The sequence below is a fragment of the Heterocephalus glaber genome, unplaced genomic scaffold (genome assembly GCF_053883595.1).
Source record: "Heterocephalus glaber isolate CG9 unplaced genomic scaffold, H.glaber_assembly_v1.0 deba00001504, whole genome shotgun sequence".
NCBI classification, from domain to species: Eukaryota; Metazoa; Chordata; class Mammalia; order Rodentia; family Bathyergidae; genus Heterocephalus; species Heterocephalus glaber.
This window is the reverse complement of record NW_028258324.1, coordinates 8,823,325-9,111,682: the sequence shown is the minus strand read 5'-3', so window position 1 is coordinate 9,111,682 and position 288,358 is coordinate 8,823,325. Positions and strand designations below refer to the sequence as shown.

Sequence of the window (288,358 nt, the reverse complement as noted above, 5' to 3'; positions counted from 1 at the left end):
TTAAGTGAAATAAATAGGACACACATGTGTAAATACTGAATAGTTTCTGTGGTGTGAGAAACTGAAAGTGTAAATAAGGACTAAATGTATAATAGGTAATGTGAAATAGGAAGAAAAGGGGCAAAGGGGAAGGAAGTGGGAGGGCTAAGGGAAAGGACAGAAGGGAATGGGATTAATATGAGAAAATGGAAAACTAGGAACAAAATCTTTGTAAATAGGGAGGACTGGAGTGGTTGAAGGGAGGGCTGGGCAAGGGTGAAAAATAAGAACTAAGAGAGACTTTCCAATGATGAATGTCATTGTATTGTATACCTAAAGTGTGCCAATGATTAGAATGAATAATCAAAAATGTAAAATAGGAAGAAAAGGTCCAAAGGGGTAGGGGTAGTGGGAGGGCCAGCAGAAAGGAAAGAAGGGAAAGGAAAAATGCTGAGAAATGGAAAAAATGGAAATAAAGTCTTTGTAAATAGGGAAGGGTGGAGGGCATGAAGGGAGGGCTAGGAATGGGGAAAAAATAAGAACCAAGATGCATTATATAAAGGTACAATTCCCAATGAGAAATGTGTTTGTGTTGTATACCTACATTGTACCAATAAAAGAATTTAATAGAAAAAAAATATTAGCACAATGTTAATTTCCTAAAATGAGGGGAGAAGTGTTCCTTCTTTTTTCTGCTTTAATTGTTTGATATAATTTAAAAGTTAAAATGTTTATGAGCCTGCCGTTGTCATATAGGTAGGTTTTCAAGCTAGGAATACACTTTCTTTAATAGGTGCTATTCAAATTTTATATTTCCTCCAGAGTTAGTTTCATTAATTTGTCTTCCAAGATACTTCTTAGAAGTTGTTGCATTTATTTCAAAAAATATTTTTGTAATATTCTTTGTATATCCTTTTAAATTCTGTAAAATCTGTAGCAATGTCTCCTAGATCTTGATATTGTAATTTTAAAAAATGTATAATTCATATTGTGTAACAGGAAGAAAATGTCTAAAGGAGCAGGGGAAGTGGGAGGGGTAGGGGAAAGTAAAGAAGGGAAAAGAAAAAATATGAGAAAAGGAAAAAAATGGAAACAAAGTCTTTGTAAATAGGCAGGGTGGAGGAGGTGAAGGGAGGGCAGGGGAAGGGGAAAAAATGTAAGAACCAAGATACTCATGTAATGGTACAAGATCCCAATGATGAATGTAACTGTATTTTATACCTAAAATGTACCAATAAACTTAATGAAATAAACCTTTTAATTTACTTATATTATTTAGATAGATGGTGTTGGTAAATTTAAGTTCACCATATAAGATTGGTACATAATGCAGTATTGTTAACTATAGGCACTGCTGTGGTTTGGATGTGTACCCCAAGAGTCCATGTGTAAAAACTTTATCCCAAGGGTACTGCTTTTTGGAGGCTCTGGGGACCTTTAGGAGTTGGAGCCTCATTGAAAAGTCCTTAGGTCAGTGGGTATGCTCTGGAAGGAGGCTATGGGACACTTTTTCCCATTGCCCTTTTGCTTCCTGTTATTTTTTTTCCCTTAAATTCTTTTATTGGTACATTTTAGGTATACGATACATTTACATTTATCATTGGGTATTTGTACCTATACATGATGCATCTTGGTTCTCATTTTTTTCCCCATTCTGTCTTCCCTTCACTCCCTCCACCCTTCCCTATTTACGAAGACTTTGTTTCCATTTTTTCCTTTTCTCATAATTTTTTCTTTCCTTTCTTTTCTTTCCCCTTCCCCTCTCTGCTTCCTGTTATTGACATAAGTGGTTTTCCTCTCCCATGCACTCCCATCATGATATGCTGCCTCGCCACATGTCCAAAGAACGGGACTGGAACTTACATATCTGTGAGCCAATATAAATCTTTTTCACTTATAACTTAGTTATCTCAGGTATTTTGTTATAGTGACAGAAAGCTGATTGATACAGGCAGTGTCATACAGCACATCTCTAGAACTTACTCCTCTTGTATAACTGAAACTTTACACTTCTTGACCAGAGATTCTTCTTTCCACTTCCTTTCTGTCCCTGGCAAACACCAACCTATTTTCAATGATTTAGGCTATTTTAGGTACATCATATAAGTAGAATCATACAGCACTTGCTTTTCTATGACTGGCTTATTTCTCTTAGAATAATGTCCTCCAGGTTTGTATATGTTGGTACATATGACAAGATTTCCTTCTTTTTTACTGCTATTGTTTCATTTTCTATTTCATGAAGAAATAAAACAAAATTTTATAACCAAATAATAAGAAAAGAACAATGGTTATTACATGGTGTATCATTATTTCAAAGTACTCAGAGTACAAGATAGAGACCAAAAAGATTTTTTATTATGAAACAAATAATAACACAAAACTTTCTTTTCAGCAAAGATAAACTAGTGTTATAAAAGAAACAAATTAACATACATATTTTAAAATTTTTATTTCAATATAACGCAAGTAGATATTAATAAAGAAAATAAAGCCATTCTATGAAAAAATAATTTTTCATAACAAAAATGATTAGAGAATAATGGAAAACACACTGTGTATCTCAAAAGATACTAAAAAGAATACATATTCATTTGCTAATCTCTCAGTTCATTTGCTATTAATACTATGTTTTTGATTAAAATATTTTAAGTGTTCACAAAGTATCTCACTTTCTGTATAATTTTGAATAATTTCTTCCTATTTTACAATATTTTTTATTTTTTTGATCTTTATTTTCACTTTCTCAAATCACTTTCTCAAATGTGATATTTACACATGTGTGTTTGATTTATTTCACTTAAGAGTTTGTTCTCAAGGTGCATCCATTTACTTATAAATGTCTCAAGTTTATCCTTCTTTAAGGCTGAATAGTACTCCATTATATTAAAAAAATCTTTTTTATCCATTCATCAGTTGGTGAGCTTTTGTGTTGCATCCAAGATTTAGCTACTATAAACTGTGCTTCTATGAACATGGGTGTGCATATATCACTGTGGTATAGTGCTTTTAATTCTTTTGGGAAGATACCAGATGGGAAATAGCTGGATCAAATGGAACCTCTAATCCTAGTTTTTGAGGAATCTCCACACGGATTTCCATGTGGTTGCACCAGTCAACACTCCCACCAACATTGGAGAAGGGTTCCTTTCTCCCCACAGCCCTGCCAGTATTTGTTGTTGGTTGATTTCTTGATAATAGACATTCTTGCTGGAATGAGATGGAATCTCAGTGTTGTTTTAACTTGCATCTCTCAAATTACCAGTGATGTTGAACTTTTTTAATGTATTTATTTGCTGTTTCTACTTCTTCATCTTAGAAGTGTGTATTCATCTCAGATGCTCATTTTTGAGCTGGGTCTTTAAATTTGGGTGGACTGATTTTGTTCAGTTCTTTATATGTTCTAGATATTAGTCCTTTGTCTGAGGAGCCACTGGCTGACAGTGGGTTGTCTTTTCACTCTGTTGGAGATTTCTTTTGTTGTGCAAAAGATTTTCAATAAGATGAGGTCCTGGTTGTTGATTCTTTGTAGTATTTCCCATGTGGTCTGGGTTTTGTTCATGAAGTCTTTGCCTACTCCTATGTCCTCAAGTGTTCCGCTTATTCTCTCTTCCAGCAGATTTAGTGTTTCTGTTTTAGTTTTTTCTTATATACTTCTATATGTTTCAATTTTAAATACAGCTGCAAGCACAAGGGTAATATTTAGTACAATGAATATTTCACAAAATAGGCCAACTCTGAAGGTAGTCAATGCTGGTGCAGGTTGAGCAGCTCCTAAAGCAGGTACACATAAATGCTTCATAGCCTTTTATATGTCATCATCTTCAAGTTCTTTCATTACTGCAGCTTCAGTTTTTGTGATTAACTGGTTGGTTTTGTTGTGCATATAAAATGGGACTGATATAGGGGGAAGAGATGTAACTTCCAAACCTATTAGATATATGAAATGTGAGTTCATGGTCTCTAAAATCAAAGAATGAATTCTAGGAATGGAGGTTAAGAGTAGGAAAAATTTATTGGAGGAAATAAAGCTTTTGCCTAAGAGGGACAGAAGGGGGACTAGAAAGTGGGTTGCCTGCCCACCTCACTTTTTAAGGATGTTTTATAAAGCAAAGCCATGTGGTGAGGTGGGTACAAAGTGGGACAAAACTATAAGAACCAATGGAAATTTACAAGGTGGGCATGAGGTGGGGAAAAACCATGACCAAACAATAAGATTACAAGTACAGCTGGGGATTTAGCTCAGTGGTTTCACCACCTTCTGTGCAAATGCAAGGACCTGAGTTCGATTCTTGGTACAAAAAAAAAGATTACAAGTATAGTCACCCAGGTAATATTAAATGGGGTTCAAATGGGGGAGCAAGTCACAAAGCAAGCATACAAGGATTTTCAGTAAGGGTGGGTCAGAGATATTTCCTGGTAAGGCTGGGTTAAGACCTTGGGCCCCCATCCAGGTGATTGATATCTGTTTAGAATATCAATCACTGCTATTCATCCTACATAGGTGTGGTAGTTTCTCTCCTTTTACATTGCTGGCCTTCAGTGAATGTGTCTTCACTGTCCTCCATGTTGGCTTCTTGTGGGCTGTCCCTGTCTAACTGTCTACAAGATATCTAATTAACTTTATATTCCCTCCTCTGAAGAAGTACCCCTAACTGCTATGAGGGGGCAAAGGGCAAAGACCATTTTGGCTACTTCCAACTGAAGAGGGTCATAGTTGTGATCAGCAGTCAGAGTTACTCTACATGGGGTCTATTTAAAGGCCTTGATTGGTGCCACGCATTGTCATCTTGGTAGCTGTATAGCTTTGAGTCTAGAGGAGATAGAGCCAAAGAAACAGTTAAGAATACATGGGCTGACCACTCCCAGCACAGAGGAGGCTACTGGGTCAACGTGCCACAGCTCTCAGTGCAGAGTAGGATTCCAAGGCAATGTACCACTGCTCCCAGCACAGAGGAGGTGAGCTGCACAGACACCAGCAGCAAACACCCGCCCCTGCCTCCCCGACCCCCGCCCCCGTCAAAATGAGAAGGCATGTAAACAAGCCTCAGAACCAGACTTTCAGATCACCTACAGCAACCCCAAAAGTAAATGAGATGGTGAGATGGAACACTGACACTCAACCACTGGGAATCCCTGAACTAGCAACGAAAGAGGATCTGTAAAAAATGAAATCAGAAATAACTTCTCACATAGCAGCAGAGATTGTGCCAATAGTGCAAGACATGATTAATAAATCTAGAGAGGATACAGATAAAAAAAAATAGAGGAGCTGAGGAACATGATGGAATCCCAACATAGGAAACAAATGGAATCTGTAAAACAGATAAAAACAGATTTCCAGGAGATTAAAAACTTCTTGAAAGTCTACACAGCAGAATGAGCCAATGTGAGGGCAGAATTTCAGATATAGAAGATAAGATTGCAATTAGTGATCAGGAAAAGAAAAATTGCTTTATAATTGTAAGGGAACATGAGAAATCAATCCAGCAGCTGCTAGACAATGCAAAGAAGAATAACATAAGACAGGTTGTAGTCAATGAAGAAACAGAAGAGAGTGCAGATGACATAAAGAAACAGTTCACAGAAGTGATGGCAAAAAACTTCCCAAGCAAGGGAAAAGAAATTGGCATACAGATAAGTGAGGCATATAGGGTTCCAACTAGCCTTGATCAAAAAAAATCTACACATAGGCATATAATTGTTAAGATTCCAGAAACCCAACAGAAGAACAAAGTTCTACAAGCAGTTAGAGAAAAGAAACAAATCACCTACAAAGGAAAGCCCATCAGAATCACAGCAGACTTCTCAACACAAACCCTCAAGGCAAAAAGTCCTTGGAGTGAAGTATTGCAAGCCTTAAAGGAAAACAGCCTCCAACCCAGATTGATGTACCCTGCAAAACTATCATTCAAAATTGATGGAGAAATAAGATAGTTTCGTGACAAAGAGAACCTTAGGAACATCATGAATACCAAACCAGCACTTGAAAATCTTTTAGACACAATCCTAGGAAAAGACAATGAGGATCACAGGCCCAGGAGGCCCAGCAGAATGAATCCACCAGGCATGACAAGAAATGAAAAGCAAAGGGGGAGAATCCAACAAAATGAAAAAGCCATGACAAGGATAAGTCAGTACATATCAGTTATAACCATCAATGTTAATGGTCTCAACTCACCAATCAAAAGAAATAGACTGGCAGAATGGGTCAAGAAGTAAGATCCAACATTATGGTGCATTCAAGAAACACACTTAATTCAAAAAGAAACTCATAGACTGAAAGTTAAAGGATGGAAAACAATACTCCATGTGACAGGAACCTGAAAAAAAGCAGCAGTAGTGAGCCACTTTGCAGATCAAATGGATTTCAAAGCAACATTGATTAAGAGAGACAAAGAAGGACACTACATCCTTGTAAAGAGAACAAACCAAGAGGAAGAGATGACAATCATAAACATATATGCACCAAACACTAGTGTGCCCAACTATATAAAACAAATACTAACCAGAATGAAAATCATATAAGCACTAACACAATATAGTAGGGGACTTCAATACCCCACTGTCAAAAATAGATAGATCAACTAGACAAAAAATAACAAAATATTAGAACTCAATCAAGCTCTTGAACAAATGAACTTAACAGATGTTTGCAGTGTTCCACCCCACAAAATCAGAATGCATGTTCTTTTCAGCTGCACATGAGTCATTCTCCAAAATAGACCACATACTCACTCAGAGAACATATTAAGGTAAGTGCAACAGAACTGAAGTTATCCCGTGTATATTAGCAGACCATAGTGTGATGAAATTGGAGATCAATAGCAAAAGAAACCACAAAAATTTCATAAACACATGGAAATTGAACAGCATGCTTCTGATTAACAAATGGGTCACAGAGGAATTAAAGAAGAAATCAGACAGTTCCTTCAAGTAATGACAATGACTACAACATATCAGAATCTATGGGACACAATGAAAGCAGTCTTATGAAGGAAATTCATAGCAGCGAATACTCATATTAGGAAAGCAGAGTGAGCCCAATTAAACAACTTGATGCTGAACCTCAAGCTTCTAGAAAAAGAAGAGCAGGACAAACCCAAAGCTCATATAAGGGAGGAAATTATAAAGATCAGAGGAGAAATCAATGCAATGGAGCTTAAGAGGATGATACAAAAAAATCAATGAAGCCAAGAGTTGGTTCTTGGAAAGAATCAACAACATTGACAAACCCTTAGCCATTCTTATTAGAAAAAGGAAAGAAATGGTGCAAATCCATGCAAATAGGAATGAAAAGGATGAAATTACAAAGGACCCAGCAGAAATCCAGAGGATCATCAATACCTACTTTGAGAACCTATACACCAATAAGATGGACAACACAGAAGAAATGGACAGTTTCCTAGATACATATGAATTACCAAAGTTGAACAAAGAAGACCTAAACATTCTAAACAACCCAATATCAATCAATGAAATTGAAAATGCAATTAAAAACTTATGAACTAAGAAAAACCCGGGTACTGATGGCTTCACTGCTGAATTCTTTTTTTTTTTTTTTTTTTGGTGCCAGGGATCTAACTTGAGTCCTTGCACTTGTGCAGCAGGCAGCAAAACCACTGAACTAAATCCCCAGTGCATTCACTGCTGAATTCTACAAGATATTTAGAGAGGAACTTCTGCCACTACTGTTTAAATTCTTCAATGAAATTGAAAGGGAAGCAATACTCCCTTTCATTCCTGGAAGCAAGCATCACCTTGATCCCCAAAGCAGGGAAAGATCCAAGTGAGAAAGAGAACTATAAGCCAATCTCACTAATGAACATAGATGCAAAAATCCTTAATATGATACTGGCAAATAGAATGCAGAAGACCATCAAGAAGATCATATACCCTGACCAAGTGGGATTCATCCCAGGGATGCAGGGATGGTTCAATTTATGCAAATCAATCAATACACTATAGCAATAACATCAAGAACAAAGTCCATATGATTATCTCCATAGATGTAGAAAAAGCATTCGACAAAATCCTACATGTATTTATGATAAAAACCGTACAAAAAATTGGAATAGATGGTCTCTACCTCAACGTGATCAAAGCCATCTATTAAAAACCAACAGCCAATATCATACTAAATGGTCAAAAACTGAAATCCTTCACACTAAAATCAGGAACAACACAATCTACTATCACTATCTACTATCACTAATCTACTATCTACTACAGTCTACTATCACCACTCCTGTTCAATATAGTTTTGGAAAAATTAACCATGGCAATTAAACAAGAGAAAGAAAAGGAATAAAAATAGGAAATGAAGTCAAATTGTCATTATTTGAAGATGACATGACACTCTACATAGAAAACCCCAAGAACTCCACCAAAAGTCTTCTAGACTTAATAACCAAATTCAGTCAAGTAGCTGGTTACAAGGTCAACACTCAAAAATCAATGGCTTTCCTCTACACGAACAAGAGACTCACTGAGAGGGCAAACAATTCCTTTCACAATAGCATTGAAAAAACTGAAATACCTAGGAATCAACCTAACAAAAGAAATCAAAGACCTCTTCTCTGAAAACTATACATTCTGAAAGGAGAGATTGAAGATGATATCAGAAAATGCAAAGACATCTCTTGTTCCTGGGTAGGAAGGATCAACATAGTGAAAATGGCCATACTTCCAAAACTGCTATATAGATTTAATGCAATTCCAATTGAAATCCCAGCAGCATACTTCATGGACATTGAGAAAACAATCCAAAAATTCATTTGGAATAAGAAGAGACCCAGAATAGAAAAAGCAATTCTAAGTAACAGAGACATGGCAGGGGGTATCACAATCCCCAACTTGAAACTATACTACAAAGCTACTGTGATAAAAACAGCATGGTACTGACAAAGAAACAGATCTGAGGACCAGTGCAACAGATTAGAAGATGCCAAAACAACTCCCGACACACTCAGCCACCTTATCTTTGACAAAGGAGACAAACACCCTCACTGGAGGAAAGATGGCCTTTTAATAAATGGTGCTGGAAAAATTGGGTTTCAACTTGCCAAAGATTAAAACTAGACCTATATCTCTCACCATGCACTAAACTAAAATAGAAATGGATTAAAGATCGAAATATTAAAGCAGAAACACCAAACTGGCTGGAAGAGAGTTTAGGAAGAACTCTTGAAGACATTGGTGTAGGAAAAGATTTTATGAACAAAACCTCAGTTGTCTGTGAACTAGCATGATCAACAAATGGGATCTCTTCTTATTAAAAAGCTTCTGCAGAGCAAGTGAAACCACCAGCAGTGTGAAGAGACAACCCACAATGTGGGAAAAAATTTTCACCAGCTGTCCCTCAGACAAAGGTCTACTACTTAGAATCTATAAAGAACTTAAAAAGATCAGACCTCCCAAATTTAAAGATCCAATCCAAAAATGGGCATCTGAAATGAACAGACATTTCTCAAAGAAGTAGAAATGGCAAATAAACATGAAAAAATGTTCAACATCACTGAGATGCAAATGAAAACAATGCTGATTGCACCTCATCCCAGAAAGAATGGCTGTTATCATGATATCAACCAATAACAAATGCTTGCAAGGCTGTGGGGAAAGAGAAACTCTACTCCACCTCTGGTGGGAGCGTATACTGGTTCAACCACTGTGGAAATCAGCATGGAGATCCTTCAAAGAACTAGGACTGGAAGTCCCATCTGACCCAGCTATTCGCTTGCTGGGTGTCTTTGGCAAAGAATTAAAAGAATCATACCACAGAGATATATGTGTACCCATTTTCATAGGAGCACAGTTTGTAATAGCTAAAACTTGGAAACAGCCCAAATGCCCATCAACTGGAGACTGGATAAAGAAAATGTGGTTTTTTCATAAAATGGAGTACTACTCAGATGAAACAGAGACATTTATAGCTAAATGGATGCACATTGAGGTGATACTCTTAAGTGAAATAAATAGGACACACATATGTAAATACTGAATAGTTTCTCTAGTATGAGAAACTGAAAGTGTAAATAAGTACTAAAAAGTATAATAGATAATGTGAAATAGGAAGAAAAGGGGCAAAGGGGAAGGGGAAGTGGGATGGGAAGGGAAAATTAAAGAATAGAATGGAATTAATATGAGAAAATGAAAAAATGGAAGCAAAGTCTTTGTAAATAGGGAGGGATAGAGGTATTGAAGAGAAGGCAGGGTAAGGGGGAAAAATAAGAACCAAGAGAGATTATGTAAAGGTGCAAATTTCCAATGATGAATGTCATTGTATCATATACCTAAAATGTACCAATAAAATAAAATTAAATTAAAAAAATAAGAATACATGGGGCACATTTTACGGTCAGCAGGATTGCTATGAATATGGCCAACAAGTGTTTCCACTGGGAGGAACTAGTAATAACCTCCCACAAAGAGGATAAGAAAGTCCAGGGGACTTCAAATTCCAACACAGAAGTTGTATTGTGCAGTTTAGTAGTTATGAGCTGTTTACAAGGTCAATCTGGTCGATCCCACTAAAAGAAGTCTAGTACTTTGGTCATTGGTTCCATTTGAATGACTGTTTGGAGTTTGGCAGCCTCTAGGCAAGAATAAACACAACTTTTAAGAAAGTAGAGCATGCCTAATCTAAGTGTGAGCACACAAATCATGAAATGGTAGGTTGGGGAGAAAGTTACACTTAGAAATTGAAATAGTGATTGCAACCTCCTGGCTCTTAGATTCTTTCATTGATAAAGATTATGTATAAGTCTGATACTTTAAGAAGAGACAGTATGAAGAACAAATCTCACTGAAGAAGTTTAAAAATCTAGCTGAGCTTTTGTAGATTTTACCATAGTTTTTTCTTAATGATCCATAACTGTGGTCAGGTACTGGTGTAGCTAGAAACTGCCAGAAGGTGTCAGTGACTGGAGCCCCTTTTTATAGCTAGCTTTATTACCATGGCATTATTTTATACCTCTTTTTGTTATTCTTTTCTGCTGGGTGTTTAAAACCAAGTTAAAGTGAGACCTATGTCAATCAGTATGAACCTCTTGCTATCTATTAAGGTCAGTTAAGTCTCCTCAGGCATTACTATGCATCTACCATGCATAGAGCATCTCAGCCCCTCTGTCGGTGTCAGCCATCTGGATGGGTCATGGCCTTGTTTGACCATGTTGCTTTCAGTGAAAGTGTGGGAGATTTTTCCTTCTTTGTGACCCTTCTTTGGCACATGGTACATTTGTCCTCTGGTGCCCCGCAATCTCCCTGCTCAGGAGGTTGACTCACTTATTAAAGATGTAGGATTCTGTAGATAAGGTTCCCTCATGTTCCAGATTCTTTGTTGACCTTGAGGGGCCAGGGCCAAAATATTGGCTGTCCTCATAGCCCAGTTACCTTTCTAGTTTTGGTTTTCAAACTGTAGTTGTTTAACACCCAGGAGAGGTCAGTGACATAAGTATTTCAGTAGGAGCAGTGAGCTCAACTATTATAATTTCATCTGGACATTAAGCACTTTTGAAATATATTTTATCAACCATGTCATTTTAGTAGTTGAATCCCTGCAGAATGTTAACAGACAACAGTTATATATTATAGAGAAACTTAAGATCAAGAGCTACACATAGTATTTTAGCATGACAATCATGATGACATTTTCTTTGTAACACTTACATGTCTATCTTAGTATGGGATAGTCTTTTAGTCAAACACCTCCATCTGATCACAAGACATTAAATGACATAAAGAAAACTTATTTGTTATCCTTTAGTAGGATGCCATCTAAAGAAAATATACATATTGGGCTATAAATGTACCTTAGGAGTTCATAATATCTTGCCTCTAATTTTAGTGTGTGATATTGTTTCAACTGTTTGGTGACTGAACATCCCTAAGTGTGGTGACAAATAAAACATACATCACATAAGTTTTAAAGAAAACTGTTATTTGACAGGTTTTCTTATGCTGGCTTGACATGTACCTCTTATCACAAGTAGCTGGAGTGCAAGAGAAAGGCAGATACCTGAGTCAAAAAAGATCATTACCATAAGCAATGTCCTGGAAGATTGTACACTCAGAAGACATGAATATATATGCCAGGAAATAACAATGCATATGTTACATGAAATCCTTTGCCCCTTAATTGTGCCTTGTACCAAGAACATTTTAAATAAAACCTAGTTTTCCCACAGAAAACTTAGACCATGACCAATGTATACATGTCACAATGATATGTTTAGGAATGTATTTCCCACAAGGCTATGGAAATTATTGGGATCTCCTTTGTGAACAAAGCCTGGAATAAATTATTTGCCAGGCAATTGCTTTTTATTTACCAAGGATACTCCTGTCCAGTAGTTTTCCTAAGTCCAAGAGTCTATTATTTTTACAAGTCTTCAGATGACCTATTAGAACCAGATAATAACAATTAACACATTATTTTTGAGCAATGAAAGATTCCTGAGATATTATATATAGACAACAATATGTACTATATTTGTAAAACCAGTTGACACTATTTGGATAATCTGTCAACCTGGGAGAAGCATGTCTTTAATTATATTTATCTATAAGCCAACTTGAGTTACAGACAACCATCTTAAAATATCTAAAATACCAAAGGAAAAAGCTCAAACATAACAGCTGTACATGTTGTAATAAATTGAACAGGCAGACAGACTGACACATAAGACAACTTGTTTATTTTATTTTTTTAAATTTTTCTTCCCATTAAGTTTATTGGTACATTTTTGGTATAAAATACAGTTACATTCATCACTGGGATCTCGTACCTTTACATGAGTATCTTGGCTCTTATTTTTTTCCCCTTCCTTTGCCCTCCCTTCACCCCCTCCACCCTTCCCTATTTACAAAGACTTTGTTTCCATTTTTTTCCTCCTCTCATATTTTTTCCTTTCTCTTTTTTTCCTTCCCCTACCCCTCCCAATTCCCCTGCTGTTTTAGACCTTTTCTTTCTGTTACACAATATCAGTTATACATTTTTAAAATTACAATATTAAGATCTAGGAGACATTACTACAGATTTTACAGAATTTAAAAGGATATAGAAAGCGTATTACAAAAATCTTTTTTGAAATATATTTGACAACTTCTAAGAAGTACCTTGGAAGACAAATTAATGAAACTAACTCTGGAGGAAATATAAAATTTGAATAGCACCTATTAAAGAAAGTATATTCCTAGCTTGAAAACCTACCTATATGACAACAGCAGGCTCATATACACTTTAACTGATAAATTATATCAAACAATTAAAGCAGAAAAAAGAAGGAACACTTCTCCCCTCATTTTAGGAACTCAACATTGTGCTAATCCTAAAACTGGATAAAGATAATAGAAGAAAAAAGTATGAACATAGATAGAAATATGTTTAACAAAACAAACTATTGGGAGTCAGATCTGGCAGGATGTAGAAAGTAGTTTTGTTATAGGGATGGCAGTGTTGGTTCAGTATTGGAAGATCCACCCTCAAAAGTCATCATTTTAACAGAGGAAAGGAAAAAGCCATATGATCCTGTCACTAGTTGGAGAAAAAGTATTGGACTAAATTTTACAACTGTTCATGGTAAAAGCTATCAGGAGCCTAGAAGTAGAACAGAAACTTCTCAACAGATTAAAGACATGTACTCCATACTTCCAGTGAGAATGCCTTATATGAATGGAGAAGATACAATGCTTTCCCCTTAAGGTGGGGAACAAGGGCAGATATGCTCTTTATTTGTCCATTAAACTTTGAAACCTAGTCTCCACCAAAATAGTCTGGCAATAAAATGACACAATTAGCATAGGATTGGCATGGCAGAAGCAAAATCTTTATATGTAGATGAAATGATCATCTACAGAGAAAATACCAAGAAATCCCTAGGAGCCCCTAGAGCTTGTACTTGAATTTAGCAGGATTAGAAAACACAAAGTATATATAAAAATTCAGGTCTGTGTATACTTGCTATAAATGAAGAATTGGATATTGAAATTTAAAAGTTATGTAGGAGTACAAAGGACCTAGAAAAGTTAAAAACAAAAGCAAAAACAAAAAAAAAACAGTGTTGGAAGACATTTAGTACCTAATTTTAAGACTTCTTCTACAGCTACAGTAATCAAGGCAGTGTTGGTGTAAGGAAAGACATATAGATCATTGGAATAAAACAGAGAATCTAGAAATACAACCACACATATATGGTTCACTGAGTTTTGAAAGATTATTTAACATTAGCATTTGATAGAATAGAAACTGAATTCAAGAGCCAAGGAAGAGATAGTGTTTTCAGCAAACGGCACTAGAACACCTGGTATCCGTATATAAAAAATTAATCTCAACCCTTTTTTTCCACACATGAAAATAACTTGAAGAGATCTATGAACCTAAATAAGAAAGCCTAAAAGTATAAAACTTTAAGAAAAAATTATAAGGGAAAAAATTTATGAATTCAGAGTAAGCAAGAACTACCTAGGATACAAAAAACATGATGTATAAAAGAAAAAAATTGATAAATAAGATTCCATCAAAATTTAGAACTTTAAATGACATCATTAAAATGAAAGGTAGTCCTTAAATAGACCATATTTACAATACATATAATCTATGACCAGAATATATAAAAAATTCTTAGATCTCATTAATAGACAACCCAATTAAAATGTAGATGTAAGAAGATGATAAATAGCCAGTATAGTGTAGGGAACAGGGGAAGGGGACGTTACCAGAACCTCTGCAGTCAGTCCTGGTCTCCTGCGAGCCACAGCAGCACACGGCGAATTACAGGAAAGGTAGAAAAATGACACTGAGAAGAAGCTGAGCTTTGGGTCTGATCAGTGCTGCTCTGGGTGGCAAAGACAAAAGCCCCCAGCTTACCGCACCTTTTATTCAGTACATCGGGAGAAACAAATGTAACAAATGACTTGCAGAGAGTTCAGTACATCGGGAGAAACAAATGCAACAAATGACTTGCAGAGAGTTCAGTAGCTCACTTTGGGATAAACAAGGTGTAACAAAAGGCTTGCAGAGAGTTCAGTACATCTTGGGTAAACAAGATGTTAACAGTCCAAGAGCAATGAGGAACTGAGCAGATGTTTGTTCTCCCAGGATGTTTCTTGTCCTGGAGAATCACAGCATCACTGGATCACTGAAGTCTCAGTTGTGACTGGAGGCCAAACTGGAGTTATTCTGTAGCTGGGCTGTAGAACTAGGCTAACCAAATGATTTTCCCCTAGAATTATGTAGCATTGCTCCCAACAGTATAGCACAAGGAATGGTGTGCAACTCTAGAATCAGAAAAATAATCAGTACAATAATAAGATTGAATTATACACTCATTAGGAAGATGAAGTTAAAAGTTTTAAAAGCCTTCTCATGATTTTTTCTTTTTGTTGGATTCTCCCCCTTTGCATTTAATTTGGCAAGCCCAATGGATTCATTCTGCTGCGTTTCCTGGGGTTGTGATCATCATTGTCATTTCCTAGGGTATTGTCTAAAATTTTTTGGAGTGCCAGTTTGGTATTCATGAAGTTCCTGAGGTGCTCTTTGTCATGAAAGTATCTTATTTCTCCATCAATTTTGAAAGATAGTTTTGCAGGGTACATCAGTCTGGGTTGGAGGCTGTTTTCCTTTAGGGTTTGAAATAAATCAGTCCAAGCTCTTCTTGCCTTGAGGGTTTGCATTGAGAAGTCTGCTGTGATTCTGATGGGCTTTCCTTTGTATGTGATTTGTTTCTTTTCTCTGACTGCTTGTAGAATTTTGTTCTTCTGTTGGATTTCTGGAATCCTAACTATTATATGTCTCTGTGTAGATTTTTTTTGATCAAGGCTAGCTGGAGTCCTATATGCCTCACTTATCTGTGTGTCTAGTTCTTTTCCCCTGCTTGGGAAGTTTTCTGCCATCACTTCTGTGAACATTTTTTTTTATGTCATCTGCACTCTCCCCTCCTTCATTGACTCCAATCAGTCTTATGTTATTCTTCTTTGCATCGTCTAGCAGCTGCTGGATTGATTTCTCATGTTTCCTTACAATTTTAAAGCAATTTTTCTTTTCCTCCTCACTAATTGCAATCTTATCTTCTATATGTGAAATTCTATTCTCACATTGGTTCATTCTGTTGTGCAGACTTTTGATGGAGTTTTTAATCTCTTGGAAATCTGTTTTCTGTTTTATGGATTCCATTTGTTTCCTATGTTGGGATTCCATCCTTTTACTCAGATCCTCTATTTTTTTTTTATCTGTGTCCTCTCTAGATTTACTAATCATGTCTTGCACCATGAACAAAATCTTTGCTGTTATCTGAGTAATTATTTCTGATTTCATTTTTTCCAGATCCTTTTTTGTTTCCAGTTCAGAGAGTCCAGGTGGTTGAGTATCAGATTGTTCCATCTCATTTCCCTTTGGGGTTGCTGTAAGTGATCCAGAAGTCTGTTTTTGAGACTTGTTTATGTGTCTTCTTATTTCCATGGGAAGGGATGCTTCTGGCGCCCCCATGGCTCACCTTCTCTGCCCTAGGATACTGGGATAGAGGCGGGGAGCTTCCTTCTGGGTGCTGGGACTGGCTGAGCTTCTCTCAAAACAACTTTTGTATAAACCAGATTGCACTCAGATGTATTTGGCCAAGTTGAATTAAAATAACTTTTATAAATTTTAGGTTTATAACTATAAAAAAGACTAGTCAGAACTTTGTAGATCAATTAACAGGGATTTCTTGCAATAAGAATCAAAAGGAATAAAAATCTTCTATACTTATGAAAACAAAGACCATTTAAGATGGGCCCTAAGCTGACAGTTTATCTAATTGAAATACCAGCTATACAGGCTTCTCCTTGTTGCTTTGAAAATCATAGTTGTTTGATAGCCATATATAATTGTTTCTTCTAAAGGGACAAACTGTTAAAGATAATTTTAACTATTTCCAGTGGGGGTGTGCACAGGCCAGGTTTGCATGTAGAAGAGACTAAGTGACACTCTTTGGAGCTAAGTATGAATTTCAAACAGTGAGGGAAGAAGGCCTGCCAAGGCTCCAACCTGCTGTGCTGCAGATGTCTACCTATGACAGTTTTTCCCATTTTGAAAAGAAACAAAGGGAAAGAAGGCATCCCTATCTATCCTTTTTGTTCTGTGCCCAATCTAAGGTGTCCTTTAGACTTTATCTTGTCCAGTGGTGGCAGACTAGAAGTGCAAGGAAGTAGCCAGAGCCAGGTTAGCTTTTTTTTTTATCATTTTATAACTTTGCCTGAGGGCTGAAAGACAGATAAATCTGAACTAAAACTTTTACATTTATTTTTTGAGGGTTTTAGGATTATACCTGGACTAGTTTTCTATATGTCCCAGAGATAAATGAAGGTCAGGTTTACTCAAGAAGGATTTCAGGGAGGGGAAACTCAGCATTCTGGAAGCTTTGTCTTGAAATCCAGCAGCCACAGAAGAGGAAAGTGCCTTGAATCAAACTATGTTTTTGCTCAGGGGCAGCGCAATGAAGGGACAGAAGAGTGCCTTTAAGTATGGCACAAGAACTAAATCTTAACCATCTCAGGTGTAGAAGGACAATTAAGATTAAGAGCTTTTCCAGAGTGCATCTGCAATCATTAGAAAAACATGTCTCCAGAGAAAAAAGCTATAATTGACTCCTACTGCATTGCCAAGCAGAAAATCAAACCAATAATCAAAGAACCTGAATGGCTGCTTTTTGCCTCTTGAAAAGAATGAAAGTGTTCTAACTATATTGTTTAGGGCTTACCCTTCTAATGAATTATTCTGAATCTATAATATCTAATTTATGACTTAAATACCCTACAGGCTGTTGAGCAGCTCCCTGATGTTGTAGAAACACTCCCAAATCTATGTCTCACCTTTTATTAACATACAAACTGAAACACTGTCCTGTAAGCAGGCATTTAGAAATGCTTTTTTGAACTTCTGGAGTGTGGTCTGGGAACCAGGTTTTCATGTTAAAATATGGCTGTCTTTTGGGTTTTTTATAAGCCAAGTGAGGAGATCACACAATCTCACTATATCCTGCTGTTTAAAGGCAACAAAAGCCTGTGATTTCCAGGAATCTCCTTATCTGTTTTAGAGTCTTGGGCTGTGGAAAGGAAAGAATTGGTTTAATTCTTTCTTACCCCAGTCTTCAGGTTCCCTTAGATATAATAAGGCCTAAATATTTTACCTCAAGGCTGTAAAGTTGTGCCTTAGATCTAGAAACATTATAACCCCTGGCTGTTAGAAAATTCAGCAGAGCAGATGTCTTGGCTAGAAAGGTCTTCTGAGGGGGCACATAACAGCATACCATCTACATATTGCAAGACTGTGACTTGGGAAAAACTATAGTATGTCCTTTATCAAATCAGGATCTAGGGATGGCCTCATCTTTTTCCTGGTAAATAGTTGACAATTTAAAATAACTGAAGAGCTTAGTGCTTATCTTTCTTAGATCTTCAAGAATACATGCCTGAAAATGTCTTCTATTTTAATCTCCTATCTGATTGGCAGGCCAGTGGGGTCTTGTATAAGAACTGCTTGTGTTCCAATAGGAACCAGTTATTCCCCTGGTTGCCTGTCTTTTGAGCTTCCAAAATTAAGATAATATTTATCTCTATATGTAGTAGCAGCTTATAATACTACTTGTTTCTCAATATTTTATTTAAGAGCAAAATTACATCTTTCTAATCTAGCCCATAGGTCTGAGCAAGTCTTCTAAAGACCTCAATGTTCATATCAGGGTCATCTGAAGACTTTCATAGGTCTCATTTGATCTGTCTTAGATCACTGAGAGAAAAATATACATGAACACAGGTAGTCTCATATTTGCCATTTACTTCCTGCAAGGGATGCTGTCTTTGAGGGACCTGAACAACTTAGCTAAGAATGGATATAGCCTCATGGAGATTAATTATGGCTGGCCTAGAAATTCCACCCTGGGCACCTGGTGGTTAGGATGAGAAATAGCCTCAGGCTTAGAGGTACTGAATGCCTTAAGGGTGAGGTGTCTCTCATTTTTCTATGGCCCACATTTACATTTGAACACAAGCAAGGATTACTTCTTAATGTAAAGAAAATCTCAACATAAGATGATTTTGACCATTTTTCCTCTTTTACAGTATAACTGTAATTGTGAGATAACATCATAGTACTTTCCTCTGTGTACTTGGTTTTAGAAGGTAGGCACATGACAGGAGAGTGTAGAAAATAATACATTCCAAAGGAATATGAGGTTCAGATATGGAGTTCCTAATCTGAAACAAGAGAAACAAATATGGCATCCCATGAGTCTCTGCTTGATTCCTGTGCCCCTACGGCATCTCCACAACATCCCCCAAAGTTTATACCACTCCAGGGTAGGTAGCTACCATCTGGAGAGAGAACCAGAAAATAAAACTGGGCTGGACTATCTATTCTTTACCAGCGCACAATCTTATCTTCCACAGGTAACTCATATCCTTACTCCAGTAGGTACTCTTAAAGTGTAAGTTAAAAGTGACTTCAGCCATAGCAACCATGTTTAGAGAAGGAAGTATTGCTAACAAACCAGGTGATTTAAACCACTGCTTTTTAGTTCCTTGAAAAAGAGAGGAAAATAGATCAACAGTGAAATTAGGGCTCTTTTCCTGCAAAAGAGATCATCTCCAGAGATGGTATGTCAGAGATTCTGTGGTGGGCCCTGGGGCAGAGAAAGTGCTGAGAAATTTCTGTTGTCTATCCAGTCATTTAGGCAACTTTTATTAGCAAGACAAGGCTACTTCTTTAAGGTCCATTTTAAATTCACTAAGTATTTGAAACTCATAGGTCTTTCTGGCAGCCACAATCTACATAGTAGAGACACTCTTATCAACTTCCTGTGTATGCATGAATGAAGAGGAAGGCTAGCTAATATAGTCCCATATTCTGGTTAGCATGTAGAAATACAAATGCAAGTTACTGATTGCTATTTTCCCTAGTGTAAGATAAAACAGTAGTTGCAAGTTGCCTTAGTCTGACTTTCTGGAAGGAGGAACAATCTGACTACAATGGATTTTCAAATGAACTCCCAACAAGTTGGAGAAAAGTTTAAGAGAAGTTTTTAACTCACTAGCTGACAGAAAAGGTCCAAATAAAGCTCAAGCTGGTTAAACATCCAAAAAAATCACCATATAGCACTCTATAAGTCTGCAGTCAAAGTTCCAAAGTCCACAACCTATCAGCAAAGGTATTTTTCTCCACTACACACATTAAGTGATGAAGACCACACCTAGGGGGGAGAAAAGGTTCAGGTAGTTTTCAATCTATCAAAAATTTGTTTTTTATGTCTGACATAGGATCCTATCTTACTAGTAGAGAAGGCAGTCCAAACCTGTAGCTCAACTCTTAATGGAGGCTTAAGAAAGGGCTCTGATGGCATCATTTCAGATCAGTCTGAGACAGAGGATATCTGATGATCACTGACAGAATTCCCCTTTCACTTCACTGAGGAGTCCAGATAGGGACAAGATGTGGAGATTTTTTGCTGATTACCCAGACAGGCTGTCAGGAGCTAGTTTCTTCTGAGGGAACTTTGGGTATCCACCAGAGAGTAGCTCTGGCCATGACCCCTCAATTGTCACCTCCTTTTCTGCTAGTTCCATGCAATCAGAGATCTGTCTCTGAGAGGAACCCAATTGCCTATCTGGTCAACATTTCACCTGCTATTGGCATCAATGTGAGTGGGGATTCACCAAAGGGCAACTGGAGAAACCTGTCCTCTGCTTTGAGAGTGGCAGCTGCCCTAAAGGCAATTACTAGCTGGCAGAGTAACCACTGTTTAAAATTCTATAAGGGACAGATAAAAGCCTGAACTGTCTTTATCTGAGACAATTTTATGAGACCCATTTTACAACAATTTTAAGCAACTAAGTCCAAATGCAACATATACAAAACAAGAATAAAATGTAATTTTAACAAAAGACAATGCATAAGAAAACAAGAAAAGCAACATTTAAAACACACAACTTAAAATTAGGGCACTTTTGAAACAAAAGCCAAACAAAGGCCAGAATCTATGAAACAAAGAGCCAGAGCCTATGAAATGAAAAGTAACAATCTATGAAGCAAAAAGACCAAAGTTAGAACCTATGAAAGAAAACTTTTACCTCCGATGAGTAATCTCAGTGGAAGACCTTCAAAATGATATAGGGGGAAGAGATATAACTCTCAAACCTACTAGATATCCAAAACACTAGTTCGTGTTCTCTGAAATTGAAGAATGAATTCTAGGAGCCATGGAGGTTAAAAGTAGGAAAAATTTATTGGGGGAAAGAAAGCTTTTGCCTGAGAGGGACAGAAGGGGGACCAGAAAGTGGATTGCTCCAGTGTTTCTGTTTTAATACTTAGATCTTTGATCCACTTTGGTTTTAGCTTAGTGCATAGTGAGAGACATGGGTCTAATTTTAGTCTTTGGTATGTAGAAAGCCAGTTTTTCTAGCAGCATTTATTAAAGAGGATATCTTTCTTCCAGTGAACATGCTTGGCCCCTTTTGTCAAAGGTAAGGGGTCTGACTGTGTTTGAGACTCCTTCTGCATCTTCTAGTCTGTTCCATTGATCTTCAGGCCTGTTTTTTTTTTTTTTTTTTTTGTCAGGACCATGCTGTTGTTGTTTTTTTAATCTCAAAAGCTCTATAGTATAATTTCAAGCCAGGCATTGTAATGCCTCCTGCCTTGCCTTTGTTACCCCAAATTGTTTTTGCTATTCTAGGTCTCTTCTGATTACAAATGAATTTTAGGAATGATTTCTCTAGCTCTGTGAGGTATGCTAGTGGTATTTTGATTGGGATTGCATTAAATCTGTATAACAATTTTGGGTGTATGACCATCTTCACTATGTTGGTTCTTCCTGCCCATGAACAAGGAATATCTTTCCATTTTCAGATATCCTCTTTGATCTCTTTCAGAGTACTGTAATTTTTTCATATATCCTTTTATTGGTACATTTAAGATGTACAATATAATGACATTCATCATTGGATATATGCACCTTTACATACTCTCTTGGTTCTTATTTTCCCCCCCTTCCCCTGTCCTCCCTTCAAACCCTCCATCCCTCCATATTTACAAAGACTTTTTTTCTATTTTTTTCATTTTTTCATATTAATTCCATTCCCTTCTTTCCTTTCCCCTACCTCTCCCACTTCACCCTCCCATTTGCCCCTTTTCTTCCTATTTCACATTATCTATTACACCTTTTAGTCCTTATTTACACTTTCAATTTGTAATTTTCAATGTAAAGATCTTTTACTTCCTTTGTGAGATTCGTTCCTAAGTATTTCACTTTTTATGCTATTGTAAAAGGTATTGTTTCCCTAATTTCTCTCTCTGTAATTTTGTTATCTGTGTACAGGAATGTTCTTGATTTTTGAGTACTGCTTTTGCATCCAGCTACACTACTGAATTTGGTTATTAAATCTAGAAGTCTTTTGGTGGAATTTTGGGGGTCTTGTATAGAAAGTATCATGTCATCCATGAATAATGATAATTTAATTTCTTTCTTTCCTATCTTTATTCCTTTTGTTTCTTTCTCTTGTCTGATTTCTCTGGTTAATGTTTCCAGAACTATATTGAATAGGAGTGGTGTAGTGGACATTCTTGTCTTGTTCCTGATTTTAGGGGAAATACTTTCAGTTTTTGACCATTTAGTGTGATATTGGCTGTTAGTTTCTCATAGCTAGATTTTATCAGATTGAGACAAAGATCATCTATTCCAATTTTCTGTAGGGTTTTTATCATGAATCAGTGTTGGACTTTGTCAAATACTTTTTATGCATCTATTGAGATGGTCATGTGATTTTTGTCTTTGGCTCTGTTGATATGGTGTATTACATTTATTGACTTGCATATGTTGAACATATGCATCCTTGGGATGAGTCCTACTTGGTCATTATGTATGATCTTCTTAATGATTTGCTGCATTCTGTTTGCCAGTATCTTTTTGGGGGGGGGTATTAAATTCTTTTATTGGTACATTGTAGGTATACAACACAATTACATTTCTCATAGGGAATTGTACCTTTACATAATGCATCTTGGTTCTTATTTTTTCCCCATTCCTAGCCCTCCCTTCACGCCCTCCACCCTTCCCTATGTACAAAGACTTTATTTCCATTTTTTCCATTTCTCAGCATTTTTCCTTTCCCTTCTTTCCTTTCCCCTGACCCTCCCACTACCCCTACCCCTTTGGACCTTTTCTTCCTATTTCACATTATCTATTATTCATTCTAATCATTGGTACATTTTAGGTATACAATATAATGACATTCATCATTGGAAATTTGCACCTTTACATGGTCTCTCTTGGTTCTTATTTTTCACCCTTGCCCAGCCCTCCCTTCAACCCCTCCAGTCCTCCCCATTTACAAAGATTTTGTTCCTATTTTTCCATTTTCTCATATTAATTCCATTCCCTTCTATCCTTTCCCTGAGCCCTCCCACTTCCTTCCCCTTTGCCCCTTTTCTTCCTATTTCACATTACCTATTATACATTTTAGTCCTTATTTACACTTTCAGTTTCTCACACCAGAGAAACTATTTGGTATTTACATGTGTGTCCTATTTATTTCACTTAAGAGTATTGCCTCAATGTGCATCCACTTAGCTATAAATGTCTCTAATTTCTCACTTTTTATGGCTGAGTAGTACTCTTCTTACACTAAGCCAATTGAGGGATTTAACTCTTTGCAGTCTGCACTGCTTACAGCATATTTTGGGCATAATCAATATTGTGGACTCTGGTACGGGATGATTTCTATTACTTTGCTTTTACTTAAGCATGTTTTATGGGCTAGTATGTGGTCTGTTTTGGAGAACATTCCATGTGCAGCTGGGAAGAATGTGCATTCTGATGTTATGGAGTGGAACACTCTGTAGACATTCACTAAGTCCATTGGTTCACAGGTTTGGTTCAGTTCTGATATTTCTTGGTTGATTTTTTGTCTAGCTGATCTTTCTATTTGTGACAATGAGATATTGAGGTCCCCTGTTACAATCATATTAGTTATTTGACTTTTCATGTTTGTTAATATTTGTTTTACATAGTTTGGTGCACTGATATTTGGTGCATATATATTTGTGATCATCATCTCTTCTTGGATTGTTCCCGTTATAAGAATGAAGTGACCTTCTTTTTCTCTCTTAATCAGGCTTGGTTCGAAATCCACTTTGTCTGCAAATAGTATGGCTATTCTTGCTTTTTTTCTGGCTTCCTATCACATGGAGTATTGTTTTAGGGTTAAATATGTTTCCTGTATGCAGCAAACTGTCAGATCTTGTTTCTTGATTCATTCTGCTAGTCTGTTTCTTTCAATTGGTGACTTGAGCCCATTTACATTGATGGTTATAACTGAAATATATTGGATTATCCTTGTCATGTTATTTTTCTGCTGTTTGTTCCCTGTCTTTCCCCTCTGCTTAATTGGTTGCCCTACCTGGTTACTTCTTTCTATTGATGTTCTTGGAGTCGTGCTCTTCATTATCTCTTCCTAAAATATCCTTCAGGGCATTTTGTAGAGGGGATTTCATGGCCATAAATTTCTTCAGTTGTTTGTCATGGAAGTATCTTATTTCTCTATTGAATTTGAAAGAAAGTTTTGCAGGGTACATCAATCTGAGATGGAAGTTTTTTTCTTCCAGAACCTAGAATACTTCACTGCAAGCTCTCCTTGACTTAAGGATTTGTGTTGAGAACTCTGCTGTGATTCTGATGGGCTATCCTTTGTAAGTGATCTGTTTCTTTCTCTCACTGCTTTTAGTATTCTGTTCTTGTTCTGAATTTCTGAAACCTTGATAATTATGTGCCTTGGTGTAGATTTATTTTGGCCATGGCTCATTGAAGTTCTATATGCCTCATTTATTTTCATATCAAATTCTTTTTCCATGTTTGGGAAGTTTTCTATCAATACTTCTTTGAACAGGCTTTGTATGGTCTTTGCACTATCTCCAATTCTCTCACTGACCCCAATCAATCTAATATTGCTCTTCTTTGCATCAACTTGCAATTGTTGGATTGATTTTTCATAGTTTCTTGCCATTTTAAAGATATCTTTCCTTTCATGGTCATTAACTGTATTCCTGTCTTCTAGTTCAGAAATTCTGTCCTCACTTTCATTTCATCTATTGTGCATTCTTTGAATGGAATTTTTAATCTCTTTAATATCTGTTTGAATCTGTTTCATGAATGTCATTTATTTCCTATGTTGGGTATTCATGTTTTCTATCATTTTCTTAATCTCTTCTACTTTTTATCTCTATCTACTCCAGATTCATTGAGCATGTCTTTCATTTTGATCATCATTTAATGTTTTACCTGAGAGATTATTTTCTCTATAACCTCATGTATTTGTTTCCTGACTTTGACTTCTATCATTGCAGAAAAATCAGGTGGGTGACTTCTGATTTCCTCTATCTCATTGTCTCCTGGACTTGTCCTAGGTGGGCTGGAGGTCTAGGATTTCCTTTTGCTTCTGCATCTGGTCATTGTCTATTTTTAAAATTTTTATCTTATATTGTGTTGATGCTTATGAATTTCTTATGGCAGATAGCTTTATCACTAGTACCAAGACTTCTGTTGGAAATATCTATTTTTCAGAGATGTCTTCTGGGTGTATGTACTTTTTGGTCTTTGTGTCTGTCCCAGGATCCTATCTTCCCAATTTGTTAAGGATCAGAAGTTGTTATTTATTTGGCTTAGCACCTAGTCCTTTGATACTGGAATATGGTGGAGGTTATGGCCCCAAACAATTTCCATGTTGTGATACAGGGGAGAGCAACTAATTACAATAAATAGTACATCTTGGCTAAAGTAGTACAATTACCAATATCAATAGCCTCAAGCACAGCCTAGAAGCTGACAAATTATAACACTAATTTGGTACCTTTAACCATAAGAGCAAGACGTACAGTTGTATAACACAATCCAGCATAAACCAGGAGCTTGTATGCAATGAGTTTCACCTTAGTGGGGTGTTTTTATTTTGGGGAGGGGAATTTAAGAGATAGGGGACAGAGAGATAGATGAAAGGAGATATAATAGAGGCAAGACTGGAGGACAACAGATGATCACCCAAGCTTTGGGTAACTGGAGAAGAGGGCAGGAGAGAAAGTGTGAAGGATAAAGCATAAGAATATTGAAGTGAATCAGAAAGATGAAACTATTTTTACTCACCTGAAAGTATCATAACCTCAAGTGGCAGATGAGGAAAGAGAGAAGGAGTGTGAATAGAACAAGATAAACATGAATGTAGAAACTTTAAAATAAAAGACAGAGGAAACAAAACCAACAAAGAAAGAAAAGAAAAAATAAAAATAAAAACTAATTCCTCTGGAGTCCACAGTTCTATGGTAGTGACCAAGGCAGGTAGTGTCCCAGAACTGTGCTGTGTATCCCTGCCAAGTCTGGGTAGTTTGATCTTGTGTGAACTGGGGCCAGTCTTCATCCAGCAGCTTTTTCTATGTCTCTCTCTCTCTGGCCCATCCATGCCTTCTTACCATTGCTGTGGTGCCCTCAGTCATGGGCAGCTCAAGGCTGTTCTCAGTCCAGAGTACAGTTGGCTCCACTGGGTCACTGGTCTTTGCATAGCCTCCTCTGCTTCACCCCCACAGACACTTCTCTATAGTGCCCCTAAGTGGCTGGAGAGGGGGGATGCTGTGCTGCTCAGGAGTGCTTGATCTTTGATCTCCTCTCCAGGGAGATAATTGCCCTTGCTAAAATCCCACACATGGTTTGCATCTTTCTCTCAAGCCACTGGCTGCAACTCACTTTTTTCAGCTTCTCTGTGGTTCCAACTTTGAAGCACAGGACAGAGAAAGAAAAGAAAAAGAAAAAAAAAGAGGGGTGGGGTTGGGAGGTCTGGCAGCCCTTTCACTGGGGAGGGAGCAGAGTCCTGGTCAGCTCTGTTTGCCAAGGACAGTAAAATCCACTGCCAGGCTGCAGCGTCCTTTGTGCAGAGGAGAGCTAAAGAGACAAGAGGTCTTCTTTCCCAAATCTATCCTGTGTGGCTTGAGGTAGCTGCACTCTTTTAGTCCATCAGTTTCTGGGGAACTTCCCAGTATGATGACTCTTGCTCCATGCTCCCTGTGCCACTGGTAGCCCTGTGGGTTGATGTGCTGTTTTATGAAGTCCCGTGACTATGTTTTGTTTGATGTACTAGTCTCTTATTCAGATTGGTTTTTGGCATCAGGATGTATGTCCCTTGGCATATATATTATAATATATTTGAAACAACAGATTAGGTAATTTGGGGAAGTATTTTAATTTCTCCCTACTTACTATTTATGTCTCTTCTATGTTGCTCCATGCAATATTTAAGCTTGTGTGTTTGACATGTTTCACTTAACATTGTGTTCTGAAGTTGCATCAATTTACCTACAAATGCCTCATTTATCTTTCTGTATGGCAGCATAGTATTCCATTGTGTATAAATACCATATTTCCCTTATCCATTCCCCTTTCAATGGACATGTACACTGTTTTCAAGATCTAGCTATTATAAATTATACTGTAAACATGGATATGCATGTATCCCTGTAATATTATGATTTTATCTTTTTTGGGGGAAGATACCTAGAAGGGGAATAGCTGGGTCAAATGGAATTTCTAGTTTTAGATTTTTGAGGACTCTCCATACTGATTTCCATAGTGATTGTAGTAGTTTACATTCCCATGAACAATGTAAAAGAGTTCCTTCTTCAGCGCATCTTCACCAGCATTTGTTATTATTAAAAATTTTTATGATATTCATCTCAGTATAATTTTAATTTGCATTTCTCTGATGGCCAGTGATGATGAGCATTGTTTCATGTATTTATTGACCATTTGCACTTCTTCTGAAACGTGTCTATTCATTTTGGTTGCCCATTTTTTATTGAATATTTTATTTGGGTGAGTTTAACTTTTTTAAATTCTTTATATATCCTTGATGTTAGTCCTCTGTTCATGGAATAGCTGGCAAAAATGTTTTTCTTTCTGTACATTGACTCTTCACTCTGTTGGTTGTTTCATTTGCTGTGCAGAAAATTTTTAGTTTGATATGATCCCATTTGTTAATTCTCAGTATTATTTTTTGTGTCATTAGGGTTCTGTTCACAAAGTTCTTGTCTAAGCATATGTCTTCAAGAGTTGTACCTATTTTACCTTCCAGGAGATTAAGTATTTCTGTTTTAACATTTAGATATTTGATCCATTTTGATTTTAGTTTAGTACTATATATGATGAGATATATGGGTAGATTCAATCTTCTGCATGTGGATGGATATTCAATTTTCCAAGCACCACTTCTTAAAAAGGCTGTCATTCCTCCAGTGTATGTTTTTGGCCCCTTTGTCAAAGATCAAATAACTATATGTTCCTTGAGTTGTTTCTGCTTCTTCTATTCTATTCCATTGATCCACTTACTTGTTTTTGTGCCAGTACCATGCTGTTTTAATCACCTTTATTATATAACTTCATTATATAACTTCAAGCCTGGGATTATGCTGCCACCTGCTTTGCTTTTGTTACTCAGGATTGCTTTTGCTATTCTGGGTCTCTTATGATTCCATATAAACTATAGTATTGTTTTCATTAGATCTGTGAGAAATGAGATTGGAATTTTGATTAGAATTGCATTAAATGTATATATCAACTTTGGAAGTATAGTGATTTTGATTATGTTGGTTCTGCCTATCCAGGTAAGGAGATATCTTTCCATTTTTTGATGTCTTCACCAATTTCCTTCTTCAGAGTACTGGAATTCATAAGTCTTTCACTTCCTTAGGTCAATACCTAAATATTTAATTGTTTTGATGCTATTGAAGATGGTATTGTTTTTCTAATTTTTTTTCAGTGAGTTCATTAGTGTATAGGAATGCTATTGATTTCTGTGTGTTTATTTTGTTTTCCACTACACTGCTGAATTTGGGTATCAATTCTAGGAGTCTTTTAGTGGAGTTTTTTGGATTTTGTTAGTAAAGCATTATAATAATTGTTAGTAAAGCAAATAATAATAATTTTGAGTTTTTCCTTTCCTGTACATGTCCCTCCTTTTTCTTTTTCTTGTTTGATTGCTCTGGCTAATGTTTCAAGGAATATGTTGAACAGGAGTGGTGATAATGGATGTCCTTGTCTTGTTCCTGATTTTAGAGGGAGGGCTTTCAGTTTTTCCCTAATAAATATGATGTTGGCAGTAGGTTGGTCATAAATGACTTTTATTATGCTGAGATAAAGGCCTTCTAAACCTATTTTCTTCAGGGTATTATCACATATAGATGTTGGATTTTGTCAAAGGTTTTTTCTACATCTATTGAGAACATCATGTGATTTTTGTTCTTGTTTCTGTTTATGTGATGAATTACATTTCTTGATTTGCATATGATGAACCATTGTTGCATCCCCTAGTTGGTCATGTTGTGTGACCCTTTTGATGATTTGTTGTATTCTGTTAGCCAGTACCTTGTTAAGGATTTTTGCATCTGTGTTCATTAGAGAAATTGACCTATAGTTATCCTTTTAGGTTGGGTCCTTGTCTGGTTTTTGGATCAGTATAACATTAGCTTCCAAGAATAATTTTAGAAGTACTTCTCTCTTAATTTCATTAAAAAAGTTTGAAAAGTATAGGTGTTACAGCTTCCCTAAAGTTCTTGTAGAATTTGGCTGTGAATCCATCAGGTCCTAGACTTTTCTTAGATAGTTTTTTTTTCTAATTACTGCTTCAATTTCACTGCCTGTTATTGGATTGTTCAAAATTTTTAAGTCTTCTTGGTTCAGTTTTGGTGATTCATATGGATCTAGGAATCCCTCCATTCTTTTCTGAGTTCTCTAATTGTTTGGCATGTATGTTTGTGAAGTTGCTAATAATTTTCTGGAATTCAGCAGTGTTCATTGTGATTTTGCCCTTTTCATTTCTAATTGCATTAATATGTGTCTTTTCTTTCTTTTTTTTTGTAAGATTGGCTAGGGTTTGTCTGTTATATTCTTTCAAGAATCAGCTCTTTGATTCTTTGTATTTTTTTAGTCACACATTCATTAATTCCTTCTCTGATCTGTATAATTTTCTTCTTTGTACAAGGTCTAGATTTGGAATGTTCTTGTACTTCTAAGATGTTGAGATGCATTATTGGGTTAATTATTTGGGCTTGTTCTGATTTTCTGATGTGGGCATTCACCACTATAAACTTTCCTTGTAGAACTGCTTTTGCTGTGTCCCATAAATTCTGGTCTATTTTATTGAATTCTAAGAACTGTTTTATTTCTTCCTTAATTTCTTTTGTAACCCATTAATTATTTGAGAGTTTGATTTCTTCATATGATAATATGCATTGTAAAATTTTGATTCTTTTGCATTTACTTAGGCATGCTTTGTTACCCAATATGTGGTCTATTTTGAAGAAAGTACCATATGTGGCTGAAAAAATATATATATTCTGTTGTTCTTGGGTGGAACACTGCATATATCTATTAAGTCTATTTATTTGAAGATTTGGTTCAACTTTGGTATTTCTTTGTTTATTTTTTTAATTGATCTATTTGTGATAGTAGGGTATTGAGATTCTCACTGTTATTGTATTGATGTTTAACTGATCTTTTATGTCCATTAGAGTTTGCTTTATGAAGCTGGGTGCACTGTGGCTTGGTGTATATATGTTTATAATTGTTATCTCTTTCTGTTGAATGGTTCCATTAACCAATAAGTAACATCTTTTTTTTGCCTTGTGTGATCAGCTTTGACTTGAAATTCATTTTGTTTGAAAATAGGATAGTTACTCCTGCTTGTTTTCATCCTATTGCATGAAATATTGTTTCCCATCCTTTGATTTTTAGTCTATAAATTTCTTTTCATGTTAAATGTGTTTCTTGTATACAGCACTCTTTTGGTCAATTCTGTTAATCTGTACCTTTTGATTGGTGAGTTCAGTCCATTTACATTGATAATTATAATTGATAGGCATTGACTTATTTCTGTCATTGTATTAATTTTCTGTTGCTATTTTGCTTTCTTCCTTTTCTACTTACTTGCTAGCTCTTTTATTGGACCTTCTGGCATTGCTAACTTCATTGTCTCCTTCTAGGATATCCTTGAAAATTTCTTGGTGTGTTGGTTTGATGGTCATGAACTTCTTTAGGTTTTCTTTATCATAGAAATATCTTATTTCTCCATCAACTTTGAAAGATAGTTTTGCAGGATATAACAATCTGGGTTGGAAGTTGTTTTCTTTCAGAGTTTGAAACATGTTCTTCCATGCTCTCCTTTTCTTTACAGTTTGTGTTAAGAAATCTGTTGCAATTCTGAATGGTTTTCTTTTATAGATGATTTGTTGCTTTTCCTTAGCATCTTTTAAGATTCTGGTTTTTGTGCTGTTTTCTGTTTTGTTTTGTTTTTGAGTGTACTGGGGTTTTTTAAAATCATGGCTATTTGGGGTTCTATACATTCACTCTCTGTATGTTAAATTCTTTGAAGGGAAGGCAGGGCAATGGGGGAAAAATAAGAACCAAGATATAACATGTAAAGGTACAAATTCCCAATGATGAATATCATCGTATTGTATGCCTAAAGTACCAATAAACTTAATGAATAAAAAATTATTTTTCCCTGTTATTATAGACAGCTAAATTAGATAGAAATATTATAGGTTGTCAGATAGGGGTAGGCCCTCGAGAGAGCGAGGGCAAAGGGACAAAGGTGAAACACATCACAACTGTGGCTGAAGACACTTCTGTTGTAAAGTAGGCCTCAAGATAAAGACGAGATGACCAAGTCTGTATAGTTCCTCAAAGAACAAATACTGGGGCCTAAGGAAGTCTAGATAGATATCAGTCACTTCGGTGAGCATCCAAAATCTTTGGACCCATCATTTCCTAGGAGAATCTTTGTTCTTTCTATGCACATTTGTTACATGACTTGTTTCCCTATTGGATCACTATTACCTAAGTGACTATGCTTGTAAACTTATTGGTGAATTGTAGCTGTAATCCATGTTGTATCCATGTAGGTTTTGCTCTATAAAACTTCCCTGTAAAGTGGAACCTTTGGCTACCCATTCGAGACCCCTTCTGTCTCTCAGGAGCCATCCTATCAATGAATAAATAAATAAATAAATAAATAAAGTCTAGATAGACATCAGTCACCTTGGTGGGTGACCAAGACCTCTAGCCCTATTATTTCCTAGAAAAAGTCTTTGTTCTTTCCATGTACACTTGTTACTTGACTTTTTCCTTCATTGGATGGCTATTACCTAAGCGATTATACTTGTGGCTTTATTGCTTGTTCATAGCTTTAAGCCACATTGTACCCAAGTGATGTTTGCTCTATGAAACTTCCCCTGAAAAGTAGGATCCTCAGCTACCCATTTGAGGTCCCTCCTGCCTCTCAGGAGCCATTCTCTCCATAAATATGTCCTACTCTTAACCTCTGTTGTTCCTAGAATTCATTCTTTGATTTTAAAGAACACAAACTCAATGTATCAGACATCTAACAGGTTGAGAATTATAATATTTTCCTTATATCATTTGGAGGTCCTATTTCACCTCTCAGATCATCCCCGTATCATTCTGATTTTTTGCTAATTCCAATAACTCTTAATTTAGTCCTCTTTGAGTCATCTAGAAGTTGTCAGATCCACTTTTCATGTTCCCTTGTTGTTTTTAAGGTATCTCCCATTAATTGATCATTGACAACAGCCCTGTCCTCTAGATCTGATACTCTGTCTTCACAATGGTCACTTCTGCTACTTATAATGGCAATCATGTTTTTAATCTCCTGGATTTCTGTTTGAAACTTTTTATGGACTCTCCGTTATTCTCTATGCTGGGCATTCATATTTTGCATCTGTTCATTTAGTTTCACTAGCTGTTTATTAATGTCTTTTCTAGACTCACTGATCATTTGTTTCATTAGAGTCATTATCTGATTAGTTATATCTTCTTTAAATCTGTCAAGTGCCTTATTGGTCAAGCAGCTTATTGGTCAAGCACCTTATTGAACTGTTTTACCTCCATTGATACCCTTCAGACCTATCTGCCCTGTGGCTTATATCTTCCCCCACAAGCCCCTGAAGCTGTTTTGCGGGAGTTGGGAGATTTTGGAGGCACTTTGTTGCCTTGTCTTTTCATATTTTTGTTGTTTGTTTGTTTGTACTGAGGTTTGCAAATTCTTTGGCCCAGTGTCTCATTCTTCAGGACTGAGTCACAGTATTCTTTATGACACCCCAGGCAATCTAGGCATTGACAGAGAAAACCAGGTCAGCTACTACTATGTTACCTTGGCTATAGCAGTAAATTTGGTGTCAACAATGACATCAAATGTCAACTGGATATTGACAAATGCTAGGAACCACTCATGAATAGCCCTTAACCAGAACAAAGAGGACTATGACTTTAGTAAAGACAATTACTAATATATACCCTTATAGTGATCTATAGTAATTCAGACCACTAATTCCTCCTGGATGTAGGCGGCAGTGCCAGAACTCAAACATACCAATAGACAATATGCCTTCTTCTTCAGGACTGCCCCCTCTGACAATTACAACCACTAAACCTGGCCTCCTACAACAGAATACAGGCCCTGGGATCTTCCTGGTCTGACCACAGGCCTCCTAGGGGATCCCAGTAGATCTCCATTTTTTGTTTGTTTTTGTGCTGAGGTTTGCAAATTCTGACCCTCTCCAAGCCTCTCTCCCAAGTCTCTCACTTGGTCTCTGTAATAGAGTATTACTTCAGTCCTGAAGAATAACTGTCCTCCTGGGTATTGGTCTCTTCTTCAATCAGATCAATCTGTTGGTTGTCACCTCTGTTGTCCTGTGCTGTGGAGATCCTAGGAACAGGGTCATTATGAACTGGGAGTGGAGCATGTGGTTCTCAGGACCTCTTGACTCAGTGCAGGGCCTGGGTGGTCATCAGTGTTGGCTGAGTTACTTCTGTTTTTAATGCTGGAAAATATTCCATTGTATCTACACACCACATTTTGTTAACCAATTTATCTATTGATAGACATTTAAATTGTTCCTGTATCTTAGGTGTAATGAGCATGGGAGTGCAAATAATTTTTGTAAACTGATCATTAGTCACTATTTACTTAAATAATAAAATTTTACATTTGCTTTACAACTATCATTAAGTACAGTTCTGGACAAACAAAAACTATACTTGTAGTTTAAAACAACTTCTACATCTGAACTACACAGATATTACTCTTATTACTGTTGAGATTAAAATTAAAAACAATCTTATTTAAAGAATAAAATAAATGGAAATATTACTCATAAGTTGTATGTAAATATAAGTTTCAAAACACTAAAATCCATATTCACATCAATCTTTAATTTGAGTAAAAGTTGTAGCAGCAATTTTCTTAAAACAATAGTGAAAAATAAATAAGCCTAAAACTCCTTTTTTAAAGAGAAACATAAGGAAGCTTCAAAATTTTTGTATAGTTCCAAAAGTACACTATCTAGTTTGTTGGGAGGCTGCGTTAATTTTGAACAAATCCACTTCAATTTTCAGGATGTAAAAGTAGAGGTGACAGGTGGAATCCAGAGGAAGAAGGAGAGACAGAGCAAAGATCCTGCTGCAAAAAAAAATGTCTCTTTGGATCCACCAACAATAGCAAATTCAGAGTGGGGAATGGAATGGGTGAACATAGTCTGGTAGCACAGGTGAGACCTATGGGAGGGGAGGGGAAAGAGCTGTTTCCAACAGAAAAATCCAACAGGAAAGATGTGGCTTTTGGCTTGATATTCAGCTGTAAAAACCCCTTGTGATGTAGTGAGTCTTGATTCATCTTCTAGTGAATGGATTTTTCTGATAATTTCAGCCATGAACGATTACTTTCATTCTGAGTATTTAGGGCTTTCTTTACTCAAGTCTTATTCTTAGGCAATTCTTTCATCCTTAAATTTTTCATGGTTTTCCTCCAGGGTCTGGATTTCTGATGACTTTTTCTAGGCTAGAATTCTTCACAGATGACTGCAGTTTTTGTTGTTGTTGTTTGTTTGTTTTTTGCTACTCCATTTAAACAAGACTAACCTTGAGAAGGTGTTAACATTTTTTTTTTCTGAATCAAAGTTAACAAGCTCTGGGACAAATTGGTTTTCACTTTCAATAAAATGTTGGCTCTTATGTGACACAAATATTCTGAACAAAATTGAGACCTATGAAATGTATGACTTTAGCTCTCACAAGGAGCTATAGACTTCAAAGTCTATGCTTGGATTATCAGGCAGCATGGTCATCACCCTATATATCTTTCCAAGGATTACCTAGATGTAAGGCTTTGAGAGCCTCTCCATAGCACTCATACCCTCTGTCCCCAACTTCCAAATCTACCTTCAGCAGCCATGACTCCACCAGAGGTAACAACTGTAGAAAAAAAATCTACAGAGAGAGAGAGGAGAGGGAGAGAGAGTGAAATTATGTTATTATACAGTTTGAGGTCCTGAATCTACACTTGCCAAAAAGCATATGAAATACTGGAGTCAATGAATCTTTGAGTTTATTGGTTTATGTCATTTACAATAAAATAATGTGGCCTAATATATTTATAGCTGGACAATAAATAAGAGAAAAAAAGTAAATGTTCAATAGCCCTACTGCCAATATAGGAACAATCTTGCTAAAAAAGAAAAAAATTAAAATCAGGTGTGCTTTCTGATCATATTTTCAAAGATTAAGAAGGCTGATAAAGACTATAAAAGTAATAAAACACATTTGCATGGTCAACTAGAGAGGTTACCTTGTAAACATTGTGAAAGATGAACTGACAATACATGCCAAAATTTAAAATCTGTATGCTCTCACCCAGTAAGTCCTCTCCAAGGAATTTATACTAACAAAATAACTGGAAAACTTCTGAAGTAGGTTCTTGGTGACTTTTCTAGTTTTAGGAGGGGGAGAGAAATACACACACACACACACACACACACACACACAGAGAGAGAGAGAGAGAGAGAGAGAGAGAGAAACAGATGGAGGAGAGAGGAGAGAAAAGAGAGACAACATCCTAATTGCCTAACAATAGAAGATTGTACAAAATAAATCACATACAGTCATAAAATTAAACAGTGCTTAAATTAGAAGTAGGATAATAGAGTGGTAACAAGGGGTCCTGACTGACATACCTGCCTATTTAACCCTTTAATCCTTCCCTAGACTAGATTCTACTGCCAAAAATTCTTCTTTCATTTTATTCAGACTTCTTGTTCAATGAAAGACGCTATGATTCACCACTTTCCAAAAGCTCCTGAGCTTCCTCATGTTCCAGTAGTTTAGTCTCAACTCACTAACTTCTTTAAGAAAGGAGTTCTAAACACAATCAATGGCTGGTTATCCTGAGATCAGTCTGCTCTGCAGAAAACAACTGGTGAGCTAGAAGCTTTAGCTTCTTTCCAATTGGCCTCCCTCTAACCTCACAGTTAACGTGCAGAGGCATAAAATTAATTGTGTTATAGTTGTAGTCATAAGGGAGGACTGTAGTGTAGGCCTGCCAGGGTTTGAATGTTCATTCTGAATCTTATTAGATGTAACTTTGAGAAATAATCCCTATGTGCCTCAGTTTCTTTATCTTAAAAATGAGGACAATAAAAAAAATGAGGACAATAAAAATATCTACCTCATTTTAAAGGTAAATAAGCACATATGCAAAGCACTCAGCATAGTAATTGGCACATGATTCACCATTAGATCATGCTAATTACCATTACTTTGTGGGCACACACACTTGGTTGCATAACTAGAAAACTCATATACCATTATGAAAATTTATTAGCAAATGACAAAAACTAGTATCAAAGTAGCTCAAACAAAGAAGGTGCTATGGTTTAGATCTGGGGTGTCCCTTCAAAGCCTCATGTATTTGGATGGTGATTGGATCATGGGGGCACTGTTCTAAATGTGCCAAATGTGCTGTTAGGAGGTGAAGCCTGGTTGGAGGTGGTTCACTGGGGACATGACCTGGAAATGTGCATCTCCCTTCCTGGCTTTCCTCTTCTTCCTCTGCTTCCTGACCACCATGACAATGGGAGCAGCTTTCCTCCACCAGACCCTTCCACTATGCCATTTCTGCCTTGGAGCTAGATGACAGTGGACTGAACTGTGAACCAAAATAAATCTCTCCTTTTTAAAATTGTGATGTCAAGTATTTTGTCTCAGCAATGAAGAAAGTGATGAAGATAGACAGAAATGTATTGGTTTATTTAACTGGAGAGTCTAGAGGCTGAGTTCACCTTGAGTCTGATTGCATCCAAATTTCAAATGGGCTTACCTACATATTAAGAAAGTGAGTTTTATAACTGTAGTTTGTGGATGTATGAAAGAGTAAAACTCTGAGTCAAAAAGTCAGAATTCACATTGCAATTTTATTGTTTGTCCATATATCAATTTAGGGGAGTCTTTGGGAATAAGAGAGAAGATCCGGGAGATCTCCTCCATGAGGCTTGAGATCTCCCATGATATGATTATTTCATTCCCATGTGATTATTCCGCTCTCCTCTTAGGAGATAAATAAGCAAGCTATGACTGTGATCTAGAAGAGTAATATATAAACTTTGTGATTCTTCCCACAATATACTCTACATATCCACTGCAAGAAAGGAGACCAGGTAGGATTTATAAATCTCCCATTTAAATGTCTTCTTTATTTAGAAATGATGCTTCCTGCTTTACATGTTTCTATAAAAGAAACCTGCCCTTTGCTGTCCCAAGAAAAAACAGACGAGTAGTAGCTGGATGTCACCAGGCACCTAACATACTTGTCCCTAATGAAACACAGAAAAGATGAGTCCTTTACTTTTCTTAGGCATAGCCTCCTCAGACATAGGCAATAGGTCTGTCACTCTGTCCAGCATCCCACTCACTCTTTCAGGAGAAATACAGGTCTGTACTGGAAACTGTGAGCAACTGGAGAAACTCACTCTAAGACAGAGTTGGAGGCAGTGGAGGAAAATAGAAGCTTTTGATCATTCTAATATGAATCTTTTGGTGTTCTGAAATTTATGTTGTCATTGCACAGAACACAGAAGGAGGATGTCTCATGACTGGCCAATTCAAATTTTTCTAACATTTGCTATCTGGTCTACAAACAGTATAGGTTTCTTGAAGAGGTGACACAACACAATGTATAGGCAAGAACTTTACAGACTACTAAGGGCTATACAAAGTTAAAATTTCTATTATGCTTCATTAAACGGCATTGTACCACATGGTGATATTTTAACAATCAGCCTCCAGTTAAATTCCAAAAGAGAAAAATAAACTAGCAGTGGTACCACATGCAGTGGTACCTTCGTTCACAAGCACCTTTGTTTGCAAACAATTTGGTTCACAAACAGAAGCATTTGGCAAAGTTTTGTATTTGTTTGCAAACTTTGCATTGGGTGACAAACAAGACCATTGCCATCTTTCCCACACAAACACAAATGTGGTCATGTTTTCCAAAATTGTTGAACAAATTAAGTTTGTGAACTGACATATATATATATATATATATATATATATATAATGTTTTGATATTATATACAATCCTACTTTATTTTTCAAGAATGTATCTTTTGTAAGCTCTCTCAGTTTTTGCAAGAATTATGTGCTGATGTGGCTCTGTATGTGTTCTCCTAATAAACTATATTTCAAAAGCAGCAATTCTGCTGTGTTGTAATCCAACCAGACAACCAACATAGAGCCCAGCACAGAAGTCCAACAATATTGATCTACAATGCATACCAAGAATTAATTTGAAAGAATATGCAAGAAATCACAAAGGGAAAAGGGAAGATGCGCACATTAGGATTATTGTCACTGTCAGATCTCTGCTTCAGAGGTGATTTCACACAACTGGTCTACTGATCATCTGTTGTTGTATTTTTTGGGAGCTGAATAACAAAATATTTTTACTTCCTAGCCAGATATGGTGGTGCATGCCTATAATCCCCCCACTCGGGAGGCTGAGACAGGAGAATTGGCATAAGTTTGAGGCCAGCCTTGACTACACATAGTGAGTTGATATATATATATAATATATAATATTATATGTTATATATATATATATATATTCACTTCCTGGCAATAGCCATCCTCAGTCTTGCCCTGGCCAGGCATATGAGGGACAAATCCTTCTGAGTATATAGGTTTGAAGCACCAAATATGCCCACATTATTAGGCCTTCATCTCTCTAAAGGTGTGTGCACATGGGGCTCCTGAAGTACATGACTTTCTTTTCAAAAAAGGTTTACCAGGGTGAAATCATCAACACCTTTAGTAATGCATGCATCTGGGTCAAAACAGTGGAACAGGAAAAGTACTTCCTCATTACAAGCAGAGTTAATCTTTTTGCAAAGTTGGGAGGCTTCAGTTTTTTTTTTTTTTTTTGGTACCAGGGATCAAACTCAGATCCTTCCGCTTGCAAGGCAGGCGGCGGAACCACTGAGCTAAATCCCTGGCCCCAAGGCTTCAGTTTTGAAATGGAAGAAGTGGAAGAGATCTCAATGGTCATCTAGTCCAACTCCTTCATTTACTCCAGAAAAGAAAAGCCATGTACCCAAGGTCACACAGATAGTCACTTTGGATTTATCAGAACCAGAGGCTTCTCTTCTAGCCTGTTTGTCTCAGAGGAGCCTGTCCAATCACCCAGCAGCTAGATGATTAGAACCCCATTCTGTATTTTTCACCTTTAGGTTTCCTCTGGCTAATTTTGATGTCCTGTTCTTATTGTCTCCTTGATACCCCCTGGCTGCAGGCCCAAGGTGGCATGTGGATATGTGTTCAGAGAAGCAGCTCATTTTAATATAAATACAAGCACTTGTAGCAATTTTAAAACCGATTTAGTTAATTCACGCATTGTTCCACTTCATTGAAATGAATCACCAGGAGTGAATGCTCCTGTACACTCATTGTGGTGGAATCCTCCTGACAGCTACTCTATAACCCATGAAACTGGAGAACACATTCATTGTCGCACAGTTATTCCCAGACTGTTGTGCATTTTCTCCACTTGACACTTAGCCAAATATCTTTATTGGTGCGTGTCTTTTCTGACTCTTATCCTATAGTTTTATCTTTCAAGTCTTCTGCTTGTAGGTGACTGTGTTTGCTATGGCTGGTCACCAAGGCAACCAGCATATCTAGTAAATTGAGGGAACTGATGGCAAAGACATGATTAGAGGACAGTTTTGGGGAGAAACAGCACTGTTTCTAGGACTGAGTCTAGGGCATGTGGCTCAATATATGATAGTGTTTTCTGACTACCTAAAGACATATGCTATGGACACAGGACACATTATATGTATTCATTAAAATTGAATCAGAGAATGAAAAAATAAATGAATTAATAAAACTGGAATTCTTCTTATCACTTAGTTTCACTTCTGCTCTGAAGTATGTTGCACATGAAGCTAATTTAATCATGGTATCACCTCCCTTACCTTACTGGGCTCATAAACAGCATTTGACCTGTCAGTTACTCCCTCCTCCTAGATACATGTGGTTCTCTTGGTTCTGAGGAGACCACAATCTCTGGATTTTCCTCTACCTGAGTAGTTTTCCCCTTTTCTTCTCTGGCTGATCTCTCTTGACATTCCTGGTCTTGACATTTTGGAGTAATTCCAGGCTCAGTCCTTGATCCTTTTTTATCTTTTGTACACGCTGAGTCCCTTGTTGATATCATCAAGGTTTGTTACTGATGACTCTTCAGCTCATATCTGGAGCCTGGACCTCTCCTTTTAACTCCTGTCTATCCAACTACATACTTATATTTCTACTTGGACATAACATGGCCAGCTCAAATTTACATGACCAAAATTGAGCTCCTTCTTCTACCTTTTCCTCATTTCAGCTAATGGCAACTCCACTCTTCCAGTTGTTCAGGCAAAATCCTTGGAGTTATACTTGCCTTCATCACTCAGATGAAGACAGTATTCTAGGGTATGGAGGAGCCCTAGGATAAAAGGCACCTGCAATCCTGAATGGACTACAGCTGCCTAACAAGGCTGAGCTACTCACTTCAGGAATGCTACATGATAATAAAGAAGTTCTAAATTACACAAGCCTCTGTGTTTTTGGAACTCTATGTCACAGTAGCTTCCTTAGCCAGTGCCCTCACTAACATAGGAGGTGAGGAGCTAAAAGTTGTGAATGTAGAAATGATTCTTCAAAAAGTCTGAGCATGTGGGAAGGAGAGAAATAAATAAGACTGTTGCTGGAATGTTTTATTGGAAATGTTGTGAAGAAACTTGGCTCCAGGGGAAGCTGTTGAAATGCAGTCAGCTCCAGGAGATACAAGCCTTTGCTATGACATAGTAAATTGGTTGAAAATCTACCAAGAGAGTCCAAGTCACTCAGGACTTTGGGGACAGAAGACACACTTTAAATATCCAATCCCCATTTACCATTCCTCTTTATAAAGCTGATGTATCCTATAAATTTTGTACTGATCCATCCATGCTAATAATTTCTTCTTGCAACAAAAAGTATATACCTACATTGTGCCTAGAAAAGGTTGCTGAAAATAACAAAAAGCAATAACAAGATCAGCTCTCAGTTGTTAAGCACTTAAAATGTGTCCTGCTCTACACAGATGCTGCTTGTAAAATCCTGCAAATTAGTTCTTATCATCAACAGCAATAGACCTTAATAGTTAGACTGTTAGTTGTTTCCCAAATCTTTCCCCGGATCAGTGTGTAGCATGGTCTCAAATAGGTCTGAACTTGATGGTTTGCCCTTTGTTGTGGTTTGTGTCTAGAGGTCCCCCCAAAGCCTCATGCATTTTTTTTCAAAGGTAACTAAATCTGGAATGTGTGATGCTAGGATTAAGGGCGTGTGATTACTAAACCACTACATATGAATGATCGGTTTGGCACTGCCCTAATCCCAGTAGTGTGAATAAGATAAAAGGAGCAGAAAGACACTGTTAAAATCCCTTTTTGTTGCTTTTGCTACCTTGTGGGTGGTGTGCAGTGTTTCTCCTCTGCAATACCCCTCCTGTTTCTCTTGTTGCTTTTTGCTGTCTTCTGTCACCATGAACTGTTGCCCCTCTGCCAACGCTGCCTTGGAGCCAGCTGATTATAGACTGAAACCTCTATGAACTATGAACTAAATAAACCCCTTCTCCCTTAACTTTGGGTGTCAGGTATTTTGTCTCAGCAACAAGAGAAAAGTAACTAACACACCCTTCATTGGCCATTTACTTCTATTGAGACACAGCCACAGAAACTAAAGCAGGCAGGAATCATTGATTTGCATGTCTAAAATTGCATAAGGCTGCAGATTAAAAGTAGACTTTTATTTGTAAAAAACTGAAGTCTCTTCTTCGTACATATCTCATAAAAAAATGGTTGGGTGCCAAGATGTTATAATAAATACTGGAGCAGCTTGAAAAGTAAAGTTCTCAAAATCTATAAGTCTCATAGCCAAAGTAAAAATTATATGGATTTAGGAGCATATAAACTATTCTAAATGGCCACAATGCAGACTCAATGAAGAATATTGCATGCTTGCTGAAATGGCAGGTGGAAATTGCTTTGAGGGCTTCAATGCCATTAGCTTGCTAGTGATGGATGATCCACTGAATCCAAGGTGGGTACTAACTAAGTAGCCTACAGAGATGTGAATATATAACAAAGTTCAGAAACTACATCCATGATTCTCAGAAAGCATGTTTTAGCTTGGCTGAGGAGAGAAAAAGGTGAAGATGTAGAAGAACATGTGGAACCAGGGTTTGAAACAATGATGCAGTTGGCTGTGCGTTGGCAGACCTTCTCCCCAGGGTGAGGACATGACAGATATTTATGCATTCTTGGTGGCAAATTTAACTATACAAGCCAACAGCTTACATGGGAATAGGCTTCTTGAGGCCTGTATTATCAGGATTCTCCCAAGAAACAGAACCAGTAGGAAATATCTATATCTATATATCTGTTTGTTATAAGGAATTGACTAATGTGATTATGGAGGTTGGGAAGTCTTGCTAACAAATTGAAGGTCCTCCCCCCTTATTGGTGTGTAGATTTAGCTTTCTCTTCTTTAAAACTTATGAAATGATAAGGCCTTTTGTGACATTTCATCATATTGATCCTGTATATAACCAAATGGCATTCAGCATTCTTGCCTCTGACTACCTGAGACCCAGTCCTGCCTACCCAGTGCTACAGAAGGAGGATCTAGGAGATGAGAAGGGAGGAAGGGTCACTGGTGTTGACAAGGTCAAGGTAGACCAGAAGCTCTAGGGAGAAATGAAGAGGAAGAGAAGAAAAAGGCATATCAGGAAGATCCTTGTACCTCCTCCCCAATCCTCTTTTTCCTCTTCAATCCTAACAGCCTGGCCTTAAAGGGTCGAACATCTCTATCCTGTGTCTGCCCTTCCAGGGCTAGAAGTTTTCTTCCTGTTCCCCTGAGTCCTTATCATAGAGATTCCAAAGATTACTGCCTCTCCTTTCCATCTAACTCTTGCCTCTGACAAGTCTAGTATATTATTCACCAAGAGGACCTAAATCTATAGAAAGGGGAGGTATCTCACCTCCTGTCCTGATGTTCCTTCCACACAGGAGAGAACCTTTTGACCCTGCATGAGCACGGACTAAGAGCTCTGGAACTTCTCAGAGCTCAGCATATCAAAGGCAGCACAGCAGGCTGCAGACAGCCCCATGTGGATACCACAGCTGGCTCAAGAAGGTGAGTTTAAATCATTGGGAAAAAGTTTAAAAGACATTTGGCCTTTGAGAAATTGCAAAGAAATGAGGACTATATTTTCTAATATTGTCACAAAAATGTGTTAAAGTCAAAGTGTTTAATTCAAGTTTAGCTGCAGTTATATGGAAATACCATTTTCTGTCTGGCGTACCTCATTTCCCTGATCAGGCTAAATAAATAGGTAATTTGTGTCCAGGCCAATAGGAAGGAAATAAGGGAGTTGGTGTGTTATACTGTTATTATGGCTAAGGACTGGAAACACTTTTGCTCAGGCAGCCCTCCATCCAAGCAAGAGCCCAGAAGAATCAGATTTTTGCTTGATTTGTTAGTGTGTTGTCCATGGCTCAGAAAAGATCCCTGATACAACTTGGAAGAACACATGGTTGGTGCTCTAGGCTAAGGAGGGGACTCTCAGAACCTAAAATCAAATCCTGAAGTCTTATTACTTTCTGGATGATTGCACTACAGCCATCTACTTACAAATAATCTCTCTTCCAACAAAAGGAAAGACAGACACAGTGCCAAGCCTATTTCTACTTCTCCAGCTCTATGGAAAAGTGAAAGAGAGGCTGAAAAGCTTATTGCCTGTTTCCTCTGGCTTGTTACAATCATCACATCCAGACACCCTAACTCTCAACTAAAGAAGTAGGAGTGTTTCTAATACATAAATCTTTCAATCAAACGTTTCTATTACCTCCAGCAGAACTCTCTCCATGTGTCATTAGCCTGAACTGAAGGATTGCCCACCCTAAAACTATTATTGGCATTGTTCAGGCAGACACAAATAAATGGGGGCACAGCCAGTAAGACTGAAGAGAGCAATGGATGAGGGGCAGGCAACCAACAATATCTGCTGCAAAGCAGCAATGTAAGTGCACTTTGGGGGCCTGGTTCAGTGTGAAGGCCCTGGGTTCAATTTCCAGTGCCACAAAACAAATGAAAGAAAGAAAGAAAGAAAGAAAAGAAAGAAAGAAAGAAAGAAAGAGAAAAGAAAAATGACCAAATAAAGCGTAAGCAACAATAGCTACTATTCATTGGTAACTTATAGTATGCAAGGCACTGTATTCAATGTATTACCTCACTTCACCCTCAGAAAACTCTAGTGGCATGGATGAGTCTATTTATCATCATCTCTTTAAGTGGCACAACTGTAAATTGTGGTAGAGTCATGATTAAAACTGACTTCTAACTCTGAAAACCATGTTCTTTTGTATAAGCCATGCTAACTTTAGTGAAGTAAAGATGCTATGAAGTTAATTGAAGACATGAATCCTTATGGTGAATCTTCTCAGTAACATGCAGTTTGTGATACAAGTTGGATCTGAGTCAAGGTTATAGGGATTTCAAACATTCAGCAAGTCCCATCAGTGAGTGTCATAGGAACACAGATCTTAGTGTGGTACTCCTGAGCTCAGCAGGGGGGCCCTGAATGTGAGGTCATGTTGGGAAATGCAACACTTGAAAGAGTCCACAGTTACACTGCTGAGAGAGGGTGTGTGTGTGTGTGAGAGAGAGAGAGAGAGAGAGAGAGTTAAAAGAGAAGGTGAGGGGGACAAAAACATGCACAACACTTTAAAACAAGATAAAGCTGTTACAGAAACAATTTTTTAAAAACCTAATGAAAACTATTTTGTTCTTGAGTTAAAGATATACTTTTTAAAACCACTTATTTTCATACATCCAAATCGAATCAATCACCCAAAGGAAAATTCCTGGAGATACTAGGTATTCCCAACAGAAGGCAGAGGGGCTTTCTGCAGGGTCTCCTGAGACCTCTGCATTCTCCAAACATGAACTGTAAGGGAAAGTGGAGAGTGTTTAAAAAGATTTTTGTGGGGACTCTAGTCATCTGCTCCTTACAGGTCCATAGCTTTTTGGGATCTCAATTAGATAGGTCTTACATTTCAATGCTTTATCATAGGGAGTTAAGAATACGCCCAGACTGAATGTTTTGGCCTTTCTAAGGCTTGATCAGCAGTCAGAAGAAGGGAGCAGAAATGAGCAAAACAGAAGATAAAACACTGTAGGGAAGTGGCAGCAAAATGGCAAATACTTGACAGGTGGGAGTAGGGAGGCAGGAGCAATCAGTTCATGGGGACACTGCACACTTACTCCCCTCACACACACAGATACACAAACACAACTTCCCTGGGATTTAGGGTATCTGAGTAGCTCTGCCGTGCCTCTGTATCTTGGCGATTTTGGTGCATGCACCAAAAAGGATATTATATCCACATTTTTTTTCCTTTGGAGTAAAGAAACTTGTGCTAACATCCAGAGTTACTTGTGTTATTTTGATTCATCAGCCAACACACTTTCATAGTGCAATTAAGATTAGCATCTTTCCACCTAATAAATTGAAATTTCCTCTGTAGCTCTCCCACAATTTGGCACTGATATGAAAATCTGTAGTCAAAGACTGTGTAGCTGGGTAAGATATGTAATGAAATGCTAAAGGCAGTCATTATGATTAGCATATTATTATCTGTCATAAGATTATAGAAGTGAAAAGCATGCAGTTTCATCCAGAATCAAGTGCCTGTTTCTTCAACTTGACAAAGTGAGGGTAGGTCCACTTTAGAATCCATGGTCCATCTTACGAAGACTGTGTTGATACTGAAGGTTTTGAGTAATAGGGTGCCAGGATGATTCTAAACATAACATTAGATATTTAATGCATCTTTGCAATCTTAATTTTCAGTGTTAAAAATATTACCATGTATTGAGATAAAATTTTTTTTGTATTAAATTCTTTTATTGGTACATTGTAGGTATACAACACAATTACATTTCTCATTGGGAATTGTACCTTTATATAATGCATCTTGGTTCTTATTTTTTCCCCATTCCTAGCCCTCCCTTCACACCCTCCACCCTTCCCTATGTACAAAGACTTTATTTCCATTTTTTCCATTTCTCAGCATTTTTCCTTTCCCTTCTTTCCTTTCCCCTGCCCCTCCCACTACCCCTACCCCTTTGGACCTTTTCTTCCTATTTTGCATTATCGATTATTCATTCTAATCATTGGTACATGTTAGGTATACAGTATAATGACATTCATCATTGGAAATTTGCACCTTTACATGGTCTCTCTTGGTTCTTATTTTTCACCTTTGCCCAGCCCTCCCTTCAACCACTCCACTCCTCCCTATTTACAAAGATTTTGTTCCTATTTTTCCATTTTCTCAAATTAATCCCATTCCCTTCTATCCTTTCCCCTAGCCCTTCCACTTCCTTCCCCTTTGCCCCTTTTCTTCCTATTTCACATTACCTATTATACATTTAGTCCTTATTTACACTTTCAGTTTCTCACACCACAGAAACTATTCAGTATTTACACGTGTGTCCTATTTATTTCACTTAAGAGTATTGCCTCAATGTGCATCCACTTAGCTATAAATGTCTCTAATTTCTCATTTTTTATGGCTGAGTAGTACTCCATTTTATTAAAAAAGACACATTTTCTTTATCCAGTCTCCAGTTGATGGGCATTTGGGCTGTTTCCAAGTTTTAGCTATTACAAACTGCACTGCTATGAACATGGGTGCACATATATCGCTGAGGTATGATTCTTTTAATTCTTTGGGGGAAGATCCCCAGGAGTGGAATAGAGGGTTCAAATGGGACTTCCACCCCTAGTTCTTTGAGGTATCTCCATACTGATTTCCACAGTGCTTGCACCAGTCTACACTCCCACCAGCAGTGGAGCAGGGTTCCTCTTTCCCCACAGACCAATCAGCATTTGTTATTGGTTGATTTCATGATAGCAGCCATTCTTTCTGGAGTGAAGTGGAATCTCAGCGTTGTTTTCATTTGCATCTCTCGAATGACCAGTGACGTTGAACATTTTTCATGTATTTATTTGCTATTTCTACTTCTTTGTGTGAAAAATGTCTGTTCATTTCAGATGCCCATTTTTGGATTGGGTCTTTAAATTTGGGAGGTCTGATCTTTTAAGTTCTTTATAGATTCAAGATAGTAGACCTTTGTCTGAGGAAGAGCAGGTGAAGATTTTTTCCCACATTGTGGGTTGTCTCTTCACACTGCTGGTGGTTTCTCTTGCTGTGCAGAAACTTTTTAATAAGAAGAGATCCCATTTGTTGATTGTTTGTGCTAGTTCATGGGCAACTGAGGTTTTGTTCATAAAATCTTTTCCTACACCGATGCCTTCAAGGGTTCTACCTAACCTCTGTTCCAACTGGTTCAGAGTTTCTATTGTAATATTTAGATCTTTAATCCATTTTGATTTTAGTTTAGTGCATGGCAGGAGATATAGGTCTAGTTTTACTCTTTGGGAAGTTGAAGCCCAATTTTTCCAACACTATTTATTAAAGAGGCTATCTTTCCTCCAGTGAGGGTGTTTGGCTCCTTTGTTGAAGATGAGATGGCTGAGTGTGTCTGGCGTTGTTTCTGCATCTTCTAATCTGTTCCACTGGTCCTCAGGTCTGTTTCTTTGCCAGTACCATGCTGTTTTTATCACAGTAGCTTTGTAGTATAGTTGCAGGTTGGGGATTGTGATACCCCCTGCCATGTCTCTGTTACCTAGAATTGCTTTTGGTATTCTGGGTCTCTTCTTTTTCCAAATGAATTTTTGGATTGTTTTCTCAAGGTCTATGAAGTATGTTGCTGGGATCTCAATTGGAATTGCATTAAATCTATATAGCAGTTTTGGAAGTATGGCCATTTTCACTATATTGATTCTTCCTACCCAGGAGCAGGGGATGGCTGTCCATTTTCTGATATCATCTTCAATCTCTCTTTTCAGAGTGTCATAGTTTTCAGAGAAGAGGTCTTTGACTTCTTTTGTTAGGATGATTCCTAGGTATTTCAGTTTTTTGGATGCTATTGTGAAAGGAATTATTTGCCCAATTTCTCTCCCAGTGAGTCTCTCATTGGTGTAGAGGAAAGCTATTGACTTTTGTATGTTGATCTTGTAACCAGCTACTTGACTGAATTTGGCAATTAAGTGTAGAAGACTTTTGGTGGAGTTCTTGGGGTCTTCTATATAGAGTATCATGTCATCTGCAAATAATGACAATTTGACTTCTTCATTTCCTATCTTTATTCCTTTTATTTCTTTCTCTTGTCTAATTGCTGTGGCTAATGTTTCCAGAACTATATTGAACAAGAGTGGTGATAGTGGACATCGTTGTCTTGTTCCTGATTTGAGTGTGAAGGATTTCAGTTTTTGACCATTTAGTATGATATTGGCTGTTAGTTTGTCACAGATGGTTTCTATCAGTTTGAGGTAGAGACCATCTATTCCAATTTTTTGTAGGGTTTATATCATAGATGCATGTTGGATTTTGTCAAATGCTTTTTCTGCATCTATGGAGATAATCATATGGTTTTTGTCCTTGGCTCTATTGATATAGTGTATTACATTAATTGATTTTCGTATATTGAACCATCCCTGCATCCCTGGGATGAATCCCACTTGATCAGGGTGTATGATCTTCTTGATGATCTTCTGCATTCTCTTTGCCATTATCTTATTAAGGGTTTTTGCATCTATGTTCATTAGTGAGATTGGCCTCTAGTTCTCTTTTTCAGTTGGGTCTTTCTCTGCTTTGGGGATCAAGGTGATGCTTGTTTTCAGGAATGAATTTGGGAGTACTGCTTCCCTTTCAATTTCATTGAAGAGTTTAAACAGTAGTGGAAGCAGTTCCTCTCTAAATGTCTTGTAGAATTCAGCACTGAAGCCATCAGGACCCGGGTTTTTCATAGTTGATAAGTTTTTAATTACATTTTCAATTTCATTGGTTGATGTTGGGTTGTTCAGAAATTTTAGGTCTTCTTCATTCAACTTGGATAATTCATATGCATCTAGGAATCTGTCCATTTCTTCTGTGTTGTCCATCTTATTGGCATATAGGTTCTGGAAGTAGGTATTGATGATCCTCTGGATTTCTGCTGGGTCTGTTGTAATTTCACCCTTTTCATTCCTATTTGCATGGATTTGGGCCTTTTCTTTCCTTTTTCTGACAAGGTTGGCTAAAGGTTTGTCAATTTTGTTGATTCTTTCGAAGAACCAACTCTTGGCTTCATTGATTTTTTGTATCATTCTCTTGGTCTCCATTGCATTGATTTCTCCTCTGATCTTTATAATTTCCTCCCTTGTATGAGCTTTGGGGTTGTCCTGTTCTTCTTTTTCTAGAAGCTTGAGGTTCAGCATCAGGTTGTTTAATTGGGCTTGTTCTGTTTTCCTAATATGCATATTCACTGCTATGAATTTCCCTCATAAGACTGCTTTCATTGTGTTCCATAGATTCTGATATGTTGTATTGTCATTGTCATTTAATTGAAGGAACTATCTGATTTTTTCTTTAATTTCCTCTGTGACCCATTGGTTATTCAGAAGTGTGTTGTTCAATTTCCAAGTGCTTATGAAAGTTTTCCTGTTTCTTTTGCTGTGGATCTCCAATTTCATCACACTATGGTCTGATAATATACAGGGGATAACTTCAATTCCTTTGCACTTACTTAAACATGTTCTATGTGTGAGTATGTGGTCTATTTTGGAGAATGACCCATGTGCAACTGTGAAGAATGTGTATTCTGATTTTGTGGGGTGGAACACTCTGTAAACATCTGTTAAGTTCATTTGTTCAAGAGTTCGATTGAGTTCTAGTACTTCATTACTTATTTTTTGTCTAGTTGATCTATCTATTTGTGACAGTGGGGTGTTGAGGTCCCCCACTACAATTGTATTAGTGCATATATGACTTTTCATGTCCATTAGTATTTGTTTTATATAGTTGGGTGCACTAGTGTTTGGTGCATAGCTATTTATGATTGTCATCTCTTCCTCTTGGATTCTTCCCTTTACAAGGATGTAGTGTCCTTCTTCATCTCTCTTAATCAGTGTTGGTTTGAAATCTACTTGATCTGCCAAGAGGATAGCTACTCCTGTTTTTTTTTCTGGTTCCTCTCACATGGAGTATTGTTTTCCACCCTTTAACTTTCAGCCTATGAGTTTCTTCTTGAATTAAGTGTGTTTCTTGTATGCAGCATATTGTTGGATCTTGCTTCTTGACCCATTCTGCCAGTCCATTTTTTTTGACTGGTGAGTTGAGACCATTAACATTGATGGTTATAACTGATACGTATTGAGTTATCATTGTCATGACTTTTTCTTTTCGTTGGATTCTCCCTCTTTGCTTTTAATTTCTTGTCATGCCAGATGGGTTCATTCTAATTGCTTCCTGGGGTTGTGATCCTCAATGTCTGTTCCTAGGCTATTGTGTAAAATTCTTTGGAGTACTTGTTTGGTATTCATGAAGTTCCTAAGGTGCTCTTAGTCATGAAAGTATCTTATTTCTCCATCCATTTTGAAAGATAGTTTTGCAGGGTACATGAATCTGGGTTGGAGGCTGTTTTCTTTTAGGGCTTGGAATATGTCACTCCAAGCTCTTCTTGCCTTGATGGTTTGTGTTGAGAAGTCTGCTGTCATTCTGATGGTCTTTCCTTTGTATGTGATTTGTTTCTTTTCTCTGACTGTTTGGAGAACTTTGTTCTTCTGTTGTGTTTCTGGAATCTTAACAACTATATGCCTATGTGTAGATTATTTTTGATGAAGGCTATTTGGAGTCCTATATGCCTCACTTATCAGTATGTCAAGCTCTTTTCCCCTGCTTGGGAAGTTTTCTGCCATTATTTCTGTGTAGAGATTTTTTATGTCATCTGCACTTTCTCCTGTTTCTTCATTGAGCCCAATCAGTCTTATGTTATTCTTTTTTGCATCATCTAGCAGCTGCTGGATTGATTTCTCATGTTCCCTTATAATTTTGAAGCTATTTTTCTTTTCCTGGTCACTAATTGCAATCTTATCTTCCATATCTGAAATTCTGTCTTCACATTGGCTCGTTTTGCCATGTAGACTTTCAATGGAGTTTTTCATGTCCTGGAAATCTATTTGCATCTGTTTTATGGATTCCATTTGTTTCTTATGTTGGGATTCCATCATGTTCCTCAGCTCCTCTCTAGATTTATTAATCATGTCTTGCACTAGGGGCACAATTTCTCCTGTTATCTGAGAAATTATTTCTGATTTCATTTTTTCCAGATCCCCTTTTGTTGCCAGTTCAGTGGGTCCAGGTGGTTGAGTATCAGAGTTTTCTGTCTCATTTCCCTTTGGGGTTGCTGTAGGTGATCTGGGAGTCTGGTTTTGAGACTTATTTATGTGTTTTCTCATTTCAACTGGGGCGGGGGGCTGTTTGCGCCTGCACGGATTACTTTCTCTGAGCTGGGTGAGGTGGGACAGGGGCCAGGAGCAGCGGTAGGGATGGTGACCCAAAAGCCCTTTCCTGTGGGCTGGGAGCAGCTGGAGGGATGTTGGCCGGGAAACCCCTTCCTCTGGACCAGGAGCAGTGGGATGGTGGCTCAGAAGCCCCTCCCTCCGGGCCAGGAGCGGTGGGAGGGATGGTGCCCCGGAAGCCCCTTCCTCTGGGCCAGTAGCAGCGGGACAGAAGGTAGCCCAAAAGCCCTTTCCTCTGGGCTGGGAGCAGCGGGAGGGATGGTGACTGGGAAGCCCCTTCTTCTGGACCAGGAGCAGTGGGACGACGGCTCAGAATCCCCTACCTCTGGGCCGGGAACAGTGGGACTCAGTACCTTGGTCTGGTGGTCTGGTGTCCTCTGCGTCTTTGTAGTGTGGAATCAGGTGGCTGCCTGTCTGCAGCGGTGTGATTAGGCGTCTTCCGCGCGACTCAGTACCTTGGTAGGGCTGTACAGACCTGCCTGTCTGCAGCAGGCTGATTCAGTGTGTTCTGTGCGACTCAGGACCTGGGTAGGGCATGGGCAGACCTGCCTGTCTGCAGCAGGGTGATTTGGCATCTTCTGCGTGACTCAGGACCTCGGTAGGGCGTGCACAGACCTGCCTGTCTGCAGCAGGCTGATTCTGCATGTTTTCCACGTGACTCAAGATAAAATTTTTTTAAAGGAAAAACCTTTTGGATTCCAGGAATCCTTTGCCAGTTTCTAGATTATCATGACTGACAAAACTTCAGCTGGCATGAACAACCAAACTTTCTTATAGAAAGTAGAGGTTAAGAGAAAAATCATAAAATGATATTAATGTGTATTTGTATGTGGAAAATAAACAGAAGCTCTAGAAAGCAGCCATATTCCACATCAGAGTTTGTGGCATGATCAGCTCTTCATTGTTCAGTGGGCATTGCCATGGCTCTGTGATCTATAGAGGTAGAAGCTCTCACAAATTTTAAGTTTTGTGGATTCAACATTTCTGTAAAGTTTTAATATCAGCTTTCTGGATTGAAATTTAATACCTTCTGTACTTGAATTCTTAGTTTCAGTTTTGCAAGTCTCAGCAAAATGCTTGCATAACTCTCAAAAAAAAATCACAAATTCTGGTACTGCCCAGGGATGTACTTCCTGGGCATATTCTCAAAAATTGTTCAAAACTTGAGAAGTGGGACATAAAGAAGCTTCAACACATAAGCCCTATATAATTAACGGATGGGCAGCAATCCTCTACTTTGGGGACTGAGATGCACTGCTCCAACTTCTATTGATTTGTCCCCTTCTATTACTAAAGCAATGTAGCTACAACTCAGGACTTTTAAATTTGAGGTCATAGGTCTTTTCATTACATTCAAGATGACAAATTTCATAAAATGTATTTTATTTTTGGTGGCAAATTTGATGGATTGTAAAGGCTTCTTGGAACCTCTATGGAGAAGCTATAGCAGATTTATAAGAAGAGTGTTGTAATTGATTAGTGATGTCTGCTACAGCTGAGACATGGGGAACTTGACAGCAGGAAGTGTAATGTATTTGTTGAACCCAAACAATTCTGTCATTTCTACAAAAGTTAGCTTTTCCATAAAGCTTCCTTAAAGAGCTGTTTCAATTTTATTTAGCTAATGTTATGTAGCTAATTCTGCACATGTCCACTTAACTCTTACTCATTTTGTAGAGTCACTTCAAATGGTTTCTTTGGGGAAGCTTGCCCTGACCATTGTAGGTCATTTTCATGCTCATTATACTGTTTCCTTCCTTTCTCTTCTCTAACTCAGTTTGAAATATCTAGTCACTAGTTCTATCATTAGATTAATGACTATCTACTCCAACCTCCAAGATAGCAAGCTCAAGAGAGCAAAGACCAAGTCCTGTTTTGCTTACCATTACATATCCAGTGTCTATCATAGCTCCTAGCACTCAGTAGACACTCACGAAATATTTGCAAATAAATTTAAATGCAAGAATTCATTTATTTATCTCCCAAATATCTCTGAGACTCAGACCAGATTGCTTTCTTCATCTCATATCCTTCCAGGACACTAAGCCATATACACACATGTTTACCTGGTCAAGGTTATAAATGTGTAGATATTGGAATTTGTAATCCTTGGCTTCTGGGTCTCCAGGTCTATTCTCAACTAATGATTCCTCCATTTCTATTATACACATATTAGCTGTATTGCTACCTGAAGGCATTCATTTTAGGCCATAATAAATAGTGGAAGAGCCAGGAATAAAACAAACAAACAACACCTTTTTATGTAAAAGAAGGCAGTATGGTGTAGAGGAAGAAACGTTAGGCTGAGCATTCTAAATTTGAATCCTAGCCTAGCCAATTATTAACTGAGTATTTGGAAAACTAAGTTTATCTCCCCTGGTCAGTAACATAAGGGTGAGGAGGACAGTAGTTTTCAAAATACTTTTTTTTGGTAATGAAATGTTTGCATTCTAGACTCATGAACATTTAGAGCTTGGACATACCTTTGAAACTAGTCACTGTAAAATGTAATTCAAGTCTTCTGGACTTCTCTATGTCATGAAATTAACTGGAGGCTTGTAGCTGGCTTCTAATAAATGTGCTTTGCAGTGGTAGTTTTATTATTTCTATTTTCATTTTTTTCTACAAGTAATTCCCTCTTGACTTTTTTATGGTCTTCAGGAGTGGGTTCTTTGAGTTTATTTGATTTATTTTGATTTATCTAATGGTGGAAGTGCATCCCTCTCTGTCTGCCCTTCAGAGTGGGCTTGGTGCTCCTGCCTCACATTATTTTCCATTTCTGATGTTGTATTACAGTGTTCTTTATGGCTGCACCAAGATGTATGGGCCTCACTGAAAGGACCATGGGCTCAGGGAAACATACTTCCCTTGTTCTTATTATTTTTTCTCTAAAAATATTTATACATATAAAAAATCACATATCTTACAAAAATTCAATGTGTGATCATACAACCTGAGTTTTAAATGTAGTGTTTTGTTTAGTTTAGCTTTTCTGTTCCCATATGTTGCTCTCTCCATCTATATTATCTTCCCATAGATACATAGTTACCTGTATTAACAGCCTACTGTACATACTTTCATATTATTCTTTATGTTCATGTATTCATAAATAATTGACTATATAACATGCAAGCATTCCATATGTACATATGAATAAAATATACACAGATCTTTTCATGATTTTGCAGAAACTGGAACCTACACATATTTTTGAATCTAGCTTTTCCTTATTTAACAATGTCTCTAGTAATCACATAACATTTTATTCTGCAATGTGCTGTAATTTATTCAGCCATTCCCCTGCTGATGAGCAATCATACTTTCCACTTGTTTTAATTTGTTCCTCTGAAATAATCCTGTGATAAACATCCTTGTATATATCCTTATATACATTTGCTCTTATTTCTATGGAAAAAATACCTAGAAAAAGCTTTTGTAGATAAAAATATATATGCATTTTTAATTAAGCAAGGTCTTAATTTTTAGAATTTCATCGAATGATTTTTGTCATATGACATCAATTCCTTCCTTTCTGTTCCAATTCACACCTATACCTTTTTCATATAATTCATCAAGGGCATTATAATATATCACATTAATTACTAATTATTAGATTGAATCATGAAACTGCCATTTGTGTGGGTAAAAATGGTTGACTATCACAGTTACATATGGTTCAATCTATAGATCAGGAATGTGAAGGAAATACTTATTAAGGTTGACTATTTGCTTCATATTATGAAAGCCATTTTATATACAATATTTCATTTAATTATACCATTAGCAGATAGTACTAGCTTCTTTTTAAAAGAGGGAACATGCTTATAGATGTAAGGGATTTATCCTCTCACAATTATTCTTTTTTTTTTTGGTACTGGGGATCAAACTCAGGACCTTGTTCTTGTGAGGCAGGTGATGGCACCACTGAGCTAAATCCCCTGCCCACACAATTATTCTTTTTCTTTTTTTCAAGAGTAGGAAAAATTTATTGAGAGAAAGAAAGCTTCTGTCTAAGAGAGACAGAAGGGGGACCAGAAAGTGGGTTGGCCCACACAATTATTCTTTAGTTGATATCCAAATGTATTTCTCTTTGGCACCAGAATTCAAAAAAAATTTCAAAAGAACTCTCCAGGGTCTTAAGTAGTGCTAAGGACTTTTAAAAAGCTAGGCAAACTCAGAACCTTAACCAGCCTTCAATTCAAATAAATCCTCAGTGAATGGGTTAAATGACAACTTCTTACAAGACGCTATATCATAGAGGAGAAAAAACACACACACAGAAATCAGGGGAAGAGAAATCCTAGATGTTTTATGGTGATTATACATTAAGCATGTGGGTTTCATTTGATTTTTTTTTTCTCATAGTAAACATCACTTAGACATGCTTAGATATGTGCATAGCTTGTGGGGAGAACATGGTAGGCACATAGTGCTGATTAGTTTATTCAATTAATGAAATAAGCCAATTTATTGTAAAAATATTTGGAAAATGTAGAAATATAAAGAAGGAAATTTCAAATAATCTATATTCCCACCACTCACACACAAATTTTAAAAAATCTTATGAATTCTTAATCTTCCAACTTAGGTAATTAAATCATTTCTATCCATTTGTTTCCTGTGCCATTAAAATATTCTTATAAAGGCACAATTTTTATGGTTGCAAATAATTTATTACATGGATTTAATTACCCATTATTTTCCACTTAAGCATCTAAATTATCTCTAAATTATTGTTGTCATAAATAATACTGTGACAAACTTCCTTGGACATAGTTTTTCGCCCACATCTCTTAATATTTGCTTATGATAGATTTCTGAAATTGAAATGACTGAGTCAATAGCTATGAATAGTGTTAATACACATTATCAATTTGTCCTTCAGAATATGGTACCAAGAAATGATCCTTTTAAAATTATGCTTAGGTTAGAGTATAGCTCAGTGTTAGAACATATGCCTAGTATGCTTCAATCTGTAGCACACCAAAGTAATAATAATCACTACAGTAAAATCAAATTATATTTGCATATGTTTAGTATTCTAAGAATTTATTTTAAAACCAACATTTGAATGTTTAAATCTAGAAAACCCAAAAAGTCATTAGATTTTTGGCTTCATCTTGAATCTCTACTAAACTTCCTGTATCCACTCCAAGCTGAAAATACTCATCCACCCTTTGAATCAGTGATTCTCAAACTAGAGTCCAAAAATGTATTGTGCAATGTATATGAACTCCTGGATAGTAGTATATGCAAATTTAGGGTACACCTGCAAGAGTGTGGGTTTTTTTCCCTAGAGATGATATTTATTTTTTTTCGGATTCTCAAAGGAGTTCATGACTCAGAAAAAAGTATGAAGTTTATCTTGGTGGATATAAACAACCAAACCATAATCTCAAGTGCTCCATAATTACTGGTGGTATGGGGAAGGTAATAAATGTAGGCCAGATTTCAAAAAATTCTTATCTTTGAACTGCAGAAAATGAAAATAAACCATGAAAACTAAAATAGAATATGTGATAGAAATAAAATATGTGATTAAACAAAGCGGGTAGTAATTGCTGATATTTGCTGGCAGACAAATTGAAACTTGGAATGGAGATTAGTGAAGTGGCTATGTTTTATGGCCTTGTGGTATTTACCAACACAACACCATTTATTCTCCCACTTTTACAGAGAGCATCTCTCTCAAAGCCTTACTTCAAAGCTACAGGCCTTTTTTCCCTCATTTTACCTCTAACTCAGACTAATTACAAAGAAATGAATATTTTATCGTCTTTCTTATGATAACCTGAGGCTACTGAATTTTGGAGTCAGAGCCATTATTTAATCCCATCTTTAAAGCACACTATTAAAAATTACTTTCTTCATCCATAAAATGCACATGGGTATTTGATAAAATTTCATAATACTAAACTATAAAGCATTATTTTTTTCCCTACAGAACCAACCACACTGGGATACAGCTAAAAAGAATCCCTCCTGGTCACATTGATTAGGATTCCTTTCTTTATTTCTTGTAGTTGCTTTTTAATTAGTTTTACCAAAGCCTAAACTTGGCATGAGATTCCCTCTTCTCCCTTAATCTGAATAAAACCTCTCGTATCTTTCTGAAGCATAATGGTACCCTTGGGTGTTCTACAGAACCACAAATGTCCTTCAAACAAATGTCAGGGTAATGTAGTATCAAAGAGCATCATCCTTTCTATGCTGATGAGAACTCTCTAAGGGTTAGGTTGGTGTGTCCCTCATGGGGATATCTGTTCCTCTGTATGCCTTTAATATGCATTCTTGGATAAGGGCACACAGCATCCTACATAACAAGAGCCAAAAAAAAAATGCCAAGCATATGGAAGATTTTCCTCATGGAGTTCAATGAATCAAATAGCTCAGAGGCATTCATCTTTCATACAGTTTGATTCCCAGCCTTATCTGTTATGTGGCATGATGAGAACTTATGTGGGTAATGGAAACTATATGCTCCTGCCAATTTTGGTTCCATTTCATCAACCATATTTGTCACCAACTAAAAACAGGTCCTTATCTCTTTGCTTCCTCTGTTTTGCAAATATTCCCTTCCCCCACTTTACAATGTTTCTTCATAGAACTCATTTTTAAGTGATAAGGAAGGCTGAGAAAAAGTTACCTGATACGGTATCCTAAGGACATAAGGATTTTCTCTAAAGAGGCACATTAGAGGAAAACTCAGCTAATGTTTCCAATTTACGAGCCAACAAGATACAATATTTCTTTACTCCTAGATGTAAAATAATTACATTGATATATTTCTGCTTTAATGATAGTTACAATTTTTTATTGGTTTGTGTACCTTTTAATGCTAAGTGCTTAATATATCTTGGTTCATTCACATTTTACAGCAACCTTTCGATAGGTATTTGTGATAGATAATTTTATCTGTCAATCTGACTTGGACTGGTCATGCTCAGATATCATGTTAAACAATATTCTGAGTGTGTCTGCAAAGATGTTTCTGGGTTAGGTTAACATTTGAATTGACAGACTGAGTAAAGAAGGTTGCCTTTATCAATGTGTCAATGTGGGTGGGCTTCATTCAATTTGTTTCAAAAAACAAACAAACAAACAATCTTCAGCTATACACCTTCCAGAATAAATGAATTTATTTGGGAATAGCAGAAAATTGCAGTTTAGGATATTTAAGCTATGATGAGCCATAGGCTTAGCCAGGGAGTCAGGGGAAAAGGTACTCATAGACAGAGAAGTCCATATAAGCTGTTCAAAACCAAAGGATTCAAAGACCAGGGGTTATAAATTTGTTACAGGAGGTGGTGCCAGCTTATTGGCTTGAGACAGCATTTGCTAGGCAAGTAGTCTTGTGTTAAGCAGTTTATTTAGAATCCTACAATCTTGAGGAAATTTTCATGATGAGTCCTGTTACAGGCATTTGTGGATCAAACCTTTTCCACACCATCCTCTGACTCCATTTTGGTAGAGTTTGACAAAGGCATACATAAATAAAAGATATGGTAAAGGAGAATTTGTGGCCTGTTTTCAAGCTGAGACATTGGTCTCCTGCATTCTAACTAACATGCTATTGGCTCTGCAGCTGTGTCTCAGTCCTACAGACTGGAATTGGGACCATGTCATTGGCAGCTTGCACACAGAAGATCATGGGATCTCAGTTCCCATAATGATGTGAACTAATCACTTAGGATAAATTCAGATGTGTGCATGCGTGTATGTGTGCACATATGTGTGTGTGTCCATCCCCATTGGTTCTGTTTCTCTGGAGAACCCTGACCCGGTGTTATTTTCTGTATTTTGCAAATAATTAAGCCTTATGAAGGTGAAGGCACAGGTCCAAGTTCAGCCAGACAGTAGCTAATCTTTGACTTAAATGTACATCTCCTTCACATTTGAGACCATGCTCTAATGACAACTGCACTGTACTGCTAAATATCACCTGCTTTGAAGTGGTCTTCTGAGAAGTGGTGATTTGCCCCAGTAGGATTGACTCATAATTTAAATCTTTAAAAGGTTTTAGGTAGAATGTTATTATGTAGAAATATGTCAGTCAATATCCAATTAGAAAGGCAAAATGGCAATGGTGTAGAATAAGCAATTAATTACAGGAATTTGAACTTAAGTAATTGTGGAACCTGGTATGAAGTCTGTGGATAGTTTGTTGCCTCTGCAGCTGATCATGGGTCTGAAGTAGCTGCAGATCAAAGGAGTTGACAGGTAAGGAAGGAAAGTTAGATGTGAGGCAGAAAGAAGGAAAAATTGGAATCTGCATCTGTCCCTTACCACCTCCAACTTTGATGACACAAGTAATCTGAAGAAAATGCTGGTACCCTTTGTACATTGCTGTGCATGCAGCTGGCTTGGGAATTAGAGGAAGTGAAGAATGAAATTTGGTGGAGCAGGAAAAATTTCAGAGCTGGTGGTAGCCCCATGCCAAAAAAGTGAGGCAGCAGACTCAGGATGACATGTGCAATCCACAGTAGAACATTGTGACCTACACTGACATTGCTTCTTTACTTCTACTTTCCAAATCTCATGCAAAATTCTTTTGGGGGCCAATCCTCATCTAGAGCCATATAGGAAAGGAATTGTAGAGATGGAATTCTAGAATAGTTAAATTGACATGGTATAAACCACTATTGAAAGGATTATGGGATGAGAGATTGGTGAGTGACACACATCGGCACTGGCAAATTACTTTTTTCTACTCAGAATGTCTTCCCTCCACTTGCCTTTCACTGATAGACTGTACACCCTATTATAGGGGACCCTGGCCTAGAGTCTCGATCTCCTGCAAGGAAATACAGTACAAGGCAAAAAGAAGACACAGGGTAAATACCAAATTATTTCTTTGGTGTGAGAAACTGAAAGTATAAATGAGGACCAAAATGTATAATAGATATTTGAAATAGGAAGAAAATGTTCAAAGAGGAAGGGGAACTAGGGAAGGGGCAGGGAAAGGAAAGAAGGGAAAGAAAAAAATGAAAAAGAAGGAAAAAATGAAAACACAGCTTATGTATATATGGAGGGGTGGAGGGGTTGAAGGGAGGGAATGAGAATGGGAAGAAATAAGAACCAAGATATATCATGTACAAGTACAAATTCCCAATGATGAGTGCAATCATAATGTATACCTAAAATGTACCAATAAACTTAATAATAAAAAGAAGTCCAACGATTCACAGCAAAATGAGGAACTGGGATGGACCGCACTGAGCACGTGGCAAGGAACCCAAGCAACCAGGACTGCCAGTATTTATTGATTGTACAAGCATGAGTAAAATATGGTAGGGGGATACATGTGGCATCCAGTGATATCAGCTGACACTGGCAAGGCTTGAAAAAGGGGGATAAGACATTCTTGCAAAAAGAGCAGAACAAGAAAAACCAAAGGTAGATCGTGATTAACTAGTAAGCTATTAAAACAATTAAGGGAGGGGTAGCTCTAGGAATGGAATGTGTTTTGGAGCCACATGGTCCTCAGCTGCAATATTATCTCAGGAGCCCTGCAACTTCACCGACTTAGGTTTCCATCACAGCTGCTGGGAGGGCGGCTTATGCTAGACCGAGAGCCATTGGACATGCTCCTGTGAGTCACACAGGCTTTGGTCTGGCTCTGAATACATTGTGGCCAATTATGAGGGGGAAATGCCTGCTCCATGTTATATCCTGCCCTGACTTTGGTCAGGAGGGTCTGCAACATCCTATGATTGAGTGAATGAAACAGACAGTCTGACTTATCAGAGCTTATAACAAGTCTAGACAGCTCTAAGAATTGGCATACTAAATCTATACACAAAGGTAACTGTTTAAAACAAGTTTGTCACGAATGAAATCATTTTAATTACATAGGGATATTAAAGGTATTGGTTATCACTGGTGCTGTCCATATTACAGAGAATTGGACATTACAGCACATTTTGCAAAGGTTGTTGAAAAAGCATCCAGAAACTGCAACCAGCTATTTGATCAAAGGAGGGTCATAGCCTAGAAGAAATTTTTCTTCCAATCCTGTTTTTAAAACATGTGGAATTTATAATAAGATCTGTACATAGAAAAGTCCTATTGGATTCCAATCAGGAGTTCTTACAAGCTGTGGTAGTTATTTTGATTGTCAGCTTGATTGTCAGATTGAGATACCTATCAGATTGGTAAAAGCACACTTTTGGGTATATCTGAGTGGGTCATGGGAACACGACCTTGTAGAATATGTCTGCTTCCTGGCCACTTCCTCTATGATGCTTCCTTCCCTTCCCTTCCCTTCCCTTTCCTTCCCTTGTGCTCTATTTCCCATCTAATAAAGTAAACAACTTTGTTCCACCATGCTTTTCTGCCATAACATTCTTGCCTTGAAGCCAGCCTGCCATAGATTGGAGTTCAACAAATTAAATAGCTCAGAGGCATTCATATGAGCCAAACAAATTATTTCCAACCTCAAGTTGTGTATGTCAGGGAATAAAAGCTGTGTATGTCAGGTTATTTTGTCTCATCAGTGGGAAAGTTGACCAATACAAAAGCTATTGAATGATTTTAACTAATAAGAATGACATGATCAGATTTGTGTCTTAAAAAGGCATACACGGTAAACCCTGAATAGAAGGACTAGAACAGGCATAGATACGTGGGTTAGACTGGTAGTGGGTGAGATTCTGCTAGCTTGGATAAAAAAAGATGATGGTGGAAATTGAGAGAAGAAGGTAGTCTCAGAGACACTCAAGAAACAAAATTAATAAGATTGGTGATGAATTAGATGTGTGGAGGGAAGAAAGTGAATGTTTTGAAGGTCCCTGTATCTTATGAATACATGGATGGAAATGTTTGTCCCTGGAATATTAAATGCATAAATTTTGCAGGTAGATCATTAGGTCATCCAAGGATATGTTGAGACACTTAATTGGGGAAGATCTTTTTTTTGGTACGGGGGATCAAACTCCAGTCCTTCGGCTTGCAGGGCAGGCGGTGGAACCACTGAGCTAAATCCCTGGCCCTAATTGGAGAAGATCTTTATGGATGTTTAACACATCCCTGGATATGTTGAGATATTAAATTGAAGGAGCTCCCAATGGAGCTCCAAATGGAGATGTCAATTGGGAAGTTGTATATTCCAGGCCTGGATCTTAGAGAAAAAATTGTATGCTGAGCTATAATTACAGAAGTCAAGCTTGTATAACTAAGTAACTAAATCAATGAAAATCAAGAAAATTTATTTAAAATAGAATATAGGGTGATTATAGAATATAAGGTGATACTTTTTTATACCTCCTTTTTACTTTGAGGAAAATCAACCCCTTAGGAAGCTCATGGGTTGGTCATTCCCCCTACCAATTTATAGGAGGTAGAGGACAGATTATGAGACCTTATTCAGCCAATCTGATACTCCCTATCAGGACCCAAGCTCTTTTTAGATTGACAGAAGATATAGGGACTCTTGGGAAATTGCTTGTCATAGTGATAATGTCAATGGCATAAGTCCAGCCATCAGAGTGGGCAAGGTTTGCCAGGAACAATGTCCTAAGGAGCAGATTCCTAATCAGTGTGACCTTGGGCTCTCAGCTATTGGATCCTCCACATTTTAAAAGCAGCTTATTTCATCTTCCCATGAAGCTATGAGTTGAGTGATACCTTACAAAATTATTTATTTTTCTTAAATTAGTGTTGGGGTTTATTGCTTTCAAATAACAACCTTCTTTATATAATATGTATCATATATAGATGAAGTGAATGCTGTAGAATTAAACACTATACTGTAATGATAAGTTTATACATCTCCCTCCCATATCAGACTACAGTTTTTAAAACTATACTTCATGACCCAATTAGTAGATGGCAGAATTAATTTAGTGGGTTACAACTAGCATTTTCTAATGAAATGCAATACCATACCAAAGAAAATAAACAGAAAAGAATATATCACAATAGAAAAAATCAGAGATTAATTATTGTTTTCTGAAATATTTGTGTTGGTTACAGATATTGAATATATGCACAGTAATATAAAATTAATTAACATGAGCCAAAAAGCCCTCACTTCCTCTAAGGATATAAAAGGACTGCAAAAAGTATCACACCCACCCTAGCACTGAGAAAAAAAGCTAGATAATCTAATAAATGAAAGACAAAAGTAAAAAGCCCTTCTAAAGAGAAATGGGGCCCAAGAACGGAATCACCTTGTGAGAAGATGAGAGGAAAATAAGGTAATTCAATTTTAGAGGACCGTACAAAAGCAAGAAAGGAACATCTTAGAAAAGGTGGAATATAAGTTGCCTGTCATTGGAAACATGCTGTGATGAGGTATTTAGTAAGAAGGCTATATTTCAATCAAAGTAATCCTATGTTATGGCAGTTTATTTAAAAATAAAATTCAGAAAACCCAGGGGACAAGTATATTTGTCTGAAAAAGTTAAATGAATTTTTTCTCATTGTCATCATTCAGCAATGTTTTATGTCAATTTTTCACTAATTTTCAACTGACTGTTAAGCTTAAAGTTTTCCCAGTTAACTTCCTCTCCAAATTAGTTAACCATTAAAGTAGCAAGTATTTTTAATTGAAAATATTTTCCCTAACATATGAGAATGATTTCTTTTAATTTTTTTGTACATATTTGCAGTTCACTTAGTTTATAATCATCTTGGGGAATGATTGCCTGTACATATTATAGCATGTTTCTTTTTTTTTTTAATCCCCCCCCATTTCCCTATCCTATTTTTCATTCCTGTTGATATTATTAATCTTAGCTCATGTTATGGCACATAATGTTTATGTTCATTGAGGTTATTAGGTTCCTGTACAGGGCATATCTTTATTCTTATTTCCCCTTCCCCTCCTCCTCACCCCTCATCCTTGGTCTCTTGGACCACTTCCCTATTGCAAGAAATCTTTCCCCTTGTATCTATACTTCATCATTTTTTTTCTTTGTACTTTACCTCACTCAAATGAGAGCTACCATATGGTATTTAAGCTTGTGTGCCTGGTTTATTTCACTGAACATTATATTTTCCAGGTGCATCCATTTTTCTACAAATGTCTCAAATGTATCATTCTTTATAACTGAGTAGTATTCCATTATATATAGATACTAAATTTTCTTTTTTTATATACTACATTTTCTATATCCAATCATCTATTGATGGGTATACAGGCTGCTTCCAGGATTTAGCTATTATGAATTGTGCTGTTATAAACATTGGTATACATGTATCACTGAAGTATGATGACTTAAACTCTTTGGAGAAAATACCTAGCAGGAGGATAGCTGGGTCATATTTCTAATTTCAGTTCTTTGCAAAATCTCCATATGATTTTCATAATGGTTGTATTAGTTTACATTCCCACCAACAATGAAGGAGGGTTTCTTTTTCACCACAGCCATACCAGCATTTGTTATTGCTTGATTTCTTAACGACGGTTGGTCATTCTTTCTGGAGTAAGATGAAATCTTAGCATTGTTTTAATTTGCATTTTTCTAATGACCAGAGATGTAGAGCATTTTTTCATATATTTGTTGGTTATTTGTACTTTGCCCAAGAGTGATTTCTAATGTCAATAATGACCTCAAATCTATATTCCCAAAATTGAGGACACTAATTCTCCCACTGAAAAACTATAAATGAAATAGTATTGGGTAATGATGTATTTATTCTAAAAATAAATATTTGTGCTCTATAGGGGTTGTTTAAAAGGCAAGTTAGGACTTTTTAATATATTTTTATTAGTGCCTATTTTATAAAACATTAGGTTTCAAGTGGTATTTCCATACATACATATAGCACATTTTGATCATATCCATCTCTACATTACCCTTCCTTATACCTTCTCTCAAACTCCTACTCTTACTCCCTTCCTCTTGTCTAATAATAGTCTCCAATTTAGGACTTTTTAAGATATTGATTTATTACTATGCAAAATAAAAATTACACGAATAGAAGCAGAACTTCTTGTCATTTTTTCCACCTAAATTCCTTGTAGTGTAAAATATTGATTATGATATAGTGATATAAGTTATGAGTTATAATCAATGAAGGGAGTTTCATTGTTGGTGAGGTTAGATGTATGGCCTTTAGTTGCTCTCTGTCTTCTTATCTACTTTTTATTTTTTACATCATCAACAGTCTCCTTTTCTCCCCTAAATATGATTTTTCTTTCTGCAGTAGCTGTTACTTGAGGGTTGCTTGGTCTGATTTTTCAGTGGCTTTTCTTTGACATTAACATCTCAGTTTCACAACATATCTAACAAGACTTCCCAAGATCTAACAGCCTCCTGTTCAGTATTTCTCTGTGTTCAGATTGAGCTTTATAATCTACACTCTGACATTCTGAGTGCCTTCTAGTGCCCTGAATAGGCTATTTCTCTTTCAGATCTTTTAAACAGAGTCTGGAGAAAAATGATTATATTATGAAGTAAGTTTGTGAAATAAGTGCACCATCATTTCCCCTTATGGTTTTCACAATCCAATGTAAGCAAGTTAAAGACTATAAGAAATTATTGGCTTAATATTGTCTAACTCTAAATTTCCCAAGTGTATTTTTGCTACAAGCTCCCCACCCCAATACCTACTCTATCTCAGAATTGTCTAATTCCAAATTTCCCATATGTATTTTTGCTACATGCCTTTTCCCCCTAATATCTTCTCTATCTCCCCCTAATAACTACTTCATCTCACAGAGTTCCATGGTATTTACTTGGGGGAGAAGTGATCGGGAAAGTCTGTCCTTCCTGGTTTCACAAATTCTTTAGCAGTCACAGGCTCCATTCCATTAGGCAGAAGACACTAGTTAGTAAGAGATATGACTCTTAGGAATATCCTGTCCTTTTCCTTCTACTCTTTTCCTGTCCATCTTGGATGTGCCTATTCTCTTGATCCTGAGAAGGGATTTCACATTATGCCAACCAAATAAGTATATTTATTCTTAAGTAATGAGAATAGAATCAAGGGAATGCTTCTACAGACACAATGTAGGCAGATTTGATAGATGTAATGACAAAGTGGATATAGGGTGAAGAAGGTGAAGTCAAAAATTACTTTTGCAGTAAGTTCCTACAACCAAGAAAGAAATTGGAAATAGGGGTAGGTAAAATCACATGACAGGGACTGGTTTAAGCCCTAAGGGTGGAATAATGAACAGAAAAAAAAGTTGTTTACTTTTGTCTGTTGCAATTATAGTGTTGTAAAATATCCAGCTGGAACAATCTAGAAGTTCATAGATGGTCTCAGGCAAACAAAACCATGTTAGAAAATACACTGAAATTTACTCTTGTAAATTTACTTTTTAAACAGTCTTCACAGATTAATAGTTTGGTCTTTATTAAAACACTCTCTCTTACTCTACTGCTAAAAAGATGTGTGTGCTATCTGCCCTTTGGTGTTCCACAGTGCAGCAAGGTTTAGAGAGGATGCAATGGATGGAGGGAGTGGAGGAGTTGCAGTTCCTGCATAAGTCTTTTCAGCCACACAAGCTAAGCAACCTTCTAATGTGATGTCATTAGTGGTTGCTCAGCACTTACTAAGTGCATGACTCTGTGCTTGGTGCTTCCTTGTATGCCATCCATTCTCCCAAAGTCACAGCATTTTCAAGCCTAGAAATAACTGAAAACATGCTACAAAGGTAACTATTCTCCCAGGGGAAAGTGTGAACTTGGAAATGAACAAATAATGACACAGTCCAGTCAATGAAGTTCGATGTGATTTCAAAACCATTTTGTAAAGATGGACATAAATAAAAATTCAACAAGAGGTTTAGTAATTTTTTCTATGATAAATTGTTCTTAAGATAAAAAGAAATCACAAGCTAAAAATTAGTTACAAACTATCAAGAGTTGTTAGCTTTCCTAAGAAAAGTATATTCAGTTCTTTACTTGACATGAGTTCACTCTTGGGTTGAATTAACAAATCTATATACTATGCTAAGGACAGAGAAGAAAGCTATTGTGGAGGACATTTTATAATGGAATGGTCTTTTCTCCTGTGACATCAAGAAAGGACATCAACAAAGGGGCATTTTTCATTTTTTGCTTTCCTATGTTTCACAATTTTTCTACAATGAAAATGCACTACCTTTGTAATGGAGGGGAGCAAGAAAAGAGGACAATGGAATTATTTTGGGTAAATCTATTAAAATCTCAAATATAAAGATTTGTGAAAAACAGACACAAAAAATTAATATTGCTCTTTTAATGTGATGAAAGAACCATAGATGTGTCATGTTTGGTCTTTTGCTCATTTAAGATGAAATTGCTCATTTAAGATGAAACTCTTCAACAGAGAGTTTGAGCTATTAACCTACTTTTCTGTCAGCATCCCCCATCCCTTTTTCAAATAGTGTTAATGAAGGTCAATTTCTATGTTCAAGTCTGTCTGGCCAGTGTCTGGTTTTGATGTAAGGCTTCTTATAATTATACATATTTAAAATAGCCGTAGGCTTTAACAAGACTATTTCTCCTAGAAGCAAATCAAAGACACAGAACTCTGAATATCTGAATCATCATCTTTATGACTAATGGATGGTAAGAAAAAGTCAATATATATAAAAACATTTTGAGAGCTTGCAAAAGATCAGCTATATTAGCAAAAATCAAATTCACATGACTCAAAGGGGAAGATGAGAAAGAGTTGAGAGAAATAGTATTGACTTAGGATTGAGACAGGCCTGAATTTGAATCCCATCTGCCTTGGTCTGCATGTGGTTGAGGTGTGTTCCCCAAATTTCATGTTTTGGGATCTTGTCCCCTCAAGTAGTAACATTAAGAAGGATAAGAGGTGGCACCTAGTAAGAAGTGATTGGGTCACTGGGACACTGTCATCAGAAAGGATTAATGTAGTTTCCACAGAACCTCGATTAGTTCCTGCAAGGAGTAGGATTTTATTTTACAAAAGCAAGAAGCACCCCTTTCCAGGCTCACTATGCTCAGATCATTGAGATGCCTTTTACTTTGAGACCCTTACTAGAGTCAAGAAGATGGTGGTGGTATGCCCTTGAACGTCCAAAAACTGTGAGCGAAATAAAAACTCTTTTATTTACAAAAGAGTATCCCATCTCCAGTATTTTATTTTAACAACAGAAAATGGACTGACACACTCATTTTGTCACTTATCGTTAAATAATCAGCAAGGATTTCTAACATCTTTGAACATCAGTCTCTTCATTAGTAATACTAGGAATATAATAAGGTGACTTTAAGAATTAAATGAAATGGCATATATAATCACAAATGACACAAAATGATTGTAAATGGAAACCCAAGCCTTATCTTGGAGGGTGATTTTGGACATTAATTGAAATCACCCGTGTAACACGTATAATAGTTCCTGGCACACAGTGATGATTATTTACATTGTCTTCTCACATTCACCACTCATTTGGAATTTGGCAGTCTGAGCTACTGCCTAAGGGAACAGAGAAGGCCAATGTCAAAACCCAGAGTTGCTGACAAATGAGGCTGGGCTAGGTCAGGCTAAAAATAGCAGAAATGGCTTTTCCACCACTCCCAGCCCAGAGGAAGGGGCTTCCGGGCTGCTGTTCCATCACTCCCAGCACAAAGGAGGTGAGCTGTGAGGGTGGCAACTGCAACCGCCTCCCCATCAAAATGAGAAGACACATAAACAAGTCTAAAAACCAGACTTCCAGATCACCTACAGCAACCCCAAAGAGAAATGAGATGGAACACTCTGACACTCAACCACCTGGACTCCTTGAACTGGCAACAAAAGAGGATCTGGAAAAAATGAAATCAGAAATAATTTCTCAGATAACAGCAGAGATTGTGCACCCAGTGCAAGACATGATTAATAAATCTAGAGAGGAGCTGAGGAACATGATGGAATCCCAACATAGGAAACAAATGGAATCCATAAAACAGATACACACAGATTTCTAGGAGATTAAAAAGTCCATTGAAAGTCTACACAGCAGAATGAGCCAATGTGATGACAGAATTTCAGATATAGAAGAAAAGATTGCAATTAGTGACCAGGAAAAGAAAAATTGCTTCAAAATTGTAAGGGACCACAAGAAAGCAATCCACCAGTTGCTAGGCGATGCAAAGAAGAATAACATAAGACTGACTGGAGTCAATGAAGAAACAGGAGAGAGTGCAGATGACATAAAAAACTGTCCATAGAAGTAATGGCAGAAAACTTCCCAAGCAGGGGAAAAGAACTAGACATACAGATAAGTGAGGCATATAGGACTCCAAATAGCCTTGATCAAAAAAAATCTACACATAGGCATATAATTGTTAAGATTCCAGAAACTCAACAGAAGAACAAAGTTCTAGAAGCACTTAGAGAAAAGAAAGAAATCACATACAAAGGAAAGCCCATCAGAATCATAGCAGACTTCTCAATGCAAACCCTCAAGGCAAGAGCTTGGAGTGATGTATTCCAAGCCCTAAAGGAAAACAGCCTCCAACCCAGATTGATGTACGCTGCAAAACTGTCTTTCAAAATTGATGGAGAAATAAGATACTTTCAAGACAAAGAGCACTTGAGGAACTTCATGAATAACAAACCAGCACTCCAAAAAATTTTACACAATATCCTAGGAACAGACACTGAGGATCACAACCCCAGGAAGCAAAGCAGAATTAACACATCTGGCATGACAAGAAATTAAAAGCAAAGTGGGAGAACCCAACAAAAAGAAAAAGTCATGACAATGATAAGTCAATATTTTTCAGTTATAACCATCCATGCAAATGGTCTCAATTCATCAATCAAAAGAAATAGAGTGGCAGAATGGGTCAAGAAGCAAAATCCAAAAATATGCTGCATACAAGAAACACACTTAATTCAAAAAGAAACTCATAGATTGAAAGTTAAAGGGTGGAAAACAATACTCCGTGCAACGGGACCCCCCCCAAAAGCAGGAGTAGCTATCCTCTTGGCAGATCAAGTGGATTTCAAACTGACACTGGTTAAGAGACACAAAGAAGGACACTACATCTTTGTAAAGGGAACAGTCCAACAGAAAGAGATGACAATCATAAATATCTATGCACCAAACATCAGTGCACGCAAGCATATAAAACAAATACTAACAGACATGAAAAGTCATATATGCACTAATACAATAGTAGTGGGGGACCTCAATACCCCACTGTCACAAGTAGATAGATCAACTAGATCTATCAAAAAGATAAGTAATGAAAAACTAAATTCAATCGAACTCTTGAACAAATGAACATAACAGATGTTTACAGAGTGTTCCACCCCACAAAATCAAAGTAGAATCACGTTCTTTTCAGCTGCACATGGCTTGTTCTCCAAAATAGACCACATACTCACTCATAGAATGTGTTTAAGCAAGTGCAAAGGAATTGAAGTTATCCCTGTATATTATCAGACCGTAGTGTGATAAAATTGGAGATCAATAGCAAAAGAAACCACAAAAACTTCATAAACACATGGAAATTGAACAGCATGCTTCTGAATAACCAATGGGTCATAGAGGAAATTAAAGAAGAAATTAGACAATTTCTTCAATTAAATGACAATGACAATACAATGTATCGGTATCTATGGGACAAAATGAAAGCAGTCTTACGAGGGAAATTCATAGCAGTGAATACTCATACTAGGAAAACAGAGTGAGACCAATTAAACAACTTGATGCTGAACCTCAAGCTTCTAGAAAAAGAAGAGCAGGACAAACCCAAAGCTCATACAAGGGAGGAAATTATAAAGATCAGAGGAGAAATCAATGCAATGGAGACTAAGAGAATGATACAAAAAAATCAATAAAGCCAAGAGGTGGTTCTTCAAAAGAATCAACAAAATTGACAAACCCTTAGCCAATCTTATCAGATAAAGGAAAGAAAAGGTCCAAATCAATGCAATTAGGAATGAAAAGGGTGAAATTACAACAGACCCAGCAGAAATTGAGAGGATCATCAATACCTACTTCCAGAACCTATACACCAATAAGATGGACAACACAGAAGAAATGGACAGATTCCTAGATACATATGAATTACTAAAATTGAATGAAGAAGACCTAAAAATTCTAAACAACCCAATATCAACCAATAAAATTGAAAATGTAATTAAAAACTTACCAACTAAGAAAAGCCCAGGTCCTGATGACTTCACTGCTGAATTTTAGAAGACATTTAGAGAGGAACTACTGCCACTACTGTTTAAACTCTTCAATGAAATTGAAAGGGAAGCAATATTCCCAAATTCATTCAGGGAAAAAAGAATCACCTTGATCCCCAAAAGCAGAGAAAGACCCAACCGAAAAAGAGAACTATAGGCCAATCTCACTAATGAACATAGATGCAAAAATCCTTAGTAAGATATTGGCAAATAGAATGCAGAAGATCATCAAGGAAATCATACAGGGATGCAGGGATGGTTCAACTTATGTAAATCAATCAATGGTATCAAGGACAAAAACCATATGATTATCTCCATAGACTCAGAAAAGACATTTGAAAAAACCCAACACGCATTTGTGATAAAAACCCTACAAAAACTTGGAATAGATGGTCTCTACCTCAAACTGATAGAAGCCATCTTTGAAAAACCAACAGCCAATATCATACTAAATGGTCAAAAACTGAAATCCTTCACACTCAAATCAGGAACAAGACAAGGATGTCCACTATCACCACTCTTGTTCAATATAGTTCTGGAAACATTAGCCATGGCAATTAGACAAGAGAAAGAAATAAAAGGAATACAGATAGGTAATGAAGAAGTCAAATTGTCATTATTTGCACATGACATGTTACTCTATATAGAAGACCCCAAGAACTCCACCAAAAGTCTTCTACACTTAATTGCCAAATTCAGTCAAGTAGCTGGTTACAAGGTCAACACACAAAAGTCAATAGCTTTCCTCTACACCAAAGACAGACTCACTGAGAGAGAAATAGGGCAAATAATTCCTTTCACAATAGCATCCAAAAAACTGAAATACCTAGGAATCATCCTAACAAAAGAAGTCAAAGACCTCTTCTCTGAAAACTATGGCACTCTGAAAAGAGAGATTGAAGATGATATCAGAAAATGGACAGACATCCCCTGCTCCTGGGTAGAAAGGGTTAATATAGTGAAAATGGCCATACTTCCAAAACTGCTGTATAGATTTAATGCAATTCCAATTGAGAGCCCAGCAGCATACTTCATAGACCTTGAGAAAACAATCCAAAAATTCATTTGGAAAAAGAAGAGACCCAGAATAGCAAAAGCAATTCTAGGTAACAGAGACATGGCAGGGGGTATCACAATCCCCAACCTGCAACTCTACTACAAAGCTACTGTGATAAAAACAGCATGGTACTGGCAAAGAAACAGGCCTGCGGACCAGTGGAACAGCTTAGAAGATGCAGAAACAATGCCAGACACACTCAGCCATCTCATCTTCGATAAAAGAGCCAAACACCCTCACTGGAGGAAAGATGGCCTCTTTAATAAATGGTGCTGGAAAAATTGGGCTTCAACTTACCAAAGATTAAAACTAGACCTGTATCTCTCACCATGCACTAAACTAAAATCAAAATGGATTAAAGATCTAAATATTAAAATAGAAACTCTTAACCAGTTGGAACAGAAGTTAGGTAGAACCCTTGAAGACATTGGTGTAGGAAAAGATTTTATGAACAAAACCTCAGTTGCCTGTGAACTAGCACAAACAATCAACAAATGGGATCTCTTCTTATAAATAGGCTTCTGCACAGCAAGAGAAACCACCAGCAGTGTGAAGAGACAACCCACAATGTGGGAAAAATCTTCACCTGTTCTTCCTTAGACAAAGGTCTACTATCTTGAATCTATAAAGAATTTAAGAAGATCAGACCTCCCAAATTTAAAGAACCAATCGAAAAATGGACATCTGAAATGAACAGAAATTTCTCAGAGGAAGAAATAGAAATAGCAAATAAATATATGAAAAAATGTTCAACATCACTGGTCATTTGAGAGATGCAAATGAAAACAATGCTGAGATTCCACCTCACTCCAGAAAGAATGGCTGCTATCATGAAATCAACCAATAACAAATGCTGGCAGGGCTGTGGGGAAAGAGGAACCCTGCTCCACTGCTGGTAGGAGTGTAGACTGGTGCAAGCACTGTGGAAATCAGTATGGAGATACCTCAAAGAACTAGGACTGGAAGTCCCATTTGACCCCGCTATTCCACTGCTGGGGATCTTCCCCAAAGAATTAAAAGAATCATACCACAGTGATATATGTGCACCCATGTTCATAGTAGCACAGTTTGTGATAGCTAAAACTTGGAAACAGCCCAAATGCCCATCAACTGGAGACTGGATAAAGAAAATGTGTCTTTTTTAATAAAATGGAGTACTACTCAGCCATAAAAAATGAGAAATTAGAGACATTTATAGCTAAGTGGATGCACATTGAGGCAATACTCTTAAGTGAAATAAATAGGACACACATGTGTAACTACCAAATAGTTTCTGTGGTGTGAGAAACTGAAAGTGTAAATAAGGACTAAATGTATAATAGGTAATATGAAATAGGAAGAAAAGGGGCAAAGGGGGAGGAAGTGGGAGGGCTAGGGGAAAGGATAGAAGGGAATGGGATTAATTTGAGAAAATGGAAAAGTAGGAACAAAATCTTTGTAAATAGGGAGGACTGGAAGGGTTGAAGGGAGGGCTGGGCAAGGGTGAAAAATAAGAACCAAGAGAGACCATGTAAAGGTGCAAATTTCCAATGATGAAGGTCATTATATTGTATACCTAAAATGTACCAATGATTAGAATGAATAATCGATAATGCAAAATAGGAAGAAAAGGTCCAAAGGGGTAGGGGTAGTGAGAGGGTCAGGGGAAAGGAAAGAAGGGAAAGGAAAAATGCTGAGAAATGGAAAAAATGGAAATAAAGTCTTTGTACATAGGGAAGGGTGGGGGGTGTGAAGGGAGGGCTAGGAATGGGGAAAAAATAAGAACCAAGATGCATTATATAAAGGTACAATTCCCAATGAGAAATGTAATTGTGTTGTATACCTACAATGTACCAATAAAAGAATTTAATACATTAAAAAAAATTGCAATAGATGGTCTCTACCTCAATCTGATAAAAGTCATCTATGAAAACCAACAGCTAATATCATAGTAAATGGTCAAAAACTGAAATCTTTCACACTAAAATCAGGAACAAGACAAGGATATCTACTATCGCTACTCTTGTCCAATATAGTTTTGGAACCATTAGCCATGGCAATTAGACAAGAGAAAGAAATAAAAGGAATAAAGATAGGAAATGAAGTCAAATTGTCATTATTTGCAGATGACATGATACTCTATATAGACGATCCCAAGAACTCTACCAAAAATCTTCTAGACTCAATAGCCAAATTCAGTAGAGTAGCTGGATACAATGTCAACACACAATAATCAATAGCTTTCCTCTATACAAACAATAGACTCACTGAGAGAGAAATAGGACAAACAATTCCTTTCACAGTAGCATTCAAGAAACTGAAATACCTAGGAATCAACCTAACAAAAGAAATCAAAGATCTGTTCTCTGAAAACTATGGCACTCTGAAAAGAGAGATTGAAGAGGATATCAGAAAATGGAATGACCTCCCTGCTCCTGGGTAGGAAGAATCAATATAGTGAAAAAGGCCATACTTCCAAAACTGCTATATAGATTCAATGAAAACCCAATTGAAATTCCAGCATCATACTTCACGGACTTTTAAAAAATAATCCAAAAATTCATTTTGAACAAGAAGAGACCTAGAATAGCCAAAGCAATTCTTGGCACCAGAGACATGGCAGGGGGTATCACAACCCCCAACTTGAAACTATACTACAAAGCCACTGTGATAAAAACAGGATGGTACTGACAAAGAAACAGACCTGAGGACCAATGGAACAGATTAGAAGATGCCGAAACAACTCCAGACACACTCAGCCACCTCATCTTTGACAAAGGAGCCAAATACCTTGACTGGAGGAAAAACAGCTTTTTAAATAAATGGTGCTGGGAAGAAGAGAAAGGAAAAATTATGAGAAAAGAAAAAAAATGGAAACGAAGTCTGTGTAAATAGGGAAGGGTGGAGGGGGTGAAGGGCATACAGGTAATGGGGGAAAAATAAGAACTAAGATACATCATGTACACGTACAAGCCCCCAATTATAAATGTAAATGTACTGTATAACTAAAATGTACCAATAAAAGAATAAAAAAAAAGAACGAGGAATATAGATTCGTGCAAAGTACCTAGGTTCCACCCTGCTATCAAAAAAATAAAAAAAGGAAATACATGTCTTCCACCTTTTATAAATCCCTTTCTCATGAATAAAAAGAAGTGATAAAACAAGTAGAGCAATGCTAATTATAAAATTTAGTTATTTTGCTGTAAAATTCTTTCAACAGTGAAAATAGAAGGAAAAATTGGAAACGAAGCTTTTGTACACAGGGAAGGGGGATGTAGGGGGAGAATGGGATAAAATAAAATTTATTTTTTTAAAAAATTCTTTCAACTTGTTGGTATGCTGAAAACTTTCATAATGTAACATTGGGAATAAAATTCTTCCTTGACCCCAAATCACCCTTCAAAAAAAAATGGTGCTGGAAAAGTTGGATTTCAACTTGCCAAAGATTAAAACTAGACCTATATCCCTAACCATGCCCTAAACTAACATCGAAATGGGTGAAAGATCTAAATATTAAAACAGAAACACTGAACTGGCTGGAACAAAGGTTAGGAAGAACTCTTGAAGACATTGGTGTAGGAAAAGATTTTATGAACAAAACCTCAGTAGCCCATGAACTAGCACAAACAATCAACCAATGGGATCTCTTCTTATTAAGAAGCTTCTGCACAGCAAGAGAAACCACCAAAAGTGTGAAGAGACAACCCACAATGTGGGAAAAATTTTTCACCTGCTGTTCCTCAGACAAAGGTCTACTATCTCGAATCTATAAAGAACTTAAAAAAATCAGACCTCCCAAATTTAAAGACCCAATCCAAAAATAGGCATCTGAAATGAACAGACATTTCTCAAAGAAGTAGAAATAGCAAATAAACATATGAAAAAATGTTCAACATCACTGGTCGTTTGAGAGATGCAAATGAAAACAGGGCTGAGATTCCATCTCACCACAGTAATAATGGCTGTTATCATGAAATCAACCAATAACAAATGCTGGCAGGGCTGTGGGGAGAGAGCAACACTGCTCCACTGCTGTGTATACTGGTGCAAGCACTGTGGAAATCAGTATGGAGATACCTCAAAGAAGTAGGACTGGAAGTCCCATTTGACCCAGCTATTCCCCTGCTGGGTATCTTCCCCAAAGAATTAAAAGAATCATACCACAGAGATATATGTGTACCCATTTTCATAGCAGCACAATTTGTAATAGCTAAAACTTGGAAGTAGCCCAAATGCCCATCAACTGGGGACTGGATAAAGAAAATGTGGGTTTTTTTTTAAATAAAATGGAGTACTACTTATCCATAAAAAATGAGAAATTAGAGAATTTTATAGCTAAATGGATGCACGAGGAGGTGATACTCTTAAGTGAAATAAACAGGACACACATGTGTAAATACTGAATAGTTTTCCTAGTGTGAGAAACTGAAAGTGTAAATAAGGACTAAAAGGTATAATAGATAATATGAAATAGGCAGAAAAGGGGCAAAGGCGAAGGGGAAGTAGGAGGGGTAGGGGAAAGGAAAGAAGGGAATGGGATTAATATGAGAAAATGAAAAATGGAAACAAAGCCTTTGTAAATAGGGAGGGGTGGAGGGGTTGGAGGACAGGGGCAGGGGGAAAAAACAAGAACCAAGAGAGACTATGTAAAGGTGCAAATTTCCAATGATGAATGTCATTATATTGTATACCTAAAATGTACCAATAAAATAAAATTTTAAAAAAAGAATATCAGAAATACCAGGTAGACAGAGAAGAAATATAAATTGCTTTGTACTTCTGACATTATTTCTATGGGACACAGACCAAGCAAGTATGTGAACAAATGTGCAGGACCACCATGGACAATGAACCTAAAATTCAATATCACTGGGCCACTGAGTCCTCAGATGGATTATACCAGAGCCGTCTGATTTCTAAGGAATCTTTGATTAGGGACAAAATAGAACTGCATACATTCTATGGACATCATTCATGTTTTTCCAGTAGAGAAGGGATAAAAGTGTCAATGAGAGTTTACTAATCTCTTCATTCATTCAATAATTTTACAACCTACTTACCATGTGTAGGAAGGGGTTGGTGAAGCCTTCTACTATAGGGAGTCTGGTGAGTGACTTACATTTTCCCTCAAGGACCCTCTTAATGTAAATGGATGAATAATTTAAACATATATATATTAATATATATTATATATAATATATATATTATCATGGCAATCTAGTCAGCTTTCCACTGTGATGAAAAACAACTTAAAGGGAGAAGTATTTATGTTGGTTTATGGTTTAAAAGGTTTTAGTCCATGGTCAATTGGCTCATTGCTCTTAGGCTTTTGGTAAGGCAGAAAGATAATGGCAGAAAGGTGTGATTGAGGTAAGCTGCTCACCTCATGGCAGCTAGGAAGCAGAGAGAAAGGGAAAGAGCTAGAGAAGAAGGGGTTAGGGATCAGAAATGGTTTCCAAGGTCATGGCCCCATGATTCACTCCCTTCAACTCAAGCCCACCACCTTTTTCCATCACCTCCCTATAATGCTGTCGTGTAATCTCATGGGTGGATTTATCTACTGAGAAGGTAAAGCTCACTTTTTTTTTCATTAAGTTTATTGGTACATTTTAGGTGTACAGTATGATGACATTCATCATTGGGAATTTGTACCTTTACATGATATATCTTGATTCTTATTTTTTTCCCCATTCCCCTGCCCTCACTTCAACTCTTCCACCACTCCCTATTTACAAAGACTTTGTTTCCATTTTTCCCTTTTCTCATATTTTTTCCTTTGCCTTCTTTCCTTTCCTCTGCTCCTTCCACTTCCAGTTAAAGCCCTCTTGATGCAATCACTTCTCCAGGCCTAACCTCTCAATATTGCTACATTGGGACCATGCCCTCAATACTTGAATCTTTGGGAACACTTCATGTTTAAACAGTAATGATGGTTATCCAGCAATGTGAATTACTTAATACTTCTAAACTGTACATTTAACAGTGATTAAGATGGTAAGCTTTAAGTCACACATATTATAGCACAATTTTAAAATTTGATATTTATTTTTCCATTTGAACTTCATTTGTTGCCCTTGTCGTCCACATAGAAAAATATTGACAATAAGGCAATAGCCTGCCAGCACAGTAACACAAAACAAATTTTGCATGGAAAAGTATATATTTCATTATTACAGTGATTATGAAAAAAATAGGCTTTAGAAAAATGTAAGTGAAATACTTTTGTTGTTTCTTGCCAATATCAGTAAATTTAGATTTTCCGAAGTCAAGTCAGCCAATATAATTGATCCTAAAATGACTTCCAGAAAACATTATAGCTGGTGCTCAAAGACACTTCAAATCATACATTGCCACAATTTTTTTAGTCTCATTAACAAATTATAATTTTTAACTTTAATATGCATACTTTTATAAGATAATAATAGATGTCCATTTTTTATATCATCCAACATTAGCAGTTATCTTATTCTGCTAGTTCCAGTTCCTGGAAATGCTAATGCATAGTTTCTATTCACAGATTTATTTTAAAATTCTCCCAGCATCACAGAACAGAGATTTTGCTAAGATTCAAATTCTATATTTGGGACAGAAACTCACAAGCACAAATAAAGACTCAAACATTTCTCCAATGGTTGTTTTCTTGCCACCACCCAAATGGGTCTCAGAACCATTTCCCCTAAGCATTGTCTTCCTGCTGGCTTTGCTTCCAATCCACTGAGCCAGTGCCACATTCTCTGCTCCCAGCTTTGAAGAGATAGGCCAAGCTTTAAGAATATGTGCATGAGAGAATGAAAAAAACGTCATTTTTAGATTATTCTCTAATAAGTTGTGTTCTTCCCTCCAATAACATGTGTATTTGAAAGCTAATTCTGTATCCATTTGGTTTAACTTTCAGATTCATCAAAATGCATAGCCTACATTACATTTTGTATAAGAAACTTCCTAAGAACTGGAGGGAAAAGCCCACTGTGTATGTTAAGTTGGTTTCTGACAAGCAAAGAAGATGATCTCCCTAATTTAGCCATTTTATCCAAGCCCCATCCATCATAGGTACTAATGTTCCTTCCTTCAGGTGCATGGAATGTGTTGCAGGGCCAACCCACCACCATCCATCTTTGTATCTCAGGCCAGAGATACCTCTCAGGAACAGAGATACCTCTGTTCAGAGCCAGTGGTCTCCTTTTTCAGCCCCATTTGATTTGATTCAGAAAGTCATTGAAATCATTAATATTAGAGAAGGAGGGTATTTTGTTAGTATTTGGAAGACAAAAGAAAGACAAAGTCACTCAAGGCTTCTAGGAGCTGACCTATCCTTTGTAACCACTTGCAATTACTGCTGGAGGTCCTGTGCTTGGAGGCAAGGCAACTGTGTAATTGCTTATTTAGTGTTTAGGAGCATGGACCCTAGACTACATGACTTCAAATCCTGGCTCTATCACTTAGCTTTGTGATGTGAAGCAAGTTACCTAACACCTTTGCACCCCAATTTCCCCTTCTGTAAAACTGAGTCAGTAATAGGGCTCACCAGGCTACTAAGATAAATGAATTCATGCCTTTAAAGTACCTAGAATATATTTAACAAATAGTTATGTGGTACATAATAAGTGTTATATAAATTGAATTGTCATTCTGCCCTCATAAAAACCCATCATATTCTGAGTTTTGAGGTCGCATTGATTTTGCTTTAAATACTTCTCAAATATTTCCTCTTGTTTACACTCCCAGGATTATGCTTTGGTTTAGGATCTCATCATTTCTTGCCTGGTTGGCTGGAGTCCTCTTCCAATCAGAGTCTTTGGCATCACTTTACCCTTTCTGCTGACATTGCAGATATCATTCTACATTGTAATGACATTATTTCACATTCTAATGATATTATTCCTATGCCTCTAATGACTTCCCTCAATATAGTGAGGTTCCAACAAATAACATGGCATGGCAGCCCAGCCCCTTCTTAATCTTTTCTCTTTAACCTTTTCCAGGTTTATCACAACCTATCATGCCTTGTGCTCCAATTATGTCTGCTATTCTTGGATCCTCCCCCATGTCATGTTCTAGAATACAGATATCCCTTCACATATGTTTCTTGTGGCTGGGATATCACCCTACAGTGCCCCTGTCTACTTTCTCAACTCTTACTTAATCTTCAGGCCTCATTTCAAATATCCCCTACTCAGTGATACCTTCTCCTGGCAAAATTATTCACTTTATCCCTCTTCAGTATTTTGCAATTCTTTCAATCTTCAGCTCTTCAGCAACTCACAACATAAATAACACATCTCGACTATGAGCTCCTTGAGGGCAAGGATGCACCTTTTTCATCATATTAATTCATTCAATCCCAATAGGTCTGGGAACAAAATTATAACAAAGTACACTTGATACTAGTCTTTGTGGAGCTTATGGTGTAGTAGTGGAACCAGGAAATAAATAAGCCAACAACAGCTTAGATAATTACAAAATTCAGTATTGCCAAGAAGAAACAAATGTATTGCTATGAATAGAGAGTAATAGAAGGTGACATTTCTGCATCCTCAGTGCTGATCATGGTGTCTGGCTTATAATAGATATCCATGAAATTTTCAAATAAGTAAATAAATTAGTAAAGACCTTGCCATTTACAGTCTGTACCTATCACTGATTTCATGTGCTAGGTAGGAAAGAATAGAATTCTCATTGAAAATTCACATGGTCAACCTTAAAAAGTGGCTACTATATGTAACAGGTTATAAGAATTTGGCTTCATTGATGCCAGGAACTAGCTAGCACACAGAGAAATGTATTATAGTTTGTTTCTGGATAGCACCCCCAAACCTCATGAGCTCATAGGTGCGGCTTTGGGGAGGTAATTTGATCAGGGGTGTGTGATATTCATCAATGGAGAAGTTCACTGATGGATTTATAGCTAAATTCAATGTTGGGAGGTAAAACCTGGTCAGAGGAGTTGGGTCCCTGGGGATGTGGCCTAGAAGGGTCAGTCTCACTCCTTCCTCCATGAAGCCCCTCTCTGCTTCCTGCCTGCTGTGTCATGGACTGTTTATCCCCCACCATGGCCCTCGGCAAATGCTGCCTTTCGGACCCAGCTGAGTATGGACTGAAACCTCTACAAATGGTGAGCCAAAATAACCTTTTTCTCCTTACAGTTGCAAATGTCAGGTATTGTGTCCCAGCAACAAAGATAGAAACTAAGACAGTCTGAAATTCCTATTTAATCCTATCTAGTTATCTATCTATCTATCTACCTGTCATCTACCTATGTCTATCATCTACTTCTCATATTATTTCTCTAGCTTTCACTCTATTTCAAACAGGATATGAGTGGTGCTATCTTTTGGATGTTGACTCTCCCCCAAAGGTCAATGCCTTAGTCTTGGTCCTCAGGGTGGTACCATTGTGAGATGGTGGGACCATGAGGAAGTGGAGCTTTATGGGAAGTTCTTAGGTCCTGAAGGCACATCCTTGAAGTGGAGTGTGTCTGTCTTCTCCTTTTTGCTTCCTGGCCATGAGCTGAACAGCTTGTTCTGCCATGTGCTGCCCACTGTTCCTATCTGCTATGCCCAACAGAGGTCCAAAGCAATGGGGCCACCCAGTCTTGGATGAGAACTTCCAAACTGTGAGCCAAAATAAATCTTATGCATTTATATGTTAATGATCTGAGGGATTTAGTTATAGTACTGCAAAGGTGACTAACATAGGTGTCTAACATGGGTAAATAAAATCCAAGAAGGTCATAAAATAATAACAATTTAGAAAACAGAGAGGTCAAGTTATTATTGTTTCTGATACTCATAAATATTCAAATATATTAAATATCTTATAATTTTATGGAATTTTACAGTTCAAAAGGTACTTTTACATTTATTATCTAGATTACTCCCAGTTATGGAACTCAGGTGACATTAAGATTTCTACTTTTGAGAATAAAACCTGAGGTACAGAAAAAGTAATTGACTTATTCAATATCACACAGCCAATGCCTAATGAAGGCTAAAATCAGACTTCCAACTCCAAGTCCACGGAGCACATGTGACCTGGCACTGAGCAGTTAACAGTAATGGGCTTTTGTACTTTAATCTGTTGTGTTAGGAAAGCCAGCTGTGGGCTGAGAGAATTCTCAAGTCTCTCCCCAGTCACTTCCTGCTCAAACCCCAAGTGTGCACATAAAATACAATTTTTCTAAAGGTTCTTTTTGTGGCACATACAGCTCTCATTTGCAATCTAGGAATGGTAGCAAATGGAGTTGTCAATTGTATGAAGGTCTGCAGACAGAAAACAGAGCATACAGGAGAACCACTCCTGCTTCCTGTGGTCCACTATGTAGCTGAGGAATGAACCTGCAGCAGATTTAAAGTGGGTACATCAGCCACTAATTAAAATCCAGTCATCAGGTGAGCCTGGATCAATGCAGCCAGATCAGAAGAGACCATTGTGATTGCTCATTTTATTTATTAAATGATTGACTACATTTTCAACTCTAATCCTAAATCCTGTCCAAATACATATCTCAAGTAAAACAAAATTGCTATGGCAACTATTTATTTGTTGTTGTGAAGCATTCACATAGCCTGACCATGCATCAACCTAGAATAGGCAAAGTACTGATGTAGAAGTACAGCAAAATTATAGTCCTTAGGAAATGTGAGTCAATGTCAGAATCAGGCATCAATTTGTGAATGTGCTAACATGTGCTCTAAAAGGCTCCTATGGTTAGTACTGGTTCTCAAAATGTGGGCCTTGGGTTACCAGCAATAGCACCTGGAAAACTGTCAGAAATGTAAATTTTTAGGACCTCCTCAGATTTACTAAACCAGAAATTCAAGGCCCAGCAATCAGTTTTGTAACAAGATATCCAAGTGATGCTGATGCATGCTAAAATTTGGGAGTTACTGATCTAGAAAATAAATCTAAATCTTGCTTAACTTGTCACATTGAATGACTCAAAGGTTGTGCCTCCTGTGATAGTATTACAATGAAAAATGAGCATTCCAGGCATATTATTTTGAATTTCTGGCAGCTGAAAGTCCAGGATCAAGGTACCAGAAGCCTCATTGTCTGGCAAGGGCTACTGTCTACTTCTAAGATGGCACCTTGATGCTGCATCCTCTAGAATGGACAAACATTGGGTCTTAGAGGCAGGAGATGGAAGGGAAGAAGATGCAAACTTTTTCCAGTGAGCCCTTTATAAGGGCATTTAATCGTGTTCCTGTGCAGAGGAGCCTTCATAACCTAATATGCTCTTAAAGACTCTACATGTTGGTACCATCGCATTGGTTATTAAGTTTCAGCATAAGCATTGGGAGGGAACATATTCAAACCATAGCACATAGAGACAATGCATATGTTCACTGCATGTTCACTGGGAATACAGTTATTATTTATTGATTGAGGTCAACAAGGGAGAAATAAGAACAGGGCTTGGATTCAGACCAGAGATCACATCTTTCCTTCCTTATTTATTGGCTAGGTGAACTTGGCTAAATTTCTTAACAATAGTTTTCTCATACAGAAAGTAAATGAATATTATAGCAATGCAACTCAGAGGATTATCAGAATTAAATGAGATTGTGTCTTAGAAAGTGAAATGGTAGCTGTGAAACATTACTGAATGACTGACCAACAATTTCCCCCATTCATTATAGTTTTAAAGTATAGAATTACTAGAACAAAATACACAAACCACTTGAAAAACACTAGTACTTCAGTAACTAATACAGTACATTGTGTTAATCAAAAAGTGATTTTAAAAATAACTATATACCTTCTGTTACCCTAAGCCTTAATATCTTAACTGAAGTGTAAGCTTTGCTTGTCTCTCCATGTGTTATTAGATATTTTTTCCTTTTTAACGGACTACCTTATATCCAATTTTTTCTAGAGCTGGAGTGGACAGCTGCAGGATTTTAGACAAGTATACTATTGGAAGTTCCCAACTTCTCTCTTGGCTATTGGCTATGAGTACATTAGATTATCTCTTCTATACTTTTGAAAACAAGGGTCTTTTCTTCTCAACCACTGGTTACTGACTCATAGCTATCTCCCCAATATCAATCAGTAAATGGAAGAAAGACCAGGAACAAAATACAGACAGAATCTTCTCTGCTGTTTCAGGCCCTTATCTTCCCTGACCTTCTGTCTAAGCAGCAGGGAGAAAGGAGTGAGCACTGAAATCTACATCTCTCCCTCAACAGGAAGGCTGCTTTTAACAATCCGATGGGAGTCATTTTCCACTCTGTTTAAAGAATAAAGAAGCTTTCTTTCCTACTGAAAGATGTCTCCTCCTGCTGACTGTTCTTCCAGATACAGTTTGAAATTAAATTCAATGGTGGCATCTTCAGTGCTGAGGCTCTGTGCAAAACCTGCGACACTTGTAGTTTAGGCATAGGAAAAGACACTAAAAGGAACTTTAGAGACTAGCTATTCTGACCCAATCCTGTGTAAGAAATTCCAAATTTTAAAGGAATTTCTTTTTGATACAAATGTTTTAATACAAGTCCCTTCAAACTAGTATTACAGATTTTGTGTCCGCACATGTCTATACATGTTTGTTGAAATATATTCTGGGATAGAAGCACTTCTAAACAGACTAGTTCATAGCCATGATGGTTCTCAAAGTTTTGTGTTTTTTGTTTTCAGAACCACTTGGAAAGCTTTTAGGATACAATACTCTCCCCCTCGCTTCCCCCAGCTCTGGTTTCAGATTCAGCAGATCTAGCATGCAGTAAGGGAATTCACATTTCCCACAAGCTCCCAGGTGGTACCTCTGACCTCTACACAGCTGGCCCAGGGATCACACTTTGTGAAGCACCATTCTAGATGCCCAACTGCTCTATCTTCTGACCCAATTTCTGATAAAGTCATCATTAATAACTGCAACTGAACAAATCGGTTTCCATTGTGAATCTCCTGAATGAAGAATACCTCTAAAATCTTAACTACTTCAAGTACTGTCCTTTTTTTTTTTCTTTCCCTTTTTCTTTTTCTTTTTTTAAAAGCAGACATTTGTTGCCTAGGGAACAGGCTGAACTAGAAGAGGTTTCTTAACCAGAGTAGTGCCCAGTTCAAGATTTTATTTCCTCAGTTCAATAAATGTCTTCAAGTAGATCACTTCTTTTTCTGTCTCTCTGCTACTTGATCTCTCTAAAGAAACACACATACACACACACAATCAAACACACATGATCATGTACTACATAGCATTTCAGAGACTGACCATGTATACAATGTGGTCCCATATGATTATATTACCTAGTGACATGCAGCCATCTTAGTGTTTTGGATATTTTATGCTATTCTCACAATGTCAAAAATCACCTAACAGCACATTTCTCAGAACTTAACTCTTCTTTAAGCAATGCTATTGTACCTATTTGTGTGTGTATATATATATATTCACATATTTGTTTTTAATTGAAAAAAAGTAAAAGAATTTCTGTGGACATTATAAAATCGCTTAGGACCTTAACTTTTTCCCTCTGAGCTTGTGGAGCATACATGGAAAGAAATACATCATCATATAATTAATAGGATATTGTAACCTAGAAAACTGTTAGTATAGATTTGATTTTATAGAGTAGAAGTGCTTCTTAAAATTTGAGTATAAATGAACCTGGATGTCAAATTCAATTCTTTTACTGGTTCTCATTATTTAATTAAGATAGGATCCTTTGGGGGCAAAACTTGGCTCTAACATATAATAAAATCATACCTAAGAATATAATAAATGCTTTAAATAGAAAAATGGTAATTTTCTGATAAAAACAATAGTAGCCACACATCGTTCTCATGTGTGATATAAAGGTCAAAGGCTTGCTTAAAGGTCAAAATGAAAAATAACTGCCAGGCTAATTGAAAAGAATTTCTAGTTAAAAACATTACTAACACTTTGAAAACTCCTTAACAACAAATAATAGAGTGATGTGAAATTTGGTTGGTTGATTGAATTAGCACCACTTGGTAGAAATGATTTTTTAAAGAAACTTTTTGCCTTATTTGAAATGGAGACAAAACTAAGAAAGCCACCCGTGATAAACTGCAACAGTAAGTGTTAAAGAGAACAACATTCAATGATACTTGTTAAAGCACAGAAGCAGGTGTTATGGCTTATGTCTAGATGTCCCCCTAAAGCCTCATGCAGTCATAGGTGGGGCTTTTTCAGATGTGCTTGAATCTAGAGTGTGTGATTGATTCTCGATGCAATGCTAGGACTAAGGATGCTAGGATTAAGGGTGTGTGATTACTAAATAAGTCCACTGATTGGTTTTGCACTGCCCTAATCCTAATAGCCTGGATATAATATAAGAGACATAAGAGGCTTGTCTGGCCCCTCTTGTTGTTTTGCTGCCTCCTGCCCGCCATGAACTGTGTCTCCTCTGCCATCCCACCTTGGCTTGGAGCCAGCCAATTATGGACTAAAACCTCTAAATAAACCTATGTGAGCTAAATAAATCTTTCCTCCTTTAACTTTGGGTGTCAGGTATTTTGTCTCAGCAATGAGAAAAGTAACTAAGGCAGTGGCTTTTTTTGGGGGGGAGACTGGCATAACAGGTACAGGGATCACTGCAATAGGAGTGACAATATAGGGTTTTGCAGTGAGAGAGAAAGATTAGGGTCAACTCCAAATACAGTTTTGCAGAATGAGAATTTATAATTCAGGGAAATGGTGGGGGCCAGTGATAGAAAATTTCTAGCAGGATACATCCTAGGTGAGGGGGATTTTGACTAAACCAATCAAATAAGATTCTTACCGAAGAGAGGCCAGGATGATCAGACATTACCTGGGAGAACCAGAGGAGAAACTTGAGGATGATGAAATATTGGAGATGGGGGCTTCTTGCTAAACTGGTGCATCACTGTTCTTTGCTAAAATTGGATTTTACAAGAAGTGCACAAATGGGGCCAGAAATTTCAGTGGACTGACTGAATTTGTTCTAAGAATCTTTGTCATAAACTGATGCTTGGGACAGTGTGTCTATTAAAGCTCTAGGCCAGGACCTGAAAAATGCTTTAAAACTAGTCAGCCTTGAATGCCATGTCAACTTAGGTTTTTGGAATGAAAATTTTAGTGAAGAATTTCTTGAAGGAGTCAGTAGCAGAATGGTCAGATGATAGACTCACAGTCCAACACTGTCTAGGATCTGAGCTTTGCAGCATTGACACTGCCTGACCAGGGCCTTCTACCATAAGCTTACCACAGGGGTTTCATCCATAAGGTTGTTGGAGATGCAGAGTCTCAGTCTTACCACAATGAATCAGCATCTGCCTTTTAAGAAAATTCCTGATTGATTCATGGATGCTGAATGCATTACCCACTTCCCCTTTAGGACACAGAAACTTATTCTCCCAGGCACTGGGATGATTCCTTTCCCTGGAAAGTGTCCTAGCCTGAAGAGAGTCATATCACCAAGATCATGTCCTCCTTTCCAAGGGCATCTTTCACCCACTGACTGGTCAGTGTGAAAGGTTTGGAACCACTCTGAAGGGCCACCTGAGTCCAAAACTCCTGTAGAGTTGACAAGACTATTGACACCACATTTGGTCGAAGTTCTTCTCCCATTTCTGCTTCCTTCTCTTCCCTTCTATAAGAGTTTATCTAGAGAGCACTTATTAAACTTACTCCACACTAATCTCCATTTCTGGACTTGTATTCTGGAGAACCCAATCTGCCACAATACTGACAATTGGGAAGCTCAAACTTTGGCCATACAAATTCATTTCTGGCTCCTTAGTTTTCTCTTGTAAAAGGAAGAGATAACTGTTTCTCCTCATGGTTTTGTTGTAAGGTTTAAATGACCTAATATATGTAAAGCACTTGCAGTGTTAGATCGGTGTTAGTCATTACTATCTGGTGGGTTTGTGAATAAAGTTATATTAATGTCTCAGATTCCTTGTTCACAAAACCACTACGACTGATATGCAAAAACTAGGTTTAAGCAGAGAAAATCTATTCAGTCTCTGTGCAAGGCCTGATGGGAAGGAAGTGTAGATACACATATAATAACATGGTATTTGAATTAGGATCAAGAATATCAACCCGATAAAAGCAAGTGAGTTATGCTATAGAGTATGATGAAACTCTTATTTCCACTTGGCCAGGGAACAGTGTCATGAGAAGATGCGGAAACAGAAAAGCTCTATAACATGAATCAAAAGGAGAGTGACACACGAAAGCATTAGAATCAAGTTTTGTCAGAGGGAAAAAGGAAGTTATTCATTTATCCCAACTATTCATGCAGGAGAAGATGAATCTAGTTGCCAAGTCTATACCTATGTTTAAAGCTTATCTCATTTCTCCTGTCTGCAATTATTATTTATTTTCTTTTTTTAAAAAGCATTTTCATAAAGAAGGGGGGGGTTGTTTAGTTCACAACTCTGGAGATCCAAGAACTTGGTGCCCGCAGGTACTTTGGCTCCTAGCAATGACCTCATGGCAGATGGTGTCACATGGCAGGAGTACGTCCAGAAAAATCCAGCTTACTAGGTTTTATCAAATTGCTTTGATAAGGAAAGCAACTGAAAATTGTGTTCGAGAATTTCAGCTTCCGGATATAGACCTTTAGCCGGCAGTGATTCTCAACCAAGGCTGTTTTTCCCCTCAGGAAACATCTGGCAAGGTCAAAAAATGTTTGTTTGTCACACCTGGAGCCTTGCTAATGACATCTAGTGGGTAGAGGCCAGGGAGGCTGCCGATCATCCTACAATACATAGGTCATGAGAAAAGTTAAAAATTTCCATGGGATAAGGTCAAGGAACTCGACTCTAGCAAAATTTCAAACACCACAAATACACACACATAAGCACACACGCACTCAAAGGAAAATTTACAAGGACGTTCACTGCAGCATTTTCATAATATAGGAAAAACAAAAAGTGGAAACAATGTAATAGTCCCTTATAATGGAATAAATACGTCATGGTATGGTCATACAGTGGAATAGTTTACAGCACTTAAAATGAATAAATTAGATTTTTTTGTCAACAAGATTAAACCATGAAGAGTTTTGAGTGAGAAAAGTATATTGCAAAAAGAAATAGATTTGTGCTGCCATTTAGGTAACATTTAAAAACCAAAGCAATACTTTAATGTTTAGTAGAGACTGCCAAAGCCCACCCAATATTTCCTCTTTCTATAATCCCTCTCCATAGAAAGCCCCTTCCCACACTAGGTTGCACGACTTGCTTTGGTAAACAGCAAACTTGACACAGTAGAGACTTGAAAAATGTTTGAGCACCACTGTTCCATCTTTCATGCCTCTCTTGGGAACCCTGAAACCACGACAATGTGGGTGAGCCTGGGACAGTCTGTTGGGAGATGAGAGACAGTGGCTAAGTCATTCCTGCTGCCCCAACTGACATTGATCCAACCAGTAAACGTATTGGTAAAGACAAGCTATTGACCTTTCTAGCAAGAAATAATTGCCCACCTGAACTACAGGATTTGTTGTTTTAAGAGAAATAAGGTTTGTTGTTTTAAACTACCGAAGTTTGGGGTGGTTTGTCACAACTTTTAAAAATATAATTGTTCAGAAATAATAAGCAGTAAAGTCTAAATGAATGGGTGGACAGAGAGCACATATACCTTTTTGGGAGCTGTTTAATATTGGACAAACAGACTCTCAATGGCAACTATCTCCCTGAAAGAAGGAAGGCAGCGAGAAGGAGGAAGTGAGCTTCAGTTGTAGCACTGACGTTTTATAAAAAATAATCGCAGAAAGGCTTTCCAGTTTTAGTTCTGACATGTAAAGAACTTTAAAACTGTCTTATCCTTAGAATAAGAAAAAAGATGAACAAACTGGAAATCAATGACTTTTCTATTTTTAAATGTTTTATTTCTTAGTTTTTTGAGATAGGGTCTCATTCTGTAGTGCAGGCTGGCCTTGAACTCACTATATAGCCCAGGCTGGCCTCGAACTTGCAGTAGTCCTGCCTCAGCCTCTCGAGTGCTGGGAATACAAGCATGTGCCACCATGCCCAGAACAATGACTTTTCTAATGCCTGTCAGAGAAATGAAGCTGCAATACACACAAAATGCCACCTTGAAATCAGAAGGAACAGGTTTGCTGCTGAGATTTGCTTCCTGGGACATCATTGCTAGAGCAATTCTGGAGCAGCACTTAGGGAATTTCCATGAAGGTAGGAGGCCAACTGGGGATCTACATGAGAGTGAGCCCTACATGGAAGGCATGGCCTTAGAGGGTCTCTATGCTTTTTTTGGGGGGGGGGGTTCTCCTGTAGGATATTATGAATCCACGGAAAATCTTATTTCTCTAGTAAGGAGAGGGAAAAATAATCATTTGGAATTATTCCCAGAGTGTTCCCCATAACAAAGGCTTACTCTTCAGGGGAAAAGATTTTGTGGCATCTTTGCCCTACCTGGGAAGAATGCAATTTCCTACCTCCAGTACAGTCTGTCCTTGCTGTCTTAGCTAAGGGCCAGGGGCTAAGAATACTTGTGAAGGTCACTTCCCAGGAGCACAGATGCACTAACAGGTTGTGACACAATCATAAGACTGTAGAATGTTCCTCAACCTTTACTCTTACCATTAAATTAGTAGGGCCGCAGGACAGTGTCAGAGGACTGCGACCTCAGCGGGAAGGTGCAGGCTCTGTTCAGGAAGCAGTTCTTGGGACTCCACGACAACAGGAAGACAAATAAAAGGACATGAAAAGACTCTGATGTCTCTGGAAACTACATTGACAATAAGCACTAAGCAAAGCCCAATCCTAGCCAGATTAAAAGAAAATATTATACTAAAGTTAACTGAAGTTCTACTCACTCAGTTCTTATCACTTGATTATCATATCCAGCTTTTAACATCATCACCAATAAAAATATAAAGCATATTGAAAGGCAAGAACAAAACCAGAACCCAAAGAAATAAACCAAGTGACAGAACCAGTGTCAGATACTACACACATTTTAGAATCCTCATATAAGGAATTTGAAATAACTATTATTAATATGTTAAAGGTATTAATGGGAAAAGTAGGCAATCTGCAAAAACTGTTGGGTAATATAAGCAAAGGGATAAAAGGTCTAAAAAAGATTCAAAAGGAAATGTAAGAAATCCAAACCACTGTCCTGGAACTGAAGGATGTCTTGATGTCTTGTCTCTCTCTCTCTCTCTCTCTCTCTGTCAAATAGAGTCTTAGTCTTGTCTAGGTTGGCCTTGTACTTACAATCCTCCTGCCTCAGCTCCTGAGTAGTTGGGATTATAAGCACATGCCATTACACCTGTGACTTTGAAAGATGCCCCTGATGGGACCATCAGCAGACTGGATGCAGCCAAGGAAAAAATCATGGAACTTGAGGAAGTGGCAATAAATATTTCCCGTTGAAATGCAAAGAGAAAAAGAATGAAAAATGAAATAAAATATCCAAGAATTGTGAGACAATTTCAAAAGATGTAGCACATGTGTAATAAGAATATGGATAGGGGATCCGAGACTGGCAGTGCACACCTGTAACACCGGCAGTCTTGGAGGCTGAGGCAGGAGGATTGCAAGTTTGAGCCCAGCCTGGACAATTTGAGCAACTTAGTGAGACTTTGTCTCAAAATAAAAAATTAAAAAGAGGCTGGGGATGTAGCTTAGTGAGAAGGCCCTGGTTCAATTTCCAGTATCAAAATGACAGAACAAAACAAAATACCACAAAAGGAAAAGAATATGAGCAGGAGAAGAAAGACAACATGGAGCAATATACCAGAAGAAATATTCGAAGTAATAAATGGCTAGGAATTTTCTAAACTTAATGACAAACACCAAACCACAAATCCAGAAAACACCAAATCTTAGAGAACACCAAGCAATATAAGTGGCAAAAATTTACTTCTAGACATATGATATTCAAGCCAAAGAAAATAAAACTTTTTAAGGAAGCCAAAGAATGAGAGGAATATCTTACCTATGGAAGAACAAGGTTAAAAATTACATTAGACCTCTTGTTAGAATTCTAGGCAAGCAGGAAGAGGATGGAGAGGAATAAAGTGTCCAGAGAAAAAAATCACAGTCTAGAATTCTACATCCAGTGAAATTACCCTGAAGAGAAGGAAAAGCCCAGGGTGGTAACACACACATGTAATCCCAGCACTTTGGGAAGCTGAAGTAGGAGGATTGTGAGTTTGAACTTATCGTGAGCAACTTAGAGACCTGGTGAGATCCTACCTCAAAACTAAAAAATAAATGGGCTGGGAATGTAGTGCAGTATGAAGGCCCTGTATTCAATCCAGAGAGGGAGGGAGGCAGGGAAGGAGGGAGGGAGAGAGAGAGAGAGAGAGAGGGAGGGAGGGAGGGAGGGAGGGAGGGAGGGAGGGAGATCCTCAACCCAAGGAAAACCAAGGGAATTATACTTGGATCTGCATAAAGAAAGGAAGAGCAACAGAGAAAGAATATGTCAGGTACAATAACATTTTCTTACTCTCAGTTGGGCTAATAGATAACCATCTATGTGAAATAACAGTAACGCTGTATGAGTGACTATAACATTGAGTAGGTGAAATGACTGACAGAAATGTTTGAAAGGACAGGAAAAAGGAATTGGGATGGATATATCTGAGAATTTGTATCTTCTGGGAAGTCTTATCTCTTGCAGTCAGTTTAGAAACTAGACCTCTGTGACTAACTTGATAAACTACTGGATATTTTTACCTCAGGGTCTGAATTTAGTCTTAAGGGATTTTTCAGACATTCATCTTCTCCAACTCTGATGTGTAGTCATACAGCAAGTGCCTCCCTAACTCTTCAGAAAGGCCTTAATACCATGCACTGTAAAGCCAACTTTTCATTGCTCTTTTTTCCACAATCCTATGTCTAGAAACCAAAAGAAGTACAAATCTCTGAAACCTACTCTTCTCAGCCTTTCGTCTTCTGTTATAATTGGAAGGCAGGCCTGTGTAGAGGCCACTGATTGTTGGAATGTTCTATGGGCACTAAACCAAACTACCACCATTTTAGCTCAGGTGGCTGTTAGGTAATTATATCATTGTGTCAAAGCTTAAAATTATCACTTATCTGCAACGAATTATGTTTATTTTGTTCTTAGGGCAGAGTGGAGGTTTTGCCATACATTTCTTGAATTATGTGCCCTTCAAGAGAGTTTTGAATCAAAGTAGACATTTGAACCCATCTCCTTCAGGGGACATTTTAAATCCCTATTATTATTAAATGAATTCTTTTTCTCCCGCACAAATAAAAAGTAGTAAATGGTCTTGTTTTTCTTTTCAAAGTATCTGTTTTCATTTGTAAATTTCCATAGCCTTAGCAGGTTTGAAAATTATATAACCCATTATGTCAAGATGCTTGCGAAAAACATCATAAGCAGCTGGCTTTGAAATGTCTGCTAAAAATATTTTTCCATAAAAGATATGATTTTTCTGCTGGATATTTAAAAAATAAGTAACAACATTACCTACAGTAAAACAGCCTCATTTCATGAAAACACAAAAGAAACAGATATTAGAGGTAAACCAACCACAAAAATAGGACTTCATTTCATTTGCTGGAGGAATTTGTGCAGAGAAATTGACATTTTTAAAATGTACTATGAGAAAATTGAATGTGTACCCAGTAACTTTCTTGTTTTATTTGTTTTTCCTCCTTAAAATATAGTAAAAGGTCTAAAAGAGCATAGGGGAATTGGGAGGGGTAGGGGAAGGGAAAAAAGGGAAAGGAAAAAATATGAGAAGAGGAAAAAAATGGAAACAAGGTCTTTGCAAATAGGGAAGGGTGGAGGGGGTGAAGGGAGGGCAAGGGAAGGGGAAAAAAATAAGAACCAAGAGACTCATGTAATGGTACAAGATCCCAATGATGAATATAACTGTATTGTATACCTAAAATGTACCAATAAAGTTAATGGCGCAGGGGGTGGGGGGGAGTCCCGGAAGTACATTCATAGCAATTTTAAAGGGAAATATAGGACAGTTCTCTTTTGAAATGGGTAATGGACCTGGAGTTTGGTTGGAAAAATACTAAATGAGTATTTCCAAGGTACTTATTACACAGCTCTGACCTTTTGGCCAAGTGAAATGATCCAGTAAGCAAAACATTTTAGTTCTTGCTAATCAAGAATTAATTATCTTTCCTATATTGAGTTTTCACATAGGTGTGTATTTGAAATTTATCACATAGAAACTTGAGGAATTTAATGAGTTAATTTTGATTTTAACATGTACATATGTAATTAAATATTTTGCTTATAGGGTAATAGTCACACTTAACATGTCAGGAACTGGACTAAGCATTTGAATTACATCTGTTATCTTCATATCTAAAGATACATATAATGCACAATGAAGGAAACATTAAATTAGTAGAAATCATAAAAAAAAATAGTAAACAAATATACTTCTTGAAGGTTTTGACAATTGGTTCTTTATTCTCCATCCCCTACAACTCAACTAACTAGTTTTTATCTCCTATTCACATGGCACATGCATGCTCAGATTGGAATTATTTTAAAAAATGGGATTAAATTCATCTTTTATTTGGTAGTATTTGAAAAGTCTTAAATAGATATGACTTCAAGGGGGCCCATCTTAACGCCATGTCCCCACAGCTACATGAGTTTATATTGGGTAGATTGACTTCACACAAAAGAATGTAAACAGTGTTTGGCACTGTTTGGTTCATATAATTACCATTCCAGTAAGGTATACAATTCATGGTATGAAGGATCATCTGAGGAGTACGAATATCTGCTCCTGAAGGTCCCCAGTGGTTGTATCAGCTAGAGGGATTGCTGGTGACTGAAATGTACCCTGATAGTGCAACTGCTGGGCTCTGTACTAAAGTTGGTTCCTTTATTGCTCTTGGTCCCACTGGACAGGCCTACTCTGTTTCCAGCTTCTTGAGGGTAACCCTGGATTCCTAGTTCTAATAACACCACTTTGTCCCTGTGGCCTAAAAGTGACAGACAATAGATTCCTTCTGTGGCTCAGCTAATGCCTGGGTTGTTTCGCAATTTGGGGTTGGCTTCACAGATCTTCCATCACCCAAGTATAATCCCCTATATATGGTACAAAAACACAAAAGTAGATTCCATTTTCGTAGTTAGACCTGACAATATATTGATTAACTTGAGAAAGTCAGTGGGATTTTTGGAAGTCTTCTGGGATAGCTTATAAACTGAAGAAGAGCTGAATAAATAAGGACTGGAAGTTCCAGGAACTCAGAAAAGCAGTACCAGGAATTCAAGAATGGTCCCTTAAATACAGCCATCATACAAATCAGCTCCAACTGCCTTCTACTTGTGTGTACCTTCACTGGAGATTCAGATTCCCATCTATCATGAATGGGGCAGAAACTTATCCTGTAGTGGTAAAAGATGTGGTCATGACTGAGAGAACCAAAAGAATCTCAAAGAATGGAAGACAGAAGAGTTCATCAGAGGATGGCATTGTTAGACAAAATAACAGATGTTCCCTGCTATAACACACTTGCACTGCCATGGTCAGGTTTTGGTCCTGAGTCTTATAGGCTCAAGACACTGAATTTGCAGGCACTGTGACCTGAGTCCACAGTCCAGGAACAGATTCATTTCAATGCTTTCAGAAATCGAGTTAAGCAAGTGACTAATATTAATATACTCATTTGTAATGAAAAATATGACTGTACAAAATATTTGAGATGGCCTGAGCAACACATACTTTTCTTTTAGGCAAACCACACAAAAATCAAATATAAGATTCACTTCACTTGTGAGCATGAAATTAGAACAAAACATTTTATTTAAGTGTTGTTTTACATAGCTGATGTCTCAAATGTTATTTTATGGAAAAATCAAAATTTTATAACAAAGTAATAAGAGAATAACAATACACTGTGTATCATTATCTTCAAAGTACAAGACATAAACCAAAAAGATTCTTACAAAGAAGAAACAGATAATAGCACAAAACTTTCTTTTTGATGAATTAACATGAACTAGTAGTATAAATGAAGCAAATTAGCACATTTCTTAAAATATTTTTGAAATAATGGAATATGTAATTTGGGGAAGTATCTGAACTTCTCTCTACTTCCTACTTATCTCTCAAATATTAAGACCACCTCAGAAGTATTTCTCTTCAAAAGACATTTGCTGCAAGTTGGATTCTCTAGAAGCAGATGCTAAAACAATCTGAGGTAAATTGTGTTTATTAGGGATCAACCTGTGAAGGAAAGAGAGGGCAGGAAGGAGCAGGGAGAAGTTGAACTATAAGGCAGATTTCACAAAGCCTTGGCCCTGCCGGTGGGGAGCTCTGGAGCAAGTCCTTCCATCAGAGTTGTCAAGTGTCAGGCTGAGGTCACCAGGCCTCTGCTTCTACCTCACTCTGTCCCTGAGTGTGGCCTGCCCTAGGATGGGAGTGACCCTGAAGGAGACAAGTGGGACATCTTCATGCTTCCCACACTAACTGTGAGTATAACCATGTTCTGGAGGCAACACAACTCAGAGCCACTTGGCCAAGAACCCCTCTTCTCTTCTCATCAAAGAATTTGTGACCTTCCAGGTTCTGCTTCTTCTTGGATGTTGGTTCCATATGCTTTGAAAACACTTGCCTGGCACTTTACTTTTTCAAAATGCCCATTTGGTCACTGCATCTTTCTCCCAAAGAGAGCATACAACAGAACTAAATTATACTCAAAAATAGTCAACGACTTTGTACTTTTATCACCATGAATGACTAGGAAATAACTATAGTTAGTATTTTGTTTGTTGGGGGTTTTTTTGGTACTGGGGATCGAACTTGGGACCTTGCGCTTGCGAGGCAGTCGGCTATGGTTAGTATTTTGAGTGTTTTTAAATCTTCTAAACCTGCAAGGACAATCTCATTTTTGTTGTTGCTCATGGCAGTCCATCAGGCAAGGAGAGGTTTCTCTCCATTGACTCTGAAGACAACTTTTGTTGCACTGACCATACATAATAGTTGTTCTTTAAATGTTGCTTGTTTTTTTGCTTCCTTCTTTTCCCATTTTCTTTCTATTCATATTATATATATATATGATTCTATTCATATATATATATATATGATCTTATTCATATATATGTGATTAATAACATGTTCAAGAATGAACTAGACCTTGTGCTAAACCCTAGTTTGTCCTGGTGTACAGTGCCCCTTAGATTGAGACCATTCTCAGGATGGATGCTGCTTCACATCCTCTGGATTTACCTGAACTAAAATAAGTTATAAAAATGAGTGGTTCTTAACACACCAAAACAAAAGAACCATAGACAAAATCCACTGTGTTAAAATGGTGAAATTCCTGGCATTTCAATAAACACAGTTGATGATGCCAATCACTGTCAGTTTGATAAGTATACTTATTTTTTCTTCTCTATAAAATCTACCATAAAACCCCAAGTTAAAATTGACACTTCATTACTTGGGGAAGTCATTCCAGAAGTCCCCTGGGTATGACTGACAGACCATGTCATACATAGTCTACAAAGGAAAGGGGGAATTGGGAGGTTAAATCAGTTACTTTCAGAAATCAAATTATAAGGTTTAGTGCATACATATGTATGCCCTTAAGGAAAAATATAAACCACTTGAAGTTGAATATCAAATTAACTTAAATTCTGTCTCAATTCAATCTTATATAAGGGTATGTCCAAGAAATATTTCTGTTATTATTTATCTATGCCTGCAATTAAGAATGGATATTTATCTAGCACTCACCCTGCTTTGAAACACATTCTTTTTCTGCCTTCCCAAGATCCAACTCCCTGTTGCCTTCCTTTTGTTCTGCAATTATCTCATTTTTGATAAAACCACTGGATCCAGAAGCAAACATTCCTTCCATTGGAAATGCCTCTTGCCAGTTGGCAATCCAAAATCTAAGCATCAGAGAACAGAAGGACAACATCATCTTTCAGTAAGCAAATACTTAATTATCTAATTAAGTTTGGGCCTATAAAACAAAAACACATGCATATTTAATTTTTATTTACACACTATATCATAAACACTCCATGAAAACCTATAGATTGTCTATTTGAATAATAGATTGAATGTATGGGTTTGTGTGCACAAATAGACACAAAGCTGATATTTTCTTGAGTTTATTCAGTTCTGGAAATTTGCACAGAGCTGACGTGAAATGTTTTGACCCACTCCAATTATGCTGTCTGGACAGCCAGGTTCCTCAATTTCATCTGTATAAAATTTGGACCCCATTCAGTTGGCCTATGCAGCACAATAATAGAAAAAAAAAGCTGGCCTGTTTGTAGCTCACTTTTGCCACCTGCCATTTCATGCAATCAAGGATTGAAGCTGCTACCATAAATGCATTCCCTACATTGATTTATTTTTCTTGTACTGTAGAGTTTTTATCTTTTTTATTCTTTCTTCTTTTTTTCCAGCTGGACTGTGGGAAATCACCTTTTTGAAACACACTTGTAAGCATTTAAACTAATCAGGATAACAAATCAATCTTCAGTACCTTGAGAAATTTCTCCTGGTAAAAGATCCTGCCTTAAGCTAGGACACACTGTGTGTGTATATGTGTGTGCTCTGTCCATATAGCCCTTTCCATAAAGGCTATTTTGTTCCAGTTACAGAGAAGGAAGTAATTTCAGAAGTAACAATCGAAATAAATTCAATAGTTCCAAAATGATTCTGAATGAAAGGCCACTCTAGTATCTCAGAATACTCAAGACCATTAAGTAGCCAGAAAATTTAAAAAACACAGTTTCTTGACTAGCTCCTTAAAATTTCTTACTACTCATAAACACCCCCTTTTGCAAGCCCAACTGCACCACTCTGCTTCTCTTCTTTTTCCTTAATCTTCCAAGTCAAGTCATTTCCATATCATACTGAGAATTCTTACATTAATGTGAATTCACTTTCCTCAGAGAGTAAGTCTTGGTTTTATCAATTCTAACCTCACATGGAAGGTGATGAAACTTTTCTATATATTAATTGTAGTGATTCTTATTACCCAAATCTATGCATTTGTCAAAACTCATACATTTGTGTGTTCAAATGAATGGATTTTACTGCATATAAATTGTACTTAATTAGAAGAATGGTACATATTTTACTGTTTGATTCCATTTACATGAAATTCCAAATCAGGCAAAACTAGTCTACAGCAAGGTTCTCACCCTCCATACTACTGGTATTTTGGACTGGATCAATCTGTGTTGCACACTTTATCTGTGCAGTCACAGAGAGCCCTGTTCTTTAAAGAGGCTCCACATGTGGCTTTATGCTCTGCCATCACCATCTTGAATTTCCCAATAATTTGATCTTGAATTTGTGTTTTGTACATGAAACCTAAAGAGACAATGGAACATGTACATGAGCAGGGGAAATATACCAGGTGCCTTTATGTGCACATGTAGAGTCAAGCCCAAAACCATGGCAAGTGGCAAGCACAGTGAGCACTGAGCAGGTAAGCAGGCTGCCCAGTTCCCACATGCATGCCTACAACACAGGTGCCCCAAAGAGAGGCGGGAGCTGGGATGTTGGTGGCAATGACAACAATAGCAAAAACAGCAGCAGATGGCAGTAGTGTCCAGGACCCCAGGAGGGAGGAGGGGCTTCACATGAGGTGGGTGGAGTGGAGTGAGGTGTTTGTTTGCCCTTGGAGCCCACCTTTCCAAAATCTGCATAAAGGATACCTCAGTAGGCCAAATACCAGGACAGAAACTGCTGGCACTCGGGCAGTAAAAGTTGTCAGTAAATTATTACAAGATAAAAATGTACAAAATGGGCACTGCAATCAATTATATCATGAAGTTATTTTACTTCAAAGGATTTAGAATCTCTTTTGAAAACTAGCAACATGGGAAAATAAATATCCACATGCATAGATACAAATATTAAATCCAATAATTGTTATATTAAGAGGAAAAGAACATTATTTTAATATGAAACCTCAGATGAGCCAATTATAATGCAAAAAACATTTTAAAAATAGTATTTTCTTGTAATTGAGTGAACAGTGATAGAATGCATAAATGAGCATTTTTAATTATATACCAATCATCAACTCTTTGTGATTTCCTCAAGTTACAGAAAATGTCAGGGGGAACTCTAAAATGCTATGGCATTAATTTACATTTAAAATTAAATTCATATTTCGATGAAACACATTTTTCTGAAGAGTTAAATGCTTTTGAAAAAATTATCCTTTAAGAATTTTCAACTCTAGATGTACTAAAATGTGTATTATGAAATAATTTTTTAGGAATTTATCCCATTCTTGTCACAGTTATACAAAAATTCTCTTAACAACTTTAGTAACAGCTGTATCAGTAGAAGATCATTTTTAAAATAAAAATTATCAAAAATTATTTGCAACCTTGCATTTGCCATGAGTGACCAATGTCACTTTCAATTATATAAATTAAAAATGAAGTCATAAAAATAAAAATTTTAATAATTTAATAATTTGCATAAAAGGAAATCAGAGAAATATTACCAATCAAGATCACATTAATATTATTGCATAATGTGTAATATAAAATTATGACCGCAAAATATGTTTTCGTAATTTGTAAGTTTATATTGTGACTCATGTATCACTTCTCTCACTGACATTTTATAATTCAGAGTGGCCATCTTTTCCTTACTGGTAAAATGAGGGCTTAGATACAAGTTTTTAAGATCCCTTTCAGCTCTTGGATTCTGTGATTTGCCTATCAGTAGGTATCCATTACAGCCTACAAAGTTCAGATGAAAATGAGCTCCCTTGAGTGGTACCTACTTGCTTTTCTGCCAATCTGAGTCTACAATAGACATTTATCAATACTATGTATATATAGATTGTAGTTAGTCACTTGCCTGTTTATTTTAACCAGATCACCAGACTGTATTGTTTCTTGGTTTTGTTTTTTGTTATTGTTGTTTGTTTGTTTTTGGTAATACCCTATTTGAAGACAGACTTGTAGGCAAAATTTGTATATACTACTCACATACAAAGAAGAAAAATGCCTATGACTAGAAATGTGAATCTGCTGGTGCAGACTTTATAGGCAGAAAATTGGGTTTATGAGAGGAGAAGGCAGGGGTTCCTTAATCCAAGTACTAGCCAGTGGCTCTACATGAAGCTGCTATGTTGCTGAGGAAAGTCTAGCTTTGTTTTGTTTGTTTTCTTTTTTAAAAAAAAATTTTATTCCTGGTTTTCAATCTGTATATAGGAAAGTCTAACTGAAAAGCAACACCCAGTACATCTGTGTCTAGTGGGGACACAAATCACATCATCAGCAGGTCGGCCATGGTGGACATTTACTACAACACTCAGCAGCTTTACATGGGTTTCAGTTGGGTATGACAATTTCTCTGGTTTGACTTTGCCTTCTTTGAAACTGAAACTTTATCTGAGACCAGAATTATGAAAACCCACATTACCCATTACATCATCTATCTAACTTCAAAAGCAATGGATCAGGAAATATTTAATAGGACGTAAGTGCTACTTACATACATTTCTTTTATGTAGATATGTGGAAGAAAGCTAAAACACTTGTGTTAAATAATCATTTCCTGATTCATTTCCAAAGCAGTGGGGTGACTAAAAAATTTCCGTAATTGATCTATTTTTTCACTTTTAATTTTTGAGGAACAAAGATGATATTAGCTTTATTGTTTCACAAACAGCAATATATGTTCATTCTAAGCAGAAAAAACAAAACAGTCAATACCAAAGAAGTTAGAACAGAAAATAAAAGCTATTGGAAATGTCTCCAAGAAGTAATTATTCTCAGTGCTTTTCTATGCATACATATTTTTACAATTCTGGAATAAGCTACTATATTTTAACCAGCTTTTTCATTTAATTCCCCAGTCATCTTTCCCTATTTGTTTTCTTTCTATTCTTTAACTAATAAAAACAATGTTTCAATAAACATCTTTTCACACATATCTGTACGTACTTATTGAATTAATTTTTTAGAATAAAATTTTAGAAGTGGTGTCCCTAGGTGAAAACATGTACATGCTTTAATTCTGATACATTTTTCTAAATTGCTTTCCAGTGATAATGCTCTTTATAACCTACCAAAAAGTTTTTCCCAAATCCTCACAAGCTCCAAATATTTTAGCCCTTGTCAATTTGATAAGAAAGAATAATTTTGCATGAGCATTTAGTTTCTATTACTATTTTTTTTGGTTATTAGTAATTGAACATCTTTTTGATCTGTCTATCTACCTATCTATCTATCTATATTCTTTTATCCTTCACTTCTTTATTTGATTTATCCATAAATTTATCTGGACTAAACTAGTGCAATTTCCATAAAAGGATAGGTTTTATTCACGGATCGTATTATGGGTCTGTGTATTCACTGACTCTTTGCTCTCAGCAGGTGACGGGAACTTTATCTTATTCCTGGATTTCCCGCTACAAACTAGCCTGTATCTATGCCCAACATTTCTCACTCCCATTTAGTACCAACGGAATGGCCCTTCTTGTCCCATCCCACCACTCAGGGGTCTTCACTCCCCTATTTCATTTCAAATCTGCTGCGGCATGTTTCAACATGTACAAACCAATCCCTTCCTTAACCCTTTTGGAGGTCATGGCTGAGCTGAGAAGCTTGAACTTTTCTTACAATATTGTTAAGTGGTAACGCATGATGCTTGATCTCTGAAAGGTTAAAAAATTAAAGTACTGGTGGGGCTGAGCAGTTGCAAGTTGACTGGGACCTGCTTCCTCCGGCTTGCTCCACCAGCTTGCGACCCAGACAGGCTTCCGACCCGGACAGGGTGAGGACCCCCACACACACCGGCACTCCCACCAGCCGCCAGCTTGGACCCGTGGTTGCCTCCAACAAGAGGCCCCACCCCCAACCCTGCCCACTGACTCTGGCCTTTTGGCGGTGCAGCTACTTGGTTCCACACTACAGAAGCACAGGGGGACATAAAAGCCATTGTCCTGAGCTGCAGAAGTGAACAACACAGAGAGGGCCTCTCTCAGGCTCCCTGATGAAAACAAGCCCACTGGAAAAGTGAAGACAATCTCTTCAATAAAAGCACACCAGACCACCATACTTGGTAAGTTTGAAGGATCATCACCTCCCATCAGAACCTGAACTATCCTCAGGGGAAGGGCAGCTGAAACCTGCACTAGAACCTTGCCGAGTTCAACCCTGCAGGACAGGGAGCTCAACTCGGGATTTGCAGCCAGAAATCTGCCTGAATCTCACAGGTCTGGGACTAGCTTGCTGAACCTCACTGACTTATAACTGCACACTGCTGCCCACCTTGTCTATTGTGATAGCAGAGACATACCCTGATGGAGGCCCTTCATTTGTACCTTTTATTTGTTATTTTCAAAATTACCATGATTTGTTTTGCTCTTATTTTTATTTTTTTTCTTTTTTACTCTTTTAAAATTTTTATTTTTCTCTTTTTGCTTTCTCTTCTCTTCTCTTCTCTTCTCTTCTCTTCTCTCTCTCTCTCTCTCTCTCTCTCTCTCTCTCTCTCTCTCTCTCTCTCTCTCTCTCTCTTTCTGCCTTGCTCCCTTGCTTCCCCACATTGTTCTTCATCTCCCCTTTGTGTTCCTATTCTGGCCCTAATTTATATTTCTTCTTTATTTGTCTTTTCTTCTCTTTCTTTCTCTTGTCTGTGCTCTCTGGCCTCACTGCTAACCTTCCTGTATTCTTCTACCTACCTATCCCTCCCTCTCTAACTCCTTCTAACTCCCCATCTTGAAGGGTAAAGTTGCTATATTGAAGAGTTTATCCAGTATAAGCATATGTTGCCTTGGTCCTTGATTTTGATTTAATTCACACAGTTAAAGGTGATAGATTAACAACTACCACAAATTGTCATTTTCTAAGATGTACTTGATGCTATGGTGTTGCTGATTGTATCACTTGGGCTAAGGTGTTGTGATTGATCTAATCAGACCTTCCTGGTATAAGGAAAATGAGATAGCCTCAGAGCCATTAGAGATTCAAAACCTAAAGACCAGCTATATCTGGAAGACACCTCTGCGAAGCAGTCATTCCATGAGGGTTCTAAATACATCAACAAAGATACTTACAATAAGCAACTTCAAAGTATCAACCCAGGAACTAAACCAAGGACAGTACCAAAAACAAAAAAAAATGAGAAGATATTTAAGCAAGGCACAAACTCAGACTTCCCCCCAACAAAAGGCAAATTCTGGGGGAAATGAGGTGGAAAAGCCTGATAATCAACCACCTGGACACCCTGAACTGATAGCACAAGAAGTAACAAAAGAGATGAATGAGGCTCTAGAAAACTTCAAAGCAGAAATAATCTCTCAGATAACTATAGAGATGGTGAGCAGAGTGAAAGATATGATTAGAGGCTTTAGAACAGAAACTGAAAAAAAAAAAATAGATGAGCTCAGAAACATACTGGAAGCCATGAATGCCCAGCGTAAGAAAGAAATGGAATCCATGAAACAGATTCAAACAGATATTCAGGAGATTAAAAGCTCCATTGAAAGCATGCAGAGCAGATTAAGAGTATCTGAAGATAGAATATCAAATATAGAAGATAGGATTGTGGTGAAGGACCATGGAAATAGAGATTTCTTAAAAATAGTAAGGGATCATGAGAAATCAATCCAGCAGCTGCTAGATGATGCAAAGAACAACATAAGACTGGTAAGAGTCCAGGAAAAAACAGGAGAAAGTACAATTGGCATAAAAGAACTGTTCACAGAAGTAATAGTAGAAAACTTCTCAGACAGAGGTGGAGAATTGGACATACAGATAAGTGAGGCATATAGAACTCCACCTAGCCACAATCAAAAAAAATCTACACCTAGAAATATAATAGTCAATATCCCAGAAACCCAACAGAAGAACACAATCCTACAGGCAGTTAGAGAAAAGAAACAAATCACCTACAAAGGAAAGCCCATCAGAATCATGGCAGATTTCTCAACACAAACCCTCAACTCAAGGAGAGCCTGGAGTGAAGTATTTCAAGCCCTAAAAGAAAATAACTTCCAACCTAGACTGTTGTATCCTGCAAAATTATCTTTCAAAATCAATGGAGAAATTAGATAATTCCATGACAAAGAATACCTGGGAAATTTCATGAACACCAAATCAGCACTCCAAACAATTCTAAGCAATATTCTAGAAAAAGACAATGAAGGTCACAACTCCATGAGGCCTAGCAGAGGGAAGCCACCAGGCAAGGTAAGACACTAAAGGGAAAGGGGGAAAAATAAGAAATAAAAGCCAACAACAGTAAAACATCATGACAAGGATGAGTCAATATCTATCAATTATAACTATCAATGTTAATGGCCTCAATTCACCAATCAAAAGAAATAGACTGGCAGAATGGATTAAGAAGCAAGATCCAGCAATATGCTGTATACAAGAAGCACACCTGACTCAAAAAGAAATTCATAGACTGAAAGTGAAAGGATGGAAAACAGTTCTCCACGTGACAGGAACCCAGAAAAAAGCAGGTGTAGCAATCTTATTTGCAGACAAAGTAGATTTCAAGCCAAAACTAATTAAGAGAGACAAAGATGGTCACTACATCCTTGTGAAGGGAACAATCCAAGAGGGAGAGATGACAATCCTAAATATATATGCAGCAAATATGAATGCCCCCAACTATACAAAACAAATGTTAATGGACATGAAAAACCAAATAAGCACTAATACAATTGTACTGGGGGAACTCAATACCCCACTATTACAAATAGACAGATCATCTAGACAAAAAATTAACAATGAAATTCTAGAACTGAACCAAGCTATTGAACAAATGGACTTAATAGATGTTTACAGGGTATTCCATGCCACAAAATCAGAATACATATTCTTATCAGCTGCACATGGGTCATTCTCCAAAATAGACCACATGCTGGTTCATAGGACATGTCTAAGTAAATGTAAAAGAATTGAAGTTACCTCCTGTATATTATCAGACCATAGAGCAATAAAATTGGAGGTCAATAGCATAAGAAACCACAGAACTCCCACAAACACATGGAAATTGAATAACAGTCTTATGAACAACCAATCGGTCACAGAGGAAATTAAAGAAGAAATTAGACAGTTTCTACAAGTAAATGATAATGCCAGTATAACATACAACAATCTATGGGACACAATGAAACCAGTTCTACATGGGAAATTCATAGCAGTGAATGCCCATATTAGGAAAACAGAGAGAACTCAGATAAATTACCTAATGCAGAATTTCAAGCTCCTAGAAAAAGATGAGCATAACAAACCCAAAGCTTGCACAAGAGAGGAAATTATAAAGATCAGAGCAGAAATCAATGCAATGGAGACTAAGAGAACAATACAAAAAAATTAATGAATCAAAGAGTTGGTTTTCTGAAAGAATAAATAAAATCAATAAACCTTTAGCCAATCTTATCAAAAAAAGGAAAGAAAAGGCTCAAATACATGCAATTAAGAATGAAAAAGGTGAAGTCACAACAGATCCAACAGAAATCCAGAGGATCATCAATACCTACTTTGAAAACCTGTACTCTAATAAAATAGAAAACACAGAAGAAATGGACAGATTCCTAGATACATATGACTTGCCAAAGTTACATGAAGAAGATATAGAAATTCTAAACACCACAATTACAATGAGTGAAATTGAAAATGTAATAAAATATTTACCAACAAAGAAAAGCCCAGGTCCTGATGGCTTCACTGCTGAATTCTACAAGACATTTAAAGAAGAACTATTGCCATTACTCTTTAAACTCATCAAGGAAATTGAAAGGGAAGCAATACTTCCAAACTCATTCCTGGAAGCAAGTGTTACTTTGACTCCAAAGCCAGGGAAAGACCCAACCCAAAAAGAGAACTACAGGCCAATCTCCCTAATGAACATAGATGCAAAAATCCTCAACAAGATACTGGCAAACAGAATACAGAGGGTCATCAAGAAGATCATACACCCTGACCAAGTCAGATTTATCCCAGGGATGCAAGGATGGTTCAACATTCGTAAATCAATAAATGTAATACACTACCTTAACAGAGTCAAGGACAAAAACCATATGATCATCTCAATAGATGCAGAAAAGGCATTTGACAAAATCCAGCACCCATTCATGATAAAAACACTACAGAAAATTGGCATGGAAGGTGTTTATCTCAACCTGATTAAGGCTATCTATGAAAAACTAACAGCCAACATCATACTAAATGGTCAAAAACTGAAAACTTTCATGCTAAAATCAGGAACAAGACAAGGATGCCCACTATCACCACTCCTGCTGTTCTGGAAACATTAGCCACAGCAATTAGAAAAGGGAAAGAAATAAAAAACGAAGATAGGAAAGGAAGAAGTTAAACTGTCATTATTTTCTGATGATATGATACTTTACCTAGAAAACTCAAAAAACTCTACCAAAAGACTTCTCGACTTAATTGACAGATTCAGTAGAGTAGCTGGATATAAGGTCAACACTCAAAAAACAATAGCCTTCTTATACACGAATAGCAGAGTCACTAAGAGAGAAATTAGGGAAACAATTCCTTTTATAATAGCATCCAAAAAAATGAAGTATCTAGGAATCAACCTAACAAAGGAAGCGAAAGGTCTCTACACTGAAAACTACAGCACCCTGAAAATGGAGATTGAAGAGGATACAAGAAAATGGAAAGACACCCCTTGCTCCTGGATAGGAAGAACAAATATAGTGAAAATGGCCATACTTCTAAAACTACTATATAGATTCAATGCAATGCTGATTGCAATTCCAACAATATACTTCACAGAGCTAGAGAAAACAATCCAAAAATTCATTGGGAACCAGAAGAAACCTAGAATAGCAAAAGTAATTCTAGACAACAGAGACATGGCTGGGGATATCACAATCCCCAACTTGAAACCATACTACAAAGCCACTGTGATAAAAAAGAGCATGATACTGGCAAAGAAACAGACCCAAGGATCAGTGGAATAGATTAGAAGATGCAGAAACAACTCCAGACATACTCAGCCACTTCATCTTTGACAAAGGAGCCAACCACCCTCATTGGAGGAAAGATAGCCTATTTAATAAATGGTGTTGGAAAAACTGGATTTCAACCTGCCAGAGATTAAAACTAGACCCATACCCATCACCATGCACTAAACTAAAATCAAAGTGGATTAAAGATCTAAATATTAAGACAAAAACACTAAACATGCTGGAAGATAAGTTAGGTAGAACTCTTGAAGACATTGGCATAGGAAAAGACTTTATGAACAAAACCTCAATAGCATGGGAGCTAGCACAAAGAATCAACAACTGGGATTTCATCTTATTAAAAAGCTTCTGCCCTGCAAGAGAAACCACCAACAGAACTAACAGACAATCTACAATGTGGGAAAAATTTTTTAGCAGATTCAAAGACCCAATTCCAAAATGGTCATCTGAACAGACATTTCTCAGACAAAGAAGTGAAAGCAGCAAATAAACATATGAAAAAATGTTCAACATCACTGGTCATTGGAGAGATGCAGATGAAAACAACACTGAGATTCCACCTCACCCCAGAAAGAATGGCTGCTATCAAGAAATCAACCAACAACAAATGCTGGAGGGAGTGTGAGGAGAAAGTAACCTTTCTCCATTGTTGGTGGGAGGGCAGACTGGTGTGACCACTATGGAAATCAGTGTGGAGATACCTCAAAGAACTAGGGCTGGAGGTCCCATTTGACCTAGCTATTCCCCTGCTGGGTATCTTCCCAAAAGAATTAAAAGAATCATACCAGAGAGATATATGTGCACTCATGTTTATAGTGGCACAGTTTGTAATAGCTAAAGCTTGGAAACAGCCCAAGTGCCCATCAACTGGAAACTGGATAAAGAAGATGCGGTTTTTTAATAAAATGGAATATTGCTCAATCATCAAGAATGAGAAACTAGAGTCATTTATAGCTAAATGGATGCATAGTGAGGTGATACTCTTAAGTGAAATAAATTGGACACACGTGTAAACACTCTAGTGTGAGAAACTGAAAGTATAAATAAGGATTAAAGGATTAATAATGAATAATTGATTCTTTGAAATAGGATAAGGTCCAAAGGGGTAGGGGTGGTGTCAGGGCATGGGGAAAGGAAAGAAGGGAAAGAAAATATTATGAGATAAGAAAAAAAAATGGAAACAAAGACTATGTAAATAGGGAAGGGTGGAGGGGGTGAGGAGTGCACAGGTAAAGGGTGAAAAATGAAAACCAAGATACATCATTTAGAGGTACAAGCACCCAATGAGAAATGTAAATGTATTGTATACCTAAAATGTACCAATAAAAGAATTTAAGGAAAATAAAATTAAAGTCCTGATCCCAACTGTCATCTTTCTCTGCCTATGTTCTCTCCCTTCACAACCAACCATCAGATTATGGAAGAGTTGTCTGATCTCAATCCTTTTAGCTTCCCAGTCATGCTAATTACTTTGTCAACTAAATCTGTATTCCAGCACTCCTAAGACTGCTGTGCCCTTTAAAAATGTTCCAAAAATATTTATTGAATAATCAAATGAATATGGCTGCTCCAGCTGGAAACAAGAAAACAGGCATCCTTTACTTTTCCTTTCAACTATCCCCTCCAGTTGATCATGAGGTCTTCTGTATGATACTTCCTGAAAGGCTTGGTATTTGTTACTTTGTCTCCACTCTCATTGCCATTAAAGTCACACTTCCAGCATCCCTCACTTTAACTATGGTCACAGCTCCTTACCAGGTCTGATCCAACTCTGCTGCAGTGAACTTTCCAGAATGTTATTTCCCTGCTATCATCATAGACTGCAGGATTACATTAAAACTCCCAACATAGCATCTATTTCATGAGCTCACACTGCTCCCCCTTCAGAGAACAAGCTCAAAACTCTGCTCTGGCTTCAGAGAACAAGCCAATTACAGAATTGTAATTTCCGAAACAGGCCGTGGTTTCTCTTCCCGCTAGAAATTTTCACACACCCCTCTATTTGCTTGCCTACTTTCACCTCCAATCTTTCACTGTCTTCACCTGAAAAACCCCTCTTTGCTATTTGAACTCATTGATTCTAGGAACCACTTCCAGCATGCATTTCCTGAGACCGAGTCAGGAGCCTTCATATTTTACCCCTGATACTCCATACTCATTTGTATGGACTTACACCCTTTTACCTACAAAGTGTGATGAAAATATACAGTGAATGTTTAAATTTTTAAAATTTTATTACAATAAAAGGCACATTGCCATTAATTCCCCTAACGTATCCCCCCTTACTTCAAATGCACTTATCCCTTCATTCTTGCCACTTTCTGACACAGTTCTAGAAGTCCTCTTTAGTGTCTTTACAAGATGTGATCAGAAATACCATGACTGCTGCTGCTGAGTGGCATCCCATACAAAGGGAGGCTCATAAAAACATTATAGTATGTCCTCATCTATCTATTCACTGGATCTGGCACCATGTTACTTCTGGTTTTTCTCCAAAGTGAAAATGACTACAGAAGGTAAATATTTTGAATTGATTCAGGACATTAAGGCAGCTGGAATAGTGCAACTAAAGACACTCATGGAAAAGGACTTCCAGAACTGCTTCAGAAAGTGGCAAGAGCAAAGGGATACATGTGTTTGAAGCACAGGGAAGTACTTCAAGAGAGATTAATAGCAATGTATCTTTTACTGTAATACATTCTTTAAATTTAAATATTCACAATAGTTTTTGAGCATACTTTATATGCTTATTTGCTTATATGCTTATGTTTGCTTATTTGACTAGTCTATTGGATAAGTTGAATTTGCCTTTGGTTTCTCCCACCAATTCTTCCAAATACTGGTAGAATCAACTAGGGCATATATCACCACTTTTAATGACTTCAGTTATTAAAGAATACTTTTAGATATTATAAAGTACAGTCTAATATCAGCTTTCCTATCATGTACCCAATTTTCAATTTGGAATTTAGGTGATTTCATGCCTGAGTTCAGGGATAGGGATGGAAAGACAAGAGGCAGAGATTTATTTATTTAACTGAGGCTGTTTGTGGATCTATTTTTACTCTCAAATGTCTAAACCCACGTGCTGGTTCTCAAGTGATCCTCTTGGGCATTATCTCTCTAACAGGAGATTTATTTTTCTATGAATCTCTTCACTTTGATTACTGTTTCAATATGAGTATACTCTAAAGACTCATGTATTGAGGAGTTAATCCCCAAGGTGGTGATGCCCAGAGGTAGGTAGGGCCCTGAGAGGGAACTGGATCAAGAGATACTGACCTCATCAAGTGAAGAATCCACTGATGAACTCATAGCTGAATGGTGGGCTATTAGGAAGTGGGGCTAGGTGGAGGAACTAGGTCACTGAGGGCATGCCTTGAAGGGTGTCTTTTCTAGGGCTCTTTCCTCCTCTCTCTGCTTTTTGGCTGCCATGTGGTGAGAAGCTTTCCACCACCATACCCTTCCACCATGATGTTTCTGCCTTGGAGCCAATTGACTGTGGACTGAAACTGTGAGCCAAAGTAAACCTTTACTCCTTTAAGTTGTGTATGTCAGGTATTTTTGCCCCAGAATTGAAAAGTGACTACTAATACAACCCTTTAACTTCCAACTTCCAGAGCACCTTTAGAATTCCTTAACCTGAGGGCCAGTCCTCTCAAGCTAGGTTCTTTCAGGATGGCCATAGTTAGTGGCCATGCTGAAGAGTATGCTTGTTCCATCAAAAACCTTCTGAGCCCAGGAGAATCTAGACATCTAGGCCATTCCAATGCCAACCATCTGTCTTTTTTAGACTACTGCTATATCCTCCACCAGCCTTCAGTTGAGTTAGAACAGTCCCTGCCTGATAAAGTCCAGGACACATCATTTCTTCTTTTTTTGTTGTTGTTAAATTCTTTTATTGGTACATTTTAGGTATACAACACAATTACATTTCTCATTGGGAACTTGTACCTTTACATGATGCATCTTGGTTCTTATTTTTTCTCCATTCCTAGCCCTCCCTTCACACCCTCCACCCTTCCCTATTTACAAAGACTTTATTTCCATTTTTTCCATTTCTCAGCATTTTTCCTTTCCCTTCTTTCCTTTCTCCTGCCCCTCCCAATGCCCCTACCCCTTTGGACCTTTTCTTCCTATTTTGCATTATCAATTATTCATTCTAATCATTGGTACATTTTAGGTATACAATATAATGACATTCATCATTGGAAATTTGCACCTTTACATAATCTCTCCTGGTTCTTATTTTTCACCCTTGCCCAGCCCTCCCTTCAACCCCTCCAGTCCTCCCTATTTACAAAGATTTTGTTCCTAGTTTTCCATTTTCTCATATTAATCCCATTCCCTTCTATCCTTTCCCCTAGCCCTTCCACTTCCTTCCCCTTTGCCCCTTTTCTTCCTATTTCACATTACCTATTATACATTTTAGTCCTTATTTACACTTTCAGTTTCTCACACCACAGAAACTATTTGGTATTTATACATGTGTGTCCTATTTGTTTCACTTGAATATTGCCTCAATGTGCATCCACTTAGCTATAAATGTCTCTAATTTCTCATTTTTTATGGCTGAGTAGTACTCCATTTTATTTAAAAACCACATTTTCTTTATCTAGTCTCCAGTTAATGAGCATTTGGACTGTTTCCAAGTTTTAGCTATTACAAACTGTGCTGCTATGAACATGGATGCACATATATCACTGTGGTATGATTCTTTTAATTCTTTGGGGAAGATCCCCAGCAGTGGAATAGCGGGGTCAAATGGGACTTCCAGTCCTAGTTCTTTGAGGTATCTCCATACTGATTTCCACAGTGCTTGCACCAGTCTACACTCCCACCAGCAGTGGAGCAGGGTTCCTCTTTCCCCACAGCCCCGCCAGCATTTGTTATTGGTTGATTTCATGATAGCAGCCATTCTTTCTGGAATGAGGTGGAATCTCAGTGTTGTTTTCATTTGCATCTCTCGAATGACCAGTGATGTTGAACATTTTTTCATGTATTTATTTGCTATTTCTACTTCTTTGTCTGAGAAATGTCTGTTCATTTCAGATGCCCATTTTCAGATTGGGTCTTTAAATTTGGGAGGTCTGATCTTTTAAGTTCTTTATAGATTCGAGATAGTAGATCTTTGTCTGAGGAAGAGCAGGTGAAGATTTTATCCCACATTGTGGGTTGTCTTTTCACATTGCTGGTGGTTTCTCTTGCTGTGCAGAAGCTTTTTAATAAGAAGAGATCTCACTTGCTGATTGTTTGTGCTAGTTCATGGGCAACTGAGGTTTTGTTCATAAAATCTTTTCCTACACCAATGTCTTCAAGAGTTCTACCTAACCTCTGTTCCAACTGGTTCAGAGTTTCTATTTTAATATTTAGATCTTTAATCCATTTTGATTTTAGTTTAGTGCATGGTGAGAGATATAGGTCTAGTTTTAACCTTTGACAAGTTGAAACCCAATTTTTCCAGCACCATTTATTAAAGAGGCTATCTTTCCTCCAGTGAGGGTGTTTGGCTCCTTTATCAAAGATGAGATGGCTGAGTGTGTCTGGCATTGTTTCTGCATCTTCTAATCTGTTCCACTGGTTCTCAGGTCTGTTTCTTTGCCAGTACCATGCTGTTTTTATCACAGTAGCTTTGTAGTATAGTTGCAGGTTGGGGATTGTGATACCTCCTGCCATGTCTCTGTTACCTAGAATTGCTTTTGCTCTTCTGGAGAATGCACCATTTCTTATACTCTGGGCACCCTGCAGATCCAACTTGTCTTGAAGAGAGTGAAAGACATCTTTGCCTTTTGGAGCAAGGAGGGAAACCTCCTTAAAGCTCTCTCCTCCTATGAATTATCTTCAAATAAATTCTTTTTTAAAATAAGCTTCTCACTAGGTGTGGTGGTGCATGCCTATAATGCCAGCATTTGGAAGGCCAAGGGAGGAAGATTGCCATGAGTTTGAGGCCAGCTGGGCTACATAGTGAGTTCAAGGCCAGCCTGACCTACATAACAAGACCCTGTTTCAGAAAAAATAAAATAAAATAAAAAAGGCTTCTCTTTTATAGGTTGAATTTAGGTGAGCAGGTAAGAGACATATGATTGGTTGTTATTTCTTAGCAGAGAAGCTCCTCACTTCCTTAGACTATGCAGGTACTTGTCAACCACTGGAGCAGCAAGAAAAGTCCCACTTCAAATGTCATTATGCCAGTTTGTCTTCCCTCAAGGACTGGGCTTGTGGCCTTTTAGATGTCAGATCCCAGTGTTTAGAGCAGAGTAAAGCTACAGTGTATTTCAGAGAATAATAATTAATTGTTACACAATATGGTACATTTATAATAAAGTCATAAACAACATGCATTGGTACATAGAGGGAAACTCAAATCTACTTAAGGATGTCAGGAAAGATTTATGAATGTGAAATTTTCCCAAAAGTTATGTCCCAAGACACACCCTTGTCTCTAGTTTATTATTTCCTTCTTTTTTAGAAGAGCAAATAATCAAAATAACAAAGTGAAGAATTTTTTTTTAATTCTCTACCATGATTTTGAAACATCAACATTAACAGTAATGTTCATGTTAGGATAATCTGAACTTAATACTTAAAACAGAAATAGTTTGGTCTTTAAATAAACAATTATGAAGTCAATTTCCAAAGATACTTTCTAAAACTTTCCTGGCTGAAAAATAACCAGCTCATTGAATTTAATTTTGACTAAAAAAAGGAATTTATCATAAAAATGACAGCAGCCATTATGGAACCCAAAGGCATAAATATAGCTGGATGCAGGAACACCCTGAAACCAGTGACTAATGTAATATTTCTGGTGATATTCCCAAGCTCTCTGCCATGGTTCCTCAGCTTCCCGTGTTTTGTAGTCCATGTAGTTTAACAGCCACTGTTAAAGGCCTCTGAGCCAGCTCACTACTGGTTTCACCGTCCTTCACCTTTCTTGGTCCTAGTTTCAGTTTCAAATTCTTGTTTGGATGGTGTCTCCATCCAATCAGCCATGACTGTGCCACTGTGTAGATTATGAGGGAGTGCTGTTCCCAGAGGTAGAGACAGAGGCCTGGACTTTCCATATGTAGGGCAGATATTTCAAAGGCTTAGTTCTTTATCTCAAGAAAATTGTTGTCTCAGGATTTTTGGCAGTTGAGTTAGCAATTGAAGACAGACAATACTACTCCCATGTGATTTTTATTCTATTCAAAAATTTGGGAAATCTTCCTGTTCCACAACAGAGAATCTTCACTGTTAGAACTTTCTTGCTATTTATACCACTGGTGTCAGTTCATAATTCCTGTTTCATCTGAAGTCAGAGAAGAGAAACAATAACACAACATCTCCAAGTATAAATGAATCTTAAAATCAAAATTTGAAACTTAACCAAACTCTAAATTTACTGGGCTTTTTTCCTGAGTGTATATGTTGGAGAACCCAACAGGAGTCTAATTAGAAATTATATTTGACCCAGAAAAAACTGTCATTTATTATTTTTCATGCAAGGGTATATATAATATATAATATAATTTATTATATATATCATAAACATAGTTATTTTGGCAATGATGCTAATCTCTTTTAAATTAAATTAGGCTCCCTGCCTATTAAATACTACTGAACAGGTTTCTCCTTTGTGTTGCAGTGTTAAAGCCTGTGGAACAATTTTACCTTCATCAGATTGTTTATTAACATTCCTTGTGTTTTCCTCCAGCTCTCTTTCCTCCCCTACTGCACAGATATTGGCAGAACACATAATTCTAGTCTGCACCAGGGAAACAGTGGATTCTAGGGTCTTATAAATATTAAGAGTGGGAAGAATTCAGAGAAGAGTGGAGCACTGAGGGCTGAAACAAAGTATGTCTTGAGAGTTGAAAACAAGCATAGAATTAACTCCATTCCCGATAGGGTACATGCCCATAATTAAAGTTTCTTTTCTTCATTCTTAAGTAAACATGGTAAGTTCAGGGTACTTTTAGAAGGTTTTGGATGCTGAGTGAATTTTAGATAGGAAGGTACATTCATAGGGGGTATACAGTGCTAACAACTTTGTTTACACATGCAATATCAGAAATAATGTGCTAGTTTAATGAAGTAGCTGTGTGTTTAAAAACTTAATTTAAATTTAAACTTCACTTAAATTTAAAAATTTCCTTTTGTGCTACCAACAAGATTCAGCTTTAAATCAGGAACATTTAATTGTTATACTCAAAACACATAGAACACCTGTAATTTGCTAAATGTAGGTTAAATATGCAACAGAAATTCCAGAGTGTTCATGTTAATGAGTATTTGTTTGTACCATTAAGGATGAAAATAAATAGCCATGAAGCTGAATTCTAATCTCTTAATCATTTAATGAACATACCTGTTTGGGAAGCAACTGCATAGCCAGTTATTTTAAGTCAGAGGGTATTCCTTATTATAGTGGATTTAAAGATTTGGAGTCAGGCAATGGGGCTGTTATTTAGACACTATGTATAATCTGATTTTATAATTGTTATCTCCCTTATTCCTGAGTATTCCCAAATGAGCAGCCTAAAGCTGATTGGAACACAAGCTGTAGCTTTTTGTTCCAACACATTTTTATTTTTTAATTTTAGGTGAGATCACATTGACCTATTTATATTTGTGGGGCATCTGTCGCTCTGAAAATCCTGGAAAAGAAAGAATGAATCAGATCATGAGAGACCAGCTCAAGACTGAATCCATTTGCTTTTACTTTCTTGGGGCCAAGAGAACATGGTCCCTCCCTAGTGAGAAGAGTAAGAATTTTCCTAAAGAGAATAGTTATTTCCTCTTAACCCTGGGATCCCAGCAAAGCTGGAGGAGAAAATTTGATATCCCTTGAATGAGAAAAATGGGAAATTCATCCTCTCTCTGGCCATTATGCAGAGCTTTGGTGAATCCTAAAGCAGTCATCATCTGATAGGGTCTGTGGCAGTCATTTCAACACCAAGATCTGCAGCTCAGATAAGGGGCACCGTGAGGATGTCACAGGAAACTTGGTGTGGACAGACTTCCAGAAAGTAGGTAGTGGGGTGAGTATGTGTGCAAGGCCAAAGATATGGGGGGTGTCTTCAAATAGACAGCTTATTTGCAATCACTAGCCACAGACTTTTCGCTCTGATATGTGACAGTTTCATCTTTATAAATACATATTAAAATAACAGTTTCTATAGTTTCTTTAATCTAGAAATAATATTCACAGTCCAAACATTTTAATGGGCTATTCCCTGCTTTGGAAGGTATCCTTGGAGAAGTGACATTGAGTAAAGACCAGATTCTTTATTTTATTCAAGGTGTTTTCACTCCTAAAATACTTACAATCTTTTAAGCTGAATATGGTGGCTTATAGCTGGAAACCCAGCATTCTGTGAGGCTGAGAGGCAAGGGAGTTCACAAGTCTGAGCATCAGATGTGGGCAAATTAATGACTGAGCAACTTAATGATTTAGCAAGACCCTATCTCAAAACTAGATAGATACATAGAATAGATTGATGGATAGATAGATGATAAAGTAGAGAGATAGAAGATAGAAAAAGGGCTGGGGGTGTATCTCAGTTTGAAGGCCTTTGGTTTAATCACCAGTACCAAAAAAAAGTTTATAATATTTAAAATTAAATCCAAAAATTATATATATGTGTGTATGTGTGTGTGTGTGTACATAGAAGAAAACACTAAGAATAAAACAGTTGTGTAGAGAAATTGTTCTCCTTTTAAATATTTTTATCCTATCAATAACTGTAATGCAGCCATTAAAATTATAGTTTAAAAGAATATTTGATGGTCTGGGAGTGTTATGAGTAGCTCCTTCTAAAAGTGGCTCACCAAATAAAGGTTACCAGGTTTTAGGTTGCTCAATTCTCCTTCTGGAGTTGTATTCCAGGTTCTTCTTGTCTCAAAGAATTGAATGAAACAAGCAGGAAGTAGTTGTATGAAAAGGTGGTTAATTTGTGAGGATGGAGGGATTATGCTTGAGGGGCCCTCCTTTCCCCTCCTGCCATGTGAGGACACACAAGGCATCATCAGTAAAACATCAAGCCTTCACCAGACACCTGATCTGCCCAGACATGGATCTTGGGCTTCCTGCCCTCCAGAAGAGTAAGCAGTGAATTTATGTTGTTTATAAGTTACCTGTCTACGATGTTTTGTTGCAGCAGCCCAAAAACCCTAAGACAGTGTTTTTATTTTATTTAATCCAAGATCCAATAAAGGGTTATATAATGCTTTTATTGTCGTGTTTCCTTAATTTAGAACAGTTCTCCAGCCTTTTTCTGTCTTCTAGTTCCTTAACATTTTAACCAGGCAGGTGGTTTGGCAGAATTTCTTTCAAATTGGGTTTGTCTGCTTGTCTCCTCCTGATTAGATTCTCAGGCTATACATTTTTAGGAGCAACTGAGGTGCTGCAGTGCCCTTGGTATTTTTGTGAGGCTGTTTGCAAAGTGGCCCTGCCTATCTCTCTGGCCTCATCTCTTACTGTGCCCACTCTGACCTTTCATGTCCCAGCCAAATGTACCTCTTGTGGTTCCTTCAATATAAATCTCTTTGCCAGTTTTTGCACAGACACTACTGTGTCTGCCTGGCACTCTTTTCCAACCCTGCCCTTTGTTCACTTGAGTCACTGATACATGTATTTCTGGTCTAATCTTAAATATCACTTTATCCAAGAGGCCTCCTTTGACCTCTTGGTTTGGACCACTTTACCCACCTACTCATATAATTATCTGGCCTGTAGATGATTTGTCTTCAAAGGGAGGTCCCCAGACTCTTAGGATCTGGAGACCATTTCATGGGGCTCATGAACTCAAAACTATTTTCATGATAATGCTAAGATACTGTTTCCCTTTTTCACTGTATTGACATTTGCACTAATGGTACAAAGGAAGTAATGGATAAAATTTATGATTGTAGCCAAAATTGAGGCAGTGATAACAAACTTACCATTAGTCATTGTATTGTTTTTTTATTCACCCATCGGGGTGGGGGGATACCAGTTTTACTTAGCATGCCCTTAATTAAGCAGGAAAAATGATTAATTTTGTTAAAGTACCACCCTAAATAATGTCTGTTTCAATTCTGGATGACAAATTGGGAAGTGTGCATAAGCACTTTGCTGCTTACAGAAGCTCAAGGAAGAACATGTGAGTGTCTGGATTGAGCTGAGCCAGATACTTTGTTCATGGAGCACCATTTTTTTTCTTGAAAGAACAACAGGCAATTAAACTATGGTTATTGTTATGGTTTGTGTCTAGATATCCTCCCAAAGCCTCATGTGATCATAGGCTATTTTGGAGGTGGCTGAATCTAGAGTGTGTGATTGATTCCTGGTGGGGCTAGGCCCAAGGGCCTAGGTTTAAAGGTGTGAGTGCTACCTGCCCTACCCTAGGTAGTCTAAATAAGATAAAAGTGTCAGAGAGATGCTATTAAGGTCTCTTGTTGCTTTGTTACTGTCCACTGCCATGAACTGTTGCCCCCCTGCCCCTCTGTCTTGGAGCCAGCTGATTATGGACTGAAAGTTCTATAAATGGCAAGCCAAATAAATCTTTCCCCTTTTAACTTTGGGTGTCATGTATTTTGTCTCAGCAACAAGAGAAAAGTAAATAAGACAGTTATTTATACCTGTTTGGCAGACATTTTCTTAAAAATGAACAAAGGAGCCTGTCACAGCCCATTGGTAAAATTCAACATTCAAATAAAAATTAGAGCTGGGCATGGTGGTGCACACCTAAAATCTCAGTACTTGGGGAGGATGAGGCAGGAGGATTGCTGAAAGTTCAAGGCCAGCCCGGGCTACCTAGTGAGTGCAGGGATACCCTGAACTACCTGGTGAAACCCTGTCTCAAAAATAACAACAACAACAAAACCCCAGTAACAAACAAACGAAAAACAAATCAAGTAAAAATTTGAATTTTGGGAAAATTGTATTTGCCTCAAGCTTAACAGTTTCTTGGTACTTAAAGATTTTTCTAACTTGATTAGTGCTGGTTTTACTGAGTGTAATTTTACAATATTATATAATGAGATGTGTCAACATTTAAAAGAGCTATATAATTCTGTGACTCAATATTTTCCAGATGAACAATGCATTTGTTATAAAGACATATGTAAAATCCACTGAAAGTGCAAGATAGGCTAATGAATTTTAATGTAATTTTAATATATGAAAAAATTTCTTGGTAGGATTCCAATGTAGTAGCTAACCTTTAAGAAGTGATCATTTGCAGAGGTTTGGTAAAGTAGCAAAAAAGAATTTCCATTGGTATCTGAAAGACTTTTAAGATGCTATTCTATTTTCCAATTACATATTTGGGTGAAGCCAGATTTCCCTTATATTCTTCAGCCAAAACAGTATATTGTAAAAAATTAAAGACAGAAGCAGAGATGAGACTCTTTTATTAAGTCACATGTTAAAGATATTAGCAAGAGTTTAAAATAAAGCTACTCTTCTTAGTAACATTTTTGTTTTGGGAAATATAGTTATCTTTTCACAATTATCCACTCTTTGTGTCTAAATATAATGAGCTCAGTATGTTACTTTTTAGCAAATGAATAAATAATACATATTTTTTAAAATCCTAGTTTTAATTTCTAGTGGAATAAATATTAATAGTTTCAACTCACATAATCAAAATCTTCTTAGAGTCCTCTATATTTAGAGTGTTAGATTCCTTATCAACCAAATTAATGAATGACATCTGAAATGGATCTTGCAAGCCATTCTAGGCAGAGATAATACTGATTGTTTTTAAAAGGCCTTGAATCAAGTGAGGATTTGGGGAGAAGAGTGAACAATGAAGTATGCAGACTAGCACCATGGCTAAAGGTTTAGGTGAAGGAAATAAGCAATTCTGAGTTTAAATCCCTGCTTTAGTCTTTATTAGCCAAGTCACTGTGGGAAAATCAATTACTCTGAGATTTAGCTTATTAACTGTGTGAACTAGTACAAGTTACTATGTCTCCATGCTTGTTTCCCTCATAGTAGCAATGTGCTTAGAGCTGCCCTCCCTTCCATGGCAGTCATCAGCCACATGTGGCTAATGAACTTGAAATGTACCTTATGTGACTGAGGAACTAAATTTTTAATTAACTGAAAGTGAAAATAAAAATTTGAAATGGAAGCAGTTTGGGCAATGTGAGAGAGAATAGAAAAGGAGATTATGTTTTTGGTATTGATTCAGGTATCAAAAGTCTTCTAGGTATGTTTGGAACAACTCGGGTATATGATCTACTTTTGTTTTACCATACATTTTATGAAGTCTAAATATAGGATCAAATGTGTTCAACAAAAAATCAGCATCTAAATTGAGATGTGCCATAGGTACAAAATACATAGTGGGTTTCAATGACTTGGTGTAAAAAGCAAGAATGAGAAATACCCCATTAATTTTTATATTGATTACATGTTCACTAACAGAATATTTTATTACAATCGATGGCAGCTGTTTTTTTTTATTTCTTAATGTGACTGTTAAAAAATCTAAAATTTATATTGATACAGGGGGAATATGTAATTCTGCTAGATACCGAAAACTCGAGTTCATGTTCTCTAAAATTGAAGAATGAGTTCTAGGAATGATGGAGTTTAAGAGTAGAAAAATTTATTGAGAGAAAGATAGCTTCTGCCTAAGAGAGACAGAAGAGGCACTGGAAAGTGGGTTGCCCATCCACCCTGCTTTTCAAAGGTGTTTTATATGCCAAAGCCATAAAGTGAGGTGGGTACAAAGTGGGACAAAACTATAAGATCCAAAGGAAAATTACAAGATGGGACAAAACCATGACCAAACAATAAGACTACAAATACAATTACCCAGGTAGTATTGATTAAATGGGGATCAAATGGGAAAACAGGTTGCGTACAAGGAATTTCTGGAAAGGAAATGAGATAGGGAGATTGATGTCTATTTAGAACATCAATCACTGCTATTCATCTCTAGGGGAAGGAATACCTTTTTTTTTTTTTTTCTAACCAGTGAATGTGCCTCAATTGTTTTTCTATGCTGAGGGCCCAACTTTGTCTAACTGCCTTATAATAATTTCTAATTAACTTAGCTATCTGCAGTAATAAGTGACACACATATTTCTATTGGACAGTAATTTAGTGCATAAGTCTATACCTAGTATCAGGATCATTATTTTATTATTGTCTTTACTATAGAGATATTTATCTTGTAAATGATAGAAGGGTAAAAAGACATTATGCAAAGCTCTCCGCATTGCATGGGGCATATAAACAAGGTTCGGAGAATGGCCCTTTGCATTGGTAAGTGGAGAGAGGGAGTGTGTCCTGGAAGAGGGCTACTGGATGACAGACAGGGGAGCCAAGTGAGGGTTGCATCATGTAGAAAGTTTTAAAAGCCTGGTTGAGAAGTTGGGGCTTAATTCTCTATGCACCTGATAGTCACTGAAGCACATGATCTGAGATGTATTTTAGAAAGATAACTCTGACAGCATGTACCCTCAGAGAGGGAACTTGAGTTTTGAAAACAATTCTCAGCCTTTCAGAGCAAAGTCTGCTGAGTAGGTTGGGTGATCAAGCTGGGAAATGCTGTCTAGGGTCACAAACTGAATCTCAGTTTGAGTGATGAGTCTGGTTTCATGGGAAGCTCATAATCCAGACATGTGGATGATCCTGAAAGAGAATTTTCACAGGCATTTAAAAAAAGCGACAGTATTGGTGGCTTAAGTCAATCACCTTCCAGTGTATCTCCAGTATCCCAATATGTGTATATTTTGAGATATTTACACAATCAGGCAAATAAATGATCTTTTTGCATTTTAGTTTATTTAGATAAAGGGCTTGTTTGTAACAGCTTTTACAATAAAATATCCTGATCTCAAGCCCCCTAACAAATCCTTCAGTTTCCTCTTTTGTATAAGCAAGTCCACCCTTCCCTCAGAAATCCTGAGGTACCCCACAGACAGACTAAAATCTTGTAGTCATTGCTGCCCTGAATCCAGCAAAGGCAGCTCCTGTCATAGGTCCCACACTAGAATCTCCTGGGGTGTCCCTTCTACACTCTTCTTCCTTACCGCTTATCTAACACTGCATTTAAGCCACAAATCTTAATGGCTAAAAAAGGCACTATTTATATGTGAGAAAATGTTCTTTTTTTTTTAAAGCCACCCAGCATATAGCATTTTATTCAGTCAGCTCACAGGAGACAGGGTCTCATTACATAGTTCAGGCTGGCTTTGAACTCACTATGTAGCCCAGGCTGGCCTCAAACTCATGGTGATCCTCCTGCCTCAGCCTCCTGAGTACTGGAATTATAGGCATGTGCCACCATGCATTGCATACCTGTATTAAAATAGCACACCATTCCCCCTAAATATGTATAATTATTACATGTTCAGATTTTTATGGAAAAGAACATTTTAAGAGCACTGCTAAGGTTCTTAAATGGACAAGGTTTTGGGGCCAGATTTTGAAATAAGGTATGGCAGTGGTTACCATTGATGCCCATCTAGGTCCATCTTATGGGACTGGAGCATTGATGTCTCCACTCCTTTGAGCACTGGTTGTTAAGAATTCAAAGCTTGCCTCCTTCTCTAAAGAACTGCCCCTAGGACTCCTAGGGCAGAGAAGCTCAGCCAGTCCCAGCACCCGGAAGGAAGCTCCCAGCCTCCATCCCAGGCTCCTAGGGCAGAGGTGAGCCAGTTGCAGCACCTGGAAGGAAGCTCCCTGCCTCCATCCCAGGCTCCTAGGGCAGAGAAGCTGAGCCGGTCCCAGAACCCAGAAGAAACCTACCCTGCTGCCATCCCAAGCTCCTAGGGCAGAGAAGGTGAGCCACGTGGGTGCCAGAAGCACCCCCCTCCCCATGGAAATGAGAAGACACATAAACAAGCCTCAAAAACAGACTTCCAGATCACCTACAGCAACCCCAAAGGGAAACTAGATGGAACAATCTGATATTCAACCACCTGGACTCTCTGAACTGGCAACAAAAGAGGATCTGAGAAAAATGAAATCAGAAATAATTACTCAGATAACAGCAAAGATTTTGCTCATAGTGCAAGACATGATTAATAAATCTAGAGAGGACACAGATTAAAAAAATAGAGGATCTGAGGAACATGATGGAATCCCAACATAGGAAACAAATGGAATCCATAAAACAGATACAAACAGATTTCCAAGAGATTAAAAACTCCATCGAAAGTCTGCGCAGCAGAATGAACCAATGTGAGGATTTCACATATAGAAGATAAGATTGCAATTAGTGACCAGGAAAAGAAAAATTGCTTTAAAATTGTAAGGGAACACAAGAAATCAGTCCAGCAGCTGCTAGATGATGCCAAGAAGAATAACGTAAGACTGACTGGAGTCAATGAAGAAAGAGGAGAGAGTGCAGATGACATTAAAAAAAACTGTTCACAGAAGTGAAGGCAGAAAACTTCCCAAGGAGGGGAAAAGAACTTGACATACAGACAAGTGAGGCATATAGGACTCCAGCTAGCCTTAATCAAAAAAATCTACACAGAGGCATATAATAGTTAGGATTCCAGAAATCCAACAGAACAAAATTCTACAAGCAGTTAGAGAAAAGAAACAAATCACATACAAAGGAAAGCCCATCAGAATCACAGCAGACTTCTCAATGCAAACCCTCAAGGCAAGAAGAGCTTGGAGTGATGTATTTCAAGCCCTCTTTAGGGGGCTTTAGGGGGTTTTCCTTTAGAAAACAGCCTCCAACCCAGATTGATGTACCCTGCAAAACTATCTTTCAAAATTGATGGAGAAATAAGATACTTTCATGATAAAGAGCACCTCAGGAACTTCATGAATACCAACCCAGCACTCCAAAAAATTTTAGACAACACCCTAGGAAAAGACAATGAGGATCACAACCCTAGGAAACCCAGCAGAATGAATCCATTGGGCTTGCCAAATTAAATGCAAAGGGGGAGAATTCAACAAAAAGAAAAAGTCATGACAAGGCTTTTAAAACTTTTAACTTCATCTCCCTAATGAGTGTATAATTCAATCTTATTATTGTACTGATTAGTATTTTTCTGATTCTAGAGTTGCACACCATTCCTTGTGCTATACTGGTTATTTATCATCTTCTTATGTCTACATTTTAATTGGGTTGTCTATTAATGAGCTCTAAGAATTCTTTATATATTCTGGTCATAGGTTATATGCATTGTAAATATGGTCTGTTTAAGGACTACTTTTCATTTTAATGATGTCATTTAAAGTTCTAAATTTTGATGGAATCTCATTTATCAATTTTTTTCTTTTATACATCATGGTTTTTGTATCCTAGGTAGTTTTTGCCTACCATGAATTCATAAATATTTTCCCTTATAATTTCTTCTTAAAATTTTATACTTTTAGGCTTTCTTATTTAGGTTCATATATTCCTTCAAGTTATTTTCATGTATGGAAAAAAGGGGTTGAGGTTAATTTTTTATATACAGATACCAGGTGTTTTAGTGCCATTTGCTGAAAACACTGTCTGTTCCTCAGCTCTTGAATTGAGTTTATATTCTATAAAATGCTAATGTTAAATAATTTTTCAAAACTCAGTGGACCATACATGTGTAGTTCTATTTCTAGATTCTCTGTTTTATTTCAATGATCTATATGTCTTTCCTTACACCAACACTGCCTTGATTACTGTAGCTTTAGAAGAAGTCTTAAAATTAGGTACTAAATATCTTCCAACACTGTTTTTGTTTTTGCTTTTGTTTTTAACTTTTCTAGGTCCTTTGTACTCCTACATAACTTTTAAATTTCAATATCCAATTCTTCATTTATAGCAAGTATACACAGACCTGAATTTTTATATATACTTTGTGTTTTCTAATCCTGCTAAATTCAAGTACAAGTTCTAGGGGCTCCTAGAGATTTCTTAGTATTTTCTCTGTAGATGATCATTTCGTCTACATATAAAGATTTTGCTTCTGCCATGCCAATCCTATCCTAATTGTTTCATTTTATTGCCAGACTATTTTGGTTTGGGCCTAGGTTTCAAAGTTTAATGGACAGATAAAGAGTAAGCATATCTGCCCTTGTTCCCCACCTTAAGGAGAAAGCATTGTATCTTCTCCATTCATATAAGGCATTCTCACTGGAAGTATGGAGTACGTCTTTAATCTGTTGAGAAGTTTCTGTTCTACTTCTAGTCTCCTGTTAGCTTTTACCATGAACAGCTGTAGAATTTAGTCCAATACTTTTTCTCCAACTAGTGACAGGATCGTATGGCTTTTTCCTTTCCTCTGTTAATATGATGACTTTTGGGGATGGATCTTGCAGTGCTGAACCAACACTGCCATCCCTATAACAAAACCACTTTCTACATCCTGCCAGATCTGACTTCTAATAGGTTGTTTTGTTAAACAAATTTCTATCTATGTTCATACTTTTTCTTCTATTATCTTTATCCAGTTTTAGGATTAGCACAATGTTGAGTTCCTAAAATGAGGGGAGAAGTGTTCCTTCTTTTTTCTGCTTTAATTGTTTAATATAATTTATCAGTTAAAATGTTTACGAGCCTGGTGTTGTCATGTAGATAGGTTTTCAAGCTAGACATATACTTTCTTTAATAAGTGCTATTCAAATTTTATATTTCCTCCAGAGTTAGTTTCATTAATTTGTCTTCCAAGGTACTTCTTAGAAGTTGTCAAATTTATTTCAAAAATGATTTTTGTAATATGCTTTCTATACCCTTTTAAGTTCTGTAAAATCTGTGGTAATGTCTCCTAGATCTTAATATTGTAATTTAAAAAATGTATAACTGATATTATGTAACAGGAAGAAAAAGTCTAAAAGAGCAGGGGAATTGGGAGGGGTAGGGGAAGGAAAAAAAGAGAAAGGAAAAAATATGAGAAGAGGAAAAAAATGGAAACAAGGTCTTTGCAAATAGGGAAGGGTGGAAGGGCTGAAGGGGGGGCAAGAGAAGGGGAAAAAAAATAAGAACCAAGAGACTCATGTAATGATACAAGATCCCAATGATGAATGTAACTCTATTTTACACCTAAAATGTACCAATAAAGTTAATGGGGAAAAAAAAAAGAACTGCCCCTAGGTGATAGGAGCTAATTCACTGGGAGGTTATTCACCACCCATAATCCACTCCAATAAACTAATTAAGGCCAGCCCTCTCCTCTCAAGGTGGGACAGCATTCGGTGTTATTTATACTCCACAGTCTCCTGTGGATCAGACCAAGCTTAGTCTTCACCTGAACTTGTGGTGATCCTTCTGCCTCAGCCTCCCAAGTCCTGGGATTACAGGTGTGTGCCACCACACTCAACCTGTAGACTAATACACTTATGTTGATGGTTCTTCCCAGAACAAAATGGAACCAGGGCTGGGAAGAGTATGGTGCTGAGCCATGGGTTGGAGGCCCTCCCTCTACCACCATCTCATTTCAGCATGGAACTTCAAAGAATCTAAACATTATAAACTCAAATCTGGCTTTCCAAGTTGTGATGAAAGTACTATGTCAATGTGGTAGGATATAGGTTATTTACTTTAACAGATTGTTAGCTTGATTTATACCTTTAAAATACTTATAAAGCTTGAGAGGAGGGGGGAATGGGATAAAATTAAATTAAATTAAAAAATAAAATAAGACACTCATATATTTGTACATAGGTTACAGGCTTCCCACGTGTGCTCTTGCATAGGACTCCGCAAATGTCAAAGGTGCACAAGATTTTAGTTTTTTATCCTGGGGAAGAGGAAAGGTTAGATGTGTGTTGTGTTGCATTGTAATTGTTACAATGCAAATGCTGAATTCCAAAAAGAAGGATGCTCTTATGCATCAGGCCCAGTGGTGTGGCAAACACTGGGCAAGGGAACTTGTTCTTCCCTAGTGTGTGTTTCATGGAACGTTCTCCAAGATTAAGGCAGGCTTGAAATCCTGCAGCATGGAAGGGAGCAGAGGTAAGATTAGCTTTGTCATTATTTCTACACATTGGTTATTTTTCTAATCTCCACTCACAATTCTGCTCTGGTTTCCCAGGGAGTGAGATGAGCTACCTAGAGAGCAGGAAAGATGTTTCTGGATGGGTACAATTGTAGTCTGGCACTAATCCTCCCTGGAAGGGAGCTGTCCAAATGTCAACTCTTCTCCTTGCATTTAAAAATCCCTACACACACACACACACACACACACACACAAACACACACGAGTGGCTTCAACTGAAATTGCCTAGTGAGCTATTGATGATTTCCACTCTCAGCTCCTGTATATAGTGGTACCCCAGCTTCTTTCTACCAAGTATACTTTCACTGTCTTGGGAAGAATACATTTCACAAGTTCCTTATTTTTGCCTCCTCCCTCTAGCTCCCTCAAAGTGACCTCCCTCCCTATGCCTCTCTCTATTTTTCTGCCCTGTTCTCTTTAGCTACTGCTCTTCCCTGTAGCTTTTCCCAGATACGTCAAGTACCTTCCTCACAGCTGTAAATTGCAGGAGATGCAAATTAAGCTCCCTGGTTAGATTGCTCGGAGTAAATGATGCGAACCCAGTCTTCTCGCTTGGTTTAAAATGATAGAGAAGAACCTCTTTCCAGGAAAGTGGAAACTCCACACTTCTCCAACAACTCTCACTGAAGAAATACGTGTTCTCCCTTGTTTGGTTTTCAACCTCCCTAACTCTAGCAGAACCAGGCTCTGGCCACCCCTTTGTAACACAGATAGTTTCTAGATGTTCCAGGTTTAGTGACTCCTGTTGGGACAGGAAGCAGTTGGCCCCTACTCTTTCCAGCTCAGAGGCCTTAGCTAAACAAGCTTTTGGGATTTCAGCATCCTCATATACATGATGCTGTAATAAGGTTTATGTCATGCCTCCTACTGTGTCAGGTACTGTTCCAAATCCTTTTTCTGCAGTAAATCACCTAAATCCTCACAATGCTGTAGAGGCAGGAACAGTTAAAGAGATGTGAAAACCAAGGCACAGAAGGGTCAGAATGCCCAGGGAATGAATTCTGAGCCCTCAGGAGGAACACAGATCATTGGTCTGAAGTACTACTGCTCTAAATGACCTCTGAGTTAGTTCATTGCCCTGAGGGTGACCTCCCCAGAAGTGACCATGGTGCAGCCAACACTCATCCATTGAACTGTCCCTTGAAATATTCCACTGTTTTTTCACCTAGTATATTGCAAAACAAAAATGCACATCAGCAGTTGGCACCTGGGGAGTCACGACCAATTTTCTTTAAGGTTAAAAAAGTTATTTTGGGTTATCCTATGAAAAGTCTCTTTTTTCAGATCAGCTAGTTCTCCAACTGACAAATGTTCCCAAACCCATATGGCCACTGCTGGTGAGAAACTAGATCCCTGACTAAACAGAAAGTGGCCCTTCTGCCTCCTCAGCATTGGGCTGAAGCAAAGCTGTGCCCTTGGCCTGGGCAGCTGAGAACCTTTCTACATCACAGGGAAACCTTTTGGCACTGCTTCCTTATTCATTGACTGTTGTCCAGAATCCTCTGACCTTGAGGACATTTGTGGAGTTATTACAATGTGAGCCAATGTTGTAAATGCTGCAGAAGCTGCCCAGACTTCCAGACAGGAAGAAAGACTTAGCAGATATTAAAGAAGCCTCACCCCAAATTCTGCTCTAAAAAACTAAAAGGCTGGAAAGATACATATATTACATATAAAAAATACATTGTAATATATAACATACATATGTATGTATATGTTGTATACAATATATATGTTGATATAGTGTTGTAAATTAAAAAATATAAGTGTGTTGAACAGTAAGAAGCAAAGACCACCAAGTATGGTTTGAAATGAATCTGAGTATGCCACTTAGCTGGCATGGGAGAGTTCACCTATTCTTTCTCAGCAGATGTGAGAGCCTAGCCTGTCTCCCTAAGAAGAAATTGAATGAATTTGGTTATGATAAAAAGGATTTTCACCAATAAGGTAAGATTCTGAGTTCAGGCCTCTAGTTGTCTGTCCCATGAGGCAGAATGTAAATTCTTTCTTTCCTTGTTTGTGATATGGAGAAATCTGGTTTCCACCAAGTTCAGAATTGGTGGTTTAAACTTCCAAGTGAGCCTGAGGTCATTTGGTAGTTGGCTTAAATACTCAGAGCTTTGCAAAATTTCTCTTTACGACACATGCAAACAAGAAAGAAAAATTCAGAGGATCCAGAAGTAAGGAAAGTGACTTTAGACCATGTAGTGGGTAGAGTTGAAGCCGTGACATCTTCCAGGTGTGAATCCCAGGTACTTGTCAAGTGCTGAGGGTTTCATGCCTAAGCAGGAGTGAGAAACACAGGGAGATAGCCAGAATGCATTTGTGCAAAATCTCAAGGATTAGAAAAACACTGCTTGTCTGTGATCTGGAATTGAAAAGTGGTGTCTACAAGAAAGATTTCTCTCCAGGCCCTGAGCAGAAACATCAGTAGTGAGAATAGAACTTTAGAAATAAGCAACTTGGTCTAGGATTTAGCTGGCAAACATTTTGGGTCTGGCAGATGCAGCTATAAATCTACTCTCAAGCCCAGGGCACTCCCAGGATTCCCAGGGAAGATAAGCTCCCTAAAGTCTACCATGTGACAGTGAATACTATGTTTAAGGACTCTCTAGAGATGAGACCTACAAATGGAGTGCTTCAAATATAGAGTGTGAGGCATTCTAGAGCTGATATATTTAATTTACTAATCATGACTGTATACCAGACATTGTGCCAGGCTCTGCTTTGCTCTTTGTTCTCATAAACCTTCCTGACACCCACATTCTACTGCACATCTTGTACCAGGCAGGACAGCCTTCCTACTTGGCACTATTTACAGAAAGCTAGACAAGGTCTCACCATCAGCACCTGTCTGAAACTCCACCACACAAGATTCATTCTTCGGGGTCTTGACAACTTTTCCATATCCATGTACACATGCAACTCCCATACTCAATTACAGATGCTGGGCAATATAGTAGTGGAAACAACTCTGAAGCAGTAATCCTGAGGACTGAACTCTGGTCTGGGCTGGCTTTGAGATGTTGGTAAAGCTACATGCCTAGGACAGTCATCAGCAAATAATAGCTGGATAATAAAGGGTAGTGTATTATGTGTTCCTGACCAAGGACTCAACATCCCATACATCACAGCCCCTACTAACCTGTCATCAAAGCAAACTGAACCTTGCTGCCTTGCATGGTGAGGTATGCAAGCACAGCCCTTCACCAGGCTTCCTTGAGACAAATAGAGACTACACTGAGAATGCAGAGAGTAGCACAAATGTTTTAGCAGTTTCCCTTTTGTACCCAACTCTGCAATTTGAGCAAAACTGCTCTGCACAGGATAGTATAAGGGGCCCAAGTTTATGCATAAATTTGATATGCAATGGAGCTTTGGCTCTAATAATCATCAAATATGCCATGATTTATAGTGATTTAACTTCTTAGAATTTAGGATGGAGTGTCATTTGAAAGGCCCAAGCAGAATTATTAAAAAACTATTTCTTCAAGTTTCATCAAAAGTCCTTCTCATAGGTGCTGAACAGTGGCTTGACTTGGATCCGATCATGTTTCCCTCCCTGAAAAGAACTATTGGCAAGAAAAGCGGATCCAGTGTTTTCCTGCTTTGCCTTCCCTTGTGCCTCTAACTCTTCAAACCCTGCTCATCCTCAGAGCTAATGGAGGCAAACAGACTGCACCATACACGACATGGCAGACTTCTTCCACTTTACTGGGAACCATGGAATCAACCACCATCTGCTAAGGACCCTTCCAAAGGCTCTCCTCAAAGAAAGTTTAAAGCAAGCAGGGCAGAAATCAAAGATAGAGTTGCCACTTGAGGTTGAAGGAAGAAATAAAACCACAAGTAGATGGCAGGCCAAACTGAAGAACAGAAAGGAGCTTTTGAAAGCTCTCTTTTGAAATGAGAGATTGGAATAGGAAACACACCCTAGCACACCTTTTTTGTTTCATTTATGTTTTATTAGTACATATTCATGATACATAATTAATACAATCATTGTGGGAAATTTATACCTGTACATATTGATCTTAATTCTTTTTACCTCCCCTCCTCTCCACTCTCCCTGCATCCCTAGATCCCCTTCTTATTTATAAAAGATCTACCTCCCTGTTTCATGGCAAAATTTGACCATGAATTGCATCCTTCTGCAAAACCTTAACAAAGCACCCAGTAGGGATGGGATAGAGCACCAGGTTGGAGTCCCAGCTGGGAGACCTTGGGAGAGTCATTTAGTCTCACTAAACTCAAATTGTTTTATGTGCAGTATGAAGATTATGGCTCCTTTCAGCAATGAAACCATAGTATTCTAACATCCCTACTCTCTTCTCTTTGGATGTGGTTTCAAAGTAAGTATTTGGTGAGATACATGTTCACTTGAGCTTTGCACCCATTCATCCAACTTTTCAGGCAATCTTAAAATGTTAGAATTCTTGTTTAAAATGCTGAAATTTACCTATCTAAATGTCCCATAAACACTTTAACCTCAGCATCTCTAAGCAATTCATTCTCCTTCCTTTACATCAATTCTCTCCCTTTGATGTCTGTATCCCCTGAAGACACCACTGTACCAATATCAAACTGACTACAGGAGTCGCTTGGAAGATGCCCAATCACCTTGCTGCAGACAGGCAGGTCTGCCCACACCCTACTGAGGTCCCCAGTAGTACGGAACACACGCTGAATCAGCCTGCTGCAGACAGGCAGGTCTGTGCATGCCCTACCGAGGTCCTGAGTCATGCAGAAGACAACGAATCACCCCGCTGCAGACAGGCAGCCACCTGGTTCCACACTACAAAGACACAGAGGACACCAGACCACCAGACCAATGTACTGAGTCCCACTGTTCCCAGCCCAGAGGTATGGGCTTCTGAGCCGTTGTCCCACTGCTTCTGGTCCAGAGGAAGGGGCTTCCCAGTCACCATCCCTCCCACTGCTCCCAGCCTAGAGGAAAGGGCTTTTGGGCCACCTTCTGTCCTGCTGCTCCTGGCCCAGAGGAAGTGGCTTCTGAGCCACCATCCCACTGCTCCTGGTCCAGAGGAAAGGGTTTCCCGGCCACCATCCCTCCAGCTGCTCCCAGCCCACAGGAAAGGGCTTTTGGGTCACCATCCCTACCGCTGCTCCCGGCCCCTGTCCCACCTCACCCAGCTCAGAGGAGGTAATCCGTGAAGGCGCTAACAGCCCCCTGCCCCAGTTGAAATGAGAAAACACGTAAATAAGTCTCAAAACCAGACTTCCAGATTACCTACAGCAACCCCAAAGGGAAATGAGATGGAACACTCTGATACTCAACCACCTGGACCCACTGAATTGGCAACAGAAGAGGATCTGGAAAAAATGAAACCAGAAATAATTTCTCAGATAACAGGAGAAATTGTGCCCCTAGTGCAAGACATGATTAATAAATCTAGAGAGGAGCTGAGGAACATGATGGAATCCCAACATAAGAAACAAATGGAATCCATAAAACAGATGCAAATAGATTTCCAGGACATGAAAAACTCCATTGAAAGTCTACACAGCAGAATGAGCCAATGTGAGGACAGAATTTCAGATATAGAAGATAAGATTGCAATTAGTGACCAGGACAAGAAAAATTGCTTCAAAATTATAAGGGAACATGAGAAATCAATCCAGCAGCTGCTAGATGATGCAAAGAAGAATAACATAAGACTGATTGGAGTCAGTGAAGAAACAGGAGAAAGTGCAGATGACATAAAAAAATCTCTTCACAGAAATAATGGCAGAAAACTTCCCAAGCAGGGGAAAAGAGCTTGACCTACATATAAGTGAGGCATATAGGACTCCAAATAGCCTTGATCAAAAAAAATCTACACATAGGCATATAACTGTTAAGATTCCAGAAACACAACAGAAGAACAAAGTTCTCCAAGCAGTCAGGGAAAAGAAACAAATCACATACGAAGGAAAGCCCATCAGAATCACAGCAGACTTCTCAACACAAACCATCTAGGCAAGAAGAGCTTGGAGTGACATATTCCAAGCCCTAAAAGAAAACAGCTTCCAACCCAGATTGATGTACCCTGCAAAACTATCTTTCAAAACGGGTGGAGAAATAAGATACTTTCATGACAAAGAGCACCTTAGGAACTTCGTGAATACCAAACCAGCACTCCAAAGAATTTTACACAATATCCTAGGAACAGACATTGAGGATCACAACCCCAGGAAGCAAAGCAGAATAAACCCATCTGGCATGACAAGAAATTAAATGTAAAGGGGGAGAACCCAACAAAAAGAAAAAGTCATGGCAATGGCAAGCCAATGTGTTTCAGTTATAACCATCAACGTTAATGGTCTCAATTCACCAATCAAAAGAAATAGACTGGCAGAATGGGTCAAAAAGCAAAATTCAGCAATATGCTGCATACAAGAAATACACCTAATTCAAAAGGAAACTCATAGACTGAAAGTTAAAGGGTGGAAAACAATACTCCATGCATCAGGAACCTGAAAAAGAGAAGTAGTAGCTATTTTCTTTGTCGATCAAGTAGATTTCAAACCAACACTGATTAAAAGAGATGAAGAAGGACACTACATGCTTGTAAAGGGAAGAATCCAAGAGGAAGGGATGACAATCATAAATATCTATGCACCAAACACTAGTGAACCCAACTATATAAAACAAATACTAACAGACATGAAAAGTCATATATGCACTAATACAATTGTAGTGGGGGACCTCAACACCCCACTGTCACAAATAGATAGATCAACTAGATCAAAAATAAGTAATGAAATACTAGAACTCAATCAAAGTCTCGAACAAATGAACTTAACAGATGTTTACAGAGTGTTCCACCCCACAAAATCAGAATACACATTCTTCTCTGCTGCACATGGGTCATTCTCCAAAATAGACCACATACTCACACATAGAACATGTTTAAGTAAGTGCAAAGGAATTGAAGTTATTCCCTGTATATTATCAGACCATATTGGGATGAAATTGGAGATCCATAGCAAAAGAAACTCAAAAAGTTTCATAAACACATGGAAATTGGACAACACACTTCTGAATAACCAGTGGGTCACAGAGGAAATTAAAGAAGAAATCAGACAGTTCCTTCAATTAAATGACAATGACAATACAACATATCAGAATCTATGGGACACAATGAAAGCAGTCTTACAAGGGAAATTCATAGCAGTGAATACGCATATTAGGATAACAGAATGAGCCCAATTAAACAACCTGATGCTGAACCTCAAGCTTCTAGAACAAGAAGAGCAGGACAACCCCAAACCTCATACAAGGGAGGAAATTATAAAGATCAGAGGAGAAATCAATGCAATGGAGACTAAGAGAATGATACAAAAAATCAATGAAGCCAAGAGTTGGTTCTTCGAAAGAATCAACAAAATTGACAAACCTTTAGCCAACCTTGTCAGAAAAAGGAAAGAAAAGGCCCTAATCCATGCAATTAGGACTGAAAAGAGTGAAATTACAACACACCCAGCAAAAATCTAGATGATCATCAATACCTACTTCCAGAACCTATACACCAATAAGATGGACAACACAGAAGAAATGGACAGATTCCTAGATACATATGAATTAGCAAAGTTGAACGAAGAAGACCTAAAAATTTTGAGCAACCCAATATCAACCAATGAAATTGAAAATGTAATTAAAAACTTATCAACTAAGAAAAGCCCGGGCCCTGATGGCTTCACTGCTGAATTCTACAAGACATTTAGAGAGGAACTGCTGCCACTACTGTTTAAACTCTTCAGTGAAATTGAAAGGGAAGCAATACTCCCAAATTCATTCCTGGAAGCAAGCATCACCTTGATCCCCAAAGCAGAGAAAGACCCAACTGACAAAGAGAACTATAGGCCAATCTCACTAATGAACATAGATGCAAAAATCCTTAATAAGATAATGGCAAAGAGAATGCAGAAGACCATCAAGAAGATCATACACCCTGATCAAGTGGGATTCATCCCAGGGATGCAGGGATGGTTCAATATATGAAAATCAATTAATGTAATACACTATATCAATAGAGCCAAGGACAAAAACCATATGATTATCTCCATAGACGCAGCAAAAGCATTTGACAAAATCCAACATGCATTTATGATAAAAACCCTACAAAAAATTGGAATAGATGGTCTCTACCTCAAACTGATAGAAGCCATCTATGACAAACCAACAGCCAATAGCATACTAAATGGTCAAAAACTGAAATTCCTTCACACTAAAACCAGGAACAAGACAAGGATGTTCACTATCACCACTCTTGTTCAATATAGTTCTGGAAACAGCCACGGCAATTAGACAAGAGAAAGAAATAATAGGAATGAAGATAGGTAATGAAGAAGTCAAATTGTCATTATTTGCAGATGACATGATACTCTATATAGAAGACCCCAAGAACTCCACCAAAAGTCTTCTAGACTTAATAACCAAATTCAGTCAAGTAGCTGGTTACAAGGTCAACACACAAAAATCAATAGCTTTCCTCTACACCAGTGACAGACTCACTGAGAGAGAAATAGGGCAAATAATTCCTTTCACAATAGCATCCAAAAACTGAAATACCTAGGAATCATCCTAATGAAAGAAATCAAAGACCTCTTCTCTGAAAACTATGGCACTCTGAAAAGAGAGATTGAAGATGATATCAGAAAATGGACAGACATCCCCTGCTCCTGGCTAGGAAGGATTAATAGAGTGAAAATGGCCATACTTCCAAAACTGCTATATAGATTTAATGCAATTCCAATTGAGATCCCAGCAGCATACTTCATAGACCTTGAGAAAAAAATCCAAAAATTCATTTGGAGCAAGAAGAGACCCAGAATAGCAAAAGCAATTCTAGGTAACAGAGGCACGGCAGGGGGTATCACAATCCCCAACCTGCAACTATACTACAAAGCTACTGTGATAAAAACAGCATGGTACTGGCAAAGAAACAGACTTGAGAACCAGTGGAACAGATTAGAAGATGCAGAAACAACTCCAGACACACTCAGCCATCTCATCTTCGACAAAGGAGCCAAACACCCTCACTGGAGGAAAGATAGCCTCTTTAATAAATGGTGCTGGAAAAACTGGGCTTCAACTTGCCAAAGAGTAAAATTAGACCTATATCTCCTGCCATACACTAAACTAAAATCAAAATGGATTAAAGATCTAAATATTAAAATAGAAACTCTGAACCAGTTGGAACAGAGGTTAGGTAGAACCCTTGAAGACATCGGTGTAGGAAAAGATTTTATGAACAAAACCTCAGTTGCCCATGAACTAGCACAAACAATCAACAAATGAGATCTCCTCTTATTAAAAAGTTTCTGCACAGCAAGAGAAACCACCAGCAGTGTGAAGAGACAACCCACAATGTGGGAAAAAATCTTCACCTGCTCTTCCTCAGGCAAATGTCTACTATCTCGAATCTATAAAGAACTTAAAAGATCAGACCTCCACAATTTAAAGACCCAATCCAAAAATGGGCATCTGAAATGAACAGACATTTCTCAGACAAAGAAGTAGAAATAGCAAATAAATACATGAAAAAATGTTCAACATCACTGGTCATTCGAGAGATGCAAATGAAAACAACACTGAGATTCCACTTCACTCCAGAAAGAATGGCTGCTGTCATGAAATCAACCAATTACCCATGCTGGCGGGGCTGTGGGGAAAGAGGAACCCTGCTCCACTGCTGGTGGGAGTGTAGACTGGTGCAAGCACTGTGGAAATCAGTATGGAGATACCTCAAAGAACTAGGGCTGAAAGTCCCATTTGACCCCTCTATTCCACTGCTGGGGATCTTCCCCAAAGAATTAAAAGAATCATACCACAGTGATATATGTGCACCCATGTTCATAGCAGCACAGTTTGTGATAGCTAAAACTTGGAAACAGCCCAAATGCCCATCAACTGGAGACTGGATAAAGAAAATGTGGGGTTTTTTAATAAAATGGAGTACTACTCAGCCATAAAAAATGAGAAATTATAGACATTTATAGCTAAGTGGATGCACATTGAGGCAATACTCTAAAGTGAAATAAATAGGACACACATGTATAAATACCAAATAGTTTCTGTGGTGTGAGAAACTGAAAGTGTAAATAAGGACTAAATGTATAATAGGTAATGTGAAATAGGAAGAAAAGGGGCAAAGGGGAAAGAAGTGGAAGGGCTAGGGGAAAGGATAGAAGGGAATGGGATTAATATGAGAAAATGGAAAAATAGCAACAAAATCTTTGTAAATAGGGAGGACTGGAGGGGTTGAAGGGAGGGCTGGGCAACGGTGAAAAATAAGAACCAAGAGAGACTATGTGAAGGTGCAAATTTCCAATGATGAATGTCATTTTATTGTATACCTGAAATGTACCAATGATTAGAATGAATAATCGATAATGTAAAATAGGAAGAAAAGGTCCAAAGGGGTAGGGGTAGTAGGAGGGGAAGGGGAAAGGAAAGAAGGGAAAGGAAAAAATGCTGAGAAATGGAAAAAATGGAAATAGAGTCTTTGTAAATAGGGAAGGGTAGAGGGGGTGAAGGGAGGGCTAGGAATGGGGAAAAAATAAGAACCAAGATGCATTATATAAAGGTACAATTCCCAATGAGAAATGTAATTGTGTTATATACCTATAATGTACCAATAAAAGAATTTAATACAAAAAAAAATGATTACAAAGCTGGATGTCCTGGCCTTTGCCCTTAGCCTCCATGACCATAACTGATTATTTTCTCATAATTTTACCTCCCTACCTGGACTACTTCCTGTGATCTGACCTTTCACCATCCCAAAGCCATTTTCCACAGTCACCTTTCTGAAGCATCAATCACTTCTTGTTCAAAACCCTTCACTGGCTTTGTTCACACTCTTCCTTGGATCTCATTGTACCACCTCCCTCCTGAGCCCTTCATCAGGCCAACTTTTACTCATCCTTAAAAATTCACTTCCTGCACAAAATACTCCTTTGTGCCAACTCTCTTGCCAAGCTCCCCTGTGTTGCTCCACCATCCTGCAGCCTTTGAACATTTGTACTCTAGCACTCACTGTCATATCCTGGCCACCATCCCCAAGCTTGGCCACTGTCAGTTCTGGCAGGTGAGACAATTGCAGGGACCAGCCTGGCCTCTGCTGATAGAAGAGTTCTATGCCATACCACCCTTGGTTCCAGGTAGTCTGAGTACAGCTACACCACCCTCGGTTCCAGGAAACATCTGTACCGCCCCCCAATCTGAGAATCACCACCACCCCGCCTCTGTCCCTAGAGCCCTCAAGACAGTGACTCCTCAAAACAATGCCTAGCAACCACTACCCTTTTAAAGTCTTTGCTCCTGCCTCACTATGCTGACTTCCCTTTTGGATTTCAGCCTGCTTGCCAGCACCCAAGCATTAAATAAATAACCAAGTTGCTCACACAAAGCCTGCCATGGGTGGTCTCTCTACCCTCTTCACCCCCCTCATACACTTACCACCTTGAACTCTGTCTGCCTCCCAAGTCAGGCTGTGGACTCCCTGAGAACAGGGATGTATTTTGGAACTCTGTTACCTAGCAGAACATCTGACCTATACCAGCAACTTAAAAACTTTAATTCATGTATGTTTTCTTTGGATCCAGTAATGTCACTGATCTAGAGCAGAACAGTCACGATCCAGCCACCAAAATCTGTTGGATGAAGATGGAGATGGGCTGAGATTCGAGCCCAGCACCCTAGCCCCATGCCAGGGTTTTTATTGGACACTGGTATCTGCATGTGGCAAACAGAGTTGGGTCAAGTTGATGCTAACAAACTGCATTAGGCAGAGCCATTTGGAGAGACATTTATGTTTCCAAATGAACCATTATATATGGCAGATGCTACATTAAGGTAATTATTTTACACAAAATATAATCAATTTCCCTGTATGCTTTCTTTTCAGCAAATGATTCTATACAAATAAAAGTTTCATGTTTTGGCTTGATTAGAAGGCTTTTTCTGGAATGGCAAAAAAAAAAAATGCTCCAGAAGCCTTGCTGGAAATTTCCAAATATCACTGAGTCTTCAAATATTATACTACGTTGATCAGTTTTCATTGGCTTCTACCTACTTGGGTGACTCAATTGCTTTGCAAATCACCCTCTGCTTTAGACCTCATTTTCTTCATCTGAAAAATAAAATGAATGGATTAGATTATCTCTGAGGTAGCTTTCCAGCTCTTAAATTCTCTTCCAGCATTTCTTATTATTTTACTTTCCATTTAATATCTTGTTTTAAGTCAACTGATAGTCCTGAAGTTCAGCAGCAAAGCAAATAAATCAAGGAACTATTCTTTGTATAAACTGTTTTTTTATGGTGCCAATTTTAAATATGTTTATTGAAGACATCACATTTCCACTTATAATACAGTGCTTATAAAATGCAATGTTATCTTTTCCCTGTGCACATGTTCCATGTTCAAGTATTGAGAATGCCCAGTACTTTGCTGTAACAGTTAAACTTTAACTGCCACAGAATTTGCTACAAATTTAGGTCCTTCAATGTTTTATTGTGTGGAATAATGCTTAATCTATACTTGGGGTTGGCTTAACCTCTTCAATGGTAGGCCCTGAGGAAGCACCACCAGAGGGAGAAGTCCCCCACTGGGGAAGCCCCCAGGCATTCCTCCAGGTGTGCCACCTGCACTCTGGTACATCTTGGTAAAGATGGAATTGCAGACTTTCTCCAGCTCCTTCTGCTGATGTTCAAATTCTTCCTTCTCTTCAGTCTGATTCTTAACCAGCCAGTTGATGATTTCATTACACTTATCAAGAATCTTCTGTTTCTGCAGATCTTGCCCTGAAGTTTCTCATCTTCAACAGTTGCTTTCACATTGAAAGCATAGGACTCCAGTGAATTCTTGGAGGACACCTTATCCCTCTGCTTCTCATCTTCAGCTTTGTACTTCTCTGCTTCCTAGACCATATACTTTATGTTCTCCTTGCTCAAAAGGCCCTTGTCATCAGTGATGGTAATCTTGTTCTCTTTCCCTGTACTCTTGTCAACAGCAGAGACACTGAGGATGCCATTGGGATCAATATCAAAGGTGACCTCAATCTGAGGAACACCATGGGGTGCAGGAGGTATGCCTGTGAGTCCAAACTTGCCAAGCAGGTTGTTATCCTTAGTCATGGCACACTCACCTTCATATACCTGAATAAGCACACCGGGCTGGTTGTCAGAGTAGGTAGTGAAAGTCTGTGTCTGCTTGGTAGGAATGGTAGCATTGTGTTTGATGAGGACTGTTATGACTCCACTAGCAGTTTCAATACCAAGGGAAAGAGGAGTAACATCCAAGAGCAGCAAATCTTGAACATTTTCAGACTTGTCTCCAGACAGAATGGCTGCCTGAACAGCTGCACCATAAGCAACACCTCATCAGGGTTGATGCTCTTATTCAGTTCTTTTCCACTGAAGAAATCTTATAGAAGCTTCTGGATCTTGGGGATATGAGTAGAACCACCCACCAGGACAATGTCATGGATTTGTGACTCATCCAGTTTGGCATCTCGAAGAGCCTTCTCTACAGGGTTCAGTGTGCCACGGAACAGGTCAGCATTCAACTCTTCAAATCGAGCGCAAGTAATGGAGGTATAGAAGTTGAGTCCTTCCTAGAGGGAATCAATCTCAATACTGGCTTGGGTGCTGGAAGACAGGGTTCTCTTAACTCATTCACATGCAGTATGGAGATGGCAGACAGATCTCTTGTTCTCACTGATGTCTTTCTTATGCTTGCACTTGAACTCAGCAATAAAATGGTTGACCATTCAGTTGTCAAAGTCTTCACCTAAGTGGATGTCTCCAGCTGTAGATTTCACCTCAAAGATTCCATCTTCAACAGTGAGGATTGACACAGCAAAAGTGCCACCTCCTAAATAAAAAATCAGCAGATTTCTTTCAGCTCCAACCTTTTTGTCTAAGCCATAAGCAATAACAGCAGCTGTTGGCTCATTGATAATTCTAAATACATTAAGACCAGCAATAGTTCCAGCATCTTTGGTTGCTTGACGCTGAGAGTCATTAAAGTAAGCTGGCACAGTAACCACAGCGTTGGTAACAGTCTTTCCAAGATAAGCTTCGGCAATTTCCTTCATCTTTGTCAGCACCGTAGAAGATAATTTTTCTGGATAGAAGCTCTTTGTTTCTCCTTTGTATCTGACCTGAACCTTGGGTCTGCCTGCATCATTCACCACCATGAAGGGCCAATGCTTCATATCTGACTGGACTACAGCATCATCAAATCTTCATCCAATCAGACACTTGGCATCAAAAACTGTGTTGGTGGGGTTCATCGCAACCTGACTTTTTGCAGCATCTCCAATCAGTCATTCGGTGTCGGTGAAAGTAGCATAATTTGGGGTGGTTTGGTTTCCCTGATCATTGGTGATTATCTCCACCTTCCCATGCTGGAAGACACCCACACAAGAGGAGATGGTGCCAAGATCAATGCCAGCTGCAGGTCCCTTAGACATGGTTGCTTGAGTGTAGGACTGGTTTTACTGGTGAAGAAATTGCACAAAAGCCTCCAAAGCTGCTGGAACATTCGATGAGCTAAAATGGATTTTTTGATTTTGTGTAATATTTACCTTGACAACAATTCCCTGCCTGATTTGAGATAGACTTAATAAAAATCTTGCATACAACTTTTTTTTTTTGGTACCGGGGATTGAACTTGGGTCCTTGTGCTTGTGCAGCAGGCAGCAAAACCACTGAGCTAAATCCCCAGCCCCTCATACAAATTTTTTTACACAAAAATCATATATTTTTTTCCATTAAGGTTATTGGTACATTTTAGGTATACATTACAGTTACATTCATCATTGGGATCTTGTACCTTTACATGTTATATCTTGGTTCTTATTTTTTCCCCATTCCCTTCCCCTCCCTTCACCCCCTCCACCCTTCCCTATTTACAAAGGCTTTGTTTCCATTTTTTTCTTTTCTCATATTTTTCTTTTCCTTTCTTTCCTTTCCCTCTCCCACTTCCTCTAGTCCTTTAGACCTTCAAAACAACATCTATTTTCAGGACCAGCTACACAATCTGTGGAACCCAGCACAAAATTTAAATGCTGGGCTTCTGCCTAAATATAAGCAAAAATTTTAAGGTGGTGACAGCATGAAACCAAGGCTAGAGCTGTTCTGAGAGGGACCCTATGAAACTTCCAGCCCTGTTAATCTATTCATGCTATACATGTGCTATTCATGCTATACATGCCAGTTGAACAACAAAAGTGTCTGTTAGTAAATATGCCTAGTCATTTTCCCTAAACACTGTATTCTATATAAATCAAACAATAAGGGATAGAGGTGTACAGAAGGGAAGAAATCACTAAAATTTTGGCCATGATCTAAGTTCCTTCATGCCCACTCAGTGACTCCTGGGCTAGAATTAGGCATGGGTGCCATGTGTGGCTTGACTCATTCACATGCCTTTGCAGAAATCACTAGACTTTTTAACCACCTGCTTTCCCCTCTATAAAATAAGGGACCTGTGAAGCTTTGCTTGTTTTCAGATCCCAAGGCTTGTTTCCATGGCCAGGTAATTATTCTCGTAGCTTTTTTCTTTCAATTTTGATTCACGTTTACATTCTTCTTGTGAAGTTGATGCCTGAACATAACACAATTTAACTCCTTTTTTTCATCCTGTTTCCTTTACCTCCTCTCTCTCCCTCTAGATCTCTTTCCCATTTGAGAAAGATCTATCTCCCTCTTTCCTGTGATCTATCTTTTATTTTGCTCTTTTTTATAATTTGGGTTTCACTTAGCTTTTATGTGTGACATAATACAGGAAAGTGCTCATATCACATGAATATAGTTCGATACTCACTTATAAACTGAATACATTCATGTATCCAGCTCCAATATAAAAAATTAGAAGATGACCATGATATCTAAAGCCCTTCTCTCTGATGGCCATAAGCTCAGCTCTTACAAGGGTAATCATAAAGCTGGCTTTCAATAATATAAATTAAATTTTCTTACATTTGAACTTCAAATAAATTGGATCATACATTATGTATGTGTCTGACTTCTTTAACTCTATATTGTAGACCCTTCACTCTCACTGATACAGTGTTCTTTTGTATAAATACACCACAGTCGAGTTGCCCTTCAGCTGGTGATGGGCATTTAGGTAGATTTCATTTTAGGCTGGTCATGAAAGTTTAATAAAAATTTTTCATTCCTAATGCTCAAGAATTTTGTTAAGATCGAAATTTAGAGTTAGGTGTGGTGCACACTTATAATCCTAGCACCCTGGGAGGCTGAGGCAAAAGGATCACAAATTTAAGCTCAATCTGGGCAATTCAGTGACTTAGCAAGACTCTGTCTCAAAAAAATAAAAATAAAAAAGAGCTAAGGATATAAGTCAATGTAAAGGCCCTGAGTTAATTCACAGTACTACAGTAGTAGAAAAAAGAAAGAAAGATTAGTTTACTTTCTTTTTCTTTTCTTTCTTTCTATTTTTTTTGAGACAGAGTCTCCCTCTGTAGTTCAGGCTGCCTTGAATTCACTATGTAGCTCAGGCTGGCCTCAAACTCAGGGCAAGTCTCCTGCCTCATCCTCCTGAGTGCTGGGATTATAGGTGAGCACCATCATGCCCAGCTAGTTTACTTTCTTGCTTTGATTTTATAAATATTGAGGCACAAACACCGTTGTATAGGGGTTTTCAAAAGGTTTGTCATCTTTCCTTAATTCAGAAAGCAAACAGTGAGCAGAGGAGAATTTTGCCTTCCTCTTACACCTCAGCTTCTGCTTGCCATGTCACAATCACAATCACAATCAGGTGTTACTTCCTAGTGTACAGAGGAAGCAAACTTTGTCACTGTGATCAATCTCTCTGATGACAATACCAAGACAGAAAGGGCTTCTGAGTTTATAAAGAGGAAAGTTTTTCCTTCTAGAGCTCAGGGTGTCTGTGACAAGCCAAGCCAGACCAGGATAGGCTGGGTGATGGGAACAAGTCACATCTTCCAGGAACAGTAGTACTGGAGTCCTGGGAGAGATATGAGAGCTGGTGCTGGGAGAGCGCTGCATGCAGACAGATGAAATAGCCTCCAGGGACATGGAATAGACAAAATCTGGCAATTCGGGCAGGTGGTCTATAAGCACCTCAGGAGAGAGTAACATGCAGTTCCTCTCCAGAAGGCACTCAGATCAACCTTTACATCTGGGCAGAGGTTGGTGTCAGGGAGAACCAGGATGCACTGCTAACTGTAGGCATAACTCCAACCCTGAAATGACTGGCAAGAGCAAGAAACTTGCCTTGTGGACAAGTGTCAAGATTAGGCAGGTACCCAGGCAAGAGCTCAGCAGGCCTACCTAGTACCTCACTATCAGAACCAGGGCAGAGTAGACTCAGCAGTAAGGTTGAACACTGCTGTCATTCACCAAGTCAATAAATAATTATTGAGTTCCTAGCCACTTCTCAAGTGCTACTACATTAGGTGATATTGGTGAACAAAACATGTGCAGTAATTCCATCAGTTAGGATTCTTTCAGCTACAAGTAACAGAATTCCCAATAAAAATGGTATCAACAATAGGAATTAGTTAGTAATCTCACATACAGAATCTGGAATTGGGTAGTTTAGGATTGTCTCAGTAACTCCCCAATGTCAGGATTTTGCTGAACCTCTCTTCGGTTTCCACGTGGCTGCAAAAAGACTGCAGTAGCTCCATGAAGCACATCTTTATATGCTAGTGTTGAAAATAAAGACTAAAACAACTTCTTGCATGAATTGTTTTCTAATCTGAGAGAAAAAATTTTTTCAAAAAGCTTCCCTGTTGAATGCCTCCTATCACCATGACCAGAACTGGGCCATATAACTGAAATTGAAAACAATCACTTGAAAGGGGAATGGGATGAACACAGTTGCTTAGACCAATTGTGATGCAAGCCTTGGGTATACTTGCCCCGATACGTGAGTAAACTCAGTGCCATGTTGGTGAGGAAGACTAGGGTGGCTATGGGGAAGACAGTGAAAAAGTTTCTTGCCACCACCCAATCTCTTCTACTACCCTTCCACTACTGTGGGGTCAGAATGGGTCCCAGAGTTTGAAGGTTTCTACACAAGCATGGTAAACACACTTTCTTGGCAGTCATATGGAGTTTAACCTGTAACAGAAAGGCCAAGAGTCTACAAGCTCTGGAAGACTTCAGCTATCAAACTACTCATCTCTCCAATTTTCAGAGTAGTTCTATAGAGTTCTCCTAAAGACCAGCCCTTGTTTAGTTCAGCCTTCTTTCTCTAATGGTGGCACCAAAAAGTGTAGGAAAGCAGCGGTTGCTTTCTGCGTCCTTGGAAGTTTGGGGTGTCCTACCACTTAGTTTTATTTCACCTCTCTTTGAGTCTATTTATATTTTTGGCTTATACAACCACCTGGGACAGAGGGTTCGATAGCCTTCAACAGCAGTGTATACAACAGCAATTTTCAACATGTGAATATTATCTCAAGTTTCTAAGCATTGCTCATCTATTCATTAGTGTTGGTTGATTAGAGGCTGGCTTCTAATACCATCACAGATCACTTATCCTTTAGATATCCTCAAACAGAAAAAGGCCAGAATTATAGTACTTGCCATTTATCAGGCAATGAGTATGTGCTAGGCAATATTCCAAGTGCATTTGTATGTATTAACTAAGTTAATCGTCAAGCAATCCTATGAGGAAGAAATTGCTGTACATTTTGTTTTGCAAAAGAGTCACAGTAAGCATTATTAATTAACTTGCACAAGATTCCATACCTCATAAGAGAAGAAGCCTTATATCCCCCCTCAGAAGGGACAAGATGTCCTCTTTGCAGGACTCCTAAATCTTTTTCACCTTATGACTTGTAGATACCGTAAGGGACTCACTAGAGTAAAACAAGATTATGTATTTTTCTCTTTTAAAGAAAGCTATTTTAATTGAAAAATAAAGTTGTATATATTTATCAAGTACAACATATTGTTTTTAAATATGTGGATATTGTGGAATGGTTAAGTTGAGCTCATTAACATATATATTACCTCCCATACTTAATTTTTGTGGTATGAAAACTTAAAATCTACTCTGAGCAATTTTAAAGAATATAATAGATTGCTACTAACTAAGAATATAATAGGTTACTACTAATAGTCTACTGCCTAAGTTAAATGTTGTGTCCTTTACCAACATCTCTCCAATCATCTCCCCCACTAATTGTCCCACATATTTAATAAGCAAAGCAGAGTCAAGCCATGGATTCCTTTCCCATTTGTCACCTGTGGTCTGTCCTTCCAAACTGTAGAAGCACCTGTCACATTACTTACTCAGTGAAAATGTACACTCAAAGTCTCTCACAAAGACTGTCTCCAGATTACAAAGAGGTCATCTGGGAACAGTGGCAATTTGAGAACAGCCATAGGACTCTCATAGTTTTCAGAATAGCTTTCCCAAATTCCAAGGCATAGAGGGCCATCTCTTCACTGAAGTTCCTTTTAACCATCTTGGATATATGCCTTGCTATAAGCAAGTTCTTTGAGAACATGAACTATGTTTTATTCATGGGTGTAACAGTACCTTCCCCTGAAACACTGGTGAAAGAGTTTTATTTGTTTGTGAGCCCCCCTTCAACAAAAATACTGACAGTTTTTTAAGGCTTTTCTTTGGCATATAATCCAGTTGGAGATATTGCCAGGACTTGGTGACCACAAAGAAATACCCTTCCCAAGAGCTGGGAGATAAAAGAACAGGTGACTTCAGTTTGATTTGATTTTTTTCTGTAGATTTATCAGGGAAAACAAAGGAACCTTTACCCAGCTTCCATTCCACCAACTCTTGTGTTTTTCACAGTCTGAGCTTTTCCTAACACATGATCACCATCACCACCAACAACCACACGTGACGAGAAGTAAACACTTCTCATGAGAAAAATGAAGCACACTGTTTCAAGGAGAATGGTTGAAGCTTGATGCTTTGAGTTAGGTGGAATAGAAGAAAGGCTGAAATATCCACCAGAGGAGTTTTTGGGAGAACAGGAGGGGTACTTTAGGGGATTTCTCTAAATGGTAGTTAAATCCAATGCCTCAGATGGATGGCTGAGCCATGCTCTTGGGTCCAGGGCACTAAGTGCCTAAAATGAGAAGAGACATGACAGAACCTTCAATGTGTAACAAGTGTCCCCTGGAAAGCTCCAGGTGGATCCCCAGCATCAGAACTCCTGGGAGCTACTTAAACTGAAGATAGATATGAAGACCTCTATGTAACTTGAATTCACACTGGAAATAAATGAGGAGTGGTTTTCTATCTAAATCTTTAGTATGTCCTCACTTTTAATTCCACAAGCTTTTTCTGGAACACAAATCTGTTTTTCTCTCATACTGCAGTTATAGATCACATCATTCACTAATTATCTTTCTTATTATTTCTCACTATTATTGGTCAGCAGGTATCAAATGTCTATGTGTCAAGGGCCAATTTATACCCTTTTTCCATTCAATATTTAAAATAATCTATTGAGAAAGATGCTACTTTTCCTTACTTTGAGATGAAGAATTAGAGGCCTGCGAAAGGTTAGAGGAATATGCCAAGCTGTCAACCTCTTCAACAGCAACAGACTGAGACCAAAGTCTGCCTGAATGGATCCTACACATGTAAACCTTTGCCTTTTCTTTACTATGTCATGCTTATTCCTGCTTCTGAATATTTATCCATTCCACAGTTAAAGGAGTAAAATGTTCCTCTCTTTTTTATTTTCTATCTACACCTCAAGATTCATTTCAAACACCCACTTTCTCTAAGAACTCTTGAAAACTGAGAGAGAACACTAAGAACACTGAGGCCCACATCTCCTAAATTGTTCTTTGTGAGCTAAATATTAACAGTTGATTTTTAATTTCTTCAGGAAAGAAATTATTACTTACCTCATTTTTAAATGTGGCCGCAACCCTTGATTAACTTTTATGCATCCAGAGATACGGTATAGTTTAGATGAAGGTATGAAGAGTGACTTCCCTCTTTGTTGCTATTATCATAATCCAATTCTCTACGTTTCTTTCTAGTTTAAAATAACTACTGTCTCCAACTGGAAAGCAAGACATATTAGGCAGATTTAATCTTCTCATTTGTTGTGATGCATGAGAAGTAGGACAAAAGCTTAACTAGTCCTGTGAAAATTTCTTGTTTGGAAACAAAACAATATACATATGCATATATGCACAAGCACACATACATACAGAATTATCTACATTTTTGAAAAATAATTTTATATTTGATTGGATGTCATAAATGTATGCAGATCTAATGTTTTTTCACATGACAGTACTACTTATCATCAAGATTTATTACAGACTCCAAACAAGCTGATCACAGGACTCAGTAATAATGAGCTAACCTGTCCCATTGTGGCCAGTCCACTCTTGGAAGAAATTCATACAGCCCAAGGTTTTCTAGAAAACCAACTAGCAGAGAGGGACTGGAACACAAAGATATACCTTAACAGGAGAAAAATGGAGTAGAGATCTAGAACCACCAACAGTGAGGCAATTGTCTAGGTGGACTGCAGAGTGGGAAGGGAGCTCTGTAGGCAGTCTTGGGGAGACAGATGAAAAGGCTTGAGTCTAGCAACCACCACAGCCCAGGCAGGAGTGAGGCATGGCTTGGCCAGGGTGGTCGCATCCTCCCCCTCATTTCCCTTTGCTCCCCCTAACCTCCACCACCACCACCATAGGGTGGGATAACTTTCCCTAGGGTCCACCCTGGTTATTTAGTGGCCACCTTCCTCCAGGACACTGCAACATGAGGCCACTTGGTTGTCAGCTGTAGGGTGCCCTTCTCCTGCTCCTGCCAAGGTGCTGCTGCCTCTTTAAAGAAGGGGGGGGGTGTCACCCTAACATGGCTAAGATCAAATACAGAGGGATCTGGGCCTATTGTTAACATCCCCAACTTTCCTGAATCCCAGTTTTCTGTGCTGAACACAGCTAGCCTTCCTGAAGGTTCCCTGGTGTCGGCCCCAATTTTTCCCCAGAGAACAAACTTGTGATGTCCCACCACCTCACTGAATCGGTGCCCTGACAGGTGTGGCTGTCCTGGAGCCCCACACCCACTTAGACCAATCACAGGCTGAAGTTGGACCAATCAGTAGGCCCAAATTTGAACCCATAGTGGCCATGCACTTAAACCAATCACAGGCCTGCAGCTATGTAGACAGCACTTGTCCCATACTTTTGAGCTTAGTCTAAGAGGGCTCCCACCAGTGTACTGATCCCCCTGTTCTGCAAAAATAAAGACTCACTTTAGTGGTCCTGTAAATCTGCTCATGATTTATTTCTGTGATAGTGTGGGCTCCAAAAGGACCTGTAAATCTACTCAGGATTCCTATCCTGAGTAATGTGGACATAGCATTCATCTCAAAAGAAACAGGAATAAACACCAGGGCTGTAACCCTAAAGAGCTCCAGAGACCAGAAGCAAGTGAAGATCAGCAACAGAGACCAGCACCTGGCAGAGTCATCTATGGCATCCAGCACAAGCTGAGACTGGCTGGCAACAGCACAGTGACCAATAGCTAGCTGTGTCAACTGTTGGCATCCAGTGTTATTCAGTGTTATCTGGTGACCTCAGGACTGCTAGCAGAGATGCACTTTGCCAATTCATGATTTCCATCTGAATTAAGCAAAAGAATTCTCCAGTAATTGACAACACTGGGGTGCAAAGCTGTCTCTGAATTTATGGCTTATGGGCCAAATATTAAAATTTTAGGCATGCTTGAAATGTTATTTATAGTTTTTAGTTTTTCAAGACAGATTATTAGCGTTAGATAAGCAATTTTCCCTAACCTAGGTTTCTAATGTTCTTTCTGATGAGATTCATTCTCATTCTTTGTATGAATGTGTAAGAGCCATTTGCCTTACCAAGGCATAAATAGGTTCCTAGCAGGCCTGCAGGTCAGGACCCTAATCATAGACTCCAGAAGTAGAAGATTTTATACTATCTAGGTCTTCTTTCCAAGATTAGATATGTTCTGATCCATCCAGATCCTAAGAAAATAATATGTCAAATTTTAGACTTTGCATGAGAAAACCCCAAGAATAGCCTTTCTTAACCAAACCAGTGCTGGAGCTACAGTGGCCTCTACTTTCCCAAGAGCTGATAGAACTGGCCATCTTTTACACCCTTCAAGAAAAGAAAAACTTGTATAAAGATTTTAATACTAAATTTAATACTAATAATTTAATACTAAGTACATGATGAGATTAATACAAGTTACCTTTGGCCTCTACAATTCAAAGAGGTGCTCAAAGTGGTTACCATTGCCTTCTAGACATTTATTAGTACAGCAAACTGCTGCTTGGTAATCTTGGTCACTGAGATTGCTGCACATGCATTTTCAATTTCTTGTCTAAAGGCCAGCAGTATAGTGGGTTTTCTGTGATATACAACATCCTCTAGGATCCTCCATATGAGAGTAACACCATCTATTGAAAAAAAACATGATATTTTTCATAAGACAAATATGACGAAGACATCATATTCTTTTCCTAAAGTGTATATACATTTTTTGGTGAATTCTTTATATTATGTATAATGTGTACATCATATTTTCTTTAGCCATTCATCTATTAATGGACAAATATGCTGTTTCCGCAGCTTAGCTATTGTGAATTGTCCTGTTATAAATATGGGTATACATGTATCACTATAGTATAATGTACTTAACATAATTGGGAAGATACCAAGAAGGAGTAGAGCTGGATCAAGTGGAATTTATATTTTTAATTTTTTGAGGAATTTTCATACTGACTTCCATAGTAGTTGTACAAGTTTACATTTCTATCAACAATGTAAACAAGATTTTTCCCTCATCTTCATTAGCATTTGTTTTCTAAGTTTCTTTTTAATTAATTTTATCAATATATTTTAGGTATACAATATAATGACATTCATCATTGGAAATTTGCACCTTTACATAATCTCTCTTGGTTCTTATTTTTCCCCATCCCCCTGCCCTCCCTTCAACCCCTCCATCCCTCACTATTTACAAAGACTTTGATTTCATTTTTACCTTTTCTCATATTAATTCCATTCCCTTCTTTCCTTTCCCCTACCCCTCCTACTTTCCCTTCCTCTTTACATCTTTTCTTCCTATTTCACATTATCTATTATACCCTTTAGTCCTTATTTACACTTTCAGTTTCTCACACTAGAGAAACTATTCAGTATTTACACGTGTGTCCATTTATTTCACTTAAGAGTATCACCTCAATGTACATGCATTCAGTTATACGTCTCTAATTTCTCATTTTTTATGGCTGAGTAGTACTCCATTTTATTTAAAAACCACATTTTCTTTATCCAGTTGATGGGCAATTGGGCTGCTTCCAAGTTGTAGCTATTGCAAATTGTGCTGCTATGAGCATGGGTGTACATATGTGGTATGATTCTTTTAATTCTTTAGAGAAGATACGCAGAAGGGGAATAGCTGGGTCAAATGGGACTTTCAGTCCTAGTCCATTGAGGTATCTCTGTACTGATTTCCACAGTGGTTGCACCAGTCTACACAGCAGTGGAGCAGTGTTGCTCTCTCCCCACAGCCCCTCCACCCTTTGTTATTGGTTGATTTAAGGATAGCAGCAATTCTTTCTGAGGTGAGGTGGAATTCAGCCTTGTTTTCATTTGCATCTCTTCAATGACCAGTGATGTTGAACATTTTTTCACATGTTTATTGGCTATTTCTACTTCTTTGTCTGAGAAATGTCTGTTCATTTCAGATGCCCATTTTTCGATTGGGTCTTTAAATTTGGGAGGTCTGATTTTTTAAAGTTTTTTATGGATTCTAGCTAGTAGACTTTTGTCTGAGGAACAGCAGGTGAAAATTTTTTCCCACATTGTGGGTTGTCTCTTCATACTGTTGGTGGTTTCTCTTGCTGAGCAGAAGCTTTTTAATGAGAAGAGATCCCACTTGTTGATTGTGCTAGTTCCTGGGCAACTGAGGTTTTGTTCATAAAATCTTTTCCTACACCAGTATCTTCAAGAGTTCCACCTAACTTCTGTTCCAGCTGGTTCAGTGTTTCTATTTTAATATTTAGATCATTCATCCATTTTGATGTTAGTTTAGTGAAAGATATAGGTCTAGCTTTAATCTTTGGCAAGTTGAAACCCAATTTTTCCAGCACCATTTATTAAGAGGCCATCATTCCTCTAGTGAGGGTGTTTGGCTCCTTTGTTGAAGATGAGGTGGCTGAGTGTGTCTGGAGTTGTTTTGGCACCTTCTAATCTGTTCCACTGATCCTCAGGTTTGTTTCTTTGCCAGTACCATGTTGTTTTTATCACAGTAGCTGTGTAGTAAAGTTTCAAGTTGGGAATTGTGACACCCCCTATCATATCTCTGTTGCCTAGAATTGCTTTGGCTCTTCTAGGTCTCTTCTTATTCAAAATGAATGTTTGGAGTATTTTTTCAAAGTCTGTAAAGTATGCTGTGGGAATTTCAATTGAGATTTCATTGAATCTATGTATAGCAGTTTTGGAACTATGGCCATTTTCACTATGTTTATTCTTCCTACCCAGGAGCAAGGGATGTCTTTCCATTCTCTGATATCCTCTTCAATCTCTCTTTTCAGAGTGGTGTAGTTTTCAGGGAAGAGGTCTTTGATTTCTTTTGTTACGTTGATTCCTAGGTATTTCAGTTTCTTGGATGCTACTGTGAAAGGAATTTTTTGAACTATTTCTCTCTCAGTGAGTCTGTTGTTCGTGAAAAAGAAAGCTATTGATTTTTGTGTGTTGACCTTGTATCCAGCTACTTTACTGAATTTGGTTATTAAGTCTAGAAGACTTTTGGTGGAGTTCTTGGGGTCTTCTATACAGAGTATCATGGCATCTGCAAATAATGACAATTTGACTTCTTCATTTCCTATATTTATTCCTTTTATTTCTTTCTCTTATCTAATTTCTGTGGCTAGTTTATATTGAACAGGAATCATGATAGTGGACATCCTTGTCTTGTTCCTGATTTTAGTGTGAAGGATTTGTTTTTGACCATTTAGTATGATATTGGCTATTGGTTTTTCATAGATTGCTTTTATCGGATTGAGGTAGAGACTGTCTATTCCAATTTTTTGTAGGGTTTTTATCATAAATATGTGTTGGATTTTGTCATATGCTTTTTCTGCATCTATTGAGACGATCATATGGTTTTTGTCCTTGGCTCTATTGATATAGTGTATTACATTTATTGATTTGCATGTGTTGAACCATCCCTCATCCCTGGGATGAATCCCACTTGGTCAGGGTGTATGATCTTCTTGGTGATTTTCTGCATTCTATTTGCCAGTGTCTTATTAATAATTTTTGGATCTATGTTCATTAGTGAGATTGGCCTATAGTTCCCTTTTTCGGTTGGGTCTTTCTCTGCTTTGGGGATCAGGTGATGCTTGCTTCCAGAAATGAATTCAGGAGTACTGTTTCTCTTTCAATTTCATTGAGGAGTTTACACAGTAGTGGCAGTAGTTCCTCTCTAAATGTCTTGCAGAATTCAGCAGTGAAGCCATCAGGACCCGGGATTTTCTTAGTTGGTAAGTTTTTAATTACATTTTTAATTTCATCGATTGATATTGGGTCTTTTAGAATTTTTAGGTCTTCTTCATTCAACTTTGGTAATTCATACATATCTATGAATCTGTCCATTTCTTCTGTGTTTTCCATCTTATTGGCATACAGGTTCTCAAAGTGGTGTTGATGATCCTCTGGATTTCTGCTGGGTCCATTGTAATTTCATCCTTTTCATGCCTAATTGCATGGATTTGGACTGTTCTTTCCTTTTTCTGATAAGTTTGACTAAAGGCTTGTCAATTTTGTTTATTCTTTCGAAAAACCAACTTTTGGCTTTATTGATTTTTTTGTATCCATTCTCTTAGTCTCCATCTCATTGATTTCTCCTCTAATCTTTATAATTTCCTCCCTTGCATGAGCTTTGGGTTTGTCCTGCTCTTCTTTTTTCTAGAAGCTTGAGGTTCAGCATCAAGTTGTTTAATTCAGCTCACTCTGTTTTCCTACTGTGAGTATTCACTGCTATGAATTTCCCTCATAAGACTGCTTTCATTGTGTACCATACATTCTGATATGTTGTACTGTAATTGTCATTTAATTGTAGGAACTATCTGATTTCTTTTTTAATTTCCTCTGTGATGCATTGGTTATTCAGAAGTGTATTGTTCAATTTTCATGTATTTATGAAATTTTTGCAGTTTCTTTTACTATTGATCTTCAATTTCATCGCAGTATAGTCTGATAATATAAAGGGAATAACTTCAATTCCTTTGCACTTACTTAAACATGTTATATTAGTGAGTATGTGGTCTACTTTGGAGAACAACCCACTAGCAGCTGAAAAGAATGTGTATTCTGATTTTGTGGGGTGGAACACTGTAAACATCTGTTAAGTTCATTTGTTCAAGAGTTCAACTGAGTTCTAGTATTTCATTCCTTATTTTTTGTCTAGTTGATCTATTTGTGGTTTACTGAAGTCCCTCACTCCTATTGTATTAGTGCTTATATGATTTTCATGCCAGTTAGTATTTGTTTTATGTAGTTGGGTGCACTATTGTTTGGTGCATATACATTAATGATTGTCATCTCTTCCTCTTGGATTGGTCCCTTTACAAGGGTGTAGTGTCCTTCTTTGTCTCTTTTTTTTGGTCCTGGGGAACGAACTTGGGACCTTGTGCTTGGGACCTTGCAGGTGACAGAACCACTGAGCTAAATCCCTGGCCCTTTTTTCTTCTTTCTTAATTAATGTTGGCTTGAAATCCACTTGATCTGCAAAGAGGATAGCTACTCCTGCTTTTTTTTGGGTTCCTGTCACCTGGAGTATTGTTTTCCACCCTTTAACTTTCAGTCTATGAATTTCTTTTTGAATTAAGTATGTTTCTTTATGCAGTATATTGTTGGATCTTGCTTCTTGACCTATTCTTCCAGTCTATTTCTTTTGATTGGTGAATTGAGACCATTAACATTGATGGTTATAACTGATATGTATTGACTTATCATTGTCATGACTTTTTCTTTTTGTTGGATTCTCCCCCTTTGCATTTAATTTCTTGTCGTGCCAGACAGATTCATTCTGCTGGGCTTCCTGGGATTGTGATCCTCATTGTCTTTTCCTAGGATACTGTCTAAAATGTTTTGGAGTGCTGGTTTGGTATTCACGAAGTTCCTAAGATGCTCTTTGTCATGAAAGTATCATTTCTCCATCAATTTTGAAAGATAGTTTTGCAGGGTACATCAATCTGGGTTGGAGGCTGTTTTCCTTTGGGGCTTGGAATATGTCACTCCAACCTCTTCTTGCTTTGAGGGTTTGTGTTGAGAAGTCTGCTGTGATTCTGATGGGCTTTCCTTTGTAGGTGATTTGTTTCTTTTCTCAAACTGCTTGTGGAACTTTGTCCTTCTGTTGGGTTTCTGGAATCTTAACAATTATATGCCTATGTGTAGATTTTTTTTGATCAAGGCTAGTTGGAGTCCTATATGCCTCACTTATCTATATGTCAAGTTCTTTTCCCCTGCTTGGGAAGTTTTCTGCCATCACCTCTGTGAAGAAGTTTTTTTATGTCATCTGCATGCTCTCCTCTTTCTTCATTGACTCCAATCAGTCTTATTTTATTCTTCTTTGCATCGTCTAGCAGCTGCTGGATTGATTTCTCATGTTCCCTTACAATTTTAAAGCAATTTTTCTTTTCCTCCTCACTAATTGCAATCTTATCTTCTATATGTGAAATTCTATCCTCACATTGGTTCATTCTGCTGCGCAGACTTTTGATGGAGTTTTTAATCTCTTGGAAATCTGTTTGTATCTGTTTTATGGATTCCATTTGTTTCCTATGTTGGGATTCCATCATGTTCCTCAGATCCTCTATTTTTTTTATCTGTGTCCTCTCTAGATTTATTAATCATGTCTTGCACCATGAGCAAAATCTTTGCTGTTATCTGAGTAATTAGTTCTGATTTCATTTTTCCCAGATCCTCTTTTGTTTCCAGTTCAGAGAGTCCAGGTGGTTGAGTATCAGATTGTTCCATCTTTTTTCCCTTTGGGGTTGTTGTAGGTGATCCAGAAGTCTGTTTTTGAGACTTGTTTGCGTGTCTTCTCATTTCCACGGAGGGGGTGCTTCTGGCGCCCACAGGGCTCACCTTCTCTGCCCTAGGAGCTTGGAATGGCAGCAGAGGAGCTTCCTTCCGGGTGCTGGGACTGGCTGAGCTTCTCTGCCCTAGGAGCCTGGGATGGAGGTGGGGAGCTTCCTTCTGAGTGCGGGGACCGGCTCACCTTCTCTGCCCTAGGAGCCTGGGATGAAGGTGGGGAGCTTCCTTCCGGGTGCTGGGACTGACTGAGCTTCTCTCAAGGAAGCTCTTGCTTATGCTTATGGCATCAAGTGTTTCCCCTGGTTATTTTCCAGCAAAGAATGGGTTATATTAAACATATTACAATCACTATAACTTCTGTAATATATACATTTGTGGTATGTTTTTAAAAAATAAAATTTGGTAATTATGAAAAACAAATTGAAGGAAGGAGCTAGAAGCCTAGGATCTGGAAAGATACAAAGAATAAAGAGATTCTGTCAATGAAACACTGTAGTGGCTCTCAGGGGCAGAACAGAGATTGTTTCTATTGTTTATTGCTATGTGATAAACTACCCCATAAATTGTGGCTTAAAACAAGGCCAATTTTTATTATCTCTCATGATGTTGTGGGTCAGAAATTAGGTCAGTACCATGTTGGATAATTCTTCTGTTTCACGAACATTGATAAAATTTGCTGCCATCAGATGTTTTGGCAGCTGGTGAACAGGCTTGTCATGAAGGTCTAAAATGGCTTCACTCATAGTTTTTGGGTTTTTGTACCTGAGTCCAAGTAGAGTATGCACATTGACCAGGCTTGGTGTGATGGGGCTACTTACAGAGAAGCTCAAGGATGATCAAGAGAGAAAGACAGACAGAGAAAGAGAGAGATAGAGAGAGACAGACAGACAGAGAGGCTTCTCAAGCAGAAATACAAAGTCCCTATGACTAGTTTCAAAAGGCACAGAACAATATTTCCATTGAATTCTATTAATTAGGAAAGTCACCATGCTCAGCCCATATTAACAGGGGAGAAGAATTAGACTCCACCTCTTAATGAAAGGGAAAGCAAATAATATGCAGCCCTATTTAATTTACTGTCATCTCTATGACCATGTGGAGGCCACTATGGCCTTCATGATGCTAATGCAATAATCTGTGGGATAGAAGGAGATGACTGCTGACAACATAGTTGTTTTCTGGATGGTAAGGCAAGAAAAGTCTTTCTCAGGTAAATGCCTGTATGAATTAAGTGATTGTACAGCCTTGAGTTGAATGACAGGCTTTGGAGTTAGAAGGGTCTGAGTCCAAATCTGTTTTCTTCCAATGGCTTATTGAGTTATTTTAATCATTTTATAACCAATACCACACCATTCTCTCCCCAAGAGGAGCCAATGTTCCTTAAGATCCAGATTAACAAGGGCAAGACTTATCAGTCAAATTTTGCAAAATCTTAGATTTTATTGATGTCATGAGGCCTATTAATGAGAGCAAAATTATGTCTCTGAGATACCTCAAATGGGTTCAGTTTAGCCATAGTTTGTAGAATATTATTACAATTTTATATACTCAGCTCTCTTTCACCATCTCTCCCTCTTCCATTTCATTCTTACTCATACTGCATCAGGAACAGTGGAGAAACCACCAGATGAAATGTTTTTTGTTAGCCCTTGACATCTGATAATAGCTAATACCTCTCAAAAATCATAGAAATGTCTTCAAGATATCTGGGTTTATTGATTTACCATGTTAAATGAACAGATGGATAACATGTTTGCCTAGATTATGGAAAAGATAAAGGCAAACCATTTTAAGAGGAAATACAAATTATACCTAATTAGCCCTTTTAATATATAAGGAAATACATAATGATAAAATAATAACATGAGGAAAATTTCCATTTCAAGTGTCAGAAAACAGCTCACTGTGCAGTAAACAGTAAAATGGAATGTATTGGCTCAAATTACTGGATAATTTAACTGGTTTCAGATAACATTTGATCCAAAGTTCAAGTGATGATACCAGAATATAGATTAGATCTTGCAGCTTGACAAGGTCACTTGTCCAACATAAGATTTGAACTAAACCTAGAGCCTTACAATATTCAAAGGGACCATAATTCAAATTTACTGAGCATGTAAACAGAAAGCTGAACCTACATGAGAAAAGATAATCAAGAGACATCCATAATAAAATGACACGAATGTTGGAGTTATCTGATAAAAGGCTTTACATCATTTATTATAAAAATACTGTATATGAATAACAATGAAAAGACTAAATACAAGAACAACCCCATGCACAAAAATTCAGTAATTTAAGTGAAATGGACTGATTCCTCAAATCCCACAAACAATCAAAACTCACCCAAAATGATATAGGTAGTCAGACACACATATATAAATAACATATTGTCTCTCTGGTGTGAGAAACTGAAAGTACAAATAAGGACCAAAATGTATAATAGATATTGTGAAATAGGAAGGAATTGTTCAAAAGGAAAGGGGAACTATGGAGGTGGGGAGGGAGAAAGGAAGGGAAGAGAAAAAATGTGAAAAAAGGGATAAAATGGAAACAGCTTTATAAATAAGGAGGGAGAGAAAAGGGGGATGGAGGGGAGGGAAATGGTAAAAAAAAAAAGATGAATCAAGATACATCATGTACAGACACACATTACCTATGATGAACGTGATCATTATGTATATCTAAATTGTACCAATAAAATTAATTTTAAAAAGACATAGCTAACCTGAAGAGTTATATAACTATTTAAAAGTTGAATTTATATTTTAAAATATCCCTGGAAAGAACAAATCCATGCAGCGCTGAAGAACTATACACCAAAAGAAGATGAATTTTATTTTTTAAATGTTTGGAAAAAAATTTTGGAAAAATAAATTTCCAGGCCAAGGTGGTTTCACTTATAAATGGTACCAAACATTTTATAAAGACAAAAAAGCAATTCTACATAGTCCAAAAAATAGTAAAGAAGGGAATATTTTCCAATTCATTTCATGAGGCTAGCATCACCCTGATTCAAAAAATAAGATAATACAACAAAGAGAGAAAAACTACAGACCTACAACTTCTATTGACATAGAAAAAAAATACTCTGTGAAACAGCAAATTTCATCCAGTACAACTTGAAGAAGAATACAGTAAAAGCATGGTTTGGAAGAATAATTGATTTTGGAAACATGCTTGTAATCTAAAGCAATTGTATATCAAAGTGCATTTCCCTATAAGACATAATAGAAACTCAGATGATTCAATGCACAACTGAAAATATTCTTATAAAACTGATTGCAATACCGTAATATAATACAAAATAATTAAAAAATATAAAAACATAAAGAAAAATAAACATATTAACGTGTACTTACCCAAAATATTCTTTTTGTTGTTGTTGTTCTTAAATTCTTTTATTGGTACATTTTAGGTATACAACATATTTACATTTCTCATTGGGAACTTGTACCTTTACAAGATGGATCTTGGTTCTTATTTTTTCCCCATTCCTAGCCCTCTCTTCACCCTCTCCAGCCTTCCTTATTTACAAAGACTGTATTTCCATTTTTTCCATTTCTCATCATTTTTCCTTTCCCTTCTTTCCTTTCCCCTGCACCTCCCACTACCCCTAACCCTTTGGACCTTTTCTTCCTATTTTGCATTATCGATTATTCATTTGAATCATTGGTACATTTTAGGTATACAATATAATGACATTCATCATTGGAAATTTGCACCTTTACATAATCTCTCTTGGTTCTTATTTTTCACCCTTGCCCAGCCCTCCCTACAACCCCTCCAGTCCTCCCTATTTACAAAGATTTTGTTCCTATTTTTCCATTTTCTCATATTAATTCCATACCCTTCTTTCCTTTCCCCTACCCCTCCCACTTCCTTCCCCTTTGCCCCTTTTCTTCCTATTTCACATTACCTATTATTCATTTTAGTCCTTATTTACACTTTCAGTTTCTCACATCAGAGAAACTATTTGGTATTTATACATGTGTGTCCTATTTATTTCACTTAAGAGCATCGCCTCAATGTGCATCCACTTAGCTATAAATGTCTCTAATTTCTCATTTTTTATGGCTGAGTAGTACTCCATTTTATAAAAAAACCCCACATTTTCTTTATCCAGTCTCCAGTTGATGGGCATTTAGGCTGTTTCCAAGTTTTAGCTATTACAAACTGTGCCGCTATGAACATGGATGCACATATATCACTGTGGTATGATTCTTTTAATTCTTTGGGGAAGATCCCCAGCAGTGGAATAGCAGGGTCAAATGGGACTTCCAGTCCTAGTTCTTTGAGGTATCTCCATATTGATTTCCACAGTGCTTGCACCAGTCTACACTCCTACGAGCAGTGGAGCAGGGTTCCTCTTTCCCCACAGCCCCACCAGAATTTGGTATTGGTTGATTTCATGATAGCAGCCATTCTTTCTGGAGTGAAGTGGAATCTCAGCATTGTTTTCATTTGCATCTCTTGAATGACCAGTGATGTTGAACATTTTTTCATGTATTTATTTGCTATTTCTACTTCTTTGTCTGAGAAATGTCTGTTCATTTCAGATGCCCATTTTTGGATTGGGTCTTTAAATTTGGGAGGTCTGATCTTTTTAAGTTCTTTATAGATTCGAGATAGTAGACCTTTGTCTGAGGAAAAGCAGGTGAAGATTTTTTCCCACATTGTGGGTTGTCTATTCACACTGCTGGTGGTTTCTCTTGCTGTGCAGAAACTTTTTAATAAGAAGAGATCCCACTTGTTGATTGTTTGTGCTAGTTCATGGGCAACTGAGATTTTGTTCATAAAATCTTTTCCTACACTGATGTCTTCAAGGATTCTACCTAACCTCTGTTCCAACTGGTTCAGAGTTTCTATTTTAATATTTAGATCTTTAATCCATTTTGATTTTAGTTTAGTGCATGGTGAGAGATATAGGTCTAGTTTTAATCTTTGGCAAACTGAAACCCACTTTATCCAGCACCATTTATTAAAGAGGCTATCTTTCCTCCAGTGAGGGTATTTGACTCTTTTATAAAAGATGAGATGGCTGAGTGTGTCTGGTGTTGTTTCTGCATCTTCTAACCTGTTCCACTGGTCCTCAGGTCTGTTTCTTTGCCAGTACCATGCTGTTTTTATCACAGTAGCTTTGTAGTATAATTGCAGGTCGGGGATTGTGATACCTCCTGCCATGTCTCTGTTACCTAGAATTGCTTTTGCTATTCTAGGTCTCTTCTTGTTCCAAATGAAATTTTGGATTGTTTTCTCAAGGTCTGTGAAGTATGCTGCTGGGATCTCAATTGGACTTGCATTAAATCTATAGAGCAGTTTTGGAAGTATGGCCATTTTTACTATATTAATCCTTCCTAGCCAGGAGCAGGGGATGTCTGTCCATTTTCTGATATCATCTTCAATCTCTCTTTTCAGAGTGCCATAGTTTTCAGAGAAGAGGTCTTTGATTTCATTCGTTAGGATGATTCCTAGGTATTTCAGTTTTTTGGATGCTATTGTGAAAGGAATTATTTGCCCTATTTCTCTCTCAGTGAGTCTGTCATTGGTGTAGAGGAAAGCTATTGATTTTTGTGTGTTGACCTTGTAACCAGCTACTTGACTGAATTTGGTTATTAAGTCTAGAAGACTTTTGGTGGAGTTCTTGGGGTCTTCTATATAGAGTATCATGTCATCTGCAAATAATGACAATTTGACTTCTTCATTTCCTATTTTTATTCCTTTTATTTCTTTCTCTTGTCTAATTGGTGTGGCTAATGTTTCCAGAACTATATTGAACAAGAGTGGTGATAGTGGACATCCTTGTCTTGTTCCTAATTTTAGTGTGAAGGATTTCAGTTTTTGATCATTTAGTATGATATTAGCTGTTGGTTTTTCATAGATGGCTTTTATCAGTTTGAGGTAGAGACCATCTATTCCAATTTTTTGTAGGGTTTTTATCATAAATGCATGTTGGATTTTGTCAAATGCTTTTTGTGCATCTATGGAGATAATCTATGGTTTTTGTCCTTGGGTCTATTGATATAGTGTATTACATTAATTGATTTTCATATATTGAACCATCCCTGCATCCCTGGGATGAATCCCACTTGATCAGGGTGTATGATCTTCTTGATGATCTTCTGTATTCTATTTGCCAGCATCTTATTAAGGATTTTTGCATCTATGTTCCTTAGTGAGATTGGCCTATAGTTCTCCTTTTTAGTTGGGTATTTCTCTGCTTTGGGGATCAAGGTGATGCTTGCTTCCAGGAATGAATTTGGGAGTATTGCTTCCCTTTCAATTTCATTGAAGAGTTTAAACAGTAGTGACAGCAGTTCCTCTCTAAATGTCTTGTAGAATTCAGCAGTGAAGCCATCAGGGCCTGGGTTTTTCTTAGTTGATACGTTTTTAATTATGTTTTCAATTTCATTAGTTGATATTTGGTTGTTCAGAATTTTTAGGTCTTCTTCATTCAACTTTGGTAATTCATATGTATCTAGGAATCTGTCCATTTCTTCTGTGATGTCCATCTTATTGGCATATAGGTTCTGGAAGTAGGTACTGATGATCCTCTGGATTTCTGCTGGGCCTGTTGTAATTTCACCCTTTTCATTCCTAATTGCATGGATTTGGGCCTTTTCTTTCCTTTTTCTGACAAGGTTGGCTAAGGGTTTGTCAATTTTGTTGATTCTTTCAAAGAACCAACTCTTGGCTTCATTGATTTTTTGTATCATTCTCTTAGTATCCATTGCATTGATTTCTCCTCTGATCTTTATAATTTCCTCCCTTGTATGAGCTTTGGGGTTGTCCTGCTCTTCTTTTTCTAGAAGCTTGAGGTTCAGTATTAGGTTGTTTAATTTGGCTCATTCTGTTTTCCTAATATGCGTATTCACTGCTATGAATTTCCCTTGTAAGACTGCTTTCATTGTGTCCCATAGATTCTGATATGTTGTATTGTCATTGTCATTTAATTGAAGGAACTGTCTGATTTCTTCTTTAAGTTCCTCTGTGACCCATTGGTTATTCAGAAGTGTGTTGTTCAATTTCCACATGTTCATGAAATATTTTGAGTTTTTTCTGCTATGGATCTCCAATGTCATCACACTATGGTCTGATAATACACAGAGGATAACTTGAATTCCTTTGCACTTACTTAAACACATTCTATGACTCTGTGGTCTATTTTGGAGAATGACCCATGTGCAGCAGAGAAGAATGTGTATTCTGATTTTGTGGGGTGGAACACTCTGTAAATATCTGTTAAGTTCATTTGTTCGAGACTTTGATTGAGTTCTAGTATTTCATTACTTATTTTTGATCTGGTTGATCTATCTATTTGTGACAGTGTGGTGTTGAGGTCCCCCACTACAATTGTATTAGTGCATATATGACTTTTCATGTCTGTTAGTATTTGTTTTATATAGTTGGGTGCACTAGTGTTTGGTGCATAGATATTTATGATTGTCATCTCTTCCTCTTGGATTCTTCCCTTTACAAGCATATAGTGTCCTTCTTTGTCTCTCTTAATCAGTGTTGGTTTGAAATCTACTTGATCAGCAAAGAAAATAGCTACTACTTCTTTTTTTCAGGTTCCTGATGCATGGAGTATTGTTTTCCACCCTTTAACTTTCAGTCTATGAGTTTCCTTTTGAATTAAGTGTGTTTCTTGTATGCAGCATATTGTTGGATTTTGCTTCTTGACTCATTCTTCCAGTCCATTTCTTTTGATTGGTGAATTGAGACCATTAACATTGATGGTTAGAACTGAAACGTATTGACTTGTCATTACCATGACTTTTTCTTTTTGTTGGGTTCTCCCACTTTACATTAATTTCTTGTCATGCCAAATGGGTTCATTCTGCTTTGCTTACTGGGGTTATGATCCTCAATGTCTGTTCCTAGGATATTGTGTAAAATTTTTTGGAGTGCTGGTTTGGTATTTACGAAGTTCCTAAGGTGCTCTTTGTCATGAAAGTATCTTATTTCTCCATCCATTTTGAAAGATAGTTTTTCAGGGTACATCAATCTGGGTTGGAGGCTGTTTTCTTTTAGGGATTGGAATATGTCACTCCAAGCTCTTCTTGCCTTGAGGGTTTGTGTTGAGAAGTCTGCTGTGATTCTGATGGGCTTTCCTTTGTATGTGATTGGTTTCTTTTCTCTCACTGCTTGGAGAACTTTGTTCTTCTGTTGTGTTTCTGGAATCTTAACAATTATATGCCTATGTGTAGATTTTTTTTTGATCAAGGCTATTTGGAGTCCTATATGCCTCACTTATCTTTATATCAAATTCTTTTCCCCTGCTTGGGAAGTTTTCTGCCATTACTTCTGTGAAGAGATTTTTTATGTCATCTGCACTCTCTCCTCTTTCTTCACTGACTCCAATCAGTCTTATGTTATTCTTCTTTGTATTGTTTAGCAGCAGCTGGATTGATTTCTCATGTTCCCTTATAATTTTGAAGCAATTTTTCTTTTCCTGGTCATTAATTAAAATCTTATCTTCTATATCTGAAATTCTGTCCTCACATTGGCTCATTCTGCTGTGTAGACTGTCAATGGAGTTTTTCATCTCCTGGAAATCTATTTCCATCTGTTTTATGGATTCCATTTGTTTCCTATGTTGAGATTCCATCATGTTCCTCAGCTCCTCTCTAGATTTATTAATCATGTCTTGCACTAGGAGCACAATTTCTCCTGTTATCTGAGAAATTATTTCTGATTTCATTTTTTCCAGATCCCCTTTTGTTGCCAGTTCAGTGGGTCCAGGTGGTTGATTATGAGTGTTCCATCTCATTTCCCTTTGGGGTTGCTGTAGGTGATCTGGAAGTCTGCTTTTGAGTCTTATTTACATGTTTTCTCATTTCGAATGGGGAGCAGGGGGTGCTGTTGGTGCCTGAGCAGTTCACATCCTCTGAGTTGGGAGAGGTGGGACAGGGGCCCAGAGTGACAGTAGGGATGGTGGCCCGGAAGCCCATTCCTCTGGGTGGGGGTGGTTGGACAGAAGGTGGCCCAAAAGCCCTTTCCTCTAGGCTGGGACCAGTGGGAGGGATGGTAGCCAGGAAGCCCCTTCTCTGGACCAGGAGCAGTGGGACGGCAGCTCAGAAGCCCCTACTTCTGGGCAGGCAGCGGTGGGATGGTTGGCAGCCCGGAAGCCCCAAAATATTCTTATAAAACTGATTGCAATACTGTAATATAATACAAAATAATAAAAATATAAAAACATAAAGAAAAATAAAGAAATTAACCTGTACTTACCTTTGTATATTATTTTTAATTTTTTTTTATTTTATTAGCACATATTAGCAGTTCATACAGTTTATAGCCATCTTAGGGAGTGGTTACATGTACATATCACGGCTTGTTTCTTTTTAAATCCCCTTTCCCAGCTTTAGCTATTACAAACTATGCTGCTATGAACATGGGTGCACATATATCACTGTGGTATGATTCTTTTAATTCTTTTGGGAAGATACCCAGCAGGAGTCAAATGGGACCTCTAGTCCTAGTTCTTTGAGGTATCTCCATGCTAACTTCCATAGTGGTTGCATCATTCTGCACTGCCACCAACAATGGAGAAGGGTTCCTTTCTCCCCATAACCCCGCCAGCATTTGTTATTTATTGATTTCTTGATAGCAGCCATTCTTTCTGGGGTGAGGTGGAATCTCAGTGTTGTTTTCATCTGCATCTCTCGAATGACGAGTGATGTTGAATATTTTTTCATATATTTGTTTGCTGCTTTTACTTGTTTGTCTGAGAAATGTCTGTTTGTAATAGCTAAATCTTGGAAGCAGCTCAAGTGCCCATCAACTGGAAACTGGATAAAGAAAATGTGAAGTTTTTTATAAAATGGAGTACTACTCAGCCATAAAGAATGAAAAACTAGAGTCATTTACAGCTAAATGGATGCATATCGAGGCCATACTCTTAAGTGAAATAAATAGGACACATATGCATAAATACCGAATAGTTTCCCTAGTGTGAGAAACTGATAGTGTAAACAAGGGTTAAAATGATTAAAATGAATAATTGATAATTTGAAATAGGAAAAAAGGTCCAAAGATGAAGGAGTGAAGGGAGGGGAAGGGGAAAGGAAAAGAGGGAAAGGAAAAACTATGAGAAAAGAAAAAAAATGGAAATGAAATCTATGTAAATAGGGAAGGGTGGAGGGGATGAAGGGCGCACAGGTAATGGGGAAAAAATAAGAACCAAGATATATCATGTACAGGTACACACACCCAATGATAAATGTAAATGAATTGTATACCTAATATGTACCAATAAAAGAACTAAAATAAATAAATAAATAAATCCCCTTTCCCTTTCCTATCCTCCCTCCCTCCTTCTCCAGTTCTTCTACCTCATTTTTTATTTTGTTGATATTATTAATCTTAGTTCATGTTGTGGCATAAAATATTTACATTCAGTGAGGTTATTTGGTTCTTGTACATGGCATATCTTTATTCTACTTATTTCCCCTTCCCCTCCTCATCACCCCTTCCTCTTCTTCCCTTGGACTACCTCCCTATTGCAAGAGATCCAACTCCTTGTCCCATTCTATCCATCCTTATTATTCTCTTTGTACTTTACCTCACTTGAATGAGAGATACCATATAGTATTTAAGTTTGTGTGTCTGGCTTATTTCACTCAACATTATATATTCCAGGTACATCCATTTTCCCACAAATGTCTCAAATATGTCATTCCTTACATCAGAGTAGCATCCCATTACATATAGACATCATATTTGCTTTATCTAATGATCTCTTGATGGGTATACAGGCTGTTTCCAGGATTTCACTATTATGAATTGTGCTGCTATAAACATTGATATGCAGGTATCACTGTAGTATAATGCCTTTTTATACTGGGGATCAAACTCAGGACCTTGTGCATGCCAGGCAGGTTCTGTGCCACTGAGCTAAATCCTCAGTCTGTACTATGATGTCTTCTCTTTTGGGAAGATATCTAGCAGGTGGAATCACTGAGTCATATGAAATTTCTAATTTTGGTTCTTTGAGAAATCTCCATATTGATTTTCATAATGGTTGTACTAGTTTACATTCCCACCAACAATGAAGGAGGGTTCCTTTTTCACCACACCCTCACCAACATTTGCTATTGTTTGACATCCTAATTATTGTCATTCTTTCTGGAGTAAGATGGAATCTTAGCATTGTTTTAAATTGGCATTTTTCTGATAGCTTTAGATGTTAAGTGTTTTTCAGATATTTGTTGACCATTGGTATTTCTTCCTTTGTGAAGTGTCAGTTCATTTCTCCAGCCCATTTCTTGACTGAATCTTTAATTTTAGGTGGTTTAAATTTTTTGAGTTCGTTCTATATTCTAGATATTAATCTTCTGTCTGGGGAGTAGCTGAGATTTTGTTTTCCATTCTGTAGGTTGTCTCTTCACTCTATTAATGGGTTCTTTTGGTTTACAGAAGCTTTTAATCTGTTGTAATCTTATTTGTTGATTCTTGCTGTTGTTTTTTGTGCAATTGAAGTTCTGTTTAGAAAATCTTTTTTTACACTTATGCCAAGTGTTTTATCTATTTTATCTTCCAGTAGGTTTAATGTTTCTGTTTTAATGTTTAAATCTTTGATATATTTTGATTTTAATTTAGCACATGGTAAGAGATAAGGGTGCAGTTTCAATCCTCTGCACACACACAACCAGTTTTCCCAGCACCACTTATTAAATAGGCTATCTTTTCTTCAATATATGCTTTTGGCCTCTTTGTCAAAGGTCAAATAGCTGACTGTTTGGGGAAGTTTCTGTATCCTCAATTCTGTTCCATTGATCCATGAATCTGTTTTTGTTCTAGTATGTGCCTTGGTGAGCTTCTTTTTTTTAATCATAATTATTTTGTGTTCTACAAGCATTGCTTACTTGTATTTTAAACTCTTTTTTTATATTTGGGGATTTTTCTTCCATGGTTTCTGTAAGCATGGTAGTGAATCCATCTGTGTTATCCTCTAGGTTTTCTTTTAACTCCAGTTAGGCTTAGATTGGTCTTCTTGTTATCATCTCATAGCTGCTGGATAGTTTTTTCTTGTTCTCTTATTTTCTTTTTGACTTCTTTGAGTTCTTTATCATAATTGACTATTTTGTCCTAAATATCAGACACTTTGTCTTCACACTAGTCATTTCTAAAATACATGAATTCTTTACAGTTTTTTTCCCATTAAGTTTATTGGTACATTTTTGGTATAAAATACAGTTACATTCATCATTGGGATCTTGTATCATTACATGAGTATCTTGGTTCTTATTTTTTTCCCTTTCCCCCACCCTCGCTTCACCCCCTCCACCCTTCCCTATTTGCAAAGACCTTGTTTCCATTTTTTTCCTTTTCTCATATTTTTCTTTTCCTTTCTTTCCTTTCCCCTATCCCTCCCACTTCCCCTGCTCCTTTAGACCTTTTCTTCCTATTTCACAATATCAATTACACATTTTTAAAATTACAGTATCAAAATCTGGGAGACATTATCACAGATTTTACAGAATTTAAAAGGATATACAAAGGATTTACAGAAATCTTTTTTGAAATAAATTTGACAACTTCTAAGAAGTACCTTGGAAGACAAATTAATGAAACTAACTCTGGAGGAAATATAAAATTTGAATAGCACCTATTAAAGAAAGTATATTCCTAGCTTGAAAACCTACCTATATGACAACAGCAGGCTCATATACATTTTAACTGATAAATTATATCGAACATTTAAAGCAGAAAAAAGAAAGAACACTTCTCCCTTCATTTTAGGAAATCAACATTGTACTAATCCTAAAACTGAATAAAGATAATAGAAGAAAAAAGTATGAACATAGATAGAAATTTGTTTAACAAAACAAACTATTAGAAGTCAGATCTGACAATAAGTAGAAAGTGGTTTTATTATAGGGATGGCAGTGTTGGTTCAGCATTGGAAGATCCACCCCTAAAAGTCATCATTTTAACAGAGGAAAGGAAAAAGCCATATATCTGGTCACTAGTTGGAGAAAAAATATTGAACTACATTCTACAGCTCTTCATGGTAAAAAGCTATCAGGAGACTAGAAGTAGAACAGAACCTTCTCAACAGATCAAAGACATGTACCCCATACTTCCAGCAAAAATGTCTTATATGAATGGAAAAGATACAATGCTTTCTCCCTAAGGTGGGGAACAAGGGCAGATATGCCTACTCTTCATCTGTCCATTAAATTTTGAAACATAGGTCTAAACCAAAATAGTCTGGCAATAAAATGACACAATTAGGATAGGACTGGCAAGGTAGAAGCAAAATCTTTATATGTAGATGAAATGATCATCTGCAGAGAAAATACTAAGAAATCTCTAGGAGCCCCTAGAACTCGATCTATACAGTTTTTTATTTCAGGTATTTCTGTCTGACATCTTTTCAAGGATTCCATATCCTCATAACAGATACACGTGGAAAATTGGGAAGCAAGGGAATAGAAGATCTCTGAACCCTTCCCCCACAACTCTCCCAAGGAAGAGCAAGGGGTTACAAAGGAAGAAGAAAACAAATACTAGGTAGCAGAAATCTATGAAACGTTCATAGAAGGGATGAAGAAGATAGATGAATTCAAAGAGGAAATTAATCAAAGTTCAGAGCAGTTTCAATATGTCAATGGTGAATTTGGGGGAAATAGGTAAGAAACTGGATGAGCTAACCAAAACAGCTCAAAATTTGAATGACAGATTCAAGATAAGTATGGGGGAATTTAAAAACTTGGGAGGAAGTGTTTACATATTTGGAAAAAGAACAGAGAAATATGTTAATAATATTGTCTTGGGGTTTGAGATGAAACTAGATAGGGAATTCTGACAAGGGAGAGAACCCAGACACCTATTAAATCAGAGCCAATGAAAGAACAAATACACAAAAGTAACAACCTAGTAAACACAGGAAACCATAAAAGAATATAACATATCTCCATATAACTAAATAAATCAAGAAACATACAAAAACTTAAATCTATAAAATGTCCAATGGGAACACAAATTAAATATTTCAATGAAACATTGCATATGTCATGCCCAAGTAGCTTCTTTTCCAGAGTTTGAATGCCCACAGCCCAGTAATTCCTCTGATTCCTCCACCACAATACTGAAGCTAACTCAGGCTCAGGACTTCTTTCTGCCAGGTTGCAGGCATTTATGCAGAGTCTGACCCAATCTGAGTTCTTGTGTTAGGAACTCTTGCTGCCCTTCTGCCTGAGTGTAATAGTAGATTTGGTAAACAGGTTTGCTGGCACAAAATTGTTCCCTGAGTCAGGATTATTCCTAGGCAATCAAATCAGCTACAGCAGTAACAGGCTAACCTGTCACAATGGTATTTATCAGGGTTAGTTGAGAAATAATACACCATGAGACCCTGTTTTGGATCTTCCCTTAGCCTAGAAGAAGAAATCCATGGTAATAGTGTAAGCATCATATCAACCCAAGTCTTGACCCACAGTTAATGTGCATTAAATGCAATGCTGTGTCTCCTATAATGATGAAAAACAGCATTCAACAGTAATTTTATAGAATCAATTCTCTAAAGCCCACAGGATTGGGGACTGGGTAATGCCAGATGAAAGAAGAGAAGAGAAAAAAGAAAAAAGTGTTTTTAAAGTCTCTGCTCTGTTGTATGGGAAGAAGACAATAGGAGGGGACCAAAAGATCGTAATGATGGAAGGGCACGTTATATATTTATAAAATAATTTAAAAGTATTTTTAAAATGCTGACACAAGAACTTAAAATCTTAATAAATAGAGAGAAATAAAGGTGGTAAAATTGTCAGTTCTCCCCAAAGTGATTTATAGATTTAAGCAATACAAATCAAAAGGATGTTTATAGATATATGCAAATAAATCTTAAATATTCAATGGGAAAACAAAGGAATATAAGAATAGCCTTAAAATTTATGAAGAAGAATAAAGTTGGAAAAATTACATTATCAGTTTCAAAAATTAGTAGGAAGCTTCAGTAATCAACAGTGTGGTTTGACATAAGAATAAAAACAGATTAGTGACAGAGTTTGAAAACATGTGCATACAAACGTGACCACTCTTTTAAGATGCCAAAGAAATTCACATATATGACAAAAGACTTGTATCCATGATATATAAAGAACTCTCAAAACTCAACAATAAGAAAACAACTCAATTTTCTAAATGGGCAAAAGACTTTGACACTTCTCTAAAGAAGACATAAAGTTGGCAGATAGCTCATATGTGTAGCATCATTAATCCATTAGGGATATGCAAACTAAACCTTCTACACAGATGCTAGAATGGATGACATAAATAGCCTGATATTACTTGATGAGGATGGGAGCAACTGGAACTCTCCTCTGTTGCTGATGAAAATGCAAAATGGGAAACACATTCTAGCACCTCAATAGAATTCACAAGCTTCCTTAGTTCTCATCAAATCTTCCCCAAAACAATCCATCTGAGCCTCCCTTTCCCTAACTCAAAATAAGGATAATATTAACCTTAGAAGATTATTAAGATTAAAGTGTGTATGTAAATACTCCAACACAAATGAAGCTCAATTTCACTAGCTGTTCTCTTTTCACCAACCTATGAATGTGTCTAAATTCTTAGGTCTTTCAAAATCTGAGAATTTTCAGAATTTGGAACAACCTGTTGCTGAAGTAGAAACATACATGTTTTAAAGAGAGATAAGTAGGTTCACACAGTGTCACAAAGGATGTCCTAAGATGTGTTAGTTCCCAGAAAACACATTACATAAGGTTTATGAGATGTATTTTATACCTATTTCCTCACATTGGTGCAATGAAGAGCTTTTATCATTAATATCTTTATAGCTATCCTCCTTGCCTTCCTCTAGTCATATTTACTGGTATCCTGTCTCTGTCCATTCTCCATGGACATCATAAATGACTGCTGGTATAGGCTAGAATGGAGTGACCGTCCATGCATTCATTCCTTTGTTCAAATAGCAATCTCCAGCTCAGCCTCAGGGATACAGGCACAGATCAGCCTCCATTACAGTCTATTTTATCACAGTCTAATTGTTGGAAATCACAAGACATAAGATTGGTGACAGAAGCAGGAGTATTGGAATCTACCACTTGGGATATTAAAACAGATGAAGTTTTGGGTTAACCTTGAACTACAGAAAGCTCCACCAACCAGAAACTCAAAAGAATGAATAGGAAACAATATTCAGCAAAAGAGACTATCAGAATAAAGTAAAACCACCCCTGAGAGAAACAGGAAGGAACTAAAAATATTAATGAAAAAGACCCATTTTCTTTTCTAGACTTTAATGCAATTTGTACTTGTCTTATTCAAAGAATGTAAGTGAGGATGGTTTTCTACTTGGCAAGTGAAAATTTGTAAAATGACTTAGGTTTCTCATAGGGGAAAATGGTGTTATGCACGAGACTAATGAGAATGATTATTGCGTGGCTACACCTGATGAGCCGTATTATTAGTCACATTAAGGTCTAATAGTAGCATAGAATTGGAAATGACTTCAGAGAGCCTGTAATTGGCCACTTTGTCTGTTTCCTTCTGGAGCGAATGATTGTGTGTAACCAGTTACCTACTTGCAGGTATTCTTGCAACCCAGCCTTACCCACCTCACCGAATTTGGATGATTCTGTTAAATAAATAGGCCTTCAAACAATAGACCCTCATAAACACAGATAATCATAGAAAAGGAAGAGAATGACTATTTTATTCAGCCTGGTAGCTAATATGGAGAATTTGGGATTTTTGAGGTATGATAATGACATATTCTGAAATATTTAAAAATGAGGTAAAGACTTCCTTGGAATTTGTAATACATGGTTATTCACCATATTCACCACGCTGTACAACATAGCTCAAAGGAAAAAAATTAAGGCCTTGTATCCTATATCATGTTTCAAAATTGCAAACAGAGTATAGTTAACTTTTGAACAAAATGGATTTGAACTGCATGGGTCCACATATATGGAGAATTTTTTTAGATATGTAATAACTAATAACAGACCAGTTGTGTCAACTAGAACTATTTAAAAAATTAAGGAAAAGGTATTTGTAAATGCAAAAATATATGTAGGTAATAATCTACTTTATCACTCACTACCATTAAATCTACTACAAAAATTAAAATTTATCAAAAATCATACAAACAGACCAGAGATGGCTCCATTTTCAGTCCAGAAAACTTAAAATAAGCATATTCAGTATTAAATCATGACTGAATAAAGATAACTATAGTAATACTGTGCCACTGTAAATATTGTACTAAATATTGTGCTAGTGTAAGCTACCTCTGTTGCTATTGCAGTGACCTCAGTCATTGCAAGTATCCACTTAAAATGCTGACTGACATAGTGCTAATCTTGCCATGAGCAGTGGCTCTCTCAAGTAAATACATATAACAATAAAAGTGATCTCTCATGGTTTTCCCATATTTTTCACAGTATATAATACATATAACATGTAAAAATGTGCCCATTAACTGTATTATTAGTAAAACTCTGGTCAACAGTAGGCTATTAGTCAAATTTTGTGGGAGTCAAAATTTATAGGTAGATTTTATACTGTGCCTGTAAACCCTTGTGCTGTTCAAGAGTGAACTATATATTTTAAATGTTCTCACCACAAAAAAGGCAAGTATTTGAAGTGATGAATATGTTAATTAGCTTGGTTATTATACATTGTATTAATGAATCATAACATCACTGTAAGTATATATAACTATGATTCATCAATTTTTTCTCTTTTTTTCTTGGTACCAGGAATCAAACTCAGGACCTTGTGCTTGCTGGACAGGTGCGGTGCAGTGCCACTGAGCTAAATCCCCAGCCCTGATTCATCAATTTATAATTTAAAACTTTTTAAAGACCTCCTTAGATAATATCTAAAAGTTTTTACTCATAAGATGTTATCCTTTGCAGTTTGTATCTCCACCCATAATATCACCATATTGATTAGAGAGAGGAGTTTGGGGGTTTATAGAATGGGATTTGAAAGGTTACCAACATTTTTTTTTAACCAGGAGAAATGCTTTCTCTGTCCAGTTGTTACTGATTTGTGATTGGATCTCTGCATACTCAAGTAAAATTCAGCAGGCTTCAAAGATTATAAACACACTCCTGCCAGAAATTCGGGTCCTCTACACTTGGGACACCAATTTCCCAGATCCATACCCTCATGTGGGGGCCTTCTCATGTCACCTCTGCCTAGCTGAATTTAACTTTCCTCAGAGGCTGCTCTCTAATGTTCATGTGGTAAAAACTTTCTGAACAAGTTCTCTCCTCCTGCAAACCCTGGTGTCGTTCATGAATCCATTGGACTTCACTTAGTACATAACTGTGAAAACATGCCCTTGTCACCACATCAGATGTGGACAACAAAGCAGTTCTCCTTAGTGGGACAAGTAATTAGCAAAGGAAGCATAGGGAATATCAGAGAAAATGGTAATATAGTACTTTAAAAATATAATGCAGTCCTATGTTTTTAAGGGTTTATTGACCAACAACACAATGGCTTGTGTGTTGCTATGGTAGCCTTTACTGAAGTCCTCTTTATGGCCGCCAGGCCTGCAGGTGGTTTAGTGTTTATTTTTTTAATTGATTATTCTTTTTATTAGTACACGTGTGTGTAATGTTTTGTTACTTGTGTAGAATTGGTATACACACATAATACATCTTAATCCCTTTTTTAAAAATCCCCTTTGCCTTCCCTCCCTCCTCTCCCATCCATCTCTTGATCCCCTTCCTTTTTTTGGCATGTTTGTACTTCGTAATGTTTCCATTCCTTGTGTAGAGTTTGTACATGGACCTAACATACCTTGTTTTCTGCCCTTTCCTCCCTCCCCCTACGCTCTCCCTCCATCCCTTGATCCTCTTCCCCTTTGAGAAAGATCTATCTCCCTACTTATTATCTATCTTTTATTTTCCTAAGAAGTTAACACTGATCCATTCCACAAAAGAGCAAAGACCTGTGATTGGATAAAAAAGGATTCCTTTACTGTTCTTGGTCTCTGGCATTTTGCAGTCCCAGAAAGGAAAATGCAAGCCCCACTACATGGGTAGAAAGTGCTGCCACAGGTCAAGGAGGAGAACTGCAAGATATCAGAGGGGGGCATGGGCACTTCTGGCTGAGACTTCACAAAGGAGGGTGTGTGTGTGTGTGTGTGTGTGTGTGTGTGTGTGTGTGTGTGTGTGTTGATATAAAAGAAGTACATTTGGTTCAAGAATGAGACTGATTTTATCTCACAGAAGTCAAGGAATAGATTTAAGTCAGGAAGGACATGGACAGTCCTGAAACAAATCATGAATGATGAGCACTTGGCCACTGGATTTGTACTTTAGTGATCAGTTTAATGGGAAGTACAGTTTCAACATGAAAGTAGAAACAAAAGCCAACTAAAAACCAATCCCAGAATCATGAAGACAACAGCAAATGAGAATTTCTGAGAACTGGAGTTAGCAAGGTGTGTACAGCAGAGCAGAAGATGGAAATAAACTTTATAACCAGTTAACACTCCTGTCCCTGACTTATAAGGTTGCCAGTGTTGGATGACTACACAGCCCACATGTTTAAAAGAGATATTCTCAAATGTTTTGTTACGTAGTGCCATGTGAAACCATTTCAGCAGTATGTACAGTACCTTGTCTTCCTATATTCCTTGAAGGTACAGACTAAAGCTTGACAGAAAAGCTATACTTGGAGATCAAGTTCTGAGCCATCACTTCAAGCCCTTTGATTTTTTTCTTTTTACTTCTATTTTCTTGGAACATGGCTAGGCAAAGAGGCAGCTGGTGGGAGGATCAAAGATGGCCTTTGATAACTGATGCTCACATGAAATCTTCAGGAGGCAACCAGTTCCACATTCCTCTAGCTTCACTGCATTCTTGAATCTTTACATCCATCAGAATCACCTGGGGTACTTGTTAAAACTGGCCACCAGCCCCCAACTCCAGAGTTTCTGTTTCTGTATGTCTGGAGTGAAGCCTGAGAATTTGCATATCAAACATGTCCCCCCAAAGGGCTAATATTGTTTGTCTGGGGGCCCCCTAAAAACCACAGTTCTTAAAAAAAAAATGGTGTGGGTGTGTGTCTGTGTGTGTGTTCATCTTCATCTTTCCATTTGCCTCTTCTCTGCCTTTTTATGACTGACAGAAACATTTATTAAGTGGCCACTATGTCTCAGGCATTATAATAGTTTTTAAAACAAAGCCTCACCCAGGGTAAGTATTCCTATCTATTGAGGACTGGAATGAAGTACGAGCAAAACCCATATTCAGTCCAAGTCCTAATTGAGCATATAGAATATCACAATTAATATAATAACCTCAAAGAAATTTACCATTATAAAACATGGTACATTCTATGGAAACAAATTATAGACTGCTGTTCAAGTAATATGAAGTAGGATAACTAGCAAAGTCTGGCAGTAGAGGTAGTGCTATGTGGTGATATAAAAACCTGATGTCACTATGAAGTAAAAGGATGAAAAGCATGGAGTTCTGTTTTCCTCTCCACTGATCTTCTCCCTAAATTCCATAGCACCCACCCAGTGTTGAGCAAGCACTAAGTGCTCTATAGTTGTTCACTGATTGATAAACCAGCCAGCAACTATCTGGGTCATTCTGGACTGGTCATTTAAGGCCTTTGTGTTTGTTTTTCTTCATTGGTACCAATATCTGAAAACACCGTTTATGGTGAGGTTTATTTATTCTCATGGCTTTGGAGGTTTCAGTTCATGGTTGGCTGGCTCCAAGGCACCAACATCATGATCGAAGGGCATGGCAGAGGAAAGCTGCTCATGCCATGGAATCCAGGAAACAGCAGGATAAGAGTCAGAGAGGAAGGGGCAACAGGTCAGGTATGGTGCCCAAGGTCACACCCCATGATCCAGACATACCCAGAAGTGTACTTCTCTAATCTCCTAGGCATCTCACATGCTGATCAATTTAATAATCAAGTTTAACCATCACACTTCTCATTTGCAAAATAAGGGACAGGGTTCCCATGATTGTTCTAGGATTGGGATTCTTGAACTGAGCTAGAATTGGAATCATCTGGAAAGCTTTGAAAAATACTGGCTCCTGCTGCAGAGGCTCTGTTTTGCCTGATTGATGGTAATCAGGGAATCCTGATGAGAATCAGGATTTTTAAGGCCCCCTAAGTGGTATCCAGGGCTGTGGGTCATTGGGCTGGAGGATTCTAAGGAATTCCTACGATTGGTTTCAGTGGTTAAGTTTTGTGATGTTAGGCATTAAATATCCCAAAGTCATGAGTCTTCATTCTTGGTTCCCAAACTAACATATAATCAAATTTCAGCTAAGATAGGTTTAATTTTAAACAAGCCTTCCAGAATGAACCCATGTTTCGATAGAGTTACAGTTTCTCTTTCTTGGGTTTATTAAAAAATTCACAGAATTTTACTCAACTAGAAGTATTGCAGTACAACATAAAACTTGACCTTGGTAGAAGTTCATTTATTTCCAGAGTCTATAGGTCTTGCTGATGGCATTTGTTACCTTTTTGCTCAAGAGCTCTTAAGAGTAACTCCAAGTGGCCGGGCATGGACCTCAGTGGCACCGTGCCTGCCTGGCAAGTGCAAGGTCCTGAGTTTGATCCCTGGTACCAGGAAAAGAAAAAAGAGCAACTCCAAGCCAGTGTCAGTAAAAAGGCCTGAGGCAGTGCTTTGTGTTATGAATAAAAAGTCCATGTTGCTTTTTATATTTAATGGAAACTAGAAACCTCTGTTTGAAAACATTTAATTTTATGCCAAACTTAACCAATGTTCATAACTGTTTCCCATCTTGACTCACTTAGCTCAGCCAGAAGTACACACTTTCAGGTTGCTTTATTTACTGTCAGTTATCTTAATCTACAGGAGAAACATTTAGTTCATAATTATTGTCAGGAAACACTTTACCTTGATCTTAGTCCCACCTCCCACTTCCCTCCTTTCCTATTTTATGATATTATCAACTCTCATTAATCACTACCAGCCAGCATTTGCATACCACAGAAAAAGATAATCTGGCAGTTTATTATGTAGCGTAAATTCAGATTTCCTCCCATCCCTTCCAAATCTACCTTTGCATCCTTGTTCCCAATCAAAACACACGCACCTATCTTGAGTCCTTAGCCTTACTTCCACTGAAAAGTCTGTGATGGGCACTAAATATAGATCCAGGAGATCTTGGATTCTGGGAGTGTATTTACACTTCTGCCACCACTAACTGGGTGCCCAAGCAAATCATTTAACCTCACAGAGCCTCAATTCTTCCTAGTAAAATGGAAATAATAACACTGACACACTATAGCTGTTATTATGGAACAATTATATATCATATATAAGCAGTGCTTTTTCTTATATTTGACTATACAACAGTATCACCTTGAAAGTTTTCAGAACAGATTGTAGATGCATGCACCCTCCCAACACACTCACCTACAGTGGACCCTTGACTTACAAACTCAGTCAGTTCTGGAAGGCTGGTTGTAACTAAGTAAAACAGCTGAGATCTAGATGTTTCCCAGGGTACATGCTATAGATAACAAGAGGCAGATGAATCTGCCATTAACCTAATTAGCCCAAGTTGTTTATATGTCTCTCCAGGTGTAACTTGAGGGTCCACCATAGTTCTCAGTAGGTCTGGGGTGAGGCCTGAGCACCTGCCTTTCTAACAAGCTTCAGGTGATACTGATGCTGCCATCTGAAAAACAAATTTGAGTAGTGTGATGAGAAAGTGCCTTGTGAATTTTAAAGTGCCATGTAAAATAAAGGGTTATTAGTAGAGCAGGGCTGTAGCTTAATGACTCCTCAGTCCTTAGAAATATATATTTAAATGACTTCTCTGAGGAGACACAATATTGTCTTTGACAAGGAATAAATTCTCTGCTTATCGCCAGAGGGTTTAATGGATTATACCCTGAGATGTAGGGATGCTAGGAAGGCACCACGTGGTTTGCAGTAGAGACAGCACCTGCGTCCCTAGGAGTTCCTCCATCCCTGGACACTGAGAACTATAGTGGACATGCATCTGGGACTTTACAAAACTCCAGCCCTGGCTTATCCTGCTTCCCTGATCATGGCATGGCTTCACACTCAATTGGATTCCAAGGCAGAATCAAGACTTGCTCATTTTAATGCCTAAATATTTTTCAATTCCATTCTCTTTGTTTTCCCATCACCACCATCTTTTTTCCACTTGGTTGCTGCAGTGTCCTCCTAGCTCACTGACCTGCACTTACCCTGTCCCTTTGTCCTGTATTTTTCTCTACAGAGACAGTCATGGTCTCAGAGTGTAAGAGATCACATCTCTAGCAACCCTAATATAGTCCTTCTTGCTCTTGGCATAAAGCCAAGATTTCTAAACGTGGCTTTCAAGATCCTCTGCTAGCACTCTGAGGGAAAGTTAAACAGAAAGAGACATTCCTTGCAGTGTCTGAAAGAGAGTACAACCTTCAGAAGAATGGGCCACCCAGATAAAAGGACAAAGCAGATATTTAAGGAAAAAATACTACCATACAATGAATACAGTTTTTTTTCATTGCTCAAAACACAGAAGTTCTTCCTACATCTGCAAAGATCACTGTAGATCTAAAGACATTAAAGTTCTAAAAGTCAAGGATAAAGTTATCTGTAACTTTCAGGAAGGGCCTCAAGCTTTTATCACTTAGAGAGGACAAGGAATAAACTGAGCTTTTCTGATCTTCACATTCATTTCAGAATGTGAGATCCCTTGTATTTTCCCCACTAACTGTGCCATTCATGAACACAAGTAGTTATAATAGTGTGGGGCAGGTGCCAGTGTTCCTTCCCTATGATCCTTCGGGCTCTTGAATTCATCCTGTGTCTCTTGTTTATAAGGCATTTGCACATCTTGTTCTCACTGGGCTGGAATGCCCCTCTCCATCCTCTACTCAACTCTTATTTTCCCTTTAGATTACAGTTCAGTTATCACTACAGCAGGGAAGTCTTCAACCACCAACCTGGATTAGATCTCTAATGCAGCTCCTGATAGCACCATATGGCTCTGCCTTGGAGCTTATTACAGTTAAAGTTTACATTTGCTGTGTGACTTTTAAAATTTAATATCTAATTATCCATGTACATTCAAGTAAACCCATAAAGGAAGAGACCACATCTATTCTCCATCTTTGCATTCATAGGCTCTGGCCAAGTACATGGCATATGGTAAGTGTTCTGTAAATTAGGCCTTATATTCTGGGATCCCTTTTGATTATTATTTGATTCCCTATGAGTTGGCAGAAAAGATGTTCCTCATTATAACCATCTGACTGATGATAAAACCAAAAGTATCTGTCTTTTTATAATCTATAAATTTAGTAATCTTGCTATAATCTATAAGGTTAGTAAGCACAGAAATGGAAACTTGTACCTCCTAGCTGGGCCATAATGACCTCTGGCTCTAAGGGTGTAATGAATCCTTTCCAGTGAAAGTGCAGGTGCATGGAGAACTCATGTAAAATATTCCCAGGAGGGGAGAAAATGAAGGGGAGTGACAATCTTTTAGAAGCTTGTCCTCACATATCTGGGCTGAAAAATGTCAGATCAGATAGTCCTCAAGACCTTGAAAAGGACATAGAGGCTTTGAACTCTACTAGTACATAACTAATGCAAAACTCCCAAATATCTTTGTTCAGGCTCTCTTTGCTTAGAGATAAGCAGACATCAAAGCAGACTGACAATATTGCTACTTGTTTAAAGATAGAAGTTTAAAGAGTAGGCGCCTGTTTGACTTCACATAATAAAACATTAATTGAACTTCACAGTTGAAAAAAAGTAGAGTGTGTTATTTGCATAATGGGAAATGTCTCCTGTCTTCAGTAAATCTTTGACATTAGGACTCAGTAGAGTTCCACAGTTATAGTGGCTGGAACATTTAAGCAGCATTTTTCTCCAAGCTTCTTTTGAAAGTATCAGTTTTGAACTTAGTCCTGTGGGCTCCTCTGTACTTATAGTATGTGATTTGATGGGAGAAGTACAGTGTGCCCTAGTTTTGGCTTAAGCACAATGTCTCAAAACTCCATCTCTGCAATTTATAGTCACCTACAAAGAAAATGGCAAACACTTAGGGTTGATTGCCTCCTTGTGTTGCCCAGAATTTATTGGATTGTCTGAGTTTATTAGGAGTGGATTTCTCTAATCTCATTCTAGTTAAGAAATTTTCTCTTATTCTATTCTAGTACCACATTGTGCTCTTATGGATTTACAAGATATTTAGGCTCATATGATCGGTTCACTTGCTTGCTGCTGATCAAATCAAAGGAAGTGTCTTACTTTTCCCATTGCTGAGATAGAATACTAGACACCCAAAGTTAAAGGAGGAAAGGTTTATTATAGCTCACAATTTGTAGAAGTTTAAATTCAAGGTTGGCTGGCTCCAAGGCAGGGTGGAATGGCATAGGGGCATCACAGAGCAGAAACAATTTGTGGCAGGAAGACGGCAGCAAGGCAGCAAGCAGCAAGCTACAAGCAATGAGCAGTGACTCTCTGTCTCTTATGTCTTATCCAGGCTACCAAACCCACTCACACCCAGGGTGGGGCAGCCTTAATCCTAGTATCACACCATGACTCAATCCCAGCATTACATCCTTGAACCCAGCAGCACACACCCAAGATCCAGCCAAGTCTGAAAAGCCCCACCTATGGCCACAGGAGGCTTTGGGGAGACATCTAGACACATGCTATAACAGAAAGCCACTTATTTTGGAAAAAAGGAAGAAGGACTTATTCAAAGCCAGCTCTGAGGATATGAAGGGACTCATTTGCCTCAAACTACCATCTCGCTGTGTACAGGTGTGGTAGATCTTTTATAGCAAGGAACACAGGAAAGGGAATGAGACAGTAGGCATGTTCAGACTAGTTTCATCCCTCTCATACTCAACCTCCTGAGGTTCTATCTGCACATCTTCTAGTGAGAGGAGTGAGTGGGTACTGGTCATGCCTGAAGAAGACACATGCCTTTAAAGAGAAAAAAAATCTACCTTTCAAAGTTACAGGTTGGTGGAGTAATGAGCCAATGAGGGGAAATAGCCTGCTTATGGATGAGTGGTGAGAAGTCCAGTGAGAAGCTTGAGGTGCTCCAAACAACTGTCTCAACCCTAGGTCTGCTGGGCAACAGGATCTGAAGAGAGAAAGAGAGAAAATCCACCCTCCCCCAAAAAAGGAGAGCAGTGATCATTATTGCTTTTGGGCATATATGTGCCTCGTGAAGTGGCATGAAGTGCTCTAAAGGGCTGGGGGAGATGATAGTGTTAGGTAGTTAGACATTAGCAGGCCTGAGGGGTGGGGGAGGGGATGAGGGGGTCCAAAACAGCTTGCTGTACCAATTACAGCTAAAAGAAGAGATCTTATTCATGATTGTGTAATACATTTATGATTGCTTGTTGAGTCTCAGACCCAGAGCGATCCCTTGGAGCACATAACATTTAGGGTTAAACATTATGCTCAGTCCTTCCCATACCCAGCCATTTGGCCATCTATCTCCAAGAAGGCATACAGCATTCCTGGGTGTCATAGCTTACTCCTAATTATATCAGAAAGAGGAGAATTTTTTAATGGATTTTTTTATTAGTATGTGTTTGTTGTACATAACATTTACATTCCTCATGGGGAATTGGTGTAAGTACATAATACATCTTAATCCTTTTTTCTTCCCCTTTCCCTCCTTTCCCTCACCCTTCCATCCATCTCTTGATCACATTCCTTTTCCTTTTTCTTTCCTTTTTTGGGTACATGTTTGCAGTATATGTTTACATCCCTTGTAAACTAAAACTAGAAATTCCATTTGATCTAGTTATTCCCCTTCTAGGTATCTTCCTGAGTTAGATACATCATATTACAGTGGTAGGTGCATACCCATGTTTATAGCAGCACAGTTCCAATAGCTAAATCTTGAAAGTGGCCTATATGTCATCAACAGATGAGTGGATAAAGAAAATGTGATATTTACACACAAAGGAGTACTACTCTGCCATAAAGAAAGATAAACATAAGTCATTTGTAGGAAGCATTCTTTAAAGACCTTCCTTTTTTGGGCTGAGACCAGATTTGCATTAGAACCATTTCTTTATCATACACTTTCTTCATAGGTTTCTTATATGACCCCTGAGGGAACACTCACCTTCCAAAAAGAACAATGACATTTTTCAGCTATCAACATTCTAAAGTAAGCTCTAAAAAATGTCAGTAAATATAATCACCATAGTTCCCTGAACCCCAGGAGTAACTCTTGTTGCATAAAAAGGTAACCACAAGAGGGAAAGGAAAAACTGTGAGAAAAGAAAAAAAAATGGAAACGAAATCTATGTAAATAGGGAAGGGCAGAGGGGGTGAAGGGCACACAGGTAATGGGGAAAAAATAAGAACCAAGATATATCAGGTACAGGTACAAACACCCAATGATAAATGTAAACGAATTGTATACCTAAAATGTACCAATAAAAGTACTAAAAAAAAGGTAACCAAACTCAGACTAGGGCAGATGTCATTGTGACACTGCCCATCTTCTTGCTTAAGGGGTGTAAATCTATCTATATCTCTTTACAATAAACTCCATCTATACTTCTGCATGGCCAAGTATGTGTCTTGACTATTTCCTCAAAAGCCACACAGAACTGAGGACCAAAGAGCAAGGGACCAGCTCCTTACTTGTATCAGGACCCAGCTTCCTAATGACAATGAGGCATCTGTGGGCCAAGCTTATGAGGCACAGAAGAGAGACATACCTAAGGGTTCCCTGAGGCCTACAGTCTCGAGGACAATTTTCCCTGAAATTCTAAAGGGATAGGAGAATGTCTGAACATGCAGCAGCTAGTACATGTTATAGAAGGCATGCTCTAGCAGAGGATCCAAACCACTGGGGAGCAGAATGGTTTACTCAGTACAGGTTTAGAATTTAGAATAAACTACTCTATTAAAAATCAACTGGTAAAGATGCTAAAGTGTGTTCCTCAGCAAGCTTCCTTCCCAGTAACCTACAATGATCCGCACAGATAACAAGAAAAGAAAGTTCCCCAGAACCAGCCAGGGAAACCTTTACATAGGGATTTGCAGTTAGAACTATGAGATTCTAATCAGTCTTGTTCATCGTCTTTAGTTAAGGAGATGCAAACCTGGGAGCTACTGATGGTGTTTATTCTGCCCTGTGGGCTGAAGAAAAAATAAATGTGGTCTAAAGCAAGAAGAAAAAGTCAAGCAGATGCAGAGGGGGAGAATAGGGACAAGATAGAAAATTTTCTAATTCCCTACAATCTTCCATTCCTGGGTTCCAGAGACCCAGTATTTCCCTGTCCTTGGGTTGTCTGAAACCCACTTGAATCCCTATGTTCACCCCAGGTTTCTAACTAAGCTAATCCCAGTGTGTCCTTCTAAACTATGCCAAAGAAATATGTTACAGTACTAGTTACAATAACAAAGACAGTGGTGCTGCGGAAATCACAGACTACCCAAGTGAAAAAAATCACAGTTATGTATTCAGAGTTTGGTAGCATAAGGGAGCTAGCCACTGTCGTTTGTGTTTGGCAGAGACTAAAGGCAAGCAGGAGAATAGGAAAGTGTATGTGGAAAAAAGGGCAGGTGTCAGATATGTGCTGCCCAGACTGAAGATTGTTGACATGAGGATGTTAGGGGCAGGCTAAGCAGAAGTGGGACATCTTATATGAGTTGTTTGGGTAGCAATTTGACTTTCTCTGGTTGGTCCTGAGTTAGGAGATGAGAGAATAAAGAAGTTAGCAAATATTGACTGAGTCCTAACACTTGAGGCTGGTTGCTGCAGAGACTGTGGGTCAGAGTCCTATTGTCAAGTATGGTTTGGCCATTATTTGATGTTCAGTCTCTCAGAACACATATTCATTGAGTGCCTTTTAACTGATAAAAATGACACGCTCACATCTGGCTGCATGTTATAATCACCTGGGAAGCTTCACAAGCACTACCACGAACCAATTAAACCAGAATCTCTGAGGATGAAGCCTGGCCCTCAGTATTTTTAACAGCTCACTAGGCATTTCCAAGGCACAGCCCTGGTACACAAGCGAACAAATGAAGAATTGACATGTTCTATGGTAAGGCTGCTGATTTTTCTATTGATACTCTCCTAGAAGATATAGGATTGGCAAGGAGTTATAAAAATTATACATATTAATGAGACTCAGAAACCATAAAAAAGGTGGCTTCACCAGCATGAAATAGGCCTTTTGAGTGTGTGTTTGGAGTGAATGTTCTTTCTAATAATTTTGTGCACTTACAAAGCTGTACTCTGGTGGGAAAATGGTTAATAGGGGGTTTAAAAAGAGGCTCAGAGGAGTTCACATAAGAATGCTTGTCATTTATTCAGCACATTCCAGGTTCTAGACACTCTGATGAGCATTTTATAAATTATCTCATCTAGCCTTCACCATTATGGCTCACAAGTTGGAAGAGAAACGGAGATTTGCCACAGAGGTATCATTATCAAATTATCATTTTAGATAATCTAATTACTTAACAATCATTTATTGAGCACCTACTATATACCAACACTATTTTAGGTCCTGGGAATATAATAATGCGACTGACAGGCATGGTTTTGCATTCGTGGAACTTAAAGAATAGTATGAGAGATTAGCATTAATAAAACAATCACATGATAGATCATTACAAATTATATTCAATTTTGAAGGAAAGGAATAAAGGACTAACTTTTTCTCTAAAGAACCAGAGTGAATAGTTCCACACAAAAACTGCGGGCCATGCCCTCTCTGTTGCTACTACAGTACTCAACTCTGCCATTTTGTTGCAAAAGCTGTCATAGATGTTACATAAATGAATGGCCTTACCTGAATTCTAGTAAAACTTTATTTATAGAAACAATCAGCTGGCTGGATTTGATCCAGGGAAACCACAGTGAACACAGACTTGAAAAGTGGAGGCTTGTGCCTGCCTGAGTCACCACTTGGCACACCCTGCATCAGTACCAGGCTCCCCTGAACTTTCAGTGAGTGCCCTGGGCCCGCCTGAGCTGCCACCAGGCACCTCCAGTTGATCCCACTCCTGCCAGAATATTCATCTGCCACTCAAAGCTGTTTGAGTCTGTCCTAGGCACCCTGAGATCGCTTGAGTTTCTGCACAGCACTCACTGCCCCATGCTTTACCTAGACTTGCCAGGAACTCCATCTGGCATCCAATACTAGTCCTGGGCAGCTTGGGTCACCACTGGGTGCCCTAGATCCACATGGGTCAGAGCCCCTATATCCCATCCCTTCCCTGGGCACACAGATGGGGGATCCCTGGAACAGAAGGGTCACCACACAAACTCACAGGCTATAAAGAGGGTCAGAGAGAAATGTGACTTCTTAGAGTAAAAACTGCACATTCCAGAAGAAAAGCACTCATTGGAAATATATGGGGAAAATTTTCTCTTCTTTTGACCCATTTTTCCCCCTCTAGTGGTATTTTTTGTGGGGTGGAGCTTGGAATTTTATCACTCTTTTGTTTGGTTCTCCTTTTTTAATATTACTTCATTTTGTTTGATTAGCTCTCTCTCCTTTTCTTGCTATCTATTAATTTCTTTCCTAATTATTTTTTCTTTTTAATCTCTATTCCTTATTACTTATCCTTTTCTTGGTTGGTTTTCTTCTGTTACTGCTGTCTAGTACTACTAATTTTCTTTTACTCCTCAATAGGATCCTTTATTTCAAATTTATCACCTTCTTCCTTTTTCTCATTGCTTAATTTTTCAAATTCTTTTTTAATGCTCCTGTTTCCTGCAAACTTTATCCTTACTAATATAACCATTAACTCCTATTAATTTGGAGACAGTAAACTATATCTTACTATGGTTAAACACTGTTTTATTATTAATGGAGGTAAAATTGCTCTATTGACTATTTACTGTATTTCAATATTGGGGTTGTCTTAGGGTTTGTATTAAAACAATAGATCTCATTTATATGGTAAAGAATGGTACTTTATTAGTAATTATTAGTGTTAATCAATATCCAGTTTGTATTTCATGCAATTGTCATCACTGATTTTACTACCTTAGCCAAGGTGACAGATGTTGCTATCAATTGGTTTTCTCTGTATATCATCATCTAGATTGCCTGGCAGTCACAAATAGTACTGCAGCCCATTCCCAAAGAACTGGTTACTGGGGCAAATAGGTTGCAACCTCCCCTTACAAATAAATAGAGGTGGTTGGATCCTGGGACAGATCCAAAGGCCAAGAGCTAGCTACATTTAGAGGACATCTCTGAAAAGTAGACATTACCTAAACAGGTCTCAATACTAGTAATGAAGCTACATTCCATAAGTAATTTGCAAGGCTCAGCACAGAACATGAACCAAAAAAAATAGAAAATGAGAAAACAAGGTAAAAAATGCCTCCAAAAGCTATGGTAACTGGAGGTAGCAAAACAGATCAATAAGATATTTGGAAAATTCAAAGCAGGGATAATTAAAGAAATTATGGTCTTAATAAACAAACAATCAGCAAGTCTAAAGAAGATACAGAGAAAAAATTAGAGGAGCTAAAGAAAAAGAAGCAAACCATGAATGCCTGGCACAGAAAAGAATTGGAGTCCATAAAAAGTTCCAAACAAAAATCAAGGAGATTAAAATTTTATTAAAAATGTGGATAGCAGAACCAACCAATGTGAGAACAGAATGTCATATCCAGAAAACAGGACTCCAATTGGTGAACTAATGATAGACACCTTAAAAAAATAAGAAAATATTAAAAAATGAATCCAGCAGCTGCTAAATGATGCAAAAAAGACTAAAGATCAAAATATATAAGGTGCAAATAAGAAGGGGAAGTGGGAGGGGTAGGGGAAAGGAAAAAAGGGAATGGATTTAATATGAGAAAATGAAAAAATGGAAACAAAGTCTTTGTGAATAGAGAGGGGTGGAAGGGTTGAAGGGAGGCAGGGGAATGGGGAAAAAAAAAGAATCAAGAAAAAATAAGAATCAATATTATGTAAAGGCACAAATCTCTAATGATGAATGTCATTTTATTGTATACCTAAAATGTACCAATAAAATTAATTTTTAAAATAATGAAAAATTAAAAGATAGCACAAAGTACATTAAAATCTATGTATCTACAGAAGTAATAGTAGAAAACATTCCAAGCATGGAAAAACAATTTGACATATAGATAAGTGAGGCATATATAGCTCAAATAGCCAAGACATCATAGTCAATTTCCAGAAATTCAACTCAGGAACAGAATCGTAAAAGCTATTAGAGAAAAAAAAACTCACAAATTACTTATAAAGGAAAACTCATCAGAATTATAGCAGACTTCTCTACACAAACCCTAAAGTCATGGAAAGGTTAGAGTGAAATGTTTCAAGTCCTGAAAGAAAATAACTTCCAACCCAGACTGAGATACTTCACAAAATTATCTTTCAAAATTGATGAAAAAATCAGATATTTCTATGATAAAGAGCACCTTAATAATGCATGACCAACCAATAAAAAGTTCTCAAGGATGTCCTAGAAAGAGACAAGCTAACAATGCCAAAAAGCTCAATAGAATGAGTCCACCAGGAAGGGTGAGTAATTAAGTAGAAGGAAAAGAAAAAGAACCAGCAACATGAAAATAATCAAATGACAAGGATAAGTCAGTATTTATCAGTTATAACTATCAGTGTCATGCCTGATGGATTCCTTCTGCTGGGCTTCCAAGGGTTGTGATCCTCACTCTTTTCCTAGGACATTGTCTAAAATATTTTGGTGCTGGTTTTATATTCATGAAGTTCCTCAGGTGCTCTTTGTCATGAAAGTATCTTATTTCTCCATCAATTTTGAAAGATAGCTTTGCGTGATACATCAATCTGGGTTGGAGGCTGTTTTACTTTAGAGCTTGAAATACATCATTCCAAGCTCTTCTTGCCTTGAGGGTTTGTGTGGGAAGTCTGCTGTGATTCTGATGGGCTTTCCTTTGAATGTGATTTGTTTCTTTTCTCTAACTGCTTGTGGAACTTTGTCCTTCTGTTGGGTTTCTGGAATCTTAACAATTATATGCCTATGTGTGGATTTTTTTTTTGATCAAGGCTAGTTGGAGCCCTATATGCCTCACTTATCTGTGTGTCAAGTTCTTTTCCCCTACTTGGAAAGTTTTCTGCCATTATTACTTCTTTGAACAGTTTTTTTTTTTATGTCAGCTGCACTTTCTCCTGTTTCTTCATTGACTTCCATCAGTCCTATGTTTCTCTTCTTTGCATTGTCTCGCAGCTGCTGGATTTCTCATGGTCCCTTACTATTTTTAAGAAATTTTTCTTTTCCTGGTCACTAATTGCAATCCTATCTTCTATATCTGAAATTCTGTCCTCACATTGGCTCATTCTGCTGCATAAACTTTCAATGGAGTTTTTAATCTCCTGGAAATCTGTTTGCATCTGTTTTATTTAATTCCATTTGTTTCCTATGTCGGGATTCCATCATGTTCCTCAGCTCCACTATTTTTTTATCTGTGTCCTCTCTAGATTTATTAATCACGTCTTGCACTATGGGCACAATCTCTGTTTTTATCTGAGAAATTATTTCTGATTTCATTTTTTCCAGATCCTCTTTCATTGCCAGTTCAGAAAGTCCAGGTGGTTTAAGTATCAGTTGTTCCATCTCGTTGCCTTTTGGGATTGCCTTAGGTGATCTGGAAGTCTGATTTTGAGGCTTGTTTGCGTGTCTTCTCATTTCAACAGCTGCAGCCTGCTGTGCCTTTATTGAGGCAGGGTGTTTTTTTACCCAGTGGTCTTCAATTCTCAGCAAGCCACTGAGTGGCCATTTCTCTGCTGCTCACCACTGCACCAATTCCTGGGTTCAGAATGGTTGCCTTCTGGATCCTTGAGCTGACCTGTTGTCTGGGTAGGCTTCTGGCTGGGGCCTGTGTACCCTTGGGATGGTATCTAGGCATGGCTCTAGCTAGGGGTTCCCCCACTATGTAGCTATTGTCTGGGAAGACCTATAGCTGAGGACTCTGCACCTCAGTCTCTGGTGTCTAAGCAGGCTTCAGGCTAGGGTCTCTGCACACTTACCGATGATATTGGGACAAACTAGACCTGCCTGAAGCCGTGCCACTCTCTACACTGCTGCTTACTGGGATCTACATGCACTTACCAATGGTATGGGGCAGGCCTCTGGCTGATGCCTGTGTGCCTGTGCAGCTCTTTTCTGGGCAGGCCTTTGGCTTGGGCCTGTACCCAAGCCACTGGGGTCAGGGAAAGTCCCTGGCTGGATCTGCCTGCAGCCATATCAGTGTCAATAGTCTCAATTCACCAATTAAAAAACACAGATTAGCAGAGTGGATCAAGAAATGTGACTGAACAATATGCTGAATTCAGGAAACACTTTTAACCCAAAAAGAAATTCATAGCTTGAAAGTCAGAGGGTGGAAAACAGTATTCCATGCCATGGAAACCCAAGAGTAGCTATTCTAATTCCAAAGTGGATTTCAGGTCAAGACTGATTAGAAGAGGCAAAAAAAAGGACACTATGTGTTGGTTAAGGGTACAACTCAACAGGAAGAGATAACAATTATATATATCTCAAATATCAGCACACTCAACTTCATAAAACAGACACTAATGGGTATGAAAAATCAGATAAACACTAATACAATGTAATGAGGGACCTCAAAACCCCACTGTCACAAATAGACCAACTAAACAATAAAATCAATAAAGAAAAATCAGAGTTGAATCAAACCTTTGGACAAATAGACTTAGATATCTACAGAGTATTCCACCCAACAATAACAGAATACACACTCTTCTTTACAAAAGATGGAACTTTCTTCAAAATAGATCACATACTAACCTTTAAAGCACACTGAAGTAGATTAAAAATGTTCAAATTAACCCGTACATACTAGATCAGAGTGCAATAAAACTAGAAATCACTGGCAGAAGACACCACAGAAACTATACAAACACAAAGAAATTATTAATACCCTCTTGTATAATCAATAGGTCACATAAAATTAAAGAAGAAATCAGACAGTTCCTACAATCAAATAATAATGCCAGTATGACATACCAGAACATGTGACACACAATAAAAGCTCCCCTAAAAGGGAAATTTATAGTGGTGAATTCCACATCAAAAAAACAGAGTGAGGGGCTAGGGATTCAGCTCAGTTGTTCCACTGCCTGCCTCACAAGCGCAAAGTCCTGATTTTGATTCCTGGTACCAAAAAGAACAAAAAACAAAAAACAAACCAAACAGAGTGAGCCCAAACAAATAACCTAAGGATGTACCTCAGAGTTCTAGAAAAACAAGAATAATCCAAACCCGTAACTAGTGCAAGGATGGAAATTATAAGTATTAGAGAAGAAACTAATGAAATTGAGACTAAAAAAATACAAAGAATCAGTGAAATGAAGAGATGGTTCTTTGAAAGAAACAACAAACAAAATAAGGAGAGAAGGTCTGGGAGACCAGCATGGTGAGTGGCCTGAGCTGCTCCCCAGGAGCCTGCCATCACCATCTGGGAGACCAGCATGGCCTGGTCTGAGCTCCCCCAAGGAGCCTACCATCACTGGGGTCCAGACCTTGCCTGACAGAGAGCAGAAAGGCCATCATTCTGAGCCCAGGAAGATGGCTCAGTGGTGAGCAGCAGAGAGCCTCTCCTAAGCTTGTTGAGAATTGAAGCCCACCAAGAGAGAAGAGAATCATTCCAATACAGTCAGTGGACCACAGTGGCTGGTGAGTTGTTGGGTTTAGCACCTCCTGCCACAACCTGGACTCCCTTGGGAGGAAGGGCAGTTCTAATGTATAATAGAACCATGCAGAGTTCAAACCTGAAGGTCAGGGAGCTCAGTTTCAGTCTTGCAGCCAGAAACCAGCCTGAACTTCAGTAGACTACTCAACACAGACTTGTACACTGCCTATGTTGTCCACAGGTGACAGAAAAAAAGGAACATTTCTTTCTTTCTTTCTTCTTTCTTTCTTTCTTTCTTCTTTTCTTCCTTCCTTTTTCATTTCTTTCTTTCCTTCCTTCCTTCTTTCCTTCCTTCTCTTCTTTTTCTTCCTCTTCTTCTTCTTTCTTTTTTCTTCTTCTTCTCCTTCTCCTTCTTCTTTCTTCTTCATTTCTTACCTTTCTTGTTCTTGCTTTTGTCCGGTTCAGTGTTTTCTCAAATGTTTCCATGCTTATGAGTGTCAACATGACTTCTAGTTTTCCCATTATTGTTAATTTGTCCTACTCTTGTTTTTGTTCCTTCCCTCTCTCTTTTTCTCCCACTCTCACCAGTTTACCAAAATTTGCATGATCTAACTACATCCTCTAGCCTTACCACTAACCGTTTCCTCTCCTTCTACTTCTCTATCCACCCCTAATCCCTTCTATGTCTTCTCCCTGGAGGGAAATTTCACTATTTTGAAAAGTTTATTTACTGTAAACATATTTCTGGTTGGTTCTAGATTTTGATATATAACAACAAGTTCATGGAGTTAAAGGTGACAGATTAATAATTACCACAATTTGTCATTTTCTAAGCTGTGTTTGATGCTATTGTTGTTGCTGATTGTACTACTCTGGATAAGGTGACCTATTCTAGTTAGTGATTCTTCTGAGTATACCAAAACTGAGATTACCTAAGGATCACTACAGACTCAAAACCCAAAGATCAACCCAGGAATTAAATAAAAAACAAACAAACAAAAAAAATGAGATGACATCTAAACAAGGCCCAATCCCAGAGTGCCAGATGACAAAGGGCAAATCTAGGGGGCAATGAGGTGGAACAACCTGAAAGCCAAAGACCTACAGAGATGGAGACCAAAATGAAATAAATGCTAAGAGACTCTACAGAGAAACAGACAAAAAATAGAGAAGCTCAGGAACATGATGCAAAACATAAATACCTAGCATAGGAAAGAAATGGAATCCATGAGGCAAATTCAAACAGATATCCAGGAGATTAAAAACTCTATTGAAAGTATACACAGCAGAATGAATCAATGTAAAGACAGAATATCAGATATAGAAGACAAGATTGCAGTTAGTGACCATTTAAAGAGAGATTTCTTAGAAATAGCAAGGGACCATGAGAAATCAACCCAGCAGCTGCTAGATGATGCAAAGAAAAATAACATAAGACTGATCGGAGTCAATGAAAATGCAGGAGATAGCACAAATGACAAAAAAATTGTTCACAGAGGTAATGGCAGGAAACTTCCCAAGCAGGGGAAAAGAATTCCACATGCAGATAAGTGAGGCATATAAGACTCTGGAGGAAAGATAGTCTTTTTAATGAATGGTGCTAGAAGAACTGGATTTCAACTTGCCAAAGATTAAAAGTAGACCTATATCTTTCACCATGCACTAAACTAAAATTGAAGTGGATCAAAGATCTAAATATTAAAACAGAAGCACTAAATACACTAGAAAGTAGGTTAGGTAGAACTCTTGAAGACATTACCATAGGAAAAGACTTCATAAACAAAACTTCAGTCCCATGTGAACTAACACAAAGAATCAACAACTGGGACCTCACTTTATTAAAAAGCTTCTGCCCAGCAAGAGAAACCACCAACAGACTGAAGAGACAACGCACAATGTGGGAAAAATATTTTATAAGCTATTCCTCAGGCAAACATCTACTATCTAGAATATACAAAGAACTGAAAAAATCAGACCTTCCAAATTTAAAGACCCAATCCAAAAATGGCCTTCTGAAATGAATAGACATTTCTCAAATGAAGAAGTAAAAACAGCAAATAAAGATATGAAAAAATGTTCAATATCTCTGGTCATTCAAGAGATGCAAATGAAAACAATGCTGAGATTCCACCTCACTCCAAAAAGAATGGCTACTATCAAGAAATCAACCAACAACAAATGCTGGCAGGGTTGTGGGGAAAAAGGAACCCTTCTCCACTGTTGGTGGGAGTGTAGACTGGTGCAATCACTGGGGAAATCAGTATGGAGATACCTCAAGAAACTAGGATTAGAGGTCCCATTTGACCCAGCTATTCCCCCACTGGGTATCTTCCTAAAAGAATTAAAAGCACCACATTTGTGGACCCATGTTTATAGAGGCCCAGTTTGTAATAGCTAAATCTTCTGAACAGCCCAAATGCCCATCCACTAGAGACAGGATAAAGATGTGGGGTTTTTAAAATAAAATGAGAGCACTATTCAGCCATAAAGAATGATAAACTAGAGACATTCATAGTTAAATGGATGCACATTGAGGCCATACTCTTAAATGAAATAAATAGGACACACATGTGTAAATACCAAATAGTTTCTCTGGTGTGCAAAAACTAAGTGTAAATGAGGACCAAAATGTATAATAGATAATGTGAAATAAGAAGAAATGGGCCAAAGGGGAAGAAGTGGGGGGTGGGGGTAGAGGAAAGGAAAGAAGGATAAGAAAAAAATATGAGAAAAGAAGGAAAAAATGAAAACAAAGGTTTTTTTAAATAGGGAGGGTGGAGGGGTAGAGGGTTGGAAGGGAGAGAAGGGGAGTGGGGAAAAAAAGAACTAGCTTATATCATGTACAGGTACAAATTCCTAATGATAAATGTGATCATAATGTACACCTAAAATGGATCAATAAACTTAATTTTTTAAAAAGGAGAAAAAAGGACATAAATTCATGCCCCTAAAAATAAAAAGAGTGAAAGCACAATGGATTCTGCAGAAATCCAGATCATCAGTAAAGAACCTATACTCTAATACGATGGAAAATTCAGAAGAAAAGAATAGATTCCTAGATACATGTGAACTACCAAAACTGAACCAAGAAGATATAAAAATCCTGAAAAATCCAATAACAGTCAATAAAATTTAAAAATTAAGAAAAACAACTACCAACTAAGAAAATTCCAAGTCCTGATGGATTCACTGCTGAGTTCTACAAGAATTTTAAAGCAGATATAATGCAATACTCCTCAAACGCTAGTGAAATCAAAATGGAAGCAATACTCCCAAGGTCATTTCTCAAAGCAAGCATGACCCTATTTCAAAACTAGAAAGGGACCCAACCAAAAAAACTACAGAGCAATCTCTTTAGAACATAGATACAAAAATCTTCAATAACATACTGGCAAGCAGAATGCAGCAAATCATCAACAAGATCATACACCATTATTGAGTAAGATTCATTCCATGGACGCAAGAATGGCTTAACATATGCAAATCAATAAATGTAATAACCACAGAAATAAGGACAAAAATCACATGATTACCTCAATTGATACAGAAAAAGCATTTGACAAAACCGAACATCCACTCATGATATAAACACTGGAGAAAATAGAATTAGAAAGTCTTTATCTAAATCTGATAAAAGCTGTCCATGACAAACCAATGGTAAATATATTTAATGGAGAAAAGCTGAAAGCTTTCCCTCTAACATTAGGAACAAGACAAAGATATCTACTATCAACACTCCTGCTTAATATAGCTCTCAAAATATTGGCCACAGCAATTAGATAAGAGAAATAAGAAAAAGGGGTGGTGGGGGGGAAGAAGTAAAAGGGATATGGATAGGAAAGGAAAAAAATTAAACTATCATTATTTTCTGATGGCATGATCCTCTACATAGAGGACCCAAAAAACTCCACAGAAAGACTCTTAAAATTAATAACCAAATTCAGTAACATGGCAGGATACAAAGTTAACACTGAAAAGTCAATAGCATTCCTGTACACCAATAACAAACTCACTGAGACAGAAATTAGTGAAACAACACCTTTCATAATAGCATCAAGAAAAATGAAATACATAGAAATTAACCAAACCAAGGAAGTGAAAAACCTCCATAAGGAAAACTATAATACTGTTCAAAAAGGGGATCAAAGAAGATATTATAAAATGGAAAAATATCTTGTTCCTGGGTAGGCAGAACCAATAATGAGAAAATGACCATATTTCCAAAACTGTTATACAGATTTAATGCAATACCAATCAAAATACCAATGGCATTCCTCACAGAACTAGAGAAAGCAATCCTAAAATTAATGTGGAGCCCGAAGAGACCCTAGAATAGCAAAAGCTATTCTGGGCAACCAGGACAAGGCAGGGGACAGCACAGTCTCATACTTCAAGTTATACTATAAATCTAAAGTGCTAAAAATAGTGTACATGGTACTAGCAAAAAAAAAAAAAAAAAAGCACTTGTGGATCAATGGAACAGAATAGAGGATGCAGAAACATCTCCAGGCATACTCAGCTACCTTATCATTAACAAAGAGGCCAAATCCCTTTGCTGAAGAAAAGACAGCCTCTAAAATATGGTGCTGGGAAAACTGTCTTTCCAAATGTTTAAGATTGAACCTAGACCCATATCTCTCATAAAAAAGGACCAATTATCTAACTATTAAAATGGAAACAATCTGCAGGAAGATAAAATAGGTAAAACTCTTGAAGACATAGGTGTAGGCAAAGACTTTCTGAATGAAACCTCAGTTGCACAAGAAATTATACTAAGAATCAACAAATAGGATCACAGCACAGCAAAAGAAATAACTAAAAGAGTGAAGAAATATGAGCTAGCATGTAAGGTCTAAAGGAGTTGGAGAAGTGGGAAAGGTAGGAGAAAGGAAGGAAGGGTAAAGAAAAAATATGAGAAAAGGAAAAAATGGAAACAACGTCTCTGTAAATAGGGAAGGGTAGGGGCCAGGGATTTAGCTCAGTGGTTCTGGTGCCTGACTCTAAAGCACAAGGTCCTGAGTTCGATCCCTGGTACCAAAAAAAAGAAAGAAATAGAGAAGGGTAGAGGGGATGATGGGAGGGCAGGAAAATGGGGAAAAAATAAGAACTAAGATACATCACGTAAGGTACAAGATCCCAACAATGAATGTAACTGTATTTTATACCTAAAATGTACCAATAAACTTAATGAAACAAAAAAAAAGTGAAGAAATAGCCCACAGAATGGAAAAACAATTTTTTACCAGCCACTCCTCAGACAAAGGACTAATGTCTAGAATATATGAAGAATTTTTTTTAAAATGAACCTCCCGGGGCTGGGGATTTAGCTCAGTAGTTCCGCCATCTGCCTTGCAAGCACAAGGACCTGAGTTTGATCCCAGGTACCAAAAAAAAAAAAAGAACCTCCCAAACTTAGAGTTCTAATCCATAAATGGGCATCTGAAGTGAATAGTTACTTCTCAGAAGAAGTGCAAATGACCAATAAATGTTCATTACTGGCCATTTGAGAAATGCAAATTAAAGCTACAGTGAGATTCCATGTCATTCCAGAAAGAATGCCTATCATCAAGAAATCAGTCAATAACAAATGCTGGTGAGGCTGCAGTGAAAAGGAACCCCCTTCCATTGCTGATTGTACTATAAACTGGAAAACCATTATCAAAATCAGTATGGAAATTCTCAAAAAAACCTAAGACAAAAACTAAAAATTTCATTTGACCCAGCTATTCCTCTTCTAGGTATCTTTCCTAGAGAGTTAAAATTATCATACTACAGTGATACATGCACATCCATATTTATAGCAGCACAATTTGTAATAGCTAAATTTTGGTAACAGCTCATATGCCCACCAAAAGATGAACAGATAAAGAAACTGTAATGTTTGTGTACAGTGGAGCACTAGTCTGCTTGTAAAGAAGGACAAAGATAAGGCATTTTTAGGTAAATTGATGCACCTTGAGACCCTAATCTTAAGTGAAATAAATCAGACACAAAAATTCACATTGTTTCTCATATATGAGAAACTCAAAGTATAAATAAGGAACAACAAAGGATAGATATTAGGAAATAAGGAGATCTTTTTCAAATGTGAAGTGAAACAAAAGAAGGAAGGAAGAAGGGAAATATAATTTTAAAAATATTTCAAGAAAAAAATGGAAATAGAGTTTTTCAAGTAAGGAGGGGAAGAAGAGTTGGCAGGAGCAGGGAAGGAGAGTAAAGGGATCAAAACAATAAAAAAGAATTAAGATGAGTTATGTACATGTACAAATTCCCCACAATAAATTTAATCATTATATACTGCAAACATGTACTAATTAAAAAATTTTTTAAATGTAAAATAAGGAAACAGCAGATTCTGTATTTAAGGATAGTCCTGCACTAGGATCTTCACCTATATGTATAAAAAAACTAAGGATTGACAGCAAGTAGACAGAACTGTTGAAATAAAAACTTTGGCTGAGCACTATTCTTAAAAAAAAGTCAGAATTCTATAGTTTCTATGGGGAGAGATGTACAAAATATCTTCTCACAGTTATATCAGTTATATCAATTATAGATGGGATTATTTGAAGTTAGAAGAATTAGAAAGAAGGATGTGGTTGTATTAGTCAGTGCTCACTAGAGAAACAGATTTAATATATGTGTACAAGGATTTATAAGGCAAGTACATAATGGCTACCAGCAGATTCAAGTGTCTGCACTCTGGAAATCTGAAAGATCCAGTCAAAAGTCAAAGGCCTGGAACTCACTGTAGTGTCCTGCATGAGTCTTGTTATGGTTTGTGTTTAGATGTCCCCCCAAAGCCTTATGCAGATGAGGTGGGACTTTCCTTTTCAGAGGTAGTTGAATCTGGAAAGTGTGATGCTGGGGTTAAGGGCATGTGATTACTAAACCACTACATGTGAGTGATTAGTTTGGTACCGCCCTAATCGCAGTAGTCTGGATGGGATAAAAGAGGCAGAAAGACTCAGGGAAGGTCTCTTGTTACCTTTGCTGTTTTGTGGATGCCATGTTTTTTCTTCTCTGTGATGCTTATTTGCCATCCCTGCCTTAGAGCCAGCTGATTATGGACTGAAACCTCTACAAACTGTAAGCCAAATAAACCCCTTCCCTTCCAACTTTTGATGTTGGGTATTTTGTCTCAGCAATGAGAGAAAAATAACTAACACAGTTTGTATCAGGAGGCTGAAGGGTCTGTGCTTGAACCCAAGAGACAGTTATCCAAGGTAAAGGCAAAGACTAGAGCTCTTTTAAAGAAACAGAAGTGAGACTTCTTTCTTCTTTCCTTTTTTTATTCCATTCAGGCTGGGAAAGGCCCAGGCTGGGTCTTTCATCTTCAGTAAATCCATTCAATCACACTCAGAACTATGCTAAGTCAGTCATTTAGGCATTTCTTACTCAAGTTGTCACAGCAGTTGACTATCACAGTGGTATTAGGTATAAATCCCTTCTTGCCATTCATGGACCAAAGCTTCTAACAGCCTCACATTTTCTGCAAAATTCTTCTGGAGTTTCAAAACTGGTATCATTGTTATTTTTGTTTTTCAAGTCCACATTTTTTAAAAGATAAAAAAAAAATTCACATATGTTATTCTATTTTCAATCTAGTTTTAGTCATTTTTATCCATCATAAATTTATTTGTGTAATAATTTATTTCTATAAATTGTAATAATTTATTTCTATAAATTATCATCAATAATTTATAGCAGAGTAATACATTGCTTAATAACTTTTTTTTAACATTTTTAAAATTACAATATTAAGATCTAGGAGACATTACCACAGATTTTACAGAATTTAAAAGGGTATAGAAAGCATATTACAAAAATCTTTTTTGAAATAAATTTGACAACTCCTAAGAAGTAACTTAGAAGACAAATTAATGAAACTAACTCTGGAGGAAATATAAAATTTGAATAGCACCTATTAAAGAAAGTATATTCCTAGCTTGAAAACCTACCTATATGACAACAGCAGGCTCATAAACATTTTAACTGATAAATTATATCAAACATTTAGAGCAGAAAAAGAAGGAACACTTCTCTCCTCATTTTAGGAAATCAACATTGTGCTAATCCTACAACTGGATAAAGATAATAGAAGAAAAAGGTATGAACATAGATAGAAATTTGTTTAACAAAACAAACTCTTAAAATTAGATCTGGCAGTATGTAGAAAGTGGTTTTGTTATAGGGATGGCAGTGTTGGTTCAGCACTGGAAGATCCACCCCCAAAAGTAAACATTTTAACAGAGTAAAGGAGAAAGCCATATGATCCTGTCACTAGTTGGAGAAAGAGTATTGGACTAAATTCTCTAGCTGCTCATGGTAAAAGCTATCAGGAGACTAGAAGTAGAACAAAACCTTCTCAATAGATCAAAGACATGTACTCCATACTTCCAACAAAAACTTCTTCTATGAATGGAGATGATACAATGCTTTCTCCCTAAAGTGGGGAACAAGGGCATATATGCCTACTCTTCATCTGTCCATTAGACTTTGAAACATAGGTCTAAACCAAAATAGTCTGGCAATAAAATGACACAACTAGGATAGAATTAGCACAGCAGAAGCAAAATCTTTATATGTAGATGAAATGATCATCTACAGAGAAAATACTAAGAAATCTCTAGGAGCCCCTAGAACTTGTATTTGAATTTAGCAGGATTAGAAAACACAAGGTATATATAAAAATTCAGGTCTGTGTATACTTGTTATAAATGAAGAATTGGATATTGAAATTTAAAAGTTATGTAGGAGTACAAAGGACCTAGAAAAGTTTAAAAAAAACAGTGTTAGAAGACGTTTGGTACCTAATTTTAAGACTTCTTCTAAAGTTACAGTTATCAAGGCAGTATTAGTGTAAGGAAAGACATATAGATCATTTGAATAAAACAGAGAATCTAGAAATAGAACCACACATATATGGTCCACTGAGTTTTGAAAGGTTATTTAACATTAGCATTTAATAGAATACAAACTCAATTCAAGAACTGAGGAAGAGATAGTGTTTTCAGCAAATGGCACTAGAACACCTGGTATCCATATATAAAAAATTAACCTCAACCCTTTTTTCCATACATGAAAATAACTTGAAGGGATCTATGAACCTAAATAAGAAAGCCTAAAAGTATAAAACTTTAAGAAGAAATTATAAGGGAAATGTTTATGAATTCAGGGTAGGCAAGAACTACCTAGGATACAGAAAACATGACGTATAAAAGAAAAATATTGATAAATGAGATTCCATCAAAATTTAGAACTTTAAACGACATCATTAAAATGAAAAATAGTCTTTAAACAGACCATATTTACAATGCATATAACCTATGACCAGAATATATAAAGAACTCTTAGAGCTCATTAATACACAACCCAATTAAAAAGTAGACATAAGAAGATGATAAATAGCCAGTATAGCACAAGGAATGGTGTGCAACTCTAGAATCAGAAAAATACTAATCAGTACAATAATAAGATTGAATTATACACTCATTAGGGAGATGAAGTTAAAAGTTTTAAAAGCCTTGTCATGACTTTTTCTTTTTGTTGGATTCTCCCCCTTTGCATTTAATTTGTCACAGCCAATGGATTCATTCTGCTGGGTTTCCTGGGGTTGTGATCCTCATTGTCTTTTCCTAGGGTATTGTCTAAAATTTTTTGGAGTGCCAGTTTGGTATTCATGAAGTACCTGAGGTGCTCTTTATCATGAAAGTATCTTATTTCTCCATCAATTTTGAAAGATAGTTTTGCAGGGTACATTAATCTGGGTTGGAGGCTGTTTTCTTTTAGGGCTTGGAATATGTCACTCCAAGCTCTTCTTGCCTTGAGGGTTTGCATTGAGAAGTCTGCTGTGATTCTGATGGGCTTTCCTTTGTATGTGATTTGTTTCTTTTCTCTCACTGCTTGTGGAATTTTATTCTTCTGTTGGGTTTCTGGAATCCTAACTATTATATGCCTATGTGTAGATTTTTTTTTTTTATTAAGGCTAGCTGGAGTCCTATGTGCCTCACTTATCTATATGTCAAGTTCTTTTCCTCTGCTTGGGAAGTTTTCTGCCATCACCTCTGTGAAGAGTTTTTTTATGTCATCTACACCCTCTCCTCTTTCTTCATTGACTCCAATCAGTCTTATGTTATTCTTCTTTGGATCGTCTAGTAGCTGCTGGATTGATTTCTCATGTTCCTTTACAATTTTAAAGCAATTTTTCTTTTCCTGGCCATTAATTACAATCTTTCCTTCTATATGTGAAATTCTATCCTCACATTGGTTCATTCTGCTGTGCAGACTTTTGATGGAGTTTTTAATCTCCTGGAAATCTGTTTCCATCTGTTTTATTTAATTCCATTTGTTTCCTATGTTGGGATTCCATCACGTTCCTCAGATCCTCTATTTTTTTATCTGCATCCCCTCTAGATTTATTAATCATGTCTTGCGCCATGAGCAAAATCTTTGCTGTTATCTGAGTAATTATTTCTGATTTCATTTTTCACAGATCCTCTTTTGTTGCCAGTTCAGAGAGTCCAGGTGGTTGAGTATCAGATTGTTCCATCTTGTTTCCCTTTGAGGTTGCTGTAGGTGATCCAGAAGTCTGTTTTTGAGGCTTGTTTATGTGTCTTCTCATTTCCACGGGGTGGGGGGTGCTTCTGGCACCTGAGTGGCCACCTTCTCTGCCCTAGGAGCTTGAGATGGTGCTGGGGGAGCTTCCTTCTGGGTGCTGGGACCAGCTCAGCTTCTCTGCCCTAGGAGCTTGGGATGGTGGCAGGGGAGCTTCTTTGCGAGTTCTGGGACCAGCCCAGCTTCTCTGCCCTAGGAGCTTGGATTGCAGCACGGGAGCTTCCTTCCAGGTTCTCTATTGTGGCAATTTAAGATAGAATAACCAGCCACTTAATACACAGCCAATTTATCATATCATGGAACAGGTGCAGGGAGAAAAATAATAGTCTGAAACAATTAGTAGAACAATCATGTTTTTAAAAGGGAAATAATAAAGGGAGCCCACTGAGGGGGCTGATACTAGCTGTTTTATTTTGGTAATTAATAATCATAAACAACTGAGCTGAAGATCACCAAAATTATCAAAACAATTAACCTTCCACCAAGCAATAAGACAGCCCAGTGCAGGCCTTAGGAAGTCAGTCAAGCTGTGTGACAAATGTGACTGAAGGGTCACCTCCAAAAGGCTCAGTTCAAAGTTTGAGGTGCCATTCTATGAAGTTATAGTAAATTAAACAGCTCCGTGTAGACCCATGAGGCTGAAACTTAAATAAACAACAGAATAGCTTGGCAGGTTTGTTAGGCCAGAGAGTATGATGTCAGTTCCTAGAGTTTTGAGACCAGTAGGTCTGGGCTGAGGCCCCAAATTTTACATCTCTAGTAAGTTTCCATATGATTCTGATACTACTGATTTGGAGCCACACTTTGAGAACTGGGGTTATGAACCCTGGCTCTACATGAACCTCATCTAGAGAGCTTTTAAAAAATTCTCAAGCAATTAAGTCAGAATTTTCAATTATAGGGCTGCAGTATTTTTTAAAATATCTCTGGAAGATTCTATTGCATAGACTCCTAGGTAGAGTATAAACCAGCAGAAAATCCGAGTAATTTGCAGAATTTATGTGAAAATAATAATATGGTACAAAAAGATAATAAAGAGTAGAATTTAAGGACTGAAAGTCTTGTATGCATTCAGTGTGACATTACTGCAGCCAGTTTGAGCTATAATTACCAAGGTTGCCCAATATCTTTGGCTTATTTTTCTTGCATATTTTCCCAGCAGTCTATAAACAGACAAAACCATCAGAGTGTACATCAGAGTGTATAAATAGACAAAACTGCATGAGATGTGCCTGTCTCTCACTTTCTCCTCACAATAGCCAATGCTTACAACTTAAAGGAGGAGAGGTTTATTTTGGCTCAGGGTTGAAATCCATGTGAGCAGGCTCCAAGGCAAAATATGCCATGGTAGAGAGACACAGCAGAGGAAAAGCTGATCACATCATTGTGATCAGGCAGCAGTGCAAGAAGGGAGGAGCCTGGGAGGGAGATACTACTGTATATTCTTCCAGGTCATGCTGCCAGTGACTGCCTCCAACCAGGCTTCACCTCCCAATAGCAAGTTAGCTATTTAGCCCCCACAGTTCAATCACCTTCCAAAAGCCCCACCTCTGAGCACCTGAGGCTCTTAGGAGACATCTAGATCCAAACCATTACAGTGCCTTTTTTCTTTTCTTTTTTTTTTTTTTTTTTGAGGAAGTGGGGATCGAACTCAGAATGTTGAACTTGCCAGGCAGGTGCGGCACCACTGAGCTACATCCCTGGCCCCCTAATCTTTTGATATTATTTTAAGATACACCAGATGCATTCCAGCCAGGATAAATCACTATTTTTAACTATGTTTTTTAGTACACATTTGTCATACATATTGGTCACATTCATCTTAGGAAGTTTGTACCTAAACATAACATATCTTAATGCTCCTTTTTACTCATTCCCCTCCCCTCCCTTCAACACTTCTTCCCCTCCTTATTTACAAAACCTTTGTTTCCATTTTTTGTAGGGAACAGGGAAAAAGGACATTACTAGGACCTCTACAGTAAGTCCTAGTCTCCTGTGAGTCTCAGCAGCACAAGCTGAATTAACTTATGCAGGAAAGGTAGAAAAAATGAGACTTTGAGAAGAAGCTGAGCTTTGGGCCTGATCAGTGCTGCTCTGGGCAGCAAAGATGAAAGTCCCCAGCTTACCACACCTTTTATTCAGGACATCAGGAGAAACAGATGTAACAAATGACTTGCACAGAGTTTAGTACTTCTGGATAAACAAGGTGTAACAAATGACTCCCAGAGAGTTCAGTACATTGGGATAAACAAAGTGTAACAATCCAAGAACAATGAGGAATTGAGTAGATGAAGATTTTGTTCCTTCCAGGATGTCTTCAGCTGGAATCTTGTCCTGGAGCATCACAGCATCACCAGATCATTGAGGTCTCAGTTGTGACGAGGAGCCAAGATGGAATTATGTCGCAAAATGCCATAGCTGGGAATCAGCCTGCTGCACACAGGAAGGTCTGTGCACACTCTACCGAGGTCCTGAGTTGTGCAGAAGGCACCGAATCACCCCGCTGCACACAGGCAGCCACCTGGTTCCACACTACAAAGACACAGAGGACACCAGACCACCAGACCAAGGTACTGAGTCCCATTGTTCCCAGCCCAGAGGTAGGGGCTTCTGAGCCATTGTCCCACTGCTCCTGGCCCAGAGGAAGGGGCTTCCCAGTCACCATCCCTCCCGCTGCTCCCAGCCCAGAGGAAAGGGCTTTTGGGCCACCTTCTGTCCCACTGCTCCTGGCCCAGAGGAAGGGGCTTCCAGGAACGATCCCTCCCACTGCTCCTGGCCCAGTGGGAGGGGCTTCTGAGACACCATCCCACTGCTCCTGGTCCAGAGGAAGGGGCTTCCCGGCCACCATCCCTCTGGCTGCTCCCATCCCACAGGAAAGGACTTTTGGGTCACCATCCCTACTGCTGCTCCTGGCCCCTGTCCCATGCACCCAGCTCAGAGGAGGAAATCTGTGCAGGCGCTAACAGCCCCATGCCCCTGTCGAAATGAGAAAACACATAAATAAGTCTCAAAACCAGACTTCCAGGTCACCTACAGCAACCTCAAAGGGAAATGAGATGGAACACCCTGATACTTAAACACCTGGACCCACTGAACTGGCAACTAAAGGGGATCTGGAAAAAATGAAATCAGAAATAATTTCTCAGATAACAGGAGAAATTGTGCCCCTAGTGCAAGACATGATTAAAAAATCTAGAGAGGAGCTGAGGAACATGATGGAATCCCAACATAAGAAACAAATGGAATCCATAAAACAGATGCAAATAGATTTCCAGGACATGAAAAACTCCATTGAAAGTCTACACAGCAGAATGAGCCAATGTGAGGACAGAATTTCAGATATAGAAGATAAGATTGCAATTAGTGACCAGGACAAGAAAAATTGCTTCAAAATTATAAGGGAACATGAGAAATCAATCCAGCAGCTGCTAGATGATGCAAAGAAGAATAACATAAGACTGATTGGGCTCAATGAAGAAACAGGAGAGAGTGGAGATGACATAAAAAATCTCTTCACAGAAATAATGGCAGAAAACTTCCCAAGCAAGGGAAAAGAGCTTGACATACAGAAAAGTGAGGCATGTAGGACTCCAAATAGCCTTGAGCAAAAAAATCTACACATAGGCATATAATTGTTAAGATTCCAGAAACACAACAGAAGAACAAAGTTCTCCAAGCAGTCAGAGAAAAGAAACAAATTACATACAAAGGAAAGCCCATCAGAATCACAGCAGACTTCTCAACACAAACCATCAAGGCAAGAAGAGCTTGGAGTGACATATTCCAAGCCCTAAAAGAAAAGAACTTCCAACCCAGATTGATGTACCCTGCAAAACTATCTTTCAAAATGGATGGAGAAATAAAATACTTTCATGACAAAGAGCACCTTAGGAACTTCGTGAATACCAAACCAGCACTCCAAAGAATTTTACACAATATCCTAGGAACAAACATTGAGGATCACAACCCCAGGAAGCAAAGCAGAATGAACCCATCTGGCATGACAAGAAATTAAATGTAAAGGGGGAGAACCCAACAAAAAGAAAAAGTCATGGCGATGACAAGTCAATATGTTTCAGTTATAACCATCAACGTTAATGGTCTCAATTCACCAATCAAAAGAAACAGACTTGTGGAATGGGTCAAGAAGCAAAATCCAACAATATGCTGCATACAAGAAACATACTTCATTCCAAAGGAAACTCATAGACTGAAAGTTAAAGGGTGGAAAACAATACTGCATGTGACAGGAACCCGAAAAAAAGCAGGAGTAGCTATCCTCTTTGCAGATCAAGTAGATTTCAAACCGACACTGATTAAGAGAGATGAAGAAGGACACTACATCCTTGTAAAGAGAACAATCCAAGAGGAAGAGATGACAATCATAAATATCTATGCACCAAACACTAGTGCACCCAACTATATAAAACAAATACTAACGGACATGAAAAGTCATATATGCACTAATACAATTGTAATGGGGGACCTCAACACCCCACTGTCACAAATAAATAGATCAACTAGACAAAAAATAAGTAATGAAATACTAGAACTCAATCAAAGTCTCGAACAAATGAACTTAACAGATGTTTACAGAGTCTTCCACCCCACAAAATCAGAATACACATTCTTCTCTGCTGCACATGGGTCATTCTCAAAAATATACCACATAGTCATAGAACATGTTTAAGTAAGTGCAAAGGAATTGAAGTTATCCCCTGTATATTATCAGACCATAGTGGGATGAAATTGGAGATCCATAGCAAAAGAAACTCAAAAAATTTCATAAACATGTGGAAATTGAACAACACACTTCTGAATAACCACTGGGTCACAGAGGACATTAAAGAAGAAATCAGACAGTTCCTTCAATTAAATGACAATGACAATACAACATATCGGAATCTATGGGACACAATGAAAGCAGTCTTATGAGGGAAATTCGTAGCAGTGAATACGCATATTAGGAAAACAGAACGAGCCCAATTAAACAACTTGATGCTGAACCTCAAGCTTCTAGAAAAAGAAGAGCAGGACAACCCCAAAGCTCATACAAGGGAGGAAATTATAAAGATCAGAGCAGAAATCAATGCAATGGAGACTAAGATAACAATACAAAAAATCAATGAAGCCAAGAGTTGGTTCTTCAAAAGAATCAACAAAATTGACAAACCTTTAGCCAACCTTGTCAGAAAAAGGAAAGAAAAGGCCCAAATCCATGCAATTAGGAATGAAAAGGGTGAAATTACAACAGGCCCAGCAGAAATCCAGAGGATCATCAATACCTACTTCCAGAACCTATATGCCAATAAGATGGACAACACAGAAGAAATGGACAAATTCCTAGATGCATATGAATTATCAAAGTTGAATGAAGAAGACCTAAAAATTCTGAACAACCCAATATCAACCAATGAAATTGGAAATGTAATTATAAACTTATCAACTAAGAAAAACCCGGGCCCTGATGGCTTCACTGCTGAATTCTACAAGACATTTAGAGAGGAACTGCTGCCACTACTGTTTAAACTCTTCAGTGAAATTGAAAGGGAAGCAATACTCCCAAATTCATTCCTGGAAGCAAGCATCACCTTGATCCCCAAAGCAGAGAAAGACCCAACTGACAAAGAGAACTATAGGCCAATCTCACTAGTGAACATAGATGCAAAAATCCTTAATAAGATAATGGCAAACAGAATGCAGAAGATCATCAAGAAGATCATACACCCTGATCAAGTGGGATTCATCCCAGGGATGCAGGGATGTTTCAATATATGAAAATCAATCAATGTAATACACTATATCAATAGAGCCAAGGACAAAATCCATATGATTTTCTCCATAGATGCACAAAAAGCATTTGACAAAATCCAACATGGATTTATGATAAAAACCCTACCAAAAATTGGAATAGATGGTCTCTACCTCAAACTGATAGAAGCCATCTATGAAAAACCAACAGCCAATATCATACTAAATGGTCAAAAACTGAAATTCCTTCACACTCAAATCAGGAACAAGACAAGGATGTCCACTATCACCACTCTTGTTCAATATAGTTCTGGAAACATTAGCCAAGGCAATTAGACAAGAGAAAGAAATAAAAGGAATAAAGGTAGGTAATGAAGAGGTCAAATTGTCATTATTTGCAGATGACATGATATTCTATATAGAAGACTCCAAGAACTCCACCAAAAGTCTTCTAGACTTAATAACCAAATTCAGTCAAGTAGCTGGTTACAAGGTCAACACACAAAAATCAATAGCTTTCCTCTACACTAGTGACAGACTCACTGAGAGAGAAATAGGGCAAATAATTCCTTTCACAATAGCATCCAAAAACTGAAATACCTAGGAATCATCCTAATGAAAGAAATCAAAGACCTCTTCTCTGAAAACTATGGCACTCTGAAAAGAGAGATTGAAGATGATATCAGAAAATGGACAGACATCCCCTGCTCCTGGCTAGGAAGGATTAATATAGTAAAAATGGCCATACTTCCAAAGCTGCTATAAAGATTTAATGCAATTCCAATTGAGATCCCAGCAGCATACTTCACAGACCTTGAGAAAACAATCCAAAAATTCACTTGGAACAAGAAGAGACCCAGAATAGCAAAAGCAATTCTAGGTAACAGAGACATGGCAGGGGTATCACAATCCCCAACCTGTAACTATACTACAAATCTACTGTGATAAAAACAGCATGGTACTGGCAAAGAAACAGACTTGAGGACCAGTGGAACAGATTAGAAGATGCAGAAACAATGCCAGACACACTCAGCCATCTCATCTTCGACAAAGGAGCCAAACACCCTCACTGGAGGAAAGATAGCCTCTTTAATAAATGGTGCTGGAAAAATTGGGCTTCAACTTGCCAAAGATTAAAACTAGACCTGTATCTCTCATCATGCACTAAACTAAAATCAAAATGGATTAAAGATTTAAATATTAAAATAGAAACTCTGAACCAGTTGGAACAGAGATTAGGCAGAACCCTTGAAGACATTGGTGTAGGAAAAGATTTTATGAACAAAACCTCAGTTGCCCGTGAACTAGCACAAACAATCAACAGATGGGATCTCTTCTTATTAAAAGGCTTCTCCACAGCAAGAGAAACCACCAGCAGCTTGAAGAGATAACCCACAATGTGGGAAAAAATCTTCACCTGCTCTTCCTCAGACAAAGGTGTACTATCTCGAATCTATAAAGAACTTAAAAAGATCAGACCTCCCAAATTTAAAGACCCAATCCAAAAATGGGCATGTGAAATGAACAGACATTTCTCAGACAAAGAAGTAGAAATAGCAAATAAATACATGAAAAGATGTTCAACATCACTGGTCATTCAAGAGATGCAAATGAAAACAACGCTGAGATTCCACTTCACTCCAGAAAGAATGGCTGCTATCATGAAATCAACCAATAACCAATGCTGGTGGGGCTGTGGGGAAAGAGGAACCCTGCTCCACTGCTGGTGGGAGTGTAGACTGGTGCAAGCACTGTGGAAATCACTATGGAGATACCTCAAAGAACTAGGACTGGAAGTCCCATTTGACCCTGCTATTCCACTGCTGGGGATCTTCCCCAAAGAATTAAAAGAATCATACCACAGTGATATATGTGCACCCATGTTCATAGCAGTCTGTTTGTGATAGCTAAAACTTGGAAATAGCCCAAATGCCCATCAACTGGAGACTGGATAAAGAAAATATGTTTTTTTAATAACATGGAGTACTACTCAGCCATAAAAAATGAGAAATTAGAAACATTTATAGCTAAGTGGATGCACTTTGAGGCGATACTCTTAAGTGAAATAAATAGGACACACATGTGTAAATACCAAATAGTTCCTCTTGTGTGAGAAACTGAAAGTGTAAATAAGGACTAAATGTATAATAGGTCATGTGAAATAGGAAGAAAAGGGGCAAAGGGGAAGGAAGTGGGAGGGCTAGGGGAAAGGATAGAAGGGAATGGGATTAATATGAGAAAATGGAAAAATAGGAACAAAATCTTTGTAAATAGGGAGGACTGGAGGGGTTGAAGGGAGGGCTGGGCAAGGGTGAAAAATAAGAACCAAGAGAGACTATGTAAAGGTGCAAATTTCCAATGATGAATGTCATTATATTGTTTACCTAAAGTGTACCAATGATTAGAATGAATAATCGATAATGTAAAATAGGAAGAAAAGGTCCAAATGTGTAGGGGTCTTGGGAGGGGCAGGGGAAAGGAACGAAGGGAAAGGAAAAATGCTGAGAAATAGAAAAAATGGAAATAAAGTCTTTGTAAATAGGGAAGGGTGGAAGGCATGAAGGGAGGGCTAGGAATGGGGAAAAAATAAGAACCTAGATGCATTATGTAAAGGTACAATTCCCAATGAGAAATGCAATTTTGTTGCATACCTACAATGTACCAATAAAAGAATTTAATACAAAAAAAAAAGTCATAGCTGGCCTCTAGGCAAGAAACCTAGCCTGAATCAAATGGTTTTTCACTAAAATTATGTAGCATTGCTCCAGACATATCTCCCTTTCTTTTTGTTTTATGTGAGAGTGTTTTTAGGAAAAGTGAGCACACTCAACAATGCCTTGTCCCTATGTATTGTGAGGATCTATACGGTGTGTGACTGGCTCAGCTGTCTACAATAAGCATAATTTCTCTTAATTGGGTCTATAAAAGGATTAAAAATCTCATAATTTTTTAAAGCAATGTTGGCTAAAAAACAAAACTTTTGTTGAACTCAAATAAATATTGTCTTCTGTTATACTTTTCTACTGGGTGTTTAAGATGAAGTTACAGTGAGACCTATATTAAATAAAATTAACCTCTTCCTATCTAACAAGGTCAATTAAGTCTCTACTGGCAGTGTCTTGGAACTATTCATAGAGCCACTTAGCTCCTCTGTCAGTGTCAGCCATCAGGATGTGTCACAGCCTTTCTTGACCATGCTGCTTTCTGTGAAAGCATGGGAGATTTTTTCCTCCAGATGACATTCCTTTGGCACACTTTTTGTTGGATCTTTACTGTTTTGGTGTTCAGCAACCTCCCTGCTCAGGAGGTTGGGTGACTCACCAAAGATGCAGGATCTTGAAGTTTCCCTCATGACCTGGATCTTTTTGTTATTGTTGTTGACCTTGGTGGGCCAGGGCCAAAATATTGGCTGCCTTCTTAGCCCAGATACCTTTTTAGTTCTGGTCTCTAAACTTTGGTTGTTGAACACCCAGAAGAGGAGATTAATAACATTAGCATTGTAAGAGGAGTAGTAAACTCAACTATTATAATTTTACCTGGATATTAAGCATTTTGGAATAGAATATAGTTAAAAGACTGTTATTATTGCCAATTATGGTTGTTCTTGTGGTTGAATCCCTAAGTAACTATCTTTTTATAGGATGTCATCTAAGGAAAATAAATCAGCCTACAAGTGTGCTTATTATCATAGGTGGCTGGAGCATAAGAGAAAGGCAAATATCTGAATCAAAAGGTTATTACCATATACAATATGTTGAAAGACCCATACAATTAGAGGGCATGAATACATTACACACATCAGAAAAGGAGCAGTAATAAATATCACAGTTATATAAAACCTTATGTTCTTCAATGTAGTTTTGTACCAAAAGCATCTTTCTAATAACCCTTTTGTTTATGCCACAGAAATTAATCTTTTGAAGATGACTAATGTAGACATATCACAATAACATTTTTAGAACTTAACAAATATAAACATTTTATAATAACATATTTAGAACTTAAACGTCAATGATAACCAATGTAATCAATTTATAATAACATATTGAGACAATACTTATTGAGGTGTCTCTCCTATAAGATTATGAAAATTACTAGGGGGTCCCTTTATTGAATTAAGACCAGAATAATTATTTTCTGGGTGGCCACTTCTTTATTCACCAAAGGGAGTACCCACAGTCTCTATGTACTTTGACAAATAAATCTTGATGGCACTTTGATCAGTTAGCAACCTGGGGAAAGAAGGGCATACTTTTAATCTAATAACATTTATCTGTAAGCCAATTTAATTATAGATGAATATCTTTTAAGAAAAAAAATTTTTTTCAAAGGGTGAAAAGCAAAAGAGAGGAAAAAAATTTTGAGCTCAACTATACAGATGGACAGACAACAGGCAAACATATGAGACAATTTATAAAACTAGAGTGCACTCAAATATATTTGGCCAAATCAAATTATAATATCCCTTTTATGGTTTTTAGGTATATAATTGTATATAAGACTGGTCAAAAACTTTTGTAGTCAATTAACAGAGATCTTTTGGGATTAGAATCAGAAGGAATGCAAGCACTTTTATACCTGTAAATGTAAAAAGAACATTTTGAGTTGTCCCCCCCCCCTTTTTAAGCCATAAATCTATATTTATTCTTCCTCTGGGGGCATCATCTCAGTCCTGAACCCCACTGTGGATTTGCTGGTCTTCACTGGTTCATCACCTGGGTTGCTCAGGTGCTGCTGGCTCTTTGCTCTCAGAGGGAGTGCTATCCCTGGTCTCTGAGATGTTGGCAGTCCCACCAGCATGACCCATGATTGCACATTCCAGGAGGGCGGCCACAAGGTTTCATCCTTATCTCTCAGCACACAGGCAAAATCTCTCCCCCAAGTTATTAAGGCAGGAGCAATTTTTGATGCATGGCCTTTTGTAATCTTAAAAAGAAGTTTAATAATTTAGGTTCTAAGGTAGAGCAGACCATAGCTCCTTCCAGTCTTTGAGTCAAACAAACTGTATAAGAGGAATCACTTAAAATATTAAGAGCTTAGGAAGGGAAGTTTTTGATCACAAATAAAATGGCTAGCAACTCTGACTTCTTTGCAGAAAGAACAGGTATAGGCAACACATAACTAAAGGAAGAGCTCCAAATTGCTGCTTGGCCCTTAGAGGAGCCATTGGTGAAATAGGTTGAGGCACCTTGCAATGGCTGAAATTGAGTAGTCTTGGGGAGAATAAACTCATGTCGTGAAAAAAGCTGAAACAGAGGATCACTAAGGTAATGATTATCTATCTGTCCAATGAAATCTGCAAAGACTACTTGTCACTATAAAGCAGTTTGTAGCAGCATCTGCATTTGATCCTTGTCAATTAGGATAATGATGAATGAGGGTCAGCACCAAATAATTGTTGGGTATGATTACATCCCAAGGAAACTATTTTTGGAATTTGCTCTAGATATAATTGTAGAGATTTCACTAACTGGTTAGGTAAAAACAACCATTCCATGGGAAAGACCTGTTTCTCATACCATTGTTCTATTAAACCTGTAGGTGAATGGGGCAGGGGGGTGGGGTGTTAAGCACAAACAAATAAACCAGATAATTAGAGTTGATAAGGAAAACTTGCCAGTTATGTATTCTTTGTTCTATTAATTGTAACTCCTTTTGTGCCTCTGGAGTTAATCTTCAAGGGGAATTAAGATCAGAATCTCCCTGTGATATTTCATATAAATTCAACAATTGAAAAGTTGCTATCCCTATTTTAGGCCTAATCAAATAAAAGGCAAATCAAGGTCGGTCAGTCAGCCACAAAGAAATGTTGAAAAAGCAGTCTTCTAAATCTACAAGTGGCCATTTCTGGGGAATTGCCACTGGTTTGATAAGCCAGGTTGCAATACCTTCATGGGAATGAGGCTGGCATTAACTGTCCATAGGTCTTGAGGCAAACGCCATTTCCCTGACCTTTTTGGAATAATAAAAATGGGCGTGCTCCAAGGGCTCATGGATGGTTTTAAATGGCCTTTGTTAAGTTGTTCTAATGTAGGTTGCTCTAAAATGGTTAGTTTCTCATGTATTAGGGGCCATTGATTAATCCAAATAGGGTCATTCAATTTCCATTGTAAAGGCAAAGCTGCCTTGGGCAGAGAAACTTCTTCAATGGCCCCAACTAAAAAATTTTTTATTGTATCCAATTCCAAGGTGATTATTTTTCTGTTGCTCTTCTATAGGCTGCATTCCACCCTGAAGTCACTTGCCTAGTCCTATTTCTGGTTCATATCCCGTTTTAGACATCATGTGTTGACCCAGTGAGGTTTCAGGGGGCAAAGTAGTCACCATGACTCTCCATTCTTCCAATAAATCTCTGCCCCATAAGTTTACAGGTATGGGAGCTATTTAAGGACAAATATGTCCAATTGACCATCAGGCCCTTCATAAGGCAGGGGAATGGGCCTTTGCAAAACTTGTTGGGGGTGCCAAGGCCTACCAGAGATGTGTTAGTTGGTCTTTTGGCCCAAGATGATGGCCAAAAACATGTGCCAATCATGGACACCTCTGCACCCATGTCTATCAGCCCTGTAAAGAATTTGCCATTCAATTTTATTTTGCACATGGGGCTGTTTTTGGAAATCTCTTGGGTGAAATAAATCTCTTCTTGAGGAATTTCTGGCTGAGGATCCTCTTGGGAATTTTTAAAGCTAGCATTATTTAATTTTGGTTTAGGCAAAAGCAACAATTGTGCAATATAATCTCCTTGTTCTAGTACCTGAAGTCCTGTGGAGCTAACAGGAACACACAATTCTGAGGTACAATCGGAATCAACAATAGCCAGAATAACAGTAATGCCTTTCAAAGTTAGAGAGAATTTTCCAAGTATCAAACCAATTGTTCTGGGGGGTGGGGTGGGGGGGTCCATGAATTCCTCTGGGGACAGATACTGGAGTCTCACTTCCCAGCAGGTGAACTCTCTGAGCAGCAGGAAGATCTATTTCTGAGCTCCCCAGTGTTCCCCTGAGGAGGGAAGAAATGTCCCTCTGGAGACCCATGCTGTCTGATTTTGTACTTGTGCACGGGTCTGAACCGGGTACCACTGACTCAGGGGGACTGGTGTCCCCTGGCCCTGATCTCCTATAGTTTTCTGGGCCCAATTTCCATTTTCCTGGCAGCAGTGCACCATCCCTATCATATTTGGAGTGGCAGACTTTAGCCCAGTGAATGCCTTTTTGACAGCAAGGGCAAGGGCCAGGCAGTAACTTATTTTCTTTGGATGCCTGACGTAGTGGCTCTGGGTCAGCTTGTAAAGCCACTTTCATTTTGCAGTTTTTTCTAAGATGCCCCAATTTTCCACAATTAAAACATTGTAAATCACTGTGTGTACCACATAAATGCTGGGAGATGGCTTGAGCCATCAGAACCGAATTGTATAGAGGAGACCCAATATTTTGGCATGCCTTAATATATGCGCCAAGATCTTTAGAGGAGTGAACAGGATTTATTGTCTGTTTGCAATCCATATTACCATTTTCATAGGCTAGCTGTAAAATCAGGATGTCTGCTGCCTGGTAATTAGAAATCTGTCTGTTAATAGTTTGTTGTAATCTTACTACAAATTTTGTGTAATTTTCCAATGGCCCTTGCAGGATATGAGTAAAAGATTGCTTTGGCACACCATCAACTGCCACAGAAGCCCAAGCTATCCTCAGGAGGTCCTCTAGCTGGTGAAAGAGTAATGCTGGGCAACAGGCCTGCCTACTTAAATTGGAAAAGTCACCCATGCCAGATGACATATCAATAGTAACTTCTCTCAACTGAGCATCTCCCTGAGCATTTTTATGAGGCTGTTCCCTGATTAATGAATGAAGTTCCACCTCAAAGTGGAGATACTGAGCGGGGGACAGGCATGTTTTTGAAAGGTGAAAAACATCATGCGGAACCAGAGAATAAGTCTGAAGTACCTTGTCCAACCCATTGTATAGAGGCTTTGGACACCATTAGTTAGCACACTCTGCCTGAGGTCCTTTAGGATGTTAAAGTTGAATGAGGCATGAATATACATGTCCACCTCTGAGTTGTCAGGATCAGGCAAAATTGAGATAGGAAAGCACAAAGTGTCTCCAACTGCCCTGTACAATGTCAGAGCCTTTTGCAGGGTACGGTGATAGGAGTGGCCCCAGAAGTGGGTTTCACAAGGGGGACAGCTTGACCTTTGTGAGATACCTGAGGAGGCTGAGGGGCTAGAGAATTAGGGTTTTCCTCAGCATGCTTTGGTGGTGGAGCAGAAGCCACAGTGAGATGAAAGCACAGAGGGGAAGAAGCCAAACAAGGGGAAGCATGGCCAGAAGGGTGTGTGGGGGAATGGGTAGCCAAGGTCTCCCGAATTGACTGAGAGAATTTAAGGGCAGAGTGGACTAAGGCCCAAGTGGGGAGCATTGGGCGGGGGGAAGACAATCACCCCTTCACTGGGCCTCATGGAGAATGGTACCTACACATTCCCATGCTATTAAGTTAGTTGTCCCTTCCTGGGGAAAAGATGAGACATACATTTATATGTCTTTTAACAAATCTATCACAGCATCCTTCAGTACTGGATACACAGCTTGCTTTAACAGTGACTTAAGTAATTTGGAAAAGTTATGCTGCTCTGATGACAGAGACTGACCCATACTTGTAACTCAGCAAAGAGAAAATTACCCCCAGCTGGACAACTTACCACCAGTGTCCCTCACCCGAGTCTGGAAATCGTCCTGGGAGATACATGTGTTGTCTCTTTTGCTCCAAGTTTGTCACACAGGTGAGTTCACCCCTGGATCCGGTTCACATCCATGTCAGGTGCCAAAAGTAGGGACAGGGAAAGGGGACATTACTAGAACCTCTACAGTAAGTCCTAGTCTCCTGCAAGGCATGGCAGCACAAGGCGAATTAACTTGTTATACAGGAAAGGTAGAAAAAATGAGACTTTGAGAAAAAGGTGAGATTTGGGCCTGATCAGTGCTGCTCTGGGCAGCAAAGACAAAAGCCCCCAGTTTGCCACACCTTTTTTTCAGTACATCAGGAGAAACAGGTGCAACAAATGACTTTCAGACAGTTTAGTACATTGGCATAAACAAAGTGTAACAATCCAAGAACAACAAGGAATTGAGTAGAAAAAGATTTTGTTCCTCTCAGGATGTCTTCAGCTGGTGTAATCTTGTCCTGGAGCATCACAGCATCACCAGATCATTGAGGTCTCAGTTGTGACCAGGGGCCAAAATGGAATTATGTCTCAAAATGCCATAGCTGTCCTATAAGCAGGAGAACTAGGCCTAATCAAATGGTTTTTCCCTAAAATTATGTAGCATTGCTCCTGACAATTTTTTCCTTCCATTCTCTTTTCTTTTCCTGTTCTTCCCTTCTCCCTCTCCCGTCCTTTTTCTCCTTCCCATTTGAACATGTTTTTCCTACTTCCCAATATCTATCCTCCATTATACTCCTTATTTACCCTTTGGGTTTCTCACATAGGAGAAACAATGTGATATTTAAACTTGTGTGTCTTATTCATTTCACTTAAGAGTGTGGTGTTGAGGTGCATCAAATTTCCTACAAATGACTCAAGTTTAACCTTTTCTATGGCAGAGGAGTACTCCATTATTTATAAATACCACATTTTCTTTATCCATTCATCTTCTTATGGGTGTGTGGACTGTTTCTAAGATTTAGCTATTATAAATTGTGTTGCTATGAACATGAATGTGCACATATCATTAAGGTATGATGCTTTTAACTTTCTTAGGAAGACACCTAGAAGAGGAATATCTGGATCACGTGAACCTCTAGTTTTATTTTTTTGAAAAATTTTCATACTGACTTTCATAGTGGTTGTACCAGTTTACACTCCACTAGCAATGGAGAAGAGTTCCTTTTCCCTGCAACCTCACTAGGATTTGCTATTGGTTGATTTCTTGATGATAGCCATTTTTTCTGAATATGGAATCTCATTGTTTTAATTTGCATTTCTTGAATGGCCAGTGATGTTGAGCATTTTTCATATATTCATTTGCTGCTTGTACTTCTTCATCTGAGAAATAAATGTCTATTCATTTCAGATGCCCATTTTTGGGTTATATCTTTAAATTTGGGGGGTCTGATTCTTTTTTAGTTCTTTATACATTCTAGATGTTGTTCCTTTGAAGAGTAGCTGGTAGAAATATTTTCCTATTCTGTGAGTTGTCTCTTCACTCTGTTGGTGGTTTCTTTTACTGTGCAAATGCTTTTTAATGTGATGTGATCCCAGTTATTGATTCTTTACAATATTTCCTTTGTGATCAGGGTTTTGTTCATACAAATTTTGCCTACATCTATGTCTTCAAGAGTTTTACCTATTCTATCTTCCAGCAGATTGTTTCTGTTTTAATATTTAGATCTTTGATCCATTTCAATTTTAGATTAGTGCATGGTAAGAGATTTGGGTCTCAGTTCACTTTTCAGCATGCGGAAAGCCGGTTTTCCCAGCACCATTTATTAGAGGCTATCTTTCTTCCAGTGAAGGTGTTTGGCCCCTTTGTCAAAGATAAGCTAGTTAAGTGTGCTTGGAATTATTTCTGTGTCTTCTATTCTGTTTCACTGATCCTTGGTCTGTTTTTTGCCAGTACCATGCTGTTTTCTTCATGGTAGCTTTGTACTATAACTTCAAATTGGGGATTGTGATACCCTCTGCCTTGCTCTTGTTGCCCAGAATTGCTTTTGCTATTCTAGATCTCTTCTGGTTCCATATGAATTTTAGCATTGTTTTCTCTAGTTCTGTGAGGTATGCTGTTGGGATTTTGATTGGAATTCCATTAAATCTGTAAAACAGCTTTGGAAGTATAGCCATTTTCACTGTATTGGTTCTGCCTATCCAAGAACAGGGGAAATCTTTCCATTTTCTGGTATCCTCTTCAATCTCCTTTTCAGAGTACTGTAGTTTTTGATGTATAGGTCTTTCACTTCTTTTGTTAGATCAGTTTCTAAGTATTTCATTTTTCTTGATGCTAGTATGAAAAGTGTTGTTTCCCTAATTTCTCTCTCAGTGAGTTTGTTATTGCTGTATAGGAATGCTATTGATTTTTTGAGTGTTAGCTTTGTATCCTGCTACACTTCCAAATTTTGTTATTAATTCTAGGAGTCTTTTGGAATTTTTAAGTCACTTTGGTCCTAACTCTTATATATGCCCAGCTTTCTAACCCAAATACTGTGGGTCCAGCTCATTTTGCAGCTCCCCAGGCTCACACTTCCATACATAAGGGTCCCAATAAATTGCATTCTGTGCAATCTTAAATCTCTCTGCTCTTCTTCTTAGGTATCACCACACATTGGGGCCATTCCTATACACAAGGGTCAAGTTGTTCTGAAAAAGCCTCATCAAACCCCAAATGAGACCTTCAGAAATAGAGCATCATATTTTAGAGTAACTGAGTCTCAGAAGTTTCCAGGTTAAAAAAAATTTTTTTGATGTGCAAAATAGGAAAATAATTTTACCTAAACCTGATTGGCACAGGGTGAATGAGAATACTATTAAAAGAAAAATTCCTTAGGTCAATTAGATGTAGTAGAGTCAGAATAAAGAAAAACAAAAATAATTAGAGAACCAAACAAGTCCCAAAGCCAGTGTAGGTTCTGAGAACTCCAACCAACAATGCAATCTGATAGCATTTCTAGAAAAGCTGAGGTGAACTATAGAAAACAATTAGCTATAGCCCAGCCATCTAGTCAATTGATTATAGCTTAACAAGGTGTTTACATCTTAATCAGTTGATTGATATAGGTCCTTGTGCAACCAATCTAAGCTCAATTACTGTGATTAAACTCCTCCATGTTGGTTTAGTCTGTTGGCCTTAATTCCCAGTTAGTACTAATTCCCAGTCCAAGTTCATGGCCTCCCACAAATTTTATTTAACACTACATTGGGTTGATTCACTGTAGAAAAAATTATGTGACCTGCAGAAAAACAAGGAATCATCTCCCAAAGGCAAATACCCACAAGAAAGGAATAAATTTTAATCTTTGTGAAAAATTGCAGTTCTTTCTGCAAATGATACACTGACATCAATGCCTGTAACCACTTCCCACCCTGGTAATACTGTGGGAAACAGAACTGCAGGAGCTTTTGTCTATGGAGCCAATATTTATTATGCTCCACCTCTCCTTATCCTGCCCTACCCCTCCAACCCCAAATGACTGGACCTGAGCTGAATACCTGATACAAAGGCGGCCAATCACCTGTCTGTGACTGGGGTTCTGCCAAACGGAGGGGATGGCCATCTGCTGAGCCAATCAGACCTCTTCTTTCATTATTGGAATTGGTAGTAGGGGGAGAGTTAGGCAGATTGTATGTGGGGCAAATGTGGTTGTACTAAAGAGAAGTGGGTACAGAAGAAGCTGATCCTGGCAATGGAGGAATCCAAAAGGCAGATTTCTGGGATATCTTAAACTTCTTACATCCCTAGCCTTCTTCTCCCCATTTTGGGTTCAAGAAATTCAAACCCTGTGGTTGGATTTCTATGTGATTCTTCATCCTTATTGTCCCAAATGTAGCTCTAAAATATCTGTCTCTTTCTGAGGTTACCTGAGTCTCTGTCTTACTTCCTCTCTGGTTCTGTTCTTTCACATTTATGGAGCTATTATTTCATATCATGGGCATGGTCTTGTTTGAGGACAAGAATGTTGATTTGTTGAGTTTTGAAACTTAACTTCTGTGGTATTGAGGAGTCTGCCTCTTTAGTCTTATGTTCCTTCACATGGGATCATGAAAAAGATGAAGTAGGAAAGTGTATCATTTGTCAGACATTTAGAAAGTCATATGTCAAACACAAAAACACATACTGTGGGATAGATTACCTCAGTTCAAATCTCAGCCCTATGTCTGCCATGCTGTGTGGCTTTTAATAGACTACTTGGTATCTCTGAAACCAAGGCTAATAATTAAATATCCTCATCAAACTGGAAGGGTAAGGGAAGTGTATACAGTGGTACCTTGGTTCATAAACTTGATTCTTTCCATGATTCTGGTTGCAAACAGAGTTGGACAAGAACTGAATCAAATTCAATCGTTAGGTTTAATGTCAACCTTATGGGGAAATTCATATATGTAAAAGTTCTAACTAGTGCCTAGTACAATGTAAAGATTTCATTAGTGCTAGCTATTATGACCATGCAACTCTAAAAAGTTATTTATTCATCTGTACAGTTTACTGGAGAAAAATAGATTCACACAGTTAGAGATTGGTAAAAGGGCCTGACATTTGGATTGGCTCTCATCCCCATAGGTCTCTTCCCCATAATTTAGAGTTGAGTTAAATTTGTGATCAGAGGAAACCATCTGGAACTTTTGGGTAAGCAGCAATAAATCACTGTTGGGCCTCTTAGGGACTCCGTGAGCCTTCATCTAGGAAGTGAGGCTGCCTTACAGGCAATTAAAATACAGTCACGGAGATAAGAAAAGCTCCAATAATTAAAACATAACACGTGTGGTCATGAGGGACTGATCAACCCATCTTCAATCTTACACTTGCCTCATCTAGTCTGAGAACTCAAGCTCCACTCCTGCCTCCTGGGACAGGATGCAGATGTGTGAGATTCCAGGCAGGAAAAACAAGGCAGAGGGACCCTTCCAGGCATGAAGTAATTCTAACATCAGGCAGTGAGAAACTTTCTTAGCTAAGTGAACTCACACAATCAAATCTTTGTGATAATCAGAATAAACTTATCTGCCTCTAATGCCTCCAAATGTGTGTAAGGGATGACTGTGGGCATACCTGTGTTGCAAGGCTTTGGGGAACAGAGCAGAGGAATGGTTCTTCTAATATAAAAATCTGAACTGCACCCTGGACAACTTAGTGATTTAGTGATAACTTCTCCGAAAATAAAAATTAAAAGAGCTTGGGATATAACCCAGCGCAAAGGCCTTGGGTTCAATCCCCAGTACCACAAGAAAAGAAAAGAAAAGAAAAGAAATCTAGATTGTCCTTTCTCCTGGATTCTGATGATTCACATAAAAATTCAAAATATCTTAATTAAATCTATATATTAACAGATCACACTAAACTTTCTGCCTTCCTGAATGGGAGGGAAAAATATTTTTATGCCTCTGATATTAGATAATGAGAATGAAATGACATTCTCAGTATTATGAGTAAAATAAATTGAGTAGACCCGTAGGCACACCCACCAGCCACGTGAGCAGAACACCCAAGACTGACTGAGCCCAGCTCTGGCTGGCTGGCTACACCTACTTGCAACCAAGAGCTGGTAAGGACCCCCCAGGTACACCTACCAGCTGCCTGTGGAGCCGTGCAGGCACCTACAACAACATAGCCCCCCCACACACACCTCCAGCCTCTTGGCTGTGCAGCTACCTGGTTCCACACTACAGAGGCACAGGGGGGACATGAAGGCCATTGTCCAGAGCTACAGATGTGAACAAGAGAGAGAGAGAGCGCACACCTCTCTCAGGCTCCCTGATGATAGCTGAAGCCCACTGGAAAACTGAAGAGAATCTCTGCAGTACAGGCACACCAGACCACTGTACTTGGTAAGTTAGAGGGATCATCATCTCCCATCAGAACCTGGACTATCTTCAGGGGAAAGGCAGCTGGAACCTGCAATAAAACTTTGCACAGTTCAATCCTGTAGGAGGACAGGGAGCTCAACTTGGGACTTACAACCAGAAATCTGCCTGAATCTCATGGGTCTGCGACTGACTTACTGAGACTCATTAACTTATAACTGCACACCACTGCCCAAGTTGTCTATTGTGACAGAAGAGACATACCCTGAAGGAGTCCCTTCATTTTTCTCTTTTATTTGTTATTTTCAAAATTACCACTATTTTTTTGCCCTTATTATTTTTTCCTTCTTTTTCTGCTCTTTTAAAATTTTTATTTTTCTCTTTTTTCTATCTTTTCTTCTTTCTCTCTTTCTCTCTCTCTCTCACTCCCTTGCTGTCCCACATTGTTTTTCATCTCCCTTTGTGTTCCTGTTCTGGCCCTAATTTATATTTCTTCTTTATTTATCTTTTCTTCTCTCTCTTTGTCTCATCTGTGTTCTCTGGCCTCACTGTTAACCTTCCCCTGTCCTACTACTTACCTATCCCTCCCTCCCCAACTCCTTCTAACTCCCTATCTTGAAGGGTAAAGTTGCTATGTTGAAAAGTTTATTCACTGCAAACATATGTTAAGCTGATCCTTGGTTTTGATTTAATTCACACAGTTAAAGGTGATAGATTAATAACTACCACAAATTGTCATTTTCTAAGAGGTACTTGATGCTATTGTGTTGCTAATTGTATCATTTGGGCTAAGGTGTTATGATTGATCTAATCAGTTCTCCTTCCTGGAATAATGAAAATGAGATAGCCTCAGAGCCATCAGAGACTCAAAACCTAAAGCCCAGCTATATCTGGAAGACACCTCTGAGAAGCAATCATTCCATAAGGGTTCTAAATACATCAACAAAGATACTTACAATAAGCAACTTCAAAGTATCAACCCAGGAACTAAACCAAGGACAGTACCAAAAACAAAAATGAGAAGACATTTAAGCAAGTCACAAACTCAGACTTCCACCCCCAAAAAGGCAAATTCTGGGGGAAATGAGGTGGAAAAGTCTGATAATCAACCACCTGGACACCCTGAACTGATAGCACCAGAAGTAACAAAACAGATGAATGAGGCCCTAGAAAAATTCAAAGCAGAAATAATCTCACAGATAACTACAGAGATTGTGAGCAGAGTGAAACAAATGATTAGAAGCTCTAGAACAAAAACAGATTAAAAAAATAGATGAGGTCATAAACATGCTTGAAGCCATGAATGCCCAGCATAAGAAAGAAATGGAAACCATGATTGCCGAACATAAGAAAGAAATGGAATCCATGAAACAGATTCAAACAGATATTTGGGAGATTAAAAACTCCACTGAAAGCATGCAGAGCAGATTAAGGGAATCTGAAGATAGAATATCAGATATAGAAGACAGGATTGCAGTGAAGGGCCATGAAAACAGAGATTTCTTAAAAATAGTAAGGGACCATAAGAAATTAATCCAGAAGCTACTAGACAATGCAAAGAAGAACAACATAAGACTGATAGGAGTCCATGAAAAAACAGGAGAAAGTAAAATTGACATAAAAAACTGTTCACAGAAGTAATAGTAGAAAACTTCCCAGACAGTGGTGGAGAATTGGACATACAGATAAGTGAGGCATATAGAACTCCAACTAGCCATGATCAAAAAAATCTACACCTAGACATATAATAGTCAATATCCCAGAAACCCAACACAAGAACAAAATCCTACAGGCAGTTAGAGAAAAGAAACAAATCACCTACAAAGGAAAGCCCATCAGAATCACAGCAGACTTCTCAACACAAACCCTCAAATCAAGCAGGACCTGGAGTAAAGTATTTCAAGCCCTAAAAGAAAATAACTTCCAACCTCAACTGTTGTATCCTGCAAAATTATCTTTCAAAATTGATAGGGAAATTAGATACTTCCATGACAAAGAACACCTGGGAAATTTCATGAACACCAAACAAGCACTCCAAACAATTCTAAGCAATATCCTAGAAAAAGGCAATGAAGGTCACAACTCCATAAGGCCCAAAAGAGGGAAGCCACCAGGCAAGGTAAGACACTAAAGTGAAAGGGGGAAAAAATAAGAAATAAAAGAGCCAACAACAGTAAAACATCATGACAAGGATAAGTCAATATCTATCAATTATAACTATCAATGTTAATGGCCTCAATTCACCAATCAAAAGAAATAGACTGGCAGAATGGATTAAGAAGCAAAATCCAGCAATATGCTGTATACAAGAAACACACCTGACTCAAAAAGAAATTCATAGACTGAAAGTAAAAGGATGGAAAACAGTTCTCCACATGACAGGAACCCAGAAAAAATCAGGCATAGCAATCTTATTGGCAGACAAGTAGATTTCAAACCAAAAGTAATTAAGAGAGATAAACATGCTCACTAAATCCTTGTGAAGGGAACAATCCAAGAGGAAGAAATGACAATCATCAATATATATGCATCAAATACGAATGCCCCCAACTATACAAAACAAATATTAATGGACATGAAAAACCAAATAACCACTAAAACAATTGTATTGGGGGAACTCAATATCCCACTATCACAAATATACAGATCATCTAAACAAAATTTAACTACAAAATTCTAGAACTCAACCAAGCTATTGAACAAATGGACTTAATAGATGTTTACAGGGTGTTCTATGCCACAAAATCAGAATACACATTCTTATCAGCTGCACATGGGTCATTCTCCAAAATAGACCACATGCTAGCTCATAGGGCATGTCTAGGTAAATGTAAAAGAATTGAAGTTACACACTGTATATTATCAGACCATAGAGCAATAAAATTGGAGGTCAATAAAATAAGAAACAACAAGAACCCCACAAACACATGGAAATTGAATAACACTCTTATGAACAACTAATGGGTCGCAGAGGAAATTAAAGAAGAAATTAGTTTCTACAAGTAAATGATAATGCCAGTACAACATACAGAAATCTATGGGACACAAGGAAATCAGTTCTTCACAGGAAATTCATAGCAGTGAATGCCCATATTAGGAAAACAAAGAGAACTCAGTTAAATAGCCTAATGCAGAACCTCAAACTCCCAGAAAAAGAAGAGGATAACAAACCCAAAGCTTGTACAAGAAACAAATTATAAAGATCAGAGCAGAAATCAATGCAATGGAGACTAAGAGAATGATACAAAAAATTAATGAATCAAAGAGTTGGTTTTTCAAAAGAATAAATAAAATCGATAAACTTTTAGCCAACCTTATCAGAAAATGGAAAGAAAAGGCTCAAATCCATGCAATTAAGAACGAAAAAGGTGAAGTCACAACACACCCAGCAGAAATCCAGAGGATCATCAATATGTACTTTGAGACCCTGTACTCTAATAAAATGGAAAACACAGAAGAAATAGACAGATTCCTACATACATATGAATTGCCAAAGTTAAATGAAGAAGATACAGAAATTCTAAACACCCCAATTACACTGAATGAAATTGAAAATGTAATTAAAAAGTTACCAACAAAGAAAAGCTCAGGTCCTGATGGGTTCACTGCTGAATTCTACAAGACATTTAGAGAAGAACTATCACCATTACTCTTTAAACTCATCAAGGAAATTGAAAGGGGAGCAAGGCTTCCAAATTTATTCCTGGAAGCAAGTGTTACTTTGATTCCAAAACCAGGGAAAGGCCCAAGCCAAAAAGAGAACTACAGACCAGTCTCCCTAATGAACATAGATGCAAAAATCCTCAACAAGATACTGGCAAACAGAATACAGAGGGTCATCAAGAAGATCATACACCCTGACCAAGTTGGATTTATCCCAGGGATGCAAGAATGGTTCAACATTTGAAAATCAATAAATGTAATACACTATATTAACAGAGTGAAGGACAAAAAACATATGATCACCTCAATAGATGCAGAAAAGGCATTTGACAAAATCCAACACCCATTCATGATAAAAACCCTGCAGAAATTTGGAAGAGAAATCTTTATCTCAACCTGATTAAGGCTATTTATGAAAAACCAACAGCCAACATCATACTGAATGGTCAAAAACTGTAAACTTTCACTCTAAAATCGGGAACAGACATGGATACCCACTATCACCACTCCTGTTCAATATTGTTCTGGAAACATTAGCCACAGCAATTAGAAAAGAGAAAGAAATAAAAGGAATAAAGATAGGAAAGGAAGAAGTTAAACTGTCATTATTTGCTGAGGATATGATACTTTACATAGAAGACCCAAAAAATTTGGTCAAAAGCCTTCTAGACCTAATTGACAGATTCAGAAGAATATCTGGATATAAGGTCAACACTCGAAAAACAATAGCCTTCTTACACACAAATAGCAGACTCATTGAGAGAGAAATTAAGGAAACAATTCCTTTTATAATAGCATCCAAAAAAATGAAATATCTAGGAATCAACCTACCAAAGGAAGCAAAGACCTCTACACTGAAAAACTACAGAACTCTGAAAAAGAAGATTGAGGAGGATATAAGAAAATGGAAAGACATCCCTTGTTCCTGGGTAGGAAGAGCCAATATAGTGAAAATGGCCATACTTCCAAAATTACTATATAGATTTAATGCAATGCCAATTAAAATTCCAAAAATATACTTCACAGAACTAGAGAAACAATCCAAAAATTCACTTGGAACCAGAAGAGACGTAGAATAGCAATTCTAGGCAACAGAGACATGGCTGGGGGTATCACAATCCCCAACTTGAAACTATACTACAAACTACTGTGATAAAAACAGCATGATACTGGCAAAGAAACAGACCTGAGGATCAGTGGAATAGATTAGAAGATGTAGAAACAACTCCAGACATACTCAGCCACCTCATCTTTGACAAAGGAGCCAACCACCCTCATTTGAGGAAAGATAGCCTATTTAATAAATGTGTTGGAAAAACTGGATTTCAACCTGCCAAAGATTAAAACTAGTCCCGTACTTATCCCCATGCACTAAACTAAGATCAAAGTGGATTAAAGATCTAAATATTCAAATAGAAACACAAAACTTTCTGGAAGATAAGTTAGGTAGAACTCTTGAAGTCATTGGCATAGGAAAAGACTTTATGAACAAAACCTCAGAAGCATGGGAACTAGCACAAATAATCAACAACTGGGATCTCATCTTATTAAAAAGCTTCTGCACTGCAAGAGAAACCTCCAACAGAGCTAAGAGACAAGCTACAATGTGGGAAAAATTTTTTAGCAGCTGTACCTCAGACAAAGGACTACTATCTAGAATATATAAAGAATTGAAAAAAAAGTCAGACACCCCCAAATTCAAAGATCCAATTCATAAATGGGCATCTGAAATGAACAGACATTTCTAAGACAAAGAAGTAAAAGCAGCAAATAAATATATGAAAAAATGTTCAACATCACTGGACATTTGAAAGATGCAGATGAAAACAACACTGAGATTCCACCTCACCCCAGAAAGAATGGCTGCTATCAAGAAATCCACCAATAACAAATGCTAACAGGGGTGCGGGGAGAAAGGAACCCTTCTCCATTGTTGTTAGGAATGCACACTGGTGCAACCACTGTGGAAATCACTATGGTCATACCTCAAAAAACTAGGGCTAGAGGTCCCATTTACCCAGCTATTCCCCTGGTGGATATCTTCCCCAAAGAATTAAAAGAATCATACCACAGTGATATATGTACACCCATGTTTATAGTGGGAAAGTTTGTAATAGCTAAAGCTTGGCAACAGCTCAATTGCCCATCAACTGGAAACTGGATAAAGAAGATGTGCTTTTTTAAATAAAATGGGGTACTACTCAGCCATAAAGAATGAGAAACTAGAGACATTTATAGCTAAATGGATGCATACTGAGGCCATACTCTTAAGTGAAATAAATAGGACACACATGTGTAAATATTGAATAGTTTCTCTAGTGTGAGAAACTGAAAGTGTAAATAAGGATTAAAATGAATAATTGATAATTTGATATAGGAAGAAAAGGTCCAAAGGTGTAGGGGTGGTGGGAGAGGAAGGGGAAAAGGAAGATGGGAAAGGAAAAATTATGAGAAAAGAAAAAAAATGGAAATGAAATATATGTAAATAGGGAAGAGTGGAGGGGGTGAAGGCCGCACAGGTAATGGGGACAAAAAGAAGAATTAAGATACATCATGTACAGGTACAAACTCCCAATGATAAATGTGAATGTATTGTACACCTAAAATGTACCAATAAAAGAAAAAATTTGAGTAACATAAAATGTTGTGCAGCATAACTTGAATCAATTATAACTGGTTAGGCTAGGATACTGGAGATTGCACAGTTAGAATTTCTATGTTGAAGGAGATGTCCTATATCTGCCCAATCCAATATGGTAGCCACCAGCCACATGTGTAGCCACATGTGTAGCAAAATATGACTAGTAACATTCAAACACTAAATTTTAAATTTTACCTAATTGTATTTAATTTGAACTTGAATTTAAGTAGCCACATATAGCCAGTGGCTGCCACTTTGGAAGTTGTAGAAGGATCAAAGATTGGGTTAAATCTGAGGTGACACAATGACTCATGCCATGTTTCAGTATTAACACTTCACACACATTATTTACTTATTGTGCCTCTTCTCAAAATACAAAATAAACTCACTATCCACCACGCTTATGTAACATACGAAACAAAATTGGTTACTTGAGGTTTCTGATTAGTTTAAATTTCAGATAAAATGACATTTGCCATATATTTAACTTTCAAAAAATTATGTACATCATAGAATAATAGATTGGAAGAGACTTCATGGGTTATGCAGGGTATATGAATCTCAGATTGTTCAGAAATATTTGGTAATATTTTGTGTTGTTATAAAGAACGGAAGGTGCCACTAGTGAGAAAGTAGACATTTTAAGCATCCCACTGTTATAGTTTCATCTAGATGTCACCCCAAATCTTCATGAGTTCGTAAGTGGGGCTTTTGGGAGGTGACTAGATCATGGGTGTGTGATACTGGATCATGGGTGTGTGATACTGCATTAGTCCACTGATGGTTTTATAGCTAGATGTGATGTTGGGAGGTGATGCCTGGAGGGGAGAGGTGGGTCATTGGTGTGGCCTCCTCCTCCCTTTATTGCTTGCTGCTTCCCACCCCCATGCCACACGCAAGCCTTCTATGTCAAGTCCCTCTGTCCTGCCTTGGAGTCAGCCAACTATGGACTAAAAGCTCTACAAACTGTGAGCTAAACTAAACCATGCTTCCTTTAACCTTACAGGTGTCAGGTATTTTGTCCCAGCAATGAGAAAATAACTAATCACCCACAATGTACAGGACAGTTTCATACATGGAAGAATTGCCTCACCTTAATGCCAATTGTTTCTTTACTTTAAATATTTTCTGTCCAACTGTTTATTCTATATTAGGAATTTTCCACAGCAAAGTAATAGACCTGGTCTAGATCCAAGAGCTAGGAGTTCCTACTAGTTTCCAGCAGCCTGAACCATGGTATGGGAGACTAAATATATCTGGGGGAGGAAGTGCATTTGTGTGTCATTTCCTAAGAAGAACTATATTTTTATAAGAAAGGAATAAAATGAAAGAAGTTCCAATCTTATCTTCTTATAAGCACACCAGTCTGACAGGATTGGTGCTCACCTTAATTGCTTCTTTTTAATTTAAACATTTCCTTATTTGCCATATCTCCAAATTAGTCATTTTGAGTACCTGGAAAGTAGGATTTTGGATATGAATTTGGTGAAATCCCATATAGTTCACCATCCTTATATGACAGTAAAATTCAAAGAAATACTCTACTGGAGATTTGTGATGCCCTATAGACTGGGGATAGGCCAAAAAGGTAGAGCTCTATACACTCCCTTTGCTACAATGGTAGAGTTGAGTGTTATGACAGTGGCTGTTTAGCTTACAAAGATGAAAATATTTACTACTTGTCCCTTTAATAAAAAGTTTACCAACATGCAAAGCCAGTGATTACTGTGCAATCAGTGAGCTGACTGAGGGAAGAACCAAGGACTGTGGGAGCATTGAGGAGTTAGTAACTAAAGAAGCTGAGGAAGGCCTCCCAGGAAAGCGAATAGTGAAGGATAAATAGTTGAACAATAAGGTATGTTATAGGATAAGTTATGTTTCTTACCAAATTCATATCAGAAACCCTACTCTCCAGGTACCCAAAATGACTGACTTGGAGATGTGGCAAATAAGGAAATGTTTAACTAAAATGAAGCGGTTAAGGTGAGCCCAACCCTGTCAGACTGGTGTGCTTATAAGAAGATGAGATTGGGACATGGAGAGTGACACCAGGATTGTACGTGCACTGAGGTACCAGTCACAAGGCGGTGGTCCTCTGCCACTCAAGAAGAGATTATCTGTTCTGGCACCTCGATCACGTCCAGCTTCTGGACCTGTGAGAAAATAATTTTCTATTTTTTTAAGATTCCCAGTCTGTGGTGTTTGTTATTGCAACTCTAGTAAACTGATACAGGATAGAATAGGATGAAATTGTGGATCAAAGAAACCAACCAGAGCCCAAGGGCATGAAGAGTCATGCTATTTGTAGCAAATGGTAAAGATGTATCACTGGAATATTGGAAGTGTGTGAGCTAGGGAGGAACGATAAGCTGAGAGAAAGTCAATAAAGGCTAATACCATCATTTTATTCCCTGGACAGAGAATGGGCTTCTAGGATTTGAGTTCTAGAATGGAAAGTATAGTGGTAGATCAAGGAAAAGTGCTACGAAGGTCAGTAGGAAAGCCTGAAATTTAGGAATATGTAATAAGAAGGATCTGAACTTTGCCCAAGGGGTATAAAAGACAAGTAGATTTAAGACACTTCTGAGGAAACAATTAAAAAGATTTTCTTGGCCAGTTGGAGGTGGCAGAAATGATGTAGCAAAACTGCAATAAAACCCAATCTCCACAAGTTTGAATCTGGACCTTAACCTGACTGCATTCTCATTCTCTGCCCCAAAATTACTAAAGATGCTATTTTAAAAGAGGTGATAAGCTGTGTTTAACCTCAAGATGGACTGGGAAACACCAAAAGACTTAATTTGAAAGAATTTCTGAATAGATATATCAGGTCCCTTATAAGTTACAGAGGTGGATGAAATGGATATGTAAAACTAGATAGAACTATGAAAGATAGTTTAACAACACAAGCATTTGGACCAATGCAATTATGGGTGTGCGGACATTAATAAGCAAACATAAATAGCGGTATTAAAACTGCTCCCTTCATGAGGCAGAGTTAGAAATTCATTGCTTTAATATAAATTTTTGACTGCCAGATATTTGAATAATAATAGCATCTTTGCACAAAATGGAAGCATTTTAATTAAGTACTAAATGTTTGCTCTTAGTAAAGTGATGTTTTTGAAATTGATACCCTAATTATGCAAATGTTCATTCCTGAATGAACTAGAGCTAAAGAAGAAGCAGGCCAACCACACCTAATGTCTGAAGATATCCTTCATTTCAGAGTCCTTTTATGAAAGGCTTCTACTGTAATCAAAACTAACAAATTTTCATCTGGGTGTGATGGTGCACACCTGTAATACCAGTTTCCTGGAAAGCTGAGGCAGGAAGATTGCAAGTTCAGGGCCTGCCTGGGCCACTTGGTGAGACCCTGTTTCAAAATAAAGTAAAAAGGACTAGGGGTATGATTCATGCTAGGGTGCTTGCACAGGCCCTGGATTCCATCCCCAGCACCTCCCCGCCAAAAAGAAAAAGAAAAATCTCAAAATTTCTCATTGTTCATGCTGCATTTCTATTATTAATTGTCAGGGACACAGGCTACTAGAGAATCTCTCAAGTTTTCATGATGCAGGAAAAATATTGTGGCAAAACATATCCTGACTCCTAAAATTTCTACCTAAGAAGATGAGAAATCATTGACCTGAGGTCTTCAGACCACAACCAGTCACTCTCCCCTTATATGTGTATGTGATATGGAGCTCATGAACTTTTTGCATGGAGCCCTTTTTAAGTGATCATTTCAATGAAACTTAATGAAAATGTAAAAGTAAAGCTCATTTTTACTACACATTTATAATCTTGAAGAGAGTCATAATGGTTCATGAATAATCTAGTAATATTAATATGTAACATTTATTCAATATTGACTAAATGCCAGGCAGTGTTCTAAGCACTTTGGTTGTATTAACTAATTTTGTAGTCATAACAAGCTACAATAATTATCTACACTTTACAGATAAATAATCTGAGGCATAGGAGATTAAATTATTATTTGAATAATTAAAAGCAAAGAATATCATAGCCATAAGAAAAGTATATAGAAATATATCCATAGGATATCCATAGGATGAGATTTTTTTGTGCATTTGGTACTGGGGATTGATCACAGAATCTTCACACTGAAATATGTTGCCAGCCCTTTTGTTTATTTTGAGATAGGTCTCACTAAGTCAACCAGGCTTGACTTGAACTTGCAATCCTTCTGCCTCAGTCTCCCAGACTCCCAGAATATTATAGGAGTTCACCATGACCTCCAGCCATGTTATAGGATACTGGATATCAATTTAAGGAATAAACTGATTTGCAAGTATTAATATGCATGGATCATTAACAAAATTTTGGTATGTTAAGAGAAAAGCAGTGAACCTCAAAAGTTATTTCACAAGGAAAAATAGAAATGAGGTTGATCATAAAACAGAAAATGATGCTGGTGCCATAACCAGCATATTCCTACTATAGCATTCCTTCATTATAAAAATGTGTCCAAAGAACCAAGATATATCATGTAAAGGTACAAATTCCCAATGATGAATGACATCATATTATATACCTAAAATGTACCAATAAACTTAATGAATAAAAAACTGTGTTCAACACTACATAGGGGAAAAGATATACCAAGGAGTAAAAGTTATAATCTAGGGGCAGAGAAACAATGGTGGAGTGGTAATTAGCAACAAAATAGACTCTCTAGGACCAAGAATTGAGACACCTGGAAAACAAAACTTGGTGAAGATTATAAACAAACAGAAGATCTGAGATTTGAGAAAAGTAGAAACTACAGAGAAGCTAGAGAAATAGGGAATGATGAAGAGGGAGAAAATGAAGCAGTCTGCAAAGGTCACACGGGCTCCCAGAGAGGGAACCTGTATTCTGCAAATACAAGGTAAGCCCAGAGCATCAGCAGCTCCAGGGAGAAACAATGGATCAAGCCACAAGTGCTACCCCCAAGAAAAACCCATGGCTATTGGAAACTGCAAAAATAGTGTCGGATTTTACTCCAAAAATGACTCCTTCTGCACAGCAAGCTACACTTGGAAAAGAATATAGTGCTTTGCCATTATATTTGGAGTGTTTAATCAGGAGCCACTTTGGAAATGGTTAATTTTTAATAATGAACCATAAAACAACTACAAAACAACTTCACTTCAGGGTTTTCAGTATTACCATGTCACAGTGACTGGGTGAGAGATAGCCACAAGATTTTTCTCTAATTTTTGCCTCAGCTGGCAAAAACTATAAAGAACCCAGAATCCAAAAGGTATCTACTGATTACTCAGAAATGAGCAATGATATGATGAAATCATTTGAAGCATATTATCAAGTGAGTAGAAATCTAATTTTACCATCTCTGGTGGATAGCAGTATTTTATAAGACCCCCTCCCCAACAAGCTCGCTTGTAGCATGTCTATCCTTTTGAGATTCTGATGGGATTATATCTTCCTGGGAAGAAAATATATTTCTTCGCAATAATTGATCATGAAAATGTTCATCAGGATGTTACCTAAACAATTATGAAGCTCTAGAGTTTGAAGGGGACTCTGCTCTTGTTAAGAAGGTGATCTTTGAACACTTTTCCTTTGAAACCCCTCAAATACATAGACCATTCTTTTAATGGCCATTTTGATAGAACTGTTAATTTGACAGGCTTTGAGTTTTAAATAAAAGGAAATCATATCCCCATTATCAATTCAAATAATGCTAATTATTTGTATTAATTGGAATAAAACATGAATTTTTACAAGCAGCAGAAACTCCAGCTTATCTTTTAGAGTTAAGCCATTTATTTTGTAGCTGCCCCAAGATCTCCTCTCCATCATTATACCACAAGACCTAAGGTTATAAAGGAAGATTCAAGCTGGGTGAAACTTGAACAAGGAATAGAAAAAAAAAGATGGGTTTTAATTATCAGTAAATGTGGGCATGGATGCATCTTAATATTGAATAAAAGTGATTTTTGGATAACTTGTTTGTCTCTTTATATGGATAATACAACTAGCTTTCTCATGGAAGTATACACTAAGAAATACACATGTATGCACAATACACAAACGCTTGTGTGTTTTTAACTCTCTTTTTATACACTTTAATGAGAAAGGATAAGAGACAAGAGAAAATGCTGGCTTCTATTTTTTATTAGTCTATGTTTGTGATACACAATGAATATATTTATCATGGAGAGTTGGTATATGTACATATTGAATGTTAATCCATTTTACTTCCTTTTCCCTCTCTCTCTCTTCCTCCATCTTTTGATCCCCTTCCCAATTGTAAAAGGTCTATTTCCCTATTTTCTACTATCTTTTATTTTGCTCTTTATTTGTACTTTGGGTTTTTTACAGTAATATAAGAGAAACGATACAATAGTTAAGCTTATGTGTCCAATTTATTTCACTTAACAATACAGTCTTAAGATATATCCATTTTCCTACAAATGACTCAAGTTTATCTTTATTTATAGATAAACAATATTCCATATAAATTATATTTTTTGAGATAATCATTTGGATTTTTTGGTATAAGTACCACATTTTCTTCATTTATCTGTTGATGGACATATAGGATGCTTCCTAGATTTAGCTCTTATGAATTGTGCTGCTGTAAACATGGGTATGTATGGATCACTGCAATATGATGTCTTTAACTCTTTCAGAAAGATGCCTACAGGAGAAATACATGGGTGGGATGTAATTTCTAGTTTTAGTTTCTCAATAATGATTTCCATAACGGTTGCACTGGTTTACATTCCTACCAACAATGTGGAAGGGCTTCTCTTTCCTGCAGCCTCCCCAGAGTTTGTTGTTTTTTGTGGTCTTGATGGTACCTATTCTTTCCAGAATAAGATAGACTTACAGTGTTGTTTTAACTTGCATTTTTCTAATGGCTAAAGATACTGAATATTTTTATTATGTACTTTTTGACCATTTGTACTTCTTCTGAGAAATGTTTCTCCATTTTGGTTGCCCATTTTTTGATTGGATCTTTTATTGGGGGATCTATGTTTTTTTTGAGTTCTTTATATTCTAGATACTAGTCCTCTGAGGAATAGGTGGAAATTTTTTTCCATTGATTTGATATAATTCATTTGTTGATTATTGGTGTTATTTCTACTATAATTGAGATTCTGTTCAGAAAGTCCTTTCCTATGCTCATGTATTCAAGAGTTTTACCTATTTTATCTTCTAGAAAATTGTTTCTGATTTAATATTTAGATCTTAGATCCATTTTGATTTTACTTTAGTGTGTGATGAGAGATATGAGTCCAGATTAAATCTTCTCTGTGTGGATAGCCAGTTTTCCCTGCACCATTTGTCAGAGAGGCTCTTTTCTCTCCAGCAAAAGGTTTTAGCCCCTTCATCAAAGACAAGATGGCTCACTATTCCTGGGGTTTTGTCTACATTCTCTATTCCTTTCCATTGATGCAGAAGTCTGTTTTGTGCCAGTACCATGCCATTTTTATTACTGTCTCTTTGAACTATAGCTTGAAAACTGTGATTGTGATGCTCTGTGCTTTGTGCTTGTTACCCAGAATTGCTTTTGTTATTCTGGGTCTCTTCTGGTTCCATATAAATTTTTGGATTGTTTTTCTACTTCTGTGAAGAGTGTTTTTGATAGCTTAATTGTGATTAAGTTAACTCTATTAGTTTTTTTAGTATGACCATTTTGACAATATTGTTTCTGGCCAATCCAGGAGCAGAGGGTGTCTTTCCACTTTCTGGCATCCTATTCAATCTACTTTTTCAGAGTATTAAAGCTTTTATTGTTGAGATCTTTCACTTCCTTGGTTAAATTAATGCCTTAGTACTTGAAGCTATTGTGAAATTTCTTTTTCAGCATGTTCATTGTTGGTGTACAGGAATGTTAGTGATTTTTGTGTGTTGATTCTGTATCCTACTACTCTGCTGAATTTGCTTATTAGTTCTAGGAGTCTTTGGCTGGAATTTAGATATTCTGTATAAAGGATCATGTTATCTGCAAGTAAGGGTAGTTTGAATTCTTCTTTTCTTATGCATAACCCTTTTATTTATTTCTCTTGCTGATAGATCTGGATAAAGTTTTGAGTACTATATTGAACAGACATGTAAGAGCAGACAACCTTGTCTTGTTCCTGATTTTAGGGGAAATGCTTTCAATTTTTCCCAATTCATATGATTTTGGGAGTAGGTTTGTCATAAATGGCTTTTATCAGGTTGAGATATGGTCCTTCTGTGCCTATTTCCTTCAGGGTTCTTTTTTATCATAATGGGATGTTGATATTTTTTCAAAAGCTCCTTCTGTGTCTCTTGAGATGACTATGTGATATTTGTCCTCACTTCTGTTTATGTGATGTATTTCATTTATTGATTTATGTATACTGAACCATCTTTGTGTTTGGGGATGAAGCTACTTGATTATGATGTATGAAATTTTAAATGAGTTGTTGGATTCTGTTTGCCAGTATTTGTTCTTATAGCTTATGTCTGTGTAGATGTCTCACCAAAGTGTCATGCAGTCATAGATGGGCCTTTTTCAGAGGCGGCTGAATCCAGAGTGTGTGATTGATTCATAGTGAAATGCTAGGGTTAAGGGTGCTAGGATTAATGGTGAATGATTACTAAATTAGTCCACTGATTGGTTTAGCACCACCTGGTAGAATGGATATGATAAAAGGGACAGAAAGAAGCTGCTAAGGTCCCTTGTTGCTTTGCTACCTTCAGTCCACCATGAACTGTTGCACCTCTGCCATGTGCCACCCTACCTTTGACCCAGCTGTTTATGGACTGAAACCTCTACAAATTGTGAGCCAAATAGACCTTTCCCCTTTTAACTCTGGGTGCCAGGTATTTCATCTCCGCAATGAGAAAAATAACTAAGACACTTGCTGAGAATTTTTATATCTATATTCATCAAAGAGATTGGCCTATAGTGTTATTTCTTTGTCTGGGTGTGGTATCAGAGTAATGCTAGCTTTTATTAAAAAAATTAATTTTATTGGTACATTTTAGGTATACAATATAGTGGCATTCATCATTGGGAATTTGCACCTTTACATGATTCAACTTGGTTCTTATTTTTTTCCCCATTCCCCTGCCCTCTCTTCAACTCCTCCATCCCTCCCTATTTACAAAAACTTTGTTTCCATTTTTTCATTTTCTCATATTAATTCCATTCCCTTCTTTCCTTTCCTCTACCCCTCCCACTTCCCCTTCCCCCTTTGACCATTTTCTTCCTATTCCACATTATCTACTATACCTTTTAGTCCTTATTTACACTTTCAACTACTCATACTAGAGAAACTATTTGGAATTTACACATGTGTGTCCTATTTATTTCACTTAAGAGTATCCCGTCAATGTACATCCATTTAGCAATAAATGTCTCTAATTTCTCATTTTTTTATGGATGAGTGGTACAAACATTTTATTTTAAAAACCCACATTTTCTATATCTAGTGTCCAGTTGATGGGCAATTGAGCTGCTTCCAAGTTTTAGCTATTACAAATTGTGTGGCTATGAACATGGGTGCACGTATATCACTGTGGTGTGACTCTTTTCATTCTTTGGGGAAAATACACAGCAGGGGACTAGATGGGTCAAATGGGACTTTGAATCCTAGTTCTTTGAGGTATCTCCATTCTGATTTCCACAGTGGTTGCACCAGTCTACACTCCCACCAGCAGTGGAGCAGTGTTCCTCTTTCCCCACAGCCCTGTCAGCATTTGTTATTGGTTGATTTCATGATAGCAGCAGTTCTTTCTGGAGTGAGGTGGAATCTCAGCCTTGTTTTCATTTGCATCTCTCCAATGACCAGTGACATTGAACATTTTTTCTTATGTTTATTTTCTATTTTTACTTCTTTGTTTGAGAAATGTCTGTTCATTTCAGATGCTCATTTTTTAGATTGGGTCTTTAAATTTGAGAGGTCTGATTTTTTCTAGATAGATTCTAGATAGCAGACCTTTCTTTCACTGGGGGACAGGTGGTGAAAATTTTTTCCCACATTGTGGATGTTCTCTTCACACTTTTGGTGGTTCCTCTTGCTGTGCAGAAGCTTTTTAAAGAGAAGAGATCCCACTTGTTGATTGTGCTAGTTCCCGGGCAACTGAGGTTTTGTTCATAAAATATTTTCCTACACCAATATCTTCAGGAGTTCCACCTAACTTCTGTTCCAGCCAGTCCAGTGTTTCTATTTTAATATTTAGATCTTTAATCCATTTTTATTTTAGTTTAGTGCATGGTGAGAGATATAGGTCTAGTTTTAATCTTTGGCAAGTTGAAACCCAATTTTTCCAGCACCACTTATTAAGAGGCCATCATTCCTCCAGTGAGAGTGTTTGGCTCCTTTGTTGAAGATGAGGTGGCTGAGTGTGTCTGGAGTTGTTTTGGCATCTTCTAATCTGTTTCACTTGTCCTCAGGTCTGTTTCTTTGCAAGTACCATGCTGTTTTCATCACAGTAGCTATGTAGTAAAGTTTCAAGTTGAGAATTGTGATACCCCCTATCATATCTCTGTTGCTTAGACTTGCTTTGGATATTCTAGGTCTCTTCTTGTTCAAAATGAATTTTTGGATTGTTTTTTCAAGGTCTATGAAGTATGCTGCTGGAATTTCAATTGGAATTGCATTAAATCTATATAGCAGTTTTGGAAGTATGGCCATTTTCACTATATTAATCCTTCCTACCCAGGAGCAGGGGATGTTTGTCCATTTTCTGATATCATCTTCAATCTCTCTTTCAGAGTGCCATAGTTTTCAGAGAAGAGGTCTATGATTTCTTTCGTTAGGATGATTCCTAGGTATTTCAGTTTCTTGGATGCTACTGTGAAAGGAATTGTTTGCCCTATTTCTCTCTCAGTGAGTCTGTTGTTCATGAAGAGGAAAGCTAATGATTTTTGTGTGTTGACATTGTATCCAGGTACTTTACTGAATTTGGTTATTAAATCTAGAAGACTTTTGGTGGAGTTCTTGGAGTTTTCTATATAGAGTATCATGGCATCTGCAAAGAATGACAATTTGACTTCTTCATTACCTATCTTTATTCCTATTATTTCTTTCTCTTGTCTAATTGCTGTGGCTAATGTTTCCAACTCTATATTGAACAGGAAGGGTGATGGTGGACATCCTTGCCTTGTTCCTGATTTTAGTATGAAGGATTTCAGTTTTTGACCATTTAGTATGATCTTGGCTGTTAGTTTTTCATAGATGGCTTTTATCAGATTGAGATAGAGACCGTCTATTGCAATTTTTGTAGGGCTTTTATCATAAATACATGTTGGATTTTGTCAAATGCTTTTTCTGCGTCTATTGAGATGATCATATGGTTCTTGTCCTTGGCTATATTGATACAGTGTATTAAATTGATTGATTCACATATGTTGAATCATCCCTTCATCCCTGGGATGAATCCCACTTGGTTAGGGTGTATGATCTCCCTGATGATCTTCTGCATTCTATTTGCCACTATCTTATTAAGGATTTTTGCATCTATGTGCATTAGTGAGATTGGCCTATAGTTCTCTTTTTTGGTTGGGTCTTTCTCTGCTTTGGGGATCAAGGTGATGCTTGCTCCCAGGAATGAATTTGGGAGTATTGCTTCCCTTTCAATTTCACTGAAGAGTTTAAACAGTAGTAGGAGTAGTTCCTCTCTAAATGTCTTGTAGAATTCAGCAGTGAAGCCATCAGGACCCGGGCTTTTCTTGGTTGGTAAGTTTTTAATTATGTATTCAATTTTATTGATTGATATTGGGTTGTTTAGAATTTTTAGGTCTTCTTCATTCAACTTTAGTGATTCATACTTATCTAGGAACCTGTCCATTTCTTCTGTGTTTTCTATCTTATTAGCATATAGGTTCTGGAAGTAGGTATTGATGATCGTCTGGATTTCTGCTGGGTCTGTTGTAATTTCATTCCTAATTGCTTGGATTTGGGCCTTTTCTTTCCTTTTTCTGATGAGGTTGGCCAAGGGTTTGTCAATTTTGTTTATTCTGTTGAAGAACCAACTCTTGGCTTCATTGATTTTTTGTATCATTCTTAGTCTCCATTGCATTGATTTCTGCTCTGATCTTTATAATTTCCTGCCTTGTATGAGCTTTGGGTTTGTCTTGCTCTACTTTTTCTAGAAGCTTGAGGTTCAGCATCAGCTTGTTTAACTGGACTCACTCTGTTTTCCTAATATGAGTATTCAGTGCTATGAATTTCCCTCGTAAGACTGCTTTCATTGTGTCCCATAGATTCTGATATGTTGCATTGGCATTGTCATCTAATTGTAGGAATTCTCTGATTTTTGTCTTTAATTTCCTCTGTGACCCACTGGTTATTCAGAAGTGTGTTGTTAAATTTCCATGTGTTTATGAAATTCTTGCAGTTTCTTTTGCTATCGATCTCCAATTTCATTGCACTAAGGTCTGATAATATAAAAGGGATAACTTCAATTTCTTTGCACTTACTTAAACATGTTCTATGAGCAAGTATGTGGTCTATTTTGGAGAATGACCCATGTGCAGCTGAAAAGAATGTGTATTCTGATTTTGTGGGGTGGAACAATCTGTAAATGTTTGTTAAATTCATTTGTTCAAGAGTTTGAGTTCTAGTATTTCATTGCTTATTTTTTGTCTAGTTGATCTATTTATTTGTGACAGTTGGGTATTGAGGTCCCCCACTACTATTGTATTAGTGCTTATTTGATTTTTCATATCCATTAGTATTCATTTTATATAGTTGGGTGTAGTAACATTTGGTGTATATATGTTTATGATTGTCATCTCTTCCTCTTGGTTTGTTCTCTTTTCAAGGATGTAGTGTCCTTTTTTGTCTCTTAATCAGTGTTGGTTTGAAATCCACTTGATCTGCAAATTGGAGAGCTACTCCTGCTTTTTGGGGGGTTCCTGTCACCTGGAGTATTGTTTTCCACCCTTTAACTTTCAGTCTATGAGTTTCTTTTTGAATTACATATGTTTCTTTACATAGCATATTGTTGGATCTTGCTTCTTGACCCATTCTGCCAGTCTGTTTCTTTTGATAGGTGAATTGAGATCATTAGCATTGATGGTTATAACTGATATGTATTGATTTATCATTGTCATGACTTTTTCTTTTTGTTAGATTCTCCCCTTTTGCATTTAATTTCTTGTCATGCCTGATGGATTCATTCTGCTGGGCTTCCTCGGGTTGTGATCCTCATTGTCTTTTTTGAGGATATTGTCTAAAATTTTTGGAGTGCTGGTTTGGTATTCATGAAGTTCCTAAGGTGCTCTTTGTCATGAAAGTATCTTATTTCTCCATCAATCTTAAAGGATAGTTTTGCAGGGTACATCAATCTGGGTTGGATGCTGTTTTCCTTTAGGAAATATGTCACTCCAAGGTCTTCTTGCCTTGATGGTTTGTGTTGAGAAGTCTGCTGTGATTCTGATGGGCTTTCCTTTGTATGTGATTTGTTTCTTTTCTCTGACTGCTTGTAGAATTTTGATCTTCTGTTGGGTTTCTGGATTCTTAACAATTATATGCCCATGTGTAGATTTTTTTTTTGATCAAGGGTAATTGGAGTCCTATGTGCCTCACTTATCTGTATTTGAAGTTCTTTTACCCTGCTTGGGAAGTTTTCTCCTATTACTTCTTTGAACAGTTTCTTTTTTATGTCATCTGCTTCATTGACTCTGATCAGTCTTAGGCTATTTTTTGCATTATCTAGCAGCTGCTGGATTGATTTCTCATGGTCACTTACTATTTTAAAGAAATTTTTCTTTTCCTGGTCACTTATTGGCATCTTATCTTCTATATCTGAAAATCTGTCCTCACATTGGCTCATTCTGCTGTGTAAACTTTCAATGGAGTTTTTCATGTCCTAGAAATCTATTTGCATCTGTTTTATGGATTCCATTTGTTTCCTATGTTGGGATTCCATCATGTTCCTCAGTTCTATTTTTTTATTTGTGTCCTCTCTAAATTTATTAATCATGTCTTGCACTATTGGCACAATCTCTACTGTTATCTGAGAAATTATTCCTGATTTCATTTTTTCCAGATCCTCTTTTGTTGTCAGTTCGGGAGTCCAGATGGTTGAGTATCAGATTTTTCCATCTCGTTTCCCTTTGGGGTTGCTTTAGGTGATCTGGAAGTCTGTTTCTGAGACTTGTTTATGTGTCTTCTCATTTCAACAGGGAGGGTGCATGCTGGTGGTACCCTCACTGCTCACCTCCTCATCGCTGGGGGTGGCTCTGCTCCTTGGTGCTGGGGGCAGTGGTATGGTGGCCCAGAACATTCACCTTCTTGGCACTGGGGGCAGCTCTCCAGAGCCATGCTACCTTGTAAGGAGTAAGTTTGATGGTACTCCTTCCCTTTAATTTCATCGAAACATTTGAGGAGTATTAATATTAGACCTTCATTCAAGTTCTTGTAGAATTCAGCAGTGAGGCCAGTAGGATCTGGGCTTTTCTTTTTTGGTAGGTTTTTTTTAATTACTGCCCCAATTTTATTGCCTGTTTGGGGGCTGTTTAGTTTCTTTTTGGTTCCATTCTGATAATTCATATGTGTATAGAAATTTGCACAAATCTGTCTAAATTCTCTAACTTATTGGAGCATAGCTTTTTGAAGTAGTTATTTATGATCCTCTGGATTTCAATGGTATTCATTGTGATTTTTGCATTTTTATTTCTAATTACTTTGATACAGCTTTCTTCTTTCCATCTTTTGGTAAGTTTAACTAAAGTTGTTTATTCTCCCAAAGGACTAGCTGTTCAAGTCATTAATTACTTGTATTTTTTTAGTCTCAATTTTATGAATTTCTACTCTGATTTTTATAATTTCTTTCACTGTACTAGTTTTGCCTGGCTACTGTTGACATGTCCTCAGGTGGCTCCTTGTCTGGTGTGTACTCCAGTGGTCCAGGAACCTTCCAGCTTCCCTTTCTAAACTCCTCTGATACTGTATTTGGATCTGGTGGGTTTCTCCCTCCATTTGCCTTCCAATTTCTGGCTTTCTTTGCCATCTCTGTTTCAGTGAATTTTCCTGGTGGTTGGCTCAGAGCCTCTCTCCCTCTCTTCTGCCACTCTGGAAATAGAAGTTCAAGTGGCAGACACTAAAATAAGAGTTGGGGCCAGGTGTTGTGGCACACACCTGTAATCTCAGTACTCTGAGGGGCTGAGGCAGGATGATGGCATATTAAATCCCAGTCTAGGCAACTTAGTAAGACCACCTTTCTGGGCCTATTCATTTGCAGGGGAGAGACTATAACCAGGTTTTTCAAATCATACATTCACATATGCTACTTAATCTCCACATACTGTCCAACTTCTTCAAGATAAATGGTGTTACTCACAGCAGGGCATGTGGATGAGGTAGTTCTGTATGGAGGATATCATGTCCTTGTGCATCTTCCATTGCATCTCCTCTGAGCCCAGCTTCTGAGTAAGGCCCACAATCCAGAACCTCTATTTTATACAGAATTACACTTAGCCTATGTTCCTTCCAAAGAAGAACCTGAGGCAACACTGTCTTTGAACTTATTTTGGAATAAGTTTCCAGGGAGCAAGAGAATACAATATGAAGAAAGCAAACCCAACATAAAAGTCTGCCATTGGGTCAGTCAGTACTTGATCTTATGAGCAGTCAGTGCTTGATCTTGTAGGATATTCCAAGGAAGCTTATAAACCACATCTCAGAAGGATCGATTCTGGAAACAAACTAAGGAGGCAGTTATCCACCTGCTTCTCTCCTCATTGGTCAGGGGTGGCTTGTCAGGATTTAATCCTCCAAATTTCCAGAAATTGCATAACTATAAGTATAGAGCTAAATCCCAGGTTAAGTCATCAGAGAAGCTGTAGGCAAGAAACATGAGGCATATAGCCAAGGCATGAGCCCATGGCAAGTCTCAGTCTAACTGCACCTGTATGGAATAAATTAAAGTCTGCAGGAGCCAGTAACCACACAAGTAGGGTAAGAAGTAAACTTGAGACATTGTTTAAATAATGCAAAAAAATTATTGTTATAGCTTGTATCTAGATGGTCCCCCAAAGTCTCATGTGGTCATAGGTGGGGCTTTTTAGAGGTGGCTGGATCTAGGGTGTGTGCTGCTGGGATCAAGGCTGTGATGTTGGGATTGATTCATAGTGGGATGCTAGGATCAAGCCTGCCCCACCCTGTGTGTGAGTGATTCCTGCCTTAAGGGAGGGCAGCCTGGATAATATATGAAGAACTGAAGAAGAGTCGCTGCTTATTACATAGTTTGCTGCTTGCTTCCTTGCTTTCTTGCTGCCTTCTGCCTGTCATTAACTATTCTCCTCTGTGGTGCCCCTATGCCATGCCAATCTGCCTTGGAGCCAGCCAACTATGAAATGAAATTTCTACAAACTGTGAACTACAATAAATCTTTCCTCCTTTAACTTTGGCATTAGGTATTTTAACTCAGCAATGAGAAAAGTAACTAAAACAGTTGTCCAATATAAATATTCACTTTCAAGATAACTTTCAGAAATGCATCTTTTGTTTAAAATGCAATGTATTTGCTTACAAACATGCTCTCATTATCCTCTATTAACTAGAGGTGGAGAGCTTCCTCTGTATTGTCCTTGCTACCAGAGAGGAATGTAGTAGCTCTCATCTCGCACAAATTTCAGCATCTGAATGTAAGGAAGACAGATGGCATATTCCTAAGTAATGATTTGATTGGTGAAAAGTTGAAAGACAGGTTATCTTAAATTCAACAATACAATATCATACATGGCTAAAAATATTTAGCAGAAAACTAAAAAAATAATTAATGAGATCTTATGTAGTTATTTTTTATAAAGAGCAACTAAATATTACAAAGTCATATCATTCTCAAGGCTTAAATGTAGCAAGACTACCTGGGGTTTGGCTTAAAATTATCCCTGGATATCATATTTATGGGCATTGCCCATCAACGAGGTACAAAAATCAATAGACTCAGTATAAAATGACAAAACAAAATCCATATGAGGCCTCAATGTGTAATCCAAAGATGTGACAAAAAGAAAGCTTTTGAAAAGGAGAAAGTTAAAGTCCTAGATTTTATTCATTTGCTCCTTGCTTGTTTTGAAAGAAGCCATGACTATGTAAGTGTGACCCTAGAGGAAGTTAGGATATAGTGTTCAGGAAAGCAAGATAGCTAATGGGCTTAAGAGAAAGAATTGGGTTTCCTATAGGATTTACATGGAAATTTGAGTTAAATATTGAGTTTATTTGGCCTCAGACAAATATTTTATATATAGTGATCCACAAAATGGAATGAGCTCTCATGGTTGACCCACCAATGTGAGACTCTATGTCAGGGATTTCCTCATTCCTGAATGGGCTTACCACATGATAGAAGCCACTAACTTCTCCAAGGTGCCAGAAAATATCAGTAACATCAGGTTAGGGGTCCAAATTTTCAGGGAGAAAACATTTGATAAATGCTCATGTTATTACCTTGAAAATGTCAATCTGAGGTGTTTTTTTTTAATGTATTGTCTCTATCAATCATGTTCACCATTCAGGCTAAGCCAGCAGGCTTAATGTCCTGGGGAAAGAAGCAAGCCCACTTAGAACAAAGGTATCTACTGATTATCAAGAAGAAGGGAATAACTTACAGAAAGTCCCACTGGACAGAAAAGGCATTTATACCCTATGTGATGGTAGAAAAAAAGGTTAAGAATGAAAAATTATAGGACAAAGGGTTTGTTTGGTCACAAGAGGCTCAGCATTCCTATCTGTCTGGTCTCTAGGTCAGGCAGTGGGCATGGACAGCAACAAAATAGAGAGGAGACAGTAAAAAGGTGCTTCAGATATGACTCTAGGCCAGTGTAATGGGACCAAAATTATGGCTGAAGGTAGAGACTAGCAAACCTGCCTGGTGCTTCCATGGAAATGAAGCTCCATAATAGAGTTTGGGCACTGAGGTGGGCATCATGGGCAAGGATGCCAGAGGAGCTTAGACAAGGCCTGAGAGCTAAGGACTGATAGTGCATGAGAGAACCTAGAGAGGATGATTATCAGGAGTCCTCACCATAAAGTAGCATTTGAAAGCAGCAGGGTATCCAGACACAAAAAGGGGCTTATCTCTCTCTTACCTTCTGCTACAAGGACAAATGAGCAACCTTTTTTTTTTTGCTTTAAATTTTAATGTTTATTTCCCCAAGACAGCCTACCCTGCACTCTACTTGGATAAATTTTACAAGCTAGTTTTCTGCTGCTTCTAGTTTTAAACTTTAACCATGTTTCTGATGACAAGGAATGCTGCAAAAATACTCTAGTTCAACAAAGAGTTATGATCACAAAGTAATTTTTATCCATTCTACAGTGTTTCAGAATTACCAGTTGATTTTTAAACACAAAGTAGATATATATGCTAATGGTGGCTAATCCAGTATGTTTCTTATAGCAAACTGTTGCTCATGCAACACTTGTGCTCAAAGGGGAAGGCACAGGATTCCCTACAATGAGCCACCTTATAAAGAGTTTTTATTTTTACAAATTAATTTATGTCACATTTAATTTAGTGTGCATAACCTCAAAACTGAGGCATTATTCCAATTTATAAAAAACACTTGCATAACTTTTATGCAAGTTTTTTTAAAAATACAAAGTTTTCTCTCTAAAGTGCCTCAAAATAGATTGTTCATGGCTGCCTACATCTAAGATAAAAAGATTCTAAAACAACTGAACAGATTAGGTATATTATTGAAGTTGTTCAAACCATTACTTGATTTGTACATGTACTCAAACCTCTTCATCGGTCTTTATTCAGCAGTACATATGCACCAAATTACATTTTAGAAGTTTCCATATGATTTTCATAGAAAACAAAGTTTGAAAACAAGTAACATTTAAACACAGCACGATATTCTATCACAACTGAAACTTTTTCTTCTTCTTTACAGGACTCAACAAAATCTAAAAATGAACTATGCTGTAGATTTATCTCATGCAAAGATCTTTATGTTATCTCTGAAAATGAAAAGGATGACCTTTTAAGCACATTTTACTGTTTTATACTATTATGGCAACTTGTGTACTACAACACAGTCTATTTTGAGGGAAATTTATGATTTTTTCATGCAAAAATCTACACAAATTAGTTTTGATGATATGGAAAGCTTTTCATAGCATCAAATATTCATCTGGTGCAAATGCACAGGGAAACCTTCCTGACTTGAGAAGCAACTAAAAAAGCCATACTAGGTAAAGTAAATAAAACTAAAACTAAAAAAAAAGGGGGGGTCAGGGAGGGAGAGAGGGAAAACAGAAAACACAGGCTGCAGAGTGAACCAATGTCTGCTGCTAAACTGGTCCTTGTTTTCATGTCCAGTGTACATTAACACCTGTGATCTCATTTTGATGATTTACTAGGTTTGTTATCAGCCCCCTGAAGGTGAATCAAGCTTGCATGCGTTCACATACAGCACCACAACCACACTCTCATACACAGTCACTCCAGGACTAAGTGTCTGCTTCATGAGTGATGGGCCCTAGATTTGAAAGATGAACCTGGCTCTATCACTGAGCCAGACACTCATTCAACATTGTCCATTCACACACTTGAGCTACCTTTTGTACTAGGTACTGTGTCAATTGTCAAAAAAATTCAGAAAGCTTCAACATATGAATTAATATACAATATATACATTGTGTAGGAGGCTTACCATTATTTGGCACATTTTAATTTCCCTTCTCAGCTTCCAACAAGTAAAGACTTGATAGCAAAATACAATGAATTATAGAGCATCATAGTGCAGTATTTGTGCATCTGAGTAGTGTAATTTAGGATATTAGGTTATATTGAGGTAATGAACTACCTCAAACTCACAGTAGCTTAATAAATCAACGGTTTCTTGCTCATGGAATATGTCCATTTCACATCAGCAGGAGCATGGGTAGGGACTCCATTCCCTGTGACCTCACTTCAGCACCCAGACTAGTGGAGGATCCCTTAAGCCGATTCCTCTGCCACCAGAGGATCTCAGGTTCCGACAACATAGGAAGGAGAACAGGAGGATCACACACCAGTACTTACACACTTCGGATCACATGTCACTTCCGCTCACAGCCTGTGCACCAGACTGGTTCCACAGCCCTATCCAGACAGAAGACAGAAGGACAAGAGTGACCTTGCCTCAACGTGAAAGAGAGGTGAACAAGTTAGAGTGAGCATGAGATGTCTCTACCACATAAGGCAGAGACTCACCCTGATACATAAGTTATTATTATTCTGTTTGAATGTTTGAACTATCCAAGGTTTGCATTACCTCTCAAGCCTCAAAATAAGTCCCACACTCACCCAGGTCATCACTTTTTTCCTTATGTCAGAACAGGTCTGGACTTCCTTCTTAACACAACCACCTACTGTCACCTTCCAAATCCTTTCTTCAGTACCCTCGTAAGCTTAGCCATTTCTAGCAAACCTCACTTTTCTATCCCTGGCTGCCTCACTTCCCCTTGACCAAAAAAATTTCCCAGCCTTTGATGAGTTAGCTTAGACCCTGCAATGTTCTCATTGTACCCCCCATGCCCATGCTTCTGCAGCCATCCATATATCCAAATCCCAACATTTGGGATCTAAGGCTCCAATATTCAAAGGCTGATTAAAATAAAACCAATCCATAAAGTTCAGCTTTGGCTGGACTAAGTGTTCCATTTAAACTCCATTTTGAGTTGGGATCAATGTTAATATTTTATGACTTAGGCACTCCTTATTTTTGAAAGATCTTTCTTCCTGCTTTGTGTCACCTTGCTCAGAAGGGGTGATAGGGAGCCTAATTCTTCCTCGGATGGTCCTGTGAATGAGCAAAGTTTGAAAACATCTCCTTGATATCTGCTCTCTTTTGAAATCATGTCAAATAACTCCTCAAACTTGGTCCATACATTTGCATTCACTTTGTTTTAAGTCTTCATCACTCCAAAGATTTCAATCGTTTCCTTCTTAGTCTTTGTCTAGAGGTTCCAAGTCTTTTTAGTTTGCCCTCTAACCTGGATCTGACCACCAATCATTTAAAATGGGTCCATGGACTTTGTATGTGCACAGAGATGAACTTCCTTTGAGTGAAATCCACAGAGGGAAAGGGTATAATTTAGCCTGATTCCCTTTGTATATGTCCAGAGGGAAATACCATAGATAGAAGTTAAGCACAGAATGGTGTGGGGGAATTCATTAGTCCCTGGTCAGGAATGAGGACAGCTTCATAGAAAAGTTTCTCTTCTCTCCTATAGGTGCTGCCTTTAAACTCTCATGGGCCTTCAGTAATTGTCTGCAACTCCACCATATGTCACTTCCCTGTGCTCTTCTGAGCAGCTTGTCATCCAACAACAGTCTGTACAAATGCTGTCCTAATGAGACAGTGAACCTAAGATATAAACAGACCTTTTACCAGAATAACATTTTCATAGTCTGCAGGGTAGAAAGCTCCCCAAAGTTCCTAAAATCAGTGATAATCACCCCCCAGAAGTGTTTATTCATCTCCTATTTACATCTTAGGCCAAAGACTGAAAATCTAATGGCTTATGCTCCTGGTAGTCACTAAATCTTGGGCAGATTGTATACTTCCAAAGACAACTACATCAATTTACATATGCCATCCCACAGGCTCCCCTGATGATGTGGCTGACACACCTGCTGCTGAAACATGGTATCTACACTCCTTCCACCAAACCTGAGTGAGCTTGAGACTTCCTCTTCAAATAGAGTGTAACAGGACTGATGCTGTCTGTCTTCTGAGGTGAGGCCAGACAAAGGAAACAGCATCCATCTGGCTCACTATTTCAGTCACCCTGGGAACTTCAAATAAGCCCAAACTAACCCATAAGGAGAGGCCACATGGAGAAGCCTATGTGGAGGGCAACTGTGGCCCTTGTTGTGACCCAGAAGTACCTGCTAGCTGAGTGAATGAGGGAGCTTTCAGATGATTCCAGCCCCCAGCCTTCCTGTCTTCTACCTGGTGCCCTAGACATCATGGAGCAAGATAAGCTATTTCTGTTGTGCTTAATCCAAATTCATTATCCACAGAATTTGGGAGTATAATCAATGTTTTTTTCTACTAAATTTTCGGTTGATTTCCTATGTATTCATAGTAATTGGAACAAATCATTTCCAGGTATGTTATCTTTATTTCATCTTTATATTACAGTGACTTTTTCAAACAACGTGAAGATTATATGATTATATCTAAGGCAGTAGGGGGATTATTTATGTCTATGCACATTTCAAAAAAGTAGGATTTTGTTGCACTGCTTATAAAATGAAGGCCGTTCTCAAGGTCACAGATTAAAACAAAGCAGTTAGAATGTTTCTTATCTTTACTTCTCTCTGGAGAACAGAACTTTTTTGAACTAAAACTTTGTTCCACACATTGATAAAATCCTATAGCCCACAAAAGATATATTTGTTTTTATTCCTCCTTGGCTTCCTCTTGACTTCTAGAGAGTTGAAAGGAATGGAGAACAGTTTCAAAAGCACCTGCTGTTGCTTCAATGCCCATTAATCTGTAAGGGTCAAGAACAACCAGCCTGTGCACTTGTGTCCATCCTAAAGATAGAATGAGCAAAATCCACTTTATTAAGGAAGAGTAGGTGAAGAACAAGCAAGAAATGTCATGGGAATACTAACTAGTAATAAGAATGAAAGGTCTCCATAATCTTTTAGTAACTGAAAGGCAGTTTTCAGTTTAACTCATATTGCATCAATTCCAGTGGCTGTTACTGGACTTCCCTTTTCTGTCTATTCCCCCACACCTAGGTGTGCTCCTCTGGTCCTTACTTTGAATCTCTCCTCTTTTTTGACAACTTCCAAACCTACATCTTCAGCTAAAACCTGTCCCTAAACTACAGATTCTCCCACATCTCCATTTGATGTCTAGCAGTCATCTCAAACTCAACTTCTCTAAAAAATGAACTCCTGATTTTTTTTCTAGCTTGTTCCTCTTCTTGCCTTCTTGATCTCAGTTGATGACGATTCCATCCTTCCACTGGCTCAGGAGAACTCTGACATCTGCCTTGGCTCTCTCCCACAAACTAAAACCCATCCATCAGCAAATCCTACTGGCTCTAGCCTCAAATCACATGCAGAATCCAATGACTTCCCATGACCTCCACCACTACTGATTCCATCTAACGCAACATCACCTCTTCTTCTCTGCAGCAGCCTTCTAACTGATCTCCCTGCTTCCATCTTGACCTTGCTGCAGTTCACTCTCATCCCAGAAGCCAGAATAATCCTTCAAGAATATGAGTCAAATCATGGGTTTCATCCACTCAGAATCTTCTTATGGCTTTGCATCTCACTCACAATAAAAGCCATGATAGGAAAGTAAAAGGTAGACTCTTAGAAATGGGAAAGGGGGTTAGGGGAGGGGTGAGGAAAAAGAGTAGTGGTTGAGGGTTTGAAAATGATCAAGGTATGTTATATTCATATACCAGTTCCCCATAAAGAACATCAATACTCTGTATCCCAAACTTACACTAATAAAATCAACAATTTTTAAAGTCAAAGTCCTCAAAATAATTAATAAAACCCTCAATGGTTGGGCAATTATGATTTCTCTCTACCCCTTTCTTCCTGGCTAACTCTGCTCACAAGTTCACTGGCTTCCTGTTTCAGAAAGATACCCAGGGACTTCCTGTCCTTGTGCTTTTGGACTTGCTCTTCTTTCTGCCTGGAACCTCTCTCCCCCAGCCTGCCCTATATCTGTGTGACTCATTCCTTCATACTGTGTGACTTCTGAGGGTAACCATTAGGCTTTGTTAATTCTCTCAATTGATAGAATGCAGGTGTCCCCTTCACCCTATTTTATAAAAATAAACACCATTCTCTGGTACTCCAGTTTCCTCTCCTCTGTGTTTTTTTTCCTCCAAAGTACTTTTTGCCCTTAACATTAGATAAGTAAGTAAATGAACTTATTTTGTTCACCTTCCCCATTTGGAATGTATATTTCATTACAGTACAGATATTTTTGCTCTATTTTACATAGTGCCCAGAATAGTTTCTGACATGAAATAGCCACATAAGTGGCCAGAATAGCATACACCTGTTCATGAATGAATGAACAAACAAAGGAACCATTGGACCATGGTCAATTGTCAGCCAAGCACCACCTGAACAGAAGGCAGAAGACAGATGGAGAGCTTTGGCAAAAGCAGACATCTGTTTATCCTGGGTCCTCAAGTTGCACTGGAAACTCTCCTGAGTAAAGAGAAAGGACCTGAGGGTCTTGGATCACCCTTGTCTCTTTCTCAGGGGACAGAGCTTTGCCCATGAAAAGTGCAAGATTTAATACAAGAGGTCTGATTTTAAAGTCCACATTGTGTCTCAATCTCCTTATCTATAAAATAAAGGTATTTTTCATAGAAGATGCAATCAAGATTAAATGAAATAATATATAAAAACAAGAAGTAAATAAGTTTAGTTGTATAAGAAAATAACCTTGACTTGAGCCTACTTAGCAATTAAATCACATACTCATAATTGATGGATATGTAATTACTCAGGAGAATAGCCAAAATGCCAGGTTTCCATACAATTATTGACTTAAAAGGGGAAAGGAGTACCATTTTTCGGTACCCACAAAGGTGGCTATTATGCATACATTATTTTATTCTAGTAAAAACTTTTGTGAGATAAACATTATGACAGTTACTTCTTTTTTTTTGGAACCAGGGATTGAACTCAGGACCTTGTGCTTGAGAGGCAGACATGGTGCCACTGAGCTAAATCCTGACCTTTATGATAGTTATTTTAAAGTGACAAGTGAGATTTGGAGAGTTTAAGTAACTTGCCAAAGTTACTACTACATAGTCATGTAGCTAGGAATTATAAAGCCATTTCCAAAACACCAAAGCATTCTCTTAATACTTTTAAAATTAACCTCTCCACCCATGATTTTCCAATATTTTAAAGACAGGTGCTTCATATAAAATGTGGATGGAAGAGGCATTAGAGTGGGGAGTGAAATATTTAATTAAAATTTATAGAAAATGAGGAAAACCTAATACCAAAAACATATACTGTGTGATTCTATTTATATGAAATTCTAGAACTGGAAAAAAAACCTATAGTGTCATTATCAAAATAGTGATGATCTTGTGTTGCAGTTGGGAGAATGGATGGGTTCAGAAAGGGCAAAAAGAACTAAGGAAGTAGAAATCCCCCATAGGTTGACAGTGGGTACTTGATGTATGCATTTGTCAATTGAATTCTATACTTAAAATCTGTACATTTCACTAAACATTTCCATTTTAAAAATTTAAAGTCATAGAGAGAAAAGTGAATTTTACTCTTGACTCTCGACTGAAAAATAATAGCACTATTTCAATGATTTTTATTAAGCTTTAGAAAAAGCCAGTATTGTAGGTTTGGAAGTCAAATTCATCTTTGAGATGAAGGACACAATGTTAAGTAATTTTGGGGTCCACACATCAGGAAGGACCAAACTGAGACTCAAACCCAGCCATGGGATTAATTGTCTCACTGCAGCTGATGCTGAGGAGGGCCTGTTGTGATAAGGATGAAGCTGCAAAGGGAAGATTTTGATTCATTTATTCCAAATATACCAAGTTTTTAGCCTTGGGAGTGTATGGATAAAGAGAACATATGAATGATAAGTAGTCAGTCCAGACTTTATTCAAAGAGGTACATTAGTAGGAAATTACAAGGACAGATAATAATCTGTGGGACCATAGGTATAGAAATAGAGATGAGATTTTGTCTCGCATGCTACAATGAATTTTATTTTTGCCTTAATATTTTTTAAAAAGCAAATAATCTCATTTTCAGAAGAATAGATGAAGTCAACATATGGCTTTGAATGTAATAAAAATGAGCTTGATATTGAATAGCCACCATAACCTAGATTAAGTAATTTCAAATGAGCTTCATTTAAATGTAACATAGAAGCTTTAGCCACATTGTATTTTGTGGCATATTTTTAATGCATCCCTATATACAATGGCTTTTATTTAAGGTAGGAGAAAAGGCAAGAATAAAAATGTCAGAATAGTTAGGAGACTTGTGGTACATTATTTCCCAGTAGCCCCTTTCTTTAATGATTGAATTCTCTATATCTTCCTTAGTGAGGGAAAATGCTAGGCAATTTAAATTCACACAGGCATGCAGTACCTAGCCAACTTAGCATGCAGAGGCGCAGAAAGGAACTCACATGGATCAGGGATGATATTAACCACTATAAAGAAACAAGGGAAAATAAATAACAGAGTGTTGCTTACAACATAGGCCTCTAACCATAGCAAATAAATACTTGCTTGATATTTCATCTCAAACGGGACATTAAATAGAAGGGCCTCCAAAGAAAAAAGCATTTATTTGGGTGAAAGAAACATAAATTAAAGTTATGTAATATAGGTAATGGTAATGTTAAACAATATATAATTGGTGTATAGAAGCAAAATCCCTTAACTGCAATACAGAGGAGCTCAAGTCATTCACAGGAGGCTTGAGAACAGTGCACTAGGACTTTCTGCAAGGATGGAAGTGCTGCCTATCTGCCCTCTCCAATATGGTCACTGCTAGCCACACATGGCACCAGTTGAGCGCTTGAAATGTGGCAAGTGTGATTGAAGAACTGAATTTTAAAGTTTATTTGATTTTAATTTAAATAACTGCATGTGAATAACAGCTATTGTGTTGGAAAGTACAGACTTAGAAGAGTTTGAAAGACACAGATAAACATTCAAAACTGACCTTAAGAGAAACCCTTGATGTCTCTTGTCATTTCCCAAATGGGCTTTTGAACATTAGTCTGACATCTATATGATTTAAAGATCCCTATTTATTGTAGACATCTGCTATTCCCAGTGGGAAACTGCTAACCATAACTGATGAGATTTGTTCCGCAGTAATTAAATGAATTGTGACACTTGGCAACACCTTGGCTCCTTCCCTTGACCCATAAGATTTCCAGAGCATGGCCTTACACAGAGTTTATATAGAGCCTTATCCAATTCTTAGATTCAAAACTACAGAAATAACGAGGTCTCCTGGTGGGGTTCTTGAGAAAAAATAGGTCTGACAGCTTACTTTGGCAAGAGCTTGCTGCTCTTACTAACATTTCTCCTATGTAGCCAGCCCCTCCACATGCTATAATGTCATAGCATTACAATCCTCCATAATCTTCTACATTTCTACCTTCTCCTGAATAAATCTAGTCCTTGGTGGAAACCACCTTTGGAATTGATGCAGTGAAACTCACTTCCATGGAGCAAAGCATTAAGCTTTGGTTATAAATGAAGTCATAAATTTAGCTTAAAAATAAATGAAGATTGCATTTAATTGACTGGTAATAACTGCTTGGACCAGTTGCTAATAATAAATTAATAATGCCCTGAGATGCCTTGAAGTACATTTAGGCTCAGTGGAAAATCATGTTGTAATCATTTAGTAATGTTTTCCATGAGCTTACAAGTAGGGATTTGTGGTTCTGTGTAGTGCATATGTGGTCCCTACATGAGGCAACACAAGAAGACACAATTGCATAAAGCATAATACAAACACATTTGCCACTACATATCCTGCAAGGGAGCAATAGAGTTAAAGTAGGAGCATAGAGATAATAGCGATTGATTGCAACTGGAAATAATGTGGATGCCACGAAGTCGTGGCATTTGAGTAGGTCTTCAAAGTTGAGTGGATTGGGGAGTAATTAAGAAGGGCAAAAGCACTGCCGGCAATAACAGGCAGGAATGCTTTGCATGACAGGGGAAGCCAAATGTCACAGGCCAAAGGCAGAGTCACTGAATGAAAATACTAAAAAGACAACATGGAGACATCTAGAAAGGCATTAGATGTCATGCTAAGGGATTTGTTTTGCAATACTAGGTACCAGCAAATATTTCAGCAAAGTCAGAACTGTGCTTCAGGAAAATAATTTTGACTTTGATGAGCAAGATAATTAGGGGAAATGAGACACTAAGTGTAGTAAATTGTTCTATTCATTTATTTGTAATATAAATTTCACAAATTTCCAAAATTGTGTTGAGAGGCCTGATTACTGGCATTTGGTATTGGTTCTTGCTCCAACAACCATTTTATCTTTTTTATTAATTTTTTAAAAACCTAATACTGTTCAGGCAACAAAATGAATAAAGAAGTTGGACCTTTCACTTTACCTGAGGAGTTGAATCATTATTTGCCCACAACTCCATTGTCTTTTGCTCATGATTGTCTCAGTTCTTACTAAAGAAATATAATGACTTCAACTATGGTAGAAAGCAGGGAGCAAAGGTGCTGCAATGGTGCAGAGTTACAGCTCAGCTAGAATGGGTGATTTCCTTGGGCACCTTGAGCATTCAGTCAAAATCCCCAAAAAGCCATCATTTAAGGAGGGTCACACCTCAGAGTAAGGGTCATATCCTGGAGTTAGGCTTGTATAGTGTGAATGTACTTATTCCACTGAAGTACACACTTTAAAATGGTGTCTTATATTATGTATATTTTACTATAGAGGAAAAATAGCATTTATAGTAGCACTGAAATATGTGTGTGCATGCATATATGTAAAGAAGACCTATGTAAATAGAGAAAAAAAAAAAACAATGTTGGAGACTTGCCCTACTTTATTTCAAAACTTGAGGGAACAGTAATTCAGGCAATGTGCTATTGGTGGATAGAAAAGCAGATGAATGGAACAGATGAGAGAGTGCCGAAATAGATGACATTCATATTCAATTGATTTTGGATGAAGAAGCTGAGGTAATTCAATGCAGTGCAACTGAATAAATATAAGGGAAAGTATTAACATGAGATGAATTATAAAACTAAATTCAAAAGCTTCTGGGCAACATCACAAGGTCTGGGACTGGGCCCGAGAATTCCTATTTTGAACACGTTTCCCAGGTAATATCTATTCTGCAGGATGAGGGTCTATATTTTATCTTTGTTTTGTAACCATATCATGCAAAAACAACAAAAAATATAAGTTTTACCATTTTTATCATTTAAATCTTCCTCTGAGTAATTATAAAGTCAAATAAAAACTTTCTAGGAATAAATTAAAACTATTAATAATTTAGGTTTAAGCAGAAATGATAGCATCTAAGAAGAAATATCCATTTCCACCACATTAAAGTTAGAACTAAGAAGTGGTTATTGGAGAAGTCTAACTGCAATACTGTATGCCAAGAGAAATTTATGGCATTCATGACATGCCCTAATCCAAAGAAAAAATAATAATGCATATAATATGTACCCTTGTTTATGTGGCCAACATGAAAATAAGATATTCAAATATAATTCAACCTGGTGGCTTATTCTTGCTACATTATGCTTTATAATAAAATATTGCTGCCACTTCCCTGGTTTAGAAAAAGCCCTCTGTACGGAGATTTTCCTATTATTCTTCTGCATTTTTCTCTTGACATTACAATCACTCTTTGTGTCATTTCCTTTTGCTACCTTTTTATAAGCTGTGCCCTTGCAGCTTGAAGTTAGTGCATACTCCCTAGAGCAGAAAATGGGCCTCTCACAAATAGGCAGCATTGTGGAATTTTAGAACTTTATAAAAGAGGTCTTCCAGATCTTCCAGAGTGCAAGGATTACAGTGGGGCCTGTGGCATTGAGCAGTCCCGAGTTCAAGTCCTGATGCACTAGTTAACAAGAATGATTTCTGGGGCAATCTCTTCAGCCATGTTAAGTCTCAGTTTCCTCATCTGTAAGATGAGTTCTCCCCTAAATTACATGAGACAATGTGTAGAAAGTACTCAAAGCATTGTCTGAGCCCTCTGTAGCTATTGTAATAGTAACTAGAATATTAAATCATATAAGTGTACATTCATTTGTATTTTCATATGAAGCACGTCCTCTGCCTGTACAGAGCATTAATCTGAGGATGTAGTGGGGAGGACAGGGAGTGTCGAATGGAAAGGGGCGGGAAGATGATTAGGAATGTAATTGGAGAGACATAATGAAATAGAGTTAATTCTCAGATTCTGGGAGCCAAAGGAGAACATTTTTGATCACATATAGACAGGCCAGATTGAAAAATTAGACATTTTTAAAAAGAAAAGATATTTTCAAAATTCCTTTCACTCTCCTTTAAAATATCAAGAAGTAGACCTGGAAGGTGTGATTACAGAACATTACTTCATGGCCAGTGGAAAGAGAAAAAGCATATAGCGCTGAGGACACAGAGGACCAAGACTTTTCACGGTGGGTCCTGTGACTGTGGAGGTGGATAACAGGCAAAGACTTAGGAAGGGGGTCTGTCACATCCTGTTTGAGACTCTAGAAGAAAGTTGTGTCACACCACTCACAGATGGCCACTTCAGAGAAAATGTGGTGGTTGATCAACTGACAAATGTTTCCAAAGAAAGAGAATCAGAAACCAGAAAAGATTTGATCCATGAAAAGTTCAGTGGAAATGCTGAAAGCAAAGCATGCATCAAACTCTGAGCTGTGGCATAAAAATTTTCTGGGTTCATTGGGTCACAGAGAGGCAGTAAGGCATATTCTAGGGCAGCCAATGTGCTCAGCACTGGCTGTTGATTATCCTTTTAATAAAGGGGAACAGTGATGTAGGTTTTCCGAAATAGCTACTGATTTAATGAATGGTTTTGGTTCTGACTCTGGAAATAACTACTAGGTAAATAAGAAAGGTGTCCAGGATGTCTGCAAATATTTCAGCTGCACAGCGTGGAATGTGGCCAAATATGCTAGAGTGAAAGTAAGTTAGGATTTCAAAACACCAAAGAAAACTCACAAAACAGAAACATCTCCATGAAAATAATAGAGCCCTGAATTGTAATTTAGAAGGCACAAATTCTTATTTCTGTTCTTTTAAGACAGAGAACGTCACCATCTGGAAGCAAATTTTCTGTGCCTCTGTTTCCTCACTTTTAAAATGAGAGGAGTGGACTGAAGTGATCTTCAGTAGATGGATGGGTAAAATGAATTTGATGTTTTTGTGGGAGAAAGGAAGAAATATTGATATATGGAGCCTGGCTAAACCTGAATAGCCAAGACACTCCCAGGGAGAGACCAAGACCACCTACTTTTCCTGTAAAGTTAAACCTAATCAAGGTGGAGAAGGGTGGAACTGAAAAAGGTCTGGAGGTAGGAAAGATTGCCTCTCAAGAAAATTCATCACCAAAAAGAAAAGACAGGACCACCAGCCCAGCATCTGCACACTTAGGAGTTCAAAAGGGAATGTGCTTTGGAGGGGCCGAACCGCAGTACACACGGTAGGACCTGCTCAGACCCAGGAATCAGGGAGCAGATTTGAGTTCTGGAGAGGGATGTGTAAGTGAATGTGAGGAGCTATCTTTGCCTGGAGTCGTCTGGCTGAATTTACCCCTGAAGAATGATAATCTTTTCTTGGGCTCCTTCAAAAAGAGCAATAGCCTGAGCCAGCATCTACCCTAACTGCTTCTCCTGGGGCAGGTGAATCTCTGGGTCCTGAAAGAGCACACCTAAATCAAGACTTGAGGAGTTGAAATGAAAATTCCCAGGGTTGGCCCCTGGCAGAGGAGGGGACTCATAATAAAGGACACTATTTCCCATCCATGGGCATATAAGGGCTCACATGTTCATCTTTGGGCCCCACCTAAGTCGTCCCTTGTTTGCCCACAAACTACTGTATCACTTGAAGCTCTCCAACTGCAGATCCATGAGATTACTTACAATGCTAATATACTGTGACTTTAGTGTATTGATACAAAATAAAACACAAACCAGTAGAGTAGCACATGACTGTAATTCCAATGACTCAGGAGAAAGAAGCAGGAGGACCACAAGTTGAAAGCCAGCCTGGGCAACTTAGTGAGACCCTGTCTCAAAATAAAAAGTAAAATGGGCTGGGGATGTAGATCAGTGGTAGAATGCCCCTGGATTTGATCTGTGGCACTGAAACAACAACCAAAAAAAGCACAAAGCCTGTGGCTCAGTTTAGCACATAATTCTATCCTTAAATTTGCAGATATTAGGACACCTGCTTAACAACAAAAAAAAGGATAAATGTGTAGAGACCCATTTGTGACCATTAAACAACTTAATACAGAAAGTATATTACTATTAATGATCCCTGAATTTATTCCATATACATTCATAAGAAATCATTAAAGTGAGCCTCCAAGCGAAGAGAGAGTGGACGGGTGAGGACTTCGGCCATGTAGAGCTGGGGCTGCTGCCCTCCACCCCCACCCAGCCTCAGAGCCACTTGGGTGCCTGCAGCATCCCCCCCACACCCACATCCCACTCTGCCTCTGGCCTCCTGGCTGTGTTGGTACCTGGTTCCAAACTGCAGAGGCACAGGGAGTCATAAAGGCCATTGTCCTGAGCTCCAGCAGATAGAGCAGAAGTGAACAACACAAAGAGGGCCTCTCTCAGGCTCCTTGATGAAAACTGAAGCCCACTGGAAAAGTGAAGAGAATCTGCAATAAAGGCACACCAGACCACCACACTGGGTAAGTTGGAGGGATCACCACTTCTCATCAGAACCTGGACTATCTTCAGGGGAAGGGCTGCTGGAACCTGCAGTAGAACCTTGCAGAGTTCAACCCTGCAGGAGGACAGGGAGCTCAACTTGGGACTTGCAGCCAGAAATCAGCCTGAATCTCATGGGTCTGCTACAGGCTTACTGAGACTCAATGACTTATATCTGCACACTGCTGACCACGTTGTCTATTGTGACAGCAGAGACTGAAGGCAGCCCTTCATTTTAATTCTTTATTTGTTATTCTCAAACATGTTTTTGCTCTTATTTTTAATTTTTTTCTACTCTTTTCAAATTTTTTTCTTTCTTCTTTTCCTTTTTTTATTCTCTCTCTCTCTCTCTCTCTCTCTCTCTCTCTCTCTCTCTCTCTCTCTCTCTCTCTCTCTCTCTCTCTCTCTCTCTCTCTCTCATTCTCTCACTGTCCAACAATGTTTTTCATCTCCCCTTTTGTTCCTGTTCTGGCCCTAATTCAGATTTCTTCTTTATTTTTCTTTTCTTCTATTTTTCTTTCTCTTGATTGTCATTAGTTTTAAAGGAAAGTAAATAAAGTTTCTAGCCTCCCTATCGCTGTTAGGTTGTTCTGTTCTTGTCTTTGTTCTTTCATTCTGAATTTCCCTCTTGTCTTCAACAGTTTCTTAGAGTTTGCATGATCTTCCCGAGTCCTCTGGCCTCACTACTAATCTTTCCCTATCCTTCTACCTGTCTATCCCTCCTTCCCCAACTCCTTCTAAGTCCCCATCCTGAAGGGTAGTGTTGCTATATTGAAGAATTTATTCACTATATACATATTTTGTGCTGGTCCTCGATTCAATTTAATTCACACAGTTAAAGGAAATAGATTAGTAACTACCACAAATTGTTATTTTCTAAGCTGTGCTTGATGCTATTGTGTTGCTGATTGTATCATTTGGTGTTGTGATTGATCTAATCAGTTGTCCTTGCTGGTATAATGAAAATGAGATAGTTTAAGAGTCATTAGAGACTCAAATCCTAAAGACCAGCTATATTTGCAAGGCACCTCTGAGAAGCAATCATTCTGTAAGGATTCTAAATACAAGCAACAAAGATACTTACAATAAGGAATATCGAAGTATCAACCCAGGAAATAAACCAAGGACAGTAACAACAACAAAAATAGAAATGAGAAGACATTTAAGCAAGGCACAAGCCAGACTTTCAGCCCACAAAAGACAGATTCTGGGGGAAATGAGGTGGAAAAATACGATAATCAACCACCTGGACACCCTGAACTGATGGTTCAGGAAGTAACAAAACAGGTGAATGAGGCTGTAGAAAAATTCAAAACAGAAATAATTTCCCAATTACTACAGAGATAGAGAGCAGAGTGAAAGACGCGATTAGAGATTCTAGAACAGAAACAGATAAAAAAAAAATAGATGACCTTAGGAGCATGACGGAAGCCATGAAAGCCAACCTAAGAAAGAAATGGAAACCATGATTCCCCAACATAAGAAAGAAATGGAATCCATGAAACAGATTCAAACAGATATCCAGGAGATTAAAAACTCCATTGAAAGTATCCACAGTAGATTAAGGGAATGTGAAGATAGAATACCAGATATACAAGACAGGATTGTGGTTAAGGACCATGAAAACAGAAATTTCTTAAAAATAGTAAGGGACCACAAGAAATCAATCCAGCAGCTGCTAGATGATGCAAAGAATAACATAAGACAGATAGAAGCCCACAAAAAAGTAGGAGAAAGTACAATTGACATTAAAAAAAACCCTGTTCATAGCAATAGCAGTAGAAAGCTTCCCAGACAGAGGTAGAAAATTGGACATACAGGTAAGTGAGGCATATGGAACTCCAACTAGCCATGATCAAAAAAAACCTACATCTAGACATATAATAGTCAAGATCCCAGAAACCCAACACAAGAACAAAATCTCACAAACAGAGAAAAGAAACAAATCCCCTACAAAGGAAACCCATCAAAATCACAGCAGACTTCTCAACACAAACCCTCAAGGCAAGGAGGGAATGGAGTGAAGTATTTCAAGCCCTAAAAGAAAATAACTTCCAAACTAGACTGTTGTATCCTGTAAAATTATCTTTCAAAATCGATGGGGAAATTAGATACTTCCATGACAAAGAACACCTGAGAAATTTCATGAACACCAAACCAGTACTCCAAACAATTCTAAGCAATATCCTAGAAAAAGGCAATGAAGGTCACAACTCTATTAGGCCCAACAGAGGGAAGCCACCAGGCAAGGTAAGAAACTAAAGGGAAAGGGGGAAAAATAAAAAATAAAAGAGCCAACAAAAGTAAAACATCATGACAAGGATGAGTCAATATCTATCAATTATAACCACCAATGTTAATGGCCTAAATTCACCAATCAAAAGAAATACCCTAGCAGAATGGAATAAGAAGCAAAATCCAACAATATGCTGTATGAAAGAAACACACCTAACTCAAAAAGAAATTCATAAACTGAAAGTAAAAGGATGGAAAACAGTTCTCCATGTGAGAGGAACCTGGAAAAAAGCAGGGGTAGCAATCTTATTTGCAGACAAAATATATTTCAAAACAAAACTAATTAATAGAGACAAAGATACATTCTTGTGAAGGGAATAATCCAAGAGGAAGAGACGACAATCATAAATATATATGCACCAAATACAAATGCCCCCAACTATACAAAACAAATATTAATGGAAATAAAAAATCACATAAGCACTAACACAATTGTAGTGGGGGACTTCAATACTCCACTGGCACAAATAGATAGATCAACTACACAAAAAACAAGCAACAATATACTAGAACTCAATCAAACTCTTCAACAAATGAAATTAAGAGATATTTACAAAGTGTTCCACCCCACAAAATCAGAATACACATTCTTTTCAGTTGTACATGGGTTGTTCTCCAAAATAGACCACATACTTGCTCATAGAACATGTTTAAGTAACTACAAAGGAATTCAAGTTATTCCCTGTATATTATCAGACCGTACTGCAATGAAATTGGAGATCAATAGCAAAAGAAACTGCAAGAATTTCATAAACAAATGGAAATTGAACAACACACTTCCGAATAACCAATGGGTCACAGAGGAAATTAAAGAAGAAATCACACAGTTCCTACAATTAAATGACAATGACAATGGAACATATCAGAATCTATGGGACACAGTGAAAGCAGTCTTACAATGGAAATTCATAGAAGTGAATACTCACATTAGGAAAAGAGGGAGAGTCCAATTAAACAAGCTGATGCTGAACCTCAAGCTTCTAGAAAAAGAAGAGCAGAACAACCCCAAAGTTTGTACAAGGGAGGAAATTATGAAGATCAGAGCAGAAATCAAGGCAATAGAGATGAAGAGAATAATACAAAAAATCAATGAAGCCAAGAGTTGGTTCTTTGAAAGAATCAACAAATTTGACAAAACCTTAGCCAACCTTATCAGAAAAAGGAAAGGAAAAGCCGAAATCCATGCAATTAGGAATGAAAAGGGTGAAATTACAACAGACCCAGCAGAAATCCAGAGAATCATTAATACTTACTTTCAGAACCTATACATCAATTAGATGGAAAACACAGAAGAAATGGACAAATTCCTAGATATGTATGAATTCCCAAAGTTGAATGAAGACCTAAAAATTCTAAATGACCCAATATCAATCAATGAAATTAAAAACATAATTAAAAACTTACCTGCCGGGGATTTAGCTCAGTGGTTTCACCGCCTACCTCACAAGCACAAGGACCCAAGTTCGATCCCAAGTACTAAAAAAAAAAAAAATTCATACCGAAAACTTACCAACTAAGAAAAGCCCAGGTCCTGATGGCTTCACTGCTGAATTCTACAAGACATTTAGAGAGGGACTATTGCTACTACTGTTTAAACTCTTCAATGAAATTGAAAGGGAAGCAATACTCCCAAATTCATTCCTGGAAGCAAGAATCACCTTGATCCCCAAAGCAGAGAAAGACCCAACTGAAAAAGAGAACTATAGGCCAATCTCACTAATGTACATAGATGCAAAAATCCTTAAGAAGATACTGGCAAATAGAATGGAGAAAATCCTCAAGGAGCTCACACACCCTGACCAAGTGGGATTCATCTCAGGGATGCAGGGATTGTTCAACATACGCAAATCAATAAATGTGATACACTATATCAATAGAGCCAAGGACAAAAAACATGATCATCTCAATAGATGCAGGAAAAGCATTTGACAAAATCCAACACACATTTAGGATAAAAACCCTAGAAAAAAATGGAATAGATGGTCTCTACCTCAATCTGATAAAAGCCATCTATGAAAAACCAACAGCCAATATCATACTAAATGCTCAAAAACTGAAATCCCCCACACTAAAATCAGCAACAAGACAACAATGTCCACTCTCACCACTCCTATTCAATATAGTCTTGGAAACATTAGCCACAGCAATTAGACAAGAGAAAGGAATAAAGATAGGAAATGAAGAAGTCAAATTGTAACTATTTACAGATGACATGATACTCTGTATAGAATACCCCAAGAACTCCACCAAAAGTCTTCTAGACTTAACAACCAAATTCAGGAAAGTAGCTGGATACAAGGTCAACCCACAAAAATCAATAGCTTTCCTTTGCACAAACAACAGACTCACTGAGAGAGAAATAAGGCAAACAATTCCTTTCACAATAGCATCCAAGAAACTGAAATACCTAAGAATCAACCTAACAAAAGAAATCAAAGACCTCTATTCTGAAAACTACAGCACTCTGAAAAGAGAGATTGAAGATTATATCAGAAAATGGAAAGACATCCCTTGCTCCTGGGTAGGAAGAATCAATATAGTGAAAATATTCATACTTCAAAAACTGCTATATAGATTTAATGCAATCCAAATTGAAATTCTAGCAGCATACTTCATGGACCTTGAGAAAACAATATAAAAATTCATTTGGAACAAAAAGAGACTCAGAATCGCAAAAACAATTCTAGGCAACAGAGACATGGCAGGGGGTATCACAACTCCCAACTTGAAACTATATTACAAAGCTACTGTGATAAAAACAGCATGGTACTGGCAAAGAAACAGACCTGAGGACCAGTGGAACAGATTAGAAGATGCAGAAACAACTCCAGACACACTCAGCCACCTCATCTTCAACAAAGGAGCCAAACAACCTCACTGGAGGAAAGATAGCCACTTTAATAAATGTTGCTGGAAAAATTGGGTTTCAACTTGCCAATGATTAAAACTAGACCTATATCTCTCACCATGCACTAAACTAAAAATTGAAATGGATTAAAGATCTAAATATTAAAACAGAAAAGCTGTACCAGCTGGAACAGAGGTTAGGTAGAACTGTTGAAGACAATGGTGTAGGAAAAGATTTTATGAACAAAACCTCAGTTGTATGTGAACTAGCACAGCTAATTAACAAGTGGGATCTCTTCTTATTAGAAAGCTTCTGTACAGCAAAGGAAACCACCAACAGAGTGAAGAGACAACCCACAATGTTGAAAAAAATTTTCACCTGCTGTTCCTCAGACAAAGGTCTACTATCTCGAATCTATAAAGAACTTTAAAAAAATCAGACCTCCCAAATTTAAAGACCCAGTCCAAAAATGGGCATCTGAAATGAACAGACATTTCTCAGACAAAGAAGTAGAAATAGCAAATAAATACATGAAAAAATGTTCAAAGTGTAAATAAGGATGGAAATGATTAAAATGAATAATTGATAATTTGAAATAAGAAAAGGTCCAAGGGTTTGGGGATGGTGGGACGAGAAGGGGAAAGGGAAGAAGGGAAAGGAAAAATTATGAGAAAAAAATGGAATCAAACTCTGTGTAAATAGGGAAGGGTGGACAGGTAATGGGAGAAAAAATAAGAACTAAGATACATTATGTTCTGGTACAAACACCCAATGATAAATGTAAATGTATTTTACACCTAAAATGTACCAATAAATATATATATAAATTTTAAAAAATGTTCAATATCACTGGTCATTCGAGAGGTGCAGATGAAAACAATGCTGAAATTCCACCTTACTCCAGAAAGAATAGCTGCTATCATGAAATCAACCAATAACAAATGCTGGTGGGGTTGTGGGGAAAGAGGAACCCTACTACACTGCTGGTGGGAGTGTAGACTGGTGCAAGCACTGTGGAAATCAGTATGGAGATACCTCAAAGAACTAGGACTGGAAGTCCCATTTGACCCAGCTATTCCCTTGCTGGGTATCTTCACCAAAGAATTAAAGGAATCATACCACAGTGATATGTGCACCCATGTTCATAGCAGCACAATTTGTAATAGCTAAAACTCGGAAGCAGCTCAATTGCCCATCAACTGGAGATTGGATAAAGAAAATGTTGTTTTTTAAATAAAATGGAGTACTACTCAGCCATAAAAAAATGAGAAATTAGAGACATTTATAGCTAAATGGATGCACATTGAGGGGATACTCTTAAGTGAAATAAATAGGACACACATCTCTAAATACTGAACAGTTTCTCTGGTGTGAGAAACTGAAAGTGTAACTAAGGACTAAAAGGTATAATAAACAATGTGAAACAGGAAGGAAAGGGGCAAAGGGGAAGGGGAAGTGGGAAGGGTAGGGGAAAGGAAAGAAGGGAATGGAATTAATATGAGAAAAAGAAAAAGTGGAAACAGAGTCTTTGTAAATAGGGAGGGGTGGAGGGGTTGAAGGGAGGGCAGGGGAATGGGATAAAAATAAGAACCAAGAGAGATTATGTAAAGATTCAAATTTCCAATGATGAATGTCATTATATTGTATAACTAAAATGTACCAATGAAATTAATTTTTTAAAATATCCTCAACAAGATACTGGCAAACAGAATACAGAGCATCAAGAAGATCATACACCCTGACCAAGTCGGATTTATCCCAGGCATGCAAGGATGGTTCAACATCCATAAATCAATAAATGTAATACACTATATTAACAGAGTCAAGGACAAAAACCATATGATCATCTCAATAAATGCAGAAAAAGCATTCAATAAAATCCAACATGCATTCATGACAAAAACCCTGCAGAAAATTGGAAGACAAGGTCTTTATCTCAACCTGATTAAGGCTATCTATGAAAAACCAACAGCCAACATCATACTAAATGGTCAAAAACTGAAAACTTTCATGCTAAAATCAGGAACAAGACAAGGATGCCCAATATCACCACTCCTGTTCAACATAGTTCTGGAAACATTAGCCACAGTAGTTAGAAAAGAGAAAGAAATGAAAGGAATAAAGATAGGAAAAGAAGAAGTTAACTGTCATTATTTGCTGACAATATGATACTTTACATAAAAGACCCAAAACACTCTGCCAAAAGAATTTTAGACTTCATTGACAGATTCAGTAGATTAGCTGCATACAAGGTCAACACTCAAAAAATAGTAGTCTTCTTGTACACAAATAACAGACTCACTGAGAGAGAAATTAGGGAAACAATTCTTTTCACAATAGCATCCAAAAAAATGAAATATCTAGGAATCAATCTAACAAAGGAAGAAAAAGACCTCTATACTGAAAACCACAGCACTCTGAAAAAAGAGATCAAATATAATATAAGAATATGGAAAGACATCCCTTGTCCCTGGGTAGGAAGAGCCAATATAGTGAAAATGGCCATACTTCCAAAACTGCTGTATAGATTTAAGGCAATGCCAATTGAAATTCCAAGAATATATTTCACAGAACTAGAGAAAACAATCCAGAAGTTCATTTGGAGCCAGAAGAGACCTAGAATAGCAAAAGCAATTCTAAGCAACAGAGCCATGGCAGGGGTTATCACAATCCCCAACTTGAAACTATACTACAAAGCTACTGTGATAAAAACAGCATGGTACTGGCAAAGAAACAGACCCAAAGATCAGTGGAATAGGTTAGAAGATGCAGAAACAATTCCAGACATACTCAGCCACCTCATCTTTGACAAAGGAGTCAACCACCCTCACTGGAGGAAAGATAGCCTATTTAATAAATAGTGTTGGAAAAATTGGATTTCAATGTGCCCAAGATTAAAACTAGATCCATGTCTATCACAGTGCACTAAGCTAAGATTGAAGTGGATTAAAGATCTAAATATTAAAAGAGAAACACTAAACTTGCTGGAAGTTAAGTTAGGTAGAACTCTTGAAGACATTGGCATAGGAAAAGACATTATAACCAAAACCTCAGTAGCACAGGAACTAGCACAAAGAATCAACAACTGGGATCTCATCTTATTAAAAAGCTTCTGCACTGCAAGAGAAACCACCAACAGAGCTAAGAGACAACCTACAACGTGGGAAAAGAATTTTAGCAGCAGTACCTCAGACAAAGGACTACTGTCTAGAACATAAGAACAGAAAAAAATCAGGTCCCCAAAATTTGAAGACCCAGTTCAAAAATGGGCATCTGAAATGAACAGATTTCTCAGACAAAGATATAAAAGCAGCAAATAAACATATGAAAAAATGCTCAACATCTCTGGTCATTCCAGAGATGCAGAGGAAAACAACACTGAGATTCCACCTCACCCCAGAAAGAATGGCTGCTATCAAGAAATCAACCAATATCAAATGCTGGTGAGGGTGTTGGGAGAAAGGAACCTTTCTCCATTTTTGGTGGGAATACAGACTGGTGCAACCACTGTGGAAATCAGTATGGAGACGCCTCAAAGAACTAGGACTGGAAGTCCCATTTGACCCAGCTATTCCCCTGCTGGGTATCTTCCCAAAAGAATTAGAAGAATCATACCACAGCAATATATGTGCAACCATGTTGATAGCGGCACAGTTTGTAATAGCTAAAGCTTGGAAACAGCCTACGTACCCATCAACTGGAAACTGGATAAAGAAGATGTGGTTCTTTTTAAATGGAGTACTACTCAGCCATAAGGAATGAGAAACTAGAGACATTTATAGCTAAATGGATACATATTGAGGCCATAGTCTTAAGTGAAATAAACAGGACACACATGTAAATACTGAATAGTATCCCTGATGTAAGAAACGGAAAGTGTAAATAAGGATTAAAATGATTAAAACAAATAATTGATAATTTGAAATAGGAAGAAAAGGTCCAAAGGGGTAAGAGAAGTGGGAGGGGAAGGGGAAAGGAAAGCAGGGAAAGGAATAAATACGAGAAAAGAAAAACACAGAAACAAAGCCTTTGTAAATAGGGAAGCATGGAGGGGGTGAAGGGAAGACAGGGAATGAGGAAAAAAAAGAACCAAGAGACATCATGTACAGGTACAAGTACCCAATGACTGTACTGGGTAGCTGTATTGTATACCTAAAATTTACCAATTAACTAAATGGAAAAAAAAAGAAATCATTAAAGTGAAAGCTGGAAGCAGTGAAGATAATTATACAGTTCAGATATCTGAAGTGTTCTTTATCATAGGTTATGTTTGTATCATGTGTAAAATGCAAGTGTATGACCCTGACATTGAAACTGAAACACACGCTTACTTTTGTGACAGGTGACCATTACATTAATTTTCTGTATAAAATCATCTTAGACTATAGCCTTCAAGTGTATAAATGGACATACTACTTGACCCACCAGTTTTATTTGTAGAAATTTATCCTGCTGAAATTTTGTATATCTAGAAAAAAGTCAATGTATAAGAATGTTTATTGTTACAACATGGATAGCAGGTAAAAATGGAAAGAATCAAAATATTCATTAATAACGTATTAGTTTAATTATCAGTCATCGTATTCTGGACATATTCTTCAAGGATTAAAAAGTCAAATAAATCTTTATAGCACAAAAATTGTCTTATATTAACAGACATGGTTGGCATTTACTATTTATTTCTTACTCAAATTCATTTCCTGTTTTAAATCACATCCATATTGAAGCTGAGGCCTACATTGTTTCAGGAGGTATGGATGTTTTGAAGCACTGATTACGAAAAGATAATCTTTAGCACTTTGCAACAAACTCAAGGACCAAAAGAAAGGTACTCCTCATCTCGAAAGTCTAACTTTGAATACCAAAAACCAATATTTGGGCCAAAAGCAATAGATTTCTTTAAAAATTTTTATTAGTACACATTTGTGATATATAATAAATATATTAGTCATGGGGAGTTGGTACATGCACATATTGCACCTTAATCCTTTTTTACTTCTCCTCCTTTACCCTTCCTACTCTCTACCTCCATCCCTAGATCACCATACCATCTGCAAAAGTCTACCTCCTTGTTTCCCATAATGTCTTTTATTTTGCTTTTTATTTATACTTTGATTTTTTTCATATAAGAGAAACCATGCAGTATTTAACTTTCTGTGTCTGATTTATTTCACTTAGCATTATGTTCTCAAGGAGAATCTCTTTCCTAAAAATGACTCAAATATATCCTTCTTTATGCTAAGTAGTACTCCATTGTGTGTATATATATATCACATTTTCTTTATCCATTCATCTGCTGATGGGCATATAGGCTGCTTCCAATACTTAGCTATTATAAGTTGTGCTGCTATAAACATGGTTATTCATGTATCACTGTAATATGATGTCTTTAACTCTTTCGAGAAGACACAAGAATGGGAATAGCTGGGTTGAATGGAATTTCTAGTTTTAGGTTTTTGAAGATTCTCCATATTGATTTCCATAGTGGTTGTACTAGTTTACTTTCCTACCAACAATGCAGGAGAGTTCCTTTTCCCCATAGCCTCACCAGCACTGCATTATTATTTGATTTCTTGATAGCCATTCTTTCTTTGGTAACATGGAATAGCAGTGTTGGGGGGGGGGTGGTTTTTTTGGTACCGGGGATAGAACTCAGGTCCTTGCGCTTGCGCAGCAGGCGCCGGAACGACTGAGCTAAATCCCCGGCCCCAACAGTGTTGTTTTGATTTGCATTTCTCTAATGGCCAAAGATGCTGCACATTTTTACCATTTGTACTTCTTCTGAGAAGTGTCTATCCAATACAGTTTCCCATTTTTTGATTTGGGGGGGGTCTGATTCATTTTTTAGCTCTTTATAAATTCTAGATATTTGTCCTCTGTCCAAGGAGTAGCTGGTAAATTTTTCCCCATTCTGTAGATTGTCTCTTTACTCTGTTGATTGTATCCTTTTCTGTGCAGAAGCTTTTAAATTTGATATGATTCCATTTATTGATTTTTTAATTTTTTAAATTAATTAATTGGTACATTTTAGGTATACAATATAATGACATTCATCATTGTGAATTTGCACCTTTACATACTCTATCTTGGTTCTCATTTTTTTCCCCATTCCCCTGCCCTCCCTTCAATCCCTCCACCCCTCTCTATTTACAAAGACTTTGTTTCCATATTTTCATTGTCTCATATTAATTCCATTCCCTCCTTTCCTTTCCCCTACCCCTCCCACTTTCCCTTCCCCTTTCCATTTATTGATTCTTGATATCATTTCTTCTATAACTGGGGTTCTGTTTATAAAGTCTTTGCCTATGCTTATGTCATCAAGTTTCACCTATTTTATTTTCCAGCAGATTGAGTGTTTCTGTTTTAACATTTAGATCTTTGATCCATTTTTATTTTAGTTTAGTACATGGTGAGAGACATGAGTCCAATCTTCTGCATGTAGATAGCAGATTTTCCCTGCACCATTTATTAAATAGGCTATCTTTCCTCCAGTGTATTTTTGGCCCCTTTGTCAAAGATTAAGTAGCTGAAAGTGCCTAGGATTGTTTCTGCTTCCTCTATTGTATTCTATTGATCCACACATTTGTTTTTGTGCCAATACCATGCTGGGGTTTTTCACCATGCTGTTTTATCCCTGTAGCTTTGTAATATAATTTGAAATCTAGGATTGTGATGCCTCCTACTTTGCTCTTGTTACCCAGAATTGCTTTTGCTATTCTGCATCTCTCTTCTGGTTCCATATAAATTTTAAGATTTTCAAAAATGATAGATTTTGGCAGTATGCATGATGAAGGTAAAGCCATTGCATTTGATTAATCTATGAACTCACATTGGGCAAATAAATGAATGAGGAGTCCAGAGAGCAGTGAGAATACTGAAAGGTAATTTTACCCAGAAGACATTTGCTAAACTGGATGAACTTGAATATCAGACCATTCATGTCCTCAAGAAAAGATGACAAAGCCTATATCTTCCCAGGCAGAAAGGTCTAGGATGAGCCCCCGCAAACCTTCACCCACTGCATTAAGCTGATCTCCAAAGCACTTTAATGTAAGGATCAATTAGAGATAGCCCCACCCCAGTCCTTTTGGGATACATTAAAGAAAAATATAATGTCTCGAACCTCAATGGTGAGAGGGAGGAGAAAAGTGTCCAACATGAGAATCTGTGACCATGAATCATCCCTCTTGGGGGTTTGTAAACAAATTTCAAAAATGTGTAAGCCAATAGTTTATAGTAGTTCCAAAGTTCTAGTATATCCAAGAGATCTAACAGGTGCAAATAAGCTTTCTTTATGGAGGATTCATCTTTACCCTGGGACTCAAAAAATTTCCCCAGATCAAGTTTCAAGAAAAATGAAAAATTCGTAGTTAAACAAAACAAAACACACAAGAACATAAGGCACCATGTGAGAAAGCCAAAAATAAAGCCAGCAGCAAAAATTAAACTCATATAAAACTTCCAAAGTTAGAATCATTATATAAATTTGATTAATATATTTTAAAGATAAAGAAATAATATGTGACAATATGAGAAAATGAGAATATGATAATATGAGAAAAGATAAATAGATTTGACATTGGTACAAGTCTCTACAGAAAGGCAATTTACCTTGTCCCCTTCTATAGTTAAAACTACAAAGGATAGGACTGGGCATTTAGCTCAGTGGCATCATGCCTGCCTCACAAGCACAAGGTCCTGAGTTCAATCCCTGGTACTGAAAAAAAAACCTACAAAGGGGCCGGGTATTTAGCTCAGTAGTTTCACCACCTGCTGCGCAAGTGCAAGGACCTGAGTTCGATCCCCAGTACCAAAAAAAAAAAAAAAAACCTACAAAGGGGAACGAAAACAATAATTAGAAATACAAATTAAATAATTAGAAGTACACAAAGGTTTATATATTATACATCCATTATCCAATCTTCCCATTGTATCTCTTTAGACAAGAGGAGTCAGACCCAAGCTATAAATGGAAGCTATTTAAAACTTTCAAAACCTATGTACCTTGCAATGTTTTACACTACGATGAAACAGTCAAAAGTAAAAAAAATAAAATCAGTTGATGTGTGCTGAAAATGAATACGAGTTTTCTTGAGTACTTTTTCCGCTTATGAGTTCACAAAAACCAAACTAGACAGCAAAACACAGTCACAAGGTTTCAATAGCTAACAAGGTGATAATTAGGACATTAGCAGTCACATTTCCACTCTATTCATAGAATATGAACCTATCCAAATAGGAAGATCAATGACCACCTTTATAAATTACCTTCCAGTATTAACAGCCTTCCTTATGAGTTTATATATACAAGAGTCACAATTTCTGATTCTCTAAGTCTTTTTTGCTCAAGGAATGTTCCATGGACCTCAGCTGTACATTTGTTTGAAATGTAGAATCTCAGGAATAACCTCAGAACAATGGAATTAGAATCTGAATTTTTAAAAGATCCTCAGGTGATTCATGTGGTTGCTCAACTTTGAGGAGAACTGGTGTAAGTATCCTCATTCATACTTAACAGATGATAGCCATGCCTTTACAGCAAGCAGTGTGTAGGTATGTGTATATTATAATTTTCAACATTTTGTTCTGAAACGACTTCAGATTTATGCAAAACCTGCCAGACTGTACAAAGTCTGACCTCAAATATTTACACTGTACATGATCATTATATAATTATCACACTCAGAATTGATTCAGGACTGAGGTGTAGCTCAGTGCAGAGTGCTTCCCTGGCATTCATGAGGCACTGAGTTGGATACACAGCACCACTAAATAAATAAAATATGGCAAAACTGATTCAATAGCATATTTGTACACTTTATTGAAATTTCACAAAATGTCCTATTGATAGTTTTATTGTATTATTTATTTTGATCCAAGGCCCAATCTGGGACCACATGTCTCCATTAGTTGTGACTTCAACTTACTCTCCATTAATCTAAAATAATCTAGAGCAGTGCTGTTCAATAGAATTTCCTGTGATGACGGAAACATTTTACATCTATACTGTCAAATTCAATAGCCACTAGGTACACATGGCTACTGTAAACTTGAAATGTGGCTAGAGCAACAGGGAGACTGAAATTAATTTTATTTCACTGTAGTTCATATAAATTTAAAGTTAAAGTCATAATATTTTAACATGAAAAACACAAATATTTTCACCTGAGATATCCTAGTTTCAAAATCTCTTTAAAGCAAAGTCCAGTGAAAAGTCTTCTAGTGAGAATACAAGGAAAACACTAACAGTACTTGTCATAATTCTGATTGCCAGGTCACACATGGCCTTAAATAATTCAGCCCAATCCAGCTTCTCAAATTTTATCACCTATTCCCTCCCCTTCCATCGGCAGTACAATCACCATCCCACCTCAGTGGACTCCTGTCCATCCCTTGATTGGTACCAACCTCTCATATGGCCAGGTGTTTAACCATGCACAGGCATCTCTCCCTCGTGGGCAGGGTGACCATGTAACTCACTGTCCACCAGTCACACCTTTGAGGAGGAAAGGAATGCTGTTAATAATTACATGGAAAACCTGGACTGATTTGGGAAAACAGATGTACCCTGCTTATGGATCTTTCTCCTTAGGTGAACTTATGTTCCTATAGATCAAAGACAAATGTCATTTTTCAGGAGAGTAGGTTCTTACTCTCATGTAGCTTTAGAAAAATGGAAATGGAAACTAAAGAAATAGACAAATTAATAAATGAGAAATGAAAGACAAAGTTTTGGAGAAAACTTTAAAACTGGACAAAGTGATGTGAGGTATCTGGGAAGAGTGATGAGAAGGGCCTCCTGGAGGAGATGACATTTGGCTGGACAGATTGATGTCCTCAGGCTTTCCAAGATGTGGGGACAGAATGGTCCTGACCGATGAGAGCAAAGCCATTGGGCCTTTGCTGTGTCAAGGAAACAACCTGATAAAAAGGGGAATCCACTGAAGATTGTAAGCAAGGGGACAATGTGATCTCATTCATAGTTTAGAAAGATAAGGACTATGGACCAAAGTCAACTGAGGATGGGGAGTGGAGTATGTGTCTTGGAGAGAACAAAATTAGTAAGGGCAGGAAAAGGGAAGTGCAGGTACCAGAAAGGGCAATCCTCACACCTGCTTCAGAAGAGAGGCCCTAGAGATGGTGCCAAGAATCAACAGTGCCAGCACATGCTCACAAGGAACAAAGGGATTTCCCTAGAACTCCAGGGAGATCAAAGGAAAATAACAAGAAGACCTGACATTTGAGAAATATAGTCTAGTTGAGGAAAGTGTAATGTAGAATTTACTTTTAAACATATTCATTATGATTAAAATTTATCTCAGGCTAAGTAAGGCTCAGTGGGAAGAGAGCTGACTTGACTCTGTAGTGGAAGAGGTAATTTGGGTTGTTGGATATTTCCTCTCTGCAGAAATGCTCCAGGGAAATGATCATTTTGCAGTCTATATTTTCTGGGCTCTCTATTGTGTTCTGTGTATCTTTGTGTCTATCATTTTGCCAATAATGCTGTCTTGATTTATAGTCTTTATAAATACTGTACTCATAATCTAAGATTTTACTGTACCTAGTTTTAGAACAAGTCTTACAATCAGGCAGTGTGAGTCCTCTGACTTTGTTTTTTCTAAATTATATTCCCTATCCTGAAATTCCAGTTTTAAAAATCTCATTTTAGTATTTTGTAGAAACATTTTTATTCTTCTTATATATAGCTGGTTCATTTACTTTTATCTAGGAAAAAAAAGAAAAACTAAACAAAAAATGTTTTGGGCTGCAAGTGACTGAATCCTCAATTTCGGTGCCTTAAGCAGAGGGGCTTTATGTTTCCCCATATAAAAGAAAGCCTGAATCTAGATGTCAGCTAACATTGGTCCAGCTGTTCTACAATGTCAGAATCAGCTTCTCTGTTGTCTCTTGGCCTCTTCATTATGGTCACAAAAATGACAGCTATAGCCCCTTCCATCTTAACCATTCAATGTACATAAAAGAAAATATGGGGAGAGATGATATGTCTCCTTATCCAGAGTTGTATCAAATGACCTCTTTGACCTGCAAGAAAGCTGCACTTTTGTTTTGCAGCCAGTACTACAGGTTTAGACCAGAAAGAATGAGGTTGATATGAGTGTTGGGAGTGCTAATGTATATAGCATTGGCCACAATAATTGATGAGCAACTATAGAAAAAAAGAGTTTTTTGATGAGCTCTTTCTCCACTAAAAAATCAGCAGAGGAAAAGAAGGGAAAGGAAAAATTATGAGAAAAGGAAAAATATGGAAACAAAATCTATGTAAATAGGGAAGAGTGGAGGGGGTGAAGGGTGCACAGGTAATGGGGAAAAAAATAAGAACCAAGATACATCATGTACAGGTACAAGTACTCAATAATAAATGTAAATGTATTGTATGCATAAAGTGTACCAATAAAGGGATTTAAGGGAAAAAAAGATAAATAATCAAAACAAATAAAGACCAAAACATTCCTGGGGGTGCACATACTGCTGGGACACACCCTGCACCCTACAGTCAAAAATTTCCCTGAGGATACAGATTGTAAAAGCAATGAAGTGCACACAGTGTAGTTAATATTAAACAGTAGAGACTATCAGAAGGGTATTAAGAAATCATCTACCCAACCCACAGTTCTTTTAACAATCTGGTATGGCTAGTAAAAAAAGCTGAATGTCTCATAAAGTAACTATAGATCATAGAGAGTTAAATAAGGTGATGCAGCTGGACTGTATCAATGGTGGTGACTCATGAGAAGAGACTACTACCTATCTGCACAGATGCTTGTGTGGTCTTTAGAGGACTCACACCAATGAACGGCCCAATGGGAAAAAAGGAACACTGGCAGGTGCATGGTAGGCCACAATGGATGTGGAGGGGAATAGATTTTTAAATACAAAATCAGACAGAGGCACTGATAATCTTCCATGAAACTGCCCATGGCCCACTAAGTACCCTAAGTAATCAAGAGGCTGATGTCCACACACACACACACACACACACACACACACACACACACACAAAATCAGCAGAGAAACCAGTGATAAACATTCCATCATAAGCCATATCCCTTTCCTTCTCAAGGCTGCATAGCAACCATCGCAGTGACCTCTGAATCAGCCTCTTTCTGCCACAAGACTCTATTCTCCCCCTGCATTCTGCAGCCTTTACAGAACCTGAGGAGCCACAGAGACTAGCTAGAAAAATAAACCTAATCTATTGCTAATGGACAAGAGTGACATTATGATGGGAAAACTGGATAGTGCTCTTTAATACACTTTCAAAGAAAGACTGTTGGAATTCAGTGCATGTCTATGAATTGCCCATTTAAATCCTAGATGGGGAAAACTGGGCTTGTCCTCTTTTCTCTCATTCTCTAACATTTGCACGATTCCTATGTGCCAGGCACTGGGAGTGTTTATCTTTCCTTCTATCGTGCTCATCTTTCCTTCTATCGTGCTCTGTCCTATTTTCTTGGATTGTTTCTCTCTCCAAATGTATATAGAAGTGTGTGTGTGTATGTGTGTATTTATAAATGAATATATCAAACCTGCAGAAACAAGAGCACCATAACTTCAGTTCTTTCCAGCCTCATTCTACATCCCTGAAAAGCACTACTCACACCATTTAAACAGGAAGGACTGTAAAGGTATGAAATGACTGAGATGCAAGATACCTGTGAGGACTGCTGCTTCTCCCAACATTCATGCATTTATTTACCTAATGGATACTTACCGAGCCCATTTGCTAGATTCTGGGAATACTGTAGAGAACGTACACACATAGTCTCTACCTTCATTGAGCTTATATTTGTTGTGGGACAACGTGTTTTGAAATGGACCAATGTTATTATCTCTCAACATAACACTTTTTTTCTGCCCTGATTCAATTTATGTGGCTAGGCTGTGCTCATTGTCTCAAGGGAGAGTTGTAATAAACAAAAAAACAGGGATGCTTTAGGGCAGTGGTGGTGAACTTATGGCCTGTGTGCCACTGCAGGATATTTATATCATTGAAAGTGCTAAAAGATTCACCATCACTGCTTTAGGGGGACAGAAATGACAGTAGGTGAGGCTGAGAGTATAGCTCATTGTTGGAGAGTGTGCTTAGCATGCACAAGGCCCTGAGTATTATCCTCAGCACAAACAGGAAAGGAGAGAAAAAGAAACAGAATTGGCATCAGGCATAAACAAAATGTTAAAATGAAGAGAGCTTTACCTCTCTCAGATAACACACCAGATGTAAAGAGTCCCCCAAGCTGAAAAGGAGAGAGAATTGCCACAGAGAGACCAATGAGAATAGGAGGAGGCAATGCAGACTTGCATAGGACCATGGTGAAATACTAAATATATCTGCCAAGGACCAGAGTGAGGAGAGCTTGTGAGCAGCCAACAACAGATGGTAGCCAAGGGGGAATTTGCCAACTGGTAGGGAGCACCATCCATTGCCCACACTTGAGCATATACCAATCATCCTTTCCCTGGGCATCCAAATTCCATGTTTACCTTGTCTTCCCAGGCACATGTTAGGCTATTTCTGTCTTCTTTGCCATAGATGAAGCCGTAGCATAAACCAGTGAGCTCTGGCCAATGGAATGTGGGAGGAAGTGACACACATTTCTTTCACAATGACTGATTCCATTTCATTCTTTTATGTCACCTATTTCCTATTCTGCCAGATATAAATGATGGACTCTAAGGCCTGAAGAAGGGTGAATGAGTTAAGATATACTTGAGGATTCAGATGGAATAGCAGCTCTTGCATTCAATATCTTTAAATATTTAAGAGGTTAGAACAAGTAATAGGTTATTTGGGACTTTTTCTATACTAGACTTTCTAAGGGATGAAAGATGTGGAAAACAATAGCAATAGCACCTGCCCTGAGGTCATCACTGCCACCATTTGAGCAGAAAGGTTTGGAGGAGATTAGAGGTTGCAGGGAAAACTGAGCTTGGACTCAGAAGGTCATAGCCCAACTGAATAGGTTACTATGTCCCTCCAATATGTTGTCATGCTTACCTAACAAATAAGAACTTCCCTTAGACATGATCTAAGCACTTTAGGGAAAAGCAGTACTCAAATAATTTCATTCTTTGCCTACTCTGATTATTTATTAACAATAATAGTAAAAAGAAGAATAGTGAACATTATGAAGCTCCTTGTTGCTAGGCCCTTGCTAAGCAATATACGTGTATTCTCTTATCTTAGGACTCTGGGGAAGAGGTACTACTATTGCCCTGTTTATTAACAGTGAGGCTTAGAGATTAGTCCCTTGCCCAAGGTCATGTCCCAGAACTTCAGTAGCATGTACTTAAACCAAGCTCTGTCCTGACTCTAGTCCAGGCTCCTAGCCTCCTATCCATGCAGTGTTGTGTTGAGGATTCTGAAGATACACTTGGGCTCATCTGGGAAAAATCAGGTAGATGTGGCTGATGAGTCATGTGTTCAACACCTCTACATCAGTACTAAGTGAAAGTAAATGCTAGAATGCCTTTTCACTAGCTATCTTTCTGTAAAGTGAATGCCTTATCATATGCTGCCTTATTTAAAAAAGATAAATCATTATGGCTTGCATCTAACAGAACTTTAAAAAAGAGAAGTATAAGTATACTTTATAATTTTTGTAGGATATCTTTATGAACTGAATATTTCTTTCCCCTAAAAATTCTCCAGGTGAAACCCTGCCAGAAACGTGGTGGTATTAGGACAGGAGGTGGGGCCTTGGGGAGATAGTTAGGATTTGAAGAGTTCTATTGGACTAACACCTTTAAAGGAGTCACTTAGTGCCTCTAGAACTGTGTGAGATAAATTGTTTTTAAAAGCCACCCAGTCTGTGGCACTTTGATAGAAAAGCCTGAACAGACTGAGATAATATATTCATAATCTAATGACTGGCTACATTTTTCAGGCTAATTAACTAGAAATAGTATTATTTAAAGAATCTAATACCCAGGGGCCTCTAGATATGTTAACACTAAAATTCTGAAAATATCATGAAAGATTAAAAACCTTCTTTGAGAGGCTCTTCTCTTCAGAGTTCAGCTGGAGAGTCACATCGTGCTGGAAAATGGTTCTGGGGCTAAGCTAAGCTCTGAACTGTCAGGTGAAAGTCTGCCTGGAAACAGAACCACATTGTCTCTGGATGGAATGCTAACTGGTGTAAACATTTTGGTTCCTGATGTTCTCATGAGCAAGAACTCTTTAAAATACGAACGTGATTTTCTTCTCCTCAAACCCTCCTCTTAACCCTAGTGCAGAAAAATGTTTATTCTCCACACATTATTTGCTTTTCTATGTGCTGCTAAATGCGTTGGGACATTACACTTGATGGATCTCTCATTGAGAAGTTGCCAGCAACTGAAAGATAATTAACTTAGTCTTCCAGGCACATAAAAACAGAGGGTGGACAATGCACAATTCATTGGAAATAGTGGCAACTGCTCATATGTCAGTGAAATTTTCTGGGGTTTTGAGCAACTCTGTGTCTTAAAGAAGTCTTTGTGAAATAGAATTTTTTGTTGAAAGGAGATGCATATTTATCTGTATAAAAAAAGAAAGAAGGAAAGAAAGAAAGAAAGAAAGAAAGAAAGAAAGAAAGAAAGAAAGAAAGAAAGAAAGAAAGAGAGAGAGAGGAAGAAAGAAAGAAGAGAAAGAGAGTGGGGTGGGCCAACATAGGTGTCTTAGCTAGCTTGGGCTGCTATATCCAAATTCTATAGACTGAGTGGCTGACACAATAAGCATCTGTTTCTCACACCTATAGAGGCTAGAAATCTGGCATTCATATGCCAGCAGATTTGGTGTCTGGTAAAACCTTTTTTCCAAGTTGTAGAACACCAATTTTTTGTATCATCACAGGATGAAAAGAAAGCTCTCTGACTTTTTCCTCTAAGGGCACTAGTACAATCCATAGCAGCTGTACTCTTGTGACCCAATTCCTTCCAAAGGCTCCACCTCTAAATACTATCACATCAGGTATTAGATTTCAACATATGATCTTTGGAAATGACATAAACATTCAGTCAATAAAAACAAGAATCAACAAATATTCATAAGATGTCTACTTGGTCAGACACATGGCCAAACTCTGAGGATATAAAGATATATGAGACCTAAGGGAATTGGTAGTCTGATAAGAGAGGAGAGGAGACTTTATATAGCAACTCTTACAGCAAGCAAAATATATATGTGTGTGTGGGGTGTGTGTATTTTACAAAGTTGCATTCCCTAAATCAATAGCATCAACATCAGGTGGAAACTTGTTAGAAATGCAAACTCTCAGTCCCTACTCAACAGAGTCAGAAACTGTGGGTGGAGCCTAGCAATCACCTTCCAGGAGGTTCTGATATACATTAATGTTTCCTATGACATTCAATCCTATAGCATAAATAGAAACAAAGAAAAGGAAGAACAGGCCTGTACAGTAGTCAAGAAGTAGTGGTATCAATTATACCAAAACATACTCTTTGGAAGAAAAGGAAAGGAGGAGGGTAGCTTGAGATGACCCAAATAGAGTTTGGCCCCTCTCAAAGAATGAACTTGTGCCACTCTTTCATTCTGAGTGTCCAAGAGCAACCAACTCAAAGACAGTCTGGAGCCTTCTCGTTGTGGATACAGGATGAATTGATGCTCTTCCAAAACCCAAACTGAGACATAATTGAAAAATGTGGTTATTAAACACCTGCTTGTTCATCATGTGAATTTAAGGACATTTACTGAGGTCATATCTTGGCATATGGTCTGCTTCCTCCTCAGTGAAGTTGCTGGCAACATAACTGGTCACAGCTTGGTATGCTGTATTAGCACTAGCATGAGAATTTAAGGAATGCCAAGCGGTGCCAGCCAGTCCATCTGAGATTTCTGGCTGAGAGAGGCTTCAAGGGGGACTGAAGACAGAGTTCTTTAAAACTTGAAATTACAAGTGAAGGATATAAACACCCACAAAACCTCTCTAATCTGAGTATATCTTGAATGGATGACCTAAATTACCTTCACGCAATTTATACTTTGTCTTTTTTATACTTATACTTCACTTCTCAGGGTAGTGATTTCTTTTAATTGACTTTCTATGCAAAATAGGACAACTTATCTTTCTATTAATTTTAATTCTTCTAGTTTTGATCTTTAAAGAAGTCCCCCAGTTCTAATAAACAAAATTTGATAAACAAGATCTGTTCAAATTTTATGAACTTTGTGCATATCTCAATAGCCTTTTATTTTACAGACTTGAAACAGTTTTAGTTTTCTCTTGAAAAGAATTCACTTGGAAAAAAGAATTAGACTTGAATCCAGATTGTCTGCACTTGAATTCCAGCTTTCCCACTTCCTAGCTAAATGAATTTAGGTTCATTTCTTCATCTATGAAGACAATACCAACAAATAAGCTCCTGGGAACCATCTCACAGATGCCAGCAGCAGCCACAACCCACCAGACCACACCACTCAGCTGAGGCACCGGGGAGGTCATAAAGGCCATGGTTATGAGCCCCAGAAGATAGAGCAGAACTGAACAACAGAGAGGCCCTATCTGAGGCTCCTCAATGAAAATTAAAGCCCACTGGGAAAGTAAAGAAAATCTCTTCAATAAAAGCACACTGGACCATCGTGGTTGGTAAGTTGGTGGGACCAGCACCTCCCATAGAAACTTGGACTCGCTTAGCAGGGAGGACAGCTGGAACCTGCAGTAGAACCTTGCAGAGTTTAATCCTGCAGGAGGTCAGGGAACTCAATTTGGACCTTGCAGCCAGAAATCAGCCTGAATCTCAATAGACTACAGCTGGCATGCTGAGACTAATCTACTTAATCCCGCATACTGCTGCCCACATTGTCTACCAGGACAACAGAGACATATCCTGAGGGAGACCTTTATATTTCCTTTTCTTTTCTCTCTCTCTCTCTCTCTCTCTCTCTCTCTCTCTCTCTCTCTCTCTCTCTCTCTCTCTCTCTCTCCCTTCTGGCTCTATATTTCTCTCCCTCTTTGTTTCTGTTTCTGTCTGATTTTGAATTATTTCTCTCTCTGTGTCCTCTCAACTGTCACTATTATAGGAAAGTGAATACAATTTCTAGCTTCCCTATTGTTGTCAGTTTGTTCTGTACTTGTCTCTTTTCTTTCACTCTGTCCTTTCTTCCTGTCTTCAACAGATACCCACAATTCTCATGATTTTCCCCTGTCTTTCAGCCTCATCTCTAACCTTTCCCTCTCCATCTATCTTTCTATCCCTCCCTCCCCAGCCCCTTCTACATCCTTATCCTGAAGGGTAAATTTGCGATATTGAAAGGTTTACTTACTACAAACACATTTTGAGCTGGCCCTAGACTTTAATCTAACTCATGCCCTTAAAAGTGACAGATTAACTGCTACGACAAATTGTCATTTTCTAAACTGTGTTTGATGCTATTGTTGATGTGATTGTAGCAATTGGACTAAGGTGTCATGATTGATCTAATCAGTTGAATTCCCTGGTATACTGAAAACAAGATTGCCTAAGAGTCATTAGAGACTCAAAGCCTAAAATGTCCAGCTATACTTGGAAGATATCTCTGACAATTGATCACTCCATAGGCACCCTACGAACCAGTAATAAAGATATTCACAATAAGAAATATTGAAGTATCACCTTAGGAATTGAACCAAAAAACAGCACCAACAACAGAATTAAAAATGAGAAGACACCTTGGGAGGACACAAACCCAGACTTCCAGCTCACCAAAGGCAATTTCTGGGGGAAACGAGGTGGAAAAGTCTGATAACCACCTGGACACCCTGAACTGATAGCACAGGAAGTAATAAAACAGATGAATGAGGCCCTAGAAAAATTCAAAACAGAAATAATTTCCCAGATAAATACAGAGATGGTGAGCAGAGTGAAAGACATGATTAGATACTCTAGAACAGAAACAGATGAAAAATAGATGAGTTCAGGGCCATGATGGAAGCCATGAATGCCCAGCATAAGAAAGAAATGGAAAACATGATCACCCAATACAGGAAAGAAATGGAATCCATGAAACAGATTCAAACAGATATTCAGGAGATTAAAAACTCCATTGAAAGTATTCACAGCAGAGTGAGTGAATGTGAAGATAGAATATCAGATTTAGAAGACAAGATTGCGGTTAGGGACCATGAAAAGAAAATCGATTCAGCAGCTGCTAAATGATGCAAAGAAGAACAACATAAAACTGACAGGAGTCAATGAAAAAGCAGGAAAAATACAAATGACATAAAAAAAAAAAACTGCTCACAGAAGTAATAGTAGAAAACTTCCCAGAGGTAGAGAATTTGACATACAGATAAGTGAGGCATATAGAACTCCAACTAGCTATGATATAAAAAAAATCTATGCCTAGACATATAATAGTCAAGATCCCAGATCTCTTCTTACTAAAAAGCTTCTACACAGCAAGAGAAACCACCAACAGTGTGAAGAGACAACCCACAATGTGGGGAAAAAATTTCGCCTGCTGTTCCTCAGACAAAGGTCTACTATCTTGAATCTATAAACAACTTTAAAAAATCAGACTGTCAAATTTAAAGACCCAATCCAAAAATGGGCATCTGAAATGAACAGACATTTCTCAGACAAAGAAATAGAAATAGCAAAAAAAAAAATATGAAAAAGTGTTCAATATCACTGGTCATTCGAGAGATGCAAATGAAAACAACACTGAGATTCCACCTCATCCCACGAAGAATGGCTGCTATTATGAAATCAACCAATAACAAATGCTGGTGGAGCTGTGGGGAAAGAGGAGCCCTACTCCGCTGCTGGTGGGAGTGTAGACTGGTGCAACTACTGTGGAAATCAGTATGGAGATACCTCAAAGAACTAGGACTGCAAGTCCCATTTGACCCAGCTATTCCCCTGCTGGGGATCTATCCCAAAGAATTAAAAGAATCATACCACAGTGATGTATGTGCTCCCATGTTCATAGCAGCACAATTTGTAATAGCTAAAAGTTAGAAGCAACCCAATTGCCCATCAACTGGAGACTGCATAAAGAAAATGTGGGGTTTTTTAATAAAATGGAGTACTAATCAGCCATAAAAAATTAGAAATTAGAGACATTTATAGCTAAATGAATGTATATTGAGGCAGTACTCTTAAGTG

General features: G+C 37.7%; 1 long non-coding RNA gene and 1 pseudogene across 1 annotated transcript; both read right to left on the bottom strand.

Annotated features, from left to right (window-relative positions):
* Nucleotides 1–141,331: 141,331 nt before the first annotated feature.
* Nucleotides 141,332–143,401, bottom strand: LOC101719632 (heat shock cognate 71 kDa protein pseudogene; annotated as a pseudogene).
* Nucleotides 143,402–149,696: 6,295 nt separating this feature from the next.
* Nucleotides 149,697–282,121, bottom strand: LOC110349170 (uncharacterized). Its single transcript, XR_002394970.2, has 4 exons — nt 281,756–282,121; nt 277,661–277,748; nt 152,035–152,242; nt 149,697–149,851 (listed from the first exon to the last, which is right to left on the bottom strand). It is a non-coding gene; the product is annotated as an uncharacterized LOC110349170 (long non-coding RNA).
* Between the last annotated feature and the right edge of the window lie 6,237 nt (nt 282,122–288,358).